The sequence below is a fragment of the Atractosteus spatula genome, chromosome 11, assembly GCF_055471065.1.
Source record: "Atractosteus spatula isolate fAtrSpa1 chromosome 11, fAtrSpa1.hap1, whole genome shotgun sequence".
In the NCBI taxonomy this organism is placed as follows: domain Eukaryota; kingdom Metazoa; phylum Chordata; class Actinopteri; order Semionotiformes; family Lepisosteidae; genus Atractosteus; species Atractosteus spatula.
In genome coordinates, this window is record NC_142716.1 from 14,455,152 (window position 1) to 14,743,509 (window position 288,358).

General features: G+C 38.4%; 6 protein-coding genes and 1 pseudogene across 20 annotated transcripts in view; 3 read left to right on the forward strand and 4 right to left on the reverse strand.

Moving 5' to 3' along the window:
• Window positions 1-28,508: 28,508 nt before the first annotated feature.
• Window positions 28,509-42,053, reverse strand: atg4c (autophagy related 4C, cysteine peptidase). Of its 2 annotated transcripts, none has more exons than XM_088927799.1 (11): window positions 41,970-42,053; window positions 40,870-41,016; window positions 40,016-40,099; window positions 38,574-38,807; window positions 36,697-37,021; window positions 35,664-35,734; window positions 34,960-35,108; window positions 33,989-34,067; window positions 33,241-33,317; window positions 32,299-32,418; window positions 28,509-31,683 (listed from the first exon to the last, which is right to left on the reverse strand). In XM_088927799.1, exons 2-11 carry the CDS (start codon window positions 40,943-40,945, stop codon window positions 31,519-31,521), a joined length of 1,380 nt encoding a protein of 459 aa, XP_088783925.1. In that variant the 5' UTR covers window positions 40,946-41,016; window positions 41,970-42,053; the 3' UTR covers window positions 28,509-31,518. The 2 variants fall into 2 exon arrangements, with proteins under 2 accessions (XP_088783925.1, XP_088783926.1); XM_088927800.1 differs by lacking the exon at window positions 41,970-42,053 and adding an exon at window positions 41,295-41,431.
• Window positions 42,054-43,531: 1,478 nt separating this feature from the next.
• Window positions 43,532-102,444, forward strand: dock7 (dedicator of cytokinesis 7). Of its 11 annotated transcripts, XM_088926867.1 has the most exons (51): window positions 43,532-43,593; window positions 50,704-50,803; window positions 51,673-51,848; window positions 52,450-52,518; window positions 53,321-53,450; window positions 53,765-54,010; window positions 54,663-54,748; window positions 54,829-54,895; window positions 55,231-55,380; window positions 56,428-56,508; window positions 56,928-57,093; window positions 58,600-58,742; window positions 59,233-59,326; window positions 59,702-59,864; window positions 69,791-69,908; window positions 70,213-70,283; window positions 71,287-71,425; window positions 71,849-71,950; window positions 72,433-72,519; window positions 73,412-73,643; window positions 73,849-74,013; window positions 76,267-76,436; window positions 78,061-78,153; window positions 79,689-79,778; window positions 80,573-80,668; window positions 80,780-80,920; window positions 81,023-81,136; window positions 81,258-81,428; window positions 81,819-81,958; window positions 82,680-82,849; window positions 83,717-83,871; window positions 84,444-84,626; window positions 85,033-85,168; window positions 85,631-85,727; window positions 87,807-87,824; window positions 89,170-89,266; window positions 89,640-89,774; window positions 90,381-90,533; window positions 91,152-91,310; window positions 92,135-92,235; window positions 92,444-92,636; window positions 93,604-93,747; window positions 94,889-95,020; window positions 95,671-95,685; window positions 98,467-98,601; window positions 98,692-98,781; window positions 99,185-99,421; window positions 100,041-100,184; window positions 100,475-100,581; window positions 100,872-101,039; window positions 101,973-102,441. In XM_088926867.1, exons 1-51 carry the CDS (start codon window positions 43,556-43,558, stop codon window positions 102,013-102,015), a joined length of 6,450 nt encoding a protein of 2,149 aa, XP_088782993.1. In that variant the 5' UTR covers window positions 43,532-43,555; the 3' UTR covers window positions 102,016-102,441. The 11 variants fall into 11 exon arrangements, with proteins under 11 accessions (XP_088782993.1, XP_088782983.1, XP_088782984.1 ...); XM_088926857.1 differs by lacking the exon at window positions 78,061-78,153 and having other exon boundaries at window positions 101,973-102,444; XM_088926858.1 differs by lacking the exon at window positions 78,061-78,153 and having other exon boundaries at window positions 98,476-98,601; window positions 101,973-102,444.
• Window positions 60,780-65,375, reverse strand: angptl3 (angiopoietin like 3). The gene is made up of 7 exons (XM_088926871.1): window positions 64,809-65,375; window positions 64,384-64,494; window positions 64,026-64,143; window positions 63,814-63,927; window positions 62,918-63,013; window positions 61,991-62,263; window positions 60,780-61,630 (listed from the first exon to the last, which is right to left on the reverse strand). The coding sequence occupies exons 1-7, from the start codon at window positions 65,304-65,306 to the stop codon at window positions 61,446-61,448; spliced, it is 1,395 nt and encodes a 464-aa protein (XP_088782997.1). The 5' UTR covers window positions 65,307-65,375; the 3' UTR covers window positions 60,780-61,445.
• Window positions 102,445-102,504: 60 nt separating the features above from the next.
• usp1 (ubiquitin specific peptidase 1) lies at window positions 102,505-110,322 on the reverse strand. Of its 2 annotated transcripts, none has more exons than XM_088926869.1 (9): window positions 110,154-110,322; window positions 109,031-109,242; window positions 108,698-108,824; window positions 106,970-107,077; window positions 106,340-106,506; window positions 105,304-106,040; window positions 104,976-105,140; window positions 104,446-104,647; window positions 102,505-104,102 (listed from the first exon to the last, which is right to left on the reverse strand). In XM_088926869.1, exons 2-9 carry the CDS (start codon window positions 109,201-109,203, stop codon window positions 103,352-103,354), a joined length of 2,430 nt encoding a protein of 809 aa, XP_088782995.1. In that variant the 5' UTR covers window positions 109,204-109,242; window positions 110,154-110,322; the 3' UTR covers window positions 102,505-103,351. The 2 variants fall into 2 exon arrangements, with proteins under 2 accessions (XP_088782995.1, XP_088782996.1); XM_088926870.1 differs by having other exon boundaries at window positions 109,031-109,233; window positions 110,154-110,201.
• Window positions 110,323-114,591: 4,269 nt separating this feature from the next.
• On the forward strand, window positions 114,592-152,851 carry kank4 (KN motif and ankyrin repeat domains 4). Its single transcript, XM_088926599.1, has 10 exons — window positions 114,592-114,694; window positions 139,439-139,508; window positions 139,901-141,853; window positions 143,176-143,287; window positions 144,183-144,368; window positions 146,302-146,386; window positions 146,992-147,211; window positions 148,011-148,153; window positions 148,891-149,091; window positions 150,786-152,851. Exons 2-10 carry the CDS (start codon window positions 139,493-139,495, stop codon window positions 150,885-150,887), a joined length of 3,018 nt encoding a protein of 1,005 aa, XP_088782725.1. The 5' UTR covers window positions 114,592-114,694; window positions 139,439-139,492; the 3' UTR covers window positions 150,888-152,851.
• An 8,986-nt stretch (window positions 152,852-161,837) lies between these two features.
• Window positions 161,838-288,358, reverse strand: part of lrp8 (low density lipoprotein receptor-related protein 8, apolipoprotein e receptor) — a 127,725-nt gene continuing 1,204 nt past the window's right edge. Inside the window, exons 2-19 of one of the 3 annotated variants that reach the window (XM_088927850.1) lie at window positions 288,312-288,358; window positions 229,773-229,895; window positions 214,037-214,165; window positions 195,737-196,111; window positions 193,665-193,787; window positions 191,939-192,061; window positions 189,949-190,068; window positions 189,684-189,809; window positions 181,660-181,831; window positions 179,701-179,928; window positions 178,211-178,329; window positions 177,715-177,854; window positions 175,286-175,427; window positions 174,134-174,286; window positions 172,417-172,713; window positions 169,373-169,441; window positions 168,309-168,478; window positions 161,838-167,113 (exon numbers count right to left, since the gene is read on the reverse strand). The exon at window positions 288,312-288,358 is cut by the window's right edge and continues 73 nt beyond it. In XM_088927850.1, the coding sequence (XP_088783976.1) occupies window positions 167,075-167,113; window positions 168,309-168,478; window positions 169,373-169,441; window positions 172,417-172,713; window positions 174,134-174,286; window positions 175,286-175,427; window positions 177,715-177,854; window positions 178,211-178,329; window positions 179,701-179,928; window positions 181,660-181,831; window positions 189,684-189,809; window positions 189,949-190,068; window positions 191,939-192,061; window positions 193,665-193,787; window positions 195,737-196,111; window positions 214,037-214,165; window positions 229,773-229,895; window positions 288,312-288,358 (2,695 nt within the window). In that variant the 3' untranslated portion in view covers window positions 161,838-167,074. Of the gene's footprint in view, window positions 167,114-167,388; window positions 168,497-169,372; window positions 169,442-172,416; window positions 172,714-174,133; window positions 174,287-175,285; window positions 175,428-177,714; window positions 177,855-178,210; window positions 178,330-179,700; window positions 179,929-181,659; window positions 181,832-189,683; window positions 189,810-189,948; window positions 190,069-191,938; window positions 192,062-193,664; window positions 193,788-195,736; window positions 196,112-214,036; window positions 214,166-229,772; window positions 229,896-288,311 lie in introns of those variants that run through there. The other 2 variants (XM_088927849.1, XM_088927848.1) reach the window with 2 other exon arrangements.
• On the forward strand, window positions 183,565-185,468 carry LOC148823583 (guanine nucleotide-binding protein subunit beta-like protein 1; annotated as a pseudogene).

Here is a 288,358-nt window from a genome sequence, read left to right on the forward strand (position 1 = left end):
AATCCTGCCCCTCCTTATGTAAGCCAGATGCTCTTTCTATTCTGGGCTCAGCAATGGAAGATGGACGCCCGGAAACCCGCCTACCAGCAGGTCCTGGAGTGACCCAACGGCATACTGTAGGCTTCACCACGGCGTCCTGACCATCTGAGTCTGTGGCTTGGAGCGCCTGGCCTCATTAACCCGTTTTTATTCCCCGTCCCTGCACCGGATCCCGTTCCGGTTTTTAAGCCTTGTCTTGTTTTGGTCTTGGGGATGGATCACCCAGATCTGGACTTTTGGACTTCTCCAACCTGCCCAGTTCCTTGCTGTCTCTTTCCCGTGTCCGTTTCGACTTCCTTCCAGATTATACCGTCTGCATAGGGTCCTGACCTTAGTTACATTTACCGATATCCAGAAAGTCTTTATACTCATGTACAAATTGCAACCATGCCTCCTTGTAAGTTTGCATAGTATATGGGGGCTCTTTATGCTCACCTGCAGCTGTAAATTCTCTGATGTATGTAGTCAGGTATATGGGTCTTCCATGGTATCAACCACAGTTGATGCTGTGCAGAGGTGATCTCTTAGACCTCACCCTGGGTCAGTTTATTTGGTTGAACATAGGCAGAACATAGGTGCTTCATTATTGTAAGCTGATACCACGATTGGAGTGGTAGTTGATGAATAGTCTCTAAATGCCCTAGTATATGACATATCCATCTTCAACAGTTGCAGAGCACATTTTCTCTGTCTTCCACTGAGCTCTCGTATTGTAGCACTGCGTTTAAAACTGCATGTCCGTTCTGTAAGTGTATGCGTCACATATGTGTTCCATAATTGTATATGTCACGTTGAATGTGCAAAACTCACAAGCAGTGAAGTCACAATTCATAAAGTAACAGAAAGTGAACAATAACAACATGAACTGTAATATTGAATAGTTTTTTTAAAATGTGGACAGTTGCGGAGTCTTTAATGGATTTGGGCAGTGACTTTCATAGATGTGGTACTAGACCAAAGAAGCCTCTATCACCCACTAGTGTCTAGTTGTCAGCAATATAAGGAAGACTGAATCACAGATCTAAGACTTGTTATACTCACACAATAGAGTCTTAAACAAGCCTAGAGCTAGACCATTAGACCATTTTAAGGAGAACCTCCACTATGAATGGGACACCCACCAAGTTTAATTTACATCTGATAGGAGTTCTATGTCGATGGCTAGCAAATGACCCACAGTACATAATTCTGAAGCCTATTTAGTACCTTAGTATCTAACTCAGTAATCTAACTCTAATCTTAATTAAGTAAAGGCATACATTAATATTTCAGCATCAGATAGAGTATATCCTGGAACAAGCAGTGTTGCACAATTGGAAAAAAGATATCCTTGTGACTTTCCTAACAAGCGCTTTAAATGCAACATCCAAATACAGTAAAAAATAACACCTACGTTTTTAACTGAACTTTTAACGAACAATATATCTCGTCGAATGGCTTTGGAACATACAGTATCATTCTTCATTCTTGTAAGCTGATACCACTTTTGGAGTTTAGTGATAGTTGATCAATGGTCCATTAATGTTTCAACAAAATCAACAACAGAAACATTGAAGGTAATACATTTGGGACTGTTAGAAGCCTAGGAGTACAAATAACATTACTTTTGTCACAGTTTACAGTAGCGGAAAAAAATTCTATTGCATCTGTATCTTCAGAGACACTTGAAAAGTGCAGAAACCGCAACAGTAGTATAGTCAGCATAGTCATGAGGCCCAAGTCCATGATAGTGAATAATCTGACAACATGTAAATGCTAAATAGTAGCATTCTATAGGCTTATAATACAAAATATCTGATAATACAAAAGACCAAACTTGAACTTGCGTGATTAATTTGGCAAGAAAATACGTGTTGCATTTCTTAGGTGTTTCTGTACATATAAACAGAACCTTTTAGATCTTTATCTAGGGACACATTTTCCATACAGTAAAGGAGGATGCTTTGATGGTATGACAGCAATTTCTTAATACTGTTTTTCATCCTCTTAAACTAAATAAAAAACGATTTTTGTTTTTAAAGGGGAACTATAGTGCCAATGTCTCAGACCGGTTATTAAATCTTGGTAACAAAATATCTGAGAAAATTTGAATTGACCGCAAAATTGTGAACTTTGTGAAAGTACAGTAAGTTGCCATGTTGTCGCTAACTCGCTTATGAGTTCCTAAGAACAGCGAGGAGATGTGACCCTTCCTGCTCACTGCCAGAACTAATGTAATGCGATGTACAAGCAAATAACTACAGGTTGTGCAGCAAAAATGATCCAACATCATCTGCATACAGAGTTAACAAGTAAGTAGTATTTGTCCACAAATGTCTCGAAATCAAAAGCAATATTTCGATTAAAAGAGATCTATTCACAAGCCTGCCTGTTTACAATGCAATTGAGCTGCTTCACCTCACTGGAGGTCTTGTTGCCTCATTCTAAATCGCACAATATGGTACAGTGCATACTTGGAAGTTTGATCAATTTTGTGATGTAAATTGGTTTTACAAGTTACTGTGCTCATTTTCTTTTATTGTGGTGTGGAATACACTCATCGATGCTGATTCTTTCTAACCCTAGAAATACAGTATAAAAATAGCGTTATAGCTTCCCTTTAATAAATGGTGCATATAAATGCTAGATTATTGTCAAAGTGTATGTAATATGTAAGGAAAAAATCATATTAAGTATATGTGCACAAATAGCAAAGCAGCATAGGTAAGATACTTAACAAGAATATGCTGATTAATGATCAGTATTTTTCCTTCTCTGGAAATGATTTCGAAATGCTGTTTGAAACTCTGTGTTTTCCAGCCAGTAAATTAGTTTTCTGGTGTTTCTTTTGGAATGACTGCTGGCTATTCTCCTTTGTATTCTGTCTGTTTGGCCCCAGCTGTCATTATTCCATGTTCATCGACAGAGGAGTTATAGTTGGCAAAAACCTATCAGGTAGGCTGGACAGCGGATAATTGAGGTGATGATCGGAGCTGGCAAAAGACAATTGATAGTGATAGTGTCAGAGGCTGAGCCTTGTATCGCCACTCTCCTTTAGCCTTAGGTGCAGCGGACAGAATGTGGAATAACATATACCTGCCTAATGTGTGTCAGACAGAGCCACAGAAATACATTGGAACTTTAATAACTAAATCTTTCGGTTGCTTGTGCTGAATATTGCAAGGAATGAGTTGTACTATTAAAAAGATGACCTGAACTTAATACTTCTCTTGGCATGAGGGGCATTTTCACAATTGCAAAACTTTTGATTCCCTTTGAAATCAGATAAGGTAAAGCAAGTTGTTAGCCAATATTCAGAAGATGGGGGAAATTGAAAAATGGAAGAGGTTTTCTCTATTTCCTTTTTTCCCCCCACATAACACATTATTGAGCAGCATGTGTAAGAGAATAACATCTATTCCTTGCTGGTGCCCTGAAAGAAAGAAGCATGTGATTCTTCTTGTATTATTTTCTGTGAGTACAATAATTTTTTGAGTGCTTACACAGAGGCTAACATTTTTTTAAAATCTAATTTTCTCAGGTTCAGTTCTTTTCTTGAGCTCATGCACAGTAGCTGATTTACTTTACTTGTAAACACACGTGTAAAAAAACATTTAAAAAACATACTGATTTTACACTGCTCGTGTTGCAATATTTAATCATGTCAATTAGCACTTTTATTTTTCAGTACATCATCCCTAATTGAAGGAATGTTACGAACTTGTAGCCTAGCACAAATTTATTTCAAGATTTTTTTTTTCATCCATCCACCCATTCCTTATCAAAAAGCCATTTATTCCTGATAAGGGTTACAGCAACCCAGAGCGTATCCCAGAAGCACAGGGCAGCCTGGGTAGGACAGGATATCTCTGGAAAGGACAGTCGTTTGCAGCCCTGTCAATCGCCTTAAATTAAATTGTGTTGAATTTGTTTTATTTTTTTATTTCCACTGCAAGAATCAATACTATAAAAAACAATCTTAGTAATTTCATTGCCCAAATCCAGCCTGGTCCATTGTTTGAGGGTGAGTGACTTATCCTTGAGTTGTGTGATGTGTGTGAGGTGACTGGAGCTGCTTGGCAGTAAAGGACAGCAGGCTGCTTGCTCGATGAGAAGTTTCACCTTTCGATACATCACTTCCCTGTCAAAGCCGGTGTCTGCGTGAGTGCAGGCCCACTGACCTGCAGACAAGCTACTGGCACAGTCAGCAGGATGCGCATGCCAGGGTGGCATTCCGCTGGGGCCTGACTTCCCCCTTAAAAATTCCGCCAACAAAACAGCAGAGCAGCTTAATCTTCATTAATCCCTCCTGAGGCCCCATCTCTCTCCTCCCGCTCCTTGCAGACACAAAGATATTGTCTCGGTGGCCCGCTGGTATTGACCCAAGCTGTCACCTGCACTGACCACTGACCCTGTCTGCATATTCAGATCTATGTTGGATCACAAGTTCAAATGATTTTCCTCCCCTTTCAAAGCCCTGTTTTCCTAGTGAGCTGATTGCAAATGACAACACTATAAGGAGTTTAATGAAGATTCCACAAACAATTTGCGCCTTGGATTTGCCAACCTAATATCTGCAGAAGTTCTCATATTTGCTTTGGAGTATTGCATTGTTCTATTTCCTGTGAACCTAAGACACACTGGTGAGGCACTTTTAAGCAATAATGTATTAGCACGCTCTTGTATACTGGTTTTGTCTATCAAGTATCTGGCCAAATAAAAAGTAAATTTCTTAAAGAAACTCCATGCTTCATTCAAACCACGTCAACATTAAACTGGATTCTTATAATCAGAGCACTTTTTTAATTACCATCATGAAAATTTAAAGTGGAATCAGGATATAAACCTGACATGGGAACGATGAAATTACCTGGTAGCTCGCTCTCGATAGGAAAAGAATCATGACACAGTGATGACTGCACTGAAAATCACGAGAGTGTTTGTGGTTTATATTTTTTTAATCAAGGCTGTTCTTTTTCATTTCTCATTAAAATGTTCTGCAGTAGCCATTGAAACCTTGAAAATAGCTGTATAGCTCATAGATTATGTGTTGCATCCTTTTCCATTAAACCCCAAGTAATATGTTCTTGAGATATATATATTTATGTGGCAGGAAATAACATGGAAGAGAATTGCCAAAACAACTTTATAAATCAGCTGTGCATTTACAAAAAAAAAAGAGGTACAAGCTGTGATGAGATCAGTGCAGCATTTATTCCATGCATACACCATAAGTTTTCATGAAATAGGCTTAGCCTTTGTGAGCCTGTGATCAGGCACTGTATCCCGATTCAATATTTAAATGGAAATGTGGGGTTAAACCATCCCAGTGTGCCTCATTCTCAATTTACAAAACTGAAAATCTTCCATAAATCAAAAGTTACAAACAGACTTTGTAATGTCATAACTCTTGTGATGGCTTTTTCCTTGATTGATTCCTATACACACATACTGTCTGATTACCATAATGTGTTCTTGTGGCAAAATTCAGGCAGGGCAGAGTGGAAGCAGCCTGTAGAGAAGTAAATAACAAATGGTCATGACTCCTCCTTATCCAGAGTGATTTCAATCCAATGTTCCATCATATCAACGGGGAAAGAGAGTCTTTGGGTTTGGGCAATCAATTACAGATATGTGTGGAGGCAGACACAATCATTTCGCTGATTGTCACCAGTCCAAAGCAGTGACATGGGGAAGTGATCCATCAGTCTATTTCCAGTGACACACTGAGAAAGATGGCAGGTGCTTGTAGACAAACAGGCCTCCAGTCCAGACCCTCTACATGCCTGGGAAAAATAATTTTATTCCAAAGACACTTAACCTTTACTGTTAAACTATTTTTCAAGTACACTGATTGATCGATCAATTGATTGATTGATTTACAATATTGACATTGCTACTAAGGACAGGGAATGTAGCAAAATGCTTTTGTTGCTTTTGTTGTTAGTGTGTTCTTTCCAGACACAGCAATATCAAGCTTTAATATTATTCAGTCTCTCTTGCATCTAAGTCAGTTGACTGCGCTTTTTTCAACAACCTCATGTAAAACGTTTTTCCATATGAAGATTATTACTTGGCTTTTAATTACACAAAATTACATTTTTGATCAAGAAATATCAGGGACATTAAGACAGCTACAACACTTCTAGTTTTGTGTTTTTAGTTTTCTTATTGGATATTTTCATTACTTCTCAAGATGCCATGACACACGTCACATAATCTGTTGTCTTGCTTACACAGGCTTCCTCCCGTCTCCCACTGAGAGTGACAGAAATGCTTTTGAAAGCCTTTATAAATGTGACTGCCTTGCCTGTAGCTCCCAGCACTTCCGTGATCCTGGGTGAATAGTGTGTATTACCATTCTGGTCAGAATTCACACTCCCGGCCTCTTTGAGTTCTGCTTGAAAACCTTAATTTGCCCAAACCGCTGTGGGGAATGGAAGGCTCCCTCCACCATTTACAGATGAAAAACAACTTCACCAAAAACAGTGTTCACTCCAAGAAAAGAAAAGGTAGAATTTTCAGTCACCGTCCTGCATTAACTTAGTATTTCTCTATACTATATCTAAGGCTGTTTTGAGGTGAATCACTAGGAATGCCTGAAATGAACTTGTTAAAATGACAGTTATGTGCTAATTTGTGGGTGTATGAATGAATCTTGTTCATATATATTGCCAGTATATAATTTGACAAATATATTAAAAAAACCTTAAGAACAGATTCACTGAACAACATGCACTGTGAATACATGTAAACAAACACTCTGAAGGTGTGCATATAAGAAAGGTTTAACTTTTATATCAGTATGTGTATTTCATTATTAACACTATTCATTACAGTTCTATGGTAGTTTGAATTGTTGTTATGGAGTAAAAGCTTTAATTACTAAATTATACTCTATTTGAGAGACTTTGTGCCACAATCACTGCGGTGAAATTTACAAGGTCCACAACACTAACACATATCCAAAAACATTATCTCCATCTAATAATAAATAAAATACATCCACAAGGCGAGTACTGCTTTCAAACCCTATGAACCATTTACAGTATACACTGGAAATGTCCTGTTTTTCTTACAGCTTCAGCCTTATAATGGGAAAAAATAAACTTTTGTCACCATTTTCCAATCGAGGCTTTAGACTGTAACTCTATAAATCTTGATCCGTTCAGAAGATTGCCTAATCCAGGGGCCAGAGAGATGCAATCTGTCTGGACCTCATTGTCTGCATGACCAGAGAGTCTCATTGAGGAAATGTATGTGCTCTTCTGCTTAACGTTATCACCATCATTTGTAAACATAGCAATCCATCACATGGATCACATCTTATCTAAACAGATAAAGGTGTATATTCTTATAATTTGTTCATCTGGGGGAGAAGGAATAATCATCTTTCCTGGATCGTTTACAGTAGCTCCCTGCACCTCTTTCAAATAGTCATTATGGTCTCCATGATAGTTTATTAATGAAGCAGCCTAATTTGACACACAGCCCTTGCATAATGGATTAAAACTCTGTGAAGCCATCCGTCTATAAGGCATAAATAAGCTGCACTGTATAAATATTGTAATTCATACCAACGATAAAAATCACACCGACTTGTGCCTCACTGATAATAACCTTAACCTATTGGCTTGCAAATGAAAAAAAGGGGGTTGATAAATACTGATGCATTTTTTCCTTCCGGAATTATAGAAGTGTGTCTGCTGGTGCATGCGCCACTTACTTACCCCAGCAAATAGCTTTGCCTCTGCCGTACCGCTGTCCTTGGGAAACAGCACAGCTGTAGTTTTGTTGAAGGCAAATGTTGGAGGGGGAAAGAAAGGGTAGGGGTGGACAGCTGCTTTTGGCCATTTTGTTTTTTCGGGATTGTGCTAGAGATGCCAAGGTCAGGCAGAGGACGGAGCTGGAACAATGGCAGCGAGGGGCGTTCAGTGGCTCAGAAGGCCAGTAATGAGATAGGAAGATTTTCACCTCTCGGCTGTTGGTGAAGTGCCAGTGTGTGTCGGTGGCGAGCCAAAGTCATTTTCCATCTGATAGGTATTAGAAGGCTGAAGTGAAACAAGGGCTTGATCTCTCCTTTCAGGCCCAAAAAGACAGGTGTCCATCACAATTGCAGCTGGCCATCTCTCAGATGGGGCAAAGATTAGAAAGACTTGGACAATAAGCTTAATACATCTCATTACGACAATGCATGAGGGCAGAACTGGAACACACATCGACTGTTAGGGTGTGTAAACATACAGCATACACTTTAGTTTCCAGTTAGATTAATGATATTCATAAACTTTGATTATATTCTGAAAGCAGAACTACAGTAAAGTTTAATAAACTGTTTTTCTGTATAACAATGTTTATTAAGAGTACAATGTCTATGGGAATGGAACGTTTTTAATGTGAATATATAATATGTGCCCAATACTGGAATAACAAAACTGAGTCATCCCTGTACACACAAGAGAAAAAGGAGGTGGTACAGAAATGCTCCTCAACACCCGCTTTCTTTTTTGAGAGGCGGCAAGCTCAGTCACACAGTACAGGAGGTTCAGCCCAAACTGGGGGAGAGGTGTGTTCCTCCCTGATGTCGCCACTAGCCAGCAGACACTTAGGTAACTACAGGGGTCACTATTTCATCGGGGGTCAAAAGACCCCAGGCCAAGAAATCTCAGCCCTGCTCACAGAGGCGCTGGGTCAATAGCCTGGCACTGCACCAGCTCGTGACAGGAAGACGGAGGTTCGGGCAAGCACTGGAGCCACTTCAGGAATTTAATTTTTTTCTTCTTGTACTCCAGTATAATTCTTCAAACAGCTGCAAATCCTGTTCTTGATGTGCAGAGGTGGAATAAAATGAGAGGAGCTTATGACAGTGCTGTAATAGAAGGATTGGCCATATATAAAAACATTTATATCAGACTGATCAGTCTAATAGAAATATTAGTTTGTGAGACAAAAAAACCTATGGAGCTTCTAAATGAAAATAAAACCAAATCCGTATAGTTCAGAGAGTCCCTTTCTGAATATGTCTAAAGTATGCTATGAGTAGGGGTCATAGAAAGGAGACCTGCTAACTGAATTCACAGTAACAAGGTTTTAAAAGTCATTGTGAAAAAAAAATGATTGGAAAGAAATTTAATTGCATTTTAAACCTTCTGGAACATCAAATATTAATCTCGGAGTGGTTAAAACCCTGCGATAATGAAAATTTCTTTTATAAATATGTATGCTACTAAGTAACAACATAATATAACAAGTGAAAAACAGAAAGCAAGATTGTGAAGGATTAAGATGAAGCCCTGCAGAAAAGAATGTTCCAACTAGAAATTGGTTTAATTAATAGCACATTTTACATAATGATTACAATGTAATTGCGCTGACTAGCAGAGTGTCATTAAATATATCCATGCTCCTTTACAACACCCTCAGGCTAAAAATAATGAGTTACATTGGAAATCACTATGCAACAGGTTCATAAATAACATTTAAGCCCATACAAGGCAAGTACTTATAAATAATAAATATTTGCCTTTTGTAATTGAACAAAAAATGACTGCTTCTTTTTTTCTGGGCATGGTAGACTGCCGTGTTATAGCAGAGGGAAAAAGATTTTTCTCATTTTTTTCTGCTGTAAGTGCTGAATAATTTATTCTCAGGCTAATAGTCAACACTGTCAACTAGGGTGTTCAAAATATACCTGTGTCCAGATAAATGCCACAGCCAGCGTAAAAGTGATTATTCCCTGCTCCAAGATATTTTGCTGAATGCAATCCCTGTATATACTGCAGTAAATCATTGCCTTCCAATTACATCTCTCCATAAAACAACTCTGGTATTCAAATCAGATTTTAAAAAGCTGCAGTACCCAGGTCTGGTCTAGCATAGTCAGTAGGGAGGTGTTAAGGGTAACATGCTATTTGATGTTTGTCTTCATTTTAAAGAGACACTAACCCAAATATGCTTTTTTGCAGGAGTGTTTCTGTTTCCTGTGGATAAAACGTATAAAACAATATGACTTCATTAGGCAAAACAAGAAGCTTGATTGTTTAATATCTCTTTTTGATATCTCAGAAACAACTGACAATTCTCCAATGTTTTTCTTCGATGTGGAGCTGTTGCTCATTGATGCAGGCATTCGCTGGGGAAACAGAAGGCACCTCTATGTTTTCACATGGTCTCTATCTCTGCCCAACACCTCTTCGCCTTTGTCCAGCCTTAGAACCAGCAGCAAAGACGCTTACAGCTAGACTAACATGGAGCTGTTGACTCCCATCACTAGAACAATTCATTTTGTTTGCTCATCTTTGATGCAACCAGACTCCATCCATCCATTTTCTAACCACTAATTCAGGGTCACAGGGGAGCTGGAGCCTAACCTGGCAAGCAACGGGTTCAGGATACACCCTGGACAGGGACACCAGTAGATCACAGGGCAGATAGACACACCAGGGACAATTTTTCCAGGGACCAGTTAACCTACCAGTATGTTTTGGACTGTGTTAGGAAACAGGAGCACCTGCAGCAAACCCACATGAACACAGGGAGAACATACAAACTCCATGTATATAGCATCCAGGTCGTGAACTGACCGCAGGGCCCAAGCACTGCTAACCCCTGTTCCACCAACAAGAATTAACTGAATTTAAATTGGTAGTCCCTAGAAACATTACATGATGTAGAGGTTTTTAGTGGTGTTAGTGAAGGAACAAGTAATAAGTTTATTCCATGCTGAAAAAAAGAAGAAAGAAAACGTTTCGGCCGTGGAGCCTTCTTCAGGTGTGAATGTGGTGTTTCTGTGGTGTTTAGTGGTGTTATGTGTTAAAGTAGGTAATAAGCGAATTGAACATTCCCACAATGCCCAGGTTTAACATAATTAACCCACCCTGTTGTTTCTGACTGCATTGACATTTTTGCTCACGAGACACTCTGGTTTACTGAGTGTATAAAACAACAAGAGGGAATAGTGTTCAAGAACAGCAAGCCCATTCCTCCACCTGGCATTAAAGGCTAACCCATCACTGTATAACATCTACCTACTGTTAATGTTTGATTATATAGATGGGGCTGAATGCAAGGAGAAATGCTATAAATCAGTAAAATTTACTGATCGTAAAATATTAAATTTAAATAATTAAATAAATAATAAAAAATATATTCAATTAATATATAAAAATATTCAAATATTCATAAAAACACAATAATTCCCTTTGAGTGGCCCACTGATATAGTATAGTGTCCACGTCAACTGGCAACCCACTGAAGCTAAGCAGGTGTGAGCCTGGTCAGTACCTGGATGGAAGACCTCCTGGGAAAAACTAAGGTTGCTGCTGGAAGAGGTGTTAGTGGGGCCAGCAGGGTGCGCTCACCCTGCAGTCCATCTGGGTCCTAATGCCCCAGTATAGTGATGGGGATACTATACTGTAAAAAGGCGCCGTACTTCGGATGAGACGTAAAACCGAGGTCCTGACTCTGTGGTCATTAAAAATCCCGGGGCGTTTCTCGAAAAGTGTACGGGTGTAACCTCGGCGTCCTGGCCAAAATTCCCATTAGCCTTTACCAATCATGGCCTCCTAATAATCCCCATCTATGAATTGGCTTCATTACTCTGCTCTCCTCCCCACTGATAGCTGATGTGTGGTGAGCGTTCTGGCGCACTATGGCTGCATCATCTATGTGGTGCTGCGTATTGGTGGTGCGGAGTCCCAATTACCTGTAAAGCGCTTTGAGTGGAGTGTCCAGAAAAGCACTATATAAGTGTAAGCAATAGCCAGTATTTTCTAGAAGATTTTGCACCCGTGAAGAGAACCCTAGGTATTCTACGGGTGCAAAACTCTTGCTCCTACTACAGCATGAGCTGGATTGAAGTAGTATTTAAATGTATAAATAAGCACCTCCTAAGTGGCTGAATTGGTAAAAGTACTTTTGTAAGTGCAGGCTTGGCTTCATGATCACAAGTTGCAGTTAGGTCTTATCAAAGCTGCCTCACATGTGAAGTGTAAATAGCCAAATGGCTGGAAAACAGGTTGGTTAGAGGATTCTGGACATTTTTGTTCATTTTTCCTGTGTGTGGTGACTGGGTTTGCAGTTGAAATGTAGAAAAACACACACCTGGCTATTCCAAATAAAATGGGTATTCCAAAAATAATAGGCAATTCTATTTAAAAACCTTTAATTTGGCAGTCTTTTAAAATGTAATTTGTAGTATTGAAATGACATGTCACAAATCACCCATGAAAAGAGGATGATATTAAGCTGAGCATTACATTTACAGTTTTAATTTTGTATATATTTATATTTTTGTATTGTACATGGCCGTTACAGACAGGTTTTTACACAACAATATTTATACTCAGAAATGTATGTGTATGTGTGTGTGAAAATATATTCTTACTCACACATACTGTATATACCACGCCTTTAAAAAGTGTGCAAATTTTATCCTCCTTCCAGAGCTCCTTAACTGTTTCTGGACCACCTACTACAACACATTTCTTTTAAATATTAACCAAGCCCACCACTGGGAAAACGTAGAAAATAATCCACTACGAAGAAGAAAATGGAAAAATAGCTGATAAATAAAAATATCACTTAAAGTTAATGGGAATTTAAGAAGTTCACTGAAACTGAAAGCAAATGTAAAGAAAGAGAAGCTATGTCAATCTCACTGATTTCTCCAAATTTACAGGATTGTAATGTAATTTTTGTTGCACGTCTCTATCTCAGACCACACAGGCATGTCAGGGCTGAGCCAAGAGTTCTTGTTCTTACTGTAACTATACAGGCTGATGAATGTCATGGGCTGTATCACCATACATGCAGATTTTTAAATATGATTCACTTTTGATCAGCACCCTTGTGCAGCAGTGGATGAAAACACTTAAGATTTCTTCCAGTGCCTGCCTTCAAGTATATTAAATACCCCCACTGTCAATGGATTGCATTTATGTATAATGCATCAATAACCTAAAAACTAAGAGGCCTTGTCAGGGATCAGAGTTGTCACACTCTGAAGCAAATGATTTTACTTGGTGTTCATCTGCGGCGCAATCACCTCGTAATCTGGATATACATCACACGATGACATGTAAATTTCCTACTTCTCCACTTTCATTTTCAAAGGCAGTAATCACATGAAAACCATTCAACCGCACCAAAATGTATAAATAATTTTCATTCAAACATATTAGCAGTCAAAATACGAGAATTTATCATGGTGTACAGCGCCTTCTTAAGAAGCAATCAAGTCTTTACTGTGTGGTCTTTGTCTTACGTAGCTAAAAGGGAATCTGCAGATTACCTACGGTGGCCTTTTTTACATAATGGGTTCCAAGGTGGTGCTTTAAAACTTTCCTGAAATCTATTACATTATCAGCCCAGGTTTTGTGCTTTCATCTCATGCTCTCTTGAAAAGGATATCTTGGAGAGGTTTTAAGACCTTATTATTAAGGCAGGCGTGTGGGCTCAATCTATCTTTCCCAATAAGAAGTTCACATTTACATTTCACACAGGGGTAATGTGCCCCCATCCTAAGATGAAACAATGTGCCCTTTTTGCCTCATTAGGAAAGGAGACTAAAGATACTGTTTTTCATTGGATACCAACACACTGCATAGATTTAAACTAGTGCATAAGTAAAGCCTGCACTAATTAGAAATATGTGCAAAGATATCCAAGGGAACCATTGGTCTACCAATTCAACGGAATCAAGCCATTATCAAAATTGACTTTAAAAAAGGCAACATTGTTTATTTTTTTAATAATGAGTTTTTTCACGGTTTAATGATGAACAGCATTGATGCTAAGAGGATTACAAAACTATGTTTTTAACGAGTTTCAAGCGGGTAGCTGTGTCAGTGTGTGTTGGCAGCAAAGACATAAGTAACGGTTAATTCTACTATGAAAAGCAGAGAGACAAAAAAAAAATTTGAGCCTTCTGCAGGTGTCCCATCTCACAACAGCTGAAGCATTGTGTGTTTTTTTTCTACTTTTCAGTAAGGAGTTAACCTCTACTAATTCCTCTATATTTAAGTATCAGAACATCCCTGATTTACTCTTCTATGAATTGGCTTCCTTGCTCTGTTCTCCTCTTCACTGATAACTAATGTGTGGTGAGAAGACTGGTGCCCTATGGCTGGCGTTACATCACACACGTGGATGCTACACATTGGTGGATTGGTGGTGGAAGAGGAGAGTCACCATTACTTCTGTAAATGGTCTTTGAGTGGTGTGTCCAAAAAAGATCTACATACTGTAAATGTATTATTATTATTGCATTATGAATCACAAATAAAAGTAGTTTTCTTCTGCTGCATTATGGCATATATTGTATACATCTATATACAGTATGTGATAGGATCTGCAATGTGAAAGCAAAATATACAAAACAGAATAATGCAGGCCCTGAAATGGGATGATAAAGCAGTTAGAACTATTTTTGAAGCGCAGATAGGGCTCTTAGCAGTGTTCACAAAAAAAGAACTTGAGTTTTATTTTTTAGAGTCAATCACTGGCATTTGTCATGGCAGGGCGCTGCAGTTTTGTAGCACATCATTCATTTCAAGTCTATATTTCCTGTGACCACACTGAGTTTTTCAAGAGCCCCACTTCAAGAAAAATGTGCCTGCCTTAAAGAAAAACTACCTTTTTTGTGTGAAATGAAACTTAGAAATGCTAATGTTTTTGTAACTGCTGTGCTATCATAATGATATTTTTTTGAACAGCTGGTTTTATTTCATTTTAAATACTTTCTTTGTAAAGTCCAGTGGGTTGGCTCTAATAAAAATCACACCCTTGAAGACGACTTTAATGGAATGTTCAGAATAAATGACAAAACCTACGCAAGAATGCCGACTCTCACTGCCATAAAAAATACTGAAGCAGGAGATAACTTTGGAGCACATTCACTTTTATTACTGCTTAAAAATTGCTTTTGCTCCTACTTTTCACCACCCTTTTCATAGTGAAACACAAACTATGCTCTTAAGTTTGATCATGAACAGGATAATAATGGTTTCAGGTTGGCCTCAATCAGTTATTCCGATTAATGATTTGGATTTGCAATTAGATTCAGGTATTTCCAGGCCTGACAGAAAGAGGGGACTCTTTCTGGGAGATGAGATCTTTCAGGACATCACACAACATGCTGCAAAACACTGGTATATGTGTTGTAGCCTGATCAGATCTTCTTTACATTACAAATACATTTCAAAGCATGAAGAGATGTATACTGTATATATCATATTCATATTATGTTGGCGAGAATCCAGATTGCAGGTATTTTAGAAGTCTATATTAACTAAGGTCTGTAGAAATATGTCGTCTTGCTATTGCAGGTGCATTTTTAAGGCTGTCTAGCTGGGGGCACATAGAATTATAGCCCTCTGAATTGCAGTGGTAATACCTCAGAGGGTCATTGACAGTATACATGATAAAGTCCAGGCCCAGAGTACAGCTACTAGTACAATAACAGAAAGCGGATCACAATAAAGTTTAGTTTAATGACAAGAACAAATAACTTTAACATTTGGCTTGACTACTGAACCCTGCGCAAAGATCGTATCTGATATATCAGTGGTCAACTAGCCGTGACTGCTCACCAATTGTGTGTGGCTCGGAACACTGTGCAAAAAGCATGGCAGGTGTCCATTTTATAGAGTTATTCAGTTGGAAAGGCTAAATGTTCTGCTGCTTGGAGCCCTACATTATTGTTAGTGCACAGCTGACATCTCATAGGCCCTGTATTCAGCCTTAGCCACTGACACCAGGAAGCAACAGTTACAGATATTGCAAAAGGCTTATAGGGTAATAACAAGTCTGCTACAATATCAGATGCATAACATTCTAGAATCCTGAAGCCATTTCGCCATTTTCTTTTTTAAATTTAAGAGCCTGCAAGAGCAAACCATGACCAAGAGTGCACATGTATTCCTAATCTGTAAATTGTCTTTAAATACCATTTGGGCAATGAATCCAGTTAGTTCATTGTGGGTTTTGTAAATGCAGGGGGACATGACAACTTCACTGAGTCATTTTCTACTGTCAGAGGTAAAAAATATAAAACAGTGACATGAAATTGGTTGGCCGTTTTCCTCACCATCTCCACAGTATTCTAACAGGAAATCATGGAATATCCAAAAAAGTGTTTTTCTGCGAAAACGTATTTGTTTTGTCTTAAATGTCTTAAAACCTCTGGATTTTAAGATATAATGGGGGACTTGAAAATGTCCTGGGCTCAATGTTGGATGGATATCTCTGCCTACACTATAAATGCTTACTATGCTCATATGAAGCATCCCACATTTTGAATGCTGTGCCTTCCTCCCAACCTGCTCAGATTTTGGTTATGGTGGTTTTGTAGGGTGTAGGGGGCACTGCGGTGCTAGAAGGACTAGCTGAACTCACTGGCCCCATCGCCCTTAACTTAGTGACAACAGGGACATGGGCCATTGTGTGCTGGCTAATTTAATTTGGCTATTTGCCTCTTACAAAGTCAATATTTCTCTGTCTCTTACAGTAGTTTAGTATTTCTGATATTAATGCACTGTACAAAATGCAAAGATAGAATTGTCCATGAATGCTTCAGTTCCAGGGGAAGGACAGGCAGCCCCAATGATAAACCCGACCAATGAGACACTATGTCTTCACCCAGAAATGGCAAATCAGTCTTCAACTGGGACAGATCCATTAACATGACATGTAGTATTCTTTTCCTCTTTGGAACACCTAGACTGAGTCTGACAAACTCATTCCACTTGGGGAGCCAAGCTAACCTTGCAATATGACCATGAAAGTACAAAGAATTAGCGCAGTGCCCCCACACAAACTTTATTTATTGTTATTCAACCCACACAGAAGTAAGCCTGTGCTTCAAGCATATTTCTATGTTACACTGTATTAATTCATCAATAGCTTAACTATTATAAAAATTTATTTTTTAAAAATGTCCTGAATAATTAGATACGGTCAATATAATTTAATGTTTTTTTGTTAAATAATAGATTCCTTTTGTGAATTAATATCATGGTAATAACACAATTTGGTTTGGACTAAACAAGAACACCATAAATGTTATAGATATGTCAGCCTTGAGAAGGGGCCTACTTAAGGAGTGAAGCAATTTAACCACAATGACACAAAAGAGTATGGGAAACACACAGGGTAAAACTGTTCCATTCTTAATTAATCACAGTACAGCATAGAACAGTAGCTTAATATGGAAAGCATAAAAAAACATCCCTTCTTTATCCCTCTTCATTGGTGTTTTTCTCATTATTTCTGGTTTGGGCAAGAAACTGTGTCAGGAAGGTTAGTGGCTTTATAACCTTCCCTCATGTGTGCAGGTAAAATGTTATGCTAATTTTGCACAAGAAGAGGTAATGGTGAGCCCCAAGGGACTGCTTGAGTGAAGAACTGTGATTACTACCATAATTAAGAGCAGATTTGACACAGGCAGCCTTCCAAAAGTCCCCCCCCTTTCCCTTACCCCCCCCACCACTCCACATTGTGTTTACTGCTCTTCCCTATTATTCCACAACAAAAGCTCTCCTCGCTGTACTAGGACTCTGGGACCAGATGCACGCCTGTCGTCTGTGGGAATAGAGCAACTCTCCGGCGACAATAAAAAGAAACTTGAGTTTAAACAAAAAAAAAGTTACACCATATTTGCTCAGACTAACTATGATGAAAGGCAATGAAGACAAGGGCTCCTCGTGTAGGTATCAATATAAATATTACTGGAAGGTCAATTAATATGTAAATTAACTCCTCCATTTAATTAGCTATTTAACTATTTTCCAAGGCATGGACATATTAAATCATGCTTAAAGACCCCTCTAACTAGCCTCATGACAATAGTGCCAGGGAGTCTCGGGCTCATAAAGTACCGGCTTGACCTATAAAGAGCCCCAAGTCTGCTAATTCCATCTCAGGCTAATTTTATTACTTGCATAAAATAACCATAGTGCAGCTTTGTGGCTGTAAAGAGGATATGGGTAATAAAACAGGCACGGGAAAGCATCTGAAATATCCTCTTTACCAGTGTCCTCATTTATTATTCTATTATTCTTTGCAGGGTACCAAGCCCATGTGAAAGACAAATGACCTTATTATATTAAATAATTTGTGAGGATATTAACCGTTAATCACACATAAACAGCATTTAAAAGGTATTGATTTTCCGCACTCTCAACAGCTTGTAAAATTTATGTCCAATAACAAGATAATAGATAATCAGAGGAATTATGCCAGTCATACAGGGGACAAAGGAAAGATAAGGGCAAAAATGACAGGGGTCAGGCCTTAACCCCAAATTTCAACAGGTTTTACAAAATTAGCACTAATTTCGCCTCCCCCCCTCCTGGGTGCTGTAATCCCACTGTTTGTTATGCATCTATTTCCCTCGTCCTGTTCCCCAGACCCGGCACTGTCATTCATCTTCTCCATGACACGGTTGGCAATTTCACATAAAAGACAAAGGCAGACAAACACTGTGCATTTTTAGGAAAAAAAGGATGAGAGGCTGTTTTCTTTCCCACTCAGTCACCGTATATAAAATTAAAACTAGATCAAGGGGCTAGATACATGAAACACCTTGTATGACGGACTCTGATATCTGAATACAGACCAACACCCGAGGACTCAACACACTTTAATCTCTCACTGATCTCCAAGCTATTTACCTTTGCGGTGTTATATTCTGGACTCATGGGAAGCACAGATCTAATAATGTTTTTATTTTTATTGCTAGACAACTGTTTTCCTCAAACAAAGAACCCAAGAATCTCATACTGTGTCAATATTTTTCATACAGTTTGTATGTATTGTATGTTGCAAAATAATGGTTAAAACCAGACCTATTGTTGTAACCCATGTAGATCACATAGATAGCAGTGGCCAAAGAGTATTTATTAGTGGTGTCCATGTGTGACTGATGTTATTTCGTGATCGAGTTTTGTTATGGCACATGTTGACAGACTCACCCAAAAAATCTGTTCCCTCTAATTCCTTTAAAAGATGGAAAAATGTATTTTAAAAGTTGTAATAACAAGCAGAGTGAGTTACTTAGTGGGCGTTGCTCATATAAACATCTGTCCACTTTCTTTCTGAAAGATCTGAAGTTCTGTGCTGGAGGAGCAACTGCCTCCAGTTACCATTTGGATCCCAGAGTACCTTCAGTTACTGTTATAAACTCAATACTCACAATAATAAATTCAAGCAAGGTACCAGAGAATAGCGGCAGGCATGCAAATTCGTCTTGTGTCCCTCCTGGGGCCAGATGAGCTGAGAAAATGAAGGCTTACAGTTGAGCTGTCTATGGGTTTAATGTTAATTCTGGAAACTACAGCAAATAAGGAGCTCTGACTTCTTTTATAACGCTTGTAGACATACTCCATCCCTACCTGAGACAGATCTTTCTAGAAAGACTCTCACTTTAAATCTGACAGTGTGTGCGTTGATTGATTACGACAGCACTATCTTTTATTAGCCTGTGGTTCTTATTAAAATTCTATCTTACTGAAAAGCACGAATTTCACTAGATTAATACCACAGATTTATTATTTTAGCATACATAGATCTCTGTAATTAAAGAGGGCACAGTATTTTGACAATGCTGTTGAATTGGTTGGTTCTTTCCATATGGGTCAGCTTTAGGTATTGCTTCTTAGTGTTTTGTACAGTATATGTGGACCGTAAAAAGGGTCACCCGTAGTATTAAAACCTCTTTAACAGCATTTTTTTGAGTGGTGTAAGAGCTACAATTAGTTAAATTACAGTATCATAAAGGGAATGTGTTTCAAAATCCAGAGACATGAAATACACTAAGTGTTTAGAGTAATATGTAGGTAAACTAAAAATATATGTAATTTGTCATTTTCCGAATTTTAATATTCACATTCCCAAACTTTTGGACATCCCAAGCATTTTGAACAATCATTTTTCCAGATATTTTCAGCTGCAGAATAACTCTTCTACGAAAAAATAAAATATACTAGCCAACATAGGATACCTTTTGATACCTTTAATTTGAAATATTTTACATTCACATACTGTAGTACACAAATTCTGCAGTACTGTAGTACACAAGTGAAATTTACATTCACTTACTGTAGTCACACTACATTTTTTATTATAACTTCTAACTTTTATATGATGTAATGTTTTGTAGCTTGTGAACATCTATGGGCCCTTTCAATGAGATGGATGCTATAAAGGTTGTAAAAATGCAAATATGAAATAATTGTGAATAGGATCCAGTACAAGAATAATTTTCGTACGACATAGAAGGAAGAGAAGAATGAACTCTATCAGTTTTGAACCCTAGCTCATTTTTCTAAGCAAGCACCGTTTACATGTGTTTAGGCACCTTCGAGGTCTTCAAGTGACAGCACTGTTGATGCTGTCTTTCCCAATTTGACAGGCTGGATAGAAACTGCAGGACTTAGCTGTTCAATGCCTGTGACTTTAACACTATTGCTTTGGTCCTGAAATCAATTCCCTCTGTTTACAGACCATTTCACAGCCCTTTACCTGTAACATCACTTGTGTCAGTCCCATAAATACTTTCAGATATATAATGGTTGAATTAGCATAATGGTTAAAGCACTAAGCTTGAAGCACAAAGGAAATGTCAACATGTTCTCTTCACTAAAGCAATTAGAAGCCATTATGCTGCTTCACTGGAAATATCATCAAGGTTAAAGACAATCCCAACACCCCTCTAACCTTTTTATTCTAAGTCTAATAAATGAGCCATAGAAATTGAAATGTTAGTAAACAGTACCACTTCCAAGCTTTTTCTGTATCATGTTTAATCAGCCTACTTACTCAGCACTGCAGATATTTTGTTTTCCAAATGACTTAACTAGAGAGTGTTTAAAAAGCAGGAAAGTAGTTAAGCTGCAGCTTCCAGAAGGATTTCGATCTTGGTTTTGGTAAAGGTAAGGCACTTGGTCTGTGTAGGTAATGACACAAGACACAAGAAAAATTCATTATTCACAAAACAAGATTTGTTCATCTGGACAATAATGCTTAATGTGGTCATGGCAATCGGACCATTCACAGCCTCTATACTCTAATATGGAGTAAATAAGTAAAGCACTACAAAATAGAATCTCAGTTTCTTAAAGCTTTTAATATATTTTAAGGTCAAAGGCACAGTAGACCTTAAAGGAGAATAATGAAATTGTTGAAGTTACAGATTTCTTGTGAGTCAGAAACTATATGAACAAAAGTGCAGCCAAAAGAAAAGTATTAACAAACATCAATATTGTTAATAGTGTTAATAGCAGTTGTCATTCCATTGATCAATGATTTCTAAAGTTGTGACATGATATTCACAGTGGATAAGACAGGTAACAAAAGAAGATCAATTGTATACAAGGGTATAAAGAATCATCTGTTTCAGCAAACATTACAGCAAACATTTTTTAGAAGGACACATAGTGAACACAGCATATACTGTATTAAGGAGACTATGGAAATATATGTAATATATATAATAAAGCATAATGTATGGGTACATATATTCATAAAAGCAGAAAAGACAAACTAGTTCTAAAATTGTAAAGGCCTGGGACCTCTAGCCAAGGACCTACAGAATGGATTATGAAAATACAAAAGATGAATGCTTAAGAAAATTTGACAAGGACATCAACAAAATATGAGAGGATATAGGCCACTATGCAAAGCGTCCTCTAAGCAAGACACATAAAACTAAGTTCATACAATATGCCACCACATATTGGCTGATAATAAGTTATTTGACAACATCTTAAAGTTTGAGAAGTATGAATTATTTCAGAGTAGATAAGAACATTCACTTGGAAAATAAAAGCAGAGCCCTCCATTGAAAATGTCTATTGTAAAGCACAAAGGTGGTACCTACTGTATGTGCTATAGGTGTGCTTTAGTTTTCAGAAACTGGAAACCGTATCAGGAGGAAACTTCAATGTATAAATGTATCATAGTAAAATACTCCTTTCCCTTGTAGGCTTTGTGCCTTGTTTTAATTAAAAATATTATTTGAACCATACCATGTTGTCTTGTTTATAGAATGATATATTTTACAGTAATTTTAATGTGACAATCTGATCACAAGCTTTATTCACTTAGTATTTAGGACAGTTAATGCAACGGGATGAATATTTCATTCTTTATTTCATGGTGGCACCCTGATTCTTCTTTTCTGTAGGTTCTACCCATTGAAGAATATAATTTGTATTACGCTGTGGCCTTTAAGGTGTTATAAACCTAATCACATGACCTTTCCCACAGCACAATGTCCCCTTGGGTATTGCATTAGTCTTCTTTAAGAAGTCATGCAAAACATGTATCATATGTAAAATCTAAATTACTCTCACATTAAATGTCAGAAAACGAGAAAAGCATGAATTGAAATAAATTAAAACAGATAAATATATTGCACAACATAGCATGCTGATAAATCAGATGACTACTTAAAACGTGAAAATTGCAATTTACTAGACATGTTTATCGCTTGCATATCAAGAGCAAGGGGTTCATTTTAACTGCAGTTATGTAAACTGTTGGCTACAAAATGCATAAAATAATTCCAAATATTTGTGAAATCATCAGGCAACTAAACTATGTTGATAGCATGTACAGTGAGTACAGAAAAAAAATAATGCAATACTTTTTTAAAACATCATATGTCAACTAAAGACATAAGCATATCATATGCTGATGAGGACATCAAGGCCAGAGTCAAGTGAGCATTTTCTTAGGGCTTGAAATTCAGAATATGTTTTGATCAGTCTTTCAAAATACAATATGTATGCCGAGCATCAAAAGAACCTTATGACTTACAAACTGCAACAAATTCAAGTTATCAAGAAAATCAATATCTCTGTAACAAGTGTACTGACATTTTATTGACTAACTGTAACAAAAGTAAATTCAGTATAATTCAATGAGGACGATAGTAGGGCACTCTACCTGGCCAAAGTTGCACATTCTTGATCTTCACCAGGCTTGACATTCAACATGTTAAATCACCTGGTCTCAAAGTCACAATGTTGGATCACTCTCAGTCATGAATGATCAATTAATCAAAATAAAATTAATATACTTAATATGATTAATACACACATGCAAAGAGTTTCTTTCAGTCCTCGCTGGATTTCAATACCATCCAAAAGCTGTTAGATATTTTCGTTGTTCTGTACTTTTCTCTCTTTTTTCCTTCTTCTATGCTGAAACAATTTTGGAGTGATTTTCTGATTAAATTGTAGCCATTCAGTTATAAGTGAACAGTTAATCCCGATAGATCTTTTTATAGAACAAACCATGGTATGGATGAGAAGAGAGGAAGAGAGGAGCAAAAGATGATCAACACCTGACAAAAAATCAGTTTGATTGGTAATCTGATGGGTTTGCTACTACAGCGCTTCATATCAATTGCTCATGTATTCCTTGAGTTGGTTTTTGAAGATTCTGATCAATGCGAATCAAAGATTTATGAGTAACAAGCTTGGTTTCTTCTCACCTGAACTAAGCAGCATTAATAATGATTAAGATTGTTTTAACAGGAGAAAACACTTTGAGTAAATGCTTCTTCATAACATACAAACGTTGTAATTCTTGATTGTGACTAAGGATGCCTAAGACTGGGTGACGATGTGGCAGAAGGGTTGTAGCAGTGCTGGGGCCTTGTGTGAGTTGGTAAGTTCTCCCCATGTTTTCATGTTTGCATAGGCTTCCTCTAGGTACTCCAATTTCCTCCCACAATCCAAAGACATACTGGTTGGTTAATTGGCTTCTGTAAAAAATTGTCCCTGGTGTTTATGTGGGTTTTTGTCTGTGTGTGCCCTGTGATGGACCAGTGTCCCATCTAAGGTGTATCTTGCCTTGTTACTGTAGCTTGCCATGTGAACTCTGGCTCCCTGTAATCCTTTGCTGGATAAAGCAGAGATGTTTTTTTCTTAAAAGAGTTAATTTAATAGCCAGCAGCTATATCACCCTGTAACTCACAACTGGCAACCCACTGAAGCAGGTGTGAGCCTGGTCAGTACCTGGATGGGAGACCTCCTGGGAAAAACTAAGGTTGCTGCTGGAAGCGGTGTTAGTGGGGCCAGCAGGGGGTGCTCACCCTGCGGTCCATGTGGGTCCTAATGCCCCAGTATAGTGATGGGGACACTATACTGTAAAAAAGGTGCCGTCCTTCGGACAAGACGTAAAACTAAGATCCTTACTCTCTGTGGTCATAAAAAATCCCAGGGCGTTTCTCGAAGAGAGTAGGGGTGTTACCTGGCCAAATTTCCTATTGGTCCTTACCAATCATGGCCTCCTAATAATCCCCATCTATGAATTGGCTTCATTGTTCTGTTGTCCTCCCCACTTATAGCTGATGTGTGGTGAACGTTCTGGAGCATTATGGCTGCCGTTGAATCATACAGCTGAGGCTACACATTGGTGGTGGTGGAGGAGAGTCCCCAGAAAAGCATTATATAACGCTTACATTATTATATTATAAGCAATTATTATTATTATTATTATAAATACAATAAAAAATTGTATTTAGAAGCTCGTTAAACATTAAGTGTCATTTCCAACCTGTAACATAATTTTACAGAAATGTACTTTAAAAACCCGAACTACCTACATACCGGATTAAAAAATAAAAGTTATTAAATACAAGCAAGACATGACCTGGCCTATATACATGTCAACAACTACGAATTGTATAATGAAGAAAAATTAACTGTTTTGGTTTATATCAATAGGGCTGCTGCAGTATATACAGTGTCTTTTCATTGTGTAAGCTGCACTCCAATGAATACTGGAAGGACTTTGTTTTAGATTCCTATTCTGTATAAGCTGAGCAACTGCCAGTGTGAACCACAACCTTGAGGACTGGCATTTCAAGCTCATTCTCTTGTGAGTCAGATATCAGCATGTGCAGCCCAACACAGCATGAGATGATAAGTCACCGAGCCTGGCTGTATTGTTTAGGGTCAACACAGAGAAAGAGTGGAAGACGATGATTGCATCCACCATCATATAATCAACATGCTACTACTTTAAAATGGCTCTGGAAATGTGGAAACTATCTATGCTGTTGTTGTTTTTGACTTGACTTTTGGGACACTAATTTTTAAATGAGCAATTTAGCAAGCATATTTTGAGGATGGCAAAGCCACACACGCAGCTACAGTATGTAGCATCTCTAATGTTATTTTAAACAGTTCTTTCACTAAGAATGACAAGAAATAGAATATACAGATATGAAATAAATTAGCATGGGATATCATATCATGAAGATTCAAGAAAGTGTGAAGTTTCATCTAAGTAACTATAGAGGAGCCTTAAGAGTTGATGAATGATAATATATAGGAATGTCTCCATAATAATGTACAGCATAAGTATTTATAAATATAAAGAGCTTATACATACAGATGATGATGATGCACATACATATGGTTTTTCAAATATATTTATATGATATTTGAAAAGAGAGAAGCCTAAATACTGTAGCTGTGTATAAACTTTCAGAAAATTATCTTCTTGCCTTGTGAAATACTTGAGAATGACTTTGTCAAAGGGTTGTCTGTTAAGAGACTTCTCTGAACGCAATATACTTAAAAAGCCAGATTAATAAATCTGTCTCAATGGGAATTTAAATAACTTTTACAGTTTCATCTGTGCCTATTTGTTTCTCTGAAGATTTATAACCCTGGGTCCAGATATGCATGTTTTTATCTGTTCTGTCTTTAGATTAAAACTGGATCATCCTGTGGAAGGGTCTGTCTGACTGCCATAATCCACAATTGGAGATGATCTTGTCTTTTAAAAAATTGCTACAACACAATATCTGTGCCAAATGAGAATACTTCTCTCCATGCATGTTATTTTCAGCCAGAGAACACTCTACATATGGCTAAACTGGTCTAATCACTTGGTATCAAGTGCTGATATACTCACATAGCCCCCATTATCAGCCAGGTGCAATCTGTGCGTGCTTAACAGGGAATTAAACATTTTCATGCTGCTCCCGGCACTTTAACTGATTGATGCTAAAAGTTTAGAAAATAAAACCTAACCAGCTATTGCAAAGCTCTTTTAAACCCAGCCTTCCCCTTTGAGAGCAGGCTGTTCTATTGAAACTGGCAGCTTACATTTTAGGTTTCAACTGGCTCTGTCATCTTACGAGGAATGTGTGTCTGCCACTTCACACAAGAGCTGGAGCTGAAAGACACATGTACTTTGAATCAGGGAATCAATAGAACACTTAATGAACAATTAGGAGAACAGCTGTAGGACTGTCAGAGACCCATCTGCACATAGCTCAAAGAGAGGAGTCGGTGTGGACAGGGCCCACAGCACAAAGTCTATTGCTCCAGGACATGGCCCAGAACAAAACTGACTATTCATTCCCATTTTACACGATACTGACACCATTCCCCCACTGCAAAATATAAATTGGCTAGAAAAATATGGAAATTGCTAAAGACATCCATCAGCTTCTGTCATGTGAACTGATCAATAAATTTGACAAATTGTGGCATTTAATTAAACAACAAAACAAGCATGGGTTTATTTGAACAGACGCTTCCATCATTTTCCCTCCATAAAACAAATGACAAATCAGCACTTTCTAAAAGAGTCCTGTTTTCAGAAGTTCATTGAAAGTCAATTTTTTGTATTACATGTATTGTGTTTCATTATTCTAGCGGGATATTATGATACTTAGCTATGAATTGTACAAAGTAAATCAGCCCTACGCTTTCGTTTACCATGTGAAATAAATTTCATCAGATAAAAATATGCTTAGGAACGAACACTGTGATCTCTCATACTATAGATTTTATTTTCACAACCTTTTGAGTCATGTACATGTAAACTCCTGTTCTACACTAGGAACACATTATAGGCAACTAAGCATAAGTATGTGTCCTGTATAATATCTTGAAATTAATAGATATAAAACTGTGTAAATGTAAATGTCTGTGTTTTATTTAATCAAGAAAATTAGACCGTACAGAATTTATTTCTGGTTTTGTGTACTTATATATTCTTTATTTAAAAAAAAAACCAATCAATTTTAAGAGATTTTAAATATTATTAACTTCATCACATTGCTAGTGCTAAAGGAATTAAAGTTTCCTTTTGAAATATGAATTACTTATTTTTGTTGTTGTCAATTACTACTTGTTAAGGCTGTGTGCTTGGGTACAGTGATATAATATAATAATCTGGAAGATTAAGAATACTGCCCAACTGATGAGTGAGTACGTCTTAATATTACTACACAATTCTGATCAGTATTGCAGTGGAGGATCCTTAGGTTGTGTCTCTCAAAATGAGACTCTTTCTGTACATAACATTTGTTAGGGTTCACTCTACAATGGCAGACACTGGTAGGGACAAATGACATTTCATTACCTCTCCTCTCCTTGCCTGACATTTCCTTTTTGACCTCCCAGCCACAGTGCTTACAGTTTTTTTCTTATCAGACATTTAATATTTGCCTTGGACAATGGTCGACTCATTGCAAAAGTATTTTAAAAAAGAAATGATTATCGCACTTATAATTTTTTATCATTCTAATTTCCCCTAGCATTAAAAAGGTTAGATTGTAACATCAGGTTGACTCTTTAATGCAGGTACTGATTAAGTTGATTCACTATGGCAATTACTGTTGAATCCCCTTTAATTACTGAGGGTTTTATTGCGGCTTCATTATAAAGCCTACAATAATGGATTGTGGCCCTAAGGAAAAGTGTTGCAGTAAGTTTTACATAGAAAATGTAGCTTAGAACGATGTAGCTGAATACTAAATGGCTAAAAAGAGCACCATATTGGATTTGCAAACCTCAAACGTCAATGTGTAGTAAGACGAAGGTAAAGAGAAAGCCAGATTTTCTGTACAGCTGTTCCAGTGTGTTCTGAATGATACTCCACGCCAAATCTTTTGTGATAATAAAAAAAGCATTAACAACTGTATGTTACACTAGCATTGCAGTTATACAGTAAAATACATGCTATAAAATGCTACAAGAAAAGGACTTGATGTTGTTTAATCAACATAATACACATTTTTTTCTCATTCTTAGCATTTTAGCTAAGCCAAATACATTATCTTAGAATGTTGCTGCGTTATTATGGAGTCAAATGACCTCTTTTTACACTTCAGTGTTTTACACTTGAAAAATAAATCCCATTTTGTAGGAAATGCTCTTCTATTGAGGAAACCCATAGCATCTCAGTAAGGTCATATGAACTGTCTTACATGTGGTCAAAAAGAATATGGCAAATAATGCTTCAGAAAAACAGATTTCATGGCCAGAAAATAAAAAATTAAAAACAAGGGAAGATATAGAAGAAATACACAGCACTTTAATTGTAGTATAAGGTGATGCACGACTTTAAGGATGCAGTGAAATCCCACAAGGTTGGGATCAGTTAGTACTTGTCTGACCATCTGATATGCTAACCAGTCAATGAAACCTGAACAGAACCATCTTTCACTCTGCATTATACACAGTTTTTGAAAATTCTGTTTTTTATTTGATGTTACAGTATACTGTATTTAGTACATTTAGAGAAACCCAGATGAAAATGTGGACCTTTTCCTTCAAACACTCTTTCATCCATCAAGCAGTAGTAGCATCCAGCAAAATCTGTAAGGTTCGCATAATTAGCAGGAACCATAATGTTTTTGGCATACTTGCATCATCATGAAATTTGGAAGCTAACATGTTCTTTAATAACTGTTAATAGCTACCACAAAATATAGTAAACCTTATACATACATTCACATACATTATACATTTTGTAAAAAAATCAGTCTAATTAGTGATCATAATTGACACAAATCTACTATATACTCTTACAGAAAATGTACTATAACTATGGTCAGGATCAGTTTTATTCTAAACTGCACTTTTGATCTTTGTCACAGAAAGTGAAGAATAAAAATATAACTGATCTCTAAACAAGTTTATTGAAAGTAATTTCTTGTTTCTAGTAATGGCTGCTTTGTAGGCTTAAATCTATGTACAAGCACAGCTTTATAATGGATTTTACCTTGTCCTTCTTTGCATGTTCCTTAAATTAAATTAATATGAATGGATCCTTTTAAATACTTTCAGCCTTTTTATAGAAATAAAATGTATGACAAGGATTCAGTGTGTTCACCACAGGGCATAAAATATCATTGTAAGAAGAGGCACTGCTTTTTACAAATGTTGGGGGTATTGTTACTCTAAACACAAGCTTTTTGCACCAGAAACTGGACGAACTTTCCATTAAAGAACGTGCCATGACTTATATCCGGAGGGGGAGAAAAAAGAAAAATCTTTACAAATGAAGTAGCTAATAGTTAAGAATTGTGAACATAATGATGTCTCTCATAGATCCCTTTTTTAACTGAGGAATTTACTCGGTGGAATATATTAGATTTTAACAAGACAGCGATGTCAATGACACTATTGGCAGCTGTGTTAACAGAGAAGGAGCTAGCTTTGTACAGCAGAGCAGTTATTACATTTCTCCAGAGACCATGACTCATTAATCAAATATTCATACATCTCTGTAAATACACACAGAACAGAGAATCTCCTCAGAGGAGAGCATCCCTAATACAAGTGCCCTTTCATGTTGCAGTGACAAAATCCTGAGAACACGCGGTCATGTTTTACATTTGTAATGGTCAATGTACTATCAGGTTGCCCGTTTCCTAAAAACAGACCACAAATGAATTTACTGACTATAGGCTACATGTTGCAAAGCTAAAATGATCCTATTGTGTCCTCATGCCAATATACTCTTTTTCAACACCAAGTCTAACAGACAGCCAATTCTTCCCTTTGGTGCTCAACATCAGAGGAGTAACTTTTTCCCATATGGGTGCCTGATCTGTGGCCATTCACCAGCTAATACAAGAATTTGTATTTAACACGAAAACAACAAACCATTGCTCAAACTGAGAAGGATCAGAGGACTTAGCCATGGAAACATTACATTCTGCAAAAGGATATTTTCTTTTCCTCCGGACACAATTACCAATTGTGTGTGTTTCACTGTGTCGAATTTTTCTGTGTCAGTTAAATCGAGTGTATAAATAGTTAGTACGTATGACTAGTTTTAATTTAGTGCAGTTAGCTGTGTCTTATAAAGCCTTACAAATCTAGCTTTTATTTTAAAGTTTTTGTCCTGTACTAAACACATGACAAAGAATTGCTTCTAAAAGAATGGCACAATCAAAAGCTCTGGGTAGGTCACATACAGCCAGGCAGGAAAAGCAATACCTGGGACCTGAATTTCAGAGAAAACTAAAAGCCATGATGTCTAATAACCAGAAATGCGCACAGTTGTTTCATGTTCGTGCACAGTGAAGTGCTGTCGGAATTCTAAAAGACTCCAATAAAAAGAGAATGTACTCATTTTCTATGGAATTTTATTGTTCTCTTTAGAATAAAAATGAGATCAATGGGAAATGAATGCATAAACTTGTTTAAAAAAACAGATTTGCGGCACTATTCTAGATATGAAAGAGGGCACCATAAAGTAAGAAACATCCTTAATTTCACTACATTCACAAGCAATAAATGCATACAAGAACTAAACTGCGTGCTCTTCTGTGCTGCTCTAATGTTACCAAATTTTCTTACAGTTGAATATGAAAACACTGTTACGCTTTAACACATTTCATGCATTTTACATAACAGTACTGTGTTTTGCTTCCTTATTCAACTGCAATACTGGATCTAGATTCACTAATAGAATGATAGTGGAAAACTGGAACTTGTTTTTAATTATGTTATTTCTCACAAAACTATGTGCATAATGAGAAGTTTATATAGGAGCCCAATTAGCAATTGTAAAGCAGGAGGACTGGTTACCTAAAACATAATTTATAAGACAGTATTTGGGTTTCCTGTTACCTGAATGGCATTATTAATATATACACTGAAGTTTTAAATATCTCTGCTTTAAAACCATAAATGTATACAACAGCTTTCCTCTAGTAACAATATGCATGTGCAAGTTTTTTAGGTTCCCAAGGATATCTCTCATATTTTATTTTTGCTCTATCTTTTACTGGTAATTCAAGTAAAATGCTAAGCTTTAATTCTGACTTCATGTGGCACTGAAGATATCAAAGTATAGTATTTATTTCTCCAAATATATACAAAAATTCACTTTATTCCATGGATGATCTGTGCTCGTGAATCCCAATAAAACCTCTAATCATCATCAGAAACCTGATTCTTCTCCAGCCTTTGGAACTTCAATTTTTACAACACAGTAATGTTGTCGTAGTATGTTTTGGTCCAGAGCACCAAAGCAGTTTGACAAAGCAGTAGTATTTCAGTTATTATTTTTGTGTATAACGTCCATTGTTTTAGAAACCATTTGTTGTACATTATTTGTACATCAACTGTCCATGTTGAGACTTCAAGCTTTAAAATATCTTCACAAAACCAAGTATTAAAATTAGTTTTAGTTGCAATTGTTCCTCACTTTGTTACACTGGCTTTGGTATGTTTACAGCAACACAAAATCTCCCATACTAGTTTCAGGTCTCCTTAATTCTCCAGAAGGCAATTCTTTTCGCTCAAGGGTTTGTGAACAAGTGAAGTCATAGTCCTGTCCATGACCTTTAACAAAGGTAAATGCAGGATATTTCTCTTTAGACGAAGGCTTTAAAACCTGAAACAAACACACACACACACAAAACAGGAAAATCACTGACATTTAAAATATGCACAAAACATGAGATTGCCAGATTTATTGCCATTCATATATTCCAAAACAACTAAATGAATCAGCAAAAGAAATCATTTAACAAACAACTTTCTTAAAACCTACAACTGTTATCTACCCTTTATGAGTGTAAAAAAAGTAAAACTCATTCTGTAAGACACTACTGACATTTGGCTCCTTGGGTGGACTTCGGCTAGTGTCCACCACCTAGATTCACGAGTCTAATATCATTCTCTCTGAAAATCTTCCATAGACCTTTTTCAACTGGTGGGACTTTCAAATATAAACAGACCATAAAGGGTTAAATAAAATACGTTTTAAGTACACAATTGTTGTTGAGGCTTGACTGTCTGAATGGCCATCTATGACCAGTAGTAACGCAACACAAACGTCAATTAAAAATATGCAGCACTTTCCATTTTAAGGGAAATGGCGCCACCTGCTGTACTGGTACATTACAGCTATTCGTTAAATAGTAACCAATATGTAACCGACGGCTAGTAAGCATATCTTTAAAAAAAAACAACCCGATACTGAATCTCATGCATTAATTCTGCTTACCTTTGTAATTTCCTGTGTGATCCTTTCAAAGTCTTGAACATTTCTAGAATAAAATCCAATAGTGCAGCTTGGGTCCATTTTACTGAAGGGCATCTTTTTAGGCGATGGACAGTGGTATGACTACAAAATCATAAAAAAATACTTTTATTTACTTTTCACACCCGAAGGAGACTCCACAGCTGAAAAGTTGTGTTTCTTTTATTCTCTTTTCAGCACCGAATAAACCTTTACTTGTTCATCTGTATAGTGTGCTTCCCATTGAAAATAACTGAATCAGTATGTTCAGAGTGGGCAGAATTTGTCATTTTAATGAATAATTAAACACGAATGTAGCTGTCCCTAAATGGCAATGCTACAGAATTACATAGTACTATAGAAGGAGTTGTCTGATTAAGAAAGCGGTTAAAGGAAACTGGTAAAATAAACTATAGCACTCAAGCAAATAACTACTGTTAAGTACAGCTGTTAAGTCAATCAACTAACTACTGTGTTAACTACAGCTATTAATTATAACTCTGAATTCAAACTGTCATGACTCAGCTGTTCTGTTAATAATTGTAAAAAAGGTAACAAATAAAACAAACTGTATATAGAATATTTACTTAGAATAGTTATATCTTGCCATATTTACAAACACAGATATTATGATGGCAATTAACTTTTAGAATACCATGCAAGTATTACACAGCAATTAAAAAACCTTCCACCAGAAGATATTGTAAGAACCTGCTTTACTCTTGCTAAATTCTGACCACTATTCCAAACTCTATTCTTGTTACATTCTTCTGTCCCAACCTTACTTGTCAGAAAAGAACATAAATCTACCTTCTCTTTTCAGTAATTGAGCTGAAGCTGATTTAGATTCATACCTTTAAGTACTAAAAGAAACTATTAAATTCACATTACTAAAAACATGGTCAGCTCTTTGTATTTCCATATTACCTCTAGTGGGAAATCGCTTGTGCTGACATCTACAAAAGACTGGCAGTAATGAGGATCCATGTAAATCAAGCTGTCATCTACAAGGACAAAACAAAAGACAAGTTATTCAAAAACATCTTATTATTACAATGCATATCATCCAATTTCTATGCAGAATAGCTCAAAGTCTATAGATAGTGTTAGGCTTCATGCACATCTTGAGAATCTTTTTCTTCTCATTTTGTAGGGCAGATTAAATTTCGCATAATCAAATCTGGTTGTATAAGCACATTTTTTATATAGTAAAGGGGCTGTCATTTAATTTTTTTGTGGAGAAATTACTTTTACAAACACGCAATTATATTCTCAAATTTGCATATGATAAATGCTTGGTAGAAGTAAAGGCTGGCAGGAAAAATGTATTGCTTGTCATTTAGACATCATCCAACAGTGTATCTCAAATTGGTAAAATGTAAATGTGTAAATATTGACTGCCAAGATGTACAACTGAAGGTTTCTTAGTGCTTATGAAGGTGATGAAGGGAACCTCACTTTATGCTGAAATGAATATTATGCATGTATCTTATGGAAATCAATTACTCTTGCAAGTTGGAAGATTTGGTTTTGATGAATAGACCCAGCTTTGATGGGTCAGATAAAATAAAATGAGTGCTATTTCAACTGTTCTGCTTACCAAATATGAATGCATTAACTTCTCACAGCTCTTTATGAAAATTATGTAAAATTATCTCCTTTCCCCAACACTAACCTTGAAACCCTACAAAGTAATAGGCTTGTTTAGGTTTCCCTCCAATGATCCCAAGGCAATACTCAAGACTTAAAATGCCCTATTAAGAGGGGAAAAGGAATTAAAAAAAACAATTTCAAATAAAACATTTCACAGTCCTCAAGCAAAATGAAAAATCTACCTGTGCAATCATTGATAAAACACTCCTATGTTTTAAGACCATCTTTGTGTTATTTATAGATGAGAAAATACACCAGTCATTTGTTGATGTTGTCAAAAATATGCAACAGAAACATTTACTTAAATGACATTTATGTTTACATCAATATGAATACATTCCACTTATGTACAAAGTTTAGGTACGTTTCAAGAAAAGTGGAAAGAAAGAAAAAAAACACCTTTAAGATTGGAACAGGCTGAAGTTGCATTTTTTTCTTTTCAATTACCCTCTACTCATTCTTTTGCAGTCTGTTCCTTCCTTTTACCTCTTTCTTACAAGAGGGAGTGTCGCCAATGCAGGTTATTACCTCACAGTGCAAAAAGAGTGCCAATTACCCAGACCTATTCTACATTCCTAAATTCAACATTAATCTCAAAACTTTGGTAACCATGGATTGATATGGATGCACAGTTATCCCTCTCTCCGCAGAAGAGAAGGTCTACCTGATAAAATGTTGTTAAAACATTTTACATTAGATATATCTGATATATACTGTAAAAAAATCAGCACGAGATGTGGCTCAATTCAACAGAGGATATACTGTATATCTAAAACTATGTTTTTCAGGGTAATATGACTTAACAGGCAGACATGTGAGGAGCAATAAAATAGACAATACACTATTCTCCCTATATTTTGTCAACTATGACAACGGTCGCCATCAAATTAAACGAAACCAAAAAAATGAAATCAATCTCACACTTTCATATAGACACCCAGACATTACACACAACACTACCGGCAACAGTGTGAACAATAAGGTAAGATTTACCTTTACAAACTCATAGTATTCAGGATTACTTTTTTCCCCTCCAAGCCTTACGGGTATAAGAATAATTACAGCTTTTCTGTCTGTGTTGGGTTCAGCGTCCAGCCCCTGAGCACACCCCTGGTGACTATCAATAACATCAGCACTGTAGACTGAAACCAATCAATATAAAAAAGGGTCACGTTAGGGTCATTCATCACTTACACAACACAAAAGCATGAAATTGATGCAAGAATTAAATTTCAAAAAGCAGTACTGCAATCATGAATACGGTATTTATTTGACATACTGTACCTAAGATTTAACAATTTCTTCTTTTTATACAAAAGGGGATTTAGAAGCAGGCAGGTTAGGGGCTCATACGATCAGGACCTATCACTCCAATGCTCTTTATGCAGGTTCAATGCATTGAAAGAGACTACATTTCTTATTTGTATCAGACCATCGACTGCAGCCTTGAATTCTATTGAAGACCATGAATTTTCTGAACAAAAAGAGGACCAGAAGAATGAAGAAGACATATTCTTCGGGAAGTATTGAGAAGAATGACTTTGCTAAAAATGCAGCTATGACAAGCCAACACACTAGCAACACTTAAGATGCATTTAACCACACTGAACATTGTGCTTTTTCCTGTAATTTCAAAGGGGAGGTCAAGCTGGGCACAATGCCCAGACTCCCTTCTCAGAAAGACTCATTTTTCATACCTGTGCAATCCTGAGCAACATAAACTGTTATGCCTTGCAATTCAGGGTCTGTTGCTTCTTCAACAGCTTTTCTAGGAGACACAAAGGTAAGCATACACTGCACAATAGTGTTTGATTCTAGCATATTTGAGTCAAAGTGATCGTTTTTTTACAGCTAAGAAACATTACTAAATGGCATCTAAATATTGCATGCTCCTACTATGTGGCAAGAGAATTTATTCCCTGCTGTGTACGAATATGTGGACAGGGCCAGTGCTACCTTATAACTCTCCATATTCATAATTCAATGTCTTTCATTTCATTTGGCCCTGTTTAATAAGAAGGGAGTAAAATCAAACACTTATGTGTTAGCCAACTGAATGACCTTGTAACAGCCTCAGAAAGGCACTCTTTATGGCCCACTGCAAAATATCTTTTGCCTTTGTAGATTTAGTTAACTAATATAATCCAGTAGAGTCTGGCATTTATGAAGCTGTCCATAAGCACCTTAAATTGACTTATCGAGTTTATTTTCAGTTTATGAAGAGGTTATTTCCATATCTAAACATCACTGCTTAACTTTAAGCATACCTTCTTAGCTTTGCCTCTTCGTGAGTAAAATTTCAGGCAGAAACACTAAGCTAGATCTGCAAAACATAAACTGTGCTGCGTTTTCAGTTTGTTTGCCACCAGGTGACACTGTTTCCACAGAAGGTCTTCATTTGCATGTTATGAAGCACAAAATTATTTCATAATTGTGGGTATTTGAATAATACACACAAAAAATATGAAACGCACAGCACTGTTTATGTCTTTCTCACTTTATTATTAAACGGTTAGATCATATAAGCTCATTAGTGGATTCCTGTTATTTTAATAAAGTAGTAGTTATCAGTTAACCTTCTGTCATTTGTTCAATTAATCTAGCTCATATTCTTTGACCCATATCACGCAAACCTCAGAGCCTCACAAGGTAATTAAGTTGTTCTCCAAGGTTTTGAAACCTACTAGAAAGGCAAGCACATGTGAATTCTAATTCATTACATAAGCATACCTCAGAATGTGTGCTACCACAGCTGGCCCATACCAGTCCCCAGCTGTTTTCCCAGATGTGCGCCCATGATCTATAAGTCTGTGCACACCCAGCTGTGCCAAGGGTGAGTCCCCAAACCAAGAGATGATTTTCCTGTGATAAATGCTACCGACGTGGGAGCTGTCATCCTCAGATCTCTTCTCAGTCTGCGGTATTGGACTGGTTTCAAGTGGCTTCTCTCCCTGCAATGATGCCTCGAAAGAGGCTACAAGCTTCCTGGCAGCATTGGCAGTCCACGTCTCAGTGTCCAATCCTTCTATCTTTAATGCATCAGGCCAGGTCCAGTCTGGAATTAAAGACAGAAGACATTGGCTGCATTTTGTGATTTAGAATCATGTCCTAGAAGTCTCTTCAAATACAATTTCCAGGGCAAAATCTTGACTTTATTCAGATGAACAGGTATATTTTTGAATGCAAAAATTCTTATTTCATACTTGGCAGTCTTAAGTCACCTTCCTTCCGCATGGCAGGAAGCTCTGCTGTAAGGCCAACTGTAAATACATTTATTGGCTTAATTGCTTACCTGATGATGAAGAACTAAAAGAAAGCAAAATGACCATGAGTAATTGTTGCATTAAATAACGCACTTCATGCATGCATGATTAATTTCAATAGAATATTTCAACAGAATAATAGTTCCACATACTTAGTAATACAAACTGTACAATTAACATCTCTTTTTTCAGTGGAAATGTTCTTTATAACAGTCACAACATTTAGTTTCTACTTCTTACTAATTTTCAAAAGCAGTAAACCGTGTTTGTATTATTTATACTTCATTCTACTACTGAATAATTACCTTTATGAGTGTCGGGCCTTTATGCATCCTCAGTAGACAACAATCAAACAGTTTTTTTCATCATGTTACAATACTTACTCTTCCTGATGGTTAACAGGATAGCATGACTTTTCATGAAAGTGATTAAACAAACAGAATAAGTGTTGAGGCTGGTCACTTTAGGTGTGGCGCTAACCGTAAAGACAAAGGCAAAGGTTATAATGCACTAACATTATGACCTTGCAATGTGTCAGAATCTGTAACAGACCTATAAATATCTTTAAGTGGCCATTACTTATTTTTATAGGCAAAGATATCTTTAATGGCATATTTCAGATCAAAAGGAAGCACATGTTAATGCTTAAATATTGCTTTCTAATTGACTACATTAAATGTTTTCTAAATGACAACATAAAATCTGCTGTAAATCTGACTTTCTCAGTTTTATTTTATAATCTTTAATGAGCCTCTTTCTTGAAAGGGAACGAAGAAATCTGCCCACCGTATCTTTTGAATACATATTAAATATGAAAACTCAATAGCAATACAAAGCTTACTTACAAGATCTACTTTGACAAACTGGTTTTAAGTTCTTTATGTAGAAACAAACACATACAACACAAATGAGTCATTTTTTAAACATAAATGATCTTTACTTGCTAAAATCCTTTTGATTTCACACTGAGTGGCAATCTACAACAAACACTATCAGTTACAATTCTACTTTGTTACAGCATACAGAAAGCCATCATGTTTTGCAACCAAAACTACTTTCCAAATGAATGTGGAAATGAGTAAAGTTTATGATAAAACATCTACGAAACCAGTCAAACATCTGATTCTTGTGCTTGTGCAAAATTGCTATACAACTCAAACCTACATTTTTTTTTCCATTTCTTATAGTACTTCTAATCACAATGCAAAATATTGCCTATTGGTAGTGCAACAGCTGAAACGAAGGACATTCAAAAAACAACATCATGCAAATACTTCATGTGATTGGCAGATAACTGAAACATACCAAGGGGTGAATATAAATATGAGCACTGCACACACCAACCTCTGCCTAAGAAGTGAAGGACCAGGGCCTGTGCCAGCATCATCTGTCCAGCCCTCAGAGTACAGCCCCAGCCACAGTCTGAGGACATGTTGGTGCCGGATATTGCAGGGAACTCCTCTCTGTAGGTCAGCCACACGCGAGAGGTGAAGTCTTTACGAAAGGCCTCTACATTTCCTGTGACATGCTCACTCTCGGAGGCCTCACTGCTACAGCCTTCCAAGGAACTCTCCATTTCTGGAACAGGTACAACAGACACTAATAAAATATACTCTACTGAAGGAAACGTTCCACCCATTTTAATAGTGTTAAAATGTTTTTAGAAAGGAAGATGGACATTAGATACAGTTGTGAGAAAGCGTTTGTGAACCTTTAGGAATTATCTGGATTTCTGCATGAATGTCTCCTAAAATGTCATCTGATCTTCATCTAAGTCATAATAATAAATAAAGACAGCCTTATTTAACAAACAACACCCACAACATTTTACATGGTCATATCTTTATTGAACAAATGGTTTAAACAATCAAGGTCATTGATGAGAAAAAGTATGTGAACCTCTAGGATAATGACACCTTGAAAACAGGGTAATTGAGGTCAGGTATTCGAATCAATGAGTCAGATGTTCCAATCAATTCAGGTGTAGGTTTGACCTGCCCTGCCGTATAAAATAATCACACAAATTTGGTTACCTGTTCTTCACAACAGAATTCTGTTGAAGTGCAATATGGCCCGATCAAAAGAGATTTCAGAGGACCTCAGAAGAAGAGATGTTGAAGCTCATAAGTTCAAGCAAGACATTCCAAAAATATATATGAACTGAAACAGTTTTGTATAGAGAGGAATGGGACAAAATACCTACTAACCACTGCGCAGGTCTGATCAGCAGCAACAGAAAGTGTTTGGTTGAGGTTATTGCCAATAAAGAAGGTTCCACTACTTACTAAATATAAGGGTTCACATACTTTTTCCATCAATGACCTCGATTGTTTAAACCATTTGTTCAATAAAGATATGTCAATGTAAACTGTTGTGGGTGTTGTTTGTTAAATAAGACTTTATTTATTATCATGACTTAGATGAAGATCAGATGACATTTTAGGAGACATTCATGCAGAAATCCATATAATTTCAAAGGTTTCACACACTTTTTCTCACAACTGTATGTTACGTATGTACCATTAATATATATAGAAACAAAACATGACTTTAATTTGAATAAAATTGAGTTCACATGCATATGTTATTTATCATGACACTTAAATCATTTATGTTCATTTTTGGTTAAATGTCCAAACAAAAGAAATCCTATATAGAAATGTAGACGATACACAGTATGAAAATTACTGCATCAAATTAACATTTTTTGCTCTCAAACAGAATTGGCAGTGAATTATGCTTCAAAAGTCACTTTTAAATGTATAAAACACGGTTCTTATCTTTACCTTCTGCTTTGAAATGATAGCATTTTCCCAATACGAAAACTGGAGAATTTCTGCTAAAACACGTCTTAGTTTTCAGAATCCAGCCTGAGATTTTTAAAAAGAGATAAATGTACATCACAAGTTAAGACACAAATATGGGCTAATTAATGTGTTTGGAATAACAAATGTCTAAATTGATGGGTTCCAAGAAAGTACCTCACTAATAATTGAATTATTACTGCAAATGAAAACAAAATGTTCATTGCAAAATTAAAGGTAAATGCTGGACATCCAGTATAATATTACAGAAGGCAATTGGTTTTGGGTCTAAACCCAAATGTCTGAATTACATATTGCAAAATGATTAACGTTTATGTTGAAAGCACTATTCCTTTTGAGCAAACATGGCTAACTGGACATAGACAAAGTGGACTAGGCATTGAACAAAATATTTCAACAAGAAATGGACCTTAAACATCACACAACTCAAATACACAAAACGGTAAAGCATAGCATGAAGCAAGAACAACAAGCAGTTAAAGCAATATTAGAACTAGGAAGAAAAAATACATCAGCCTGGAAAAACAAGATTTTAATTTATGTATTTATGTAATACACATGAATCTAATCAACTATTATTCACTCTGCCTTTCATACAAATACATATTCCCCATATTCCCAGAGTTTTATAATTTTACCTTGGTATCAAATCCTATTTTATTATCAAAACATTGTTGAATGAAAATGGTTCTCATGCTGTTGTGGTATGGTATGATAGATATAGTGATCCTAAAGTTTAAAACAACTAAACTTACTTTTTCTGTAACGACCTACAGCCTTTGTAATAATTTGCAGAGTCCATCAAATGTACTTACTGTATTTGACATTGTGCCAAGCTGACATAAACCGCGTTTTCAGTTTCTCCACCTCATCTGGTTCCTTATTCTCCATTCTGGCCTCCAAGCAATGGAACCCATCACAACCCTTTGGTAATGACTGCCCCCTGTAACTTCAGCCGAAAACTGAAGACCACGTATCAGTATAAAAGTAAAATAAATTTTAGTCAAGTCAGTTTTATACTTAATATGGTATTTCTTAACTTTACTGCGGCAAAAAAAGTAACAACACGCGAACGCATTATGGTTGTCTTATCATCAAGACTAGAAAAATCCGGAAATACCGTTATCAAAATTACGATTCATAACCAATGCTTACAATTTACTGAAACTTGGAAGATCACGCCACATATTAATGATAATCACAACAATAAAACATTTTAATAATACAATTTATAGCGCACCTTTTTAAGCAAACATCCCAAAAAGATAACCGTGCCTACCATGAAGAAGCTGAAAAGATATCGCAACGGTGTGGAGATGAAAATGTGGTTTATTTTGCATCTTCTCTACTAATCTGTAATTTCGTGTTAAACTCTTCGCTAATGAAACAAAAAGAAGTTTATTTTAATGTTCCTGACTTTCGCGGAACTCCTAAAAGGAATCGTTAACTTAAATTTAAATTTCAAAAGGTCGGCGTTATATACAGTATATACCACTATTACATACATATAAATATATATCACTACACTGTATCTCCTGTAATATATTTCTCTCACTGAAAGGGACATTAAAGTCGTTTAAATGAATACAAATTATAAAGGCAATCGTATTATTCGTAAAGATCAGAAATTTAACTTGCCCCCACCGCCGTGTTATCCTTAGTTTATGAAAAACTTTTCCAAGAATAACACGTGAGAAGACTTGAAACAATGTAATATTTTGAAAGATTTGATCAATTTGAAACGCAGCTCTCTCGGTCTAATGTATAGCATCTCTGTATCAAGATCCAATTACTGTTCATAGAGCTTTTTCAAATCACTAATTTTTAACACCTATTACAGCATCATTCCGATGAGCTTACTTATAAAATAAGACAACAAAGCATATATACAACATCAGTCTTTCAGGTGACTTACCAACAGCGTGTTTACATTTTGAGGGAGCGCGACAGTCTCACAGTGTTTGCGTCACCACGCACGGGCTGTAGCAGAGGTTGGTTGTGTTACTCTACTGGGATCATCTTTGAGTGAATTTACAGCCATACATTTGAGAAAAATATTAATGGTGTAGCTGCTACCCATCCTGTTTGACATACTTTCCTCACACACGATCCAATGAACTGGTTTTAGGTATATATATAGGTTTCGACTACACTTCTTTGTAACATAATTCTTAGTTCTACCAAAAACAGCCGATTATACTGTCAGTATACTGTGCTTCAAATCGACTTATTCAATAACAATAAAAATAAATTATCTTTGAGTCAGTTGCAAGAGTGAAGCAGACTATTATTTTAAAAAAAATCTTCTTAAAGAGACAGTATGTATGGTGTTAAAACGTTTTCATTTGTTATGTGGATTTTTCTTGTTTATCGGTAAGCCTCGAGCAAGGTATTTTAATATCGACAGCAAAACGCAAAAAAAATCGTAAAATCATCAGTTCGAGAATCCAGACGCAGACAAGAAAAATATACGAATTAAAAACTGCTGTAGGATGTTCTGTTAGAATCTTTTATTATGAGCTGAAGTTAGCGTTAATAAGTGTAGTCGGACAAATAAATGCTGATAGTTTTACTAGTTTTTTTATCATGGTTTTAAAAGATTCGATGTCTTTGTTTTGCATTTTAGTCGTGCAAATTACCTAATGAGTTAGGCCTTAAGCAAATAATACATTCTCCTTGTTGATAGCATGTGTAACAGGAATCTCAGGAAACTACGCTGGCCAGATGTAAGTGTGCTAACGACATGCAGTTCACAGATTATTAGCTATTAGATTTCCGATTCCAGAAGATTGTTTCCCTCCAGACAGGATATGAATCATTCATTACTGTACCCAACAATTCATCCGAACCAGTTTCTTATAATGTTGCAGACGCTGAGCATTTTGAAAGACAAAATAAGTTATAATAATATCAATATAAAATCAGGTAATGTATTCAAAGTAGAAAACACTCCCCTATCATAGTAAGTTAACTTTTTTACTATTTTAGGTGTTATTTCGCCGTTTAACCACTTTTTATACATGGTATTGCCCTGCGTATGTTAAGCTTTTAAAACTATGGGCTCGATTTTTCACCTTCCTGTCTTAGAAGTATACGTATATTTATTATCGGGGCTAACATCTTTAATGGATACTTTAAAAATAACTTAATACGATTCAACTACACGCGTTTAAGTTATATGAACTTGGTAACTTACATACTAATGGTGTGTTTAGCTCATTTCTTGCCGTGAGTCCCCTCAAGTCTGCTCCACGACCGTTTTCAGCTATCCTTACACAACTCCTACCAACGTTACATACGTGTATAAAATCGATATAGGAGAAAGGATGTAAATTTAGACAGACTGTCTTGTTGCCAACCGTAAATAAGGCAGACTTGTTTTTATTTTGTTGACGCGCGTATTTTCTGTTAGTTACGGTACCTAATTCCAACCACCTCCTTTCTACTCCAACAGCGCAGATCCAGAGAGCCTGGGAACCCCACCAGCTAGCGACCGAAGTCATGGCTGAACGCCGCGCCTTCGCTCAGAAAATTAGCAGGTAAGGAAGTTTAATCACGTTTTTAACGCCTTTTTAGAATGATTACCTTATTCACGAGGGCTCCGTTTTCATTTGTCGGGGGGTAGCTTCAGTCAGTGGGTCCTAGTTTTCCTGCAGTTCATTTCCAAATAAGGCCTAGTTGTATTAAAGATGCACCAATGACCCGCCCAGACTCCCCAGCCTGTTTTTCCTACTGTTATGTTTTTTTTAAATTGTACCCTTTTCCTCCACTGTCTGCAGTAAGCTTGAATTTTTCGTCCCTGTATAAAGGAAATCATTGTATCATTTTGGAGAACGGCTACAAAAGAGGAATCGTTTATAAACAGCCTGCAATTTAGATGAATGCAAATAGTATATTTTAGGCTGTCCCGTTGCAAAGAAATTATTTTTTTTTAAATACAGTTTTATGTAGTCTAGAAAACCTGTATTTAATCAGACTAGTACGTCGTTCGATTCACATGTGTTTTAACTGCCATATTAGAAATAATATTCCTTATATCATATTCTCTTCTCTTTATAGAGAAACGTAAGGTTCAAGACAAGAGCACGATAGAAGTTATATAATCTCATATCATATTTTTACTATTTCTACAATTGCGTCTGTTGTTATTACTGATGATATCAATATAATGTGAACTTGTAAAATACAGTGCTTAATTCCATCTTTAAACTGAAGCCTTTTCCCTACAGGAAAACTAGAAAAGATCTGTTAAAACAGTACCTTTGTTTTCAGAGTCTAGTCTGGAATATTTTAAAAGAGGTACAAATACATAGTTGTGAAACGTAAATATTGTTTAATATATGTGGAAACAGAAAAGGCAGATGTGAAATGTTCCAAAAATGGTCCACATTTAAGAATCTAATCAAATTATTAGTGCACATATGAAAAACAAAATGCTCATTGTAAAATCGCAGCAGGATATCTGATATGTTAGAAACATATGGTTCTGGTTAAGTGTGTTTAACTGAAGAGTTTTAACTGCATGTTACAAAGTGCTTCATTTTTATTATTATGTTTTAAAGCACTTATCTTTCTGAGTAATCTTGGCTGATTGGATCCAAAAAATGGATTGGATGCAGAACACTACACAACCCAACCACCCAAAACAGGAAGAGATGTAAACAAAAAAAAACATGAAGAGAAAAAAAGTCTGAACTTCAAATAAGATTAAAAATCTTATTGAAAAAGTGAAAACAGGATTGAAAAATTAAAGGAAATTTCAGTCTCGGATATTTATTCAATCTACTAATTACATTAGTGCATATATAACATTAAACCTTCCTTAATGTGTTTTAAAATCATATCTTTTTGAACATCAGATTTCTCACCTTCTTTTGAAGAAAAAAGGAGTTGTACAGTAAATGTTTTGAAACCCAAGAATGATGAAGACCTTGTAATTATAGTACCTTACTTTGGCTTGAGAATTCTTTACCGACAAAGACAAGTGGGTTGTGCTTATAACTGCATGCTTACTGTAAACAATACAACTTCACTGTAATTTACTAGCTAGTTAGGAAGTGCTATCTATAGAAAACTCTGGGCTTTATTCAGGTTGTGTTAGTTGATTAATGAATACACTCTTCAAGTCAAGGATTTCTTTTTAGCCATGTTGAGGTCAAATGTAAGGTTGTCTTTCACTGCTTTTTAATCATAGTCTGCTTTAAAATATGCCTTTTAGTGTCAGTTTTTAATACCTGTTTCCAAATTAAGAGAATGCGAAATGTACAACGGACTCGTTGGGCGTTTTGTTAGATATTTTTGTTGATACTGTTGTGGATAAGAAAGTAACACACACTGGGCCACAAGTTATAATTATATTGGTTTTTGAATGCTTGGATCATGTGGAGTTATCATCTACACATTACAATTTAAAATAAATAAATGCATGTTAAAGGAATAATAGACTGCGTGAGAGAAAATAAACATGTTAATATGAGTTAAGGCTCTTTGCTGCTTCACTGATTTTCTTTTTTGCAGTCTTATTGTGAACATCCCTGCTGATGTGTATTTTCAGATGTTGTTTTTGAGGTGACAGACAATCAAACTGGATTAAGACGTTTCCTTTCTAAATTTCTTGTTGCCAAGGGAAACAACCAGCGTTTTTAAATATGATGTTGAAGGGCATCAAAGGATTAAAAACAGTGACTGAATCATCTTATTTCCATAAATATGAAGGATACTGAGAGCCATTGTTTGTCTTACAGTTGACAGTGTGTTGCTGTGCTGTAAGGCGTAACATAATGTTCCTTGGGAAACTGAAGTTGGTAAATTTTCTTTTTTTCTGGTTTTATATTGTATCATTCCATGATATCTTCTATAAAGAACTTACAGGGTGTTTGTTATGGTATCAAGAAAAAAAAATCTCAAGCACACATTTCAAGTCAATCCGGTGATTCAGCAGAGAATATAGTTGTATGTTCCCTAAGATAAATTTCATCTGTTTAAGGGGCCCAGACTTGGGTGTGGGTGGGTTTAGACCTCCAAGCTTGCAAAGGCACCACCACAAAGACATTATGGTTGACTCTGGCATCTTCACGAAAGTTGTCTCCGCTATTAAAGAACTGGAAAAAACCACATGCACTGACTACTCTGGATTGATCGCTACATGTTCACCAAATTAAATCAGTCATGTGTGCAAGTGAGAATTTTAATGTGCTCTTCATTATTTTTAAACTTGCAATACAGATGAAATATTATGGGTTCTCCTGCTTGGTTGTATGGGCAAAGTCTCTGGCCTGAGCATAGGCTGAATTTTATGATCAAGGGTTCGAGCTTGGTTTATGTCACTAGCTAACTCGTTCAACTGACTAAGCGGTGCCAAGTCATATTTGTGGCTACAGTCGTGTGAAAAAGTAAGTACACCCTCTTTCAGTTCAATGGTTTTACACATCAGGGCATAAATAAGTCGTCTGGTCCTCACCAACTTCTATAATTAGACAAATCTAGCCTCAGATAACAGATGACACATAACAGATTTCTCTATGTCATTATTTAGAACACAAAAAGTAAGCCAAAATGTAGAAACCATGTGGGAAAAATTAAGTACACCCTTACTGGTTCCATAGGAATTGAGAAGGGAATTAGCAGCCAGGTGCTGCTAATCAAATGCACTTGATTAGTTGATCATCAGGAAGTGTGACCACCTCTATAAAAGCAGAACTTTTGGCAGTTTGGTGGTCTGGAACGTTCAGGTGTGTGTTAACACCATGCCAGGAAGAAAAGACATCAGCAATGAACTCAAGAGAAGCAATTGTTGCTGTTCATCAATCTGGGAAGGGTTATAAGGCCATTTCCAAACAAATTTCCATTATTTACAAATGTAGAACATTCGAGACAGTTACCAATCTTCCCAGGAGTGGGCCTCCCAGCAAATTCACCCCAAGGTCAGACTGTATAATGCTCAGAGAAATTGCAAAGAACCCAAGAGCTATATATAGGGATCTGCAGGGTTCAGTTAACATGTTAAATGTTAAAGTTCATGACAGTACGATCAGAAAAAGACTGAACAATGGTTTTCATGGAAGAGTAGCTAGGAGAAAGCCCCTTTTCTCCAAAAAGAACATGGCAAGACAGCTCAGGTTTGCAAAGTTGCATCTGAACAAACCACAAGATTTCTGGAACAATGTCCTTTGGACAGACGGGACCAAAGTGGAGATGTTTGGTCATCATGCACAACGCCATGTTTGGCAAAAACCAAACACAGAGTATTGCCACAAACACCTCATACCAACCGTCAAGCACGGTGGTGGAGGGGTGATGATTTGGGCTTGTTTTGCAGCCACTGGACCTGGGCACCTTGCAGTTATTGAGTCGACCATTAACTCCGTTTATACCAAAGTATTCTAGAGACAAATGTGAGACCATCTGTCCGACAGCTAAAGCTTGGCCCGAAATTGTGTCATGCAACAGGACAATGATCCCAAGCACACCAGTGCATCTACAACTGAGTGGCTGAAACAAAAAAGAATCAAGATGTTGAAATGGCCAAGTCAAAGTCTAGACCTCAACCCTATTGAGATGCTGTGGCGGGACCTTAAGAGAGCTGATGAATGCCCTCAAACATCAATGAACTGAAGCAATGTTGTAAAGAAGAGTGGGCCAAAATTCCTTCAGAAGGATGTGAGAGACTGATAAACTCATACAGAAATTAATTACTTCACGTTATTGCTGCTAAAGGTGGTTCTACAAGCTACTGAATCATGGGGTGTACTTTGTTTTTCACACATGGTTTCTGCGTGTTGGCTTATTTTTTGTTAAATAAATAATGACATAGTGGAATCTGTTGTGTTGCTTGTCACCTGAGGTTAGATTTACCTGTAATTTTAGGACCTGGTAAGGACCAGATGATTTTTGTTATGTCCTGATATATAAAACTATAGAATTGAAAGAGGGTGTACTTTCTTTTTCACATGACCGTATGTGCTTGCTTCAATCAATGCTGAATCTCCTGTAATGGACAGTTTCATCTTTATGTGTTAAAAGACAAGTGGCCTCAAGTGGGCAGGTTGGAGGTGTCTGCCATCACTCCCTCGTTCTCCTCTGTATAGTCACGGGGCTCGTAGCTGAAATCCAAGATGTAAAAACGCACAGTAGGCAATGATAAATCAGATGGGTACAACAAAAATAATTGGTAAGTCTAAATTAATTACATTGTCAGAATTTCAAAACATTATAGAATATGTGCCTACAATTTCTAAATGAGCAAGTGTTTTGGATTGTGGCCTGTGATGGACTGGTGTCTCATCCAGGGTGTACCCTGCCTTGTGCCCGTTGCTTGCTGAGATGTGGAAGAATTGGAAGAAGCGTTTAGAAAATGGAAAAGGTCACAATTACTTAAGTTTAGGGAATATGTGCCTACAATCCCACACGAGCAAGCCGTTTGCTTTGTGTTAGCATGGATGCAGGTTTCTTAATTTTAAAGACCTTTGGTTTTAGCCAAAAGGCAGAGAAGTGAAAGGTTTATTTCACACGAATTCCAGAAAATAAAGCCACCAGTATTTTTTTTTTACTTAAAGTATATGTGGTGAACCAGAAATGGAAACCCCAAGGTCACTTTTTGGGGTCTTTGGCCAACATATATTGCCTGTATGCGCCGTGACGAGCTTGCCATTGTCTGGAATTCTGCAGGGGGGTGTGTGGTATCAATCAGCTCGTGCTTGATGGATGAAAGTGGAAAACGCCGTCTCAGATTTCGTTCCAGAATATCCCATGAATTGGGTTAATATCATGTGACTGAGAGGGCCATGACATATGTATAACATCAGTGTCACACCCGTCAAACCATTGGGTAACCAATGATTATTCTTTGGTGGTGGCATTGTCAGTCTGGAAGACACTTCTCCCAACAGGAACGAAATACTGCAACATGGGGTAAAGATGATCACTCTTAGCCATTAAATACCTATTAGCATTGACTCTGTCTAAGAAAATAAAATGCAATCCATGCAATGCTCCCCCTACAACATTTCGGAACCATCCAAACCTTCACTTAGTGTTGGAACTGACCATATCCCATTTCTTCATTATTCAGTAGTCCATCGTCTGTGCTGTTTCGCACCACTGGACTTGCCAGTGTGCATTGCCAGGTGTGATGAGAGCTTTGTGCACAGCAATGTGACTGTGGAACTGTTTTTTTTATGAAACTCATCTCCTAGTTTGAAGTCTATGGTCAGTTGATATACAGTTGCTCTCCTGTTTTGCCTTGCACTTAGAATGAATGCGTGGATACCAAAGTTGCCCTTTGCTGATGTCTTTCAGTCAGACTTGCTGACATCACCTTAGACACAGCTTTTCATGAAACATCAGCAAGTTGAGTTGTTTTGATAAGTGGAACTCCTGCAATATGCACCCCCCCAAAAAATAGGTAGTTCTCAGTTAATGCGAAAACTAAGTGAACACAGCATTTTCATATTGATGTATTTAAGCCCAGAACCAAAATGGAAGAGAAAATGTTACTATTGGCATTTCTCACATTATATCCCATGATCAGAGATTGTTTTTTACATAAATGTGTAAAATGAGAGAAACAAACATGTGTTCTTAAAGGAAAATGACACCCTGTCATTAATGAGCAATAGCAAACAAGAAGCATGTTTATCCTGCAGTCTTGAATGCAGTGTGTGGGATTTTTAACTCGATGGATTTACAGTGATAATTTCACAATGGTATTAGCTAAAAGGGTTCAGCAGAGAGATCTGCAGTTTTGGGCTTCTGCTGTTAATTAAATGTTTCAGGGGTGCTGTGAACTGCGTTCTTGAGATGATCTTAGATTCTTGAAATTTCACATTTTTAGAAAGCCACTATCTAAAAATGGTCACCTCTTTGACAGATGGCGTGATTTTACCTTAGTAGGTGCTTTCTTCATATTTACGTTTGTCTGCTAGCTTTTTCTTTTTTCAAGGTAGCAGTGCAGACCCATTTATGGGCCACAGTAATTCAGAAAGATTCTCCAAATGCTTACCAAAGCCCTTTTTTATGAGGTCCACAAGCTTTTATTTGTTTTCAGCTTTCAAGTCTAATGTACAGCCTTGTTAGATGAAACACAAAAGGTCCTTACCCGAACCGTGAGGCAATCCAGATTCCATTACAAGTATTTTCACACACACAAAACTGCCTGTATCAAGTTAAACTGATGCTGGACACGAAGTTTCTTTTCTCCATCCTTTTCCTTTGTCTTCAATACCATTAACATTCTTTATTTCAAAGATGATATTTCTTCTTTTAAATATCTATAAATAATTTGCTTTCTGCTGTTCTTCCAATATTTAAATGGATAATTTGCATTACTTCATATAGAAGATAATCTTGAATTGAATGCTTGTCTTGATCCTGACAAAGTGTAGAACAGTGTAATCTTCATGCTATATGGATTTTGTCCTGATTTTTTTTCCAAAACTAGATAAAAAATAAAGTTGGCTGAAGATTTGAATTTTATCTGGTTGGAAACATGAATTGCATCTCATCTCTGTCATCTGTCTCTGACCAGACTTTTAGTCCTGAGCTCTCATCCATGTTGGTTTGTGGGTTCTTTTCCAGAAACGTACTGGAGCATGGAGAGCATTTTCCGTGCAGGTTGACGTGTGTCTGTGAAGAGCTTTCGTGTTTTTCAGGACTGTAGCAGCTGAGGTGCGGAAACAGATTGCCGGCTATGGGGGATCCCCACAGCTCCTGAAAAACCTAAATGTTGGTTCCAACACTTCCAGTAACACAGTAAGTAAACAGAAGACATCAGCAAAAACCACAGGAGACCATGTCTAGCTGCTGATAGGATAGTCATTTCTGTCTGTGCTTTGAAAAAATATATATATAATATATTCTTTTAATGAGTACGGAGAAGTGAAGTCATTTTGTTAATGTTAAGTTTTTGTATTTTCAGCAGTGTACTTGTTTAAAAAATCAAGCTGTCTCTCTTTTATCATATGACAGTTGTTTTTCCCTCTTGACATGTATTGTATTTTTCTGACAGTTTCAGTTGTTCTAATATTTATTTCACTTGACTACAGCTTGTTATTTCTGGCTACAACTTGGTTTTCCTGGTATTTCCCTCTTCGGCTTGTTTGTGGTAACCACAGAAACAGGGCAGATATCTCTTGGTATTGAGTGTTCAGTTTTAGTTCGGTTTCATTTTTGATTGGAGGATGTTGTGATTAAGTCTGAACTTGCTGTTTGGCTTCTCTCTCATTGGTTCTGTGCAAAGCCTTTGCTGAAGCGATTAGAAGCACCCACCATTTCTTAGTGGGTCTTATTTGTAGCTGTGCCCAGTATTCAAATGCATCTGCTTACTTCAAAAGTTTCAATTTATAAATCATAAACACAGTTACATTTGTTTGTCACAGTGGCTGTACAGTGTAAAGCTCTGTACTTAACCTGTGAGGTTATGCTCTCTTTTAGGCGTGAAATAAATGGTTTGGGCAACTGTCTATGCTAAATAAAATGTTTTTTGTCTGTTAAGTTACTGTTGTTCAAGTGTGTGTTCTTTCATTGTTTTTTTCTAAATACAGTAATGGTATTAGCTTATAATTGAGCTAATTGCAGGTATTTTAAATTGCCTTGTCTCAGGTCCCCTTTTCTGTTTGCAGGTTCCACTCACAGAAGCTGTGGACCCGGTGGATTTTGAAGAATATCTGCACACTCATCCTCCTGTTGTTGAATCAGGCCCCCTGAGGGACCTCATAGAGTTCCCACCTGATGACATTGAAGTGATCTACACCCCCCGAGAGTGTCGCACACTAGTACAGGCTGTGCCGGAAGAGGGGTGAGAGGGGCTTCTTATAAAACAAGAGAACACAGAAGATGCTGTAAACAGGATGAAAGAAGGAAATTTAGAATTGGGCCCAGATACTGTATACTGTATTGTGTCCCTCCTGTTTTTCATAATTTCACCTCACTTTCTTCTCTGCACTGGATCTCAGGTCACAGACAGAACATTTTACCTTAGTTAAGCAGAGCTCCGGTCTTCTCAAGTAACAGAAATAACAGGGTCCGCAGTCCTTAAGCCCAGGAACTGCTGCCAGTCTCTCGTCCTCACATTGATTAAAATGTTTCATCAGAATTTCAGTAACATCCACGGCACTACTGATAAATAAGTCTTGCCAAAGACTCCTAGCTTTCCCAGTGACTCTGCCAGCCACTACTGGACTTGTAACTGACAGATGGAGAAACATATTGAGTTAATTTGTGTCCACATTGTCTTTTTTGCCATGTTAAATTTTATGAACTTCAGCTCTTCAGCTCTAAAGAACCTTCAGCAGTGACAGCAGGTTATAGTCAAGTATCTCAGCCTGTTCTACTCATCAGCTTTCAATAGATGAAAGATAGGGTGGTAAGCATCAGTAATGTTTTCTATACCTTTCCAGTGATAATGATCCTCATGTCAGGGACTGCACCAGATCCTACACAGAAGACTGGGCGATTGTAAATCGAAAGTAAGCAGTTTTCGTGTTAGACGTCTTGTTCTTTTATCATCAGCTTTATGTATACTGTATATGGGTGTAACCATGTACTTATTTGAAAGAGGTTTTTTTCTTTTCCTATTACTGTATATGGTGGTTTATCCCGAGAGTTTGAGTGTATCAGGTGTGCTTTTTGGCCTTTGTGTGAGAGGTAGAAGAGGTTTGACAAGCTTGATCTTTTTACACGCTCAAATAAAAGGCTGGTTCAGGCCTTCTCGTGCTGCTCTAGCCTCAATACTTTGTTGCCTATGCAGTTAGAAACCTGAACTTCCACGGAAAGAACTATGAATACACAGTACAGAAAGAACCAGTTCATTTGAGTTAAATTAGAACTCTCTAACTCAAGTGTTTGTGGCTGATTAACTCGTGTCATCTCAGTCCAAATCACAGAACAGCTATTTTTTGCTGCACTTGATAAGCAGGCTTATAAGTGTACCTTCTGCACATGAGGCGCTCTGCATTTCTTTCGCAAGGAGACTTTATGACATGGTTCCTTGCTGCTTGTCAGTGAAACTTTTCTCACAAAGGATATTGCCTGAATGTCACCAGCAATGAGTGATCCCGTATTTATTTACAGAGATTTAAGACAGAAAATCTTTGTGTGGTTTTAACGGTTAAAGTACAGCAGATATGTAAAATAAATGCATTTCATACCTCATAGTATAGGTGCTGAACTGTCTGCTGTGGTGTACGCTAATTACTTCATATGGTAGGTCTCTGACATTTCAACCCAACTAAAAACAGAATCATGCCCGTCTTTGCTTTCTTTATCTAGATACCATAAACTAGGGACAGGATTCAACCCTAATACTCTTGACAAACAAAAGGAGCGGCAGAAAGGGCTCCCAAAACAGGTCTTTGAATCTGATGAAATGCCCGATAACAGCAGCTACCAAGACGATCAGGTAACTGGGGTATCTTTGCCTCCACAATGAGACTTCTGCACATGAGGCTTTTGCTGAGCTGGTAAATGTTTTATCGGGTCCTTGGATGCACTGCTTGTAACGTTTTATTCTTCCAGCGTACTTTCATATTTTAAATCTGACTCTGGAGTTGGGCCACTTATATGTTTTGATAGCAGCAAGTCTCGGTTAAGAGTTTCAGTGCAGAGGCATTAATACTTCCCTTCACTCGCCCTTTTTAGTTTTTACGAAAGCCACTGCGGCAGCAGCACGGAGAACATCTGGCTTTACTTTTTTCTTCTTTCTTTTATTTTAAGATTTATTTCAAGATCAAAACTTCATGTTTGCAGGACGACCTTAAGAGAAGGTCCCTGTCTATCGATGACACGCCGCGTGGGAGCTGGGCCTGCAGTATCTTCGACCTGAAGAACTCCCTCCCTGACGCGCTGCTGCCCAACCTGCTGGACAGGGCCCCGAACGAGGAGATCGATCGGCAGAACGAGGAGACCAGGAAATCAAACAGGCACAGGGAGCTATTTGCCCTTCACCCTGCTCTGGATGAGGTATTGTCTCCAGAAGAAAAATGAACCTTATCTTATTGCCGCCATCGGCCAAATTACCGGCCCTGAAGATTAAAGGCTAGGCCAGACAGGATGACCCCAGTCACAGTTAGCTTGCCGCAACTCGTGATCCCTCATTGCAGGGAAAAATAAAGCTTCTTCTCCTGATGTGCAAAAATATCTCAAATACGAACGTTTTTTTTTTGCCGTGGAACATGCACGATTAAAACATTTTCTATGTCTTGGTAATGAGTCTCAGGTGTGTCTTAGTATTAACTCATATGATTGGTATTATAACTAGGGTTGAAACATTCGTGTATCTAAATGTTCCATTATTAAAATAATAATCTTTAGGTTGCTCAGAAAATGATTTTTTTTCTAGAAAATTAAAAAAAAAACGTTAAAACCAACTTCTGCCCACAAATGCTAAAATTTATTTTATGTGTTTTCTTAATTGTTTCTTGTATATATACATAAATATATATTCTTGTATATATTAATTGTATGTATACAGCTAATACATGCACTTGCAGATTGATCCTTTTTGATGCGGATCGTATTTTTAAGGGTTTGAGTCGTGCTTGGAATGTTTGCATATTGGTTATTTTTCAAAATACATTTATTGTGAAGTGAGATTTTTATCCTTAAATCAAAGGAAGAGCCCATTGAACGACACTGTGTGCCTGATGTCCCTAAAGAACACTTTGGCCAGAGGCTGCTTGTTAAGTGTTTATCACTGAAGTAAGTATGGCACATTTAAAATTTTGTTTCAGGTAATGAGAGAACTGAAATATTTGACTGATTGTGCCTTTTGATTAAAGGTTTGAAATTGAAATTGAGCCCATTTTCGCAAGTTTGGCCCTTTATGATGTGAAGGAGAAAAAGAAGGTAGGCTTTTACTTAAAATGCTCTCTGTGCAGAAGAAATAGTTTAATTCAGTATTACCTGTATTTTTTTGTAATTCACAAGATAACACTTGGACATGGTTTCTGGAAATGTAATTCGACTATAGATATAAGAAGTCATTTCCCTGGCACTACCCTTACTAGAATATTGTTAGCTTCCTCTAGAGGGTAGTCTTACGCTTTGTAATGTTGGAAAGGAGAAATGTTTAACATATGCTCACATAGAATTATTATGTGATTAAACACTTTTATACATTTCTGTGTCTTAACAGTGCATTTGTTTCTTCTCGCTTTATATTTGTGTTGTTTTTTCTCAAGATATCCGAAAACTTTTTTTTTGACCTAAATTCTGAGCAAATGAAATCGATGCTCCGGCCTCACATTCAGACTGCCGCCATCTCCACTCTCGCCCGTTCCGCCATCTTCTCCATTACCTACCCCTCACAAGACGTCTTCCTGGTCATAAAGGTGGGACGCCTTTTTTTATATTTTCATTTTAAGAGTTTGACATGCCTCAGGTCTCACAGTTCATCAGCCGCAGTTATTTTCGCCATCACCGTTTTCTATCTGAAATCATTAAAACCCTCTTTTCTTTAGTATATCAAGTTATTATATATTAATGGAAAAAAGAAACGCAACACCTCCTCCTCCACACTCTGGCCCTCCCATCTGTGTGGGACAGGCTGAAGAGTGACTCATCCATGAAGAGGACCTGATGCCACTGCTGACAAGTCCTTCGCAGCCTCTGTCTGGCCCAAGCCAGTTGGGTGTGATGTCTATGAGGTGTGAGCAGAGGGCCTCTGACAGGTCACCTTGCTCTAAGGCCAGCAGCATGGAGCCTCACTGTCCTATCACTGATGCGGGCATTGTGTCTACTGGCAGTTTCAGCAGCAGTACGGGTGGCAGATCTGAAATGGTCTGATGTGTCCGTACTGCTCAGATGTGGTCACTCGAGGGTGGCTGGATTTTGGACGGTCATCTGACCTACTGGTCTGTTGAAACCTTCTCTCTGCAGTGGAGTGGGTTACTCCATAGTGTCTGGGAACACTTGCACATGACATGCCTGCCTGCAGCATTCCAATGGTCCTCTTCCTTGCTTCTGGTGACATTCGAGGCATTATGGAATGCACAGAAAACTGACTACTTATGGCCTTTTTCTTGCAGTGACCTAAGCTTTGAATTAAGGCCTTTTTAAAGGTGACCTGATCAGGCATTGTTCCTCCTGGACCTCGTTGGGTAAAAGTGCACCTAACGAGCTTTCATGTGATTGGCAAGTTGGCCTCACTGCACAAGCTGTATTGCTGGTCAGAGAGCTTAAAACAAATTGACAACTTTTTGTCAACGTACATACAGTAAGCTATAACTAGAGTATTCTCATTCCAGAAAATGTTGCGTTTCTTTTTTTCTATCAATATATATTCTTAATTTTTATTGGGTTTTTTTGCATTTCTTTCCTGTCATGCTAAGTTCTTTTATTTTCTCTGATACAAAGTCACATTTCTTGTGTTTTGACAGCTGGAGAAAGTATTGCAGCAGGGTGATATTGGAGAATGTGCTGAGCCATACATGGTCTTCAAAGAGTCTGATACAGCCAAAGTAAGGAATATTTGCAATCGCTTCTTACCAGATGTTGACAAGACTTTTTACAGGTTATAAAAATAATATAATTATTAATAGGTGGCACTTATTCGGACAAAGGATTTGATTGGGGGCTTGTGAATCAGGGTACCCTCCCTGACTGTTGTAGCTGGTACCCAGGCATCGTTCAGAAAACAAATGGATCCTTAGATAAATAAGCTCTTAACAACGGCTCTTGTTTGTAACTTTTCTTGTGTTTTTACTTCTTACAATTTGAATTTTTGAAGTGCATTTTCTTCAGGTGTGTAGGGCTCCATTGTTAATTTTCTATGTATTTAAAAAAAAACAGAAGATTGTGCTTTATCCATCCACCAAATTGAATTAACCTCTATCTTGGTTGCTTAAAGAAGTTTTTTTTCCTGCCTTGTATCGTGCAGAACAAGGAGAAGCTGGAGAAGTTGCGAAGCCAGTCGGAACAGTTTTGTCAGAGGCTGGGGAGATATCGGATGCCCTTTGCCTGGACAGCGATCCACCTGATGAACATTGTGAACAGTGCTGGTAGCTTGGAGAGAGACACCACTGACCTGGAAATCGGAATGCCGGGTAAGCGACGTTGTCGGGAATATGAACTAAATTCATGCCTAATTAAAGTTTTCTTTAGTAAAACGCAATCCCAGCTTGAATGCTGTATAGCAGCTTTTTTCAAAGTACGTATTCTCCTGAGACAAATTTCCAAACCCCTCTATCTAATTACATGCAAAAGGAGTTACAGGATTGTAAAATAAAATGTATTAAATCTTCATGCTTGTATTGCCACAGAGAAGCAGAACGTGAAAAACATTCTGCCACAGCAGTTTTTGTTGAAGGTCATTGTGGCTGAAATGTTAATTTGCCAACTCTTGATTCTTTGTTACACTTAACATTATGAATTCTAAAACAATCTCCAATGTATTTTGGATATATATGAATATACTATATTTGTATATAAAATATTGTTATAAATAGAGTATTACAAAAATAGAGAAAAGCAAAGGAACTGACAAAGTGGATACATCAATAAGTAACATCATAACCCCCAACTTGTAAAGATATTGCCAGGAATATACCCGAGTGGTTGGTTTACTTAGAGGCACATGAGTTTTCTGTTCTCTGGCAGAGCTTATGTGACAAGAGTAATGATGGGTTAAACAAATACATCTTAATAATGGCAATACTGACACTAAAATATGCAGAACAAAAACATACAACACACAAGTAACTCTATTTACAAATATACAAATAAGGCATCCCAGAGGTCTTTATCTTAACCACCCTGAAAAACAAATACTCAATTCTTAAATAATGCCTACAGTGACAAAATAAAGAGATAAGCTGCCTTTTAAACTAAACAGAATACATCCTGCAGATCAATCTCTGTCTGTAAACCCGGATGCCACAAAATAAACGGGAATCTATCTCTCTATCATAAAAATGTACCCACTAACCAGGAGAGGCCATTTTTAACCTAGGGATTCTTTCCACAGGAAATCTGAGATCTCTAAGAAACATAAAATAGCAAGCTCTCCTAACAGGGTTCAAATACTTAGCTTAAATCTGGTCTTTGTGGGTGATGTGGAACAGGAAACTCTCGTCTTTCTTGTCTTGTCTCCCCTTCACTCTGCCCCTTTATGGTGTCTTTCTGAACTGTTAATCAACGTTGGACATTCAATCATTTACCCAGAACTTAATTAACTAAGGTAAACTTTACGATTGCTTTGATCACTGAATCTGGGACCACTACATCTCGGCAACATCCCCTTGCTTTGAAGCTGGAAATGTTGACATGAGCCATATCACCCTGCCACTCACAACTGGAAGCCCACTGAAGCTAAGCAGGTGTGAGCCTGGTCAGTACCTGAATGAGAGACTTCCTGGGATCATAATAATAATTGCTTATACTTATACAGCGCTTTTCTGGACACTCCACTTAAAGCAACCCATTGTAGATTCTTAAAGAGACTTCATACCAATATTTTAAAATACGATTCTAACACATGACATGCTGATTTTGTTTTTGGTTGCATTTGTTTGCTGCGGTGGTACAACGCTGTGCTTGTTGCCATGGTGAAGAGCGCAAAGGCTCCTGGTCAGAAAGGAGGAACTCGAGCATTGTGGGCCGTCGATCTCTCGAGAGGACAACCAGTGGAGACGAGTCTTGCAACCTGACGAGCTTCCGCCCTGCCACACTTACTGTCACCAACTTCTTCAAACAGGTGAGCTGGGTTCCCAGGCTAACAAAAAAAAAAACGAGTGTGTGAACAGGACCGAAATATTTCCAACCTTTTCAGGAAGACGTGCATTTTTGCAACAGCCAGAAGATCGTAATGTTATTAATTTAATATTTTGTAGTCATTCCTGAAACCCAAAATGTTAAATCAATTTCAGTGATCAAGTATAGAACTGTCCAGTGAGCCTTTGATGCATCATAGAGTCAAAATCCAGAGAGTGGGTCTTTAACCACAGGTACATCTTAGTTGTTTACAAAGTATTGTTTTAAGTTTAAGGATATCAAATGCTATTTAAGGATCTCTGAATAACATCTTTAAATAAGTATAAGATTGTTAGTTAGCTACTAACAATCAAATGGGCTAGATGGAATGAATGGGTTTGTGTCATTAGTTACCTTCATGTCCTGAGGTCAAATCTGAAACACAGAAGAGATACAGAAGTGCTCTGTATTGTATATCTTTTGGATTTTGGTAGGAGGGAGACCGGCTGAGTGATGAGGATCTGTACAAATTCCTTGCAGACATGAGGAGGCCTTCTTCAGTTCTAAGGAGACTGAGACCAATTACAGGTACAATTGCACAAAACAAAAGAATATTAAGCAAGGAAATTTATTTAATGACTTTGTAGTGCCTTGTGTTATGTTGTATTTCTGCTTTTGTAAGAAGACAATTCATGCTTAGAGGTTATAAACATGTATCAAATTCTGTCTGATTTGTATAGCTAGTGATTCTGAGAAGAGTGAACTCTACCTCACAGATCTATTTCCTGGCTACACATTTGCAAGGCCCACTGTTGCACAATAAGAAGAGTTGAGGTTGCTCAAAAAGAATGCTAACCCCTCCTTTTGAAAACAGATACCAATTTTATGATTGTGGGTCCCTTTAATAACGTTCTTGGGTTTTGTCTGTGCTCCTTTGTTTAATGTATTTTTCTGTGTTCACAGCCCAGTTGAAGATAGACATCTCGCCTGCCCCAGAAAACCCACACTACTGCCTGACTCCAGAGCTGCTACAGGTCAAACCCTACCCAGACAGCAGAGTCCGGCCCACTAGAGAAATACTGGAGTTTCCAGCAAAGGACATTTATGTACCAAACACAACATACAGGTACTGTCCCTTTTATTCTGTACTAACACAGATGTCATCCTTTGTTAATCTTGGTTACAAGAGGACAAACAGCTTTGGCACACTGTGACAATCATTGTGCATTTCAAAAATTGATTTATTAAACAACAGATCTTGAGCTGTTAGAAGCCGGAAAGAATGGCTGATACTTTTTTTAATAATAAAGAACAATATATCTACTTACCTATTTAAAGTAAGGGCAGTATATGAACTTGTGTTACGCTTAATATACAAACTTTGAAGAGAATCATGAACATTTCTAATTTACTGCTTTACTGTGGTAAGACACATCAAATCATCTCTTCAGTGCTGACAGTGCAGTTTGTGCTGCTATTTTGAGTCAAGGCTGAATTATCCTAACAAGATGGGACGCAGTTCTTTTTATCTGTGTACATAACCGACTTTTTTAAGGTCATGTTTGCCTTTGATGATAAAAAGAATCATCTGTTCCCCAACAGAGATAGTCCTATAATTATCTAAAACTAAAAGCTTGTCAACAGCTTCTTGGAAATTGCTTAGTCTTTGAAAATAATTATATTTCAGTCTCTGAAGATGTAATTGTACGCATATGTTTTTCACAGACTTTAGTTTCTAGTGCATATTCGTATTTGTAAAGATAAAAAATGTGTAGAGCACGTTTTTGAAAGTGCAAAAGGCAACTAAATTCTAGTGTACGTGAAGAGCTTCTTATAATTTTCTAAATTTAATTCCTACATCAAGAAGAAGGATATTGGTGACTACGTACAGACAATTTTGAGATGGTTCTATTTTTGGATTTCCTGGTATGGAATCCTAACTGAAATTTGTGAGACTACTTCAGAAGAAGCCAGTGGATCTAGTAAAATCTACATTAAAGGAACAATGCTATGAAATTGCACTGAAGAGAGTCATGGATTTGTGTTTCATAAATATGATTTATTATTACTTCCCAGGTAATGAGGAAGCATCTGTAAACATGACAGTTACAACCTTTCGTAACAAAATATACAGTACAGTTGTGTATGCGGAACAACGACTTTGCAACGAGTCAATATGACCCAGTATTGTTTGAAGACATGATCCAACAAACTAATTGCTTTTATGCATCACTTCTTTTTTGATCATTTGGAAATTTTCATGTTAGCAGTGTTCTATTACAGATTGTTTAAATATTTTAAGTTAGAAAACTACAAAAACAAAAAACAAGGCTAAACATGTATTAGTGTCTGTATAAACAGAGGTACTTCCCGTTTCCGTTAAGGTGTGATCTCCTTATCAATAGCTTATTTGTGAAGTTAAAAATGCTAGGAACCGCATGCAATTGATACACAGCTGTGTATACTTCAGTGTGAGATGCTGCTTGGAAGAGTATAAAACATGGTTTTGTGTTTTGTAGTGCCACCCCATGTGAAAGCTTGTCAGCACGTATTATGTGAATCGCTTGTAGATAAAGCCTGAAAAACTTGTGTTTATGCGACAGCCTTGCTTCACTGAGCCATTGTGTGTTTTTCCGTCCACAATACCGCGAGAATTTGCGATTCATCGGTAGCTTCACCGCCAATAAATTAAAATGCGCGCATCAGTTTAACGAAAGCTTCCGGCGTCAGGGGCAGGGCGGATGGCGATCTTAGTTGACTTGAGGGAGTAGGAGATGCCCCTGCCTGGTTTCCAGTGGATCCCTCTCCTCCTGTCAGTCTTGCCCCTGGACTTCGTTCTGATGTATCTGCCATTCAGGTTGGTGTCCCCACACGCGTTGAACCACCAGCCACCTGGAGAAGACAAAAGAAGAGCTTCGTGTGCATTCTGTAGCGTGACCCTCGACATAATGGTCGCTTTTATCTGCAGCAGGATGTGTAATATCAATGAAGAATCACATCATTTAATTTTCTGGCTAGTATTATTACACAGTTTATTCTGTGATTGAATGTTGTATATATGCTGTCATTACAAAACAAAAAACTAAATTCCCTCTATCCTCATATTTTACTTTCTCTGTGCGATTCTGAAAATGGGAATCTCGTCAGATTTAGTTTCACACATCCCAAAAACCTGGAGAGATGGATGCTCCATAGATTATGTTCATAATTTATGTTGTGCTGTTATCTGATGTCTCAAGAGAAGTTGTGTACCTGAGTAATTCTCTGCGCAGTTGGAGTCTTTCTTGTTGTCGTTGTCTTGGTCTTTGGTGGAGAACCTCATCCCAGTCTGGTTGGTCATAGCGTTGGGCAGGTTTCCAGAGATCGGTGTCAGGTGAATCATGTAGTCTAAATCTTTGCCCTCCAGACTGAACTGGTACTCAATAGACCGTTTCTCATTTCTCCAGTCCTCCAGCTGTATTTGCAGAATATAGTCTCCTTGCTTAGAAATTGAATGAATTTTCTCCAGACCCAGCCAGAACTCACCTGTGTAAGACAAGTAATTCTATGTTCATGGCATGACTAATATTGCAGCGTACAAGGAAGTGAAAAAGAATCTGTTAAGGCAAATTTGGGTTGTGCTTGTTTGCTGGTGTTAATGCATTCGGACTGTTAAGATTGAATATGCTGATTGGATTTATTAAGGAGATGGGTAGATTGTCATTTTAACTCCATGTCCATTGTTAATAGTTTTAATTATGTCAGTTGCATTTTAAAATTAACCTAAGCTTTCTACTAAAAAATATGAGTGTGTTTGCGATAAGAACTAATTGTATCTTTTGACAAATGTCCAGTTTAACTTGTATAATAGCTTAATGGCTTAAAGTCTTTTAAGCGAGGCAGTAAAGATAACAGCTCTGTCAACTGTGTCCTGATTTGCTGAGGTAATTTTTTCTAGTGCTTCCAAAAAGGAAGTACTTAAAGGCCTTCGGTGTCTGTTAATCAATTACAGGATGCAATCTTTTTGTGCATTAAGGCTACTGAAAAAGAAAAAAAGGGGGTAATACTTAGGTCTGCTATTCTCCAAGACAACATTAAATCAGTTTTCAAGTATAATAATTGTCTACACAATAAAAAATTGCTCATAGACTGGGTTATTCATCTTGGAAGCTTTAACTTGAACAATTATTACTAACTTACTTTCAAGATCGCCAAATCCATTTTCATATTTTTCCCAAGTCTGGTCAAAATCCACTGACCCATCCATTCTTCGCTGCATAATCGTATAGCCTCCCTCTGTTGGCAGATTTAAGTGATTAAGAAGAGAAATTCACTTATAATAAAAGGTATATGAATTCAGACTAATGATCGTGCTAAGTGTATTAGCTAAAATGTCAATTTTTAAACGCATTACTTTGCAAGTCTGTTTGATGTTTTGTAAGATTTCTTTATTCCTGTGCTGAGAAGATTTTTCTTCTTCTTAAAGCTGCTTGGGAAGATGTAACAGGGGGGAAGTAAATTAACACCACATAAAGCTATGAAGCCTGTTCAGAAGGCTGTGCACTGTGCTAGTACAGCAGTTATCTCCTTCCATTCAATTTAACATAATTCAGGTGGTGTTTAGCAGAAGACCTATTAGAATGAAAAACAACACTTGGGCGACTTGTAATGAGCAAATTTGAAAGTGTTTATTTGTAGTTAATTGTCACACTGAAAAATGGAATGAAGATTGTTAATTCTGATATATATTAAACTCACAGTATCCTGTAATAGCTGGTAAAAAATCTGGGATTTTTAAAGGTTGTAGATATAGGTATAATAAGTAATAGGTTTATTCCATGTTGAAAAGAGAAGAAAGAAAACGCAACATTTCTGCCTTGGAGCCTTCTTCAGGTGTGAGCCACCTCAGGTGTGGTTGCTCACACCTGAAGAAGGCTCCACGGCCGGAACGTTGTGTTTTCTTTCTTCTCCTTTTAGCATGGAATAAACCTTTACCTGTTCCTTTGCAGCCTACACATGCTGATGCAGCTACCTCCCTGAACTGATATAGGTATAATATATGTATTGGATGACTATAGTAATACACTTTTGCTTACCTTCTGTCATGTCACAGTACACATTAAAAGGCTCTGATTGATTTGGCTTGATTGGATAAACACCACTTGTTTTCTCTCCTCCATTGTAAATATCTTGGCAGTCAGTAGGGAGACCTGAAATACATAAAAGTCATGTTCCTCATCAGCTTGGGAATAATGTACCCTGCTACTACTGTATATTAGATATTTCTTTGCACATTTGTTGTACTTACCATTTGTGTTGAAGGTTTTGCTGGTTGAGTTCTTTTCAAGGTACCCAACAGGTGTTAGTTCTTTAGGTTTTGAAGAAGGGGATTTTTCATTTAAGTCTTGGAAAACATCATAGTTGAGCTGAAATGAGAGTGAGAGTGTTGAAAATACTGCAAAATCCTGGCAGATGTAAAAAAACATTTTTCAAAGAGGGACATTTTTCATAGATAAAATTCAATTAGTAATAAGGTCCATATTATATGTAATCAGTTGTGGTCATCATCGGTCATCTGTGACATTTTGTTCAGTAGTCTGTAAGGGAAGGTAATAAGGAATTTGAGTTTCTTTCTTCTCAATGTGGCTCATTCAGTAAAAACATACCTTTTCCTCCAGGTGAATTATTTTGTTCCTTTGATAATCCAGCTGGTCATTTTGTTCTTTGACAGCTCTTAGAAGTTCTGTGATGCTTTTCTCTTGTGCATCAATTACATTCTGGAAAACCAACAAACAAGACATTGCCATTTTCACCTGTGTTTATTGCTCTTTCTAAAGATGGTCTTAAGGGTGGTTTTGAATGAATGCATTTACGTTTCTTTGAAACGACAACATATATGGATATATTTATTTAGTGTCATCCTTATTTTGTCATGCCTGTAAAATCCCATCGTCGTAGGATGTAATTATATCGATTGTACAGTCTTACCGTCTTACAGATTAGCACCTAATGCAAAATAGAAGCAGCATGCCTTTATAATGCATTAGACAGACACTGTGAATTTGAACGGTTGAAGTGTCACCGCTCTTACCTTGAGCGCTGAAATCTCTTTCAGTTCTGTTGCTTCTGGCAGGCTTTCGGAGAGTCCACTCAGCTTCTCCTCCAGACCCCCCACCTTCGACTGTAGTTGCGTCCGATCTTCCAGAATACTGTTGATCTTGTTGTTGATTTCAAAGGACATGTTCTTGATCTCCTCATTGGTGGCTTGCAGGACGGTGGTGGTTTTCTTCAGCTCTTCCTCCTCCTCTTTGATCTCACTGGTCATGAGCGAGAGCTCGTAGAAGGACTTATCAAAGATGTTGAGCTTCTTGAAGATGTCATTGATCTGGCTTTTGGTCTTGTGCACAAAGTCTTTCAGCCCGCGACCCAGCTGTAGGAGCCCATTGGCTAAGATGCGGACGTCGTCCAGCATGGCAAATCTGGACCGTGTTTCTGTCGGTGCGTGAGTGAAGGTCGGGTCTTCCTCTTTGCTGGAAAACGTGCAGGGTAAAAGTAGGAAAAGGAGTAGGAAAAAGTAATGAGATTTCATCTTTCGAAAATCCTGTCTGTGCTGTTATTGAGTGTGTCTGCCTTGCAGTAGAAAGGGTGCCTGACAATTCAATTCAAAGTACCTCCTATATATACAAACTGTGGGAATGGCTTGATCATTAACCACATTATACTTGAACTAATGTACCCCTCAATCCTCATAGGAGGATTGGGAAGAACAAACAAACCATGCACAAATAGACCTCTCTCACCCTCTCTGCTTTTTCCCAAAGAGCCCAGTAGCTGAAAAGTGAAAAGAGGAGCTACAGCGCTATAAAACTTTTTACGAGTTATTTGTCAAAGTCACTGATTGAATGATCTCATTGCAGAGTTAAAAGAATTATTCCACTCACAAACTCAAATTTGAAGCCCTCAAGTGGGCCATTAAAGAAACATTCTAGTAGTGATTCATGAAGGAAATTAATAATACAGCATGCAATTTAAGGTTTTCAATTTGTTATAATAACCTTTTTATATCAACCTTGGTTAAATGCTGTTCCCTTAAGTAGTCTTCAGTACTGACTCTAATGGAAAATGTTAATCAATATTGATGCCACTAAAGCTTGCATTATAAATATTTTCTTGTGTATGTGTAGTATGTGGAGCCATTTTTTTACCACCTTACCTGTTAACATATTAAATCCAGTATTTTTATCCTAACCAGGTAGCTATTTCTACTATGTGTGTTGCTGTCCTTGTCTATGTTGGACCCTCGTCCATCTGCTATTACTGTATAAAGCTGTTTATTGTGGTGACAATCACCACACATGACTGCTTTCTGCCAGACAGAATGATAGTCCAATGGAAAGCAGCGTTAAAAGGCACATCCAATTATATTTTGCCCACATGCCTTTGGGTGGTGGAAGGAAATCAAAGCGTCTGGAAAAAACCCACATAAATCTAGGGAGAACATGCAAACTCCATATGGACACCCATGAACTTGGTCGAACCTGGGACTGCACCACACAAACCACTATGGATGGTACCCTTGCACCCTGCTTCTACAGCATTTTACAGTTTGCTTTTTGAAGCAGGTGCTTTTATGTCTTAAACTTATGTTGTTACACCTCAGTTTGTAGATGTACTCTCACTTCAATACTGTAAGATCAGGCATGATTTCCAACACTACTTGGCAGACAATGTTTTTGGACCAGCGTCGTGCTACATGTGTAACTCCACGAGTGAAAGGCAACCCCTTCGTCTCTTGAGAAAGCGGTCCCATTATATTCTTGTCAAGGGTCATAACCTAGAATGCATCTAATGTTTCGAACAAGTACATTTGTGTCTGCGCAACCTTTTGCTTTGAAAGTTAAATCCCTGACATTAGATCCCGGGAAGCTGTACTTTACAAACTTATGGTATCAAGCCAAGTTTTGTTTAGCTTCATAATGCTTTTTGTGTTTGTGTTATCTTTTCATGCCTATTACTCAATTGCTTTTCTAAAGTGTTTCTTAGGCAACCTACAATTCTAAAACTCTAGTGTCCAAGGATTTGGGATTTCAACACCTTACAGACTGTACTACAGCAGTGCACACATTTTAGGCTCGTTTGTCACTGCTGTTGGTGATATTTTTTAAAGTTTTATGTTTGTCTGTTTAGTATTACTTTGTGAAACTGAAGTTTCCATGTGTTTGTTTTGGAAAGAAAATATGCAGAATTCACTTCCGATCAACAGTGGTCAGTCTTGTGACTGCTCAGGTCATAATGCCCTGACACTAGGACAGACAGACCATTTTCTCCTTGTGTATGTAGTCTGCTTCAGGTCATGTATGAAAGAGTTGTTTTGAGATGATACAATAGAAATCCGTATATAGATATGATCCATTTGATCACTGTTAATTCAATATAATTGGAAACTGCCACTGAATTTCATTTTAGCTGCCTTTCAGATTGAAATATACAAGTAATAGAAATTTGAATCTTGAGGTTAAGTACAAACCTATTCTTTTCTTGCTTTTATCTCAATGGTTATTCTCTTTATTTTACCTTCATTAGACCTTTATACCATACATAACTAAAATTATTAAGTAAAGTTAGGGTTATATACAGTATATATGTATAGGTTTTTATTCATACTTCAGATTGGCTCTTTTTGTCATTTAAGAAAAAATGATTATGTAATCAAGGGTCTCATAGTAAGAAATTGGAATTACCTTGATTATGTTGGGGTATGTTGATTATGTTGGAGTTCACAGACCTTTTGTCTCTATTGTATGAATTAACATTGCAAGCTCCACAGAGTCTGACAGAAGATGCTGGTTAGAGGAGCTGTGCATCTCTTGCTGAAGCCCTATCATTGGATAGTTGTGCGCCATTCCTTAGAAATTCCAGGTCACAGGCTGGTCGGTTGACCTGTGCTCAAATGTAAGACTCTCGAACCCAAGAGCTCAACCTGTGCACTGAGCAAGCACATTTTCTGGTCACTTGGGAGCCTCTGTTAAATGTGTGCATATATTTTTGAAGGATTTTTTTTCCTGTAGTAGTTCAAGCCAATGCATTTGTCCACCACGAAGAGAAATTGTTCATCATGCATTTTGTGCATGATCACCTCATAGAGCACGTGTGGTTAAAAGCTAATCCATCCAATGGCAGATTTGCCTAACACCCAGTCTGTCTGTAGACACAGCAAACACTGTCATTGTACCAGTGTTTATTCAGGGCTTTTGCCTTACTCATTGGGGGAGTGGGGGATCATTTCTAGGAGGAGGTTGGTGGCTAGCAGAGGATTTTGTAATGGGTGCCAGAAGAACCAGTACACATTGTCAGGAAAAAAGTATTTATTAACTTGATGATAAAACAGTCAAGTCCAATGACATAGGTGTTTCTAGATCTGCTGATATGCATGTACCAATTATAGTGTTGGTGTAATCTAATAAATGTCTTTTTTTAACTTTTTTTAACCATATTACCAGGGACTCGCCCTCCGTATATCGGATAGGCATTTTAACGTAAAAGAAAAGAAATAAGACCTCTCAGTGGCTTGTCTGATTAAAGGGGAATTGTAATTTGTGTATTGTTTCATTAAAATTTAAATATAAACAGACTGCCTTGTTGAGAACAGTCAGTACGAAAGAAAAGTAGTTTAGGAAAAAAAATTGTAAACCCTTTGCCAGTCCCTTGTGAATCAACAGTGGAATCATCACCACTGGTGCCACTTTTGCAGGCTGTTTTTCTCTGCTTCAGGAGAAAAACATTTCACATCCCCGCTACTTGTTGGCCTCAGGGAACTGAACCACAATAGCCTTTTATGCTCCTTTTCAGGACAGGAGGCTTGGTACATTTAGTCATTTTATATGAAAACAAAGCCAAAGGGCATGTTTGTGTTTATAATTATATGAAAAGTATGTTACAGTTTGTTGTCTTCCCATTTGGGTTTTCTTAATCGAGAACCAAGAGCTTGATTAGTATTGCATCACCATCAGAGAGTGGAGTCTTCCCTGGGAATTGAGTTTTGGCAATAGGCTGTCCAGAGTTTGTGTTGAATTTGCTCAAGTTTAAAAGTTGTTTTTTTTGTGTGTGTGTGCGTTTCAGCAGAAAACATAAAATACATTAAAGTTGCAGCGTAGGGGCTTGCATGGCTTAAATATGTAAAACAGGACATTTGTACTCTTCAACACTAAACCCCTCCAAAAGCCTTCCGAAGCTTCGTAATCAGTTTTGCCTTGATGTGGAGAACATGCGGTGACATCCTGGTGCCTTTGTGATCACATTTTTGATTCTTTATTTTTAACCCATGAAGAAATGTGTTGTCCAGTTGTGGACGCTTGCACTGATTGGATGGCTGCCAGATTGTGTCCATTAGGTGCTGTAACAAAAAAAGCCTTGTGTCCAAATTTGGTGCTGCTGTGTCTTACTACAGTGAGGTAATTGATTTGCCCGCGAGTTTATGCTAATGTTTGCTAAGGGAATTAAATGTAGCTCCTTTAATGTATCAAATGGATCAGTCTAGGCCATTAAGTAACAGTTTTTCTCCACATTTATTTGATAGTGTTTTAGAGTGCAGATCAGTTGTTGGGCGCAGCGCTGTCAGGAATGGGACTGGCCAAGCCTCTTGGTCTTCTTCTCTCCACCCATAGTCCCCTTCCCAATCTAAAAAGGTTTTTTAATCCTCGCAGTGCTGTAGTTTTTTTTTTGTTGTTATAACAGGGAACTGTTGGCATATTTGTTTAATTTATGAGCGTTGGAAATCCCAGCTCTGTTTGTTGCCCAGCTGATGTGGAGTGCGTGTGTGTTTTTCTCACGTCCTGGCTTCTCAGCTGCAGCCCCTGCAACCCCACACACAGGGCAGAACGAGCAAGAGTATGGAAAATGTTGACGAAAACATCAGGTCTAAAAATCATGAGAAAAAGCAATACAGGTGTTTTAAAAAATCTTAATTAGCATGCATGCAGTACTGCCAATGAGGGCTTCAGTGGAAAAAAAAGAAACCGCTATATTCGGTAAAGCTCTATACTTCTTTCTCTCTATGTATTTATTCTTTTGCAGAAACCTGTTGTATGTGTACCCCCAAAGTCTAAATTTTGCCAATCGCCAGGGCTCCGCTCGAAACATCACTGTGAAGGTGCAGTTCATGAACGGGGAAGACCCCAGCAATGCCATGCCGGTAAGCTGCATCGCTGTCCACCTATGTGTCCGAAAGCTATAAACATGAGGCACTGGTGTCACACAATTTCATCCAAATAAGGACCAACAAGGTCAAATCATTTGAAAATAAAAAAGAACTGTTGCCTTCTCGAAATTTGCTGTTCCAGAGCATATGTTTTTTTCCCTGAATTAGAACATACACTGCTGACAACACTGACTGCCTGGTTATTGTACAGTAGGTCAGCTACAACTTCACAACAAAATTAACTAGATTGGACTTGAGAAGTTCTTTCATGCTCACTGTGGTCTTTGTTCTCATACAGGTGATTTATGGTAAATCCAGCTGTTCTGAATTTTCCAAAGAAGCTTACACTGCTGTAGTGTATCACAACAGGTGAGATCTGATCTCTTGCTTTTACAGGGTTGCCCCAGTGTGTGGAGACCAATCAAGATCAATTGGGATATGATTATAACCTGTGTCAAGAGTTTGTGGTATCATATCCTTGACTGTCTGAACAGTCAACTTTAATCTTTCAGGCAAGGTGGATCTAAGAGATTTTACTTGGGATTTCTAGCCAGATTGGGGTTATGTAATATCATTGCTGGCTTATGTGAATCTGACCAAAGCCAGTTTTTTTCTTTGAACAGACAGTCTTGTGACAGACTTTGAAAGAATTACTAAACTGTATTTGCATATATTAGTTAATGTTTTATTAGCTTTTTTCAACTGCATTGAAAATGAATGGATAGTCAATGATCGGATTCCTGGGCCTGCATGATAAATTATCATTTATTTTGTGCTGCTTGTGAAGAAAACAGATTCTTTTTCAAATGTATGCCAAACAAGAAGGTATTGAAATCATTGCACTGTTTTAACACAAATGTGTAACAAGCCTGAATTAAATAAGAACAGAATTTTAGTATTTTGTTAGGACTCTTATAACCCCTCGATTTTAAAATGAGAAAATAAGTTTATTTTACTGTGCTGAAATAGTGATATTTAAAGACAGTTTGTACATTTCAGTAGAGCCTGCTACTTTATTGTAAGTTGAGCAAAGCTGTGAAAAAGTCAACATCTTCCAGTTCATGCTTTAAAGTCCTTTAAAGGGACAAGTGAGGTCTGAACTGAATCTTGGCTGGCTTGCAGTGGCTTCACATGAAAGTAAGTGTACCCCACTGCCATGACCTTCAGTGCTGTCTGAGCCACGCTTCAGCACACTAAAACAAGCTTCACTTCTTAACTTGAAGTTGAAGGCTGATAACAATCCCTGGGACACAGCTATCCATCCAAAAATTGCTGTCCTAACTTCGGCTTCGGCTTTGTACATGGTTTTTGTTCCAGCAGTCGAATGGTCCTCTTTGTTGCGTTAAAAAAGACCTCACTTGTGTTGTTTTAGATCGCCCGATTTCCACGACGAAATAAAAATCAAACTTCCTGCCTCTTTGACGGATCACCATCACATCCTCTTCACGTTCTACCACGTCAGCTGCCAGCAGAAACAGAATACGCCCTTGGAGACGCCAGTGGGATACACGGTGACCATCCCCGTCCTTCCACCCGCAGGATAGAGGCTTGCATGCCTTAAGGGTTTAAAGAAGTGAATTTGTACTCTTCAGCACTTCACTCCGGCAAAACCCTTCTGAATCTTTGTAATAATCTGTTTTTGCCTTCATCAGGAGATCATGGGCAACACCTTGGTGCATTTGTGATGGTATTTTCCATTTTTTTATTTAGAACAGGGCTCAGTTCTGTCAGCTCATGGTGGTAGAATCAGAAGCATTCAGGACTAGAAACATCAAAATGAAAACCCATTTCTTCTAATCTTTTTTTTTCCTATGTTGAACAGCACTTTTACTAGTTGTGCTAAGAATGTCGTAATGAGAGGGTTCATTATGAGCGGAGATGTTCTAACTGCAGAGCTTGGTCTGTAAGCAAGTGTCTCGCTTGTGTGTTCTCAGTGGATACCGATGCTGCAGAATGGCCGTCTGAGAACGGGACACTTCTGTCTGCCTGTGTCCCTGGAGAAGCCCCCTCAGTCCTACTCGGTCCTCTCCCCTGATGTGAGTTTCAGCTCCCCCTGTCAGTCAGCCTCTTGAGAGCTTGGCTAAAATACGTTCTCTGACTGCAGTGAATTTCAAACCACTGTAGAATAGTTGAGTAAGGTATCCATCTCTGTGTAATTGCGGGGTAGCAAAGGTATCATTAAGTTAAAATAATGCAGAATGACAATGACTCAGGTCACAGGTATAGTTATGGACTTGTCCTGGGTTGGGAATATTATATGTTCTAATGACTCGGACCTGTTTGGACTGCTAACATACCAAGAAAGTATCTTTTAAGTCTTACTATTATACTTTGTGAGAAAATATTGCAAAGAAGAGATTGCTTTCATGCTAATGAAATGGTCACAATCAAGTAGAGTTTCTGTAAAGGAAACTGCTAAGATAAAAATGCTGACATTACAAATGTGCTGTTCATTTTATTAAAGGTACCCCTAAAGTCAGAGCTTCTAACCCTTTTCTTTTTCCTCCCAACTTTATAGGTGCCACTTCCCGGAATGAAATGGGTTGATAACCACCGAGGCGTCTTCAATGTCGAAGTGGTGTCAGTTTCAACAATTCACACGCAGGTAGAAACGCACGCACTTGCACAGGCTTGAACACTTGCAGAGCAGGAAGTTCTATTCAGAAAAAGAATTGTTCGGTTTGATTAATCATTGCCAATTAGTACACAAAAAGTGATGAGCTGCTGGTTAATACACTATATCCACCGAGATCTGGAATGGATTAAAGTGTATCATTTTTTTTTAGGAATGTACAAACTTTGTACACAGCTGTATTATCTTACGTCAGTAGCTGTGGTGCTTTGGTAGCTGTGGTACAGATGATAGATGCTTAACATACTGTTTTATTTGTTGAGTAATACACCATAAATAGAAGTCTAGAGGTTTACTGAGTAAAAGGATGTGGTGGTAATTCTCTCAAAACAGAGAAGGCCTTCACTAACAGAAACCTATTATCTTCCTTGAATTAAAAAGAAGCACCACAGCCATGACCTGAAACTGACTTCCTTCAAAAAGGAAATGCAGCTTTTTTTTTTCTTTTTGAAGTGTAACAGGCTATTGTAAATCCCAGATGGAAGATAATGGATGCTTTAATGTTAAAATAGATAAATCAAACTATCCTCACAACCTCAATGCAAAATTAGCAGTAATTGTAGTTTACAATGGAGGCTGAATTTTAAGTTTAAACTATTCTGTCCTCAGGATCTCTTAAATTTACACACATAACATTTCACAATATGTTGCATACTGATGGAAATGACAAGAAACTGTAAGTTGTGATCTTCTCAATGTTTTAACATTGGATTCACTTTCAGTAACTGTTATCTAATAAACTTGCACTTATAATATTTTATCATGGTTTTTCTCTTTCTCCATCACCTGTTTGTTTAGGTTAGCATGTTCCTTGTGAAAACAATTAAAAGCTAATAGTCTCTTCTGTCTTTTCTGGTCTTGGTAGGATCAGTACCTGGACAAGTTCTTTGCTCTTGTTCATGCACTGGATGAGCACATGTTCCCAGTACGAATTGGGGACATGAGAATTATGGAGAACAATCTGGAGACAGAACTGAAGTCTAGCATTGCTGCCTTAAATTCCTCTCAGCTGGAGCCAATTGTTCGGTTTCTTCATCTGCTGCTGGACAAGCTCGTTCTGCTGGTCGTAAGGCCTCCGGTCATTGCAGGACAGATAGGTAATCACAAAACAGCTTTGGGGAAAGCGTTCGTCAGTGTTCCAAATTCCAAAATCTGGAATTTATTGTCATTAGTCGAGACTGAATAGTATAATCACTTTCTTCCTGTTGCTTATCTAGAGACTCAGATTTAATGCATGGCCAGGCATTTTAAATCTACTACCTGTATTAAATGTTTCTTTATTTATTAACTTTGTGGTTGCAGTGAACCTTGGCCAAGCCTCTTTTGAAGTTATGGCTTCCATTGTCAACCGGCTCCATAAATACTTGGACAGCAACCAGGACCAACATGGGAGAAACAGTCTGTTGTCCTCATACATTTATTATGTGTTTCGGCTGCCAAATACTGATCCCAACTCTCCGTCACCAGGTGCATTTTATTTTTTATGACTTGTCACTGAGGTAATGATGTCTTTGTTGTAGTTTTTGAAAGGCGACATCATAGGCAAGTCTAAGAGTGCCTTTCTTTTCAGTACATGTGGTCAGCATTATAGAGTGTCTATGTAGATACAGTATAGAGCAATATAGAGATGACAAGGGAAGGGTCATGGAATGATACTGCTGTAGACTGCAGTCTCTTAATGTTACAGTGAAGTACCGCTTAGTATCATGACACTTTATCTTCTGTGCCTATGCAAGATTACTTCAGTGATTTAAATTTAATTATATTTTTGTAATACTTAAGAAAAGGAAAATGCAATGATCACCATACCTGTTGTAGACTGCAAAACAAAAACTCGCGATCCTGAAGTTCTGTCAATTAATTTCACTATTCAGCGATGCGTGCTTCCTAAAAAAATTATTGTTTTGCAGGAAGCAACACTCCTTGTTTTTTTTTGCTTTTGTTGAGCACTTCTAATTCAGTACTGAAGCTGCAGAAACAATCGGCTAAGAGGGTTCACAGGACAGCAGCCTTCAGTGTCATTGACTTATAGTGAATGCAAAAACGCAGCTTGGCCATTGACCTAAAATGCAACAGATGCCATTAAACTTTAGTTTATTGATTGACTTGAAAATGTGTGCACTTAATAACAAATCTGATTCAGTTAAATGTAAGGAAAATAGAAACAATTGCAATACAACAAAATGGGGAGGTGCTGCTGTCTGGTGTAAAGGATGTCTTGTGATACAAGAGAGAAGAGTCGGGTCTAAAGACGTCTGGTTGAAATTATTCACGGTGTACCAGTACAGTAGTTATACAGCTCAAAGACTCGTGACAATCCACAACAACTGTGGTTTCTGTTATAGTTTTTACAAGCTGTCTGTGTCTGTGTAAAAAAAACTGTTTAGACTTTTTAGAAAAAACAGCTGCTTAGTATGAATACAAAATTTGAGGCAACCTGTAAAAGTGATTGTGATTGTGATGGAGTGATTGATTTTATATTATAATATATCCTTTGCTTGATAAACCTAAAACATTGCCTACTATATTTCAGCGTAAGGCCATCATGTTTTTTTTTTAAAAAAATTATGTGAGAGGTAGGTCTGGGTGTTGCCCTCCTGTGATGGTGCATTGCATAAGAGCTTGAAATGAATGGAGTGGTATATGGTCTGTTCTATTTCTATGCACAGTTTACACTGAATTCCCTCCTTATTTAATCATCAGTATCATGCAGACCCTAGAGACTAAACAAGTCTGACCCTCCCTCTGGTGGTTAATTGTGATAGTGCACCTTGAACCAGCACTAGGTTGTTTGATGGATGTACAGTACGTATACAATGGAAGAACTGAGCCTGATGGTCTTAGTTTGTCTGTCAAATATACAGTACTTGTAATGTACTGTTTCATTGCTATAATCTAACTTGCTGTGGCATTTGCAGTTGATATTAAGTACACCCATTCACTGAATTGTAAGCTTTCTGCAAGTCTTTAAATTTGTTGTAAACCCAAATTTGACCCAAACATCCTGAATTTGTCCTACGTCAGAAGCGACCCTTTCTGAGGCATTGCGTGAACATGTAGAGAGAATTACCGTTCGTGATATTCCTAAAAACGTTTTGCTTACTGAAAAAATATTTTAAAACCTTGTCATTAAAATGATAAAACCTCAAACATACAGTAGCATGCACTTAAAAATGTATGGTACGATAAATAATAAATTATTAATAATAAATTGGAAAGTGAATAGTGCCTTAAAAAAATGTCCATTTCATTACCTAAAACTGTTCAGTAAGTCAACACAAAATAAAATATATATAAATCCTTAAATAAATAAAAATAAAAATAATAAAATCTCTTGGGTGCTTCCCTGTCATGACTGCAGTATGTTTACTCACAGTTCTTTAGCCAGATACATTGATATGCAGGGGTTGCCACACATGAAAAAGCAAAACTGAGTGTGAAACCGAGCCCTGGTGGCGACTGCATTCGTCTTACTCCGCACTATTTATCTAACGAGGGAGGTCGCCATGCTACTTGCTCTTTATGTATCTAATATTAACTTTTTTGTTAATATTGTTAACAAAAATATTAATATTTTTGTTAATATTTGTTAACACTTGAAAATATTGTTGTGGGAGATGGGAGATATTTCCGTAAAGTGGAACTAGCGCCATGTTAAGTCTTGTGAGCCGTGGGGAAAGAGTTAACGCCTGTCCTCTTTCTCCTGCTCCTCTCTGGAAGGACCGGGAGGCCTGGGAGGCTCTGTGCACTACGCCACCATGGCTCGGTCAGCAGTAAGACCGGCCAGTCTGAACCTCAATCGTTCCAGGAGCCTCAGCAACAGCAACCCGGACATCTCTGGGACTCCCACTTCCCCCGACGATGAAGTAAGATCAATCATTGGCAGCAAGGTAAGTCTTCCTGCTTGTTTCAGATGCATCCCGTTGCTTCGGTTTGACATAATTTAATTTACAATAGAGTAGCGTATGCTTCCTTTCAGCTTCTGCATGTGTTGCTTTTAAGAAAACAAAATAAAACATCAAAAATAAATAGATAAGTCGTGTAGAGTGTTCTTGCATGGAGTAGCATAGAATTATCTGCTTTTTTGCCTCTGAATAAAATGTTATAGACAGTTACTGAAAAACCAAATGAGCTAGATAGACAAATGCCCCCTTCTTGTTTATCAACATTCTGATGTTCTTGCAAGTGGAGCATCACAGACTCTTTGTACATCTGAGTTTTAGACACTGACATGAGTGTTGGTCTGTGAGAGAGAACTGAACTCTTGATTGCTGGCTCATGTTGCCTCTGCACAGTTTGGAAATAGGTCAGGTTAGTTTTAACCGGAATAGACTTATCTAGGAGCCTGTTACCACATGATAAGCAAATACAATAACTTAGAGCTACAACTACAGGAATGCATTATCTGTTTAACCCCAAATAAGTTTGCTCAAATATAGTGAATTACTGAGGAGCTGATTTGTTAGGCATCATATACTTTTCCTGAATGGGAGTGAAGTTCATAGTAAAAGTTCTGGCATGAAGGATGTCTTCTATATATCAGGCCTTTTGTTTGTAACACACTAATAATGAAACCGGTGATATGTTTAATTAAATTTTGATGGTCTTTTTTGTAACTTTCTAAAAACTGATTTGCTTTGTTAACTGTCCAATTTATGCTCTACATCATCTTACTCTAACCCATTTAGAGTGATGCTTTTCTTTCCATAATGGTACAAATTGTAACACTACTTGTAACATTGTAATTGTAGGTTTTAAGCTAGTATTTAGACATTTTTGTGCAGTGAAAACTTGATTTTCCACTTTGGGAGTGGGGGAATTATTAAATCAGACGAAGTCGTGAAACCCGGTCATGCTGAAGCTGAAGACTTCAATTTCAAAGCCATTTGCTGAAAAAGTAGACCGTCAGAGACTTGACAGCCTCTTTTTGAGTCATGTAAATTAACTCTGACTTTTGGAGCTCAAGTTGAGATCTATGATCCATAAATTGCTATTTCAAACCTGGGATTTGTTTCTAGATCATAATGACTCCAGGAGTATCTGTTCATAGTTGTCAGGGTTCCTGGAGGCAGGGCTGCATTTATTAAGCCAGGGCTCCCCTTGGCTCTCAATGAAACAGTGACACCTGCAGGCTGTCAGTGACATCAGCGAGAGATACGCCACTCACCCATTCAGTACCAATGCTCCATCAGAAGGTGTAGAGTTTTGGAGCTTGCAGCCAATGAAATGATGAATGAATGGATGGATGGAGGGGTGGATGGGAAGGAAGAGCGTGTCTACCCTTCCTAATTCCTAATTCCCAGGCAGTACAGACCTTATTGCTGAGCTGAGATGTAAAGAAAGACTTAACCATTTCCACTCGGTAGGGTATTAAATGAACAGTAACATCAAACAATTGAAAAGTGAGCCTGTTGCTGTATTTTGTGCATTATCATAATTTCCTGCAACGTTCTCAACGATAACCTTTCACCATTCCTTCCCTGTGCTGCCCGTTCCCCGACCCCTTGCTCTCAGGGGTTAGATCGCTCCAACTCCTGGGTTAACACAGCTGGCTGTAAAGGGGCGCCCTGGGGCGCCAACCCCAGCTCCAGTACTGAATCCATGCAGGTGGTGTCTACCAATAACAACCTTGCACATCCCCCTTTCCTCCAGCCTCCACACTGAGGCCGAACTCACTTTGACCCCTTAACCGCCTACTTCTTTCTGATTTTTGGGGTTAATCAGGTATATAAGATCAGTTTCCACTGCAAAATGTTTTGCAGAATCTCAGAGCTTGCCAAACCATCTGCTTAGAAGCAAGCATCCAGCGCTGCCCAGTCTCTTAATACATGCACATCCCTTACAGGATGCTTGATTTTTTTTTTTCCTTGCCTCCCACTTTCATTTTTGGAAAGCATTATTGGTAAACATCGCGCTTAAGTGATGACTGCGCTGACAGGCCATAAAGCTCAGGGTCCGGTTAGTTGTTGAAGAGGGTACAGTTCAGGATATCTGCTGGGCTAAGTGCTGCACCCCTCATAATGGCCTGTTCATGACCTTTGATCTCCTCAGAGCCTTAGCTGACAGAGGTGAGGTACACTGCCTTGCCTTTATCTCCGCCGACCCCGCAACTGTGGTTCAGGTTATTTCCTGTGTTGCTCTAAAATTCCCAGTGTAGGCGGTTCAGAGGTTAATAGGTCTTTATGATTATCACTGTTTCATTTGTTTTAAAATCTCCACTTCATCTCATTAAAATCCATGCACGGCTTCCCTGACTAACACCGTTGATAGGATTGGTGAAGCATGAGAAAGTCTGCATGTGTCTTCACTCATGGGCATGATTGAGAATGATGTTGGCCTTGGCAGCACTTTTGCCACATATCCATCCCTGCTCCCACAGGTGTTGTCATTTTCTTAGCGGTGTCCTTGAGTTCTAGGCGTGTAGGTGTAGTGGTCAGATTAACTGTTTGGTGTTTTTCTAACCAACCCCATTGCCATTTGGTCATGTTGTGACTGTAGGTTGTTCTGTGGCCTGTCCATAGTCTTGTGGGCCGATACAAGTGTAGAGGTGTTTTGCATCAGTCTGGGGCGTTTTGTTGATCAGTGTTCAGTGGGGCCATGCTTCCAAAATCTCTTTGTGTCAAGATGTTCCAGTTTAAAATTTGAATTGAAATGGTTGTGCAGTGTGATTTCTTAATAATTCAAGAAGCCTTGTTAGTGTTACCTGTTTTATTAGGCAATATTTTGGCACAAATTCACCCAAAACTAAAAGTAGACAAAAGTTTCCATAGCTTGTAGTTGTCAATGGGACATTTCACAGAGTAATTTTCAGATGTAGCAATTTTACATGTGTAAGCTGATGCTGACCAGAATGTGTTTCGTGTATTACCTATTGTAGTAAGAGACAATTGGTCACATTAAAAGCCTTTTACATCTTCTGTGAGTACTACAGATCCGTTTGAAAGCCCAAGAGCCTTACCAAGCCTAAATTCTTTGAGCCTAGTGCTACGCTATTTGAGTGTGTCTTCTTACTCGTGTAGCAAGTAAGGTACTTTATAGTATCTGCTGCATATAGTAGCTTGTGTGTGTGTTTGTGTGAAGAAAGCACACACTCTTGTTTCTCACTAATCTGTTGTCACCCTTCATTCATCTCCACTCCATAGGCCATGGAGCGAAGTGGCAATCGCATGTCATCGCACACTGAGACTGCAAGTTTCTTGCAAACTTTAACAGGACGATTACCAACTAAAAAGGTAGAACAATGCACAAATAAAGGCAGAATGCAGAATTTTCACCAGCCTGCGTGATTGTGAATGTTGTCTTCCAATACAGCAAATTGCCTTGGGTGTGATTGGTATGAGTGTTTTTTTTTTCCCTCAATACAGGCTGAAGGCATTTTAACAAATATAGTCCTCTCTCACTAGAACATGGTTTGATTCATTTTTCACACGCTTGAGCTAGTTCACTTGCTGAGATGACTGTGCTATATCCACACTTCATTTGATGAAACGGATTTCAGTCGGACTTAATTCTTATTTGGGTGGGCTTTGAGTGAGTCATTTACATTATTGAAAGACTAATTTGCATTTGCCGTAAGGAAAAAAAAAATCTTTCAAGCTGCAGTGCAGCCGAAATAAAAATCCTAAATCCTGCCGTGTTCTATATGAACACTTACTGCTTGTATCTAAACAGTGATAATATTGACAGTGGAGAGGGATGCTTTTCCATGTTTCCTCCAAAAGCAGTATTTGATATGTTTTCCTGCATCGTGTACAATGTTCTTTACATTGTTTCAGGGCTGAAGCGTTTACATGAAGATGTGCAATAGTTATTTTTTGTTATATAAATACTTGTGTGCATTATTTACTTACAGTATATTTGCAGATCAATTGCAAGTACTGAAGAAAGCATTAAAACCCTTGTCTTCGGCCAGAAGGACTATATTTCTAGCGCGTCCTCTTCTAGGTGTTGTGCTGACTCTCAGTCCAGGCAGGCCTGGGTTAGGGTGTCTCATGGCTTCCCTGTCTTCCTGTGCTGTGTGTCCCAGCTGTTCCATGAAGAGCTGGCCCTGCAGTGGGTGGTGAGCAGTGGTAGCGTGCGGGAAGGAGCCTTGCAGCAGGCTTGGTTCTTCTTCGAGCTTATGGTAAGCAGAACATTTACGGCAGAAGCCGTCTCCTCTGACACCTGGTTCCGCTCTCCAGAGGTGCTCGAAAAAGGCCTTTTCCCCAATGATTGCTCTCTGTGTTGTGTGCAGGTGAAAAGTATAATACATCACTTGTACTTCACGGACCGGCTAGACTCTCCAAGGAAGAATCGCTTCCCTGAGCGTTTTATGGACGACATAACGGCCTTGGTTAGCACTATAGCGGGAGATATTGTCTCCAGGTTTCAAAAGGTGAGGAATGTCTGGGCTTGAAAGATGAAATCTCTGTTCATGTACAAAAGTACTCCTTCTTTGTGGTTAGCCTCATTTAGATGTATCCTTTTCTGTTCCCAGGATCTAGAGCTGGTAGAAAGGCTGAACACCAGTCTAGCCTTTTTTCTGAATGATTTGCTTTCAGTCATGGACAGGGGCTTTGTCTTCAGTCTGATCAAGACCTACTGGAAACAGGTGATAGCGTCTGTTCCTATGCTTCAAATAAGAGTGAAAAAAAAAACAACTGCGGTAAAAATAAACATTAGAACTTATACAATTGTGCCTTGGAAAATTAACCGTTGGTTCTTTTTAACAGGTGTCGACCAAGCTGTATGCCCTTCAATGTCCAACAGTATTGGTGTCTCTTCGATTGGATTTCCTTCGAATCGTTTGCAGTCATGAACATTACGTCACCCTGAACTTGCCCTGCAGTCTGCTGACCCCACCAGCCTCTCCCTCTCCCTCTGTGTCCTCTGCGACATCTCAGGTGTGTTACTACTTGCTTCACAACATCTGCTTAACCGTTTGGCTTGGCATCTCAATCATCTTGATGTGTGGCTCAGAAAACTATTACAAGGACAATTGAACCCACCTTAGGCAAAAACAGCGCTTAGTGGAGGGACTATAGCAATCCCAGTATTACGTGTGGTTTGGAGTACTCAACACATTTTCCATTCTGGATTCACTTTTGACCATCTGGCAATCTCTTATCATTTTATGTTCAAATGGAATAACTTTAAAACATTTAAATAACCTCTGAAGCTTGACAATATTGCCTTAACGAATAATGTACACTTTTACAATTTTATCTGTAAAAGAGTCTTTCTCAAGCTCTGTTAAAATGGATCTGTATGTTCATTTATTTCCTCAAACGCAGAGTTCTGGATTTTCCACACATGTCCAGGATCAGAAGATTGCCAACATGTTTGAGCTCTCTGTTCCTTTCCGGGAGCAACATTACCTTGCAGGGCTGGTGCTGACCGAACTGGCTCTGATTCTGGATCCAGAGGCAGATGGGTCAGTGGACAAAATTGTTGCAGCATTTTCTGCTGTATGTTAATGAGCGAAACATTTGAAATTAATTGGTTTAAGCCATCTTTGACTTCTCCTGATTGCCTCCTTGGCCTGATCAAAAGATGGAGAGATTTGCTTTTTAAAGTTATTGCAATCATGTGTTTATTTTGTATGGATTAAGAATACAGAAGAACATAGAAATGATTACAAACAAGCGAAGGCCATTCATGTCTTGTGGCCCGTTTTTTTAGTAGCTAGAAAGAAACCTGGGTATCTACTTCAACAACATGGTTGCATAACTTCATGTTACTTCATCTTCATGTGTCTGAGTTAGCCATCCTTTTCCATGCTTGGGGGTCCTGCAGTACAATACAAGTACAATACAAGGGAGGGAGAGTATACAGTCTGGGTGGTGGTGCAGTCAGTGACGACACGGAGATCACAGGCCCTTGCAAATTCTTAAAGTTTGCAGTTGTATCGCAGGCTGAGGACTCACTTTTGGTGAAATCATTTCCACTGAAAGCAGAACACAAACTTGAATTCATGATGTCGTATTTGTAGGGCTCAATGTGTGCTCTTTAAAAGTTCATTTTCGGGTTGAACCTCTTGGGAGTTAAAAACTAAAATCACATAGGTTCTAGTTAGAGAGCAGTCCAAATGCTGTTCTTAACACATGCTAGTTGGGATTTAAATGTCAGCTCCCTCCCTTGCTGCTCTTTTGCAGGATGTTCGGATTGCACAAGAAGGTCATCAGCGTGGTGCACAACCTCCTGTCGAGTCACGACTCCGACCCGCGGTATGCCGACATCGAGGTGAAGGCACGAGTCGCCATGCTCTACTTGCCACTCATTGGCATCGTTATGGAGACACTTCCTCAGCTGCACGACTTCACAGGTACCAGAGATCTGCAGCCCCTGGGCGTTCCTGTGAATAACTGATCCTCATGGCCTTGTTCATGTTTTTCATCTGCTTAGCAGATGCGCTTCTCCAGGACAGCTTAGAGATCTAGATCCAGTTCGTACAATAAGATGACAAAACAGGTAGAATATTAAAGCAAGTAAAATACGAAATCGCAAAGTAGAACATGTGAAAGTAGTGCTTCATGTACGTATGTGAACCCTTCATCTTTTATTCTTATTTTCTCATTTCTTTTTCTGTCGCATCTATCAGTTCCTCTAAAGAATATGTGGATGTAAACCTTTTCTTTTCAAAAAGTAAGGACTTGTTTTGATTAAACAAGGATTTCCTAGTAAAAATAACATTTGAAGAACCTTTCAAGCAGCACTGTATCGGCATAAGCATAATACCATCCAGGAACAGGTCAGTGTGTGTATCTGATAGGGAAGTAACTATGCGAGAATAGAGGGAGAGTAAATTTAACATCACTGCATAGAGTGCAGTACAGTGCACAGCTGCGCAGATATTTCAGTTTGAAATCTTAAGTATATTGTATATTCATTTCACATCTAACAGCCCTGTAATATCTCCTTATAAAGTTGTCTTGGTGCAGTGAATCCATTACACTCTACCACTCAGACTGAGCCTGAGCAGAATACTATCTCTTAAATTTCCCAAAACACTGATTATTTTTTCATTATGGAGCAATGATCGTGATTCTCCAATTAAAAGATGGTGAAGTGTTTTGTAAAAGCAAAGGTTTTGCAACAATACTTGAAAAACCTTTCAAATTGCTTTAATGAAAAAATGAAAAGTGACGGAGTCTGAAATCTGGTTGATAGATCCACACTGTTTGTTTCCCAGAGTCGCACAACCAGCGGGGAAGGCCAAGCTGCGCCGGGGGTGATGACCATGAGGTCGAAGGCAACAGCATGATCAGTCAGACGGTTGCCATGGCGATAGCGGGAACGTCTGTTCCACAGCTGTCCCGGCCTAGCAGCTTCCTGCTCAACCCTACGGTACTGTCTCTGCCTGCCACGACATCCCACAAGTGCTCCAAGCTGTGCTCAAAGCTGTCTGGGTTTGGAAATAAACCGTATGAAATCAACCTTTAATTTGTATTGGATACAAGCGTGGTTTCTGGTGTTTCATCATGCAAGTGGTGGTAAATTAAACATTTTGGCCTGTCCAGGCTGATGATAAAGCCTTTTACCCACTGTAAGCATTTGATTGAAGAATTCTCCTTGATTTGACCTCAGACTTTTATTCAATTATATTTATTCAACAAAGCTTTAATCCTTAGAAACTTGAAGGAGCATACCAGTGTTATTATAGAAATGTTATTTTCTGTTTTTAATTAAATAAAATTTAAAACATATTAGTTTATTACTGATGTGAAGAAATAATGGTAAAGCAATGTGAAAAAATGATTTGTATTAAATCTTCCGAAAGCAGTCTTGGGTATGACTTCTGTCATAGCAGGACAGTCTCCAGAGAACGCAGAAGGTTTGTGAAGCTATTTTGGTGCCTTGCAGTAGTGTGGTATTACCTGAGCCTCCCAGTAAGAGTGACTTTGCTTCTCTTGCTGTAGGCCGGGAGGCAACACGGCTCTTTCTCCCCGGAGTCGAGCCGAAGCCTCCTGATCTGTCTTCTCTGGGTCCTGAAGAACGCCGACGAAATGATCCTGCAGAAGTGGTTCACCGACCTGTCGGTCATGCAGCTCAACCGCTTGCTTGATATGCTGTACCTTTGTGTTTCATGCTTTGAATACAAGGTAATTGTTTTAAAATAAAAGAAAGTGCTATGAGAAAAGTAGCAAAGCTTTGCATACCTTGCCAGTTGTATTTTTAAAACGGTCATTTATTTTTCTTACTAATCTCATTCTGTGGCTAAAAAAACAGTGGGATAATTTGGGGAAAAAATGTCCTTTCGGTGTAATTAATATCCTGCCATCCATTAGGGTATCAGTCAGACTTATCGCAGCCTGATTAGTTTTCAGCTGTATGAGAGGTATTCATAATTTTGTACCTTTTTTTTACATTACCAAATTTTATATTTGACTTGCCAGGCTGTACATAACCAAGCAGTCAGCTGTTTCAAACTTAAAAGAGGTGTTGGATATTGGTCCGCCATTTTTGTTTTGCTGCAGATGTTCCGTTCAGTTTTCTCTTACCGTGCAGGGGAAAAAAGCCTTTGAAAGGATGAACAGTTTGACGTTTAAGAAGTCAAAGGACATGAAGGCGAAGCTGGAGGAAGCGATCCTGGGCAGCATTGGAGCCCGACAGGAAATGGTGCGCCGCAGCCGCGGACAGCTGGGTGGGTTACAGTTCTCTGCCTCGTGCCTGCTAGTTCTAAAAGTGCTTGTGAACCTTCCTGTGCAGTTGCACCTGGATAGGTTTTGTGATATGGCCACAATAACACGTGGTGGCATGTAGCTTCCGTACTGTGAACAACTAGTGCTAGTTTTACAACTTTTTCAAACCAAAACCCAGTGTAACTACATAACACAATGACCCTGCAGCTCCATTGCAAAATTTGCTCTCTCTTAAAATAGAGCCCCTTTTAAGTGGCCAAGTTGTTTTCGGTGAAAATCCGTGTTCTTGATTTTTTCACACTTTTGCTTTAGCCAAAAATTGACGAACTTACCAGCTCATGAGCGAACTGTTTTGGCTAAGGCCACTGTGGTGCATTTGTTATGAGAATGTCGAATTGCTGCTTATTTACTTGTGCCGTAAATAAACTGGAAGAGTGGAATGAGGATTTTCTTTTCTTTTGCAGAGAGGAGTCCGTCGGGGAGTGCCTTTGGAAGCCAGGAAAACCTGAGGTGGAGAAAAGACATGACACATTGGCGTCAAAACAGCGAAAAGTTAGACAAGTATGACTGCCTCTCCTAATGTTTTACATGTTTCCATGACAAGCTTCCCTATCCTCCTGTAGATCAGCAGTAGAAATTCATGTTATACTGTGACTGTAAGAGTTTAATTAGTAGGGGTATTAACCCCAGCATCCTAAATTCCCCTCTGGGCTTAAGCTTCAACAAACTGGCCATTTTATGCAGTTTTTCTCTCTTCTTCTCCTAACTTCTCTGTAGTGAGATTGTTGAACATTACCTACAGTAAGAGGGTGAGACAGTTCTGTGATGAATGTGTCCCTCTTGCATTTCAAGTGCCTTAGAATCATATTGGATAAAAATTATGAGTATATTATTATTATATGGGATGATAATTTTACTGGAATATAGTTAAGAATTAAGTAATCAAACAAAGTTTACAAAGATAACAAAGTTTTCCTAAGGAACGTGAAGTTTCACTGATACGTGTGCTACCTGACAATATTATTTTTCTTTTCACAGTCTCTTTCTATTGTTACAAAAACACTGGGCATATCTGGAAAAGCAAGAGTAATGTCATTTTAATTTACTCAATGAGACGTGGCAGTATTAAGCCTTGCAAAGAAACATGTTTTGTATTTTGTTTCAGCTTTAGGGGTTCACACCAGTATTATTGTTTGGTTTCCAAGCACGTACCAGTAGAAATGGTTGGACCTCAGCCACATTCATACTTTTTTTAAGGTTACAAGTGTAATGTTGCTAAAAGTTACGTTTGGTTGCCTCCCAGTGAACCCATCAGGACAGGTGATGTAGTGTCACATTGGCACACAACTGCTGGATTGCTGAACCGTGTTAAATGGGCTAGGGGTGGGGTGGCAGCATCACAAACTTCCTTTCAATTCTGTCATCTTGCTTGCGCCCACTCATGCTTTCATAGAAGCGTACACTTGAAAAATGTTGCATGTAGTCCACATCTGTGACCTTGTTTCAATGTTATTCTGTACCACTTAGGCACATACATATACTGTACATGGTCCACCTGAGTTACCCTGACAATGCACAGTATCTTACTGTTTTTCCCTGTAGTCTGCGTTTTGTTCCAAACTAATAATATTGTTCACCATCACTGAGCTGCTATTCCTACATTGTTAGGTATGTCTTGGGAGACATTAAAGATAGCAAACAACAAGCTTTAGTTGTAGTTAATGAAAAATAAAAAAACAGAGTACCTGTTGAGTAGTGCATGATTCTTATTGGCTCTGATCATTCTCAAGTTTTGATGTTAGTGTTATGGAATTTATGGTTATTGCAGAGAAAGGAATGAAAAAATAAAAAAGTTTAGCAGTGCTTGTGCTACATTATTCACCTTCTTCAAAGTTTTTTCAGTTTTATTGAATTACACACATTGATGTACACACATTTTTAGAAGTTAATGTTTTAATTTTGGAGTTCTCTTTGCAGTTTCTTTGTTGACATTGAAGTCTGTTAGTCTATAAATGTGCTACGTTTGAGTTTTCAAGTTTCGATTAAATGTTCACTTAAAAATAAATATTTAGTATGTGTAATTCAAAATGAGATGACATTGGAAGCTGGTGAATATTTTTTAAGGCACCATTGATTAATTATCATTTAGGTTTATTAGCTTTCCATTTATTACAAAATATATTGGAGTCTTTTTTAATTATCTGGAGAGTTGTGAGTTAGAATATCGGCTTAATATATATCTAAATCTTATGTGATAAATTCGTAACAGGGGAATCAATTGGCACTCAAGTTAAAATACCAGGTTTAATGTTCCTCAGTTGCTAGTTTTACAAGCACACAGATTGCCACAAGAAAATAAGAGAATAAGAAATAATCCCCAGATGATGTGTTGGATGGTTAATGGGTTTAAATGAACAATTTAGATTAAAAACACTGACATATTCCTAGTATTTTGTGCACATTTTCTTTGGGGAGCATACCTGCTTATATGGTAGGAGAAGGTTTAGTCAAAAAGCATTCAGTTTTAGATCCATTTCTGTGCAGGTAATAGAATTGTCTTGAGAGATGCATTGTTGTATATAGCAATGCAGTCGTAACTCATGCCTGTAATTGTGTTTTTCACATGTGCTGTGTGTTTAGGAGCCAGAAAGCTGTCAGGTATTGTAATGCTGGTGTGTGCAATGCTCTGTTTTTTCTGCTTTTACCCCACATCGCAGCCCTCCCTGTCTCCTACCCTCCTACATTTTACCTGGGTTTTGATTTCAGTGTTGTGCATTAAACCAATCCAAAGACCATGCTTGCTTTTTACATTGACATGCTTTGTGTGTGATTCTGAACTGATCTGAAAACCCAAGTGCCCTTGTATACCTTAAAAATAAATAATTACCCTTTGTGAATTAGATTGGGAATTATAACTTCCTGGCAAGCCAGCACTGGTGAAATTCTTTTTGTGCTGACAGTTGATTTTAATTGTTTTTAAAGAATATGAAGTACTAGCTTTGTGATATAAAAGGCGTTAGGGGAATACACCTGTTTAATTAATATAAGCTTTGTTTACTCAGGCATTGAATCAGCTAAAAATGCCCTCTTAGGATTTCAAAGCCTTATGATACAGAACAAGATGTAAATCAAATATGCCGACTTACATTGCAAGGAAGTTATGACACCTGTCAGAGAAGTTCCATTTAAAAACCTTAAAATCTTGAAAATACTGCAAATGTACGATAATAATAGGAGCAGTGTGAAGTTTGCAAAATATATCTAATATATAAATTAATAGCAAAAAAAACTGATGTCATAGATAATGCCAGCACTGCAAAATGGTCTTTTAAAATTAAAAATCAATGCACAGGCTCATGATGTCTCATTTTTGTTTGGAACAAAGTATCAAATTGTCTTTAAATTGTTAATAATAAGGTACAGTATATAATAATCTAAAAATCAAGAGGGAATGAATGATTTTCAAATTGAAACATGCTTTAAAATGAATGTCAGCATGTTGTTTTTCTCAGGTTTATTGGGCAACAGTCCTGGCTTTTCTCTGGTCCCTTGTTATCTGAACCCCCTGCTGCAGTGTGTGCATGGGACTTTGCAGAGCAGTCATGTGCCGTTCAGTGCTGTGCTGTGTTCCCCCAATCTAAGTCACTGCTGTATTTCTGCTTCTTAACTTGGGGGAGCTTGAGTTGGTTTTTACTCCACATCAGATTAAAGAAGTGGGATATGTTTTTTAAACCACAAGAGCTGTTTTGTGCAGGTTTAATGACAGCATAGGCAGTGGAAGAAGCCGGGATCCTCCGTTAGGTTTGTAGCCCATTGTATCACACCCGTACATACATTGGAATTATTTAGGAATTACAGTGGTTATTTTCCTGTTTCGATATGAAATATCACTTTTTAGCGCTGAACAGTAAAATCAGAGAAATAAGCATTCTTATCTCCAAATGTTTTGTGTGCAGTTTTATTTAAAAATGACTTCACTGGAGCCTTTCTGTCCATGTAACAGAACCAGAGCAGAGCTAGAACATGAAGCGCTTATCGATGGCAATCTGGCAACAGAAGCCAATTTGATCATTTTGGACACCTTGGAAATTATTGTACAGGTACAGTATGCAAAGCCTTTGTACGTTAACAAATATGTGTTTTTTTAAATGGTCAGAATTCAACTGGACATTTGATGACCCCAATTTCTTTGTTGTAAAATCTGCTCTGAGACACCCGGTAGATTGAACTGTAAAGAAACTCACAACTACATTATCTGGATTTGTATCCATTATATGTTTATCTACACACTCAACATAATTTTGCCAATAAGTCCGTTAGATTTAAAATTGAATACAGTTTAACAAGGTAACAAAGGCCTATGTGATAAGGTGGGCCCATTGTCCAAATACTTTCAACTGGGATATAAAAATAGCAGTATCAACTAGCAGCACTCTTTCCTGTCTGTCTTGACACTGTCTCTCTGTCGAACAGACGGTGTCGGTGACCGAGTCGAAGGAGAGTGTCCTGGGCGGGGTGCTGAAGGTGCTGCTGCACAGCATGGCCTGTAACCAGAGCGCCCTCTACCTGCAGCACTGCTTTGCCACACAGAGAGCCCTCGTCTCGAAGGTCTGTACAGCCTCCCACTGTGTGTACTGGTCCAGATCCTGGAGGGCGGGCGTGTTGGCTGCTTTTCATTCTATCCCGGCTCATAATGAGATCAGCCAGCTGGCTACTGGCTTAACTGGACCAGTATGACAGTTTGAGCTCTTCAGGAGCTCTTAAAAGAGACCTAGAATACCTGCAGATACGGCAGCCCTTCAGGACAAGGATTGGACACCCCTAGTGTATACTCTTCGGCTTAAGGGCTCTTCATTAAAGAGCTTTGTCTTGCAATCAAGGAGAAGTACTTCTACTTTGTAAATGGGAATATCTGGATATGTTAAAATATTACAAGCCTAATATCTTGTAATACAGCCTTATCTTTATACTTAACATCCATGTAGGCTTAAATATATCTGGGTACATGCATTAATATAGGTTCCTGACAATGGAAATTACACAAACCAGTTTCATTAGTAAAGGATCTAACAGATACAAGGTTCTACACTGCAGTGAGGTCTCTGTTTGACACTGCTGATCAGCTCTAACGCTCAATTATATGCATGGCTTTTTGGCTCTTCCCGCTGTTCCTGACCGACGGGGCTCCTCGTCCGCGCGCCGCCACATCCGCAGTTTCCGGAGCTGCTGTTCGAGGAGGAGACGGAGCAGTGCGCCGACCTGTGTCTGCGGCTGTTGAGGAACTGCAGCAGCAGCATCGGCACCATCCGCTCCCACGCCAGCGCCTCGCTCTACCTGCTCATGAGGCAGAACTTCGAGATCGGCAACGTGAGTGCAGAGCCCGCAGTCCCTGGGCCGACAGCACGTGCATTATTATTTGTTTCGGTGTGATATTAGATGGGAGTCTTTTTTGTGCTTGTTTTATGGTTTTGTGGGTGGTTTTAGTTAGTTTTTACACTTTTTTTATGAAATCAGAGGTTTTAAAAAAGTTACCTCTCAATCTCCCATGACTGAATGATGGGGAAATCTCAAACATACAGTGCAGACAAGAAGACTGAAGAATATTTCTAAACTAGAGCAGTTCTACAAGGAAGAGTGGGAAAACATTCCTTATGCAAGAATAGAAAGACTTGAGAAACTGATTTCTGTCAAAGGAGGTGTTAGTAAGTACTGACTGACAGAATGCCTGAATTTGTGCACATGCCACATTCACTGTTTTATTTTATTCTATCTGTTTAATTCAGCAAATAAACAGTAATTGTGCATTATAATGTGCAGAAATGTCATATGTTTCAGTTTGTACCCTGCGGAGGTTGTTACCTTCTTTTCACTTAGAGATTCAGTAAAATATGCAATTTGACCAGGGCTGCCCAAACTTTTGCATACAGCTGTATGTAAGTAATGAGTCTTTCTGGTGATCAGTTGTTTATTTTCCTTGTATTCCAGAACTTTGCAAGAGTGAAAATGCAGGTGACCATGTCCCTGTCCTCTTTAGTGGGGACATCTCAGAACTTCAATGAAGAGTACTTGAGGCGGTCCCTAAAGACTATTCTCACTTATGCCGAAGAAGATTTGGAACTGAGGGAAACAACATTTCCTGATCAGGTTATTTGTCACGTTTTTTTATTCCTATTAAAGTAACATGGGGGGAGGTCTTCAGTTCAATGGCCAAGACCAATGCTTGGATGATCTTGGACTAACAGAAGTGGGGCAGTGCAACGTTCGTTCCCGCATTTTTTTTAAATGCAGGACAGGGAATATCTTTTGCTCTTTCTGATTACAACTAACCCGAAAAAGGAACTGGTGATCAGGGTAGTTCTAGATTTGTCAGAAGTCTGAATGACTGACCACAATAGAGTCATCTGGAGCTCTGAAGTCTAGACTTTGCCCACTGGACCCCGTCCGTCTCCAGCTACAACTGAGAACCTCCAGGCAGCAGAGCACAATTGATACAAGCTGCCAGGTTTGGGAAGACGTGAGTTGGCCAGGGTTTCCTTGGCGTGCCACACAGCAATGCTCCCAGGACTTACTGGGCATCTGGTGTTTTCAGTGGGGGGAGCTTTGCTAACTCATGTGTGGAGCTGCATCCCAAATTACGAATGGCTGAGGCAGGTAGTCATATTTTGAGAGTGCCTGCATGGGATCTAATTTTTCCTATACTGTACAGGAAAGGTAGTGATAAGAATCTGGCTCTTCAGAGCTGTGAGGTTCCCAAGATGAGGTGAACCAGGGTTAGAGGACTAGTGTAGGACTTCGTTGTCTTAAATAATCCAGAAGCAGGATTCCTTGCCAGTTAGGAGATAAGTGCTTTGACTTTAATTGATTTTATAGTCCTTTGGTATACATTATACATTTATATTCTAAATGTCTTTTAGAACCCCCTGCCCAACATGCGGTGATCTTTGCTGGTTTCCATATCTTGTTTTCAGGTCCAAGATCTTGTGTTTAACCTTCACATGATCCTGTCTGATACGGTGAAAATGAAGGAGCACCAGGAGGATCCAGAAATGCTGATTGATCTCATGTATAGGTATGGATTCATTTGAGGCAGAAGCGGAGGGTGGTCAGTTTAGATGATAAAGGAATTTGTATTTGTTTCCCAGCTACAGATACTCTTTTTGTAAGATATGCATGAATAAGCAAGGACAACTCGTGCCAGGATAATCCCAGAGAGAGGCAATTAAAATCCACATTCGCTGTGCTGCAGGAGAGTGAGTGTTTTTACTCTACGTGTGCAGAATTGCCAAAGGTTACCAGACATCTCCGGACCTCCGGCTGACTTGGCTGCAGAACATGGCTGGGAAGCACTCAGAGAGGAACAACCACGCGGAGGCAGCGCAGTGCCTGGTCCACTCCGCTGCCCTGGTGGCTGAGTACCTCAGCATGCTGGAGGACCGCAAATACCTGCCTGTGGGCTGTGTCACCTTCCAGGTAGGGCTGCAAAGCGGAGATTGCCAGAGATCCTGTTGCAGTTTAACTACTGGCTTGGGGTGTCAGCATCCCATTGTTTAAAAGTTAAAAGTTAACATATCACCCTGCAGCTTGTAACTGGCAGCCCACTGAAGCTAAGCAGGTGTGAGCCTGGTCAGTACCTGGATGGGAGACCTCCTGGGAAAAACTAAGGTTGCTGCTGGAAGAGGTGTTAGTGGAGCCAGCAGGGGGCGCTCACCCTGTGGTCCATGTGGGTCCTAATGCCCCAGTATAGTGACGGGGGCACTATACTGTAAACAGGCGCCATCCTTCGGATGAGACATAAAACCAAGGTCCTGACTCTCTGTGGTCATTAAAAATCCCCGGGCGTTTCTCGAAAAGAGTAGGGGTGTAACCCCGGCATCCTGGCCAAATACACTATTGGCCCTAACCAGTCATGGCCTCCTAATAATCCCCTTCTATGAATTGGCTTCATTACTCTGCTCTCCTCCCCACTGATAGCTGATGTGTGGTGAGCATTCTGGCGCACTGTGGCTGCTGTCGCATCATCCAGGTGGCTGCTGCACATTGGTGGTGGTGGAGGGGAGTCTCCATTAACATTAAAGTGCTTTGAGTGGAGTGTCTAGAAGAGTGCTATATAAGTGTAAGCAATTATTATTATTAAACATTATTATTATTATTATTATTATTATTATTATTATTAAGAATCTTAGCCTATAGTGCTTATACTAGCACAGTGATTTGTTGTGTCAGGTGCTGATCAGTGCCAATCTAGACAATGGTTAGCATACTGAAAATTGTAGTTTTACCTTTTCACAGTGGGAAACACAACGAGCGCAAGAATTGGCCAAATAGCCTCTTCTGGGTTAGCTGCTTCTTGAAATAATTGAGGGTGTTGGCTTTGAAAACACAATGCGGTTGTCCTGTATGGCATACAGCCCTTTGGAGCGCAGCTGCTTTCTTTCAGAACATCTCCTCGAACGTGCTGGAGGAGTCGGCAGTGTCGGATGACGTGGTTTCGCCAGACGAAGAGGGGATCTGCTCAGGGAAGTACTTCACGGAGGCCGGATTGGTGGGGCTGCTGGAACAGGCGGCAGCGTCTTTCTCCATGGTGAGAACTCGGGCCCAGGTGGGCCGCGCTGACGTCCTGCAGACTTCCTTATTTTCACTAGTCCAAAAACACCCTACCGTCTCACCTTTCGGCATCGAGTCCGAATTTCATTTAGAAGTGGGGATTTCTACCTTTATAATTTCTTTCATCCACTAGAATGGGTACTGGATACGAAGAGACGATAGAGGAGTACTGCCAGTGAGAGGATGCCGATATCAAAAAGAGTTATTTGGACAAAAAAAAATGACTCTCTTATATCTGAGACTTAAGAGACAATATTTGTGCCATTATTTTTTTCTTTGGAAAACAGCCTTTCACTGACTTGCATTTCCACTATTTTTTTTATTAATAATGATGAAGGAAATGTGTAAGTGTTCTTTAAAAGTAACCCTTTTTTGTTTCTTTAGTTAGTATGATTTGAAAGTTCAACAGAGCTGTTACTGAATCTTAGCCTATAGTGCTTATACTAGCACAGTAATTTTGTGGTTGTGTCAGGTGCTGATTGGTGCCAATCTAGACGATGGTTAGGATACTGAAAAATGTCATTTTTAACTTTTCATTGTGTGAAACACAACAAGCACAAGAATTGGCTAAATGGCCTCTTCTTGATTAGCTGCGTCTTGAAATAATTTAGGGTTTTGGCTTTGATAACATGACCGGGTATCTTGTTCCAGACTCCCACAACACTTTGTGTAAAATTAGTCTTTCCTATTCTCACATTTAAATGCATGTCCCCTTAGTCTCCACAGGTGTGCTACTAATTCCAATGTGTTGATATTGTCAGTGCTTTTGTCAGTTTTTTCATATCTGAATTAATTCACTTCCTTTAGCCAATCAGAGTACGGCATTAGGAATGTATCTGGTCATGTTTTTGTATTGTGAAGCAAAACTGTACACAATATTAAAAAAGTATTAGTGTATGGTATAATTTTCCTCAGATTAAAATTCTAATAAAAAAATACCTTTAAACTGTTTGCCTAGAGTGGGGAAAAAATGTCAGAATTTAAACACCTAATTCTTTTTACCCGTTTCCTGAATTTTTAGTGTTTTCCATTTTATGACGATGAGAAGATGAATCAGTCTTTGAAATGTCTTCCATTAAAATGCTCAATTTGTTTGTCTTCCCTTTGTGATTATGTAGGCTGGAATGTATGAGGCAGTAAACGAGGTTTATAAAGTGTTGATTCCAATCCACGAGGCCAACAGGGATGCCAAGAAGCTTGCCACAATACATGGTAAACTGCAGGAAGCCTTTGGCAAAATTGTCCATCAGGTAAACGTTTCTTGTTTAAATAGGATATTATGGACACATAGTGATAGTATATAAAAAGCATTACTGGTTTCTTTCTCTTTTTAAGTTTGTTCAAACCAAAGTATTTCTAGCAGAAGCAGTGTTTCTGGGTCTTTAAGAGTTATCCTCATTTAATTTCACTTCTGAATGTTCACGCAAGTTTCTTGCAGGTGCTGTTGTATGTAAGTGCATTAATGAACAGCCTTAGAGGTCTCTGCACATCTGTAATAGACTACAAGCGTATAGTTTTGAAAATATGTGCACATTTTGTCATCAATGTAACATAGATAGGACATTTCATATTTTGGTGCATTTCACAGTATGAAAGCTTTTGCATGCTTTTCTAATCTAAATGACATAAGCAACATTTAGTCAAAGCACACAGCTTAGCAGTGTTTTTCAAATTTTTCTAATATATACTGTTATTAACACCTTTGCAGAAGGCATGTTTGTTCGGTCTATCCTGCATTAAAAGGATTAGAAATAGGACATACAAACAAGGGCTCTATGTTATTTGAGACTGTATTTAAATGCGATTTGAAGCCTCACTCACACATCTAATTTACTGTTTATTTGCCGTGATGTGATTGTGTGTTTATTTGTTCTGTATTTTTTACTTTGTTGTTACACAGAGTACAGGCTGGGAGGTAGGTTGTGTTCATAGTCCTGCTTGCCCACATGTGCTAGCTGTGGGTGTCATGTTGCTCTCTGCTGTGAATACAGTCCATTAACCTCTGATTTTACTGTTCATCGTGCTGTTGTGATGTACAGACAGCAGCCAGAAACAGTGTTAACGTGACAGTTTGGCAGGCAATGCATGGGTTCCAAAGTGTCACACTAATGAAGAGCCTTGGTGAATGAATCACTCCATCATCACTAGTGTTTGACCCTCTCACCAGCACTGGCATCCGACGTTTCCTGTCTCCATCAATTTCATCCTCAACCACAGGGTTCGATTTAAGTGCCATTTTGATTTTAAGACCCCCTATCCCACCCCACTCCCTTCCTTTTCTCCCCTGACACAAAAAAAGTAGCACAGTTGTACTTATTTGGGCTAATGAAGTCATAGTAGCTAGAACCTGTGCAATTTATTTGTACGTGCATCCATATAAATTGACGAACCTTGATTTGTAACATGGTTTAATTTTTGTTTTATTTTTTTTTAGTTTTATTTAAACTAAAATCGACCCCTGAACTGTTCTTTTGACCAGATCTGCGTTCCCCCTATTAACCTCTTTCTTTGTACATTGTGGTGTATTGCATGGTAAAGAGAAACACTAGACTCCCGCACCTGTCTGTTTCCTCTGAGCCCTGTTTCCTCTGGACTTACTCTGTTGCTGTGCTTAGTATGCTTGCCTTCCACTAGTAGCAACAGCATGGTTTGGTTCGTTTCCTCTTGTTCTGCACCATTTTTTCGGTTTTGTTGTCATTGTTGATGTTCATTTGCTGTAGCTGCTGCCTTTTGTTTCTCTTTGGTTGTTTTTTTTTTTGCCTTTTTTGGAAGTTCCTCGCCCTGATTAAAGTACTTTCTGTTTTCTCCTCTGATTCCCCTGGTTGCTGACCCCTCCTTCCCACTTTAATTATTGTGTGTTGTGGTAAGTTCCTAGTTTGAGGGTTTTTTTCTGTTACTTTATGGACACCTAATGCAATTAACTAGTGAGGGGCTGAGCTAAAGCTGGGCTACGGTTGATTTGACTTGGCAGTGAAAATGTCACAGCATTCTTTTAGGGTATAAAGGTCTGGACGGTGTGTCCTGAAAAAAATTCAAACTGCAAATGATCTGCTTGGGATGTCGCAGAAATAGGCACCCAGTGAAAATGATTTGGCTCAGCCCGTACACATGCACTGCACAACCCTCCTTTTCACAGCTCACACCTTTTGAACAGCAGGTGTACTTTACCATGCTAAACAGCCACCTGTCTCCACCTTTCCTTTTTTCCTGCCAAGGCTTAATCAAGTTCATCTTTAATTGCCTGTGTGGGTCTCCTTCATCTGCTTTTCTGGGAACTCTTAAAGCTTTGGTTATTCAGGATATTGATTTCACAGAACTAAAGCCTTCCTTTATTCTATTCTACCTAACCTCAGGAAGGACACCTCTGGTCCTTCCAAATTCTCTCCTTTCTCAGACAGCAACTCGCTTTCTCCTGTCAACTAGTCACCATTCTTCTGGTGCTTTCTCTCTCCATTTTTTTTGTTTGTATATTTTTTGCATACCTGTCCTTAGTAAAGTAAATGCATTATTTAAGACTGTGAGGGTCATTGTTTATTCTTCATAACGCTTTTTTTTCTGAAATTACTTCACAATAGCCAAAACTGATTTTCAAAAAAGAAGGTTCCAGAAAACTTCAGTTATTTTCCTACTGTGAATGAATGTTGTTTTTTTTTGTGTATGTAGACATTTTTTGAGGCTGATATTAATTACAGAGTAACCCTGGGTATCATGTGACTTTTTACACACACACAAACTCAAGTCACCTTTGAGCCTCAGCTGTTACAGTGGTAAAGTTGTTCTGTGCAGCACTTCTGATTAATTAAATGATAATGATTGTGAACTTAGTCATCTTAGATCTAGCTAGAAAACAGACTTGCTGGTCAGCAAATTCGGCAGAAGCTCCTAATAAACCACATAATTTCAATTTCTTCTTCGTTCGTTAAAAATGTCATTGCAGTCCTCATTTGAAAACATTTGAAATGATTGATTTCCAAAAAGTCTTCACCGTATGCATTATATCATGAAAAATTTGAGTAAGTTTAAATAAGGTGTTATTTGAAATTAACTGAAGTTTTAAAATATCAAACAGTCTTGCCACAATAATATGTACAGTAAAAGCATGCAAGAAAGCTTTTGAATGGACAAATGGAAAGTTGCCTGTTTTTTTTAATGAGTATTGGAAGTGAAATACTATGAGCGTTAGTTTTCAGAGCAAATTCTGATTAAGATTATAGCAATATTTATTTATATAGATATGAGGGATTTCTATATGTTAACAATGTTTTTGAAATCAGTTAATGTTGGGAAAAATAGTTCAGACGTAGTACATAGATTGTACAACTGTTACTGGAAAGAAAAATGGTAAAATTGCAAGTTTACATACCCCTCTCACCTCTACTTTATCAGTGTGTAACAGGGTAAAGCACATTGCTTAGCATCTGACTTGTAACACGTATTTTCAGCATTTTATCTGTGCACCCATTTGTGGTAAACTGTTTATGTGTTTCATAACTGTTTATGGTGTTATTATCCTTGATACAGTTTACCTTTAAATCTGTTTGTAATTAACATAATGGAAAAAAAAACATTAGGAACCAGTCTTGACATCTGCAGCTTATATACAGAATGAGAATTACACGTTGTAAAGGACAATAAGTGATTGTAATGAATGGTGTTGTGCACTGAAAAGGCTGATCAATATGCTTTTGCTTTAAAGGATGGTAAGAGAATGTTTGGCACATATTTCCGGGTTGGGTTTTATGGATCTAAATTTGGAGACTTGGATGAACAAGAATTTGTTTACAAGGAACCGGCAATAACAAAGCTTGCAGAAATTTCTCACAGATTGGAGGTAAAGAAATAAAAATAAATTCTGAAATGTGTTGCTCAAAATGTGTTGGTTGTTTATTGGCACTAAATGTGTGCCCTTGATTTTATGAAGGGATTTTACGGAGAAAGGTTTGGAGAAGACCAAGTGGAAGTCATAAAGGACTCCAATCCTGTGGACAAATGCAAACTAGATCCAAACAAGGTATGGGACTTGGTCCAATTTTCATATTTGATTTTTTTTATAGGTGATCTGAACATAAAAGAACAAATCAATTTCAGATTGTTTTATTATCTTAGGGATTTCCAGTGTTAGACTTTTCTAACGCCATTGTGATTTGTCTGAACATTAGATTGGTTTCTAATAAGCAGTTGAATGCTTGTGAAAATTGAAGATAATCTAGGCAAACATTAGCCAGAGATTATGAGCATTTCTGTCGAATGGTACTAAATCTGAGCAGGTGTACACGCATGTAGTACTTTGCTTGAAGAGAAATAGAAGCATTTGCAAACTAAGCTTAATGCTTTGCTATGTTTTAAACAATTTAATGATAAAGCACAGATTGATTTACCCTTTAGGTTCATGTCATTTGTTTTCTTCTTCTCAGGCATTCGTTCAGATAACGTATGTGGAGCCCTACTTTGACACTTACGAAATGAAAGATCGAATAACATACTTTGATAAAAACTACAACTTGCGGCGCTTCGTGTATTGCACACCCTTTACGCTGGACGGCCGGGCTCATGGTGAACTTCACGAGCAATTCAAACGCAAGACAATCCTGACCACCTCCCATGCCTTTCCCTATATCAAGACGCGCATTAACGTCATCCACAAAGAAGAGGCAAGCCCTTTGTTATTTTCTTTTCTACACAGATGAAATGTTACAGAGATGGCTGAAGTGCAATATACAAAAGAGGCATAAATGGTTAGAAAATGTGTTACATATAAAGGTAAACTTTTGTGAATTCTTTACACTTATGTATCGCTTTTCTGGACACTCCACTCAAAGCGCTTTACAGGTAATGGGGACTCCCCTCCACCACCACCAATGTGCAGCCCCACCTGGATGATGCGATGGTAGCCAAAGTGTGCCAATACGTTCCCCACACATCAGCTCTCAGTGGGGAAGAGAACAGAGTGATGAAGCCGGTTCATAGATGGGGATTATTAGGAGGCCATGATTGGTAAAGGCCAGGGGAAAAATTGGCCAGGACACCAGTGTAACACCAGTGTTTTTTTTGAGAAACACCCTGGGATTTTTAAAATGTTGGATTTTGGTTATTATAGCCAATAACTTAATAACATACAATAAGTATGTGCATTAAAACACTTATGCACACAAATGCTGCAGATTGTTCTTGAAATTGTCAGGAATGGAACACCATTAATGGATTCACTAAGTGCTAACCAAGGCACTACAGTGAAGAGGGAAAATAAAAACACAGTAATGCTGTTCACAGATCATTTCAACACCCATTGAAGTCGCCATTGAGGACATGCAGAAGAAAACGCAGGAGCTTGCCTTTGCCACACACCAGGAACCTGCCGACCCAAAGATGCTGCAGATGGTGCTCCAGGGTTCTGTGGGAACTACTGTCAATCAGGTGACTGTTACAGAGCTTTGTGGATTTAACCACATGCCACTTTTAATACCATAGTGCCTCTCTACCAATATGTTGCTTTAGAGCAATTGCTGTTGCTGATTCAATACAGTTCTTTAAATATTAATCTAACATTGTGGCCCTATTTTGATAGTTTTGCCCCTGTTGTGATCAAACCCTGAAGGTATAGTTCTAATGTGATGAATGTATTGAGGTTGGATGTGTGGTTTCTCCAGACAGTGAGAAAAAAAGAAGGCAGCTTCAAGGTAGTCATTTTTTTTCGTCTTCTTAAGGGTCCCCTTGAAGTTGCTCAAGTGTTCTTGTCAGAAATACCCAGTGATCCAAAGCTGTACAGACATCACAATAAACTGCGACTGTGCTTCAAGGATTTTACAAAAAGGTAAGTATATAAAGTTATTTGAATTGAGTTTTTTAGAAACCTCAAACTGTCAAATTATTTAGGAGTCAATAAAAATGTGAAATTGTTTCTACTTTTTCCTGAATTATTATAGTTATTATTATTATGAGAAGGTGCGAGTTTTAAACAGGAAAATACACATTGGCCGTGTTCTAAGGTACAGCCTTTAGATTATTGAAAAATCAAAGAGAACAGATCCAATTAAAAATACATCTAATAACTGACAACTGATGGTGAAACACCTTTGAACATCCCTCAACTTGGTTACCTAGGTGTGAAGATGCCCTTCGCAAAAACAAGAGTTTGATTGGCCCAGACCAGAAAGAATACCAGCGGGAGTTAGAAAGGAACTATCACCGCCTCAAGGAATCCCTACAGCCCCTGATAAACCGGAAGATTCCCCAGCTTTACAAGCCAGTATTACAGGTCAATTCCCACAGGTAGGTCTCTTTTTTCTGAAGCATTTGGGTGCAAACTACTAATTTCATTAATTGGAACAAGCTAACCATGATGTTGACACCAAAACCCTAAGTTTTTCCAAGAAACGGATGGGAAGTTTACAATAATTATCAATCTCCAGACACATCTTTGTTAATGGTTCTAATTGCAGCTAAAAAATCAGTTTTATCAGGTTGTGTGTGGACTATACATACGGTACCACTTTGTTGCAAAAGTTTAGCATGTGGAAATACATGGCTGAACTAAATTTTGCTAGTTTGAAAAAAGATCAGATGCTTTCAGAATCTTCAGAACTTTAGACCTTTTTTTTAAAATTAGATTCCATTTGTTTGCTTTTTGAATTTATTCTGAAGTCCCAAACTTTTTCAGTAATGGCGTCTTTCCTACCACTCACCCAAACAGGCTAGTTTTGTTTAGAACCATGGACATCCTAGATGTACAAACGCTGACTTCCATCCCATAGAACTTTGCAGGAGAGTGAATCCTTTTACACGGCACTTGTGCAGTATAATTCACATTCAAGATGATGTATAGTTGTCAAAGGAAAACTAGAATGGACTGACAAACTATTTTAAAAATAAGCCTAAACATTGAGTAAAGGAACATTATTGCAATATATGCCAGGTAGAGTTATATATACTACTTGTGCAAGCTACCAAATAAATTGATACAGAAGTATTTCAATAAATTAATAACTTTTTTTTGTACTGCATGCAGCAAACGGAGCACTTAACAAGGTAGTCTAAAGTGAGTGGAGTGGCCAGTCTGTTTGTTTCTGACAAGAGCATGGTTCAGTCGTATTCGTTTTTGATTGTCTTTTAAGCTATTGTTTATACACTATACATTTTCATTTATGGTTGTTTTTTGCAACCAAATTTAACACAAGTGATTTTACTGTTTTCTCATTTTTACAGAGATTCCTTCAGCAGACTGAGTCTTCGAAAATTGGATATTTGAAAAAGTATTCATGCGTTAATAGAGAGGTCTATTCAGTATTCATGTGAGTAAAACACTACAGTGTTAAACCCTGGTACATCATTCCAGTTCTTTGGTGGTTTACAGACTTTTACAATCTTGTGTTATAATCTGTATTGAATTTTAAAGTGGGTCTTATGACGGTATGTGTAAAAACATGGATTACCTAACAAAATGTGCACATTTATAATTTTGTCTTGATGGATTTTGTTAGATTGTGTACAACTTGAAAAAATTATATTTAATCACAAAACAGGCAAAAATGTACCACTATTTATCAAAAAAGTAATGGTTTATTATTTTAGTTACTTCATTTGTTAAATTAGAAAAATGTTTTAAATGTCCTGAAAAAGTTTTATGTAGGTTTTGTTTACTTTAAATATTTTACTAAATAAATTTTAATGTCTGTAATCTGTGCATTAATGATTTTTTTTGCTAACACGGGTACTAAAAAATTCATGTAAAATCTGATTTCAGCATAAATAATAAACACATACACATCTTTAATAAAACTATGTAAGAAACAACTTTACACATGAGTAGAAAATAATGTAAACTTTATAAATCCATTAATAGCTATATCATATAGTGCCACTGACTATCACAACTTGAATACTAACAAATTTGGAATTTACAAAAAATCAACTGTAGCAAAGACAGTAATAGACCTCTGTGGTCATTCTCCCAAGTGTCAAAAACATTGAACCTCAAATCTAATTCAATTTATACAGCCAAAACAAACTGAGACTTTGTTAGGAGCAGATAATTCTCAAAAGCAGTTTTTAGGTTTATAAAATGTTAGCATTTAACTATGTATATAAAGATGACTTTTTTAAGATCAAAGACATTTTCTCATGTGACTTTGGCCTTGTATTTGAGCTGTATGCTACTGTATGCCATTACCCCTATAAAAGAATATGGTTAAAATAAAGCAAAACTTTATTCACTGTAGATCAATGCCCAATTTCCTTAGAAAGCCCAGTAATGCTAGTTCACAAAAACTAGTTTAAAACAATAATACACTTTCTGTATCAATCTAAAGCAGTAAATGAACAGACTACAAAGTATTTCATATTACAGTAGTACAAACAGTCCTAATGATGCATTATAAGTGCCAAGGTGCTACACAAGCCATCACAAACTGTAATGAGTACAGGCTATTAGCCTGAACCTGAAGTCTACAAATTGTCTTAAAGAAGGTAAACTGTGTATAAGCATGTTTTATGAAAAAGAAATTAGATTAAATTGTTTGACCCGTGCATTAACAGTGGATATGAATACAATCCAACCACAACTAAAATCAGCAGTCATTCAAGGTTCAGATTACTTTCTTGTAGAACAAGAGATATGGTGTAGATGTTGTACATGACTCTGGTGAACAGGCACTCAAAAAGTCCTTTTCATCAACGAGTCTTACTTCAGAGTCATCAAACAGCATCCACTTTCCCTCATAATCTAGTAGGTTACAAAAGGCTGAGTCAGCCAATGGACTCTTAGCATCCAAAAGTTCATTACTACAAGTGCTGTTTGCATCAGCACATTCTTTCTCACTCTTTATAGCACTTTCATATCCACTGGCACAGCCATGATCTGTTTTTCCATTGTTACCAGTAGCACAGATGGGTTTTTCAGAATTAGCTGCCTTGTTTCCCCCTAGTTCAAAGCTTGTTATACACCTCTGGCCTCCTAAGAGCCCAATACCCTCTGAAGACTTCTTAGTGCTGACTTTGCCAGTTGCTGTGGAATGTCCTTTTCCACTCTTGCCAAACGAGACTTCGCCATCATCATATTCCTGGATATCACACGCCCTTGCTTCTGCTTCATTCAGAGGTTCTGGTTTGAGGTTCTCTTCTATATGCACCTTATTCTGAAGTTTTACATTTTTAAGGTCCATCATCTTGATGTAGGTTGTGTAATGTCCACTGCTGATGGTGACTCCACTGTGCATCACAACGGCGAATAACTCATAGTCTTCCTTTGACGGTTTTGTGCACCATTCATCCAAGGACAGCTTAAGTGGTGTCTGCAATGGGGTGTTCACTTTAGAGAGTCCAGCATAAGGGTCAAACCTAAAGCATAAAGAATGTAAAATCATACTTGTATTAGGGATACATTTCAATAAATTCCAATTACAGACATACCTATTATATAGAGACAGGCTTTTATCAAACTTCACTATCTTCACCACTACCCTTAGAATTCTTGTACCTTAAATTGTATTTACCAATCATAGTTTGTTATAGAGATTTGTATATAATATTTATATCAATCAATTATATTGTATATATAGATCAATCGACAGAATGATCAAAAAGTGCATTTTTCTAAGCATACAGAACTTAAAAAACTTAATATGATACATTACTTATATGACAGAACTGGGATTATATGTATACGTATGAAAAAACATACTCAGAACCGTTGGCAGCAAAGCACTTCAAATGAATTGTTATAACTTCAGGAGTTTTGTCAAACAAAAGGCTTCGTTCAGCTTCAGTGTAGTGATGGCAGGTTTCACAGAAATATTTGTCTTCCCCAACAATCCTCTCCACCGATGCAAACTGAGATATTGCCCATTTCAGTGTCTTTAGCTCTATTTTAGGATCTGGAGAAACTGTAAATGAAACATTGAAAAACGTGTTTTAAAAAGCAGCATGAAAAAAGGAAATTATACAAATCTGTCACGTTTCACAGATATTAAAAATAATCAATGGTCACATGCTTTAAAGACAAATTTAGCAAGAAGTGCACATAAAGGTGTAAATGTTGTTTTTTTTCTGTAACTGTGCATGAAAACACAATGTACAAAGTGGCCCTCTGGAGAGGGAGATGGAGGGACCTGACAGGATTCCTCTCAGATACAACTTTTTCCAAAATTTGTACAGGAAATTAAATCTCGTGGAATTCCTAATATTTTCTCCGTCCTGTCGATGTAGACTCACTTTCTGTGCTACTGTCAACTTTGCTGGGCTCGTCCTCTTGCACTGGCACACTGATGTCCTGGAAGTCCTCCCTCCTCTCTGTGTAGCATTCGCACTCCAGGCACCGGGTTCGCAGGACCAGCTGCCCCTGGAACAGCCGCTCCATCAGGTCGAAACAGCACTCCCCTGGAAAACGCAAGGACCAGGAGGACATTAACAAAATGGGATCGATAGGAACCTGCTTCACCATTCACTCGTTTTGTCTTTTTAATATGTACTTCCTTATGCAGAAGGAAACAAGGTCATTGACATACAGAATTTGCCAACTTTTATAAGTAAACAAATTCACCTTCACTCTTGGTCTTCTCTTCTTCATGCGAGAGATTGTCAACTGGATGATCTGAAGCAGTGTTGTCCTTCACATCTTCATCTTCTACCAAAGCCAAACAAGGCCCGTTTCCCACTGGTGGTTTTACTTCTTCTTTACCCCCCGAATGCAAACTTCTCCTTCCCATACTGCGGAACTTAGAGAAGATGCTGGGCTGTTTGCCTGAAGACTTTAACCAGCTTAGTTTGGGGCGTTTCTTTTTCTTCGCAATTCCCTTGGAGACATTGTCTTTTTTGTCATCCGAATCATTTCCTTCCTCTTTTACCTCTTCCATGTGGCTTTCTATCACAATGTCACTGGAAGACTTTCTCTTTGACCGTGTGAAGTGTTTATTTTCTTCCACTGGTTTTTGTGTTTTATGAGGTTTTGACTTCTTTTTAGCATTCCCAGCTTCTGTATCGCTTTTTCTTTTTCCATTGGCCTGCCCTTCCAGAATTCCGTCTTGCTCAAGGTTCTTTGCATCCTTTAATGCATTCTCAGTCTCTCTGATGCTCACTTTAGGTCCAGTGCTGCTTATAATCTCTTCCTTTTCTGCCATGTGTTGTTGGTGCATCTCTGTTGGCTTATCGGCTGGGTCCTCATGAGACAAGTACTCTTTCTTAATAGTTTCACAAGCCTCCTGGATGTAGCCAAGGATACACTGCAGAACCTCCTGAGCATCATGCTGCAGATATCCCTCATACATGGGGTTAAGCTGCCTATGAAAATAATACAAATGAAAACATAAAATTCCACATCACAGAGATTTTTCAAGTACAACTTAATATTATTTGATAAGCAGACTGCAAGGAAATAAGTCCCTTGATACTCTAAAGCCCATATTCCCCTACCAACATGAACTAGACTTCCAGGTTTCCACGTTACTAGATTTAACAATAGAAGAGAACACTAGTTATATTACTGTAAATGTATACTTCAAAAAACATGTTTTGTAGTCTTGAGTGCACTATCTCCTTGGTCTAAAATTGTGATGTATTTAAGACAATGATGTTTCTACCGGAGGGTGTTAAGCAGTCTTCGTGGTGGAGCTGCCAATTCCCCATCAGTGTACTTCTCAGGGTTGAGCAGATAGCTTGACTGAAGTTGTTCCAGTGATACTATCAAACTGTGAAAACTGCTAAGCAGCTCAATATTCACTGGTAAAGCCTCTTCACTTTGCTCCTGCTGCAACAACAAAATCACTGCATCAGACCAGTATCCAAAAGTCAATGTCCATACACTGTGATAAGAGTGAAACTCCTCCTGCCATCCAGATTGGAATCCTGTTCATGATGGGTCAGTACATTCTTTTTCCATAAATTTAAAACTCATCTCCTATGAAAAGACTAAATTGTTAGTAAAGTTAATTTCGCATTGTTTTAAAAGGGTTGTCAAAAACCTGTTCATTTCAGTGTCTTCTCTGTTGTGTTTATTATTAAACATCTCCCTGGAAATTCTACAATCAATTACTGATTCTGTCCTTCCTCTCATAAGTTGAAACTATGTTCAAGTTGGCCAGCTTCTCTTGATTCCTTTCCACCATACTCTCTAAATGCTGAGAATTACGAAATTATTCAGATACACTGGCAATGTCAAAATGCTTTCAACAACCATTTCTTTTAGCCGTTTACATTTTTTGCTGTAATACCTTTTCCTCAGTTTTTGCTCCATCATCATTTTGCTTTTCATTCTTCTTCGACGGCAAGTTATACAATTTTTTAATTCCATCTTTAAATCCAGGGCAGTAGTACAGCACCTAGTTGTAGGCAAAAAAAAAACTTTCAATGTATAATTGTTGGTACCAAATGTAATCATTTCCTTATCCAATGTAACAAAGTTGTTAAAAAAGGGTAGACTCACCATTTGTTGAATAAATACCTATATCCCACTTCTTAGTAGGGTTATTTGAGCATTTCTACACACATTACTACCAGCTCCTTCAGATGACATGTCTAGCATATGTGAACTGTTTTAAGCCATACCACAAACAGTCTGTTGTGTTTAGATGGAGAGCATAATGCCCGTTCAAAATGCTGATTTTCTGTGCCAATATCTGGTATGCTTTTGGTCATTATTCTGCTGGAAAAGATCACATGTAACCTAGCTTGAGCATCTAAGGAGAAGGAATCAGGTTTATGGGTAAAATATCCTTATATACTTTGAACTCCATCCATTTCTAAATTCCTAACAAGGCCACCAGGACAAGTGGAAGTAAAACAGACTCACCTCCATACTTCAGTAAAGGGACTGCACTCTTTTAGAACATGAACTTATCTTTGTGTATATCATACTGCAGACTAAACTATCCAAAAACGTACATTTCATCCAACTACATCACTTGGTCCAGTATGACATGGGAGTCAATTAATTGCTACTTGGCAAATCTCAAGATACCCAACTATGGGTATGATTTGGCCTATGAAAATACTGTGCTCTGACTATATATTTGCAGCCATATCACCCTGCAACTCACAACTGGCAGCCCACTGAAGCTAAGCAGGTGTGAGCCTGGTCAGTACCTGGATGGGAGACATTCTGGGAGAAACTAAGGTTCCTGCTGGAAGAGGTGTTAGTAGGGCCAGCCAGGGGCGCTCACCCTGTGGTCCATGTGGGTCCTAATGCCCCAGCATAGTGACAAGGACACTATACTGTAAAAAGGCGCCGTCCTTCGGATGAGACGTAAAACCGAGGTCCTGACTCTCTGTGGTCATTAAAAAAATCCCATTGGCCCTTATCAATCATGGCCTTCTAATAATCCCAGTCTATGAATTGGCTTCATTACTCTGCTCTCCTGCCCACTAATAGCTGATGTGTGGTGAGTGTTCTGGCGCACTATGGCTGCCGTCACATCAGCCAGGTGGGCTGCACATTGGTGGTGGTGGAGGGGAGTCCCCATTACCTGTAAAGCGCTTTGAGTGGAGTGTCCAGAAATGCGCTATATAAGTGTAAGCAATTATTATTATTATTTGATTAAACCATTCTTAGGTCCTATTCCTGGTGGAGATGTAGCCATCCCATTGGTTCTGACCCTCTGGATAATGGACACTACAATTGAAATTTCATAAGAGACAGAGATCTCTTATGACATTTTCTTAACTGTCCCTCCATTTGCTGAGGTTGATGTTCTTTTATCTTACATCATTAGAATATTCTCCAACACTCCCCATAATGGCATGGTTCCCGGTGTTTTGCAACAGTGTCCAAGCTCCTTGAATACCCAATGGCAATTAAGGTGAAGTATCTACAAATGTTTTTAGGCTTCGTGAAGTACCAGACAGAAAATACATCAACAGTTTGGATTGTATTTCTGAATTACAATTACTGAAAAGCTTCAAAACCTCAAATGTCCTACTTGCATGAAGCCAGTTCTATTTACCTGCAGAATGCTGTTCAGATAGCAGGTGTTCCCAAGGTTATTAAGTCCAACAAAAGGCACGAGTCGTTCTTTTTTTTCACGAGTAAGTGGAGATGATGGATTGGGGACCGGTACAACTTGGTCACAACTGTAAAAGACATACAACGTTATTGCCATAAAAAGTTTTACCTTTGGTCTTTTTATACTTTGAAATTATAATTAGAAGCCAATCAACTTGAAAATGAGTCAAACCAGACTACATCACCAAAAACCTTACATTTTTGAATATATATATATATCTCCTAGGCAATTTTGGAATGAGCCAAATCCTAAAAGTAAAAAGTGCTCTCTGACCTTTCAGTTACAGGTGGTTCTGAAGGCTTGTCCTCCTCCTCCTCCTGTGCCTCTGAGAAATTTAAAGCTCTTTTAGTTTCTTTTTTCTGGAAGAACTTCAGAGACAGTCGGTTCTTCTTGAGCGGACTACCACTTGCTGCCCCACTCCCTTCATTCTGCACAAGGCCAGGCATTTTAAAACCCCTTGGCTGACACCACGCTTACTGGAGGATCTAGAAGAGAAAGACGTTTTCAGCAGTCGTACACCTGTATATAGCCACATCCCACCAGTTACTGGTCTGTTTCCATTACAAACAACGCTTCACGGCATTGGCATTTTACTTTAACTTTGGAAAGCCCGTTTAGAAAATAACTGTTCTTAAAGCACAGTCACACGTAAGAACAGTACCCGTGGGTCTTTTCAATCTGACACTTAAGAGCCCAACCCACACATTCCACCCTCAACGCCTGCAAGTAAACGCCGCCTAGTAACGAGTACTCGTGTTACAATTTATACACAATCAACGCACTGGAAATCGTTCGCAGTTTTATCTATTTTACAAAAAAAAAGAAAACATTTATCGCAACTACATCTTCCAGCCTTTAATTCCGGACTATCAGTTTTCATCCCTTTAAACCTGTATACTGTATACATAGCCGTTCTCCAAAGTGGGTGGCATTTAGCAGCTCGCAGTAATAGCCTTCTTATTTTAGTTTCTTTAAATATGCGATATTTTCTCTTTGAAATCCTCAAACAACTCAGGGAAATCAACACGTTGGGAAGGGCTTATAGACTAGCTGCGCATTCGTGTCTGTTAAAAGCTGGAAAGCCCTGGTATATCACCCACACAGGATGGAAATATACTGTCGTTAGGCCACAGCTACAACAGCAAGCTCCTCCCCTCTGCCGTCCACACTACGAATCAGTTAATATCAAACGTGTTTTTCTCTTTTTACCTTCAGCTAATCACTAAAATGTGACTCTTTAGAAAAACAAAATTATAACAAAAATACTTCCGAACGCCTTTAAGCCAGTGTTATAGATACATTCAAAGCTTTCGAAATGAAAACAAAATAATGCCACTTTCGTTTTAATTAGGCGCACACAGCTCTGATACTAAAACCACACGTGTAATTTACTCACCCTGGGTGAAATGTTAAGCATTTTTGTTGTTATCTTGACTGAAAATAGGTTTTAATTACTTAGCGTTTTTTTTTATCCATTCAACAAATTCGTTTGTTTTCGTATTATCCCAACCAGCACAGAACTTGGCGGTTTTTCCACTGCAAAGACCCCGCGCTGTCCTTCCTGCTTTAGTCGTCAAAAATACCGCCGGAACAAAACCCAAAACGATTCGCTCCCATTTCATCGGTCTGGGGAAAGTATGCAGGAAATGTTATAATCATTTTTTTCGTGCATGATACTTTTATTGTTTTGTAATGACTTAAAATAAATATTTTTTATACAGGCAGTATCTGTGAAAACCTTCAGTGCCTCATACCACGTGATAACTGAGCATCCAGAAAGGAAGCCATGTTTGTAAAGGAGTTTTTTTTGTAAAGTGGGGAGTAGTGCTGGTTTGCAAACTTAGAAGATTTGGGTGAAACGAAAAACGAGTATGAAATACAAATATCTGTGGTTTTTCTTATTTTGTTGGCTTAAGCATGTTTTCCCTTGATCAATACTGAAGGTTTACTGTTTATATGTACATTGATTTGATGCAAAAATAATTTAATGTGTGTGTAATAGTCACTTCTGGAGTTTGCAAAAATAATTGTCTGAATAATTAGTTGATTTGCAAAAAAGTATTTGGAAGTGATTAGAAATAATATTGCTATTTCTTACATTATTTTCAAATTGGAATACCCATGGAGTACAATATCATACTGTGAGTGCTGAAACAAAACCATCCTATATAAAGCCTGAACACAGGCTTAATGTAATGAAGGAAAACAATTAAAAATGTGTTTGGTCTTACTGCTGTACCAGTACTGTGTGTATAATTACCAATTTAATTGAAACTAGATATATGAAATCCTGCATTTCTTGTGTCAGTAGTAGCAGTAGGAATAATAATAATAATAATATTTTATATAGTGCCTTTAAAGGTAGCTTTAAAGTACTTTACAGTAAGAAAAAATACACAATGAGAGGAGACAGCAGAATTACCATTAGAATTAGGGTTTGGAAGTAGGAAAGCAAAGGGGGCAGACAGAACCAGTTAAATAAAGGCCCTTCTAAAGAAAAAAAGGTGTTGAGTTTCAATTTGAAAGTTTAACGAATTTGACTCTCTGGCATCCTTAGGGATGGAGTTCGAGAGCTTTGGGGCATAGCAGGAGAAGGTCCTGTCACTCAGAGTGTGGAGGGGCTTGGGTGACAGACAGGAGACCAGAATTAGATGAGTGAAGGTTGCAAGGTGGGGAGTAGGATGATAGTAACTCAGATGGGTACTGAGGTGCCAAGCCATGCAGAGTGTTACATACACTTATATACTGTAACGCAACGTGGTTCAGGCGGGCGCCCTTGCCGCATTAGGTCGGCCCCGCTCCGTCGGGGGCTCGAACCCGGGACTCCCGCGTCACTCAACAGGGACCCAGCCCGGTGAGCTAAAGAGAGATCTCTCTACAGCCCAGTAGCTGTAGTCCTGCTATCACAGGGAAGGGCGGTGATGTCACCTGCTCTGGTTAGCTGGCTCTTACACAGTACCTGTCGGCTGTAAGCGTTACAATACAATATATTGCACATTTACAATAAATATGGGTCGAACATGAAGCTTGGATCTATTATCAGTTTAGATTAAAATTCAAGTACAGTGATATCCACAGATAGGGCTACTGCATATGTACTGTATTATTAGTACAATATTTTTGGTTTTTGTTATATTTGTGCTTCAGGTTGAAATGTAATCAGAAACATGAAACCATTGATTTTTAGCCTTTAGGAATTCCAGATTGCCAGATGAAGGCCTCGTCGGGATCCTTACACAGATTTTTCTAGTTATCTGCATTCAGATTGCTCCTACAAATATTTTAATTTCACCTTGCTGTTTTACACAAGATTTTTTTTTTTGGGGTTGTTTTAGTTTTTTATGATCTTCTTATTATTTTTGATATTCTTCTTAAAATGTGTCTTTCATAATTGCATTTGCTTCAAAGTTATGAAGGAGCTGATAGAAAATAGATGGACTTCTGACTGTTCCTGACTATGAGGTAAGATTTGCATCAGCCATAAAATACCAGGTAAATTACCAAGTAAAATACCTGGATACCCTTCTATCTAACACTACAAAGTAATAGTTTAAAATATAAATGTGTGAAAACTGTTGTATATTGAAGCTTTGTAACTGTTACCAGCAGATGGCAGCCTCAAAAAGGGAACTGAGAGTATTCATGGTCGTTCAGCAATGTTTCACAATGAAATATGGCTATTTACATACAGGATATTCAGGGTGAAATTGATTTTTTTATAGCTGTTAAGGTTCAAAAGCTTTATTGACTTTATTTCTATTCTTGAAGTTCTTGACAGCTCCATGATTTATGATTTTGAATGCATTCTTATTTGTTAGGGCATCATTGGTGATGGAATGGTATGCATCACATTCTGGCTGACTGTTTATATATATGTACTTTTTCATGCACATGTGTCTATAATAGTCTAAGACTATAATGTTTATTGACTGTCGTATTTCCTTTTGATTTATGATAAATCCAGTTAGTTGTTTTCTTCTGCTTGTGTGCTTTTAAATACATTGATGTCTGCAACAAACTGATATTTAATCACTTTCCAATTACCGGAGAGGAGTATGAAGTGTGATGTACAGCATGCAGAAGAATCTTTTAATTTGCGTAACTTTAGCCTTTGTATAAAAACACAAGGAAGATTACAAACCAGGACTTTACTTAAATCATCTAACTTGTTAGCTAACTGGTCACTAGTTAGCTGTTTCTTAATTCAAGAAACTCACCCAATGGTTTCTTGAAAAAAGACTGGGTATCAACCTTGTCAACAGATCTGGCTAATGTGTTACACACTCCCACAACACTTTGTGTAAAGACTTGCTTCCTGATCTCCGTTTCAAATACAGTTTCCCTTAGTAAAACGTTGCAGATGTACAGTGTCAAAAACATGTCAATGTGGTGGAAAATAATTCTGCAGTACAGCATTTTTACAAGTCATTGCCTGGTCAGCAATACTATAGTGTCTCTCAGGAACTATTCCACACTAAAAGGATGTTTATGCTGTACAAGCAATAGACAATTACATGATCATTCCACTTCTGAGTGGAGACAGCAATTCAAAAACCACTAACTGTGTACACATTTAATTATTTAAAGGGATTTTATTTATAATAGTCATTTAAGCCTCAGGTTGCAAGTTTAGAAATTGTTTTCTTGCTTTTGATATGAGAACTTTTTTTTGGAATGAGTGAAATCCCTTAATATTTTTCTGTATTTTAAATAACTAGAAATATGCTAATGGCAGAATCTATGTCAAAGGTATTATGGCTTGGTATGCCTTTAATAATTGTAAAATTGTATTAATTGTCATTTTAAATTAGAATAGGCCAGTAAGAAAGCGAAGCATTTTCAATCCTATTATCATTGAATATTATTTCATAAAATGAATTTGAATAAAAACAATTCCTTTCTACACTGTTACCAATGATATTTGAATATGAATCTCATGCTTCATAATTTAAAAAGATTTAAATAAACTGAATTGTATATAGCCTTATTTCAAGCTCCTTTCATCGAAGTCCCAAAATATTTTGAAACGTACAGTATGTGAGTTTTTTTAGAAACGTATACTATTTTTCAGCATTATTTCTTTTTCATACTTTCAGTCAAAGGTGACAAATGAAAAGAAATTCTGTAATACATACTGTAAGGTTTACTGGCAAAAGAGTCAACATCTACTGTTGTATTAATAAAACAGCAATGGGGCTTTACACAGCAGTCCCAGGTGTACAGTGTCTGTAGATGGATATAATTAAACCTAGAAAAGTAACCGTATCCCAGTACAGCCAGCACAGCAGACAAGAGACTCTTTACAGTTCTGGAATAGAGTGGGTTGGAGAAGGTAAAAGCTGACAATGAGAAAATGTTTACAGAGGAACTCTGTAAACAATGAAGGGGGTGGTGTTAAATAAGAATGAGGTGCATATATCCTTATTGGGTGTTTGATCCTTGTAAAACCTAACAAACATTAGTCCAGTTCTCCAGAATATGTTTTCCGATGATATACGGAAAAAAAGGTTAGGCAGAGCACTACAGAGATCTTTTAAAAGGGGTGACTGTAGCCTGAACAGCTCTGCTTTAGAGTTAACCCTCCTGACATTTATTGATTGATTCATTCATTCGTTCATTTATTTTTCTATCAGTTGTTGTTCTGGTGAGTTCTGATGTTCTACAGTTAAGCATGATTTACCTTCCTGACTGCAGCTTAGTGCTGGAAGTGCAGGAAAGGGGGGGTGTGGGGGGTGTGTCCACAGCTACAACAGAGCCTATGTTTTAAATGACTTAGACATCCCCTTCTCTTAGGCATTTCTCAATAACAACTGTATCCCACTTCCAGATGCTATCTGGTAAAACAAAACACGCTGCAGCTGAGCGGTGTGCCACAAACAGGGTAGGATTCTCTCGCAGGAGTCTGCAGGACACCAGAAGGAGCAGGCAGCTTTAAAGGTAAGGAAACTCAGTTAAAGTGCTCTTCCTGGAATTGAAGAGCTCACCCAGGATAAAGTATTTGTAGTTTTGTTTTCTTTAATGTTGTGGTTGGGCTTATGGGCTTGGCTCACCATTTGGCTGCTTCATCTAATTTGTGAGAACTGCCCATTGGGAAGGGAAGTTTATTAAAGATATCAAGAAAATGTTTTGTTTTTCACATTGATGCTCATTCAATTTTCATTGGTATCCTTTCACATTGCTTTTAACCTACCGCATTATGGGTTTCTCCTGAGCACTGAGAAGATTTTTTTTAATGTCCTCATTAACGAAGGGAGCATATTTGACTGGGCTAACATGATTTTGTATTGATTTATCCTGGAGGCAGGATGTGGCTGGATTATTCTGAGCAGGGGATCCTCATGACTGAGCTCTGCTCACGGCAGTTGAATCTTTGGGATTTGCAAACATTTGTGTGTCCATGTCACATTCAATGTGTTTGTAAGGGCAACATTAATTATGCTGGGAGTGCCTAATACATTCAGCCAATGTAAACATACAGATTAATTAATGCAGAGTTTTCATGTACTGTACTCTATATGTTTATTTGTATAAAGTTTAAATCATATGTATATGCAGTCTATCTGTGTTTAAATGATCAATACCATTTATTAGAACTGACTAGTGATGTTATTGTAATGTGTACTCTAACATTGAGAGAATATTAAACACTCACAGTTGTTTAATCTTCTCACCATATATTCTCACTGACATACTTCTAACTTTTTTATTTGATTTTGGCACTCATCCCTGTACACATTCACCTTGAGATACTGATTAGTGATGTGGTGTTTATTGGATCTGGAAGCTGCTCCACATCCCTCACGACCACACTACAGCTCCAAGTTTTCGCCGCGAAAATCTGACACATCATTAAATGCTGTTAATTTTTACTGCCACGTGTTTTGTCATTTTAAGTATTAAGCATTGACAGTGGTGTTTTATATTCCAAAATACTATGAGTCATTAATTGTAATATCATGAGTTGGGTGGGAAAACGCTTGTATTCGAAATAAAGATGTAACGTAGACTATCAAAACATAACAAATTACGTTTTATGAAACAATAGGTTTGTTTTTGTAGAATACGAAATTTACCGCCACGTGTTTTTTTTTTTACAAAATAGAACCGGAGATATATGATCGCTTCCAAGTGCCAACAACATCTGGCATCGAGCCAGAAGCCTCCAGCTGCTTTAAATTATCTAGCATGGGCTAGGAAAGTAAAAAAAGGTGTAAAATGTACCCGACGACATTGTTTAATGTGTGGGGTTTAACAGGAGCTATTGCTGGTTGCAGTTTAGTTTTATGGGTACGCATTATTCGTCAACAACGAATATTTCTGCGTGCTTGAATATTCAATACTTCAACAGAAACTGGACCATGAACATATTAGAAAACATGTTCTTTATGTGACAGAAGAAATGTAATTCAGTAGTACATACTGTATAATGGTGGAGAAATTCTGAACTAAAAAATAGTTTTCATTACAGTGTCCGGAATTAATTATACCAATCTTTCGTCTTGCCTAAGAGTGATAACATTAATGTCTGTGACTACGTCACGAGTCGTAGCTGAAGTGCTTGTACCGCTTACTTTGACTAAAAAAATCTTCTATTTTATATCTAAACTGCATATACCACGCATGCGTAAGGATAAATACATACAGTATCTCGATTGAATCTCTGTATGTATATGTATTCCTTTTGATTAACTGCAGGTGTTAATTTGTTTGGTTTTTCTTAACCACACTTTTCCTGCAGCAACACAAAACTAGAGTCTGACAAGCACATGCGAACTAATATTCTTTACGTTAACATGACGAGCAATCCAATACAACGTTATACAACAGAATGAATAGTGAGCAAAAGCAATTCAACAGATGCTTTATGTCCTCATTTTGTGAAGTCATACGTATGCACTCTTTCAAGCCACAATTAGCCATAGTTTGCATTCCACACCTGTTAAACTGTGGGTCCGTGTTCCACGTTTGTTATTACTGTACCTAAATGTCACAAACAGTTTTGAAATACTGTACAGTATGTTTGTAAATCAGCAAATGCAATACCTTATTTAAACACTGTACTGTACTGCTCTTCTTCTCCTTGTTTTCAAGGCTGCCGAAAGTAAAAGCTAAACAGTTTTGTCACAGACCATGTCGGCACAGCGATGTGTATTCAGTGAGCATGACATTTAGAGTCAGTAATGTACTGCGTATCTGACCATCTATGCAAATACACAGTATCATCATTTGGAAATCAACAGCTTCTTGAATTAGGCAATAACAATACAATTTAATGACTTTCCAGTACGAAAGGCATAAATGGAGCTTCTGTTTTCACTCCCATGTACAGAGCAGTTTATTGTTTCCAGTTTAAAAAATAACAGTACAAGGCTGATGTCTTTTTTGGAAACTCTTCTGGGAATTTAAAGCATTTCTTAAAATCTTAAAGTCTTACAATTTCAATTAAATGCATCTGAACTGTATCATCTATCACAGTTTGATTACTGTTTAGGCTCACTTATCTGGTTTAATATTAAACTATTTATTTTTTAATAAATAGGAGTAGTTTTAATACCATACTTTGTTGAGGCAAATTCCTTAATATCAATCTGGTAGTACAATCATCCGTTCATTTTGAGGCCTGCGCCTGCTATTCTCTCGCTAGAAAGCAGTCATTTCTTTCAAAAAGACATTTTTTTCAGTCAGGTTAGTACCACTGAATTGTGTTGGAAAATAACCGTAATAATAACTGTCTGCACTGTAACATTTTAGAGGAGAAAGTTATCCAAGAGAAAGTTATGGAATTGTTTCTTTGCCAGTTATTACAGGGGATCCGTTGGCCTGCACTACTTGTATGGAACAAGCAATGTCAAAGCACCATGGATAAGATCATCTTCTTCTTCACCCAGCTTGATATCGGGGCTTTGACTTGTTCTTCAAACTACAGAGCAGGAAAAGATAGTGTAAATCCATTTTACATACATAAAAGAAAGGTGGACGGCTTCAATTTCCTGCAGTTTACAAAACAAATTCTAAACAGAGAGCATGGAAACAGATTCTGCTCTTGTGGAAAGCAGTGAAGGGCTTGAACTCTTGAACATGGAAGCAGTAGGATGTGAAAAATTAGTACAGTTTATTGTTCATCTTTTAAATGGGCATTTTTTTAAAAGAAATTACCTCTTGGGATATTTGCTGTGTACATTTGGTTTTGGCTTGAATGCAGTGAGCTGAGAAGCACATGTTCTTCGGAAACAACCTGCTGCCAAGGGCATATGATCCCAATAATGTTTCTCTTTCCCAGCTGAGATACACTTTTCCCAGGCTTCCTGGGATCAGGACAGTCCTGTGCTGGGATTATCCGGTCAACAACAGATGGGTGGCTGGCTGCGCATTTCTGTTGGGTATTAAATCCTGTCACTGTCCCCTCAATCTCCACAGCTGTATCCAGAGCTGGGACCCAAAAGAAACTGTCATTGTTTCCTCTATTAGAAAGCCACATTCCTGCCTAGAGTGTCATCCCTACCTTAGTGAAGAATTTTCTTTGGTATGAAGTATGAATTCAGTTGAATTATTATTTTTTGAAAATGTTGTCCAGGCACCATTAAAAAATGCCTACAGTACATGCCAAGACTTAACAGCCAAGCATTTAACACCTGTTTTTTTTTATCTGAAAGGATCTCCTAAGCATTGATTGCATGTATGGAACGACGTCTGATCATTAAACATGTTTTATTGCTCTTGAAGTGCTTTTTCAAGTAGAATCCCAGCTAAAAATAATTCTCAGGTTTTTCAATGTCAAATATAATATTCTTAATATTCTTGTGGCATCTGTATTTAAATTTTAGTTTATCTTACTGATTATTTTAAAAGAGTAAGGTAAAATGTAATGATGTTTGGTAAACAAGCAGACATCCAGGTTGTGGTGGCAGGTGTCCAGTGTTGGCATTTATGACAGTATTAAATGCTCTTAGTATGTCATGCCAGGTATGCTGTAGTACACAACTCATCTTTGTTAGGGGAAGTACTCTATGCACATGCATTATTTAAATAATTAAGTAACAATTAAGAGTTTTTCTTCCTCCACTATAACCCAATAGAAGACACCACCTTGCAGCTTCTAAAACACTGGCGCCATGCTGATACAGAGATCATCCTTGATTGTATCTCAGATATAGGGTGATTATTTTAGGATTCCAGAGGTTAAGTCAAGAAACCAACTAAGCTTAGTCAGCTTTAGCTAAATTCAATTTTAAAAAAGACTCAAGATTTCTTGTGCTGCTTTGTTTTCTGAAGCAATGAAAGAATGGAGTTGTTAAATAAAAGTTCAAGAGAAGGTAAAATTGTAATCTTGAACTTTGCTCTTATGTGTACTCACCTGCTTTGCCCAACTTTAAGTGCATCTTTTCTAACAGTCTCTCTGGTTAATTCCTCGCAAGTGAGGAAGGTTATGGCACATCTGACCGTGGCTAGGTGAGTTAATGCCAAACAGTAAAATATTGTGTTGATATTCACTGTCTCATCATAATGACTGAAGTTCTGTTTTGATTTAATCTGATGAATGCTCCTAGGGAAGTTTGTGCATTTTATCTTGCTTTATTTGAAGAGTTAAAGAATCCCAATGGTAAAATTTCAATAGATGTCTCCAAAAGACTGGTCTGACTGTTCAGAAATGTAGAGCATACCTAATTTCATTCCCATCCTCCTTTGGAGCTTCTGAAACAAAAAATGTTCTTTTTGTAGCACAGCATACAAGATTCAAAATAGTTCAGGTTTCCTTGAATACTGGGTTGGTGTTTTCTTGTTATGTTGTTTTGAACAATATGCACTAGTAGCAGTGTGAAGGAAAGGTAAATTGCTTTAATTCAAATGCAAATACCATGCTGCACCTAGAGAGGGAAATGTTGTGGTGTGAGAATGGTGCACAAATTAAGAATGCAAAGAAACAAACAATTTTATATGATAAAGCTTTCTCTGATCACCATTTTGTGTATGGTGTTGCTGCGGAAACATTTTCGTAGTAGAATAATTGTAGTTAAGGAAATTCAGCAATTGTCTCTTTTTGGTAATCATTTCAATTCATAGATAAAGTACAGTCCTAAAAGGAATATATTGTAGTTTTCTAAAAACAGGTTTTAATGGGAATGTCAATGCTATAACTCAAAGGCATTCTCATTCCAGTGTTTCCCTTCCCTGCTTTGCCTTTTTTTTCTAGAGTCTTACTATGAAAATGATCATTAGTATTGTTGTTAGGCTATTCGCTTTATACTGTAAAGGGGCGAAATATTTCTTTGTGTGGTTTTGCATCAGCTACATTTTTAATAGAAGTTATTTGGAGGACAAAGTCCACCTGGTGGTTTCTCTGCATCTTCCTTGGAGTCTTGTCTCCGATTTTTATTCTTTAAGAACCTTTTCTAACCCTTCATTTTCAATAAATACTTATTTTTACTATCATATCTTGCTTAATTTGCTTAGGGTTGAGAGGTTACAGGTGACACTGAATGTTGACAGAACCATAAATCTGATGGTATATGATAAGTCTATCTGTAGTCATTAAGTCAAAAAAAGCAGCTCATTTTGGCACCCAAAACCAATGCAATGAACTAAAATAATAAATATTAATTTTGCAAGGTTTATTTTACTCGACAAAATCCAGAATTATTTTATTGCTTTCTTTTTCTTGGCAGTGTTAATAATGGGAGAGTGTATTTTTCTTGGCTCTGTTATTCTTCAGAAAATGATTGTGCGTTTTCCCTCTGCAGTGTGAACGGCAAGGCTACATTCCCATTAAGCACATTCAGCATTTCCATGTTACAATTGCCTGCACTTGATTCTAGCAAATTGCTTTTCGTGGTTCTCTGATACCACATGGATTCAAAATGAACAGCAGAGGAATTTATTGGCTGTGCCACAATGTCATAGGAAGCAGATTTCATTGTTAAAATGTGTTACATACTCTAAAAATATAAAATATCCCAGGTCTACACATACACCTAAATGTGAAATATATATACAGTATGCATGTATGTATTCTTTGTTCACGTATTTCACCTGTTCTTGTATCATCTACATGTGTATCATGGCTCTCTCTTTAACATACTGCCATTCTACACCAGCAGCATAATGTGTTGTAACTTAATGAATGAGGTCTGAAAAGATAAGCAAAAATTGGGGATTAATTCTGATGATTAGAGACAAGAAAACATTGTAAAAGATCACAGGATCACTAACTCAAATGCCCTGCTGCTGCTCCAAGTAATAGTTTTAATAATTTATAGCTTAAGCAGTTGTTTTTTGCATCTTGGTGATGATTACAGCATAAACATTTGTGGCATTGAAAATAGGTGGCACTAGGCACGGTTTTCCTCTCTCTCCAGGTCTTGCAGAACAAAGGAGGAAAAAGTATACAAATGTTTGTTTATAACAAAATCTAAAATCTTACTTCAAAGGTTGAAAGAATGCAACAGTTAATGGTAACCACTGTCTTACAGAGACACATAATGCCTGTAAAAACAAGCTGATTTCAAGAACACAGTATGCACAGTGGTTGTTGTTCAATAAAAGAGTTTGACCATGGTGGATACTGTAGGTTGGCAACTTTCCCTATGAATCATAGGAGACTCAAGAACACTGAGAATTTTGGGTTCCCACAAAAGGCAAGTGTTAATATTTGGCCTTATTAGCAAATAGCAAAATTCTACACTCCAGCAAGGAATGATGAATATGTATTACCTATTAAAGAAGCACTTTGGAACAGTAGGTTTTAAAGAAAGGTTGTTGATGCGTAAAAATTCATATTGTATACTGTGGTAGTGATTAGGAAACAACAATAAAAGTAATTAACATCAAGTCAAATGGTTTTTAGTCTGTCTCAGTCAATTTCTTTTACTATCAACAACATCAGTAACTATTTTGTTTTAGTGCAAACAGATCATATTTCAGATATGGAATAATAGTACTGTTACAATATGAAAGAATATTTCAGCCACATGGACAGCATTGCGCCTGTTTTTGATGAAAATAATAATAATCTTAACCACTTATCAATTTTAAACTCACTTGCAAAGAAGACAAATTCTGGGTGGAGGTGGAGAACAACATCCTTTGAAATAAAACGTAACATAAGGCTTTCTGAATGGGTTCCAGCTTTTACTTTCAAATTCTCTGTGATAAACAATTTTAGGACTGGTTCCTCTGCGTTTCTTAAGAAAAGGAAACTTAAGGGCAGGATCCTTTGAACCCTGTGAAAGAAAGGAGAGGAGCCAACTTGTGGCAAAATATTCAGCCTTACAGCTGACCTTCATGTGAAATCCTGACCACTTCCTAGGAAAACAGCGCAATCTGTAAGCTACTGTATCTTGAATCTTCACTTGTTCACCTTCTGTATTTCCAGAAGCTCACTGCAGCAAATCTTGCTGCCCAGACCTGGTCCTGGAGAGCCACCATTGCCTTTGTTTTATACTGTAGGTCACTCTGAATCACCTGCTAAAGAGATGGACTTTTTATGAAGTTATTGATGAATTAAGAAAGTCATTTCTTCAAAGAAAGTTTGGTCCTTTAAGACTGAAGTATGTCTGATTTGTGTTCCAAATGATATCTTAATAAAATTGTGTCTGTGTCAGTGTGTGTCCTGAGATGAATTGGTGTCCTGTCCAGGGTGTACCCTGCCTTGCACCCATTACCAAGATAGACTCCAGCTGCCCCCTGAGCCTCAATTGGATGAAGCAGTTAGAAAATGGATGGATAAGTGAACTCTTAATTTAACCAATTACCTTTTCAAATTGATCACAGTTAAACATTTTCCAGCTTTAGAAATAGATGATTTAGTGGTTCCCTATTAAACTTTCTGGATTGAAGCCTTCCAAGATCGGGGTTAGAAACTTTTGGCGTAAAGCATGACACTTGAAGACCAATATACAAGTGAAATTCACAATTTCCTCTGAAGTTAGGCAGCAAAGGATCATATAGAATTGTGTATGAAAATACAGGCCAGTCCCTTAATTTGTGTTTGTTTCTGGTTGGTAAAATAGCAGGGGAAAGTTAATTTATGACTTGACCCCCCCTCCCACAGTGTTAACAGGATATCCATTATGATTACGCTTCTGTAGTATGCTCTGTGAGTCAATGAAGTATTGTATGCTCTTTAAACATGTTGTGCTTACTCCAGGTCTGGAATTTAACAATTTTAATGACTTTTAACACACCAGAGGAAACTTCAACAGAGGTCTTCAATTAACATGCTCCATGCTGTCATATAAATCAAATGTGTGCCATTAAATAAGAGGGTAGATTTATTTTGGTTTTCTTTTGTTAACAGCCTACTAAAGGATCACAATGAATTAAAGACTCTTGTTGTGATTTTGGAAAAAAAGATAGCTCCTTCTGAAACAATATATAATTATAACCTTTCAGAGTGAACTGTTTTGTTTCCCACAGGGTAAACTAGCTGTTTAACTCAGTTGATCAGAAATTTTGACACGCTGCCAAAACACAGTGTAGTTCTGAAAGAGTGTGGACTGAATTTTTCTCAGCAGCGATGACAGATGACAAAAGTTTCTGTAAGCACTGCCTTATGAGAATTATATTTCACTATAAAATAAATTCTAGAAACTACAGTGGGACAGTATTTGGCTCTGTTCTCTCATTCCTTAATCAAACTAAATTACTCTTTCCAAACTGAGAAAATAAACTGTATCAAACTAAGTTAGAATTCCAACAATTAAAAAAAACAAACTTGAGTGTCTGTGCTATGCAGAAAACGCTCAAACAATACTTTTGAATTAGTTAGGAAAATACTGTACAGCTCAGCTATATATTCTGCCAGGTGCCCAGGTATGACTCCCTAACTAGCACAACACATTTTTTGTGGGCAAGCAAATTGCCATGAATTATGAAAATATTAATATTCTTGTGTGTGTGTGATGGACTGGTGCCCAGTCCATGTGTATCCCTGTGTTTCCGGGATAAGCTCCAGGTTGCTGTGATCCTTACTGGGAATAAGTGGCTTTCTGATAGTAGACGGATGAAGATTAATGAACTTTGGCCATTACGCAGCATGAGAAAGTAAAGAGGTCTAATTTCGTTTCAATTTTATAAAGTTAACGTTAGTTTCCACAGACAGCTGTTTTGTTAGGGCTCATCAGCATGACATAGCTAACTTTTAGCAGATGTATGTGTGTGTACTTTATACTGTAAGTAACACGTGTCTAACTTTGAGTTTATGTGTGCTAAGCAGAATTTAAAGTCTCCATAGACAGTTTCACCACTCTCCAACATAAATATCTTACCTCCTGAACTTCCCCTGAAGCAATATCTATCAAACCCCTCCCTTCATCCTTGCAGCAGCTCCCTGGCTCATTCCTCACAAAAATAAGGAGAGGGATGTGGTCAGCCTCATCCTTATCGTTAGGCTGCCGTTCCTCTAGTTCGGCAAGTTACACCAAACAACCTCTAATACATTTAATCTCTATATTGTAATATCGTACTTATTAGGATCTGACAGAACTTTTCAGCATCTGCCAGTATAGGTGAAAAGACACCTGTACTGATGCAGAAAGGTATTAAATCAGGAGTACCTTGAGGCCTTGTTCAATGATAGCTGCCACTTCAAAAATACGTAGACAATAAAATGCTTTATGAAGGCTTTAGTCATAAAGATAATTGCATATGAAGGAAACAACATTGGAAATTAGGGCGGTTTTAAATTCCTGCCATGGAAATGACATAACCTAAAACACATTAACTACTCCAAAAATGTCTACATATAAAGGCTCTAATTTACACCAATAACTAGTTTCTAATGATAATTGTAAACTTACAATGAAAAAACACAGAAGCATGCTTTTTTCACTTGGCTATATTACATCATGGTGAAAAAGAAGAAAGAAAATATAATGTTTCGGCCGTGGAGCCTTCTTCAGGTGTGAGTGCTCACACCTGAAGAAGGCTCCACGGCCGAAACATTATATTTTCTTTCTTCTTTTTTCAGCATGGAATAAACCTATCACTTGTTCCTTTGCAGCCTACGCATGCTGACTCAGCTACCCACCTGAACTACTACATATTACATCATGCAGAAGTAATTAAAATAAATGATGAAATGTTCTAAGTTCTAAGTGAATGGTTAATTTATCGGGCTCCTCTCAGTTTATGGAAGCTCTCAGTGCGCCTGTTCATGCCGTTCAGCATGCATGTGTCAGTATGTGTATGTGTTTTGCGTAGCAAGAAGTATGCTGAGGCTGAACACTACAAACAACAGAATCCTGACCAGGTCGAGTGCAAGTGGTCACACTACACCTATCCTGGAGTCCTTGCACTGGCTTCCTGTCATGTTTCGTGTCGACTTCAAAATCCTTATGCTCACCTATAAGGCTTTGCATGGCTTGGCACCTCAGTACCTGTCTGAGCTGCTATCGTCCTACTCTCCACAACCTTCTCTCTTATAATTCTGGTCTCCTATCTGTCCCCCAAGCCCATCTACACTCTATGGGTGACAGGGTCTTCTCCGAAGCTTTGGAACTCTATCCCCAAATAATATCAGAGAGTCACCTTCTTTAAACTCCTTCAAATCTAGACTCAAAAACCTTCTTCTTTAGAAGAGCCTTTACTTAACTGGTTCTGTTCTTTACCCCTCTGCTCCTACTGTATTCAGTACTCCCCTCTACTGTCTCCTCTCATTGTGTATTCTCATTGTGCATGTGTTGTATTTTTATTTTTTTATTGTTGTTGTCTTTCGTAAAGCTCTTTGATAAGCAGCCTTTGAAAGGCGCTATATAGAATAAAGTTTATTATTATTGATATCTGTTTTCAGGCAAATTATATGCCTCTGCAAATTTCTAGTCCTGTATACTGTACACAGTCCTCTTTCTGCCCAAGAAACTGTATCAACAAGCAGAATGTCTTCTCTGAACTACAGATACCGTAGTTGCAGTTCAGTTATGCTACAGTATATATTTAAGACACTCGGAAACATCAGCAGCCTTGAGCATTGTAAATTAGTAATGAGTAAAATCAACATGAATGAAAATGGGATAAGGCACATTTTCTTCTTTTAGTAGTAAAAATGGTTCATTGCACATTGGCAGAAAGAATATGAATCTTCTGCCTTTCATTAGTGGGATTTTATTCCTACATGCATCAGATTTTAAAATTAAAGTCATAAAACACGTTATAATCAGCTGCTCTTTGAGGTTTAGTGAGGAAAACAATTTCAGTTTTCAAGTGTGACAAATTAAATGTCAGTTGATAATTCAAAAAGAAATGTACAGTATGCGAGTTATTATGCCTCTAAATGCTGGCATTTCTTCTGAGACACTCATGGCACAAAAAAGTAAGGCCAAGATTTCCATAGTAAGGTGTCTTGGTGTTTGTGTGTTTTGTGTTTTTTTTTTAGCAATAGTGTTTAGTATTTGTGTGTGGGTTAACTTCATATTTGACATTGTTTCATTCCTTGTCTGTTTTTGTGGTCCTTCCTGTGGCTGGAGTGTAGCCACTCTTCCTTGCGGTGTCCTAAGTGCTGGTCTCAGTGTATAACACAGGAGTATTTATAGCTGCTGCAATGATGATGCATGTACAGTATAATGACACCTTCCCAATATGCTGTAGAAAATAAAAATAAAAATGATGTAAATGGTTGCACCCAGCTTCAATAGAACTTAGAAAAGAAAATTTGTGATACTTTTTTTCAGACCCAAGGTAATACAACCTTCATGTCCTTAGTTCCCGTAACAATTCATCGCCTCCATCCATGCCAATCACTTTTTGCAGAAGTCACTGTATCACCTGAAATTCCCATCAGCACACAGTTATTGGACATGGTCCCTCTGGCCACTTCAGAATCACACCGAGGGCATCAAGCTTGTCCAATAATCTCATTTCTTGCCGGTAGTGTCCTACTATTTACATTGGGGGAGCAGGAAGATTTTTCACTGTCTCAAGGACATCTGTGATGGTGGATATGTATTCAGCCTATTGTACATATATACAGTACAGTAAAAAAAGCATTGTTACCACCTTGTAGCCCGATCTCATCAGAGCTCAGAAACTGAACAAGTTTGGGTCTGGTCAGTACTAGCATGGGAGACCTCCCATCACATAGATTGCTGCCATAAGTAGTGTTGGTGGACCAGTAGGTGGCACTCTTCCACATAGGCCACAATTTTCGAAATCAATACTTCAATATGATGCCAGGGAACACTATACCACAGAACGTGCCATCCTTTGATGCTAAACTGAGATCCTGACTACCAAAAGTAAAGATCTCGCATTACTCATAGTGTTAGCCGTTGGTTAACACTGGTGTAGTGGTTAAATTCCAGTTTACCTTGCTAAATCTTGCAATCCTAAATTGGGGAAGTAATTTATCTGTTCTCCATCTGACCTGCTTTGTAGTGGGGGCTGTTCCCAGTCTTCAATGCATCCCCCTTAGTTCCACTTGTGTCCTCCAACTTGTACTGTACAGTATGTGCCTTAGTTGAGATGTGCGGATATAAAACATACTGTAGGAAGAAAACAAAAACCTCATTGATATAATTTATAAGGACATTATCATGTGGTGGGATTAGGGGGATGTTGAAACTAAGAGGAGAAGTGATGCACATTAGGCACTAGTTTAAAAATTCTGTTTCTTTTTCTTCCATTCTAAACGGTACTTGGTCTGCCTGCTATGATGCTGAAACTGAAGCTTTGCTCACAGTATGAGGAGAATGTATCACTGCACCTTATGATGCTGTTAAGACAAGAAATGGTATGAAAATGTGATGACTACTCCAGTTCATGGGGAGAAGAAAATACTTTTTGAAGAGAGATTTTTTGCGGACATGCACAGAGAGCCTCTTTGAAGTGACTCAATTATTTTCGGGTCCATTCATCTGATGGGAACTAATCAGCTCTGATAATTAGAAGGGCAACAAAACATCAAAGGCTTTGATCGTTTTTAATTTGACAAGGTATACCTACTAAGCAGAAATGCTTTGCAAAAGATGGGGATTCTTACGACTTACTGCTGTACAATTCTGCTTAGAAAGCCTAGTGAACAAACTAGGTTTGCCTTTGATTGCACTGTATTTTGTACCAATTATACTCCATGCTGTCACCAGAATTTTCCATTTTCAAAAGCATTAAAATTAAAGCATTTAAGTGATCTAAGCCACTTTGCACACGAACCAGGGCTTGTGTCAATCTTGTCATTAACAGCTTCTGTCTCATCTCCACTCTAACTCATGTGTAACTGCACTTGCTGCTACACATGTACATGTAATACATGTGTAGTACTTTTGGAATGGTTCAATTAAACATTTTGGCTTATCTGTTTGATCTCTGGCAAGGTTAGTAATAATTCTGTAATATCAGTTTTACTTTAGAGTTAAGGATCTAGTACCATCACACGTCTGAGTGCTATCACAAGGTAACACAGAGGAATAAGAACTGCTGTGTTAAGTATAATTGCAATAACAGTTTACTTAGCAGCACAGTAAGTCACATTTTTCTGTCACAACCCATGCCAAAAATATTACCCTGGGAAAGTCCACTGTATAATAAGCACATTACAGCATAAATTACCTGCCTTTCTATCGCACTTCGTTTCTATGATTTCTTTAAGAAATGTCTTTTGGAGACATAAAAGGAGACCTCTGGGATTTTTTAAACAGACTGTCAGCCTAAATAGTTTCTGCATGTTCTTTTTCTTTGCTCATGGTTTTAAAGATGAAGGTCTCCCATGTCAGGGAATCTGGTGAACGTCAAGACTGCACTATGTGCACATTACTGAATTGATGCCCTTTCTGTCAATGTGTGAGATGTTACAATCACTTCTAAAATTCTAAGTTGAGTAACTTAAAATACATGAGTTCAGTGGGGACAGCAATCCTGAGACACTATCTGCTGACTTCAAAACAACTGAGAATATTGACCCCAGTCTAGATCTTCTCTTTATGAGAGCTACAGTATATCCATTTTTTGAGAGTCACAAGTCTCTATTAACTTCAGGTCTGTCGAAGACAGGGGAATAAAATCGTTGCAATATGGGAGACAGATGCATAACAAGAGCTCTAACAAAGGCTTTTAAATTATTCAAGGGTTTTCAGACTTTGCTTCATTGTTTCTTAATTTTTGTGCGGTCCCCTTTTCCTTTGCTTCTAATACCATATTTCTAAAGCAATTAGCTTTAAAAAAATGCCCTTGGAGTCGTTGACTGAAATCTGCTGAGGCTCACAAGGTACACAGTATGAGGTACCCAGAATTGCACTGACTGCAATGCAGATACAGGTACACTACCAGAGTGCAGCTGTAAATATTTTCAGTGCTAAAAGAGTATTGTTAAGGTTCATTATATATAGTTATATAAAGGGCTATGATCTTAATTACATTAAACAGCAAAATCTTAATCTTCCCTTGAAGGCAAACTGCCAAACTATAGTAAAGGAATCAGATGGGCAGTTTGCCCACAATTAGTCCAGATGGGAAATCATGGAGGTGTTTTATCCAAGTAAAAAAAAAACTTTTTTTCTAGTTAAAAATTACCTTAATATTTGTCAAAGTACTCACATTGTTTAACTAATTTTTCGTTTCCATGGAAGAATGATGTGTTACCTATGTTAGAAATAATCTAATATAGGTAAGCTAGACTTTTTTCACATAGTTAAGTAGATATTCTACAGTAGCTATCCTTCCTATAAAAGGGTGTTCTTACAACTATCTAAACCAAATCCAAGTGATATCCTAGCCAATGCCCCAACACCCCAATGCCAGAGGTGGTGACCATTATTACTACAGTATATTTAATAATTTTTTAAATATAATCTTGTTACAGTTTACCTACTGAAGTGCACTTATTACTGTATATAGCCCCATGTTAAAACACTCCCAAACTGGACAAATAGTCTGCGAATGAATGACACACAGGACTTTCTTCCTTCTTCTAAAGGAGTATTTTGAATTACTTTACCTTTGGCTTAAACTGTGAATCATGGGGAAAGTGTTCATGAACATGACTTTGAGAATCTAACCTGATATTCTGATCAAATAGCTGAGCACAACTATGAAAGATGGCTTGAATTTCCCCCTACACATACTGTACTGTACCTCTACAACAACAACAAAGGCCAAGGTCATCATCAACAGCCATGTATCTAGAGATAAAACCCGGGCATGCTGCTACCCATTAGTTAGAACAACAAGAGTCTTTGGCAGTCAGCCTGTTTATTATTGATAGTGAAGGCAATTTGCTCTCTAACCTCCAGAAGTTTTTTTTCATATTACCACAAAGGAAGGGAAAGTTCTGCAATCAAACTACAGCCTGTCTTAACAAATAAAGGCATTTGTTATTCTTAATAAGCTGTGATCCACAAGTAAGTTTCCAGCGTATGCCAGCTTTATATGCCTTACTTTGTTCAGTTTAAATGTAAAAGTCTACCACATGTATCAATGCTTAAACACAACATTTGATCTATTTGCTTCATTTTTAGGCATCTGAAAATTGCCTCCACTCCTTATACTCCTAATAAACTGAATTCTGGCCAAATTTTATTCATCTTGAAAAATTACAAAGATTTATCGTTTTTTTAAGCTAGGATATCTGGGCAAATTGTTTGACGTGATTAATTTTGTTGGCAGCTGGGAATTGAGTCTGAATTATAACTTTGCTGAAGAGATAGTGGAGGTGAGCGACACAATAGGACACAATGGGATTAGCAATGTTATATTTGCAGCTGATAACTGAACGTGTGCCTCATGCTGATCTCTTACAGCTGCTTCACGGCTGCCTGACATAATTAAAATAAATCTGATAAAACTCTTCTTGAGAAGTTATAGGACAGACACAAAATGTTTGTTAGAATGAACAAGTACTCATAATAAATGCTGTCATCTGTCTTAAGTTTGAAGTGTTTGCATTTGGTACACAATGGAACAATATACTGTAGTTCTTGGTTGAGATCATAATTAGGCCAATTAAACATCTTTATAAGTAACAGTGCACAGTGTAATGCAATATGTGAGTTCAGTCAAAATCTCATACTTAAAGTACAGTACACATTTATTCACAGTGTGCAATTTGCAGTCTGTGGGGGTCTTTATACCCCCAATACCCCATTATAGTGATGGGAACCATACACTGTAAATAGAAAGGTGCCCTCCTTTGGGAGAGACATAAAACCAAGGTCCTGACTATCTGTGGTCATTACAAATCTTGGGGTGCTTTTTGAAAAGAGTAGGGGTGTAACCCCAGTGTCCTGGCCAAATATCCTCCCTAGAATTTACCGGTCATGGCCTTCTAATAATCCCCATCTGTCAGTTGGGTTTATTACTCTGTTCTCCTCTTCACTGATAGCTGATGTGTGGTGACCGGCCTAGTGCACTTTAGCTATTGTCACACCATCCAGGTGGGGCTACACATTGGTGGTGGTGGAAGTTAGTTCCCATTACCTGTAAAGTCCTTCGAGTGGAGCGAAGTGCTACATTTAGTAGCACTAAATGTTCTAATGAAAAGTAGTCAGAGTGGTATTTAACACTGCAGATAATCCAAAATGTAATTGTGAGGCAATCAGTAGTAGCCTTTTACTCTTGGCATGTTAATCATAACTGTGGACTTAACTGTGTCTCTTCATTCCTCCAGAAATGAAATCTTTTATCTTTTAAATTCCAGATTATGAGTTCTTTTAAACTAATTACAAATGTTTTAACATCCAACAGATTCCATTAATCTAAATTCCATTCAAGACTTCATGATAGCAGAACTACATTCCGTATGTCATAATTTCAAGATAAACAAGAAAATTCTGCATTCTGGAAAAAAAACTACCTTGCATCAGTCTGTGACTTTCAACTTTTGATAGGAGCTCAGGAAACTATATGGTAAAAAGAATAAGCTTAAAGGAAAATCATTTTGATGCATTTTCAAATGAATCAAAACATAGTTATGAAGTAACATTTGCATATCCTTTTTTTTGCAACAAAATATTCAGACTCTGGGAGATTTGAACAAGACAAAACTGTTTAAAGCTATTTAAAAGTTACATTCCCCCATTCTGTTTTTGAAATGTTTGTGCACATTTAGTCTATGAACTGCATACTGTATGTTTCATGTGAATGCAGTTTGCCTGAATGAAAATGATTGGTTAAATCTCTTGGTTAAATTGGTTAAAGTAAAAATGTATACACCTGTAAAGGAAATTTGTATAAGGTATCTCCATATACAGTATCTACGTATTCACAGAACACCAAGACTAATAAAAGTGGTATTTAAAAATGTATTTTTATTCAAAAGTTTTATCCGCTGCATTTTTCATTTATGGGTTTGAAGCAAAACAAGTATACATATCTCACACCACTGTGAGATACTGAAAGAATTATTTTTTGTTTAGATCACAAGCTCAGCGTCCTTGGAAATTGTTCACAATGGAACTAAATTAAAAGTATGTACATCAATGAATATGGTTCTTGCAAATATTTTTAAAAAGTAAAGTGTTCTGTGAGTTTGCCTTTATTTGGAGAACAATAGTTTGATGGATTTGTTTAACCCTTCCTCCCACACCAACACATAAAGAGACATTTTCCTATAGTTCAGTAGGTCCAAGTGAAGCTTATGTTATCTACCAGAAGAAAAAAAAAATGTGAATGAATGCCAGTTGCCTTGTAAAGAGGCCTTTTTCAGGGAAAACTTAGTTTTTGCCAGTACCTCACTTGATTAGTAAAGATCCTGTCTATTTAGGGTTTTTATTAAAAACAGCAACAGTGGCAGCAAACAGAAATGTAAAACACACCCACACAGAAGAAACCTCTGCAGGGGGCCTACATCCAGTGAAGGTCAAATTAGCAAATTATTTACAGATTTTAAATGCATTGCCTGGGATTTTGTTTGGAACTTTGGTGATGATATGAGCCCAAGGAATTTGGGGTTTATGAAAACAAGCAGGACCGGTAATTTTAACAAAAAAAGATCTCAGTAGTGTGAATACAACCACTCATACATGCAGGTGGTCCTCATATTTTCAAGGAATGAGGAGACAACTTTAATTTTGCTTAGTGGAGCCCTTGCCTTTAACTTGAGTCGACATGGGAAATTGAAGAAAAAGAAACTGTTGTCAGACTTAGTTATCAGCTTGAATGTAGACTTGCTCCTCGATGTTTAAATTGAGATTCTCAGACAGTGCTGTAATAAAACATATGTTTTAAGTGTTTCTCTTCAATGACTTTTTTAAATATCTCTAAACCATACAAAGTATCTGAGACAGTTGACAGTTTACAATCTGCTCTCCAAATGCTAAACTTACTATACTGCCACCAGACTGAGTCATGCAGTTCAAAATAATGAGAAAACTGCAAGTGTTAGATTTAATAATTATATCTCGCCTTCATAAATGTAATCAAGCATATCAGAAAAAAAGAGTGACAATTTGTCTCTCTCCTGATGGCACTTAATAAATGGATGCAAGGCCATGATAGTTTTAAAATTAAAACTTCAATACAGAAGAAGACAATTATTTTAAATTTACCATTTTAAATGGATAAGGTCTTTGCCCTCCAGTGAAAACAAAAATGCAATTAATGAGTGCCAGAGTCAGCTTGTACAAAAACCCTAAAAGGTAGGTTTTTATTATGCTTCTAGAAAATGAGAAATCTAGTTATAATGTAAAAATAAACTCAAATCTTGATTGGTAGCCTTTCTAGTTTCTACATGTACTAGTCATTTTGATTTCTAGAAGCTTTGTAATATTTTTACTTTTTTAAAATACAGTGTAATTAAAATCCACTGTACAAATATGGAAGTCCATAGAATGTATGCAATTTAATATACCAATATGATCGTCTATTAAATTTCCTCTTTTTCCTGTATACTGAACAATGTCCGCATATGTTTTTATTCATTCTGAGAGCACTGAAAGCATGGGAAAAAGTAAATGAAACATCAGGAATTTGCATTCAGGAGAAAAAAAAAAGATTCCCGAAGGGGAACTATTTAGGTACTGTTAATAATTGACTGTTTTAAACTGCGAAGATTATACTGATGAGAGTATAGGGAGTTCAGTAGTGGTTCAAATATATTCTAGAGGGGATTGTTTAACAGACAGAAGAGATCCTGTAGTGATCGAAAATTGCACTCTGCTCCACAACAATAGGTCTGCTGCCTGTTTTAGACAGAAGAAGCAAGGCTGATTTATGTGGAATTTCTGAGCTCTGTGGAAAACTTCTAAGAGGCCTCATTCTCTGGGCCACTTGCCTGCTTTAGTTAGGCAAGGTCACCAGTCACCTGACCAATACATTGAACAGCTGGAACACAGTCACAGTGCTGCACTAGCAACAATTTTGTTCTCTTCAAGTTCAGGAAAGGAAAGGGAAAATGTGCTTACAAGAAGAGGTTCTCCAGAGCTGCTGGAGCATGTAGGTAAGAGCAATGCTTTTTACAGATGAATTTGAAATGCAGCCGAGATCAGAGATTTCAGCTTTTGTTCAGATGAACAGGGCTGATAGCAATAATCAGCTAGTCCTGCTACTGCAATGCAGGAGAAAGTGACAGGCATTCTGCAAAGCAAAGAAATGATTATGCAGTGTATCTCTCTTTTGCTGTAGGAGCTGTGTTTTGTCTTTTTTGTTTTTGTTTGTGCTGTTACATTAAAATGTATAGCCTGTTTTTTTTTATTTTAAACCTAAAGGTTTCAGAGTGCAGTTTGTTTCCGTGTGTGTTGCGAAGGTTGCAGTTTTGATGAATGCACAGTAGAAACACTGGCAGTCGTGTGGTTCAATACATTCAGTGAACGGAGATCATAGACTGTGCAGTGTGCTATGGGGACACAATCTAAAACCACATAATCGGAGGCTGTGTTTTGTTCTCTCTGGATGCTACAAGCTTCAGGTAGAATGTTGAGTAACCTGATCATTAAAGACAACCTTGTGATTGCCCTCCAGAGTGCTCCCTGTTGCACTGATCAAGGCAAAACATGCACTATTTCATGCTTTGTCCCTTCTAACATTGCATATAGCTTAGGCTCTTGCAGTGTTTTTTTATGTGTCAAATAATAAAGTACCAATTAATTTTGTCCAGCGTCCTCTATATAGAAACCAGTATAGATGTATGTGTTCCTGGTATAGATGTCCCTGTCCCGTGTTCGGTGTAATGAAACATGAGCTGTCCATTTTCTACACTTATATTACATTACCATTTTGCGATAATTCTTTGCATATTGTCTGAAATGAAAAATAGTAAAGTAGTGTCTAATAAATGATACCCAAGACTAACTGGAAAGCGAGCTATCTGTTCATAACGGCCACAGACTTACAGTACAAGTACACCACAGTGAACCTTAATATGTTAATCAAGACATGAAAGAAAGATTATGAAGACTGTGTTCCTTTGAATTCACTTACTACTGTCACTTTCATGAGAAAATATACTGTATATACACAAGAATATAACTATTGCTTCTCACCATCTCATTGTTAGCAACAGTATCATGGTAATTGTAGGACAGCATACAAGCTTAATGTACATTGTCTTCTGAAACAGTAGATTTTTTTGCTGAGAGCTTTCTGTGAGTCACATTATCCTTTTAAAGTGGATGCTTGGACAAACAAACAGTGAACTAAATATGATAAATTGTGGAAAGGTCCTATTGTTTTAGAATCTTATTTTTTCAAAAGATAGAAAAGAATGGCTTGGCTGTTTTTCAGCATATTGTTCCTTACTCATGGGGGTGTGTTGCTCTGGTGGTCCTTTTGACCTCCAGGAAGTTAAGACGAGGACCTACTGCGATCACTGTCCCTCCATAGTGGTTTGGAAAACATGGAATTGTCTCATAGTATCAGCACTGCAAAAGAAGTGCACTAGTTGCCAAAATTCCACACAGAACAGGCACTTGTTGCTGATATTCTCTTAAGGATATGAGATACTGTGTATGTTGAAGCTTGCTGGAGAAACCGCAGATATGAAAGAAAAAATAAACATGATTAAAAGAATGTTTCACAGTTACAGATCTACAGAATGTTTCTGAATATTTACACAGCAGATCTGTTTTTACCCACTGTATGAAAAGCCAGTCTTTTCACTTTATCAGTAGAAAATCAGGAGGACTAAAGACTGAGACTTCTGAAAAGCTTGCTCTTCACCATTGTTGGAGTGGCGAAAGGAGGCTTCAATATTGAACACTATAGCCATGTCGTCTTTTGAGACATAACAGTCTCCATTGTCAGTGTATTTGTTACACTATGCCCCTTCAAGCAAGTTTATATTTGTGTTCTGGGCAAGCTGACTGGGTACAATGCAAGGATTTTTCTGTGGTCATTTAATGAAACCCAAACACGCAGAAAAGGTAAGAAGTGTGGTGTTTCTGTTATTATGTTACTTTTTTGTCAGGGGACGGAAGGGAGACGGCAGTTATAACTTCTCTTTCGGCAGCTGTCCAGAGTGGGAAACCACGCAGATGGTTTCCTGTTTTGTTTGGTTTTGTTTTTTGTTTTTGTAAACCGAGTTTTGCTACTCTTCCAAGTTTAGTTTGGGAGTTTCCAAAAATTCTATTCCTCAATATCAGTGCTATATTCAGCATAGCCTGACATTTACCATTTAAACAAATCTATTTCCTGTTCTCTATAATTCATCTAAAAATGCACCAAGACAAAATCGCATTACACCTGCCCTGCATATTTGTCAGAGATTATGAGTCTGAAATCTTACTGGACTGTTTATTGTCATTGTTTTTTAGAGAGATGAATAGGTATTAATTCTCAACACTAATCAAAATTTTTGGGTATGCAATTGAGTCTTCTCAAGGAATTCCACCCACACACTGGCATTCTAGTTAATCTTTTCTCTTCTGTCACATAAGTTCATAAGAAAAGATACAAATGAGTGAAAGCCTTTTGACCCATCTAGCTTGTATGGTTTGCTAATTGAACCTGGGATCTCATCCAGCCATTCCTCAAAGGAAACTACAGTATCAGCTTCAACAAGATGGCTTGTTGAGTTTCCTTCTGACTCCCACAACCTTATTAGTCTTTTAAAAGGCTGACTATGTCTAAAAAATTGCATTTTTTAGTATTTTAGATTTCCCTAGCTAGATCTTTTGGGGACGATTTCCCTCTGTAAATTGCTCTATCCTATACCTCATCAAAAGCATGTTTGTTAATTTCAAGGTCCATTATTAGAACATGAAAAGACGTTCAGGATATTTACATTGAAATGTCCTACAAAGCCACATGTAGGCCCTATACAAAATGTGGTGAATGCATAGAATACATTTTCAAGTCATGCTTTACACTCTGAGATGCTTATTCATTTAAATAGAATAAGTTTGGTCAGGTTCTTTGTTATTTACAAGTCAGACCAGAAGAATTGAGGTGAAATTCCACCACAGTTTTGTAAACAGATGTCATAAAGAAGAATATTCAAGCATACTATGTTTATCACATCTTGATAGCTATATAAAGTATCAGAGTAAGCAAAAGACATTGTGAACTGCAGGCAAGAAGCTGAAGAATGAAACTGTATAACTGAAGCTTTGAAGATACAGAAATCCAGTATGTTTTAAATACGTGTGTGGTACAATGGTGAAGTGTTAAAGCACATCTATCAGATTGGGGCTGTCATGCACAGAATAAGAAGAACGAATCAGTGAGACAAACATGACCTTTGGCAGCTAGACTATAGACTTAGACTATATCTGTTTGTCTGAGACCAGACCAAAGGTCTTCATTTTCATATATTCAGAAAATCACATTCATGAAAACACAAATACTCAGGTAAAGAAACAACAAGTATACGAAAAAGAGATTAAAAAATATTTCCTTGACATTATATGGCAGTCAAATACAGTATATCATTCCCATGTGTTTGGGTTTTTAAAAGTCTCTACAAACCCAGCATGATGTTGTGTTTAAGGTGAACACGCGTAGTTCGGACACTCTAAATAAGTACAGTATGCCCTAGGATATTGAGGATATGCATACATCTGTAGACCAAAGCCCATTATCTTTTGCTCTTTAACCTACCACTATTTTAGGGTCATGAAGTACAGCTGTTGAAAACTTACATTTTAAGTATTTGTTTAACCCTCAGTCTTTGATTGCAGGAAAGACAGTTAATTAGTTAAATGTTTCACTGAGGCAGTGGGAAGTATGTAGCCACAGAGCTGTGTTCAGATTAAGACCCTTCTCTCATCATGTATTAAAGCTCCACACTTGTCACGTTTTGAGCTTAGTTCCTGAACCCACAGCTCAAAACAGTAACAGAAGATCAAAACATGAATGTGATTCACTAAAGCTTTGACTCTACAGCTGCTCCAGCCAAGTTCACCATAACTAATAACATCTGTTCACAGTGCTGCATTAGAGAAAAAAAAGTTCTCTTTTTGTCTTCTACCATGCTAAGGTAATGAAATCTTGGATGGCAGACTGAATTACAGGATATTGTACTCCCTGCTATAAGGAGAATCTATTTCCCAGTTTCCTAACAAAAGTCTACAGTTATACACCACAACAGCACCAAAGGAAGTCTGTGGAAGTGTTATACTGTATAACATTGCTGTGGTTGCTTTTTTGTAAGAAAAAATATTACATTTAATGTTTTATATTTCAGCTTTGATTTCTGCAGTATAAAAGCAGGATTTCTTGTTGAATGTGCCCTTTCATATTTCAAAGTATGAAGTTGGATATTCGACTCAATTTGAATTTCAAATCAAACAGGTAAACAATAACCCCAGATTGATCCTCATGAATGTCAGCTTTAGCTTCTAATAATTATACAGGACCCTCCAGTGTGCACATGCAGGGAACTGCGCAGGCAGCGTGCACATGCAGGAAACTATGCAGGCAGCATGCACACGCAGGGAACTGCTCAGGCATTGTCCACACGCAGGGAACTATGCAGGCAGCATGCACACGCAGGGAACTGCTCAGGCATCGTGCACACGCAGGGAACTGCTCAGGCATCGTGCACACGCAGGGAACTGCTCAGGCAGCATGCACACACAGAAAACTGTGCAGGCAGCGTGCACATGCAGGGAACATACACGTGCACAAGCAGAAAACTGGACAGGCAGTGTGCACACACAGGAATCTATGCAGGCAGCGTGCACGCTCAGGGAACTATGAAGACAGTATGCACACGCAGGGAACTGCTCAGGCAGCGTGCATATGCAGGGAACTGCGCAGGCAGTGTGCACACGCAGGAAACTATGCAGGCAGTGCGTACATGCAGATAACTGTGCAAGCAGCTTTGTACCTTGTACCCTGTGTTGTTTATTTCTGTTTTTTAGGCTTTGGACCCTTGTTATTATTATTATGTCTCTTTGCCCTTTGGTTTAATCTGTGCTTCAACAAAAATAATGTTATTATTATAGATATGTTTTTGTTGGACTTTATTTAAAAGAGTACTTATAGGTGTGAATAAATATGACCCTTGTGTTTTCCAGAATAAAATTATGACAAATATAATTTTAGTCTGTGCAAAGCAATAATGATTACAGTAGAGTATTATAGTCTTTTTTAAAACCAAGACAGATTAGCTAATACATAACTGTAGCTGTTATATGATGTCTGTTTGTTCATCTTTCATTGGTAATGAATGAATATACTGTATATGGAGGACATTAAATATACACACAATCTGAATACATACGTAATTAGTACTTAGAAGTGTCTGAAAAAAGGTGACTTACTTTTTTTAGTATGCCAATGAAAAAACAATATTAAAATGTTTTTGTATTTCTTTATTTTCAGGTTGCAAATATTGAACACAACAGGTTATGTCCACAAAACTACAAATCTCAAACAATGAACAAATCAAATGGTAAGAGACTTCTTTTCATAGCTCACAATACATTTGGTTAAATCTATTAAATTGTATGGTCTGATATAGAAAAAGAGTTATAGATATCCTTGTCAATTAAAGGCAATCACTGCATGTCCAACATGGTGCAGTAATAAACTAATTTAAAAATATATATAACCATGTAGTTTATGTCTGGTGTAAAGCAAATGATAAAAAACGCAAACTGATGTTGTAGAATTGTTGTTTTAACTGTTATTGGTAATGACTGCTTAAAAAAATAGTCTCTAGAGTAGAATGTCTGTTGTTACAGTCTACAGTAAAAAAGGGGTTAAAGTGATTCAAGACATTCAAAATGGAAGACATCGGTTCAAAGGCAGACTTCCCTAATTGAAAGTATTCATTTGTTTCAGCAAACGGCCTGTCATCAAAGCCATGTGAGAGTGGAGGCCAGCGGAAACAGCTCCCCTACTCGGTGGAAACTCCATATGGATTTCATTTAGACTTGGATTTCCTGAAGTATGTCGACGACATTGAAAAAGGAAATACAATTAAAAGGGTTCACATTCACAGACGAGCCAAGGATCCCAAATTCAGCACACTGCCCAGAAACTTCAGCCTACCAGATCATGGCTCCAGATCTGCTCCCAAGGACAGCTGGAATACCCCAGGCTCTTACCTGCCAAAAAACAAATCTAGAGCCCTGGATGTCCAACAGATCTTTGACTTCAGGGCAGCCGGAAGCATGACACCAGAGTCTCCCAGGGCACTGGGCTTTAGTTTCAGTTCAGTGAAAGCTTTTGATGAGCAGCCCTTGGGATTTCGAGTTAGGCCCCAGCTTTTGAGAACTTCTAGCCTGCCTGTGACAGTCCTTCAGAGGAAGAACTCAGAACCTTCTGAAGATCAAGCCCCTCCGCCCATCAGGAGCTCCCACAAACAGAATGGCACCTCTGAAAACAGCTTTTGGTCACTTGATGCCTCAGCCAGCCCAGACAACAAACATCAGCTGACCGCGCAAAAGGAAATGTCCAGCCTACATCAGCAGTTCACAAACGCTTTACAAAGGGTCAAGGAGCTTGAGGAGCAAGCGAGAATGATTCCAGAACTGAAAGAACAAATATGTTCTCTGAGGGAAGAGAAATATCAGCTCATTCTTAAACTTTCCCCTCAGTCTGCGGTGGCCACAGAAGAAAAAACACTGCCTGAAGGTTTAAACAATACACCTGCTGGACTGCTTTCAGCTCAGTGTATGTCAGCTTCAGCTGCCAAGCCTAGAGATACACAGGATACACAAAAAACAGTAAAAGCACTGGCAAGTCCATCAGTACAGGATGTAGGTGTGGGTGTGACAGAAAAAGATTTAGGTTTAACATCTGAGCAGGTAAGCAGTGATACAGGACCACTCACTATCATAGCACTGAGGACAAAACTCACAGTTGTAGAAAAGCAGTTGAACGACACCACCAAAGAGCTGGATAAAGTAAACTCTCTACTAAAGGAGCAAATGAAAGAAAACGTGAGGAAGGAAGAAAGGATAAAGATTCTGACAGAAGAGGCAGAGGCCCGTGCAAATCTCAAGGAGGCAAAGGTATTACAAAGAGCAGCAGATACAGTGGAGACCAAGCTTGACTCAGACTGTGTTTGTCTCTGTGATGCATCAGTGGGGACGGAAACAAAAGAGGAAGGAAACATCTTCTGTGATAAAGGAGTTATGACTGACGGTGTATTCCAGCAAGGGGCTTGCGAGAATCTGACTGAAACGCAACCAAAAGACCTCAGAAGCTCTAAGAATCAGACAGACTATGTGTCAACAAATGAAGTGCATGTTTCTGTAAAAGTTCTTACAGAGGATAAGTCTGTAGAGGCTGTGGTGAGCACCTATGATAAAGCTGTTGAAACTGCTCAACCAGTGACAGCATGTCCTAACACTGCTCAAGAGGACCCTCCTATTGATAGCACACACAAGGAACCTGAAGTGCCCTTAGAGTACACAAGCAATGGAAACCAACTATCTCCTATTTCTGTCTGCAAAGATGGTGTAGGCTGCATGGCTGAACAAATGCAAGAATGGCAAAAAGAGGGCACAGATGATTCAGGAAGCAAAGCTCTCCACCAACAGGAAACAGATGAATCCACATCTTCCCAGGCTGCTCTTGGACATTATGTAACACGAATCCAAGAACTTTTGCATGAACAATGGGCCTGCCTGGAAAATGGACACCCAGAACTTGCCAGCACGCTAAGGCAACCTGCCTCAAAGATCAGCTCCATTCAAAACCAGCTAGTCAGTTCCCTTAACGTTCTCTCTTCTATGTATTCCTCACAAGTACACAAAGAGGAGAGCAGTGGAGATTCTCAGCAAGAAGGTACACCTGGATTCCCACTTTAATGTAAACTTTGAGTCATTGCTCAAGCAGTAGCTGCAGCTGATTAACTTTAAACCCCTAAGATGCCATCTGCTGAATAGATAACACTGTTATTCCTATTAAATGTTACGCAATATGATCAAAGTAATCAAAGATGCATGATTGTTTAAGCTGATGGTGAGTAGATGCTCCAGACTGTGAAATATGTATAGATAATGATCAAAACACTAGTAGTATATGCTAGAGAAGAGTAGAATTTGTCACTGTTAGATGTCTCCCGGGCTCAGATCAAATCTAGTTTTATTCCATATGTCAAGGAACTGGGGTTACAGTTATCTCCACCATGCATAAAATCTGAATAATCTATTGCTGCCTTGATTTTATGCTATCTCTCTGTTCACACAAATATTGTGTATGGAAAACACTGCTTTAAAACAGAAACTGTGTCTGAGTGTATCTTAAAATCATAGGATTATGTAGAAAATCAAAAAACAGTATTGCTAAATAATGGATCGAAGTCCACTATATAACTGTACATCCATCCATTGTCTAACCAATTCTTCCAATTTAGGGTCCCAGAAGCCAAATAACCTACCAGTATGCTTTTGGACTATGGGAGAAAACCAAAGCATCCACAAGAAACCCATACCAACACAGGGAGATCATACGTACTCCACACAAATAACACCCCAGGTCCAGAATTTAACTCAGGGTCCCAGTATTACAAAGTAGCGATGTTAACCACTGCACCACCAAGCCACCCTTAATCCATTAGCCATGTTATTATTTTAATTTTCCTTAACTCTGCATTCTGGCTTCATAGACATTTTATACACAAACTACGTTTTTTTTTTCAGACCATCTGTGTTTTTTTAATATTGTATAACAGCTGTGGTAAACGAGAAGAACATTACACACTGTGATTTTTGTTATGCTTAATGCTGTGTTGACATTTTACAAAAACTACAATATTGTTAACATTGTTTACTGTATATTTATCCGCACAATCCTTCATGTTGAAGATCCATTAGATATTAGTTTAGTATTTGCTGTGTAAAAAGGAAAAAGTGCCTCCTGACCCAAAACACATGAAAATATGCAGACACTAGGATGTCATAACATATTAGTCCTTTCGAGTAAGTCAGGTTTAAAACCTCTGTCTGAAGCTACACATCATGTTCAGATTCAGTTTTCCGTTTTTCACTTTGAACGGGGAAGCAAAAGCAGAAAAAACCTTCAACTCTTGAATGAGAGGAATTGTGGTGGTGGAATCACTTTCGAGGCTGAAAAGTAGTCACACTGCATTGCTTGCATTTACACAGGGTGCTCTCCACCCTCAGCCTTGAAATCCATCATGAAGAAGAAGGACTGCAGTGTCAGGCTGGGAAGCAGTGGAGCCAAAAAGAACCTGAAGTTCGTCGGAGTGAATGGCGGGTAAGTGCCTTTATCTATTATTCTGATCTAAAGACTTTGTGGCTTTCATTAAATTGTACTTCTTATCCAGGCAAGAGTCCCGATCAAAGTATGGACCTGTGATGAAGGACAGTGAGATGAAATCATTATTAGTCAATCAGTACTTTGATAGTGGTAGAAATAAAATAAAGCAATTAAACATTTTTATATGCAGCGCAGGAAAACTGGCATCCTATTATTATTGTAGTCAGGTCTATCAACTGGCTTAGCCAACTCACATTACCCAAGAGAGGGACCTTGTCACAAATTCCAGACCCTCTTATCAGAGCATTGCAGAAATGTTGAATAAATAATCTATTCATTAGTGCTAAAGGAGCATTAAAGCAGTTACTTGCTCTTGATTCTCCTGCCTGCAGAAATGCTCATGTTAATTTGTGACACCGCAGTGCAGCTCCCTGGTGAGTTCAGGGCTGCAGGGGTTTGAACTGTGGCCCCAGTGAAACAGAAAGATGGGATGTGTTCAGTTATGTGGTTGGTAATCCTCTGCCTCCCCAGGAAACACTTAAAAATCTTTTTTGTTTTTTTTCAACTGGAAGCCCACGCCATAGGGCATCCACAACAAACCACAAACTTCACAGAGACTTGACTCAGCACCCACACAGGGCTCAGATTAGGGGCACGCAATGTGAAAAAAAGGAAATTCCATGTTGCTGCCAAAAATCAGTTATTGTGAGCTATTGTATTAACAGTTATTCTATTAGTGCTCTACACACTATGTCATGCATTCCAAGACCAGCTTTTAAGCAAGTAAAACCAAATACAAAAGATTAAACTTCATGCTTTAAGTATTTGTGCCATTAATAAAATGGGGATAAAGTCATGACAATCCCTTCACAGATGTGTTTTTTTTTTGGAGGTATGAAACGACTTCAAGTGAGGAGTCCAGCGGAGAGGACGAGGAGAATGATAGCTCAGAGGCGAGAGAGGATGGAGGGGCCGAGGCGGCTCAAAGCACCAATTCAGAAGAGTCTGAGAGGACCGGAGGTCATTCGCAGATGACCAGTGAGTCCAGCAATCAGCCACAGCCAGAGGCGGCAAGCAGGTGAGGCCAAATTGAGAGAACATACACATTTCAAAGCCTCACAAGGACTGTGGCTGTTATGTGCTTTGGGAACTACCGTTGTGCTGCTACTGAAAACAAGTGGCAGAAATAAAAACATTTTATTTCACAACACCCCATTTCTATGAAATGTGAGGAGGGCATTTGGCATGACTCGCCTAGCTGAGGGAATGGCAGTCTAGCTGTGAGGATGAGGCTGCCTGAAACCCCTCTCCTTCCCAAACCCCCTCTGTATTGGGAGGAATGAGCTAGGGAGCCGCTTCAAAGGTGTTGCTGGTTTGGCGGGCTGGGTGCGAGAGAGATCAGCAAAGGGAATTCTGGATGCAAGATATAGGAGAGTGGAAGCGTGAGAGATTAGGATCTAACCATCCTTCCAAACTTCTGTTATAAACTCAATTTATCTCTTTGTCCCCTGTAGTCTGGTCACATTGTGGACTAAATGCTTTTCCAGGGATGAGTAGAAAACTGCCCCTGTAATGTACACAAAGCATTCTGGATGAAAAAGGCATATAAATTCAGACATATTCCTGCACACCAGCTACTGCAGACTGCAGACTCTTGATGTTATCTGAACACTTTTTGCATTTGCTCTGCTGCAAAAGTAAATGCTGTTTATTAAATGATGACATTCATCATCATTTACAGTATGTATATGCATTATAAAAAGTGAAATCACCAGATTGCTGATGGAGAAAGCATATTGTGTTCAGTTTACTACATAATTGCTAAATCTGGAGTTTGACTATAGCTGGAAAAAGTATTAATGTTTAAGTTCAAACTGGCAAGATGAGAGCTTATATTGTCCAGGATTTCCTACATAACTGTATTTATGTCCTTATTAGAACCTTTTCAGCAATGTAGTTCTGGAGTCCTGATTAAACTGCATTTGATCGCCAGTATGTTTTCATTGGACATCTGTCATCAGGTACAACTGTAAGAGCTCAATGTATGTGAATTCAATTAAAAAAGTTTCAGTATCATAATTTATTCACTACTTGTACTTTCTGTAACGCAGCTATCACTAAGCAGCACACCTACGCATACCTCAGACAGTACTCTTTGAGGTCAGCAGTAAGCTGATAACAACACAAATAATTTTAGTTTCATTTACACAGATCCTAGAAAACTTTCATTGCTCTTTGGGGTCTGAAATGAATATTTCAAAGCTGTTTGTTCTAAATCAGTTCTCTGAAAAGTTATAATGAATGACCTATATCGATTCAACCCACAAATTATAAGACACTGAGCTAAAAAACTAAGTTAACACATTTCACAGATGAAATGTGCTGATGTGTGAAATTAGCTGATGCATTAGCTGATGCAGGGTCCTTATTCATCACTAATAAAAAAGAAGAAAAGAAAATATGGATTATCTTTTTCTCTTGAGAAATGTGCAACAGGTATTGAGCAACTGGTTTTCAGTATCCTTTAGAATAGTCTTTTATGTTCCAGAAAATTAACATTATCACTTAACAGGAGACTTTAGTTATTGTCTAGAATTAAATGATTCTAACAAAAACACAGTGGCATTATTCTGTAACTATACTAGCACAGTTGTAGCACAATTATACAGAGACATCTGCAATTGTAAATGTTTTTAGGAATCTTAAACTTTTTGCATTTGTTCACAGTAAATTATTGTCACCTCCCTCTTGCTTAGGTCCTCTGGGACAACCCTAATATACAGTAGTTGATTTTATTTGTTATATTTGGGTATCAGAAGTGTCTTTACAAAAAGAATGGCTATTTATCCCAATTGCCTATTGCAAATTTTGTATCTGTATATATACATTTGCTGTACATTGCTACATTACATATTTCATTAATCAGAAATCTAACCATTTTAATATGCAGTATATACTTTATAATTCCTCAGGACTATGTTGTTTATAGCAGATTTGTTCCTCATTTTCAGGGAAACAGTGGATGAGGATTTCATGGCTGCATGTCTTTTCCTTAAAGATCACCTTTCAGAGGTTATCTCTCCCAGCAGAGAACTGGTAGGACTGTCTATGAAGCAGAAAGGGCTGAGCCTATTCACCAAGAATGTTCTGCAATTAGAAATATTAGGTTGCTAACCTGTATGTGGACTTTCAGTTCATATCCTCAAATACTTACTTCATTCTGTATAACTGCAGTAATGTAGTATTCTATAATAAATGTTATTTTTATGATGTTATTTTCTTAGTATAAAAAAGCAGGTGTAAGCTTAACTGTTTTAAAATAGGGCCATACATAATTTGTCATGAATGAATCAAATTGCATTACCTTAGTTTTCAGTACATTTTATTATGGTATACTAGGCATTTCATACATAATGGAATTAAATGAATTTGGCTTCCTAGGAATAATGGAGAAGCTTTGCTGTTTTAAAGACTGTAGTAAGACAACAGACTATTACTATCTAATAATATAAAAAAGCCAATAGCACAATTCTCTCAGTGTTATTTCTATGTATAAACTGTAGTTGTATTTCCATCACCGACATGTTTAATGTTGGCAGGACAGCAGTGCATACCTGGGCAACAGTGAGGTCCAGAGAAAGACAGGCAGGACTCCTCTGGGTCAGGGTTTGCTCTGAACCCCTGTCCCGTGTGCTCCTCAGAGGCAGGTCCTGGGTGTGGTTTACTACGAGTGGTTCCGTGTTTCCAGTCAGAAGGCTTCCCAGGCCCATGCCTTGGCTCTGTACCTCCAGGAGCTGAAAGCTGTCTCTCCCGAAGTCCTGGAGTTTGTCATCAACTCAGCTGATGGCAATGGAAATACTGCTCTTCATTACAGTGTCTCCCACTCCAACTTTCGCATCGTCAAACTGCTCCTGGACACAGGTAAGCTGGCTATGACCAGGGTCCTTGAATCAGGACCCAACACTTCACATAACAGTGTGACACACATCCCAGCAGGAATATATTCCAGGACTTCATGTATTTCTTAGAAATTAGATAGAAATTATTAGATAGAAAGAATAACATTATTTGCGTCTGCATATTGCAGAGTTGTTATTATGATCTTCAGGTTCAATTTGAAAAACTGTGTGTTAATTTTGATGAATGGGGAAAATGGAACAGGGATTAAAGAGGTTCTTTTTTAAGTGGAGCGCAGCTCTTTCCCTGGAGTTTCAGTTACTACTTTCAATTAGGTTGACTCATGGAAATTAAAAGGGCTTATTAAAAGGTTAGTTGATTGAATCAAGTAACTGCATTGCAAATACCATTACTTAATGAAATCTGGTACAAACAAGATGTTTCATGTTCAGCAGCATGGTTTTCTGAATCAAACGGATTCACTCCTGATCAAAACCATGTGTCCAGCTTAAGGTTTGATTTTTTTCAAGAGCTGAGAACCAGAATTGATTTTTGGACATCCTACTGCGTTTTCCATGAGTCAACCTAATTGAAAGTAGTAACTGAAACTTCAGGGAAAGGGCTGTGCTCCGAAGCTTTTAATCCGAAAAAATGAAGCTCTTTAATCTTCATTCCATTTTCCCCATTTTTCAAACTGTGGCTGAACCTGAATGCAGCATTTTGACGAGTATATCTTAAAGATGTCATAATAGAAATCACATTCAGAATAACTCCATTGAAGCCTTTTAACCCACGTGCGGATGCTTGCAATGTTATCTGACAGGCTTGTGCAAAGTGGATCATCAGAACAAAGCGGGCTACACTGCCATCATGCTGGTCTCCCTAACTGCTGCCGACTGTCGGGAGGACATGGATGTGGCCCTGCAGCTTCTGAAGCAGGGGGACATCAACACAAGGGCCAGTCAGGTCTGGCAGTGCGCTGAAGCTTCACCTGTGGGCCACTAATTTCGTGACTCACTAGCACTTAATAAACCCCGATTAGGCACTACTCCAGATTTTCTTTTCGTCATTAGTTATTATGAATGTTCCCAGACTCATCACACATAATTGACTAACAGTCTAAAATGTGATGCCTTGGGCTCATGCTCATTGATGTAGGAAATTGAACTTTGTTAAGTGCTAGTTGATCACAAATACCCAATGCATTATATAATTGGGATGTAATAGTTTTTTTTCCCCTGCCTTATTTTTACTTGTGTCCTTCCTCTGATGTACAGCATATTCCTCTTCAATGTATGCAACCTAAATGGAGGGGAATACATTCAAAACTTGAAATAAGAATTTATATATAAACTGATTAAAAATGCTCATTGATGTCATTGAAATAGTATCACAGTTAGGGTGAGGTGTGCTGGTTTTTCCAATGCTAATTGACACCTTGGTGCTGTTAAAATGAAAAGTGTCAAGAAATAATAACAACATAAGAACAAAACCAAAAATAGTAACGCATCATGTGGTCTAATACATGGATGAATTAATTGTGTCCAAACTGAGTTTACACAGAGTTGCTTGCAACCAACCAAGCCCAGTGAATTCCTTCATGCGTGTATTGATGGATGTATTGAGCAACCCCCTGTGCAGTCTTTCCAGTGCAGCCTGAAGGATTTGGAGAATGCCAGTTAATAAGCTACCTTCCTTCCTAGGCTGGGCAGACAGCTCTGATGCTGGCTGTCAGTCACGGCCGGATTGACATGGTGAGACTGTTGCTGTCCTGCGACGCCGACGTCAACGCCCAGGACGATGATGGCTCCACAGCGCTCATGTGCGCTTGCGAGCACGGTCATGCTGACATCGCCCGCCTCCTGCTCGCGCTGCCGGCCTGCGACGCCAGCATCACCGATAATGTGAGTTTACCCCAAAAAAGAAAAGTGGGTGTCCTTTGTCCTGTAAGTCTATCAGATTTGCACTGACCTACTGTACCTGCACAGCCCTTATAGACAGGGAGAAATGTGCATTTGTCGTGTAATAAGATGAATCTCTGGAGTAATGTGAAAGATTAGCTTTCTTAATGATTCCATCTACTAGCTACTGACATGTTTTGTGTCCTTTTTTAATTCTTTGGAATGATGGGTTTGATATTCAACCATAAGTTAAAATCACACTGGAACAAAGACCTTTGTTTTAGTGTTACTAGTGATAAACTAACAAGGACACCTCCCATAATGCATTAGAACAATAGTAACAACTTGTTACTTTCTACATTTTTAACCACTCTGAGAAAGCTTCTGTTTGGTATTACCATTTTTAATTCTCTGTTGAATAAAAGCCTGTCAAAATATGGCGAATTGCACAGCTTATTACAACAGGCTCAAGCTGATGCATATATGTTTACGATTGTGAAACCTACAAGAATTCTGGTTCTGTCCAAAATAGACAAGCGTTCTTCTGTTGTGGTTGTATGGAGAGCCCAAGTGATTCATGGCTGATTGGTCTGATTTATGGGAATGCTGTACTTAGCCACAATCATAGATGTGCATTCACCTAAGCCAAGCTGTTTACATTGCAGAGGCAGTGTAAAATGGTTTTCCACATTCCTTAAGGTTTATCTGGCATTCTAACAGCTATGGTTCTGGCCATGCACCAGAGCAGGGAAACAAGATGGAATGTATATATATATAGTGTTTTACATAAAAGCAACACACTGTGTTCCATGGAAACAGATAGAATCAAACAATAAGAGGGGCGTAAAACATCATATTTGTCTGTGATCTGTTCTCATAGCACTTTCCAGGTCTGATTGTGCTCAGATAATGTAGTTCTTACTGCCAAGATGTACAGTAAAGCTGTAAAGGAGCCTGAGCCAGCACTTTTATCTATAGGATAAACAGCAGGATAGCTAGAAGACAAAAGTTGACAGAAGCAAATAATTAACCCCTGAAAGTTGTGCTTTAATTAGGAGGTTATATTTCAGCATTGTGTGTAGCTCAATAGTGGTGTTTGTTTAGAGCGCAAGTAAATTGTCAGAGTGTAAAACAAACAAAACAAAAGGCTCTACACGACGCCATCTACTGGACATGAAATGAAAGTAAGTCGTAGCTGGAAAGAAAATTAAAAGATATGTTAGAGAGAGAGCAAGTTATTTTCAGAAAACTTTAACTCCCCAGACCTTCAGGGAATCAGGGGGATCTCCTGAGAACAATTGACTCTTTCAATACACAAATACCTTCACGTTGTAATATTAGTATAGAAGTAGAGTGGCATTAGTGTTATGCTCTTTATTAATGACTTCCTTTGTGGCGAAATCTCTGTGGTTTAGGCTTACTAATCCCTTTCAAAAGCTATTATTTTCTCCCTCATTTTTTTGTGCGGAGAAGGAATGGAGTGTGCTGGCTCAGAACCTCACCAGGTTAAACACTTCCAGAAAAAGGAAAAAAAAAAACAGGTTTGAAAATCTTTTTACCAAGGATGGTCTGGCCTGCCTATGAAACAACCAGTCTCCTCTTACGTTTTATTTAAATGATCTCAGAACCAAAGCCAAATATTTGTGATTTCTTTACCTCTGCAGTTCTATAGTGACTGTGCTGTGCTCTCTCCTCAGGAAGGCAACAGTGCTTTGTCTATAGCCATGGAAGCTTCCCACACGGAGATAGTTGACCTTCTGAAGGCCCACGCAGACCACGGGACCCCTGACACTTCGTAGCTGTTTGAACCAAAGGCTCTTTTATTCCCAGGCACATGACTACAAAGGCTCCATTCAAAGACGGCTCCTGGCACTTCTGATGTTGTCTTCAACTAGCCTCTGAACTGTGTCCATGATTAAAATGAGATATTTCAAATATTTATGGACATTCCTTCTAAGTGATTAGCATTTTGTGAGTGCCCTATGAGAAAAAGACCCTCGCACACCAATCAAACCCATAGCGGGTGTTCGTAGCTGTGTGACAAGTGCACTGAGCTCGGCCATGCTCCTTCAGCTGCCAGGAGTCGACTGAAATCAAAACTCCAGTCTCTTAACTGTTGAAGATGACATACAGTACCAACTGGATTTGTGAAGGAAATAAAAGATTTTGTTCACATTTCCCTTATCGTGAGACAATATATTTATATATTTTGGCTATCATGTAAAGTTTATAAGTTCAAAATCATACCCTGTATCACTGGGGCATATGGGTTGTTCACTTTATGTCTATTTTGGTAATCCTGCTTGTTGTTTGAAAGGATTTGCTTTTGCTTCTGAATATTAATTTCCCTACTTTGCCCTCACCAATGAGTGGGGAAAACGGGGGAACCTGAGGCACTATCCGCAGAACTGAGTTATTCTATGCAGTATAGCGCAAAGAGGAAGAGCAAATTCTGGCTAGACAAGAAAAATGTCAGCCTTCCCAGACTGCTTTGTCTGTTTAGATGCTGTATATACATTACTATCCTTGCCAAGCTTATTTCAGCCCCAAACATAGCACAATACTGTTAAACCTTTTTTGGCTGTTAATCTCTATCCAGGTTTGATAAGCTAAAAGCCTTGACTTAAGTCTTCCAGTTTCTTTTTTTTTGCAATTATATTTTGTGCAACTTTGTTATTGTCTCCTGTATTAGTGTAATCCTGAAAGCCATTAATAATGTGCAAAATGTTGTACCAACCATGAAGGCACCGATCCCAATTTCCTATACAATCAATAAAGTTAGAAAGCAGGACTGGTACAGTAATTCTAATGGGAGCTACTTGTGTTAGTTAAAAAAACATTTTTCAATGACCAGAGCTCTGGCATGATAATCATGGAACACATCATCATTGTATGAGTCCATTGTCAGGCACACTTGATTCCTTTAACTGGTGCATGTCTCCGAAGGACACTCTTGTCCAGGAATGTAAAAAAACGTCAATATCAAAGTCAATGTCATTCTTTGACAGTATATAGGTTATATTTCTATATTTCCTATATACTGACAGATATATAGGTTATATTCATAGCTCTTTTCAATGAGCAAAACTCAGCATTCTACAGCATGTGCGGTTATACAGTATAAGTCAAGATACTTTGTGTGAGTATCTGAAAATAAGAGTTCAGGTGGGTAGCTGCGTCAGCATGCGTAGGCTGCAAAGGAACAATAGGTTTATTCCATGCTGAATAAAAGAAGAAAGAAAACACAACGTTTTGGCTGTGGAGCCTTCTTCAGGTGTCACCTGAATGTTGTGTTTTTTTTCTTCTCTTTTCAGCTATTACTTGCTCCTCTGAAAATAAGATGTGTGTATTTTCAGAGTTGAATACTAGAGGACATTGAGCACTGCAAAGATCAAAGTGTACTCTGCCAGAGACAGTGACATATAAGGTTCACATCAGCTAGTGCTACCTTTGAAGATGAAGCACAATGCCTTATTTCAAGATATACAAGGAATTCCATTATTATCCAACATTTCAATGTTATGCATGTTGGTTTTGTAAGCTTGTGTCTCTTAATGCTTGAAACTTAATCATTGTGTTGCCAAAGCAAGACCACCAGTGTATTTGTTAAGGATTAAAGAGTATAAACATGTATTTCTCAAAACTTATATCTCATATATTGTATATTTATGGCATTTTTTTAATTAATTGCTTGTGGGTATGTTGAAAGAAAAAAACAAAATAACTGTAAGCACTTGGAAGAGCACTGTCAACCCAGAGGAGCATTTTTTTATTTAATTAAACTGATAAATGAAATTTAAGATCTCCCGTCTTCTGTGTGCACATTGTATATTAATACATGGCACTTCTTTCTCTGGGGTAATTACTATTGAAGAGTTGTTTAATAAGCAAGGCAGTCAGAATGGCACTTTTTTCCCTTTCTTGCTTAAAAAAACATGATTAAATTCTACGCAACTACTGTATGTGCATTTCAATGCTAGTGAAAATTGCTCTAAAGTGCAAAATAATTTATGCAAACACTTCTTATTAGGCGACACCAACAAAAGTGAGTTTGTATTTACAGGCTTAAAAAGTCATGTTCGTATGGGCTGAATAAGCCAGATGTGAGAGCTAGTAAAATTTAACTGTACAGTGATCACAGTGATGAGAAAAGCTTGTGTGTTTACACAAGGTGAAAATTAAAGATCTGGCTCAGAGTGTTCAGGAATATTGGCTGACCTCCACTGCGATGATTATTCCCACGCTGATAGGGCTGAGGAAGAAATATGGGCTGTGGGTTAGACCTAATTTCCTCCAGTAAAATGCGAGACTATGTAGTTGTGGCAGTAAAGAATGGAAGAGGTTAGTTTAACACAACAACAGCTTACAAATAAGAAAGTGAATGTCTGTAGGGAACAGGACGATGGGACGTTACTTAGAGGTGTGCAGGTGTGGGTGTACAGAGGAACCATTGGAGAGTCAGTAAAACAACACTCTTTTCTTTATGTCTCGATTAATGTCCTTTCTTCTGGCTGCCTTCAGAAAACCTAGTCCCAAAAAATAGGGAAAGCAGTCCATACACACATATCGATACGTTACAGTATGTTACAGTAGATTTGAAAACTCAACTGCAAATCCCTCAAGACTGTCATCCCTGCCTCAGATTTAGTTACAGAGATGCACCTTCTCAAGAGCTGGGTGTTCCTTGTTTGGATGCTGCATGTAAGATTCGTCTTCTGTTACAGTATATCCACTGCTGCATTACTGTGTATGCCTTCTAAGGCAAGAACAGTTCTAAAGCGGATTGCCCTTCCTACTCATTTAACTCCAGAGTTAAACTGTCATCCCCTGAGAGGCTTGTGACACTCCTCTGTTTTGTCCTTTGAGGCTGCAGCAGAACTGAACTAGAAGAATATTACTGTTCATTGAGAAAGTGACCTTCTTTTCCACACTGTAAAACATATTGTAGGCCTGTATTGGTTTGTAGTACTGTAGGGCATATATATTGATATACATTATACTGTACAGTACATAAGAGGGTTCCAGAAATCTTATTTGAAGAGCTGCTGCCTGTCATCCACGTCTGTGAGAGCTTGAAAATGATGAAAGAGATGGGTGCACGCACTTGTGATGAAACTTCACTAGTTTGATGACAATCTTAATCAGCCCAGCACTTGTGTCCCTTTTAAATCAATAGCACATACAAAAGTTGCCCAGAAGTTGTGTTCCTAAGCCCTACCTGCAGTTAATAATAACAATGATAATTCCTTACACTTCTATATACTAAATACTATATTTGTTTGCATGAAACTACTTTTTTATTGTCCTGTTTGAGTAATATTCAAACACAGGTGGGAGTGTAACTATACTAACTATACGTTAGTGCTTTTCTGGACACTCGACTTAAAGTGCTTTCCAGGTAATGGGGACTCTCTTCCACCACCAATGTGCAGTACGCACCCGGATGATGCAGTGCACACCACACAGTTATCAGTGGACAGGAGAAAAGAGTAACAAAGCCAGTTGATAGATGGGGATTATTAGGAGGCCATGACTGGTAAATTTTAAGGAGGAAATTTGGCCAGGACACCAGAGATACACCCCTACTCTTTTCGAAAAGTACCCTGACATTTCTGAGAGTGATGAAGCCAATTCATAGATGGCCATGATTAGTAACACCCTCTTTTGAGCTACATCCAGTAATGTCTCATCACTTCATAGGCTACGCTTTGATTTTGATCCCTGTCCAAAATTTGTCAGCAACTAGCTGAATTTACAGCTACAATGCAACTGCAGAGCAGGCAAGCATTAAAAGGCCAGACTTCTTCAAATTTGGTTATTTGACTGGCGCAGTTCTCCTAAATTTTAACAAGCTGTGACTGGGGCTCCTTCTGACCTACTGTAAATGAAACGAAAGTTGCTCCATCAGCTTAGCATCTTCCCGTCATGTTCAGTTCAGGCAGTGAGCAGACATATTTGACAGAAGTACCTCTGGGGCACTCCTGTAGCCTGTCAATGCTGTCAGTGTCACTGTCAGTGACACTCCCACCTGTGTTTGAATATTACTCAAACAGGACAATAAAAAAGTAGTTTCATGCAAACAAATACAGTATTTAGTATATAGTGCTGAAATTTGATAATGCACTTAATTAGAAGAAATTGAATTCATACATACTGTAGTATTGTTATTTCAGTCCACAAAGCCAGAATACTTACTACAAAGTGTAGGTTACAGTGTTAAAAACAAAAGCAAACTAATAAAAAATGAAAGTGGTGTCCGTCTTTAATCCTTAGAGTGTGTTCAATCTACTGTAAATTTGTAAATATTTAAAAAGCTAAATGGTTTCAATAACTGTCTTCCCCCATTGCACAACCAAAAACCAATGTCTAAGTATCACTGTGTAATCATTTTGAAAATGCTTATTGAGGAAAGAACAGAGAAAAACCTATAGGTTATGATATACTAAATACATGCCGAAAATGCAAAAAGAACAGAAATGTTTTAAGTGTCAAACTGAAAATTTTGTTCTTACACACAAAACACTTTGAGTTCAATACAAACCAGCTGCAAACAAGCAAAGCTTCAAACACTTTACACTGACTGTAAATCATTGCCCCTTCATTTGCTTGCCATATGAAAATTGTGACTCTGAAAAAGAGGGAATTTTCAATTTTACAATCTGGGTGCTAAAATGCAGATTAAGATCTATTTACAAAAGAAACCTTCCACATCCTACTATCCTATTTAGCCGAGAAACCTTTCCTGTAGGACAAATAAAAAGGTAGCATAAATAAAAAAAATAATTATTCTATTTGGTTTTAGAATAATTCTACACTTTCACCTTTTTCTACATTTTCTTATAACCAATTTCATTTGGCAGGACACATGACACATTTGATGGACACATCATTGTTTCTGAAGTACACTAATTTGAATTATCAGGTAGGATATACATTGTTTTCCTGTGATATTTTTTACTTACCTTCCTATTTGTATTGTAAAGTAAAAAGGACTTGCATGTTGTGTACCCCTCAGATGTGATCTGGAAACCTTCCTGCTGTTTTTAGACATCCCCGAATGACATCCTGCTGATGCTGCACAAAACCAGTGAAACCATTAATCACTAATCCTCAGATAGCACCGTGACCTCCAAGAGAACAGCACAGGTGTGAATCGGAATTTTTAGCTGAAGGATAATGAGCCACATCAACCATAGAACTGGAAAAAGAGCTGTCAGGTTTAAGAACAGGCTGGATTCTTGTGACAGGGACACAAAAAAGAGAATATTCAGACTATAGTCCAAAAGAAGAAAAGTATAGTTCTGGATAAAGGCAGGCCTGTATGGCAAATTATTTGATGGCTATAATTCTTTTTCTAAGTACTTCATACAGTTATCTGACTTGGGTGATGATCAATGCTTCTGGCACTAATATAATAATCCTTTCACTTAGCAGCAGTCAAGAATGTGAAGATGGCTTTCCAACCAATTGCACAACTCTTCAGTATAAAGGAATTATGATTTTTTATGCCAAAAAAGCGATGAAAGATCTATGTGAGTTAATGATATTAATTGTATCAATCAATCTTCACAGTGGTCTAAAATTGTGTAGCGAATAATTTAAGTGAGTGTAAGTGTATGAACAGGTATATTGCAATGTCAGCAATGTTACCACCTTCTAGCTTAATCCTATCACATCTTGGAACTAAGCAAGGCTGACCATGGTCAGTACTGGGATGGGAGTTCTCTAAGAAAAACCATGTAACTGCTGCAAGTGGTGTTGGTGGACCAATAGTTGGCACTCTTGCCTGCAGACCGTAATGTCTAATCAATAGTGTCAGTATGGCGAAAGTAGACGCTGTGTTGCAGGGGGTATCGTCTTTCGGATGTGATGTTTAACTGAAGCCCTGGCTGTCTGGTCATTAACAATCCTTTAGCACTCCCCCTTAAATCAGTTGGTGAATCAGTTTCTCATTTCTCTCCTGACTTGCAGTGCAGTGGGGCTGCTGTTACATGGCTATCAAGTGGGTGTGGCACCCACAGTAGTGGATGAACGGGGTCCCATTCTATATGCAAAGCACTTTGGTATCCTTTGGGATAAACAAATCTATATATATGCACTCAATATATTGACAAAATAGTATAGGTGGCTAGTACTTCTGTCTGAATCTACAATACAATATATGTAGACCCTGTGAGTCCTGCAGGCATGCTTTTCTCTGTAGATTAGACAGATCCTTTACTTCTAAATTTACTTAGTTTTCCTTCTACCAACATGGAGGAGACAAAATCAAAAGTTGAAAGGCAGTGTAATATCAGGCCAGTCAGCACTTTTTTCTACAAGACCTTGACAGAAGGACTTCCATGAGGAAGACCGTTATCCTACATAATAAAACAGCTAGCAGATTGGTAGGATAGGCCTGCGTTTAGTTTTTTATGGCATCGGTAGCACAGGGGTGCCATAATGATTATTTCTTGGCTAACGCTGGGACAATTATGCTAGACCAGAATGAGGTCATTATTTCACCAGCAGGGAACCAACAGATGAACTCAGTTGACAATTTCAATTTGTTTTCTTACTTGTGCATGACTTATATAGAAAAAATAAAAAAAACAACAACACCAATAATAATTAATAACTGAACAGCACAATATAAAGCCTTTCATGGCAAGTTGTGGTATTAACTGTGACACTCTTCACCTGCTAGGAATGTCAGGAATTGCCTCTGCACATTATTACATCTAAATTGGATGCAAATGGCTCCTCAATTTCTTTTGTTCTTTGACACTAGTGAATCCAGAATTTACTAATGTGATTATATCTTCCACTCCTAAATTGGGTTTAAATAATTTACCCGAACACTGTTTGTACCTCTAGCATTATAATGCAGTCCTTGAAGACTTGACCGTTAATGACGTGATAGGAGTGACAAGGAGAATCTTTACCAGCCTGTTAGATGTTTCAGGGAGGGGAACTGCATGTAAAATACCCCCTCCATATTTTAGCAACTAGTTCAAATAGTACAAGGCTGCCAACCTTTAGCTTTTATGAGACAATATGTGATGACATCAGCTTCTTTCATTTTAACCTAGCTAGAAACGCAAAACACAGACAAGATCCAAAGAATCTGTACTTTTGACCTCCACATCCAGTGTATCCCTTCACCACAAGGGGGCCACCCTTTACCTAGAAACAGTGACATGAAGCCTCAATGAGTAAGAATCCCATCCATTCTTCTTCTAACTGCTTCATCCAGTTAGAGGGTGGTCGCAGGGGAGCTAAAGCCTATCCCAGCAAGCAAAGGGCTAGGATACACCCTAGAGGGAACACCAGTCCATTGCAGGGCTGGCCAACAAATACAGATACGCACATTCTCATCACTCATACCAGTTCCAATCCTCCCAGAAGCCAATTAACCTACTAGTACTGTACCGTAGTTCTTGGACTGTGGGAGGAAACTGAAGCACCCAGAGAAAACCCAGGCCCAGTACATAACACATGCGGACAGCAGCCCACATCTAGAATTGAACCCAGTGCACCTCGCTGTGAGAGAGCAATGCCAATCAGTGTGCTGCCCACTTTGTTGATTTACTGTATGTAATGTTGACTCATGTTCAAACGATTGAAAACACTACAGGCACGGGGGTGTTGGAATGCTGGTAGCTATTATCAGCTACCTACAGTATCCACTAATGTGACAATTTCAGATCAACACAAGAACTTAAACTTAAATATTTAACTATGGGATGGCCTGTTCCTTCCAATGTGCCTGGTCGAGGTTGTTCAATGTTTGTGACTGTCTGTGCCGTGACTCCTCTAAACACTCCTCCTCTGAGAGAAGTGCACAGTCGAAATCTCATTCCCTGAGTAAAACACTTTGTGAGCCTTTGGGAGATTCTGTTGAATGCTGAATGCAGGAAATTATTATTAAGAACAATCATAAGAGGAAGAATGACAATGTGGACAGAGTAAAAGGAACATGGCAGCAGATATAAAATATTACAGTCAGATACAGTATGAGTTGGGATCCATGGTGATGGATCATGATCCCAAGTTGAGCTATTGCTAGCAAGGTAAACCGTGAAAAAACTGTGGTACTGCAATTGTTTACTATTTTTGTAATTAGATAATAACTCGTGTGAGCAAAGCTTCATTGATTACTACTTGAACCCATAAAGCACTTGTAAGCACTACAACATAAATTACTTTAGGTGTCTGATAATTATAAAACAATAACATAAATACATGATGTAATTTAACGGAATAAAATATTGAGGACCAAATTTGTTTTCCTTATAAGTAAATCATTACCACTAATGTTTAAAAGCAACATCTGTTCGTTTCTGAAGTCCTTTCTAGTTTGCTTTTTTTTGGAAGCAAGCAAAAACCCTATTTTTAAGGCTAGACAGGCTTTGTATGGGTTACCCACTCATATAATGAAAGCAGACTGATGGAACGGCCAGCAGATGTCACCCAAATTCCTAGATTTGGTACATAGGTTTGGAGAGCTGATGAGGGTTGTATAGTACTTGAGCCATTGCACAGTGTGATTCAATATTTATAAACTAGTCTGTTTGATGACTAATAGCTCTATGATAGGCCATAAAGGGATTCCCCACATTGCCCTGTACAAATGTACCACATAAATATCAACAAAACTCATTATACTGCATCTGTTCCAGAGAGGATGAATATTAGCTATACTATAGTTTGAAATAACAACAGAAAATAAGCAATAACCATTTCCCTAATCTGAGAGATCTTCATTATTTTCCATTTAAAAATACGCACCAAGTCATGCTGTAAAACCAACTGATAATCATCCTGCAATGTGTTTTCTGAATACTAATGTGTTCCAGTTTTCAGACTGGTAAACTCCTGCGTTTTATATACAGTATAGACTTTCATGATCAACCAAGAAATGGACTGATATAAAAAGCTCCCAGGGGAACCCTCATGCCTATAAAACCTCAACAGCAGATACAGAACGGCAGAGAATCAAATGACATTGAATCCTCGTCTTGCACAAAGGGTCTGTTTTCTACAGCACTCCACACAGGAATGGATGATTTCAAAAACAAAAGTGAAGTTGGGATGTTTCTAAAAAAAAAAGGAAGAAAAATGCAAAGCAAGTAGAGACCAGAAAACCCGAATCATTGAAAATCTACTCATGTCTCCTGATAATAAGCTAATTAGAAATAAAAGTATTACAATTGTGGTTTTCAAATGTACATTTAAAGTAGCCAAGCAACCTCGGTCACTACTGGAAGAAGTTAAGAGACAAGGAGGCAGCAGCCCTAGATCTTAATCGGAGCTCATCTGAATTTCATATTTTTCACTCACCCCATCTGCGCCTCGTGTCTGCTGAAGAAAGGCAGCCCTAATTATGCAGGAGGATTTAAGAGCAATTAACTACAAATGGCATTTAGTTGGACAACTAACAACTCCTTTTCTTCTGATTATAGTAATTCCAGTTCTATTCACTCCACCAGAATACAAAGGCATTACAAAAGATCTACCCTAGTTTATATATACTGTATATGAAAAAAACGATACAGTATAAAATTCAAGTCTTAATACTACAGCACACAGAAGACTTTCCATCCTAACAGTCTTGCGGTTGGTACTGTAACATGAAAACAAATGGGAAATTAATCTTTCATGGCCAAGGATGCCAACAAGATTAATGTGCCATATGAGGATTGCATTTATTCTTTGCTTTTAATGTGACTGAAATAGCATTACTGAGATATACTGTATATGGAAAGCTGGTGTTCTGCTGAATTGTGTCGGTGAGACTCTCCAGGTGGTGATGTCAGTGTGTGACCTATCAATATAGGTATCAATATCAATGGCCCCTGCAACTCTATATAGAACTACAGCAGGCATGACAAACATGACTTCTGCTCCAAACCTATTCTAAACTGCTTAGCTGAACCTGTTTGGTGGACAGTCTTTCCTGTCTGTCCAGGACTTATTAAGCTTCTTTTTTCTTCTGATACCAACAAGAACATCTGAAAAGGAAAAAAAATGTATAAAACTCAAATTTAAGCACAAGCATAGATAAAAAAATAGCTTTGGAGCCCATCACAAGAAATCAAAAAGAGAAACTATTCAGTTGTTGTACTAGATTAAAGGAAGAGCTTTTCATATTAACCTCTGACATCTAGATTGTGCAATGGATTCATATCTAGCTAAATACATACTGTACTGTAAATGTTGTAGTATGATAATAGTTTAAGCAATTTGTAAGTGTACGGGTAGTTGTCTAGCAAACGGTCATTTGAGCACTGCAATGGTCCTCTAACCTCCACACTCAGATTTAAACTTTTCCTCAGTGGTTTTGGCAGATCTGCTAAGCAACTCACTTTTCAAGAAGCAAAAAAGATCAAATCCATAAATGCACCATTCCAGATGGCTCCACTTAATCATAATGATAAATATGAACAAGACATGAGGTATGTTAAAACGTGCTTATACCTCAGGTCTGATGCCTACATGGTCGATGCGTACAGAGCAAAGAGTAAAATGATGCTGACAGGCATTTTCTATAGCCTGTTTTAAATTCTGCTTCATTTGATGCTTAGTGTACATTAGCAGCAGAAGCAGAATATGACAGAATCACTGAGAAGAGATAAAGAAAATACAGAGAACAGGAATAAAGAAGGATTTAAAAATAAACTTGATAGGAACCTACCTTTCTAAGACTTTTTCCACCCACAGTTTGAGATTAGAAATTGAATCTTGACCAAATAATAAGGATAAAGACATTTCTCATTTTTATAAATTTAATATATCAATATATATATAGATATTTATGAACAGTCTGATTTCATAGAAACGTGAGTGAGACCATTTTGGCATACAGTAGATATTCATTGTAAGTACAGCAGTTACTAAGTAAAATCACTACAGTATTCCCTGTGCCCCCCTAACCCACACACATACCCTCCCCCCCAAAAAAAAGACAAGTAGTAAAATATACAAGAAGACACACAAGGCACCAAATAAATTAAAATGAAAAGAAAACCCCTCTTTTAACACATACAGTAAGTAAATTATCAACAATAACAACATAATGCAGTACAACAACTTCACCTTTAGCAACATCTAACTGTTAGAAAAAAAAACTAAAACAAAACAGAATAAAAAAACACTTTGGCTGATTATTAATTTGTGTTACAATCAAGTAGTAAAGAAAGCCAGTGCTGCTGTGTACAGATAAATTCAGATATGGTCTACACTCGTTCGGAAGTTTTTTTTATATATACACATAGTTTAACAGAAATGTTTAAAACTTCTATCAAAAATCTGCAATCTGAAAACGTATTTACAAATTGTGATTTAAAATCATTTCTACCATTTCCCCTTCCCACAAAGAACCACTTACACAGTGCAGAAGGCATTTCTGAGGTTTGTGCAACAAACTAGAGTACAAAATTCTTTCAATACGGCTGAGGAATGAACAGAATCCAGAAAACTTTGAGTTTCTCCCATCCCCTAACCCCAGCCTACACAAACAGGTACAAAAGAGGAACCTGAACATTATTTTTCAAGTAATACACATCAAGTACAGTAAATATGAACAAGAAGATATTTCTCAAGGGAAATGAATGTCATATTCACAGAACACAGAGGAAAGCGTTGAAAAACAAACCGGTCTAGTGTCGTTTGAGACATGGAAACTTGCCATCAGAGAAGTCCTTCCTCGTCGCCTTCTCGGCTCTTTTTGAGGAAGAGAATTGGCAAGAGATCTGGAAGGATAAGCTCAAATACTTGGAAGAACCTGCTGATTAAAAGGGTTCTTATCCTCTAGCCTCTACAGATAAAGAAGTGGTTGTCAATGTGTCCTTCAAGTTTTTATTTTTTTAATTAAGGATAGCCCTTTAAAAAAAAAAAAGGTTAGTAGCAGTGCTAATGGAACCATTATGAAACACAGAAAGAATGATAGATCATGATTAAAATCCCACTGGAACTCAGCCATTCAGAATGCATAGAATTAGTATGGAGAAAGAAAGCTCATCAGGCTAGGCTGTTTTGAGGTTGGTTTGGGTACTAACATTTAGGCATGAGCACAAGACAGGAGTATACAGACCAGCTGATCATTATTAGTGCAGGCAACGCAAAAATATAAAGGAAAAAAGTAGCAATCACTAAGCTTAGTGATTTGCCATTAATATATAGTGTTAAACTATGTCCTGTTCTAGGTACAGGGCAGAGAGGCACCACTCACTGGTCAGAGTAAATAGATGCGGTGCTTGACTTCCTCTCTTTTCTGAAGACCAGATAAGGAAAGCAGAGAATCAGGAAAACACCCACACAAACCCAAGAAGGACATGCAAACTCACAGAGAAAGATACCCTAAGCCTGGAATCAAACTCAGGAAATTGTAGCTGTGAGGAAGTAACACTATCCACTATGCCACCCTTGTCACCAACAGTTTATATATACAGTATATGTATATAACTGTACACAGATACATGCACAGAGACTAGACAGAAATAAACTGATGACCAAGTTTAGGTAGATAACCTGTTCATTTGAAACCATAATTCTATGGTTCAAGAATTTATAAAATTCAAAAGTAAATCCATGCATTTCTATCTCTAGCATGCTTAAAGTTCTCAGGTCTGAGAAAAAAATAAGCATTTCATTGCTTTTTTGTTGTTTTTAACCACAAAGAACTTTCCTTCCAGTAGGTTCAGATGACAGCTACAGTACTACTGACATGTCATGGGAATGTGGAATAAGCTACCAAGCCATGTTTTTGAAGCCGACACCCTGGTTTCTTTCAAGAAACAGCTGGATGAAATCATGACTCCATTAGTTACTACCTTCAAAATGAGCTTGACGGCCCAAATGGCCTGCTCTCGTTTGTAACCTTTCTTATGTTCTTAATACGTGGTGAATGTTCCTAACAGTCCCATTCCAGTGACAGCACACATAGAGACTGAAGCATCTTTTTTCTTAAGGTAGCTGCTACAGAGAATTTGTGCCAGGGAAACCAAGTAAGACAAGTTCTCGTGCACCAGTAACACAACAATAAGATCACAAGGTCTAATACCTACTCCCTATAAAAGGAAAAGCAAGTGACTGTTGCTTTTCTGGCATGCAAAGTGATTTGGAGGCAACTCTACTGTATAAGTTAAATTCCACACATTTAACATCATAAATACTGTATACTGTATACATATTTATGCCTCTGTGGAGCGATGAGTCACATAACATGCAATGCCAAGAGATCTCATTAATTCAGCTCGGCACTAACAAATCCCACACCTAAGCCAAGAATACATTCAGGGCACAGATGTGTCCTGGGCCACTACGAGACTTGCAGTTGATAATTTGCACTGAATAGCAAGGCAGCTTCTTCTTGAAGTGGATAGAAAATAACAACATACCTTTTCTGTCATTTAATACAGTTGCTTTAAATGTAGCAGACTAGGAGCTTCAATACAAATATGGATCATTAAGCTTAGTAAAAGGGGCTGCAAAATAATTGCAAGTTGTCTTTACTCCTCAGCGTGTCCCTATCTCTTCTGAAAAGAAAAACTGATGCACATTCCCACTTGCACAAGTGCTCGAGAGTTCTAAGGAGAGGAACGATTTTCCATTCATTTTCCTGATCATTTACACGCCACAATTTGTTTCACAGACACAGACTCTAACCTGCCAGGTATTGTGCATCCACTACAGAAAAGACGCTTCAATTTCAACCAGGAGTGCATCGATCGATTAGTGCAGTTAATTGCAATATAAACCATTAATGCATTTTGAGCCACAACCCAAACCCCACAATGTGCTGCCTATTAGTTGTTATGCTAATGATGAAAACCCAAAGGGAGCTTGACAATCACAGCATATATATTCAATTGATGTAAGTGGAAAAGAATAACACAAAAACATCAATCTTCTTAACAGTTAGCTGCAGGCAACATAATAAAACAAACACAAAAAGCTAATTTGGACCATAAAACAGACTTTCCAATCAAAATGGAATAATGTTCCTTTTTAGCCCGCTTTTAGAAACAAAGTGCCATCACTTGAACTTGCCTATTAGCTCTAGGGTTTCTTTGTTGACTGTAGAACTCTCTGCATGTTAGGGTTCAAATATATATATTAAGCAAATGATCCCCTAAGTACCTTACTTTCGTCAGTAGCAAAAAAAAAGATATAAACACATATGTAGAAATATAGGCTTAGAAGATTAGAAAGATGCAACTGTACAAGCATAAAAATAAATATTCTTCCCTTTTGTAACAAAACTACACAACTAGAAATATGAAGATCTAGATCCCCTTCCTGAGGGGAGTCACTGCTTTGTCAAGATAACAGGAGCAGAGAAGCTTAAGAACACAAGGTAGGCTTGTAGGCTATTATTTACATACTTTAACTCCAACAAAGCTGGCAAATTGTGAAGGACTTATGGATCAGAGAGGTAAAATGAAAACGAGAGCTGCAGATTTTTATATCATGCCCGCATTCCACAGATAGCGGGGCAACTCATTCGACATGGTCACCAAAAGCTGAGATGAAGTGAAGCCTGATTCGATCATATCTCAGATGTCACTAAAGGCATTATATGAGTATGACAGCGGCCATAGGAAACCAGGTCAGACCAACAGACGGCATGCTTTACTCTGCCAAAGCCCCAGTGACATATTGTCTTTGGGGGGGAAACCTTCAACTGAGGGTCTGTCCACACTGTGGACAATAAACATTCCCATGGGGCTTTTCCTTAGGGTAGAGGCGTTAAACCTGGTGTCATGGCCAAATCCAAATCACACGTTATATTACGTTTCCCTACATCATTTGCAGTCAAAATGGGTTTCCTGAATCACTGAAGATTCAGCTCTTCACTGCAAAAAGATCTTGGTCTAAGCAAGACTTTAGCTCCCTCTAGCGGACAGTCTGATACTTCTCTAGTATCACTCATGACCTTAGTACACCGTTAACTGGCCTCCATGCTTGGGGCAAAAAAGATTCTTGCTCCTTGTTTTATACTTTTAAATATAACCGCAGTCTCTTCCTTGGAACGAGTTTAGCGACCTGTGATCTAAAGGAACACAGCCTGGAAATAACCGCAAGTGAGGAAGGTAGAAACCGAACTTCCTAAGAATAGCAATGATTTTCCAGTTATATAGCAGAGTCAAACTTGCACAGGAAAGCAGCACTGAGACCACAAAAGCATACAGAAAAGTAACAGCTTCGTTATTTGTGATCTATACCATTGGCCACGAAACCACTGACCAAAATCGGCAATTCGTAAGGTCACATTTCCCAGTTAGCCTTGCTACTGCATTGCATTTTTCATACACAGCAGTGTAGATCGCTCACTAGGCACAGAAGCACCTGGCTCCAAGCCCTCTCAAAAAGTCAGGCGGCTATCCATTTCTAAGCATTGTGTAACACCGATGCCAACAAAACAGATAATCCCATCCCCAGAGCTTTCCTCTGCTGCCACCTTGTAACTGTGCCCTCTGGCACTTAATCTTTCTGAACTCAGGTCACTTCCTCTACAACCATTGGTCTCCTGCAGCCCACCCTCTGGAAGTATTTCAGTGCCCTGAAAGCCTTTATCTATTTACAGTACTGGGGGCAAAAATAAATAAATAAAACTTGAAATAAAATTAAAATTAAAAATAAAAAAATTAAAACAAGATTCCATACAAAATGCTGGGAATCCAGCTTCGATATACATGTGTGTCGATGATGAACAATGAGGTTAGTCATCATTAAACAGGTTTCCTTACTACTGTGCATGGCTAGTAGCACAAGTTAAAACTTGTTTAGAAACAGATGGGTTGACATGTATATATTTTGAAGGAAAAGAAGAGAAACAAAAGCATAAGGAAAAACAAAACCACACACCCCTTGGCTGTTTTAAGACTGATTCAGCTTCCCCCCTCTCTCTCTTTCTCAGCACCTCAATGCTGCAGGCTCTAGTCTCCCCAGGAGACTGTGGTCACTGTGGATAAAGGACAGGGTCGGGCACAGAACATTCTCCTCATGGTAATCCATCATCTTCCAGACTTAGCGCCACGCGCTGCAGAGACCAGATAAAAGTGTGTTAACACAGAGGCCAGAAAACAAAAGGAAAAAGAAGCAGCTAGAAATTTAAAACACAGACAACGCTATTCTAGTCTTCCAATTGAGAATATTGACAAAATAAGAATTTAGAATGCAATAAATCACATGACAGCTGCAAATTAATTTAGCCTTCAAGGGTCTTAATTGGCTTTGGGAATGATACGGGAATATCTACACACTATAAACGAATCGGAGGGGCTGTCTTGCTTACAAATCAAATCCACATTTTTTTTTTTTAGTCCAACCTAGGAACCGTTAGTCTTATCCTTCTCTGGTAGTTGCAAGAGCGCAGCCTGGTAGTTTTGAAGAGAACAGTTGCCCACACGCAGAATACCTGCACATCTCGCCTTTCAGTCCACGGGATAAAGCCGAGACTCGGGTCTGGAATTATGATTCCAGGGTGAGCCTGTCACCTGTGGTAGTGACAGAACTTTAATCTCCCTCTCTCTACATCCTCTATCCAATTTTCTGCACAGCAGCTGGATTAACAGGACATGGCAGGATTTACAATTTCATACAAGATCCATCCCCCTTTCCCTGTTGGCTTTCCTTTTCAATTTTACTCTCTCCCTCACAAATAAAATTCATTTATAAATAAGAAAACGTGTGAAATACTGAAAATTGTACAGTAAGCTTAAAAAAGTCAGTTAAAATTAGATTGTCCGATCAGCTAAGGTGCTTTCTGGTTCCTCTTAAAAAGTTTTCAATAGGAAATTGCCTTCATTCACACTTCAAAGAGAATTGAAAAGGGCATAAGAATGGCTGGTTGTCTTTCTATGTAAAAAATCAATGAAACCGCATAGTTCTATCCTGAAAGCTACTCCAATTCCCACTGAGCCTTCTCTCATCATCAGGACGCCATGATTTTACAAGGGTAAAAAAATTCATAAAGGTGAAACTGTTCAATATACCCCCCCAAAAATCGGAATTAATTCAGCCTTCGAGGCGGAGCCGGGCTAGGATTGGAGAGACTACAGTTCGCCTGTCACGCCTGTGTGCCTGTCCCTTTCTCCCCGGGAGTCAGAGGCCTCGGTGCTTTTGTCTGACTAAGCGGTGGAAAGAACTCCCTGCCCCGAATACCAATGAGTCCCGGAGTCTGGCACTCCTCCGAGCGGAAGGGTGGTGAAAGGCGGCCGGATGGTGCCACTCACAGCGGGGTACACATGCCCGATCTGCTCCGCCTTCCCGATGTGGATCTCGTCGTCCTCCTCCTCCGTGGTCTTCCTGTACACGGGGTTGTCGAAGTTCATGCTCTTGGTGTTCTTCCTCCTCCAGTTTCTCCAGATGAGGTAGCCACCCGTGCACAGCAGCCCGATGAACACTGTAGCAATGATAGGAACTGCATGCATTTAACATACAGTAACATGTGCCGGGTTAAAGACTAAAGTTCACATTCTGTATAATGCAGTTAATGACAGAGAAAAGGCAGCTTTGGTGCACTTTGCCTTGTGCTATTAATAACACATTCTAAGTGGCTCTCCATGCAAATAAGGGTAAGACTGAGGTTATGGGATTTATGGCTATTACACTGACATTCAAGAGGAACCCATAATCAAGGAATGGCTATACACTTCCAGTCACAGCACTAGATTGATAACTAGTTCTTAATTTAAAATATCTACTGCAGTTCAGAATTCCTTGGGGCTCCTTCTTAATGACACGTACAGTACATTGTCAGGTGGATGAAGGCATGCATATTATGTTCTAAAATCTTCATTGCCCTTTTACAGTATATACACAGAAGCCACCATATCTTTTTTTTAATCGGATACAACAGGTTCTGGAGATCCAACACCCAAAATCAACCAAAAGATACGCAAAACCAAAAGAAGTTCAAAACTATTTACGAAGTCATTTACTGATTCTCAAGCAATAGGGCTGATAAGGAGTGAGAAAACTGGAAGATCACACCAGTTACAGGTGCTCAACCTGGATATCTGTTTATAAGTTACATTAACTCTTAGAGAATATAAACTGTTTGTGTTCCAGTGAAAACGTTATTTTTCTGTGAAAAAAACACGTGACCACTTCAGGCCAATACATCACCTTCAAAACCTCATTGTGAGAAACGGCACTGGAGTCACAGTATAGTTCTTTGTGGATATACCACAAGGGTGGCAGAGATACAGAGAAGACCTGCATTAAATCTAAATGAACAAGCAAATTGTTGTGATTCACCCACTAGCCACCGACACAGTTGTATCAATATACCTACCTATAGGAATGACAATCCCAAGCACAGCCACGGTTATATTATTTCCCAGAAGGTGGTGTTCACTTCCAGCTGGAAAAAAAAGAACCAAATTGCAGAATTCTTGGCAAGTTATTTATCACCATCTCTACTGAGTAACATTGATATTCCACTCATCCCTGTGGACAGCATCTTAACTCTATGCTCTTGTAAGCCTGTGCAATCTGCATTTAAATATGGATTAATTGGTGGTTTTCTTAACTTCTTAGTGTCTTTTTTCATGGTTCATCAATTCAGAAGAGATCCTATCTGCAGAAAGCTACAGGATAAAGAAAAATGTGCATTATACATCTCATCCCCTCCTCCACACACAAACACCACAAAACCAAGAACATGTTTCTTTCCGCGAAACACAGTATTAATGCCTACATCATACAAATGAACCTAAGAAGGTTCATCATACAAACGAACCTAAAAAGGTTCATTTGGCTACAGTCATACAGAAAGACAGCAGGTGCCAAGAGATCATCGCTGCATACCACAGCACTTAGTGCAAACACTGAACTGCCCTCTCAGTCCTTTACCCATGTGGGAAACATTGATGAATCATGGGGTGGTTTTCTAAAGATGATGAATGTCTGCTTGAGGGAAAGCAAGGACAATATAACTCATTTAAGTGGTGAACCGATTAAAAAAAAACTGGCTCACAAGACATCTCAGATGTAGTAAACAACCCCATACTTGCTTGCATGTTTCTGTCTAATCTGTGTGCAGATCCTATACTGGTCTTATCAGTCACTTTCGGGATCATGGAAGACAATCATCCTCCTACCCGAGATAGTCAACAATGATCTAATCTACAGTGAGCAGACCTCGGACACTATTGGTTATAGACATGGCACCAGCTAACTTGCTTTTAAATGTACACAAATAAAGGGGCTTCATGAAAACCTTCCAAGAACGGTTTATTTCAATGTTCAAGTTATTTAGATTCAATTTTGTGCATTAACACAAGGAATTAATGAAGAACAAACTCGGGGACATGCCCCTGAGTTTTAACTTGTTTCACAGGCAGCATTTTAGTGCTTTTCTTCTTTGCTTCTCTGACTTTTTTTCCCCATGTTCCACCTATTTTAACATGTATTTGGTTGTTACATGCCTACAAATCTGCAATTATTTCTGCGGACAAGGCTTGTGATTTTGCTGTAACGTACAAAAATCTTTGTACACTAGATTACCTCTGGACTTGAAATTCTTACAAATTCCAACCTGCGACATGAAAGGCAAAGACTTTTACACTGGTTTTACACTAATTACAAAGCAGTGAATCCACTGAAGCTCAGAATATTTATCAGAGCTTCTTTTTTTCTAAATGTTGGCCTTATACCTCAGTGGTGTTTTTAACAATGCGTGTACTATAAATATTTAATCAGCCCGTCATTTACTGCTCTTTTCTATTAGCTGCACAGGCTGCAGTATCACCTTGAGCTGGCAGCACAGAGGAAAAGATGGAGTCTGGCACAACACAGTGTATTGTCTCTAAATGTTTGACGAGCTCTTTTACTACTTATGAACAGATTTTTCATGTCAGCAGGGATCAAAACAGGACTGCACAAGAAGTAAAACCGAAGAGTAAAATGTTTTAAATTATTTCTTCTTTAATGATTTAGGGCTAAAATCCTTTCAACACCCTTAAGGACCCAAAAGGACTTTAACAGTACTGCCATTGAGCTGTAGTGCTTTGCAGCATATTGTAGTTTGTTTGCATCGGTGTTTTGGGCAATTCTCTTAATATTTTGATAGGACATTGCTAAATGTCCATTCCCCGCGTGAAGGAAGAAATAAAACAATAGTTGACAGTCTGTAAACAAAATAAAACCAGAATATTCAGAAAGAAATAAAGCCTGCATCTGGTATTACTCGGCTACAGTACTGCATTGCGTCTTCAAATTGTCATCAGCTGTGATGTATGGGAGTAAACTCTCAATCTTAATGTTTTAATCACTCTGTCAGTGTTTACCCACACTCTGGGGGGGGGGGGGGTGTAGAGAAAATGGGAAGGTGGTTTAGGGAGGAGCTCAATTCTGTGTGGGAGGTGCTTTTCGAAATGATTAGCGGACAAGTGCTAGTTCCTCCTTCTCTACTTTTCAAGCGCCACACGTTCTAATGAGCCCCCACCACCCCCCGCTGTGGTAGAGGGCAAAAGTGGCGACGTGAAGGTGCTACTGGCAGCTACGGTGGTCCTCAGAACCCCTCTCCCGTGGGCTAATTTATGAACAACAGAGGCACAATTACAGTGACAGAGAGGGGTCTCTTTCTGCACTGCAATAGCTATTCTAACTGTACCGAGAAGAGATAAACAAAGGAGATGATCTAGGACGAAGAAATGTTTATCAGATAAGGCTGAAAGGATTTCTGAAGTAGTCTTTTGTAGTACTGCAACGAATTCATTAACACTGTATATAGCCCATAAAGCAACTGATTACTCCAGCAGACTTAAGTTATTATATGCATAATATATAAGGTTTTATAGTTGTATTGTGTTGTCATATTTTCTTGCTTATCATATGTATCTAGCTAAAAGATCATTAAGTTTTAATTTTTTACAGTACAATGCTTGTGAGTGCGGATGCTTTACATCACCCCTGCTGTGTAATAAAACCTTAGCTGTCAGCTTTACTACCACCTGCAGTTTAATGATAAAAAAAAGCTACTTTTAAAATTACTGCGGTCTAAGGGTACCGGATTTCCCTTTAAAATACCATCCATCCATTTTCCTAGACGCCAGTTAACCTACCAGTATGTTTGGTGGACTGTGGGAGGAAACCGGGGCACCCATCAGAAACCCACATGAACACTGGGAGAACATACAATCTCCAGGCAGATAGCACCCCCAGGTCCTGAATTGAACCCAGGGTCCCTGTGCTGTGAAGCAGCAATGCTAACCACTGCACCACCACACCGCCCCCTTTAAAATACCTGACAAAGCAAATTTTCTGCAATAAATTTCCTTGCCTTGAAAGAACAAAAAGATAAAGGAACGTACGCCGACAGGCTGGAGCACTTACATCGATGCGACAGATTGCTGTTCTCCCTGAGCACGGTGTCGGAGCGCGTGGTAGGATGTGTGTCTGGCACACGAGAGGACTCTGGGGTGGGAAGGGACACGGGCCTGTTGGTGGTTGGGCTGGTGGTGACTAGGGTGCTGGGAAAAGGTGGGGGAACGGTGGCGGTTGAGACGCTGGTGGTGCGCACAGTTGTGCTGGGATTTGTGGTTGTTGTCATCATTGTTGTTGTTGTTGTTGTTGTTGTTGTTCTTGTAATAGTTGTGATAGTCACTGGTTTAGGTTTTATAGTTGGTGGTGCTGTGGAAAAAAGGGATAAGAACCTTACAGTTGATATTTTAATAGTAATTCCACCTAATCTTTTAACCTAATGTTCCTCCTTTTTGGAACAACAGCAATTGGTTACTGGTCTTCCCCACCTACACAACTACTGCTTCCAAAACTAAGAACTTAAGTTGACAGCTAAAGGTCCAGCTGAAAGAATGAGCAGTGAAGGGGCACGCCCAGCACGTGTAGCCTATAATAACATACCGTATATTCAAGACACACACCAGAGAAAAGAATTTGCTTACAAATCAGAGGATCTCACTCCATTTTTTGAGAGATTGAGGGAAACTGACTTCCAAAACAGGGCTTTGTTAGCTAAACATTTCCATATCAGCTACCTGTTATTTGAGAAGCCTGAAAAATGCCTGCGGTACAGGTATTAAACAGCACAGAAGAAGAAACTTCGAAAAAGGAAATCTGATCAGACAGCTCAGTGATAAGGTACTGCTAATGTATGCATGACAGGGTAAACAATGGGTTCCATCATTCATGGAATTGTTCCTATTTTCAAATTTATCACTTTCAGGAAATTGGCATTTGGCGTGTTTCCTCATTTACACAACAGACTTCTGCCGTTTGGGAAATGTGCTAGCTGGGAGACAGACGGGCTGACAAATGGTGCTTTCAGAGGGGGCAGAGGAATTGTCTTTTTTTTCTTTCAGTTACAGTATATCTTCCAAAATACATAAAATACATAACCTCATCTCTTCCTCAGTGTTGAACTCCTCGAGCTATGAGCCACTGTGCCCATTCCTTCAGCATTAGACTGCACACTTGCAGTCTGGTTACACCTACATTTTCCCATTCATTTTCTTGACACGTGTCACAAAATTATTTTTGTAAGCCCAACTGCAATTTAATTTTTTTTCCCCTCTCTTCTTCCTATGGCATGTTCTCCAGCCTCTCAGCCACTGAGATAAATCTCCCATAGACAATTTTCCCTTCATTCTCCCTCGGAATGGGACGCTCCTCAGGGACTAACAGGATTCCACAGTTCACACTCAGACTATAAACCTGGACACAGCATGGCTCATCTGTGATGGCAGCTAAGCAGACGGCACGCCTGATGGGATTTGTAAAGCACTGTTTTAGTGGATTTCTGTGCTGCTGCCTTCACAGGTGGGTGGTTGAGCATTTTTTTAAGCAGTGCCACTGGCTGCCAGAAAATGTAGGTTCTCCTACCTGAACACTGCTATACAGATAACAGTAAGCATAATCCCTGAAGCACATGTACAGGTTTCACTGCAGTGCCTCTTGTAATGCAGCACAGATGACTGACTCACTAGGCCTCAAATAAAGCTGCTTTATGAGTCTTTGAAACTACCAAAAGAAGCTGCCACATGTGTTGGTGTGATCTCGATTCTGCAAAGTCTCTGTAGAAAGCAGGCATTACCTGTGACACACTCTCTCATATCCAGGCCAAGTTGCATCCCATCAGGGCAGGCACAGGTGTATTTGGGAGAGTGATCCGTGATCTGGGGTGCTGGGAGACACAGATATTCGCAGCCTCCATTGGGCAAAGTACCCACATTGCAGCTGTCTGGAGCTGACAATTCAATCACACAAAACAAATCAGGTTAACGAATGAACATCACAATCACTACATCTTTTTCGATACGTTTTCCGGGTGAGGATTAAAGCTTTCACGAACCAGGAAAGCACTTTTCTGCAGGTCTGGACTGAGACCAACCACTAAAGCCTAACTCCTCTCAAATAAAAAAAAATTAAAAACAATATCTTTTATCCTGGACGATGCAGTACAGGTTATTTCAGTTGTCTCAATAGTAGACTCTTATAGCTATTCCATGAAGTGCAGCAAAATCCTCTGTAAATAAATTGTTGCATTTAGTCTGAAAAGAAAATGTCCTGATGCAAAAAACAGTTCATATTCCAGGACTTAATAGTGCAGCACCAGCTGAATGCGCAGTATTTATCTTTCTTGCAAGACAAGGAGATAAAAGGCTGAAGTGAAATCTCCTGAGGATGCCATGCATAGTTTTGTTATTGTTGCTCATTAAGGAATAATAATGTGTCCCGGGACATTTCATATTCAGGAATACTTTTTGGCAACAAATCATTTTTACTGAGGTTTAAATGAACTGTAATATTTCATCATTAGACACATGATGAGGGATGAGGATCATCCATGTTTTTCGTTCTAAATGCAATTCTAAATGAGCGGAGTTCTGTAGGATTTGTCAGGTCAAATGGTTTAACTTTGGGATTTATCTTTTAATGCTAGTCTTTAAGTATTAATGCCTCATACATTTAAATTAGCTGAACACCAGTGAATTCCATTCACACAGAGAGTTATTTTTAGCAGTGAAAAACAAATCAACTATATACATATATTTCTAGATAAATGTGAGGGTTACTTATTTATTCTGCTATTTTGAAAATCTTCATGAAAAAAAAATGAAAAGCAAAGTTACAGCTCACAGAAAATCCCATCAGTGCTCCAAGGCTGTCAGTTTTAGATATGATGTGAAAGATTACAAATGTCACATTTGCTTAGGAGTTTTGGCTTCAGGTTGTCTTTTCTTACCTTTTGGTTGTCTCAGTTCGTGAAACACTACAATATCATGTGGGCTGTTGAGATTCTCAGCCAATGTTGAAACATCATGCCCAGTAAGCCTGTTGGCACTGTAAATTGCTTCATGTTCCAAGTCTGTCCAATAAACCCTGTCCTGCGGAATACAAGCACAGCTGTAAAGCAACAAGTGAGCTGAGCCCCGTAATTTATTTTTAGATGAAACACTGATAGGGCTGCAGTACACTAGTTCCCTCGGAAATGAAACTTCACATCCTAGGATTTCTGTATAACAGGGCATGGCAATACTTTCTAGGAGGCCTAATTAAGGATGCACATGAAAACAAAACATTTCACAAGTATCTTTAGCACATCTGCAGTTATTTTTTCCTTTAAAAAAATACCTCAGTATTCAGGAGAAGTTTGTTTTTTTAACTTCTCTTATCAGCCGCATGAATGGTAACAAAATCAGCATGAGGGATGGAAGCTGACGTTTATCCCGTTACCCTGGCAACCACAGATTTAGCACTTGTGGAAAGACGTGAAACAACAGAAAATAAAGCTAACTCATGTTGGCAGCTCGTCAGTCACAAGCCCCACTGGATGAGTTGAAGTTTTTGCAGCCACAGATTTTTACTGTAGATAATGTTTTCATTGGTTATACTGTTGTATCCTAAACAGGAATTTAATATTATGGCTGTCAGTATGACTCCAGCTACAACATTTCTACCACATTGTGGTAGCAGATAATGAGTAACAGAGATCCACTCTGCACTGCAAGAATTGCTCTGGGATGAGACAAACATTCTTCCCTAAAATAAGAAATCAAATCCCAGAATTCTAAGACCTGCCAGAATCAGAGCATCTTCCAATCATACGGTGAGCAGGGGGAGGAAAGTCAAAAGAGCTGCACAGTAGCTCAGTATGTGAGATCTCCAGTCAAAGCCCAAGGAACAGTGAGTGTGCCTGTTCCACAATAAATGTTTTTGCGATGTTCTTAAACGTCTAATATGATGGCTTTACTGTAAATATAAATGTTCTGCTAATTGTTTGTGCTTTGACAACACTGTAATTAATTGGTCACGCTAATAGAGCTCTTTCAATTTGAATAAATACAGTAGTCGGGGCTACCAAGGAGGTTAATTAGTCTACAGGCTGAGTAGATGCTGTCAGTTTGGGCTTAAACAGTCATCTACAGGCCAGCTATCTGGGACAAGGATTCCACAAGAAGCCTTGCACAACTGAAAAAGCATTGCAGGGTTGATCTGGCTAAGGTATTCTTGGATTGCTGCTCAACGCTGAGCCCTTGGACTTGCTGGGTACCTGTGAGTTTACAATGTGAGACATTTCACAGAATGTTGAAAATCGTGAGGGGCTTCACAATGGGTGTGTCAGAGGAGAGTGTTTACAGACCTAGTTGTGCCACATACTGGGGCAAAGGATGTACACGTACTGTAGTTGCAAACAGGAGCTGATCAACAAATTGAGGTTTCAAAATGTTTTGCAAAAGCAATTATTGATTGCAAAATTAAAAAATAAAAAATAAAAAACAGAAATAGACACCAAAGGTAGCTGCTAAAAAAGCTGATAATAATGGGAAATGAACGTTTGCATGCAAGTCTTTACTTTCTGTACTATGTACTCAAAATTGATGCATATGTACTTTTTAGTTCCACATTCAAAATGGTCATGTTTATAACTCAAATTTATGACACAGAAAAGCTCCTTCTTCCCAAAAGAAGGAAAAAGATGACTACTTTGCAGTATGTTGGTATGAAATGCCCTAGAACAAATCTGTATGCAAAAATGAACTACAGTATATGCAAGGTGAAATTGTGCAAAATGTCTGCGTGCCAAGAAATGGCACTGAACAACATGAAATGAACATGCTTCAACATTCATGTGCTATCTGTATAATTTGAGACGCCCACAGTACTTCAGAGCCATTCTGCTTCCACAGCAGCGTACAGTAGTGTACACTACGAGATGGGCTGTGCAGTAAAGCTTGATTTAATAAAGTGATGGCTTGCTGAGGCGGACATTTCCAGCACCACATAACTCTCGCCACAGCAGTAGGCAAAATACATGTACTTCCTTTCCAACTCAGCAGTGTGAAAAAAAAACAACACATTATTTCTTGTTCTCACTCAAGTCAAAGACCCTGGGGGCAACTGGGTACATCGACTATGTAATGCCAAAGTGTGGTCTGCTGTGATGTACGACTAGGCTGACACTCTGAATGATTCGTCTTCATAGCTGAAATCTTTCATGGTCTCCTGACCACACAGGCTTTTTAATTTTGTTTCAGTCTCGGCTGGTGCTTGGCCCTGGAAAAGTTCATCTACTGCACTGTATCCCAGTCCATGAAATACAATCGCACTGCCCACAATTGTTTTTTCATGACTTATATTTTCTGGGGTACAGCACCCAGCCCCTGTCATTACCTCAAACACTGTCAAGGCAAATGGATGACTCAGATGGTCCATGGATGAAATGAGGACCTTCCTGTTGGCTCCATTGAAGTCAACACTGGAGATGAGATGGAGCTTTGCGTCTACCCAATAGAGACGCTTGTTAGGCAAATCTGAAACAAAACACAAGTGCTCTTGCATAAAATGTTCTGAGATCACAATCCTGAAATGATCAAAAAATAGAATCTGTCCAACCTAAAAGATCTGTACTTCAACACACTCTTTAGGTAAGCCTGAAATAATATATATCCATCTAAAAATGTGTTTTACTAAAGGTGAATAAACATTCTGTTCTACCAACAACGTTGGATTATCCTTTTACATTCACAATATCATTAACGGAATCAAAACTAACAGCTAGTTCATTTTTAACAAGTTCCTTTTCTAAATGATAAATAGTTCTGTTACTGATATACTAATAAAAAGAATGTTTCCCAACAACTGCCCTTTAGTTAAACACAAACCTTACCAAGAGTTATTCCATTAGGCCATTCAATGCCTTCTGACACCAATATCTGCCGGTCCACACCATTTAGCCCAGCCTTTTCAATCTTGGCCTGGTTACCCCAGTCAGACCAGTACATGAACCTAGAAACACAACACAATATGGATAGAAACCTGGCAAGGGAGTTCCAGAGAGAAGGTGTATGTTTTCTGTTGCACCCTGGGAATGATCCAAAGATCAGTCTTTGGAAGACAAGGCACAAATAGTGTTAAACACAAGATTTAACAAGGCTAGACCCACGTAAAGTCTTATAGTATACATTAATAAAATTATTTTAAAATTCATATACAGAATGAGAAACCAGTGTAGATTTTTAAGAACAATATAAATGATTATATAAGGGCTGAGGCTTAGTCCTTCTAAATACACAAGCTGCTGAATTCTGAGCTAAGTGTGATTTAGAGATCAAAGACTGAGGTTGACCAGCAAGTATAAAACTGTAAAAGTCAACATTACTGAAGAACTAAACAAGGCTGTTTGTTATCTTTTGTTCCGCAGTTTATCTAGAATGTTTTTTTTATTTATTTCAATTGCCTTTTTCTTCAGGGTCTATCAAAGCCCCTAAATTTCAGACAACTGATTTCAGTCAAGACTTGAGTTTTCAACAAAGTTGACTGTAAATTAAATCTTAAGATAGTCTGGAGGTGCTGTGAACCAAATAGCATTGACTCTTATGCTGTTCGCTGTGAACAGGAAATTGCAGTCCAAAACATATCTCCTTTTCGGAGTTGAACAATTCAATGAAACTGCCACTGTAACAGATTGCTTTCTCTTTCACAGCACATGCTGGAAAAAAAATCAGTTTTGGAACAAGTCATTAGTAAACATAACTCTACAAGCAATGCATTACACAAAAGAATCTCTCAAATCTAAATGTCTTTGTGTGCATAACAGTAGTATGTTCTTCCCAAAAGTGGAAAAATACAGACTACAGACAATAATTATTTATGAACAGATAGATGTTATTTGCAGGTTTGCACTCATACCTTAATAAACAGAGGAGTTTCCAAATTAGATAAAAGTGAATGAATTACAAAGCACCAAAACGGGACAGGAATGCAATCCCTCTAGACAGGGTTGGGGCTGGCAAGGATTAAAACAAATGGGCAACAAGATCATGGACTCCTCTCTTTTGTCACCTTTCTTATGTTCTCAAACACGCCTCACTAGATTAACAAGCAAGGGGATTATGCAAAGACAAAATCACCTGCTTTTAAAAAGTTTGTAGACATTAAAAATGAGGGTCTGGTGGTCTTAGCAAAAAAAAAAGCAATTAAGCAGAGAAAAGAGCCAAGTCACAGACTGCAAGGGGAACCAGGGGGGTGTCGTGTGAAGGACTTGGAGGCTCCTTGGTGTGTATTCTAGCCCAAAACACAGATCTGACATCCGAAAACCTGGACCAAAATTTAGGATGGGTGCGCAGACACGCTCCTCCTTCTGTGCATGCGGCTCACCCTTGTTTTGGATCCAGAGCGATGGCACGGGGCTCGCCGAGGTCGGTGTCCACCAGCGTTTTCCTCTTCTTGCCATCCGCCGTTGCCACAGAGATGCTCTTATTGCCGGAGTCGGTCCAGTAGATGTTCTTGTGCACCCAGTCCATGGCCAGGCCCTCCGGAGAGTGCAGATAGGAGTCTATGAGAGTGACTTGCTGGGAAACGTCACTGGCCTTGTTGATTTGAGTGCTGGGAACAGAACACAATGGAAATGACGGTTTTCTGTATCCTTCGGGAGCAAACAGGACTGAGTCACCGCCTCACACAAGAACACACAAAGCTTTATTGGACAAAATGCAGTCTCCTCGCCACTATAGTTGAATTTCACAATGAATACTTATTACTTTGTATGAATCATACTTGCAACTTCATTTTTCAAAGGGACAGACCTTGATATTGCTGCTGTCCAGGAATATCTTTTTCAGAGGCTTAATTGCAGTGAACTTTTTGGAGAACTTTTCTGAATCATGAGCACCAGACATGCCCCTTGAAATGGCATGCTGAGATTTTGCAAACCCTGTGAGATTGCTATTATTAGAATGTTCTGTCCCCAATTTAATACAGTTCACACAAGACAATATACAGAGGAAGAAATAGGCAGGAAAAGTGGAACACAAACCTTTCAATGCATTGCAGTGCTTTATTAGCTGAGAGGATGAAGTAAGTCTGAGTGGGACAAGGCAGAGATTAACAAGGCAAACACAGGAAACTGTTTCCTGTTGTTTTGAGATTGTGGACCTACAGTAATTGCTGTCTTAATTAGTTTGAACCTAAAATCACACTGACTTAAATGATTCTTATCAGAATTTTAAAAAATACAAAAAAACAAATAAGTTATACTGCATACCACCAACATCAACATGTTTTACGTGATCAAATTAAATCTATTAAACATCATTGTGTCCTTGATGTCTGTCCATAATGTACAGCTTAATTAGAGAATGGGCAGCTGAATTAGGGAATGAGAAACCAACAGACTGACAAAAAAATGAAATTGCACTGTGCTGAAATAATAATGAGAAAACGATTAAAAATTGAAAACAGGCCGATGATTCTCATGAATGTTTCCTAGGCAAGCAATGTCTTTTATGATGCCGTTACCAAACCATAGTTTGTAGGTACAGCCCAAGCTCTGCTGCACTTACAAGTGTTTAATCGTTCCTTCAAAAACCCTTTAGTCGAGATGTGAGCATGAATAATGAAGACAATTAAATTGCTCCAAACATATGGTGCAGCACAAAGATTTAGAAGCTCTTCTAAAGTCTGTCACAACTGTGGGTGATGCCAGGATGGATTAAGTCTCCAGCTCATGAAATTGCAAGAGATGGCAAAGAAATAACTAAAGGACACACACTCCCTTCAATCACTCTTCACCTTTGTGGTGTGCATGTCACACATCAGACACCTACTCTTCTCAAATAAGTGAGCAATTCTTTGCTGTTTACATGGAAGCAAAAGGCAAGGAAGAGAAAAGATGCCACTCAGTCAGTGTTATTTTTGTTTGTTAAGATGGTCCTTATGCATACAGTATGTCATTTAGGAAAAGAATACTAATTGGTTTTGTAGGCTTGAAAACTCTAAAGGCGAGTGAGCCCTGCTTCAGTCTCTTTTATGTGCTTCTGTTGAATCTGAAAACACAGGTTTCTGTCATCTTGCATAGAAGACACAATCTTCATTTACAATGAACTGGCAATACTTTAATCAGCCTGTGAAGATGCAGTCTTTCTTCTAGTACTGATTGCAGTGCTACTCTGAATAATCTTTTTTCAACAATATTTAAAGCAATGCAATTAGAAAACCAAAAGGGATACAGCTCTGTTTTTTTCAAACAGCAAGATCTGTATCATCAAACTGCCCTTTGGGATTTTCTATTTTATCCTGGAAATGTCTGAAATGAATGTGTTTTTTGGGAGACGCTACCTGTAAATCTTGAGGTGAAAAAGGTCACACCAGTACATCTTATTAGCAGTGACGTCCACATCAAGGGCAATGGCGTTCTTTAAAGTGGGCACAACCTGAGTGTAGTCCTTCTTCACAAGGTCAATCCTCCGGATTTCATGTCGGTTTGTGAACATCAAGTAGGGACTCTTTCCTGAGAGAGATCAGAGAGCAATGCGTTTTCATTACAAGTGGGATTTGCAATTCAAAAGATCTTCAGATTAGAGTGCATGATACAGTGCAGAATTTCATCACATTTATAAAATAGGCATTATAAAATAAATTACAGTAAATATTTTTTGTGTGATTAAATTATACCATTTGCAGTACAATATCAAGTTAGTGGGGTGGAAGTATTAAACTTAATTGTGTCTATTCAACCATATTTAGATGTCTGGGACGACCACAGCAAAAATATAAAACCATTGAAATGCAAATACTGTACAGATTCTGGTGGTAAATCTCTGTTAGTTTTCTGTCTGTAAATGGTTTACCAATATTGTGAGTGGTTTGTAAACATTATATCTCCTGTGGCACAGATGTTGACCACTTTTAAAAAAAAAACTAATTTAATTTAAATGCCCTTAACCTGTTTTTTTTTATTTCAGAACAACAATTTCAACTCTGTGGCCATATCTTGAAACTGCCTTGCAGTCCTTGACATGCTTAAGGTTTTAAAAATCAATTTTCCAAACCTATGTTTCTTCCATTACCCTTTTCACTACAGCCTGTTAATCTTTAATTTAAGTTTTTTTTTTCTAATCCAGTTTCTGTGCTCTGATGTCTGGGTTTATAGTTCTGAAATAACTGTGTCACTATCTGTGTTGAAGTGCTGTATTCTTTTGTTTCTGTGGATAGAAAGGCCTTCTCGGTTTATCTCTACGCAGCTTTCATTTCACTGTAATGGAAGAGGATAAACTCTCTTTGATGACTGTACACTGCTAAGACATTGTGGCTCAAAGCATGAAATACTTTGTACCCTTTTACATCTTAAGTTCTACTGATGAGTCTTTCTCTCTGTGTCTTTGTACATCAGTTAAAGTGAAATAGGCATCTTTACATGGTGCTGAGAAAAAAGGGTGTGACCCCCAATGTCATAATAGGAATGACATTTTCTTATCATCCACTCATTTTCGAACAGCTTCTTCCAATTCAGGGTTGCAGGGGAGCTGGCGCCTATCTTGGTCATCACAGGTAGACACATTGCCCAAACACAGACACACACTCACACCAGGGTTAATTTTCCCAGAAGGCAATTCATCTACCAGTATGATTTTGGAATGTGGGAGGAAAGCAGGATGAACATGGGGAGAGCATACAAACTCCATACAGATAGCACCGCAGGGTGGGAATTGAACCCAGATCCCCAGAGCTGTGAGGTGGCAAAAAATAGCAAAAACAACAAAACACATCTTATACTTACACATCACATATTCAATTAGTGCAACGTCCAAGATGTACATATAGAGATGCGGAATGGCCTCTGAATAGGTGCAACACTATATTTGATGCTCTGAAATCTCCTCTCTGAGATTTATTTTGACCAATTCAATGTTTAAGAGATGCAGGGTATGAGATAATAATAACAATAATAATAATAATAATAATAATAATAATAATAATAATAATAATAATAATAAGGAACAAGTAATAGGTTTATTTAATGCTGAAAAAAGAATAAAGAAAACACATTTCGGCCGTGGAGCCTTCTTCGGGTGTGAGGGTCACACCTGAAGAAGGCTCCACGGCCGAAACGTGTTTTCTTTTTTGCAGCCTACGCATGCTGACACAGCTACCCACCTGAACATAATAATAATAATAATACGCATGCTGATATATCTGCCCACCTGAACTATAATAATGTTATTTTTAGAATCAGGTCGTGAAATGGGTAACATGTAAGCACGTACTAGGTTTGGACGTGCCTGTTGTCTATAATAATATAGCTGGAAACTTAGTAACTGTAGTCTTCACCATTCAGGGTAGTGGAAATGCATCATTCCATGATCCATTCAAGTAAGACAGTGTAGGTTCTCATCGTTAACGTAACAGCATCTTTCTTGTGAGATGGAAATGCATCAGTTATGCCACGGTTTCCCTGTTCACAACACTGGAGCTCGACTTAAACACTAGTAGAATGACGTTGAGAGCACAGAGACCAGTAATCTAACAAATGCTTGTCCTGGCTCTGTGAGAAGAATGAGATGGAATCCCACAAGACAGAGCATGACAGGATTCGACGTCTATGTCTATGTCAGGATTCTATGTTTCTAAGCAACATAAAAATGGCAGATTTTTAAGATCTTTGAATGGAATTTTTTGGGGGTATTTATCTCATACAGTATTTGACTCTTTCTATCAATCTTATTCTCTTCTCCTGTACATTTACTACACACCACACCACTGTAACAAGCCATTGTACAACACTTTGACATGGCATTCTACTGAATAAAAATGTACTGAAAGTGATTGAGTGAAACGTTCTATCTGCATCTACTTACTCTTAAGGGCATTTTTAGCGTAGGTTCAGCTACATGTAATTTATATGCCAACATACAATTCTTCTTCAATTCTTTTAAGGTGCATACAATTCTTCTTCAATTCTTTTAAGGTGAATCTTCTGCAACATTGGCTTTAGATTCCTGCGATACTGGCACTGTGCGCACATCAATCTGGAATAATAGCACTGAATGCTCAGAATCAGTCCAAGTTGGAATAGCCTTTTCTTTCTTAAGAAAAGCTGAAAGGAAGACTGAGATAATGTTTGATGTGCCCCATAGGAATTCAGGGTGACTCAAGTACAAATACAATAGATATGATAACATGTAAGTAACTGCAATTTCCAAAATAGATTTGCAGTTTTGATCATTAAAAAAAACCATTAGTGCAATATAGTGTAAGAGTAAGAGAAGGATGCATATTTGAGAGCTAAGAGACCACAGGAGCTGTCTGAACAGATAAGCCATAGAAGGTGCTGGGCTCAGGGCATGAGCAGTTCTCGTTTCTGTGGATAGTTTGTTCCACTGCTGAGGAGGGAGGGTGGACAATGGGAAAACAGAGAGAATGAGGAGAGAGGGTGTAGTGAATGGAATAATGGAATAGTATGAAAAAAGAATGGAAGAGAAAAGGCAGTATGATCAGGTTAATTCTGGATGAGGTGGAGTGAATGGAAAGCAGAGGCAGGGAGTTGAGTGCCAAGAGTGAGGTTCAGTAGTCTGGAAGGGAAGGTACAGTACAGTGACCTGGAATAGAAGTTGTGTCCAATAGCTGCCAGGGATCTGTGCTGAAGTAGGAGATGGGGCACTGGCTGCTCGCGCTCACCGGAGCAGATTTGGCCGATGTGCAGGTGTCCGTGTCCCCTAGCAGGTGCCGCACTGCAGCCCGAACCCGAAGGCTTGGCTGGGCATGCCCATGTGTCCGAGGCTCTGGCAGCTTGACTCCGGCTGCAGTCCCCGGCTACTTGCGGGCCACGAGGACGGCTCGGTCACCCTGTGGATTTCTTCACGCGGAGGCTGTAGAGCTGTCTGTCTGCCTTTGCACAGCTGGTTACGTGCCTTGACTTTAACCAGGGGAAGCTGAGAGGTGTTGTGGGCTCTGCAACCACCATCGGGGCCTGGTCACCTGATGGAGAGCAAACACTCCAGCTGCAGGTCTCAGTAGAGATTTCCTATCTGTCTTTCCGGGAGGACCAGAGGAACTTTGCTTCGGCATGACCACCAGAGGCTAGCCGGAGGCTGCTAGTCGCTGGATCCAAAGACCAGCGCATTAGCGTTTGGTCAATATTTACCTAGAACTACCGCCCCTAGAGAGCAGTGGTAATGCCTGGCAGGGCTGGCCACTGCTGCAGAGCTCAGACAAGTAGATCACCCCTGTCTTTGCTCACGGAGCAGACTGGGGTCACGGGCTCGGAGTGCTTTCAGTACTGGATTCTGGAACATCACTGCATAGCAAGGTAGGGTGGATTCCGTGAATGGTGCTCAAGAAGATGCAAGAAAGAAGCAATGTGCAGGTCGTACTAGAGGGAGGGGCCAGGAATGACAGGGACATTCTTGGCAGAGAAGGAAGGGAGAGAGTGTTGAGAACAAGAGGAAAAGAGATGGAGAGGCGGCAGGAGGAGGAAAGGAGGAAAAGGAGGTCAGAGTTTGAAAAGACATGCTTAAAATGATCAGGAAGGATCAGGGCTGAGGAGAGAGAGACAGCATGAAAAGAGTGAAAGAACCCATAACGCAGAGGAGAGCAGTTCCTTTCAAGTGAGGACTGAAAGTCAGACTAGAGATATTAATACTGAGAAAATATGTCAGAGTAAGCATACTAAACATTCTGAGGTATAGAGATGTTTTACTTTCACCCTGCAACTCACAACTGGCAACCCACTGAAGTTCAGCAGGTGTGAGCCTGGTCAGTACCTGGATGGAGATCTCCTGGGAAAAACTAAGGTTGCTGCTGGAAGAGGTGTTAGTGGGGCCAGCAGGGGACGCTCACCCTGCGGTCTTGTGGGTCCTAATGCCCCAGTACAGTGATGGGGACACTACACTGTAAAAAGGTGCCATTCTTCGGATGAGACATAAAACTGAGGTCTTGACTCTCTGTGGTCATTAAAAAAAAATCCCAGGGCATTTCTCGAAAAAAGTAGGGGTGTAACTTTTCCATTGGCCCTTACCAATCATGGCCTCCTAATAATCTCCATCTATGAATTGGCTTCATCACTCTGTTCTCCTCCCCACTGATAGCTGGTGTGTAGTGAGAGTACTGGCGCACTATGGCTGCCATCGCATCGTCCAGGTGGGGCTGCACATTGATGGTGGTGGAGGGGTGTCCCCATTACCTGTAAAGCGCTTTGAGTGGAGTTTCCAGAAAAGCACTATATACAGTAAGTGTAAGCAATTATTATAATTATTATTATTTAGGTTCATGCAACAGCCTACAACAACAGTGTAAACTGCTCATTCTGCTTCACAGCCAGAAATAAGTCAATGATGCTGCAGGGATGTATACACAGTTCATTATATTCTGCTTTGTCTGATGGTTAAGTGTTTCGTAAAGTGATCTGTTTGGCTGAAATAATGAATGGTATAACTGACATCACCGTTGACAGGTATGTTTTTGGTACCCTTGTGAAATTTTGTTTTTCGTTTTGTTTTTCATGCTCAACACTCCTCTTGCTAATTCGCGGCGCATGATGCAACGTCGTGGCTGGCAAAGAGACCCTGAGGGATACACCCTGTCTGCCTTGCAAGGAATCCACTGGAGAGAAGCAGAAAGAAAGAAGGCAGAGGAACAAATCGGAATATTCAATTGGGACTTAGGGGTTTCAGTAGACAAGATAACGAAGCTTTCAAGAGATGTCTAGCGAATGAAAAAAGTCTTTAAAAGTCCTGTCTACTCTCCTACAGAATACTTAATGGCTTTCTTCCATTTTATTTAACTAAAGCAGCACACTATAGTATACTCCTCACTACAGGGTGTCTTCAAGTCAGAGCTTCTCATCAGGAAGCCTTAACACCAAGCAGTTTCTATTCATATCACAATTTATTTCAGGGCAGACTGCACCGTAGGTCATATCGCAGCTTTCAACTTAAACAGCACAAGCCCTGCCTTCATGCAGACAGCTGTGTTTGTCCCCTCATCCTTATGTGAAAATTAAAATACTTATCTAATAATGGCTGAACAGTTTCTTGCGGTTTATTTTCATGGTGCTATAAGAGATGTTTATTTTAAGGAAAAAATACAGACTTTGTTTCTTCAAATTATTCAGCTGCACTAGTCTTCCCTTATCTGTGTGGATGTCTGTACACACTGTAGTGCATGCTCGCAGAGAATAACTAATTGAGGGCCTTGTTATCCTCACTTCAGAAAAAAAATGAAAATTAGTTTAGTCATATTTGATAAAGCTACCAAATTGGTTGGAAAACCTTCTTCTAGGGTCCATTCAAATTATTTTTGGCTCTAACGGCTGATTAACATTGTGATTCTTGTAGACAAAGCAGGCAGAAAATCTGGGACATTAATCCCAATGCATTGCCTGTACCTGCACCCTTTAACTGTTAAGTCAGCAATTGTGACAATAAAAGAGTTCTCTACTATAAATGAAAATACATTTTCCTGAATACAATTGAAAATAACCTGAGAAATGGCTCTTAAATAAGTACTGAATAGGACACACTCACACAAAAGACATTTAATAAGTTTTTGTTATTTTTTATAACACAAATAAGCCTATTGTGTGTCAGTCATTTATAAAATGGATTATAAAAAAAAGCTGACAAATGCACTACCAATGTAGTTGACAAACAATCATATCTACTGTATGTGATCAGGGCAATGAAACTGCATTTTCTAAGCTTCTAACCCTTCTGTCTGTAATAATTGGTCAATTATTACAGACAGAATTTGATGCATATACATATGTAATGAAACAACAGCAAATATATACAGTATGGAGTACATTTCAGAGCACTGAGTCTGAGGTATAGGCCAATGAAAGTTTAAACTAATCTGGCAAACTACAAGATATGTTTGGAAAACAAATTTTCTTCCTAAATTCTTCAATTCAAAGATCAAAGTAACAAATAACACAGAATTTTATTTTCGGCGATTTTTCTGTACATCTGTTTTTTTTTCCAGAATAATCATACTGTCAACAGCAGATGAAACCCATGCTTAACGTTTGTTTTAAATGATGATGCATTTACCTTGACAAGCACATTCCCCCCAAAACATAACTTACTGTATGGACATGGTGTAAAATGCCATTTTACTAACAGTTACTTAATACTGGGTGAATATATCAAAGATATTAAGCAAGAATATCTTTCAATCTGCGTACTATTGAGAATAGTACAAAACATTCAGAATGACCACGTGATTGTTTTGACTGAAAAGGAATTACAAACTTACCATATTTGGCTCCTCCTTTTATCCAAAGGGACTTCATGTTCACCCATTTAGTGTATACTGCTACGGTAAGTACTTTAATTTAATTAAGCAATTCCATTTGCTTAATTCCAATTCCAATTTGCTCCTAGGTAGAATAGCAGTGCCCATCTGGGGTTTAACTGTGAGTCCAGAACCCTAGTCACTGCTCCACACTGCTTAATGCTTTATGTGTTCAGCTGTCATATAGTGAGGTACTGTACATCATGTTTTATCAATTCCTCTCAAATTGTTGATAGCAATAAAAATATGTTCCCATTTGGACTGGGTTTTATTTTGTATAATAATCTTTTTGATAGCAGAATTAAAATTCCATTTGGTCCATCTAGTTTGTTTGGTATGTATTACTGTAGGTATGTGGTCCAAGGGCCTCAAGCAGACATTTCTTGATAAAATTACATTCTTTAAAGACCTGTTATAAATTCATATTTTTAAAAACATGGTTGAGACATAAAATACCTGTATCGAACACATCCTTAGTTGCGATGCCAAAAGCAGGTTTAATTATAACTTCTGCTTAAATTAAATGCTTTAGATTTGACTTCAGATACTTATTAGTACAAAAGCAATAAATATGCATATACAGAGTGTAAGCAATTAGTGTGGTATACATGCAGTTTAGACTGATGCGGAACCAAATCTTGTTCCTAATTAAGTCTACAATCAGATAATGATTTTACCTGAGAATAACGATTCAAATTGCATAGCTGTCTCATCCCTAAATTGAGAGGCTCTTACGACAGTGTTTTCTTCCATAGGCGCCGGCACCAGCCTTCTCTTTAACAGAAAAGAGGTGCGACGCAAATGGAAGTCGTTTGCCCTAATGCATGTTCACATATCATGACTTAATATCTACGGGTGTAGTACAAGGGCTCACCAACCCCAAACTCCAACCTTTCAATTGTAAAACCCATTTTGCTTTCAAAGCATGCCTGCTGTGAAAAGGCAAATATTTGTTCAACTCCAGTCATTATGTAAATTCTGTGTGCAAAGCAAGTTAATTAATTTTTAGCCTGAAAGAGAAAGGGCCTCAGTATTATCATGCAGCTGTACTGGCGTTTGGGATGCCTCACCCACTGCCTTGCACGTCTTGGTTACTGGGTCCATCTCGTAGCCCTCGTAGCATTCACACTTGTAGTCTCCTTTGTAATTGATGCAGATTTGGCTGCATACATCTGGCTTCTCACATTCGTCTATGTCTGCAAAGGGACATTTGAAACACATCAATAACAGCAGTATGATCCTGCTGGCAGAGAGAAGACAGGGTGACCAGGGCTACTGCCTTTGTTTTGAACACTCTGAACAGCAAAGGGCATGTGCTGCCTGCATGTCAATTACCTCCACACGTCTTCTTGTCCAGGAGCTTGTATCCCGTGGGGCATTCGCATTCGTAGCCAATCCGGAGGTCCGTGCATATATGGGAGCAGCCGCCATTGTTGGATTCGCATTCATTTAAGCCTGGCCAGGGGAGGAGGAGGTCAGAGGTCACTACAATCAGCTTGTTTATGCTTGCAAGAAGCACCAACGGACAGACAGGAAAGAATACTGGCTACAATGCAGTGCTAACGGATTATGTGCAAGTGATGAGTTCTATGCAACCCAGTGTCCCCAAAGGTTCCAGAGGTGAAAGGCCTGTCCCTTCAAGGTATAGATGTTATTTTCTATGTTTTGGAAGACACTTAAATACAGTGTTTCTAAGAGACCAGGGCTGATGACTAGGATTTTGTGATGGAACATGGGGATTCTCATATATTATTCAAGCCCAAAATCAATCCTTCACACACCAAGTTCAACCTCCTTAAACAAAAAAGAAGCATATAATTTGTGTTAATTGATCTGACATTTGATCTACCTTAACATTTATTAATCTAGTATGTACGTTATTTCTATACCAGTGTTGTTCTTTATTTCTTGGTTAGTATTTAGATATTGTATTATTTTAGATCATGAGACTAGGTACAATCTACAGGAAGGCATTCGACCCAGATGTGCTTACTATATATAGTTGATACAGTAGCTCCTTAATGATCAAAGAAAGCACTTCCAGTTCTCAGTCTTAAATGCATTTATTTGCAATTGGATTCCTCAGTTTCTTGTTTCACTATTGGACTTGAATTAACTTCAGTTACAAAGGCAATAACCTCTTACATTTTTTAATTATAGCAGAACACAAAAATAAATGCACTTCATTTCCTGTTGTCATCAAAGAAACTATATTACTCTGGCTTCTACACCTCTGCAACACCTTCTGAAAGATGCTAAATTAAAATCCGTGTTCTCTTTGTGGCAGCACTAATATTGCTTGCACAAAATCTGAAAGTTCAAAGTCATCATGTTACTTTTCATATTTCTTGCCTGCCTGATTTTTTTCATTAGATCTAGCAAGCCAAAGTTTTAAGATTTAACAGGTTGCACAAATGCCTTAGCAATATATGAAACAAACAAAAAAAAACAGCATTGGGCCTAATTTGCTGCAACAGAGACTGATGAGGAACTGTCTGCCAAAGCTGTAGTAAGACCCATGAGGTTATTGTAGTAGATAGACACAGTTTTCAAAGGATTCCAAATCACATATTTTTTATTTCTGAAATGCAGATCTGCTTTTGTAACATAATCCCCCTGCTCTGAGGCATGTTTCTCTCTATAACCATAAAATAAGACACATCATATTTTCCAGAAAATACAAAGCACAGGAGTTAATCTACAGTAAGGCAGGTATTTTTCTGAATGGAGAGAATGTGCATCCAGAACACTGCAGGGAAATTAATGATTACCAACACTGGTACATAATTATGTATTATATATTAAAGTTTAAATAGGTGTGAAATGAAATGAATAGATATTAAGAAAAGGGCAGAGGAAGGGATGCTCAAAACACAACCTGACCCTTCTAGAATAAATTATATATCTATCTAATTTCCACACTGGAATTACTCAGTGTGCAGAACACAAGGAAACAGTCTGGTGTACAAAACAGCAACTCACACATCGATATAATCCTTTTTATGGCAGAAGATGAGGACAACTGTTCTCAAATCATTTGTGAAAGATGGCACCAAATAAATCAGAATAAATGGAACTTACATGAAAAAATACATATATTTTATCCAGCACTGTATATAATTGTATTTTTGTCATTAAAAAGTTAGGACTACAGTACAAAGCAGTGATTACACATAAGGAAGAACCTAGTGTAGTGAAAGTAGTGGTCGTGGTGGACCATACAAAGCCTCACTTGATCATTTAAAGTTTCTTTTGTTTTTAAGGTGGGACTGTACTTCAAGACTTTGCTGTTAATATTTATGCTAATTATAAAAAAAATACTTACCACATTCTTTGATGGGTTCATCAGACCAGTCCCTACAGTCCTTTTGAGAATCACATACTCTGGTGCTGTCAATGCATTCTCCACTCTTACACTGGAACTTCGTGGGTCCTTCACATTTAGTTGCTGTAGTGGAAGAGATGACAGTAGAACTCATTTCCACATCTTTCCCCTTTGTTAAACAGCTAAGCCATCCATCCATTAATCTACCCTTTTCTTCCTGGACAGGACACCAGTCCATTGCAGTACAGACACAAAGAGACAAACAGACACACTCTTACACCTAGGACCAATTTTCCCAGAAGCCAATTAACCTACTAGCTTTGAACAGTGGGATGAAATCGGAGCACCCAGAGGAAACCCACATGAACACAGAGAGAACAAATCACACAAATTCCAAGGTCTGTAATCGAACCCAGGGTCCCAGAGCTACAAGGCAGCAATGCTAACCAAGGCCCCACTGTGCTGCTTACTATTAAACAGCTAACCTTATTCCATCAAATGTCTTGGGCATAAATATGAAAATAGGGAAGGATTTGAACGAATGGAGAGATTTACTGTACTGTAAGCCTATCTGTTGATTTTTTTGCCTTAGGGCAACACGAACAATCCCATAGTAATGCACCGATGATTGCTAGATCAGCATTTTCAGGAAGCTTAACAGAAGACGGGAGGAGTAATCCTAGATTCCTCTTTCCACAATTATTTATCTTTTAAAACTTAGGAACACCAGTCTTGATGAGTCTGCGGACCTGATTTTCTGAGTTATTGCTCTCAAAAACTGAAGACATCTGAAGTCATACTAGATCTCTCTATTCCAATTACGAGCACAGTTTTATGTACTTTTAGTTTTAGTGTACCTAAAAACTTTGTAGCGTGTCCACTGTCTCTCCTCAGCTGATATTTGCAATTACCAGTAAAAAGAAACTGATCATAAATACCTCTCATGTTCCTTGAATCCTACTGCCACTGTCTTGCTTCCAGTTACATTCTCTGTCCTACTGTCACACATCATGAATGAGTCATTGAGCTGAAATTGCTGCCTTAGTTATTAAACTAGCAGTGATTATGGCTCTGTTGAAAAACCAGACCTTCAGCCTCCAACTTACTTGGTACCACCCAATATCTAAATTGCCACATTTTGCAAAAGTTCTAGAAAGGGCTGGTGCTATTCAGCTACAAGTTATCTTTAAGAACCATTTCAACCTAACTGCATATAACTAAAATAGTTCATGTCATGGTTACTAGTGATTTACAGCTGACTGTTGACTATGCAAAATACTGCCCATCCTTGTGCAATTGTTAATTCCCTACACATGTCCCTTGTGATCATTGGACTCTGACCTTCTCGTGCATTGTAAAACTATGCTCTGAACACTGGGAGATAAAGCTTTTTGTATTCTGCTGCCCCAAAGTTCTGGAATGATCTTCCATCCCATGTTATATCCTGCAAGTCAGGATAATTGGAAAGTCTTTTGAGATAACGGGTAATGAAAGGCATAATATAAAATAAAAAAATATTACTGATACAGAATATGCCTCCTTGAAGCAACTAGTAATTTGTATGGATGCAAGGATCAAGATGAGGATTTAACTTGGATCAAAAGTTCCAATTGGCATTGCCAAAAGACCCAAACTGCCCAGCAAGATTGCTGCTCTTGAAATGTGATCTTGCACCAGAAGGCTTGCTCATTAGACATGGAAAGAAGTCTGTTAGAAAGACACCCACCATTTACACAGCCAGCTTCGTCGCTGAAGTCCGAGCAGTCATGCACCTTATTGCACTGCTTCATGCCGTGAATACAAGAGCCATCTCCACACTGGAACTGGTCAGGCCTGCACGTCACCAAGGCTGGAACATTAAAGGACAAATTCCCAACATATCCAAACACACAAACATACTGTACCAACTTCAGTAAAACATTAAAGCAAAGGTAATTAGTTTATCAACTGTTATCTTTTGCATTTGCTCACATACTGTAAATTTATAGATAATAAAGAATAAAAACAAGGAACACTCCAGATCAATAATAATAAAAATGAATAATAATGAAGTATGATTTCATAGATATCTATTGCAAAAACGGAAATTAAAGTGGCTAATTTGTTTGTGTATTCCTTTCATTTATCTATATCGTAAGACACATAAGATAATTAGTGCGTTTTGTGCATGGATTGCTGAGCCCTAGAATGAGGATGAAATTATCACTTCACGCATAGCCTGCTGAGGAGAGGGGATCTCACAATTCATGCAATTTGTGTTCGGGAAAAATAAATGGGAAAATCTATTTGATAATGGTTTCATTTATAGAAACAAGAAAAAATGACCTATGTGCGTAATGAAAAACAAACAACACAGTGAAAATAAATAAGTAAATCCCTGGACAGAAAAACTGAAAACAGAATGGCCTGGTGAAGACTGGTGCTTTTTTAATAAACCCCCCCCCCCACAGTGTGAGATTTACACCTGACAGATTTAATGCTGCATATCAGGATTGCTCAGAAATGTCACGGGAATACAGAAATGAAGAACTAAGGATATCTGCTAACCAAATCTGAATGACGCATGATTTTCAATATTCCATTTTCAACACTGGTTTGTCTAAAGCGATGTACAGTATAATCTGTCCACCCACAGACTACATTCTTTTGATGTAATAAAAAAACCCTTCAGATAATTGCCTCTTAACCTGTGTGAGCAGCTCACTACTAAATTTAATATACTAGAAAAGTAATATTTAAGTCATAACAGATGATTTATTCAGCATTATCTGCAGATTCTCTGACAGTGGCGGTAGTAAAGCACCTGGAAATGTTATTATATATTAAATATAATATTATATTTTAGAAATTAGGAAAAATCCACCATGAGCGTCTGATGAATCAAATTTTAATCTTATTGTTATTTCCCACATGGGAGGAAAAGCACATCAGTATTCTCACTACTTTTGCTGCAACTTTTCATTTCAAATTACAGATAGAGATCATCTGCTTCCCATTAGTAACACTGGAAACAACACACACATTGCAGCCCGAGCTAGCCTGAAGAATTCTTTCACCCGAGCTCTAGCTGAACTCGACCTACCCTTTTATTGAAGAGCTCTTAAATGTTCCGGGACATCAAATGGTTGCTTAGCAACACTTAAACACTTAAACGCTTTTCTGGGATGCTGCTGCTGCAAGATCATTGTGACTAGCTGTTTGTATGGGTTACTCCATCACCCAAGGACTAACCTGCAGCACGTCTCAGGAAGCACACTTGGGATTCTTCACTGAGAAGAGAAACTGTCATTTACCCCTCAATTTATACTCGTAGATCTTGTTAACAGCAGCAGAGTTTATCTATGTTCATTCAGAGCTATACAGTATATAAATATTGATGTTTTAGATTGAAGGGCAGTAATAGTTTCTAAGGTCGAAACACATTAAACTGGTAGTGGAAAGTCAGCACAAGGGAACAGATTTTCCCCTTTTTTTGGTTTTGCACTTTAATGCATATCCAAAGACTGTCCTTCAAGGAAAAATGACATCTATTTCTTTTAACACCAAGCCTTAATAAATAGTATATGTTCATACTACAATGAAAACCTTGCCTTTTCAACATCTTAGCGAATTTGAATTGAACTTCAATTAGGTTGGACGTGTATGCCATTCATTGGGAGGCACCAATTTTGTCTTTGTTTTCCAACCAGACATCCTAAAGCTTGAAGTCCAGATAAAAACAAAAGACCCCTTCAATGTTTAAACACTTATTATTTCTGGCGAATTCCAAAGCCGTTGCCCGAAACAGTGAGCTCTTACGGCAGTGGGCCTCGTCGGATTTGTCCTTGCAGTCAGCGTCTCCGTCGCACTTCCAGTTGAGGTGGACGCACTCCCCGCTGGCGCAGAGGAACTCCCCACTGCTGCAGCTGGGCTTCTCCGGCTCTGTCTTGTGGCCGCAGAGCTCCACGGACTCGTCTGACTTGTCCGGGCAGTCCGGGTCCCCGTCGCAGCTCCACAGCTTGGGGATGCAGGCCGAGGAGTTGCAGCGGAACTCCAGGGGGCCGCAGCTGGGGGCCGAGCACTTCTCCTCGTCGCTGCTGTCGCCGCAGTCGTCGTCCCCGTCGCACACGAACATGGCGGCCAGACATTTGCGGTTCCGGCACCGGAACTCGGTGGGGGGACAGGCCTTAGCATCTGTGGAGAAACCAGGACGGTGGGAAGCAAAATTAGGCAAAGCTAATTGAGCGGCCCAAAAACCTCCTGTGGGAGCATGAAATAATACTGTGACCCATTCCTGACTCTCCGGTTGGGCACATATTGTCCAACTACTCCAACGATAGTCATTTCTACGGAAGCTAATCAGCGCCACAGAGATTTTTGGAAAAAAATAAGATAATATTACATTTTATCATGATACTTTTGGCATTTAAACAAGGTAACACTGTTAAAACACGATAATTAATTAATAAGCAATATGGCCTAATATATTTATATCTTGCAGTATATATGCCATAATTTTGTCCCAAGGAAGGTAACACTGTCTTTAACAGCAGAAGAATATGGCCACACTCGTCTCTGTGCGAAAGAGTTAATCTAAAGGAGCATGAGTACTGTCTTTTGTATACTGTACATGAAGCGGTACACCCTGTCAGTGAGCATTCCTGGGCTAAATGCGTGTCTTTTTCACCATTTCTGTGAAAAGCAGAAATCACACGGCTTTACAAACGCATTTTATTCTTCATGTGAAAGTGCAGAAACATGTACTGCACATAGGTTTTTCTCCAATCTTTAAACATATTACGCAGTATTTGACAGTTACACTTACTGTTGATTTACTGTTATGTTATTGTTGGCCAATCATTGAACCTTTAAGCACAGAAACATCAAAAGTTTTTCGCATATGCTTACATCAAATACATTTGAATTTGGAATTACACAGCAAAATAATAATAGGGAATATAGAGAATGAAAAGAGATATGGGAGTCAAACAAAATGGAAAACAACCCCAATAGGGTACACGAGCAGTAGCCAACAGTGATATATTGTATTTATGAAGAGAGTCTTGATGTTATATCGTGTATTGTAAGAATCACATTTAAAGAGAGAATTATCTCCTTCAAATGCAAAACTATTTTGTTTAAACACAAAATTATCTAGTTTAAACGCAAATAACATTTTTGTTTAAAAGCGAAACTATCTCTTTTAAACGCATTTTTTTCATTGCGCTGATAAGTACATCGCTGTGGAAATGCGATTGATATAGTAACAGCTCATCTTCCTGAATGGCCCAACTGTGTAAAGGTGATTACTCGAGCACAGATTGAGCTCTACGGTTATGAGCTGACTGTAAGTAGGGTTCCCAGGGTGGCACAGCACAAATGACTGAATGCCAGGGAGGTTAGGGTGACAGCCAGAGCTCTCTCAGCTCTTAGCAACACAAAGACCCCAGGGGTGTCCTGGGTGCTTGTAAGCAAACAGTGTTGTTGATAAGGGCTCTCAGCATTGAACCTGGGACAGTGATAGATACTGGGCAGGTCAGAGGAGTCAGTCTAAACTTCCACATTCTCTCCTGTGTGTGGCTGTGAAGTTCAGCCAGGATATGAAAACAGTTGGCAACATTTCAAACCAGATGTGAACAAAAATAATTCACGATTCCAAAAAAAAAAATGTAGTAACAGTCTAATCTGACCTTAATAAATTCAGTAAATAAAAAGGAAAAATCTTTTTGGAGAACCTATTAATTCTTACAAGTCTAATCTATTACCTTAGCTTTATGTGCTGCTTATACAGAACAGAACACTAGCTTCAGCTCTTCTCAAGGGGCATTACTGAAATGTATCTTCATCCCAATTACATTTCTTTTGTTGTTATGAAAAAGAGAATAACAAACTAAAAGTGACATATTGAGGCGCATAGTACACAATATTAGAAATGTGTTGCCATGGCATTTTTAACCTATCAATTGTCAATACAAAACATTGACTGATTTCTCAAAAGCCAAATATTAATCGAACCAGTACAGCTTTCTTATTTAATGTACCACATTCACTCCAATGATATGGCAATTTCAGATTGATTCCAACTGTGCCACCCAGGCGTTAATGTATTTTAAACTAATCATATTTATTGCACAAGCCACCTGCTGAGAATTTGTGTTGTTGTTAAAATAATCACCAATGTGCAGAAGACCGCAATGAAGCATTTCACAGATATGAACATTTACTTCAAAACACATCATAAAGTCAATTAGTTTCAAATAACAATGATAGGCCTACTGTTATCCTCTGGTTCCAAAGATGCAAAGACGAAACCAAACTAAAACTAGTGTAAAAAAATAAAGCCCAGCACTATGCAGTGTGCAAAATCCAAAATGGAAAAATAAAAAGAGGAAAAGCATAAAAGGGAGGAAAGCATGATCTTACAGGTCATGTTTATAGTGAATAATAAAATAATACAAACCTTCATTTTTGCTCTCATCTCTGCACAAATTCTGCACTTTGTAGAACAAACAAACAAGCTGCAGCCAAAAGGTCAGTCTGGTACACATTCAAGTTTGAATCCACAATGCAATGAGGGGGCTGCTTCACAGCCCGGATGCTATCAGGATATTGATATACAGAAATATCACCTCAGCTTCTACTGAATTGACCAAAAAAATATGACCGATCCCCTAAGACAGTCTGAAAACGAAAGTTTCTGCCATTCCAAGGCTAGATTAATCGTTTTTCTTACTTATCAGTTAAAAACACAAGACCTCTTGGGACAGCCAGATCAATGTACAAGACCCAAAGTACGTATAATTATATCATACCTGCTATAAAACAAACCATTTTTCTAAAACAAAATGACACAGTATGGTACGGACAAATTGGCCTATTTGAATATTAATGAAACACAAATAAAAAAAAACCATGTTCTTAACATTCCTAGGTATTTTAACTAACTTGGTTTAAAGATCGAAGGAGGTGGTTTAAACTGAGATGTCTCTAGAAGGGCAATCCCCAAAAGACTACTATCCCACCGATAGGAACTGATCAATCACTGAACTTAGCAATTCAGAAATGAGACCTTTGATCACCTCAGGATAGATAACAGACAACGGGTTGCACCTGCTGCATCCTGGGATTGCCTAAGGCCCCACCATGACCCTGGACTGGATAGAATAGAAAGACAGAGAAAGTAATTCAAGAGTACAGGATAAGGCTGCTTAGAGCTACTATGCCTCATCTATGAACAGAAAAACAACAGTGTTTATTGAATTCTTAAACGATATTGAAAATGTACTTGTTTTCTTCCTCTTTATTTTAATATGCTGTGAACTCCTTTAGCTCTAGGTTTCTTTAGTTAGAGATCGTTTATTCCAAAATCAAAAGCACAAATGGCCCGGCAAATAAGATGTTAGGATTTCTCCTATTAATTACCACTGTTCCATTTACTGAAACTTTTGGGAGAAGGCTCATGTATGTAAATGTAAATCTTTGTACTCTGCAACTACAGCACGCTTAGTTATACAGAGGTTTGCAATTTTATAAACCTCATGAAAATGTATTTTTTCCTGACATTTGTTTCCATAAAGTTACATTTAGATAAAGGTTTCAGAAAAAAAGGAAACAGTTTAGTTGCTACCTTAAAGATACCACATGATTGGATCGGAAGTTAATGTAGCATATGTCATTCTTTGGCTACAAGGCTGTATTTAAATTAATGTCATTAAACCAATGAGCACTGAAAAGATTCCCCCTAGGATGTCTGATTCTTTACTAGCCAAAAGAAACTATGATGTATGAGTTCATGGATAGTAAATGGCAGAGAGTATTTTATGGAGCAAAAGGTTGTACATTTAAACCCTGTTCGGTTGCAGCCTGCTTCCACATTCTGTAACACAAAAGCAGCTGAAGTAGTAACTTAATTAGGAATCCTCCTCTGTGTAATAACATCAAGCTTCTATGCCAGCAGGCATGCAAACATAAATAGGAAAAGTCAGCTTGGGATGGATTGATCCCATTCAGTGTGTTAGAATACACTGTCCTTTTCTTCTTGACTTGGTGATTAAATCACAGCTCGTACCTTTGCTGCTGCAGCAGTGTCTTGTGGGATGGTTAAGACTCTACATGAGCCCAGATCATTGGGCAGCTCCAATAGATATTATAGGAGTGTGGGGGCAACGAGGCAGCTGAAACAAATGGCCACCACCAGACTATACATTATACATACATCCACCATCATGTGTGCGGGAATAATAGTTTCTTTGGAGTTGGAGAGGAAATGGCCCTACGATCCTGAGATTAAAGATCACAGCTCTCCAAGCTATTCAACTAAACATTCTCCTCCCACTTGCCTTTAGCCATATGCATCACAACAGTGGCACTGACAAGCTTTCTCCCACTTCACTGCACCACCTATGAACCACAATCCAAACAAGCCAAGCAGCTCTCTATTTGCCAAAAGTCAGTCAAGCCTGAGCTGAGCATCTTGCACATGTCCAACCAGGACAAAGCTCATTAATCCCCTTACTAACACTTTCACTAGGAAAACCGCGTTCTGCAATGTCTGCTTCTAAACACCACACTCCAACATTTCACTGTATTAATATGCACGCCATCTGAAATGAATAACATCTCAAGCAAGGCCGTGAATTAGTCTGGTCATTCAACAAATATCAGCTTACAGTGTCTGATGTTGTCTGATTGGAACTGTCCGATTGAATTAAGAACCAAGTCCATTATTACTTTTTTCATTATTGCCTATAATAGCTCATTGACACTAGAGCGAAATAACCACTGAAGTTTATAATCTTGGTGCTGCCTAAATCTATGAGTTTATTATTAAATGCATTTAAATTTATTAATTTGTATTAAATTCCTATAAATCATATGGAAAGATTTCCAAAAAGCCCAAGCCCAAAATGGCAGAATATGGAAAAAATCTGGCTTTTTTAATCTGAGGACTGTCATCAGTATTTCCCATTTTCAATATCTGCTAGAAAGGGAACTTTCATAGAGTATAGATGGTGCAGCATTTGGGAAGGGGACACATTTTAAACATAAGGCCCTTCAATGGTATGTAAGCTCCTGCCCACTCAGAAATGAAAGTGTGGAAACAGCAAGACAGAGCTGTCATGGAGACAGACCTGCCTCAGAGGCTAAACGGATTTTAACAAACAGGTCTGTGAATTTAAAAACAAGCCTGAGGGTATTTAAAGGCAGGCAACAAAGAAAATTTAAGTTCAGTTAAATTCATTTTTTAGAAATAGACACTTCAGAAATATCCCACAGGTTGGAAAAACGTTTTTGCGAAATACAATCAAAAACTACTTAAAGCCAGTGGCATATTTCGAACAAAAGAATTACGTACTATGAGGCTTTCTGTATTTCTTCTCTACAGAGGCCTAAAGGCTTAAGATTTCAAAGAAATATCCCTTTGCCTATCGGCATGTGTAGTTCAGTGAGGGGGTACCAAAGGGGTTTTTTAATTAACTAATCAAACACCATCTACAGGGATCCAACGGCTGCTTGTATACAAACCGTATTCAATAGCCACAAAACAATTTCCAGCGGTACAATGTGACTTGAATATAATATGCAGAGCACACCACGTGGTGTTCCAGCATAATCAAGAATTTCTTCCATGGAGATCCAGTATAAATTAGTAGACTTACTGTAGCCATAGAAAAAGAACAGTAAGTGTAAACGTCTATTATAATGGTTCTCAATGAATCTTTTACCCTCCAAACATATTTAATTCAATCCTGAAATTCTGTATATTTTATATATAGTGACAAAATTAAGGAAGGTTTTCTTATTCCCAATAATGTCTACAATGTTTATACGGTAACTTTCAAGACCCATCATATGTGTTGTCATATGAGTTACAAGGAGACATGCTTATCATCAAAATAAACATACTACTTATAAATGCAATAAAAAACCACAAACCAATTTATGAGGACAAAAAGACAATTTTAGTAAGTGCACTGAACAGATATGACATAGGTAAACTACTGTATGCTGGTAAATATTTGTAATCAACAGGTTTCATCAACAGGGAGTCTTATGGTGAATGTCTCAAGCTAGTTAAATGTGTGGCTACCAGTTGAAGCACTACAAGCTGTACTTCAACCATGTACAGTACGCTTTGCATCAGATTCATGATATTGTCTTGCTAGATTCTGTGCCATTCCTTTGCTTAATTTACCTATTCCTCTCTCTCTCAGCTTGCACAGGGATGTGCCTACTCTCTGGTCCCCGAGTCCTAGATGTCTCTTCTCATCCCAGTTCATCCCACAAATTGAGTTTGGTGAGTAGAGCCTCTACAGCATCACCTAGCACTGTGACATTCACATCTAACAAGAAACCAATTGTCCCATGAGTAGCATCAGGACATGCTTTGTCCTGCTGGAACGTTGTCACGTCAGGAAGAGTCAGAAGTGAGGAGAAGAGGCTTGATCAAAGTGGTGCCATGCAGTCAGAGGGCCATCAGTCACTGTCAGTGGAGTTATATAGCAACCGATACTTGCTTAGACTGTCACATTTGGACTTCTCCAATATTTGTTTTGTTGTAGTGTATCATGTGCATGTCTGCATTACTCTCACTGACATTTAACAGGGTGATCTGCACAAAACATTGATTCCTCAATACAGTACTTGGCTATATTGTAAGCAAATGCACCTCCAACAATACTGATAGTACAAAGACATTAGTCTCTTAATAAACAGCAGGGCAAACTGGTTCTGTGTTCTTCTTTGTCAATTGTCTCCTGACTACACATTCAACAGGTTAAACCACATTGAGATGATTTAGTGCTTAATAACAACAAACCAAATTCATTCAACAGTATCACATCAGTTATGCATGATCAATTACTCAAATTGACTCGGTATGACCAAATCAATATCCAAAGTCTGTGTACTTTATTTTTCTGAAAAATACAAGGGCTAATGTTTCTTTTGATCTTCATTGCATATTAAATATCACACCATGCCACAGACTGCATTTTTATGAGTAGATCAAAAGCAGGCATTGCTGGAAACAAAAAAATCTTGTATGATCAGCCCACGATACAGATATACACCTAAAATTAAATGTGTTAATTATACCATTAATCATTAATATATCACATTCAAATTGTCAAATAATCAAATAAAAGTAACTTTTCTCTGACAATTCATATTTAAAGACTTTTAACATTCTAAATAATGTCCGATTAATATAATGACTCACAGCTTCCAAGTAACAATTTGCTTTCTATACAGTATATTCTAAATATTTTAGATCCTATCTGTTTCTTCTTCTAAACAAGAGCCAGGAAACACACGTGGGTATTTTTATCATTACAATTTTATTTCGAGTTCACTGGGCTTTTTACAAAGCAGGCAAGAGAGACTAGACAGTGAATGAGATGTTTTTATTCTCCATCAAGAGATCTACGAATGTTTTAAACAACAGCCTTAAACAAACACTCACAGTGTGCACCTACATGATGAACCCAAGTATGACGAGATTATAAATTTGCCATTACAGTGGAACCTTCCCAGTCACACAAGACTATCAGGTTGCTACAGATTAGGACAACACTGTATTTCCTTTGAGCTTCATGAAAGATATGTCCCCAGATCCTCACTAACCTTTACAGACGCACTACAGAAAGTACACTGTCAGGTTGAATCACAGTGTGGAAAGGCAACTGCAGTATTGCTGACCGCAAAGCCCTACAGCGGGTGGTGAAAACTGCCCAGTCCATCACTGGGGTTGCTCTCCCATCCATCCAGGACATTTATGACAGACGGTGCTTGAGGAAAGCTCTTAGCATCATCAAAGACCCCACACACCCCAGCTACAGACTGTTTGATTCTATACCATTTGGAAAACAATACCGGAACATTCGGGCCCAGGACTACCAGACTCAGAGACAGTTTTTACCCCCGCACTATCAAACTATTAAACTCCCAGCCTCTCTCTCCTACGATCTGAACCCTCACAGTGTCTTCTCCGTTGATCAAAACTCAAACACACACTGAAATCTACCTCTACCTCACATGTCAAGAAGTTTACTCCCCATACTTTTCTATCTTTTATTTCATTCTGTTGATGTATGATTTTGCACATCTGACGTTGTTTTGCACATCACCTGTTACCTCTTGTTGTTTTGCACATTGCCTGTTGTCTCTGTCTTTCTTTTCTTACACAATTGTATTGTTGTTTCTTTTGTACTGCTTACCGTCTGAGAGCTAGCTAAATAGCATTTCGTTATACCATATACCTGTGTATGAGTATAACGACAATAAACTTAAACTTGATTTTGAACTTGAAAAGTATAAGACACTGCCATAATGGAACATGAACATTTTTTTGCTTAAGTATCATGGCGTAAGCCAGACAACATATAAAACAAAGCTGCACATTTAGGAGCTCAGGAGTTCCTGGCTCTCCCCTAGGGTTATACTTTATGACTGCTTCAATAGAAAAACCTTTAAGTGCCAAGTTGCTACAGCTGTGTTCACAAACACCTTATCTCTGCTTCCACTGTCATGCTGTGGTTTATAAATGCAGATTTACTTGGCCAAAATCCCATTAGGCTGAGGTGATACAACTTAAAATTCTACAATGATTTTTTTACCCAAGGTCAGAAGAACTTGACTGGAATCCAATCAGCAATTGATGTTAGGTAGCTGTGATTAAGACATATAAATATGAGACATGAGCTCCCGACGCGAGTCTGTTCTAGCACTCTAATCTCACAGACTTCGTGGCACATTCTAATCAATATTAACGAACCGGAGGCTTTCCCAGCCCAGCCACCCTCTTCATTTAGTTGATGGTTACTCTTAATAATAATAATAATAATAATTACTTACACTTATATAGCGCTTCTCTGGACACTCCACTCAAAGCACTTTACAGGTAATGGGGACTCCCCTCGACCACCACCAATGTGCAGCATCCACCTGGATGATGCGACGGCAGCCATAGTGCGCCAGAACGCTCACCACACACCAGCTATCAGTGGGGAAGAGAGCAGAGTAATGAAGCCAATTCATAGATGGGGATTATTAGGAGGCCATGATTGGTAAGGGCAAATGGGAAATTTGGCCAGGACACCGGGGTAATACCCCTACTCTTTGCCCTGGGATTTTTTTAATGACCACAGAGAGTCAGGACCTTGGTTTTACGTCTCATTCGAAGGATGGCGCCTGTTTACAGTATAGTGTCCCCGTCACTATACTAGGGCATTAGGACCCACATGGACCGCAGGGTGAGCGCCCCCTGCTGGCCCCACTAACACCTCTTCCAGCAGCAACCTTAGTTTTTCCCAGGAGGTCTCCCATCCAGGTACTGACCAGGCTCACACCTGCTTAGCTTCAGTGGGTTACCAGTTGTGAGTTGCAGAGTGATATGGCTGCTGGCTAGTAACCCCTCCCCGCTCCCAAAGGTCCAATTTAGAATAGCCAATCATTGTCAGCTGCACACGTCGGGGAGGAGGGAGGGACCCAGAGCACCTGGTGAAAATCAAACATGTCTACTGGAGAACAAGCAGGCCCCACATGGACCAGAACCCCAAACTGGACTCAAACCCAAGACCTGCAACAGCAGGACAACAGAGCTCACCACCATGCCAGACACTACCACTGAATTTCATATAATTACAACACTATTATTCATACTAATTATTATAAATCATATATTCAATATAACCACTCCTTAATTCACATTAATTTGTATACCGTATCTTTTACAGTGCCCTTGAAGCTCCCCAACCAATGCTTTTTAAATCTTTTAAAAACAAAGAACTATCAAAGATACCATGTGTATGGCTTTCGTGAGGAACACCAGCATTTGTTAGATGAAAAGAAATGTCCAGCAAATTCATGTCATGAACTGCCTAGCACATAGCAGATTGGAGATCCATCAGTTTGAAGCTGGAATCACTCATCCTCCCTGACGGCCAAACATTCAAGGGGATTCTGTTTAATATTGCATTAACTACAAATGCTCACTGTCACAGTTAGACTTTTTCAAGGCAGAGGCAACAGATTTCAAGCCTGTAGTGGTATGTGAAAGACAAGCAATAACACCGGCTGAAGCCATTGTTACATGGTTCTGTAGAACTGATGAGATTTTGACCACAGTAATAGTATGTATCCTGTTTATTTTCCAGCCTTTACAGTCGGGCTGATCGATCATGACCACCTATTGATAGTTTATCAGGATTTGCTACTTCCTATTTCGAGTTTCTCTGGGTGCTATACTGAATAGCATGCCGACAGCTTCAGCACTCCACATTCAAATCACAATGGCAATTCTCCTTTGTGAATATAAGCTATGTTTGCAGAACTTTTTCAAGGCTTTGTGCTTTCACTTACTTTATGTTTCCATTATTAAATATCAAGAGAACAAGGCTCACACCAAACAAAAGCTCTCCTTATTATTACAGAATTGGAAAAACTGTGATTTAAAAGACATTTTTCCTGAATAAGCTGTAAGGTGCTGCGTTTAATTCTTTAAGGAATCGCCACTTCCCTGTTCATCTGCTGTCATTTTTGATTTTACCCTTTAGTAAATTATAGTTAATAAATTAAAGTAATACAATTAACCTAAAGTAGCAAATCATTCTCATGGAGTCTCAGAACTGCTGTGTAAGAAAATTATAGTATAATAGTTTGTTATAACTAATAAATAGGGTAATAACAAACAAACAAAAGTACCTTAAGAAACAGGTAAGTAATACTTAAAACTACATTCTACTACATTTCTCCCAAGTAATGTCCTACGTCATATTGGCTACTATTCTATGTTTGTCTTTATTTTAAGATGTGCAAGTATTTGTTACACATATAAAGCATCTACAGGACTATAGTGTTATTTTGTGCTTACCAATTAATAATGATGCTTTGTTAGTAAAAAAAAGTCACTTTCACCTTGGTCTTAATTACTTTTTCCTTTGAGGTCTTGTAGCGAATGAACAGACACACCGGGGCTATATTACGCTATGGATTAAACTTGATGCCTTCCCAAGGAACGTATTATTTCTGGGTAACTTATTCTCTTCTGTGTACAGCTCTAAAAAGATCTGGCTTTGCATTCCCCATGGGTCTGGCTGGCAGCTATCAAGGCGACATGTGTGTTTAATTTAAAGATAAATTTAGTGCTGGTAGGAGAGGGCTAAGCACATCTGTAAACAAGCTCTCAGCCAAGTAAAAGAACACCAAAAAGAACAGAGTTCACTTATATCTAATTAACCCGGCATAGGTATTTTCACATGAAAATGCAAAAAAAAAATATACTCAAGAGAGATTACTGTACATCTGTTGTACAAATAGGCCACATTCTGTGAAGAAGAAGCTAACTCCATCATTAAATCTAACAAAAAGTCAGACTGCAGACAAGGTGCCTGACAGCATTGAACCTAATGAGTGTCAACAAGTCTTCCTCTCTAGAGAGAGCATAAAAATATAAACATAATACCATAAGAAACGTTGGAGTGGAGAGACCATTTGACCAATCAAGCTCATGTGGTGTCTAGTAGCTAATTGATCTGAGGACCTTATCCTACTGTTACAGAGTTACTGCATGGAGGCAGGCATTAACCCTAATCCCTATGGACAAACTCCAAAAGGATAAGACTGTCGGCATCCACCTGACTAAGGAAACAGAAACGCTGCTCATCTTTTGTCTGGAGGCCATCTCAAGCAGTAAAGAGCTATAAAGTGAAATATTGGAATTCATCACATATACTGTAATGATTCTCAATGTCACTGACTCCACACTTAGCAGACGAATAGCTGCTTAGCTGGCTAAAAAAACATCTTCTGTTGCAAACACAAATCTTAACAGGTCAGCCATCCCAGTAAAATTCAGAAAATGATTTATAGATAGAGGCTAGCTTTCCATTCACAGTATAACCAGGCAAAATAAGGTCAATTAATTTCATTATTCTTAGCAAATTTAAAACATCCCATTCCAAATTACCCAAATGTGACACACAAGCATTCTTTTCATTCCCTAAGCAGCTTAAGTCGTGGCATTAAGGCAGTCTAAAAGGCACCGGCACGTTTTCTTGCACTGCCTTTAGGGGAAATCACACTTCACCAACACAGCTGCAGCCCACCGTAAAAAAAACAACAAAAACTTTGTCACAATTACACTGAAGTTCTTTTGAAGAGTAAAGGTTTTCATCTCTAAAAAAAAGTAATTCTGCTTCCTAAATTCTGACTATATTTTCAATAAAAGGGAACAAAATCTGGAAATGCAAACCGTGTAGCTTTCATTTCTTAAAATTTCTGAGAGTGGAGTTGTAACATCCATGTCTTCTTACAGTATGTTCCTGTTTATTTAGAAAAATCATTTACAGAGAGTAAAACCGCTTTGATTTATATGACGAAAATAATTTAAATACATAGGTTGTACTTCTGTTTTGAACAAGCTCATTGAGCATTACTAAATGTGCATTACTGTATGTTTTTCAAATGTTATACAAATTTGAGGGAATTACTTTTAAAACCATTTTAAGTACCAATAAAGTACCACATTAGTACTTTGTATGATTCCCAAGGATAGGAGAGTTACAACTTCATTATAGGAAACAGCCATAATGTAAGTTCTTCATTAGGAATAAATAACTCCAGAAAACATAATGGCAATTAGTCCCCTACAATTTGCTGCTGTCTTTAAAGGGTGATTTCTTCCTGCTTCATAGAAGCATGAGTAAATAAATAAAATAGAACACTAAGGCTATGCCTCAGAGAAGAGTATCTCAACCAGTGTGCCTTCAGACATTAAAAGCTGCACGCTAGAATTTTGTGCAAGTCACATATGAGAAAAATGAAAAATAAATATATTAAATATTTATATATGTATGAGATTTGTCGATAAACTAAAGTGTTGTGTTGCACATTCATACCGTATATGTATATACATGAGACAGAGGTCACACTGGAAGACTGCTCATGTGGGAATTGCAAATTAAGTTGCTCAATTTCCAGACATAAAAACCAAAAAGAGAACACTTGACCGATAGCCCATTTTTCAAAATATCGAACTCGGATTAATCTCTGAAATAAGATTGGATTTCTAATATTAAAAATGTACATGTACAGTATGTGGTAGGGTGAGGGGTCGGTGAGCCACATAATTTTCATACTTATTTAAGTGGGCTGTGGAATGGAAAAGGCTGAGAATCACTGCCTCGGAGGGACAGATCCATTTCGTTGTTTTACACTGCCTGTCATCCACTAGTGACATCCTTCAGCTCTGGTGAGAATGTTGAAAAGAGCCAAGAAACTCACCTGATTAAGACAACATAGCCACTATATGTCAGAACACCTATGCAAAATGAAAGGCCAGTGCCAAAATCATCTCTTTTAATTGTTATTTAGTGTTTTTCAAAATTATGTGATTACTGTAGTAATGTAACTGCATATTAATATATCTGTATCGTTCATATGAAAGATTTAAAACATACATGCTTTAAAACGAACAGATCCCAGTTACACAGCAAGGCATTTACTGGAGCAATTTAATAATAACCGAGGAAGTTATAAGAGATTGCAGCCTGCAATCCCTCTTTTTTAATTCTTCTAATTCAATTTAATCTCCAGATTTCCTTCCTTGGGATCATCACTCCCCTCTGCATCCTTTGGAGTTTTGACTCGCATCACAATAAACCTATGAAGCAGGACGAGAACAAGAAACGTTCATTCAGGAGGAGACTTTTCAACCAGTTTCTGATCAGCGCACATCTTACAGCACCATTTTTCCCCACCCCCTGGTAAAAGGATGGAAAACAAGCCCTTCAAGCTTAAATGTACGCGACTGCATATTATTGCAGATTAAGAGGTGGTAAACTATTTTCAAAGCATTTTGTAATGGTAATAAAGAACTAGTCTGCCGATTTTTGCATAACTTAACATATGGTTAAAGTCAATAAGCAAAACTGATTAATTTTAAAAACCACATGCAAGAGGAAAGGAGCTGCCTGGGGGGAGGATGACAGTATCCAGATTCAAGGGGAAGGGATTTCCATGGCAAAGCTGGTGGAGCTGAGGAAGGTACAGCCTCTCTTTTGTCAGATTTAAATTAACATCAGGCCATACATTATTCATTATTCATCAATGCAACCTACCAGACTGTTCTTTGTTGGCGTCGTCTATTTTTCACAGCGAGATTTTGGGCTATTGTCATATTTTGGGAATTTATTTTCATTTAAAAAAAAACAAAGCACAGAGAAAGCTTTTTTTCCCATCCAAAGAATATTAAAATTGACACTTCCTTTTACCACACAAACAGCCCAGCCGTGCTGATTTCTATACCTTTATGCTTTTATTTCTTCAGTGTTCAGCACAGAACATACTGTACGGAATCTTTTATGTTTTTATCACAATACAAGGAGACAAAACAAAAAACTGGATATACGTATACTTAATATGAATTTAAGGAAGGTTATGTTAAAATTTTATAACATGGTAATAAGGTCTCATTTGGAATTGTGTGTACGACTTCGCTCACAATGTTATAGAAATGATATTGCTGCTCTGGAATCAGTCAAGAGAAGAGCTTAAGGGAATGTCCTACCTACAGGATGAAAGAACTGAACCATTTTAGTCTCGAACACTGACTACAAGGGGTCCGGATACAAGTATTCAAAATCCTCCAAGGCATCGATCAAGTCAGCCCAGCAGATTACACAGAAGTTCACTTAAAACCAAGAGAGGAGGCATTTCTTTATTCAAAGGCAAGTGGGAGCACAGAACAAGCCATCTCGTCATGTTTTTAAACCCAAGAGCCTGGCTGCTTTCAAGAAGAAGCTGGATGAGATCCTTGGATCAATTACTGTAACTACCAAATGTTAACTACCAAATCAAAGAGCACATTGTCTCGTCTGTTTTGTAACGGTTCCTATAGTTTTAAAATGTTAAAAAACCAAACCTTGGAAATACTCAGTCAGGGCTTGACAAGGGTGGGTTAAAAGATATGACTAAATCTTTTCTTTCTTTGCAGCAAATGCATGAATTCAACTGGTGGGAATCTACTTCTAATCACAATGTGAATGATTCTGTGTCAAGATCTCTGGTTTAGTAGAAAAAGGTGCATTTCCTCTACAACGGAAGAATAGGCAATATATTCAAGAAAATTTCTTTACTTGTTATGAGTGAAACTAAGTCTGAATTAACCAGGGACCGTTTTTGAAAAATGACTACAGCAGCATTGTCCCTGTTATGGTTTCAAACAGTTATAGCCCAGTGAGTTCATTAAAAGACAAGAATAAAAACAGCAATTCCCATGCGTTTTTAAATATAAATTAAAGAAAGTCTTCTTTGAAGCTGATGAGACCTGACAAGGTAAGACTACACAGAAAAGTGAGGCAGAAAATCAATTTTCATCAAGAATTCTGTAAAATATTACTGCGATATTACCAAGTCTCATCTACCCATTCAATTCAATAATATTGATAATGCTTTATAACCTCAAGGCCCTGCCCCTAGGAATAAAAATAAAATAAGATTATCTTAAAACTGTTTACAGGATCAATATGAAACAACAAGAAAGCAACAAAGCAACAATTATAACCTGTAGTGTAACACTTCCTAAGACAATAGAGGATTACAAACGCACTGAAACAACAAAACAAGATGGACTGATCTCTTATTCTTAGTCTCAGTTCTCTACTAAGGGTGGCATGAATTAGAACCTGTACAATTGGTTTTTAAGACAATTTCTGATTGCTCTTTTTTTTGCACTTATAAAGTTTAATTTCAACAAATAAAATGTTTAGAAGGGTTTGATACCACTGCGATGGCATAATCTGAGCCCACACAGTAATTCACAGCTCGAAACAATTGATCCTATGCATAATGTATTCCATTGATTAGTGCTCCGCTTTGGGTAAACAATAATGGAGAAATGGAGATTAGATCAGATGTGGATAAGTGTGTCACTGTAGGAGCAAAACACCTAAATTGTCTGTTAACTATTTAGAGAAACCCAGATACCCAAAGCTCCTGGTAACACAGAGAATATGAAATAAAACCCATAAATCAGCTGTGTTAAACAGCATTAAAAGAGGATTAGACATTTATAATTAAAGTGGCATTAGGAGAAATGAATATTCCTAGCAGTCCAGTTTAGTGTGCTCCAAGTAAAACAGGGACAGGAATCAAGAAAGATGTATTACTTCCAAGGTGGTGACATGAAGAAACATTAGGAGAAAAGTTTCAACAAGCCTTCAGAGAGTGGTAGGAGGCTCCTGACATACTGTACATAGGGAAAGATACTAGGCTCCACACCCCCAACTGACAGCTCCCCGCTGGAATAACAATTCCTGTTACAGGGCTGGCTGGTGCACTGATGCAATGCTGTTTCTCAATTTCATGCAAACCAGCAGAAATCCCAAGATAAATTGCAAAAGCAATCACAGTGCTTACAGCAAGAAGTTGAAAAGTGTCACATAAATATTTGACATATAGTGACTACAGCTCAATATATCCAGGTTGAGCAAAGGCATTAACAGTCATAACCTCAGTACTTTTCTTGTGCACAGTTTTAAAAAGAGGATTGAAAGTCTCTAAGCACCACTTTTCCAAAATACCCTATTTTGAGCTATGTATGCAGACTCTTACATTCTTAGTCTTTACTGCTCCGGGTTATCTCATTCAATTTAGAATATAGAAATAATACAATCTCACTGCTTTACTATATAAACCTCTTGTAGCTGCAAGCCTTTTTAAAATTGACAGTCTGCATCCTCTTACGTCTACCACCTCCCCAGTCACGATCGTGTCTTCCTGCTCCTGCTAATTTCATTGAAAAGGTAGTTTGGCTTTGTTTTGCAAAGGAGCACTTACAGTACCAACTGCTGTCAGATGCTGAGCTATCATGTCACTAATGGAAGAATTTGGAAAACATGTTTTCACCAATGCTTCTCATGTCAGATTCACAATGCTTCTTTGTCAGATCACCTGTGCAGCGAGGAAGATGAAAATACCAGAACAATTCAATGCTACTCTGGAATCTGTCCAGAAAAGAACAACCAGATGAACTCCCAATCCCAGAGTTGCTAACACTTCAATGACAGGCACAAGAAACTAATCCTTGAACAGAGAAGACGATATGGAGACCTGATTCCAATAGCCTATTCAGAGTTCTTAAAAACACAGACTGTAGTCAGCAAGATATTTAACTGATAGGCATACAAATTAGAACACTTGTGTTGTCATAATTCGATTCATAATACAGATTTCAAGTGTTCACGTGTTTTACTGCTTTAATTGAAGTTGGGAGAATAACTGGTCAGTCATTCAACTGTGAGAAAAACGTATTTCCAAGTCCACACTGCATAAATACGTTTAGTACCATAGTAAATTAATGTTTATTTCATACTGTAGTTGTTTACGACTGTTCAAACGGTTCTTCAGCTAGTGCTGATCACTCATGTGCCTTCTGAACCACTCCAATCTGAATATCACTGATCTAAACATTAAGAGGCAATGGTGAAATCTATGATTTATAGGACCTTCTTAAAGGCTTGGAACAATCAATAGTTTTATAGGTCAGGTTTATGCAAACTTCAATACTGTTTTTATTAATTGTCTATCAAATTGTGAAATACCTTTAAGACTCTGCTTTTCAGTGATCTGTCTACATGATAAAAGTACCTCCACAAGTTCTACAGCTGTGCACACACCAACAGTTAGGCAGCAGAGCACAATGTCTTCACCGTTATCAGCAGAGGAAGAGATTGCACGGTCCTGGTTATTATTATCATTATTTACAGAGACAGATTTCAAACGTGCTCAATATGAGAATTTGCTCTAGTTCTGAGAAGCTGAATCGTGCCTTCCCTCGCTTAGGGTGTCAAAAACAATTGATCAAGGTGATGCCGTTGGGGTGGAAACCCATTGCGCCTCTGACGGTCTCACACAGATGGGTCTGCTTGGCAGCGCGGGCTCTCAAACTAATCAGCAACGCCCACCTCATTCTTTCCTTGCCTCGGTTCAGAAAACCTATGACTCTTATCACGCTCCCTGATCGAAATTGCTCTGCAGCCCTTTGCAACCACTTCACTTTGTCTCCCCAGCACAAGCTTATCTGGAGCTTCCAGAAGTGAACCCCTCAGCCACACCTACCAGACGAACACCCAGCCTCGTCTGCACCGTTCTCACAGTCTGTCTCTCCATCACAGCGCCAGGATAATGACACGCACTTATTAGAGGACCCCCCACAGCTGAATTTCTCAGGAGGACACGTCTGTCGACCTGTTGGGGAAAGAGAGAAAACCTGGGAGTCAAAAACAGACAATCTTGATTGTGTCCCGGTTGGCACTCGCAATACTCTTTTTTCTGGTCAAGTATCCCACGGAAATCCTGCAATTTTCAGTGCAATTACCAAGCACTCAACATGAATAATTTCCCCCCCCCAATTAGCCTGATTAAACATACACACACACAGCTCTCATGCTGGTAAACCCATGAAGAGCTCCATCTTTTAGCACAAGCCTCCTTAGTAAAGAAAATGACAATGCACAGCACATCAAATGCAGGTCTGGCTGTGATTCAGAAAAACAGTTCCACCGCTGCCCGCTAAATCCTCTACTTGGGGATTTGATTCTAGATTACTGTGCATTTGATGTCAATCCTGCATCATAAACTACACATTTTTGGCTCCAGCAATTTGCCAAGAGACTTCAAAAATCAATACTGTTGATCTATTTATTTTTTATATATTTACAGTATAGTGCTGCGACCCTGTATTGGATAAAGCGGTTAGAAAATGGATGGATGGATGGATATTTATTGAGAGAACACCACAAATAACCTCTGTCTCCCAAATCGCGGGCCACCCAAGATGTTCTCCCACAAAATTTTGTTTTCATTGTTTCAGCATATTCCTGTAATATTTGCATTATACAGCTTCATGTGTGTGCATGTCCTGGTATTAAAATATCATCTGTGTGAAGCCAAGCTGAGGCTCACAGTTTCAGATCCTTCTTTGTAGATAATAAACACTTTCAAATCTAATTTCAATTATCTTGTCACTAGCAGACACCATTCATAACTACGCTAAATGCATGCCTATCAAAGACATGGTGGTAATGTATCCTAGCTAAAGCTTATGAAACCCCCAGCACAGACACTCTGTGCCTGAGTGGGGAAGGGAATGGCAGTGCATCTTTCATGTGCAGTGTTCTGTTTGCATGCTGACTGCCAAGCAAGATACTGACACCTCACGGGTGACGCAATGCTTTATCTCATCTAACTTGTTCACCGCGCTTCATATTATTTTCCTGAAGAATATACCCTTGATCATCTTGTCAGTGGCTGCTGTTTAATTTGTGGTCAATTTTGTATATGCTGCATATTTCCTGTTCTGTTTTTGAACGTGTGTATCAGATTGCCAGAAAGACATCAAGAAGGAATTGAAAATGTCTTGACCTCCTGTCAATATGAGCACTACCCTTTCTATCAGCTGGTCAATAGGCAGAATGACCGCTGAAGAGAACTGAACCCATGGAAGTATTATGAAAAACAGGTTAAGAGCCACTAACACCAGATCTGCTGCTACTGTGACAGGTTGCTGCCTAGCTGGTACTGAAGTTACCACTGAGAAAGACTGTGCCAGAATGTGCTAGCAAGCAATGCAGCTTTCTGTAGCACATTAATAACAGTCTCTTTTTATTATCTGAAAGATTAAAGGTAATCTGATTTGCAGAAGAAAATAAAATCCATGATTAATGATTTATAGTACCACAGACAATAATCATAATCATAAAAATTCATTAAAAATTACAAAAAATCAACAAAATAAAGAACATTCCCCTTGGATCACTATGTTAATAAGAATAATAACTGTAATAGCAATGAAGAGGATGATTAAAAATTACAGTGGAAACACAGTCTTTGGCATGGGCAGCTACAGTACATACAGGGTCAGAGAATGGCAATATTTGACAAATGTATTGTTAACACAGTCTGACCAGGAACCAGTCGTTAGCCTTTCCAACGTGTGTTATAACAAGTGTCTAGGTCTTGGAGTGGAATTCTTGCACTGCAATGTGTCAGCTGCAGTTAGCTATGTTCTCCTCTACAGTTGGTTAGGTGCACTGGAGTGGAAAACGTCCCTCCATACAAACACCTCTGCAGACCTGATAGGATGGGTCAGGCATCAGGCAAGCAGCCAGACACGCACTGATCTAGTCATTCAGCCATCTCAGCTTGCCTGTGTACCTCCTCCAAGCCATTTACATGTATACCATTTTCCCACCTTCTTGTGCAAAACAAACACACTCTCTCCCAGCAGGGCCTGAGCACTGCAAATCCATATTTCTAATGTCACTCACTCAGGGAGCTAGATGCCAGGCTTTATCCAAATGACGTGTGGCAAGCACGCCCTTGTTTGTGCAGAAATCCTGCAAATGAAGCTACTAATCCTTCATTAGAATAATTAGAAAAAAAACATAAAAACACAGTTGCATCACTTTGTGTTTGTTATGAGGTAATAGAAACACAGCATGTTAGCATTTACAGTAAAAAATGTCCTTGGCCTACCACAGATAAACATTTACATTTATGTTAACTCTAAATCACTTTCCTTTTAAATATTAAAAGTATTATGTACTGTAGTAGTTCAGGTGGGTAGCTGCGTCAGCATACGTAGGCTGCAAAGAAACAAGTAATAGGTTTATTCCATGCTGAAAAGAGAAGAAAGAAAACACAACGTTTCGGCCATGGAGCCTTCTTCAGGTGTCACCTGAACGTTGTGTTTTCTTTCTTCTCTTTTCAGCATGGAATAAACCTATTACTTGTTCCTTAAAAGTATTATATTGAATTGTATTTTATTATATTGTTAGAAAGTGTATAGTTATCATGGGTAACACCTTGTTATTGTCAAGTTTTCCAGCTTCAAATTATCTTTGCTGAAATGTAGGAGTGCAAGATACAGTGATCAAAGCAATTGTAAAGTTTTGCTCTGTTTACCTTTGTTAATTAAGTTCTGGGTAAATGATTAAGTGTAAAGCAACAGTACAGGAAGACAGAATAAAACAGGCAGGTAGGGGAAAAGAGAGAAGGAAGAGACAGGAGGGATGACAAGAGACAGAAAGGCAGAAGGCGAGAGCTTCTTGTCCTGATTGTCCATAAAGACCAGATTGGAGTTTAATATTTGAACCTTGTTAAAAGACCGTGTTATTCCGTTGTTTTTAGGAACTTTGATTTCCTGTGTAAAAATTCCCTCAGTTAAAAAAGGTCTTTCCTGGTTGGTGCGTGAATTTTAGAATATAGAGACAGGTTTCCCATTACTTTGTAGCATCCAGGTTTAAAGAGAAAGAGAGCTTAAAGTGTACAGTAAGTTGTATTGTGTTTGGTTTAGATGGCAACTTTATCTTATTCTCTCATTTCTAGGTGTTATACTGCAAAAGAGCTTGAATGCTTGGTAGCAGTCTTGGTTTTTCTGAGCGGTTAGGATGTGGGCCTATTGAACACTTTGTGTGTAAATGTGAAAATAGCGTAACTTGTGTGTTGTATGTTTATGTTGTGTGTACTTTAGTTTGTGTCATTGTTAATAAATATCTGTTTAATACAGTGTGCCTGATTTATTACTATTTTCACCAAAGCTGTGTCAGAGGACAATGAACTCATGTGCCTCTAATTATACCAACCACTATATTCTTGGCAAAATAATCTACTAGGGAGGTTATGATTCTTAATTTAACTTATTGATTAAACCAGTGGGTCATTTTTTGTTGTTCACATTTTTATCATTCCTTATTTGTAACAATATTCTTCGGTAAAGACAGCTGAAAGGAAAATTTGTTTCATCATGGAGACAGTGTCCATGGTTTTCCACAGAGCTCCTACAAGCCTCGAAGGACTGTCAAGCATCAATAGCGCCCTGCTGCTGTAGGTACTGTCAGGTACCTACTTTTCTCTTAGGTTCCTGTGAGGCTCTGCAGTCATTAGTTTCACACTGCTAATGCAAGGCTCTTGCTCTTCTAGAAACAGCACTAGAAAAAAGAATGCTGACTGTGCTGCTCCAAATTTCACCACTCCTATATATAACACCCATTTAAGGAATACATTTGTATCAGGGAAGCAATGTGCCAGATATCAGCACCAAGAGCAACAACTCCTCATCTGGATGAAACTAATGTTAAGTATAAATTACTGACTCAAAAAATAGTCAAACTCACTCAAATGATATTATACTGTAACTGCACAAAAAAAGTTTAATGTACAATAACTATAACTATACAACAACATTATGTTTACATACACAAGCTCTTTTTATTTGCCCTACATACAATTGTATTCACATCTTTAATACAGCTCAAGCTGGTTTGAACAATAAACCAACAAATGTTTGGTCGGTATACTATATGTAGTATAAATAATAAAAACACAAACAATATTGGATATTTCAAAAGCAAATCTTCCAACATAATGGTTCATCCAGTCACAATGTATTAAGTTTATGAATACCTTTCAAGCTGAATATATACATATAAAAATAATGCATTCTTTTCTACTTAAACATGAAATGGACTATTTATTACGACTTTTATTAATCAAAAAAGTGTTTCCTCAAACACTTAGAAAATTAGAAACAGATGAGCAATGAGTTAATTCCAGAGGAATCAAGTGGCTCTTCTTCACTAAAAGCTTAATACACTGAGCGGACACATTGGCCAGCCAAAGAATGTGTATTGGTTAATGTGTGATGTAATGTGTAATTAGTAATGTGGTTATTGACTGGTTTCTGATACAAAAGATAAAATTGGAAAGTGAGACTACAATCACACACTGGCAGAGGCAACATGGGCCAAATTACCTTTTCATAATGATACAGTGGAAAGCCCAGAGGCTGTTGGTCTGTTACCAATACTTTCCCAATGACATGTTCTTCCCAAACGAAGACCCCATATAGTACTGTAATCATTTATTAAGGCAAACAAACACTGCTGTGAAAGACAGAATAACTATCACTGCCACAAAGGAAAAGGGGTACCAAAAATGTGTGAGATGCAACTAATTGCAGCATTACTTGGAAAAATGAAACAACTTTTTTAACTTTACAGAAAGGAACAAAAGCAGAATGGGATGCCTTTGATCAAGTATATTTACAGTATATTCCCTCAGATTTTAAAAAGGGATTGAGGGCTCCTTGTCATTAGTGAGGATAAATGTTAAGGAACTGCCTGTTCAGCCACAGACAGGATGGCCATTATGATCCCGGAGAAAGGACATCCGTATGCTAATGGAATTTTGATTAACTGTCCCTGAATTTCCATTCCACACTAAAAAAAAAAAATCATATCATAATTGTCAGCATAAAAGCAGCCTGCAAAGTGACTGATTCAGTTACCCCCTAATTCTGCAGTTTGCTGTCTAAAGTCAAGATAATCAATTTGTTGGGAACTCCATGTTGAAGTCATAATAAAAGGCACTATCTCACTGTCATTGCTGTTGTGGTGCCTTTTGCACTGGGGTTATGCAATATCACCGCACTTGTTCCACGCACTTTCATATAAACAAGAAATGTGTGTGTGGGTGCAAAGGGCATCAATGCAGTAATTCATAATTTTACTTACTGTACCATCCAGAGAGTGACACGTTTAAACATTACAAGAGGAAAATGTAATCTTCTGCATTGATGCCTGTGATATTCTTCATGAAAGCAGAAATCAGAACTTGAAAAAAAAAACATGCTGTACTGTATTCTGCACATTCAGACAAATGAATGTAACTTTAAATGGCTCCGTATCCTATAAAGAAGCCAGTGGACAACAGTGCAGTCACAGTAGTTTAGCTGGTCATTAATGGAACAATTATACCAAAAGTAGAGTATAAAATTTAGAAACCAAAAGACTTTTCATCCATCTTTATAACTGCACCAAGGTTACTTAACCATAGAGAGAGAAAGCACTCTCCCTGTCACACATTTATAAATACTGTAGCTTTTAACACCTCAGCCAAAGAAACATCAGCATCGTGAGGTGGAAGGTCAATGCAAAAAAAAAAGAGAAAAAAATGTCAGAATATCAAAGATTTAACCCAGGTTCCAGAACCGATCTACTCTGTTGTAAAAGAGCTACTGTATGAAAAACTTTAAAACACATCCCACAACAATGCAGAACTGCCCCCAACAGAAAAAAAAATCTTAGTGAAGCCGGAGATTTCAATAATAAAGCCATTTTAAAACTCCTATTTCATCTTTTCTAATCAATTCCTTATAGTAATAAAGATAGTAGTAACAAAGACAGATAGATCAATAAAAATAGTTTCACTTCCCACAAGCTGTTTGAAACCTAGCAGAACTTTTTTACCCAAAGGGGTTTTACCTTGATACATTATATCTTGACATACAAACATGCAGGCAGTGTGACAGCATAATCAACAACAGAGGAAGAAAAGACCCAAATAAGCTCGCATCCTGTGCAAACAAATGGCACAAATGCTCATATAACAAGATGTAGAATCAGATTTACCACTTGATTTGCCTACGCTATCAGATGCACACACCAAAAATGAATAATAAATCAGTCAGGAGAGGCTTGTACAGGTTTGGCAAGCCATAGTTGGCAGAAAAGAAAAGGGTCAACTTTAGGTCAAAGTTCTGGTAGATAAAATTAAAAGAATAAAGATCTGATGCTGCAGGTCACTGTCTGGCACATACTCTAAATGGCACAACATCTTCTTCACGCATAAATGACTTTCCCCCGATCAGTGGCTTTACAATCATGTAAAAATGATATCAGCTACACATCAACATGTACAAAAACATAATGCATAATAACCACACAAAAAACAGACAAACCAGTCACCTCAATACACAGATATTAAGTAATTTACTGTATGTCTACAGGTATATACAGTACACAAAACGTGTTTTCTAAGACTTCAGGAAATTTTCAGAGATAAACTAACTGCTAATATTTTTAGAGAAATATACCAAACTGACACAAGACAAATGTAGTGAACAGTTGCTAAACTCCACATTTCATTATTTGCCTATGATGTACAATTATGTTTATCTGTAACTTTAGTATATTTCTGTTGTCAATGCACCACTGTTCCAGCTGAATATATGTGGATCATGGATTTGCATTTTGAAATATAGTGTGCATCTTTCCATGTGACAATGAAACCTAATATTCCATAGGTACACTGTGAAAAGTATGAGCACAACACTCTGCAATCTTGTTTCCTTTCACTGTCTGGAACGAGATAAGTAAAGATTTATTGAAAGTAATGGCCAGGTACATATAAAATATGTTTAATATATGAGAGTGCACCTTTATCATGGAATATGGTTATTTTTACAATGAAACTGAGAAATGGAATGATTCCTGTCTGCCACTTCTACAAGGCATTTTGGCCAACTGCCTAACAGCCCATTCACTTTAATAATATGTATGATCTGTTAACAGGTCACAGATTAAATTATGATGCAGACTGTGTATTTCAGCATCTGTTTGGAGTTGCTACTGTATTCTCTACATACTGTAATTTGGAACAGCTCTATTAAATTCCCCTATCAATGCTTTGAAGATATCTTTGCATTACATGTTTGATACAGAGGCAAGTCGTAATTTGCAACTTGGTTTGCTACCATGAGTTGAGGAACACCTGTCACATGCAAATTTTCCCAACTTGAAATTCATTTTAAACTAGAATAATTATTGTAATTATGTTTTCTAAACAGAGGTTATCCCCCATTAGCAGTTTCTATGTAATCGCTCACCTTCATCATTTTGTCCACCGATCACAGCTGAAATCAAGGCATTGTACGGGACCCGTTAACATCTCAGGACAATAAAAAAAAGGCCATACTGCAAATGACAGGCCAATCAAATACATCTTATCTTGATAAATGAAGTTATGAATTGGCAGAATGAGGTCCTGACTCCCTGTCTGTCACTCAAAAAGGACAAATCGGTAGCAGATTGTTTGCTGCAGATCACTTTTAATAAAGCCAGGGTTTAGTAGAATCCATCCCTGCCTGCGAAGAGTGGGTGGTCTGGTGCAGCTGACTGCTCAGATCAGGAAATTGACACTTTCCAACCACATCCCTTGATGGATTATGCAAAGCCTGGGATAACTGAGAGCCAAACACCTTTTTAATATGTACTGCATTATACTGAGGTATTATATAATATTATAATATATTTCATCTTTACAATACACTGGAGAACAGTTTTTTGAGCCGCTATGCAATTATGAATCTTAATTATCAAAAGCCTCTGCAGGTCAGATAGCACAATCCAAACCCTTGTCTCCTGTTGTTTCACTCAGACTGGAGTTGGCTGACTTTACGTGTCTACCAACATGTGGCTTCTGGGAAGTCTATCGAGTGCCGAGTTGTGTTTCAGTGGAGACGATGTGAGTCACTCTTATGAATCCAGCTGTGGGAAATTTCTCTTTGCACGTTACACGGATGTTTGTTTGGAAACCTGTAGTGATGAACAACAACAAAACTTGCACCCAACCCCAATGTACAGAAAATGCACTCCTAGTTTTGAGAGTTTAGAGACCAAAGAGAAAAACAAAGTGCAAAGCAGAAACCAGCTAAACTGGTCTCAGTACACTTGGCAAACAGAGTTTGGCTTACCTTAAAAACAGCATTATGAATGAGAACATGAAAGAGTCTCGTTGCTGTGCAGGATATGTCTGAGCAAATACAGGAAGTGGTAATTTCCCAATTTAATAGTAAAATAATAGATAATCGCCCATTAAGTTAATGTTAAAAGAGGCTTTGGTAAAATATCAAATAACAGGTCCAGATTGACAATGAAAATACTAATATCCAATGAAAATACCCAGCATTCCTTATTATTTTTTGCAAACAATCACTGCATGATGCAGGAGGAGGATTGAGTTTGCATTCAGTGTTGAACTTGCTTGCAGGAAACATTTTGTTTGCTTGCAGGAAACATCACTAACAAAACAGTGTTAAAGATGTCAAATGGCCATTTCACATTGTTTACATCCCCTTACTGAAAGCAAAATTTATTTGAATTAAATATGAATTGGTGTTAATTAATGTGCAATGTATTCCATGTAAAAAAAAGCAAACTAACCAAACTTACTGTAGGTAGTTTATACAGAACAGTTGCCTTTGGCAGCAACATTTCACTTTCAATAACATTTTTTCTCCTACCAAAATAAATGCCATATTCGTCACCCATCCAAATTCATTTTTGCGGGAATAAAATGACACAGTTGCTTTACTTTATACTTATTCTACTTTGTTAGGTAAACATGACTGAACACTTTTTACAGTTAAAACCTTAAACTGTATATAAGTTCTATATACAGGGGACGGACAAAACAATGGAAACACTTCAAAATACAAATCATTTTTCATTAGGTAACTAAATCACGATTAAAAATTCTGCATGTCTTTCATATTAATTTCAATACTGATTACCAAAGTTTCCTCTATGAAAGATGTCTTGAATTAAATGTCTTAAGAGGTGGGTTTCTAAAGCAACATGAGAGACCTGACAGATTTTGAAAAAGGTCAAACAGTAGGTGCTCCAATGGGAGCTGTGTCAGTCACAGAAACTGCAGAACTATTAAGTGTGTTAAGGGGAAGAGTGTTGAAAATCATGACGGCATACTCCAAACAAGGATAAACATCTTTGGGAAAGAGGAACAGGGTTCGCACCAACAGAGATAGACAGACAATCAACAGGATAGTTCCCTAAAAAACACAAAACGGCAGCCTCAAAAATGACCACAGAACTGAATCTTCATCTACATGACCCAGTCTCAACAAAAACTGTACGTCATGAGCTTCACAAAACTTGTACTTATGGTAAGGCTGCAGTCGGAAACCACTTCTAACTAAAGCCAAGGCAGACCAACTCTTAATTTGGTATAATGAGCATAATATCTGGGCATCTCAGCAGTGGAAGAAAGTAACTTGGTCTGATGAGTTATTTTTTTACTTTTTCCTACCCTGGATGGGTTTATGTTTGGAAAAAGCCAAAGGAAGGCTTTAATTCACTCTGCCTGTTCCCAACTGTTAAATACAGTGGTGGATTTGTTATGGTACATTATGGGCAGCCATCACATGGGAGTCATTGGGTCTGATCATTACTCTTGTTATGGACAGGAAAATACAAAGCCATTTCAGGTGACAAGGTGCACCCTATGGTGCTAACATTGTTTGCTCAAGATGTTCCCATATTCCAAGATGATAACGCCCTCATACACACTGCTGAACGCCAGTACGGTTTCATGAACGCCAGGATGGAAGTCGAACACCTTCCAAGGCCTCCCTAACCATCTGATCTAAACATCATTAAATTTTAACAGGAAGTTCTGGAATATAGAGTGTGGAGTGGATTCCACCTCCTTTGTCTCTCAAAGAACTGGAGGCTTTCTTACGTGAAGAATGGTCCAAAATCCCACTAGAAACAGTACAAAACTTGTATAACAGTATTCTAAGAAGGACTGGAGCTGTTCTGAAAGCAAAGGACAGCCTGACTCCTTATTAGTTAATATTCATACTGTATATTGCTTGGTGTTCCCATTATTTTGTCTACCCCCTGTATATGTAACCATATAACTGTTATACAGTACATACTGATATAGTATTACATCCAGAAAGTCATGGAAGCCATGCTAAAACAATGGTCTATGTGGAAATCCAGTTTTCTGACATGCTTTTAGGTCCTTCCCCATGATAAAAAAGTTAGACAATTTATCTCCTATTGATATAAATTCCAGCTTCCTCCTCTGTTACCTTACAGGCAGGCAGTTGGTAAAGGCGGGTGAACAATCCTTACTCGACAGGCAACAGTGGCAGAAGTGAACTGAGTACAACATAAGATTTTAGCAACTCACGAGAATCCAAAGTGCCTCTCCATTGATAATGACAAAATCTAATAAGATCGACTATCTGACAACGAGATTCTACATGGTAGGATAAGACGTTTGCAGAACTGTAATATCTGTTAGTTTCTGCTGTAGAGGCATAGCACTGAATTTCAACGCTAGTAAACTGTGAACATAGTCTTATCCATGAGAAAACGTGTGATACCAGACTCATCTTATTGAAGGGGATGAGGGAAACTGTGATGTTGAATGTAGTTTAAGCAAATTTTTATATCACAATTATTTTATTTAATCTACTTAACATGGTTAGGTGACATTTCATAGATTCCAGTTTCATATTTTACAGTATATACAGTATCTCATCCTCCCGATTAATCTGACGTGGCAAAAATAAATTCCTTATTTTTATTTCAGGAACCACTACCAATTTGTTCCCTAGCTAGAGACTTATCAATTAGTACATGATACATATTGTTGTCAGATAAGACTCAAGGATGCCAAGCAGGTTTATTATCAACATGCAATGCAGTGACAGTTCAAGTTTAATTAACTATTTTTTCAGTGCTGATGACAATTAAACAACAGCCTATTCAAGACTTAAATATAGAATATGAAATAACATTAACAAAGAATGTCCACAGTTAAGTATGTGACTGAATAATGTACTGTACCTGGAAGAAAGCATTTTTCAGACTAGCTTACTAGAGAGTATGTATGACAGATATCTTTTAAGAATGAAGTTTCTAGTCAAATTAAGGCCAGTTTCCTCCAGTGCTTCAAACAAGCAGCCACAAGATAATTGCAGTATAGATGCCACAGAAAAAAAATGGGGTTAGCTTCAATAGTCATTGATGAAAATGAAATCCTAAGCTTTTTAAACAGGCAAAGTAATTGTCATCTTGGGATGCTGAGGTTGAAAAGCTGTGCACATTGATAACAAGCCCCTGTAAAAATGGAAGAGCTGTAAATGTATTTCCATTGCATTTTTCTTGATTTGTTATTGAAGTGAAATATGGAGACATTCTGTTTGAAGCCAAGTCACTTTGTATAGCAAACAAAATAGTCGGGGCAGGAAAACAGCAGTTACCACATATTTTTTTTTAAATTGCTAGAACTCATATTCTGAGACCTTTTGTTGTCAATACCTGAACTCTGCCCTCGTCTACATCAGATGCAGTATGTGAAGCGAAATAAGCATTGATGGAACTAAATTAATCTGCTTCTCCTAACAGCTTCACTAAACACTAATCAGCCTGCACTGGCATTTCAGGTCTATCCACAGAGATCTAAGGGGGTGTCGGAGGTGAGGACAGAGGTGAAGTGTTTCTTTCTGCTCACCCACATGGGAAATTACACCATGAGCCACAGCCTGAAGCATGAAATTGAAACCGTCCTGCACATCTGACAGAAACCTTCCGTCATGTTGAAATTCAGCATGAAGGATTTTAAATAATTAACTAGAAAAAGTATGATTCCCCCCGCCAGCTACAGTATTGTAATAGCCTTAAATCACAGCTCTGTGTTCATTGTATGAAATTCACTTTGTATAAAAGGTAAGGATAACTGGTTCAGGTGCGGTCACATTTGTGATATGATCCTGTACAAAGAAGCTGTATTGTGGTGCTTAACAAAAATCGGAAGTAGATGAATGCAATTTTTTAAGGATGTCTTTGGAGAGGGAGATCTTTTCTCTCCAAGTGATTTTTTTTCCCATTGCGTTATAACCGAACCTAACAAGATAATGAAGGAACTTAACTTATCAGTTACAATTAACCAAATCATCGATCAGAGCTTTCCCTCCAGGTTGAAAGCTGACGAGGTACAGTATATGATAATTTCACAGGAAGAGGACAAAACGTACAGCTCCAGTGGTTTTGGAGGACTCCAGGTTGAATTTCACTAGCCCACTGTCAGCTTGTTCAAACAATGCTCTGCTCAGCCGCCTGTCAATCTGCATTACAGGCTGCACTGCTGCAGTCAGAGCCCTTCTGTTCTGTGCCCTCTGGCTCATCAACACCAACATTCATTTAGTCAGCCTTTAAACAGAGACAGATTTTTATGCCAGTCTTTCACCAGCGATGTTGTCGGAGATATGCTAGGTGATGGACGAGGCTTCACACCTGCAAACCAGGCAATCTACTGAGGGTGAATTTCATTTGAGCCAAGGCAGGCCATGCTAAGAATATGAATTGGGTCAAGCAGTGCATGATAAGGGCAGCAAAGGTTTCCATGTTTGATTGCCTACATATGTTCTCACTCCTGGTAGTTTTGCTTTTTCATGCCGACAGCACGTGACAGGCTGTGATAAGTCATGATGTCGGAAGTTGAGACAGAATCTAATTTTAGGGTCCCCAGAGTGCCATTGATCCCTTTCCCAGACTCAATCAAAGCACAGACATCATTTAGCCAGGCAGGACTCTGTGGCAGCAAAAACAAATTATTTCGAAGGTGCAGAACAATAAGGAGACGGTTAACTACAAACTAAATAAGAAAGATCAAGCTTCAGTCTGTACCAGACAAAGAGATTCAAATGCTGAGGACCTGTGTAGCCACTAGTGACTTTCAACAGAGGCATGAGTCCAGATAACTGCGTACACACAGATCCTATTCTGCACCTCCCTCAATGAAGACCCGTCCTTTTTTGATAGGAAAATACTTACCAGATCCAACTAATCTGAGAAAGTTGACAAGAAAAGACTTAAAATACTGCAGGCAATGCTTACACTATACTGCTTTATGTAGTGCTTTTGTAGCTAACTGACAAAGTAATTGTATTTCACTTTTTTTCCAATCTAAGGACATCAGCAGCTTTCCATGCTCCTTCACTGACAAAAGCATACTCGAATGAGCAATACAGAGGTACAGTAGACAAAGCATCTTTGGGTAAAATTTGGCCCAGCTTTCAGAGTCAATACTAATTTGATAAGTGCTGTGGGGTCAATATTCTTCTTCGATTACTGCAGATCTTTATCTTGCTGTAGGGCCTGTGTATTCCTTGTTAAAAACTCTCATTCCTCTGTAGAAAAGCTGCTTAAAAACCAATTCTCCCTACTCTTGTTGTCAGTGAAATATTTTGTACTTCTCCTAGATCGTAACGGAAATCAAACTTTTATCTGCATACTGACATTTAAACATAGATATAGCAACACGCCTCAAGAAAACCATTAATGTGGAAAAGAAGATAATTTTGTCCTGTCTATACAGTATCTGCACTTCACTGTCTTTGCTCATTTCTCATGCAAAGTGTTTTTCCTATGGACTTTCAGGGTGTTCCCTATGACTAGGGTGTAAGGTGGTGTGCTGTGTCCAATTTACTGCTACTGTTTGAGAGTTTTGTAGCTCTATATCATTACCTTTGTTTAGCAGCAGTGTTACAGTATCAGAGGATCCACAAAATTGAACAGAGCAGCTAAATAATGCCACAATCATGACTCATTCCTGCACTAAGACAATAGTTTCTCACAGGTAGTAAGTAATATAGTCAGCAGCTATATCACCCTCCAGTTCACAACTGGCAATCCACTGAAGCTCAGCAGGAGTGACCCTGGCCAGTACCTGGATGGGAGGCCTCCTGGGAAAACTAAGGTTGCTGCTGGAAGAGGTATTAGAGGGGCCAGGAAGGTCTATGTGGTCACCCTCCGGTCTGTGTGGGTCCTAATGCCCCAGTATAGTGATGGGGACACTATACTGTAAAAAGGCACCATCATTCGTATGAGACATAAAATCAAGTTCCTGACTTTCTGTGGTCATTAAAAACCCCAGACCCAAAAGACTAGGGGTGTTAACCCCGATGTCCTGGTCAAATTTCCCCACACCTTTACCAATCATGGCCTCCTAATATAGTAATCCCCATCTAAGAATTGGCTTCATCACTCTGTTCTCCTCCCCACTGACAGGTGATCTGTGGTGAGCGTTCTGGCAAATAGGAAATGTAGGAAGGTTAAATTACACGAGCCTAGAGAGGAATTGAGCCAGAGACATCAGGGTTAACACTCCTACTCCGTTGCTGAATTCCATGTGAACTTAAATAATCAAGTAATCAGGACCTTGGTTTACCATGTCATCTGAAGGATCGCAGTTCCTGATCATGATCCTGGGATATTGTTTTGAAAATGCAGGTCCAGAGGAAGAAGGATCTCCTATTCTAACACTGGCCAGGGCCAGTCTTGATCAGCCTCAGAAACCTGGCAAATTCAGATTACACAGCAGTAACAGTAACACTGACACCAGCAAATTGATTTTTTTTTAATTCAGTTATTTGTAAAACTTGGGCTCAAATGGAGAAAATCTCTTTGACAGTTTACAATTTTTGACCCCAGACACCTCTTAATGCATGGTTTGTGTTCCACTGTGCTCCCTGTGTTTATTCTGACTGAGTATGTTTGATCAACTGCTCCTTCTGAGCGCCAAAATAACCCATTTATAACATGAGGGACATGAAGCTCAGCAGGAATGATTTCTCAGCAAAGATGTCTTCTTTCAGACCCTGACATTTTCTTCATCTTTGGAATACCAAAAGATGATCGAAATCAATCCATCAGCCCTTCAACTGTACATCTTCATGTTTTAAAAGTTGGTATTTAATGTACTGTTCCAGTGTCTTACTAGAAATTGCGCTGTAACTTTTTTCCTTGCTGAGAAGCATTAAAAATTCAGGTGACCGAAAAAAAAAATTAAATATGTATAAAAATCATAGGCATGCAGTACGAATTGGTCTGCATGAATACATTTTGTTCGTCACACTGGAAGGAAAAAAGCTTCCAGCTGATTTATTTTTGCAATTCCCATCCCGGTTGATCACTGAACCAGAATCCATCTGCTCCTCTTGACTGCAAAAAAATAAAATCTTCCCGTTCCATCACGAACTGCCCTTCCACCAAGCTAGATGGGTACTGCTTTGATGAAGGCAAGAGTAACGTCCTGCAAGATCGAGGGTGAGCGGCAAACCACGACAGATCAACGGCGCCAGCTACAGAAAGGATTCCGACACAGCGGGGGAATAGCGGCGCATTAAGGGTTAACTTACTGCAGGTGGACTCGGATTCATCCGAGCCATCTGAACATTCGGGTTCGCCATCACAGCGCCACCTCTCTGGGACACACTGCCCGTTCTTGCAGGCAAAGTCCGTGGTAGCGCAGGTCTTCTTTGCTGTTTCGGAAGAGAGAGACAAACAAAAAAGGCTGGTTAATGTCTTCCTCGGGCACAACCCGCTCACACAGAGTGCCAAAGTTTTAACTGGGTGACACACAAGATTGGTGTAAAACACATCCATTAAATTAACTTTTCTTTGCATAACCCTGCTGTGATAGCAGTTATTCCAGTATGTGTTTTGTGAACTAACTCTATGTCTGCTGATACATGTATTACTTGTATAAAATAGTAACCCAGCTACACTACAGAAGCCAATACCTTGATCCTTTCAAGAAATGGCTGGATAACTGACATCTGGATCAATTATCTACTAACTACCAAACTTGCTACAGTAGATGGGCCAAATGCCCTCCTGTCATTTGTAACCTTCTCATTCTTATGTTCTTACATATTTGTACTATATTTCCATCTACCTTGAAACACCCTGAAAAAAGTCTGGATTTTTTTACTGTGAGGTGTTCTTTAAATTCATGATCCTTTCAACAGGCACTTAAACACGTTCTTATAAAATTGAAGTACTTCTGAATGTCACTCCAGGACTACAGACCTTGACAAGTTTTACACAGCAGGCAATAACGCTGGAATGCAATAATATTCTCAACACCTTTTTAAAAACCTTTATTTAATCACGGATGTCAATTGAGAACAAATTCTCATTTACTATTATGAGCTGGTCACTAGGTCGAAACCCCTGGTGAAGACATACAGGGAAACTGACAAGTGATTAACCGACCTGTTTTTGTAAATAATTTATTCAGAGTTCTGCCCTGCAGTCACCACAGTTCTAAAAGTGAGAAACTAGTGAAATAATGCAGCAAGACAGCGGCTAAAATAAAAAGACATTTTCTAATCCTTAAACGGTTGCTATCAACTACCAAAAAAAACGTTAGTTTAGACTGTGGATCTGGCCTCCCAAAGAAATCTCTCAAGGTTTACTGGGAAAAAAGAAAAACAAAACCTCTTCTGGGAACCATTATCATTGCAGCTAGGCAAAATTACAGTTCGAAATAATGATGGTGATTTAAATTACCAGTAAGATTGCTTCTGAGTCGAAAACTGCACAGGAGGAGAAGGAAACCACCCGAGCAGTAAAGCCGAAATCAAAGACAAGAGCTAAAGGGTTCAGCTAAAACTGCATTTACATTCTGACAGCTTCATTGGTTTCATGGAGTCCTGCAAACTACGCTGAAGCTCTGCACACAAAGGTACAGTATAAGTCAAAAATAAAAACGCAGCAATCTCAGTGGCCAAAGTGATGGGTACAGACTGCTTCAACTCCCTTACTTACAGCCAGTAAAAGGACAACTCACTAGGGGGAAAAACAACCTGCAGATTGTGGAATCTATTATAATCTGCCTTTAGATTATGCGCTTTACACATCTTAAAAATGTGAAAAACAGACTCAATTTAAAAGGTAAAGCTTCTGGCTCAGCCTTTAATCTTAGAGCTCTAAATGATAAAGGATGTCGAGTAAGGCAGCACTACGGATAAGCAGCTGAGTTTTAGTTTCAGGCATGATTTGTCATTTCTGCTGTAATTTTTATATGGCTTATCACAGGATTTTCCACACAATATATACCAGTATAGAAAAGTCAGACATATGAACGAATACTCAGAAGTGACACCTTACATTACAGGTTTGTAATGGGCAGCACTCTTCATCCTGGAGTTATCCCATAAAACTCCTCTGCACAGGTATTACAAATCTGTGCCATGCTATATTCTGATAATACAAAACTTTCAAACCACTGGGTCTATTTAAAGAAAATAAAAAAACCCAATCAAAATATTTTATACTAAATTAAAAAAAAACTGTAATGCTGCATCAGCTGATAAATTAAACCTCAGCTTGATGGCCTCAGCTTGTACCCTCAAAATTCATCATACAGCATCCAGTCTCCAATTTCTTCTGTAGCACATCAGTTATCCTGATTTTCAAAAAGAATTTAGCGAATATTTTAGGTATTTCCCAGTTTTGAAGTTTTAATTATTCCTTGGGTGTTTTTCCATTAATCTGAGCTGTTCCTTTAGCTGCCTGAAGGATACATAACGATGACATTAAAGCCTTCGGAATGTACTGTACGCTGATCCCTATCATATATTGCTCAATGCAGACAGACATCAATAGCACACTGCGTGACAGGCCCTGGATCAGGACCTGACATTTCTTTACATAGGGATACATCGCAGATTTAAATATGTGCTTTCTAAAATCACAACATAAAAATAACAATAAAAACTACGACAAAGATTTAAAAAATGAGTAAACATACATGAGTAGAATAGCATATTTAAAACGTAAATGTAATTAACACCTGAAAAGCAATGCCATTTACAAACGTGCACGGTCCAAATGGCTTGTTTAATATGGAAGGTTTTGTCTGAACAATCAAAAACCACCAAGCGTGCCCCATTAAGATTCTACTCACTCTGTTATTAAAGCTGTGCTGGGTGCAAGAGCCAAAAGACATCCTAACAAAGGGCAAATGGAAGCCTTTTCATATCTTTATCATGTCCTTAATGCGCAGGCAGGTTACATGTGGGATTAAAAAAATTGATAAAAATGTATAGCTTGAATTGATCTTACTCTGACCTTGACATTTTTCAAAACCTACTGCAAAATGTGCATCACAATAATTCCTTAGGTTTTGCATCTAAAATAAACTTAGCAGAAGAAGATACCTTTGTTATCTTCAGAGACACCAATACTTTTTTAATTAAACCAAAGCGTTTTCCTCGGAAACCTCCTAATTTGATAAGCTCTGGATTTTTAAGTCATCCTTGACCCATGATTCAGTTCCAGTACGACAGAAAACGAGGGCACTGACAGAGGTAAGGAGGTTAGGTATTGCATGGATTTTATTCCTGTCAGTCAGAAAAGCAGTTGATTTGGGTCTCTAGAAGAAAGCTGGGGAGTCAGGGTTGTGCCTTATTAAAACCACAAACATCAAATAGAGGACAAGCCATGGAGAAGATCCTCCAGGAGGGAAACGTGTACTGGGGTTCAAAGGTTTGTTAGAAGATGAAAAGAATTCTAGGAATACACTGGGAAACTGAAGGAGCAGACAGAGAAAGAACAAAAGCATCTTGGGAAAGCGAAGCGAGATTGGGGCAGCTTCTCCAAAAGCACAACAAAGGCCGACATCTGAAGAGTACTGTGAAGAGCCGCCTTGAAGAACAGGGTGGATTATCAGAGAACTACTGCCAGAGGCACTGCACATAAAAGGAACAGTCTATTTCTGCAGTCTATTGTTTCAAACTTTCCCTGAATATAAGAAGCATACAAGACTGAAAAATATGTCAAGACCTTGTTATGCATAGTGATGTTTTCTTCCACAAATGCAAAACAGAACCTGCAACGAACAGCAGAACTCAAGAGGAAATATTAAGTATAAGAGCTAAATCTCTTCGCGTGCCTAATTCAGAGAACCTGATCAAGCATACAGCAAACAATAAGTAGCCACACAAAATACTGGAATTTGCCACTGTGTTTGCGCCACTGCAATTACCGGTAATGTTGACATCATAATCAGGTTTACCTCCTGTACTTCAAAAAGTAAGGCACAGCAGATGTGTACTTATCTCAGAAGCCAGGTGTATTTCAAAAAGCACATTCAAATAAATACATAAATAAATATAATTAAGGCAAAATGTTTTCAAAAGCCTCACTTCGGCTTCCGACAGACACATTACAAAGGTTAATCTCCTTCCCTTTAAGCTTTCCAATACAGTGTTCTCAAAGCCTATCTTTTATTCTTTTATACAGTATTTAAGAACTGTGAAGCATTTTCAGCTGCTTGAGAAAGAAGAGGAATGAATCAAACTGGACTCAGGAGTCCATTATCCATCCACATTCAAGTTATTCTGAAGTACACACAAACATACACAAGCACAGCAGGGACAAGCTGGATGTGTAGTAGATTTCCCCATATTATCCTGCCAATATACTCCTCAACTGTCAGTTCTTAACTTTTCACCTGGCTCTGAAAAGTACCCATTTGTGCCAAACTGTGAGGTTTTCTGTAAGGTGCAATACCATAATCATTTCACTTGCCAAACACTTGCTCTCACTGTAGCTACACCTTTCCATGATTGTGGCTTTGTGAATTTAAAACTGATTATGACCTAGTGCTCTGCTCCTACTCTATGGCAACCCAACATGTCTTGTATACAAAGTAATTGGCTAGGCTCAAGAAACAGTGTTAACAGTGTTGGCTGAATTTGACAAAGTGAAAGGGGAATGCTAGAAAAAGCAACTGCCAATAAGCCACTTTCTCCCAGGACTCTCTCTGTGTCACTCTTTCAACAACCTTTCCTGCAGATGCAAAACAACAGGAGTCCAACTTCTAAAGGGCATCACTAGGAGGTCATTAATATGCTTGCAAAAATGTGATTTGACTGACAGCAAATTAACACTTTAACACTTCAATATCTGGTTCTGGGATTCCACTGAATCCAGGATTCCAGGAGCAGGGCTGGAGACTTCTGTCTTAGACGAATAAAATGAAAATTTGCCAGTAAAACTAATTAAACCAGTGAGCACAGGCAATATTTAAATTGTCAAAAAACATTATAGAAAACCTGACAGAAGATGAAGCACTCCACATTATTACATTATTATTATTATTATTATTATTATTATTATTATTATTATTATTATTATTATTGCCTGTAAGCTTAATAGGATAACCCAACAGTAAATGCAAGAATTAATCAGAGTGTAACTTCATCACAGCTTTTAGGGTTTATAATTGGCCTAGGTGAAAAGAAAAAATATGGAGAAAACTTGTGATAATTTACAAACTAAACTTTTAACTGATTAAGTTCAGCAATAAGTCTTTTTTTCTCTCTTAACCCTCTGTTACTGTGCACATTTCCTTTCAAAACCAAACGCTGGGCATGTTTATAACTGCAGGAATGTGAACAGTTACAAAGAAGCTCTCACTGCAAAATTCTGACAGGTATCACAAGAGTTTATCTGAGCCACAGTAGTTCTCATTTCCCAGGCAGAAGTAAGGTGTACTGTATCTGGGGAGTTCAGTGACAAGATCATTTCCCAGGGCCTGTAAGAATGAAGCCGAGGCTCCTCATTAGTCGCAATGTCTGCGTCAGTCCCAGCAGGTGCCATGTTATTGCATGACTCCTGCTATGACAGCTGTCTCAGATCCTGCCTAAAGAACCCTCTGTAGCTGACAAGAGGAGTACTGACCAGGAGAGTTTTATTAAATTGAGCTAGGCCGTGACCTACCACCCTAGTAGCTCTGTACAAGCATCTCATCAAGGTGGAGCTCCCTGGTAAGTACGCGTTTTAATCATTTCTATCATCGTCCACAGCCTCCCAGCCTTGTGGCAATGGCAAGCCTAAGTGTAGCCTCGGCTATAAGCGATTTCACTACTGTAATGCTTCTCCCATTAGCTGTCCCCAGGGCAAGCTCTATCACTGTAGCTGAGGAAGGTGATAGTGAAAACCTCTCTGGCAGGCGTGAAACCAAGTTTAAAGCTGTCCTCCTACAATGATGTGAATTTTAACAGTGAGACGCGTTTCCCATTAGTTGAAATATCAAATTGATTCGTCTGTCAATCAGCCTTTGATGTGGCCACTGTAGAGAAGAACAGGAACGGTACTGAAAGTTTCCATGGCATCCCAATTTTATAGCATCCCGCAGCACATTTCAACAGTTTGCGTAGTGTTTTATAACTTTGGGGAAGGGAAGTGCTGCTTATTGCTCTGGGCTTGTCACTGGGAAGTTCCGAGTTCAAATCCTGTGTGGGACAGTTCTTGTACCCTTGGGTAATTCTTGACTCAGACTGCTCTGATGAGTAGAAATGTGAGGTTCTTAGGATAGAAATGTCTTCCAAATACATTCAGAATAACAGTATGGCTTGCCCCTATCTTTCAGTCCCTTAAATATTAACTTTGATATAAACAATTGATCCTTTGATACTAACAGGCGTAAACATTGCTAATCATTTTGAGAAAGGTAAGTTCCAACGATGTAATGCCGTTCACAGATACTCCCTCACCTTAATACCACAGAACTGCAATGCAAACCATATCACACTGACACAAGCCCAACTCGTCACCATTACTGTGCTGGTATTCCTCATGTTACCATTATGCAGCATACCTCTACTGTATGTATCAAGAGATGACAGAGACTGGTGGAGGAGATATATTCAAGAATAAGAATATGGTGAAGTCTCTACCCTCTCCAGCCTTGTCACTGATATTTTGTAGTAGGAACAGAAGTGGCTAGGATTACACTTCCATGCCCTAGGAATGACTTGTTTACTTCCCTTTCGCTGTAGGAATTTTATGATGGCCAAATGAATATTTGCTTGAATTCATAAGGGTGCGGCAAATCAAAGGTTTAATTAGAGACCCTGTATGCTGCTGGAGACCAGGTTATCCCACATAATGTTGCTACTGGGAAAAAGGACCTGTATGAAGGAAAACCAGAAGAAACCATGAAGAAATTGTCTGACAAATAGTAACAGAGCATCAGTTCAAAACAATCCTGGTTGGCAAATGGAAAGACGCTGATCTTTTTTTACTGGATTGGATTTTGTAAATATGGTGTTTAGCTCCCCTCTCTTTAAAAAACAGCTTGGCACCAGCATTAAAAAAAACTCAGTTCTGTGTGGAAAGCCATCTTCATTCTAGAGGATAAGCCAAAAGAGCTCAGCCAAAGGTGACGCGATACTCTAATCTGTCACAATGGCTTGACAATCTCAGGAATTCAAATTCTACAAGTAGCTTCTGTTAATACATAAGAAATGTGCACTGTGATAATTGCGTACAATGATCACGCAGAGGCTACAGTCAACCATGCTTGGTTTTTTAACTCCTCGGTGTATAGATCATATGTCATTATACATCAAGGTAAAAGCATGCCTGACCACCTTACATTTTAATGCTATTAATTCTATGAGAAGACAGGAGCAGAATGTAGCCTCAGTTAAGTAGAAAAGTAAAGTAGGGAAAAAAAAGTTCTTCTTCTGAGAAAAAAAAAGGTTTTACATGAAATTGCAATCCCGTCTCTGGTGAATTGTCTGGAGACTTCCGCTGCAGCAGTGTATAATTAATTTTTTGTGGACTTTTTTCTGAAGGAGAAACCACTGCTCCACTGTGGAGACAGTATAAAGTTTTAAAGTTTAGTGTTAAAGCCACATAGTTCTCGGGTTTTGTCCTCAGGCGTGCTACAATTTGCTTTTTCCAGTTTACTTTGTTCTGCACACGCACACTTACGGCAGGTTTGCGTTTTATCTGTCTATACTGCCTATATCTTACACTGACAATGATCAAGTACAAAGCCTTGCTCCAGGAACCCCTTTGGCTTCAGTAGTGCACATTGGAACACAGCTCTTGCTCTGAGCACTGAGATTTATTAACAAGTGCAAACATATTAGCTGCAACCGTGATTTGTTTCTTTTTTCTGGGGGTCGTAACACATAGAACACAAAGCAAACATGTAGACCTAACTTTTCAAATCCTTTCATCCCCCTCCTGTTTTTTCAGTGTTTTACAGGAAACACTAATTAGAAGCATATGGTGTGTGCATGCAAAACAGGACTCTTACAAACAGCATTAATAACTTCTGCTTTGTCAACCAATCTGCCGGGGTGAAAGCATGAACATTCAGTGACGTATTGACTACTTTAAAAAGGGAAAGCAAACCTCTGAAAATCTCAACATACCACTTACTAGTAGAAGTACGGTACCAACTGTACAGATTTTGTTAATGAACAATGTTTGTCCTCTCTATAGTACACACGAGGAAAAAAGTCTCTTTAATCTTTTTGTAGGGTTTTAAGCTTCAGTTATTTCATTTATTGTAGGAAGAACATGAACAAATACATTTCTTGGATTGGTTGTTTAACTTGTTTAAAAACCCCACACTCCAGTCAAATCCCTAAACTTGAAATTTGGTCTCAAAACAGGCCTGGCTCGGACTAGCTGGTTTATGCAGTATTTGTATTTTTATATTTTTCTGCAGGCTAGTAAACCTTTTTTAAAAATAAAACAAGTCTAGACAATAAATAAATGTAAATAACATGCTAATGATGGCAACTAAAAAGCTAAATTAAGATGAGAATAGCCCACAAGCAAAATACAAAAAGCGTCTCTGGCCTTTATGCATATCGTCCAACGTGCCATGCTCTTTTTTGTTCACAAAGGGGGTTGACAGAGACAGGCTAGACTCACTATAAGCAAACAAAGATCTGGGATTAAATGTTATTAAGAATATTACTTCCTGCATACAATGAACAGCCTACACATCAATAAAACCAGCACACAAGAGACCAGATCTCGACCAATGCTTTCAACCACTTGTATAGGAAAGCCGAAAGTGTGCTCTGTAGTTGTTTGGTCTCAGACTAATCTCTGTCAGATAAGCCCCTATCAGGCAGATATCATTGCAGAAGCTTCTGAATAGTTTGGATTTCGATTCTTGCTCAAATAGCAAAACATGAAATAAGGCTGAGGAGAAGAGGTGGGTTGTTTGGTTTTGGGTCAAGTTAAAAGGATGATCTAAAGTTACCTACTATTGTGCTGTGATTTTAATCAGCGTGGGTATTAGTGCATGCTACCAGAATAATAGCTTTGATACTTCCTCTGCACGAATGTTTTCCAGTCACCTAAGCGTATCCAGGACTACCCTGACCATTAGAATACAAATTACCCCTTGCAATGTCACCCGGAACACTGTGCTCACTGACTTCTCATCTCATCCCAGATGACAAGTGAGTAAACAGCGCTAGGCCTACAACAGTCTTGGTAGCATTTCACATGGACAAAAAAGTCCTTTTTTTTAAAACAGGAACAGGACATGTTTGCCTTTCTGTACTGAGTTATTAAGAAACTAACAGCAGGTGCTTTTTCCTACATGACAGGATTGCAACACTCCATTCTGCCAGCTTTCCCGGAGAATGTGAAGGGGAGGAACAATCTTGTATCCCTACATTTCAGCTTGGAACAAAAGGCACCTTTTTATAAACGTCCAACATGCAAATCGCTCATCAAATGTCTCCCGTTGAACTCTGGTTAACAAAAACCTGAGAACTTTCTTTTTCAACTTTTTGTGCTATGTTCACAGCAGGCCTGGTGTGAGTACTGCCAACTTGAGATGGGGTTCCATCAAAGGCACTTTCACAGAGACAGTGAACTGATCAGGCACGCTCTCTACAGCAGGTAAGGTTTATGTTGGCAGTTTTTGGCTGCTTTAGGTACTGGAGCTTAGGATGGAGAGAATTCTGGCTTTTAGAGATAAATGGTTTAAATATCCAGAAGAAAAAAGAAATATTCTGAACATTCTTTTTAGTAGAAGCAAGCAATTGTAAAAATGACCTGAAAATTAGCATCATCCAACTCTTAAACTAGCCACAGCACCCTGGAATTATCTTTAAATGCAGCAGTGCTTTCTTCGCTTGTGTGTCACTTGAAACTTTAAAGGGTACAACGCAAAATCAAGAGAAAAAATTAAAAAATGAATAAAATACATATTTTTATATTACTTTTGGGGAATAACCCAAGTGTACTGTTGCACATGCGAAGCATTCACACAAGACAGAGCCCATGACTGAAGACTGCTCATGTGGGAACTGTCACACGTTGTACGAGTTCAGTTTTTCAAGCTTGCCAGGTGTAAAAAACAAAAACAGAGAACGTCAGAGTTGCTGAGTAAGAGCTCTGTGATTTTAGTGTCTTTAGTTCCAGCCAGGATAAAGTGTGTATTCACTTTGAGCCAAACCCATAAGAATCACTGAAATAAAATGTGTTTCTAATATTAATAATAATGTGCTCAGGCCCGTGGCATGCACGCGTGTGGGGGAGGTGGGGCAGTGTGACACGACATTTTAAGATTAATATAAATATGCCCTGTGGTGGAAAAGGTTGAGAAACACTGATGTGTAGTAATTCCCCTTCATAGTTGCTGTCTTCCTTTCATGCTAAATGCTATTTTTAGTAATAAGACTTACTCAAACCATGTGCCTTAGGATAATTTATGTCAGAACCTGATTTTATTACTACATTAAATCAATCCAAAAAGGTTATTTACAGTCCCACCTCATAGCCACACACTCCAGAAACATTAAACTACCTATGTAGCAAGATAAAGTGCATAATTCTCAGGCATTGTTTGTCCTCTCTACCAGTCATAAATCATCTGAATTATATGAACTGGCAAACAAACCAACACTCGTTCTTGTGCTCCATTAGTCCACGTTGGGCACAGATTAACAATGGCAAATGCTCAGACCACTTCAAACCAAAAAAGTCACTTCAGAACCTAACCAGGTGTGACCTTGCTTTGTCCCCAGGATTTGGTTTTCTGTACATTTTCAGTCTCCAAACAATGTCTCTCTTCACTGCTGAGAAAAAGGCTCACAAACTGCATGCATATTACAATACAACGGACACATTGCTGTGTCAAATCACAAACTGGAGAGCAGTGGAAGCCTTATTGAGTCAATTTGTGGTTTTGGTTGCTCAGTAAATCAGTGTTGTAATACATGACTGTGGCACTTTGCAAACCCATTAGATCTGATTTCCTGACTTGTGGGCTCTGCAGATATTCCATATAAGATTCAACATAAAACCTATTTTTCCCTTTGTTTCAGGCGAGATTGGTGAGCTCGGATAAAATGTAACCAACAAAATCTAATTTAAAATTTCCTCAAGGACCACTTATAACAGAAACAAGAATTCATTTGTGTATCCCCTGGCAAAACAACCTGTATTTGTTCACATCTTTTTATATACCTAAAGCCGGCAACATTTAAAGCAAGCAAGCCAATAGACAGATATGCACATACCCACAGCTGAACATCCAATTACATTTCTCTTCTGTCAATGTCAATAGGATGGTTGTTTCCTCACTTTCTTTTACCCACCTATACCCAGCTGATTTTGAAACGCACATTTTGTCTACGTCTTGAGACCACCCCTGTACCCACAGAAGGTGAATTAGGAAGCACAGACAGACGCCTCCAAACCAACCACCCAACAAGTCACTTATTTCATTTGAGCTACAAGCTCTTCAGCAATGCACAGGAGGATCAGAACCTATTGGAAGAGAGAGACGACCCTCACTGATGTCACCGCAAGCTTTTAGGCACCCAGCAATTCACAGGATCACTGTTTTGTTGTCCTGGCCAAATTATTCCCATCATGGGTTCCCGCAGCACCGAGACAAATATGTGCTGCAGCTCAGGGAATCCCAGTCATAGTCGGCTAGAGTCATGAGTCGAGTCGAACCTGCTATGTCTGGAGCTCCACCTGCCTACAACCTCAACCTTATTTCCTCCTTTTAAAAACAAAATATCTTCATAAGAACAGCTCTGTACTGCATGAAGCAACAGAAGGAAGTAATAAATTTAAATTCTAAAATAAATTATTTTATAAAATTATAAAATAAATAAATTATGTTTTGAAATAATTGAGATGCATTTGGAACTCTGTATACATAATTTGAATTGTACAGTGTTTTAGATCAGGACCCTTATTAGAATAATGGTCAAAGCAGGAGCTCAGTAATATATTACCCCACATTAATAATGAAAGACATTCCTATAGTTAGATATGATGTTGTGGCCTACAATAAGCACAGTTACTAAAAAGTCTCTTTATCCTATTCTACAGTGGAGTTCACACTCTGCCACACAGATGAGTGGTCTGGCTCTTATTTTCCCATTTTTCACCAGTAACAGGTCCCTTGCTGGGAATGTTTCAACACAATATATCGATCATCTGCTGCTTTCTACAAGAAAAATGTGTTATTTAAAAAATGAATGAAATACAATAGCATCTGTCACTGTTGTGTGATGGCACAGGGAAATAGCTGAATTTGGTCCCATTTACAGAGTAAAATCAGAGTTCTTCCAGCTTTCATGTTATCACATGGATGAAAAGGAGCAAACTTTCTCATCCTCCTTAAGCCCACACATTGCACTAGGCACAGCAAATCTACAAAATAATTGAAAGTCACACTAGCCTCAATATTTATTTTCACCTGTAGATTTGTATATTGTCTAATAAACCATAAACCTTAGCAAAACATCCCCTCAATTTTTCCTGCTGAAATTGCTTCTGCGAGCCAATTATTCACAATAGGTGTTATTTGCAAACGGCAAAGCTCTGAAAGTGACCTTCTGTCGTAAAAGGAAGCTGGATTTCAAAGATGAAAGCTGAAAATTCTGTCACAAACATGAGATCATATGAAGAGTTACCAATAAGAGCAGGTACCTGGGCTCATGTATAGAGTATCTTTTAGTTGCAAGCAGTTAATTGATCCAAGCATGTCATCCAGCCATTTCTGAAAAAAGATCCCTGGAACCTGCTTCAATAAAATGGCTGGGTAGCTTGCTAACGCAAATTAAAACTATATATGCTTTTCATGAACTTTAGTCCATTTAATCTCTATAGCTGTCTCACAGTAATGATTCTACCTGCAGTTGCAGATTTTAATGATTTGATAAACTGCAGAATACACAACAGAAAGTACTTACTTACGCAATCTTGAAAACCCAAACATTTTAAGGGCCTCATTATCAAAAGCAAGGATAACGGGGATGATTTTATACAACATCTTGATGTATCGTAATAAGATACACAAGTCGCATGTTAACAAACACCTTGAAAATAAGACAATGGGTTCATTGGCATCTCTGATCTGATCTGAAAGACCTGCTGATGTATTCAAGTGATGTGCAAGGATAGCGTGTGATGAGCCGTGACAAATGATGTGTGAGAATACTGACATGCGCACTGTATTCATTAAACAGTCGTAACAATAAGCCATGTTTAAAATTTCACACTATGCAGTACTGATGGAGAGCTGATGTCATGAGCTGAGATTCTTCTCTTAAAAACCTGGCTGCTAACAAAGACCCCGCCCTTATCAAAGGAGAGAAGAAGAGTTCAAAATACAAACCCAGTCATTTCAGAGTAAAGCAAACAGAGCAAGCTAGATCTAAGTGAGAAAGAAATACCCACTAGATACAGATTGAGAAAATACTACCTTCTCAATCTTCTTGTTTCAGACTCCCCTAAAGTCTTTCAATCTGTGAAGACTTACCATACACTGACATTTCAGAGTACTGTAAACAGTACTTTTTTCAGGTGCCCTGATTTCACTAAAAAACATTTAAGTTATGATGTATGATGTTTGTGCTTTTTAATACATGGCAGATTTGTTATATTAGGATATTAATATAAGTGTATATACAGTACATTTTCTGGATTTGTAATACATTGTCTTGCCTGCAAAACCTTCTTGGTTTAGAAGATGCTTTATTGTCCACAATCATCAAAACAAATGATTGTTTACAAACTGTCCAGTTTGATGCACTTCAAAAGGCTACATAGAACATATAACAAAAAGGTAACAAGAATGTTTTCTATATACAAAACAGGACTGTATCATTAAAAAAGGGCTGCACATTCTTGTGCTAATACATTAACTGAGGGATACTAAAAGTATAATTACAGAGAATATAGCCTATTTCAGTGTGAATCTATTTTTAAAATACAGTAAGTCCCCTATGACAGCAGTAATAAAAAACAGCAGTTGGTATCCATATGGTATTTAGCGTGAGTGTCCTATTGCTAAGTACTACAGTATCTACAGTATGACAGGCTTTCTAATCTATAGCACCAACCATTTCAATTCCACTATCCCCTTACAATACCAGTTTTAAAATACTAAAAAATTATTATGAGATGTCGGTTTTTACTTTAAACATTTCTTTTTATTCCTAAAATATTATACTTAATGCTATTCAGTGCCTCACATGACAACTGGAGCTGAGATAACAGGATGTGAACATGATTTTGTACGAAGGTCTGCTGCTGCACCCCAGAAAACCCACAGAAACAAGTAACTTTAAAATCCCTGCAGGTGCAGAACATCTTTGCACATTTTTCTTCTCCTTCATTTGTAGCTCACAGACCTTTAATTATGTTACCCTGAGCCCTATCAGGACAGAAAAACGGGAGCATCTGAAATTGAAATGGGATTTTTATTAAATGAAAACTGCACATAATCCCTTGCATTTCTGAGGTAACTCGTTTCAGAGAGAGCATTGCATAGTTTTACGTTAAGAGGATATTGAATGTAACAAAAAAAAGGCAGTGCTAAAGACACTGCAAATGGCTTTAATAGCATAAAGGTGACTGAAGGGTGCTGCACTGAAAATACACTGAGGACAAAGGAGAGCACTAGGCTTCCATTTTCAGGTCAACATGCAGCCTCTCTTCAGTATTATGCCCATCTATTCTGTCTTTTCTTATTTCCATTCAGCACTTGCGTTGTTTTCATAGAGCTACCAGTCATTTTTATGATCAGTAAGTAGTTTCTTCACTGAAATAAAATGCTAAAGATAACCAGAAAAGCAGAAAGCCAGTACAAGTACAAATGTTTGTTTATTTTATGTTGGGGTTCAGGTGATTATGCTAAGCACATCAAGTATGTAAAAAACCTTTTAAATTGCTCATGGTGCATGCATGTGAAATTCATATGATGGGTTTCTAAAGGAATATGCAGTCTTGGATATACGTATAAAAAATAACTATTTAATCTCTTCCTTCACCAACCTACTCCACACTTTCAGTGTATTCATTGGAACTGGATATTTTGGATATCCAAAGTAAGTCTGTCTTATACTGCTGCTTTCTTATCCAGTTATCGCTAACAATGAAGATGCCAAAAAAATAGGGCATCATGCAGCAACTCTTTTTCTGGTATCTTCCTCCCAAACGATGACTAGACCCGTCAGTTCAAATGAAGGAGGAAATGCAGCAAGAAGCACAGACTGCACTGATGAACCCCTGTCAAAATTAAGTGTTTTCACTGCTTATTTATGAAGGTGATGAAGAATATAATGTCCCTTTGTAATTGAAGTTTTCTTTTTAACATTGTGTCTGAAGAATGATTCTTTCAATTCTTGAAATGACTCAGTGCTTTTCCAGCAACCGACCTATACTGTAAATATAAACATGCGCATTATAAAGATGTGATACTGATGAACATAGAAGACATTAGTATTCAGCTTAACAGTATTTACAATAAAACACCAGTAGATATACTTGTCAAGTTAAGTCCAACACAAATGTCCCTACAAGATTTTCAAAACTAAAACATGCTTCATGGTTTAGAAAATGGTGTGTTTCCCTTAGTGTGCTCATTTCAGTGTCGTGCTCAGATGTGGGGTGGCTGGGATTGTCCTTGCTGAACTTGGGGCCAGACTGAGAGAATGTCTGCATTTAAACTGCACTGGAGTAACCTTCTGAGAAGACTGAATTGTCTCGCCCCATGCTAAGCACATTCACATTGTCTGTCCTGTGGGCATTGTGTTGGTTTCCACCCCCGGAAAGAATGCCTCCTGGGGCCCCACAGGCTACCAATCCGACAGCTATGCACTTGAACTCAAAGATTAATGTTGTACTCAACACAGGCCCAGGACTCTATAAACCCCTCCCCTCCACTCTGGGTACATAGCGACTGGGATTTATAGCTGCTTGGCAAGAGGGGGAGGGCCAAGCATCATACCACCAATGGTGATGGGATTTAGACACAAAGATCTCCAGCACCCAGCTTCCCTGCCACATTCCCACATTCCCAGCTTATTAAAGCCATATTTTGTGTTCCCGGCAGCATAATTGCTAAGTACCACCAAAATATATCCATGAGCTGTCCACTATTATTGCCTTTCAGCTTCCACAACCTTGTTTGCTCTGTCCTCTGCTGTTGCCTGGTAACAGTATAGAGCAGAACATACCACCCTGTCCATCCATTCACACACTCACCAACACTAAGCATGAAACCAACATGGTTCTGATCCTTTTCAGTGACTTCTAAACCCACATGGTGTACAAGGTTTAGAGCTCATCTGGCGAGACAGCAAATGCTTGTCATTTCACGGGAATGTCTGGTGGAAAGGAGCTTTGTGATTCATTCATAACTTAAAAAAAGAAAGCCTGCACAGAAGACCTACAGCAAGACAGCCCATTAACTCCAGTTATCCAGCAATTCTTGAATCAATAAAACATCTAGGTGATCTTTCATAAGTTCAAATCATACATGCTCAATAGACCTGACGGGCTTCTTTTCAGAAGGCTGCAACCACACAGCTCTCATTTAAAAAGTCTTGACATGAAAGTTCCACAGTACAGACTGTGCAAAATGAGACTTCTTCCGACAATTCAACACCTCCCTGAAATGAAATGATTTGTATGACTGATTCTATTGATATGAAACTATCTGCAGAATAATATTTATTTCCTTTCTTGTGTCAAAGCAGGAAGATAAATCTATAATTCAGATAAGATATAATCTCTATAATAAATCTATAAACAGAAATGTAACTTCACCCTATGAAAGTTTTATTGGGGTAATTGTGGCTATGAGTTAGCAGCTTGCAGGACTTCTCTGAAACTTCGGTTTGCAGAGTCTCAGCTAATCTAGCTTCCTTTGAGATCTTGCAAACCTTTGCAAAATTACAAGTCCGTTTTATTGCGAATGCCCTAGACTTCTTATAACCCGAAGTGAGAGCAATAATGTATCAGATTCTGCACTGGAGAAATCCCATTGACTACCGTAGCGTGCAAATGCCAGTGTAGTCTGAAATACTGTACACATTTTTAATACATACATAACACTCTCGTACTGCAGCTGCTACATGTTGTATTAACATACAACACAATTTCCATGAAAGAAAAACGAGAGTCAAGAGAGATGAAATAAAAGGCTCGATTGCAGTTTTCAGTTATTAATGAGGACGAATTCCATTACACATGATAACAGGTAACATTCTATTAAGCGCTTTCTAATCAGCACTTTGACTAATTACCCCGTTACTCTTGGTTGAAATGGTTATGTGTACTTTATTTGGACAGGACATTATATTGCAAATAAGCTTTAAATAGGTTTCTTTCAATATGATAGATATGTTAGTCTGTTCAAGGCATGTCTCAGGGAAAAAGCTATATAAAGAGATAAAATAACGTCTTGAACATTAAAAGAGTAATTATTGCCAATTGCATTACATTAAAAAACAAGTGTTTCCTAATGAAAAATGAACTAGTCCGGCCCTAGAAAAATTAATCAGGAAACAGAAGGGATCAATTTTATAACACATAAAATCTCTTACATATATTTTTGGGATCTATAAAGTGGCCACTCAATTAAAAAAAGGTACAGTAACCAAAAACCATAAAATGAACAGTGTACAGTTTAAAATTAATTTATTTTTAAGTAAAAGTCATTACAAGAAACTCATCTGCATATTCTTATAAAACACTAGAAAAAAAACATGCCAGCCAATACAAGAAATATCCAAAATATTACTGTATATTATTAAATATCACCTGTAATATTACTAAAACAAGTGTTAAATAGAATAAACAAGAAAGTCTGCAGAATCTATTACAGGGCAATCAAAATGCAAGTGAAAGAAGATTCAGTGTTTGTTTCTCCCCTTCTACAAGTCACTCAAAGATCAGAATCATTTATGTTTAATTCATCCTTTCAGAATTATGAGCTTGACGGCTCTATAGCTGTACCCCTCACCCAGTCATCAGTTGATCTAGACTAGTTAATTTCTGCAGAAAACGTAAGAGTGACTTATTGTAATTATGCTTAATCCACTCTCCCCTATGTTGAACCTACTGTATGTTAACCTGACAGAAAATACAAACAGCGTAAACAGTAGGCAGTCCAGCTTGGTCCTAATGAGAAACAGCTGACAAACCAAAACGCATTGTATTTTTCAAGTAACCTTTGTAAAATTACATGCTGAAAACTGGCACCTTGAAAACAAAGTAAAACAAATCCACAGGTGCGCTCTTTAATATTTTAAGGAACAAAGGCAGCAGCAGACAGAACCATGCGAGCACAATTTCTTTTGTGGAAATTGTGGAGATTAAGCAAATACCACACAGACTCTCGGGCAGTCCTATTACAGTGATATGTCCTGTAGAGGTAAGAGAGTCATGCTACCACACGTAACTTTTAAAAAATCTCCACCATTAGAAAGTAAAGGCACTACAGGAGTGGACAATGGAGTAAAGATGTTCTGTGCCAGCTCTCGCCTTAACATGAGAAAAGCCTTAAAGAGGAACAAATCTTTGGGCAAACAAAGAAAAGAAAAACCTCCTCAAAGAAAATGTATGATACGGGCAGTTTGCCTACAGTGTAAAAATCCGGTCTTTAAGACGAGTATTTACTCTAAAGTGTTTTTTCCCAGGCCTTCAATTCATTTCAGCCTGTTGCCCACATCGTGGCAAGAACAACAGAAACCTTGACGTAGGTTCCAGATTCAAGATGAAGCTGAAAGCAATTACTTGCTTGGCAGGCTGTCGAGTTGGCAAAAATGTAATTAAGAAATCTCCAAGTGTGAAACCAGACACAGTCTTTATCCAAATAACCTGTCAAGCAGAATCAAAATGCAATGGATATCAGCGGAAAGGGTCACTTCAGGGAAATGGAAAGCACCTGGATACCTTGTAAAGTGTTCCAAATGTGAGTCTATCGAAAGGCTTGGCATATTAAAATGTTATAAAGAATGAATGGGACAGAACAAAACTAATATGGCCAAAAGGCCAACTGACCTCAAGAGCACGCAAAGGTTGTGTTGCTTACAAGGTGAACTTTGACATTCGTTTTCCAGGAGCGTTTTGTCACTCTCAACTGTTCAAGGAGAGAGCTTAGCCAAAAGGAACATTTCGGCAATGTGCTTGCGTGTTTTAAGGAGCTGGAAAATAAATCCTGGGAGGCACACTGGAATGGAGGCTATGTATGTTTCTGTGTGGAATTTGCAAGTTCGCAAGGGTTTTTTTCTGGGTGCTGTGGTTTCCTCCTATCTTCCAGACACATGCGATTTACATCTCTATACCGTATGCATGTGCCACAGTGCATTGGTATCTTCGTCAGCGTATAGCCTAGCCTTGTACCCTGTGCTACCAGGACAGGATCAAGGCTGACCCTTTCCAGGAATAATGAGCTTTCCGATGATGGCTAGATAACCCGATCCTTAAGGCTAATCAAGATACGGTCCGTTTTTTGGTCACGTGTGTGGCATTCACCTACTGTATTGCTCTTGTTACATGTCCATTGTAGTCTGTACCACAATCTACTGTATAGTGGCAGTGTTCGCAGCAGAGCAGAGCAGGACAGCACAAAGATCTCCTTTCTGTTCCATTTCTTTTTACTCTTCAAGTCTATAGTCTATGCTCCTACACACATAAGTAGAACATATAAATTAAAACCTAACTGCCCCCCCTGCCCCAATCATCAGTTGCTTGCAGGGGTGCTGGCAACTCCATTTACCTTTTGTTTGCCCAAGGTGTCATTCTTAACCCTGTTGCTGAAGCTCCCGAACAGGTGATGAGGCCATGGGCCCAGTACACCAGGAGGTGTTGAACACCGTCATGGGTGCTGTTAGCCATCACAGCTCCAAAGTTAATTTCAACACAAATTCCTGAAAAGTGAAACTTTTCACTTCTTGAAGTGGAGGTCAAAGCCCCCCAACTGCCCTTCATATAAGGGCATCACAAAAACAACAAATGGTCCAGAATGCAAGGAGAATATTGGTAGCACTGGCTACTGGTGAACAGCACAAGTATTGCATTAAGACAACCAGAGCACAAATTCCATCAATTCATTCATTTTCTAATCACTTCATCCAGGGTGAAGTGGTTAGAAAATGAAAACAACAGGCAACAGGCGCCAGGCAGGGTACAACCTGGACTAGACAGAAGTCCATCGCATGGCAGACAGACACAAACACAGACGGGCACACACTCACACCAGGGCCGATTTACCTGAAAGCCAGTTATCCTACCAGTATGTCTTTGGACTGCGGGAGGAAACCTGAACACCTTGAGGAATCCCACATGAACACAGGGAGAAAACCTGAACTCCATGGAGATAGCGCCCCAGCACTGCGAAGTAGCAATGCTAACTACTGGGCCATTGGGCAGCCTCATGAAGAGTTATGCATATCTGAAACACTGGGACCAGTTCAGGGATTTCCTCACTAGGACACAGTGTCACACTGGGACTTCCATTGGTATTAAACCCAGAAATTCTCTCATGACAATTTTCTATAAACCTAGTACTTCATTTTTAAAGGGTTTGTTTTTTTTTATCTTTTCCTCTGAGTTATAGAGAAAGCTGTTCCTTTGAAATAAAAACTTAGTTCTAAAATAAAGTTTGTTTTGTTTAAACAATACATATTACATCTGTTAAACGTGTTACAAGGTGGCACAGGGGCAGGAGGCTTATATTAAAGAAGACTTAATTAATTAAATTAAAATCTAAACTCTAAACATTCATTAAACAGTATCCGGTATCATGTGTTGTATGGTTATAGAATATAATGGTAGTTCAGTTTTGTCAGTGAGAGTGCTATACTGTTGACACCAATGGCGAAGTTGAGAACTCATGTCTCTGCGCGACAGGCACTACAACAATAGGAAAATTAGGAAAAACACAGAGCGAGCAAGTGTACGTGTCTCAGCAGCAGTGGAGAATTCACTTCAGTCTGCAGTTAGCATGCTTCTGTGAAATTTTGCATTTATGGTAGTAGAGTAAACATTTGACACATCACAGTTTCTTTTTTACAGCTTCCTAAAGAGATTACATATGCCCTTAATCCTCATCTATAAAAATCAGGACAGCTACAAAAGATTATCTGCTTTTATGTGTACAAGTAATAATAATTGCAATAATTTAACTACAGGCAACTAAAGAGACAACCCCTTTGTTATCTACTGTAGGCAGGGAGCACAATAATAACCTTTTTATCACAATGCTTTTGCTACAAGATGTTACATTAACTTTGTAAAGTAAATCATTTATGGAAAATATTTCATAGTAAATCATCAGTTTCATTCCTCTTAACCCCTCCCTATTTCTTTCAACAGACAGTAAGTTTATTGCTAAGTGAAACTTCTTTCCTCTTTCATTTCTCTCAAAGGGAAAATAAGTTTCCATTCTTAAGTCAGAGAGCATTCACCTATCTTCTGCAGAAGTCAATATTTTTACCACAACAATAGCCCAGGGGTTATTCCTTTTGAAGATTTTATGTGAAATATTTGAGATACATCTATTCTATTATTTATTTGTACTTCCCAGATGTCTTTCAAAGTTTTCTTTTGATGACGCTTTCTGCTTCATTGCAGTAGAATTAATACTTACTATTTTCCTTTCATCCTACTCCCTCTTGATGGGCACTTCAAACACAGTTCTACCTTAAAGAAACAGACAGTGGACTGATGGTACTGTGACAGCTTCACCTGAAGCTATTCCTTGTACTCCATAGTGGCTATCTGCATGATTTTCTCCTTGTGTTCTTAAAGTGTTTACAGCTCAATTTCCCTTCCCAAATAAAACAGATACTTTACAGAATTACAGATGGATTTCCTAAACCGTCTGGGTCAAAACGATTCAGCATTTTTGTCTAAAATTAGTATTACACACAAGAATTACACACAACATTTAAAAACAGAAATACAATTCATCATTGAAACTATTAACAAATGGATTGACGTAACGTAGCCTTCATCCCTCAATAGGCACTACAGTACAGGCCCAAGCTTGGTTTGAAAGTTTAAGAAAGGAGTAATTCAATTGCTTTGAGCTCAACTCGTACCCAAGAGAGTACATACACAAGAGCGCAGAATTCAGCAGAAAAAAAAACCTCTTGAAAACCTGACAGGAGTGGCCTCTAAAGCAGTAGGACTCAGACATAAAGACCAGCCAGGCTCGCAAAACAGAGTTACACTAACAAGAAATTACATCCAGTTGCAACCCAGTCCTGTGGAGAGCTGTCACAAAAAAAGTCAAAGTCACAAATTCAAGACACACTGCAGCTTCTGTGGAGGTTTTGTTTCCAAGGAGCTGTCAAAGGACCAATGCTCTTCTACCCATAGGCAGATATAATCATCACTAGGCTAGAACCATTGCCCTCATTTGTAGCTTTTGCATTTGTTGAACTTTGAACTACCCTCAAAACAGTGGCTGTTCTGACTTTTCAATACCGAGAAAAAAACAAATGTCTCACATATTTTATACATCTTTGATCAGGCTTTGGAAACCTTTCAAATCACAGCTTGTGCCAAGGCTCTTCAAGGGCTTTGATGTCAATACTGCCCTTCGGCACACTGTTTGCTACAATAGCATGATATTAAATAATCCAGACTTTGCAATTTACTCCTTCTATACCAGATAACTACAGTATGTTGTAGGGTTATTAACCCTCCTTTTTGTACTAAAACCTGTAGAGGAACGATTTATAGAATTTGTACCAATAAATGCTTAATTCTACATGTGCACCTAAGAGAACATGTTCTGGACAGGCAGCATATGGGTATACAAAGTGCCTCAGAGTTCTGTTGCATTTGTCAAACTTGAGAAGAAAAATCAATACCGTTCAAAAACCAAGCAACATCTTTTAAAACTCTCGTCCTTTCCGGGTTATCTAATTAACTGCCAACAATTCAAAGTATCATTTTTAATTTTACACAGATTGATTAAATGATTAAGTGTTTACAGAATGTCAATACTTAAAAGGACATCGCAGCATAATTTATGTCTCCTTTTAAAAATGACAATAAATTCAGGCCTCAGTGTAACCATGAGCTTAATATCCAAGAGAATGGATTACTTCACCTAATCAAGTTGGCACAAATTCTATTAAACCCTCAGTAAGCTACAGTCAATAGGCCACAAGTGTATAGAAATGTCCACTTTTATCTGCTTTATAATGTCATCATAGTGTTCTTAGTACCAAAAAAAATATACAGGTGTTATCGATCTAAAAAAGCCATACAGTAACATTAATGGTCTACAAGAGTTGCTTCTCACTGAATCTATTTTTCAAATATATCTACAGTACCTGTTGTGGTGCTGTAAGGTTAGGCCACAATCCTATAATATTTTTCCCCGCCCAATGTAAACTTTTATTAGAGTCCTATTCCAATAAAAAAGGAAAAATAAAAGGAAAATTCTCTGAACAAAGGATATCTAATTTGGAAACCTAAGAATTAGGTTGTACTGCAACTCCTTCACTGTTAATACAGCACATATGTATAAAGTAGTACCAGAAAAGGCAAATTAGGGGTTGATCAAGAGGGCTTCCTTGTTTTTCCACTGTTTGAAAGTACCTTAATGAATGTTTCAAAGAGCTCAGGTAGCTACATTTGGAATGATCAGTGTGAATCAGACTTACACTTCCTGTATAGCAGGTGGCTTTGCCTGACATCGTCCTACAGACCATTACCCACAGTGTTAAAAGTTTAAAAAAAGAGAGCTTGAAAAATCTGTGGCTCCCAGAGAGATATGCATTTAGCCTTTCACTAAAAAGATATGAAACATCTGAGTACTGACAGAAGAGAAAACTTATAAAGTTTTTAAAGCACTGCAAGTTTATTTCATCAAAGAGACCTAAAAAACTTCAGTTTAGTGCCCATATGAAATCTCTCTACCAACGAACTTCAGAGTGCTCTATTGTACACCTAGTCTGCAAAAATTCCCTTTTCGGTATGTGCATTATATTTTTGAACAAAATCAAATTCAGGTTTGACTGGGTGAGGCAGAAATGATTTTTCAAATATAATTGCACAGTAAATCACCAAAACAACCATACCTTACTTAGGGTGTCTTATGAAACAATACCGAAAAAATACATTCAGCATTCATTTGATTTTACAGATTTTTAAACCAGTAACATGTTTTTGCCTCTCATTTACTAAGTACTACGTCATATTGAAACCTTTCCTGTACTAAACACCTGTTTATTTTGTGTGTTAATTCACTATTTTGTGCTACATGAACTCTTTCAATTATTTTAGCTTTATACACTCATCTCGCATATCCACAGTCACCAGTATAGACTGCATATGAACACATGGATACAAAAGTACCTACTGAGACACAATTCATAGGTTCAATATTAACAGATTTCCCAATAATTCTGGCACATATGATTTTAAAATACAAGCACTACATATTTTTTAATAAAAATGTATTTTTCCTGTGACTCTCTATATTCCAGATGTGCTACTGGCTATAACCCTGGGGCTGGAATCTGGATTATAATTAAAACTGGGATGAAGGCTACAGTAGTAATGTGTCAGATAGGCTTGAAATGAGATTTTATGTTCGATCTTTTTATGAAGAAGAAAAGGAAATGTGACAAGAGCACATCCATCACTGTGTATTGTAAACATGTCTGATGTAATAAGGCTCATTGCAACATCAGACAACACCTCAGCACATACAGAACCCAAGGGGGAAAAAAGAGTACTTCAGCACAAAGTGAAAAAGGAGAATAAAAGTCTTCAAACCCATCCAAACCCACGCCAGACACACTAGGGAGGGCCAGTCCTAATGATTTTCAGCTTATATTTATGCAGTTTCCATGGCTAAATGTTGTTATTTTTTGTTTTACATGGTATTAATCATCATACCTATGATTGGTCGATTAGAGAACACAAATTATTCAAAGGAAAAAATGCAAGATGTAAGTTAGTGGTTAAAAGTAAGAAAAATGAACATGCTTTTGGCAATGACTTGTGTGGCCTCATTTTATCCAGCTTTCTACCAGCAACATAAATAGTGATTAGGTTTAAAGGCCAGGGCTGTGCTGATGGGGTCAGTCCTGTAATTCTAGGGTGCCTACTGTACACTCCACAGCTCACCTGTTAAATAAGTTCATCTAGATCCATTCCAGGCTACATGAGCAAAGCTACTGTATCTATATCATGCACTGTTTTCATCATGCGAAATAACAACCTTCAGCTTTAAAATTATCCCATTGACAATACAATGCTTGCTACAGTGCAACAACCACTGCTGCAGTTCTCAGTGGGCCAAACCTGTCAGTACAGATTTCATCAGTTCTGAGCAAATTTCAAGTCTTTGCCATGGTAAGACGCCTGCTTTACTTTACCCATTGGATTGCGTATGCGGACCAAAAGCTAAGCCCAGTCAATGTGCAGCCATTACGAAAACATTAATTTTACAAAAATGTTAGAACACCGATTTTGACTTTCCCTTTTCCTGCTCTCATTCCTTGAAACTTGGCTGAAACGACACCAGCTAACGGATGCCACGGCTTGGTGTAGAAAAGCTCACGTCTGGCTGATGAACAAAAGGCATCCATTTGCGCGACGCATCGTAAAAGATGGAAAGGCTAGCCACGGAGACTGTCGAAGGCTGCTCAACCGAGGGCTGGCAGAGAACAGACTGGGTTAACAGGACTGCCACTGTCATGGCGCGGATTCAGAAACCGGTAGGAGCAGAGTACCAAGGGAAAGGTACGGACTGAAACAGACTGGAAAAAATGCGGAGAAGTAAACTTCGTTTCGTACGCGATACAGGAACGCATGATGAGACAAATACTACTGTACGTGAACAACAATAGCTCAATAACAGAAAACTGGGAAACTAACGAGCGGGGATTAAATATTGGGTTTTGATTGCTAATTAATTGGTAACAGGTGGCTGAAAGAGCCTCCTACATCAGGTCTCGGTGCCGAGCTCGTATGAAAGCTATCGGTTTTAGTGGAGACCGAGGGGTATAGGAGCTCTGACCCGCCCAGGAGTAACGGTAACACCTAAAGAGATATCAACAGGCTGATTTACTCAAGCCCCCGAAAAAAAGGATGAGGAGCAGATTCAAGATACGTTGCGGGACAAAGCTTTCTATACAGTTTTAGTAAGGCTCAGAAGTTAGTTGGACAGTCTGAACTCCAGCATCTCCAGCAGAATTCTTTGAATTAAAAAAAGGAAATTACAACTCAATAAAGCTTTAATAATTATAGCAATGGCACAGCTGATAACGCTTAAGCAAACCATTTGCTTCCAGCTATCTGATTAAAATGGAAATGTTAAAATCCAATATTGTTTTCAAGAAAACCAAAGCTCATTAGGCTTTTATTTTTTTTTTATCTCTATCGTCTCCAAATGGTAAGAAGTGAGCAACAGCAAGATGTTTGCAATACATACTGTGTATCAGAGGATGATAGAGGATGCTAACCTGATTCCAAAACCATCAAGAGTGCAGAGGTTTCTGAAGGATCTTTATCCAGATAAGGAACAATTAGAGAAAACTTGGAAACAAACGGCTACACCAAAGACCAGTTGCTGTTTTGTATTGTTTGAAAAGTCTTTTTTTTTCTGTTAATGAATATCCAGAGCATGTTGTTGTGTTTCAACAACAGACAATGCCAATTCACAGACAATGCCCATTTGATGTAGAAATGGAACAGCTCACTTGCATCCCTTCCGACACAGGTATCCCTGCTGAGATTAAAGCTAATAAACTGACAGAAACCCAGGTCCTTTGGCTTGTGCAGAAAGTAGAATGCGTTGCCATCTGTCCTAGAAACGTCATCAAAATAATGCGACAGCAGAGACAACTGGCTCAGAAAGCTAGAAGCCCCCAAAAAACTGCACAATGCACAGGTTGTTTTTCTACTAAAACTGTGTCAATCAAAAGCGCCACCAGTACTCTGGATTACACAAAAATAACAAGCTCCACCACACGTGAAGACAAAGAACAACTCTTCACAAGAAAATGAAAGAAAAATGTCAACTAAACCCAGCTCCCATGAGTTAAACAATCAGACCTCACACGTACACAAGCCACTGTCAAGACGTGGCTTTTCAATTCTACCATTACCATGTTTGCAGTGTTCGGCAAAACAACAAACACAGCTGCGCCTGCTTCAATTTAACGGAAATATAGCGTATATACAGTGCCCTCCAGGTTTATTCATATCCCCTATGAAATAGAAACCCCTGAATTTAAATTTCTGACACGCGTGTCTTGTGCTGTGCAATGCCATTAACATTCCTGTATAATATTTTTACATTTTTTAAGGAAGACACAGACACCCGATCTCTAAATCCTTTTCTTACATGATGGTTTTTGTTCCCATTTCATTAGGGGGTATGAATAAATCTGGTAGTAGTCTTACAGTATGCTCTTCAGAATTCTAAATTAAATTGCATTAATTAAATGAATTACTGTTTGAATATGCAGCTTCTCAAGCAAACCGGGTCTAGTATTTACACAAGATGACAGTGCATAGCATTACTGTTGAAAGGATCAAAGAAAAAACTGCACAGACTACAGAAAACACATCATATGAGTTTGTTTAAACAACCCATGGGCTTCTTTTTAATTATTTAGCCTGCACTTCAACAGAGCAAGAAGCACAAAGAGCTAAAATTGGAGATTCAAAAATCGCACAGTCATATTGTAACAACAAAAATTAAATAACTGGACCACAGATTCAAGGGCACTGAAGCATGAAAAGCAATTGATCCAAAGTGCTGTGTCACTGGTGCTGAAGTCCGCAAAAATCCATTCCCACAGCACACTGCCCTGCAATCCCTTCGTTAGATTGTCTGATACTTTATGTTATAGAGCAGCATTGCCAGCCACCCACTAATCCCTTTATTATTAAACTGAAATATAAAAAGAAACCATTTTAAACACATCTAAGCCCAACCAGAAGGGAAAGATTTTATTATTCCACATTTCCCCAGAGCAGAACTCCCCTATAATAGGTGTGCATCAGCTCTCCCTCCTCTCAGTCTCCTTTACAGGGGCTTGAGAGACCTGCTGGCTCACTTTTATCACTGGAACCCAAAAGGCTTCTAGCATTACTGATTGGGTGCTATCTGAATAAACTTATAAAGTATCACAATTGCGCAGATTGTTACGAATAGTATTATAGCATATCCAATAAAACTTTAAAGGAATCTAAAAGCCAGACCGGTTGTGCAAAGCTTCTGGTAATTTCATAATTTAATTTAACTCTAATTCAGAAGGCCATGCCTTAGAAAATTATTATTATGTATTTGTCTTTGTTTTTACCAAGCAGAGATGCATACATAATCTATTGAATTATTTACTGGTGTCTGTTATGCATTTTTTTTAATTCAATCAATAAGATTGCATGCAAAATACCAGAATGTGTTGATCAATAAGTCATAGGAATAAAAGCACACCACTATGATATCACACAACCACTTACATCGTACTATTTTTTTATCCGTTCTAATCTGCAGTTGCAAAGGTAAAATATATGAACAGGGCAGTGTCAGGCTTATTTCAGTTGTTTCCCTGTAGATCTATCCTTAGGTCTACCTTTTTGTTCAAAATACAGCTTGACCTTTGCTGCATAAAAGATTCACACAATGCAATCAAATTAATCTCTCTATATTGCTGGAAACATGGTTTATTTCTACTATATAGGATTTATATACAGCTAATGAACTGTAAAATGCACAGAAGCTACCACAGTTAACCAGTGTTTAGAATCAAAAGGACAGATGTTGTTTTTCTTTTTGGTAAAAAAAAGAGCTAAAGAAAGCCACTTGATATAAATACCAGAAAGCCAGGTGTTGCAGATGAGGATATCTTCACACTCTGTAAACCTTTACCATTCTGCCATAAAGAGTAGTAAATAACAATTGCATTTCAGTACGTTTTAATGTAGCAGAACACATCTGCAGAATTAACGTGGAAAGGCATTCACATATACTGTAGAGTAGCTAACACTGTAATACAAAAAAATACAGCTTTTAGATTTAGTCAGGTCGCCCTCACTACTTTTTTGCATTCAGGACACAAGAAAAGTCAGTCTTGTGTGAAACTGATTAGTGTGCATAATTGTATGGCTTTGTTTGAGTAAGAAAAAAAATATTTACCCATAAAATGACTTACACAGAACCAATTAAACACCATTGGAGTTTGATTGTACAGGTATTATGAAAACCTTCCCAAGAACAGCTCAGTTGGTATCTACTGATGCAACAGGTTATCTCTGTTGCAAAAAGATAAAGACCTGACTTTATCTTCACTGCAGGTCTTGAAGGAGCAATGAGCTCATCGCTAAGCCTTCAAGATGACCTGCCTTAAATGCCACCTATGCCTTTGTAGTTTTTCCATCCTACACAAGTTTTCATTTGTATTTCAGGGAGTCTTGGCTGAGAATTTGTTTGTACACTGTATTGAGATACACTAACTGCAGCCAGAGGAGATGGGAGAAAAGTGAACTTTTGCATTGCTGATGGGATTTTGATGGAGATGTAGAATTCTTCCATTTCCACTGTGGGAAAAAAATAAAGATTAAACAAACACAAAAGCCTGGCGTCTGATTAATGCTACCGTTGTTTAATGAAGGTTTGTCTTTAAAGTTGTCACAAATTAGACTTATTACATTTTAAACCTCCACTGAACTGGTTAGAACCTGTTCTACAATCTATTACCACCCTTCAGGCTCAGACAGCTTATTACTGAATGTTTTCTTTGGTGATCAAAGCAATCTAATTGTTGAAGATGTAAGTGCTGTTTATTTTAACTGCTCACAATCCAGGCATATGTTCTTTTGCAAAATATACACTCAAAGATACAGTATGACTCAAAATAAAAATTGAGACACAAATATTGGAAAAATGTACACAACATGCCCAAAGATTACATAATATTGTTCAGAAGGAAAACAACCTGGAAAATAGCTGTTAAACTAGCAGATATTTAAAGAAGACAGAATTTCACTTTCATTTCTGTTTACATCTAATAGAAATGGTCCACATTTTCAGTAGATCCCTATTGTTCTTCATTTTGCTTACAGAAAAACTGCACTGCAAATAAAAAAACACATCTCTGGCCATCTTACCCATTGTAAGAAAGAGATATTGCAGCCAAGATCCAATATAATGAAATCTAATGAAATAACATATTGTACAATTTCTTCCAATTTATTTTATGTTTTTGGCACCAAACAGGCTTCAGAACCTAAAAAGTTCTTTCTGAGCAACATCTTCAAGAGTACACAAAATTACTTTTCAGGAAAGTACTCCCTATAGATATATTACTGCTAGGAAGCAGTATATTTAGGACTCAAAAGTGTTATGTCTGCAGACAATTTGCTTTCAATAAAATTCACATGAGAAACAGAGCAGAAAAAAGTGCTCAAGAATACTCCAAACAGCCAGCAAAAAATATCACACTTTCACAGGACAGACTTTCACAAGGTCACTCTATGATCCCACACAGGAGGAACAATACCAGAACCCAGTATAGGGTTGTTGTGTTCATCAGAGAGATTAATTACCACATCCTTAAATTACAAATGACATTTCAAACTAAATGAATAAGAGAATTTATTCATGCAACCAATTTTGATTTTTACTATCTACTTTGCTTGGCTGTCATCCTGTTCAAACTGCCTATCAGTCCGTCACGTTGGCTAATCCTCATCTGGATCTACGAAGAGATTTGTGGCGCTAATCCACCTGTCCAAGTGCTATACAAAATTCAATGAGGATGACAGACAACACTTCAGGATACCAGATCTGATTGGAGATGTAGCATTAGACCACAAAGGTTAAAACAAACATAAGAAAAGCTCCAAAAGAGATAAGGCTACCTACCCCATCTAGCTAGCCTGGTTGCTAGTTTCTTATAACCAATGGATTTCATCCAACCCTATTCTGAAACAACTAACAGTATGAGCTCAGACAACGTAGTTGGCTAGCTTGTTCTAAATTTCCACAATCCAGTGTCAAGAAAGTGCCTTCTGTTCTCAGTTTTTTAATTAAGTATGCCAATTATTTTTGTTAAACCCAATAAGGAGTATTACACCCAATAAGGAGTGACCAACTGTGTGTTTTTCACATCTCAGTTGGCAGATACGAACACCATGACCGCACATACGAGAGAATGAGGAAGGGTAGGCAGACACCCCCACACCGGCACCTTTGAGACACTGGTCTTTGAGCAAGGCTCAGGCTGTATAGACCTGTACCGGAGGTTCAGCACAGACTGGAGGAGAGGCGTGACCTTCACTGACATTGAATTGAATGCCTGCAAGACATCGAGAGTCAACAGAGCCCGGGCTGGCTAATCCCACCCTAGCCTTGGAGGTGCTCAGCTAACTGTGCATTGCCGCTTGAGGTATCAGTCACAGTCAGCTAGTTACACGTCCACCACTCGAACCCATGATCACAGAGCCCTGCCTGCACTCAGGTGAGGGCCTTTACCAGCTGCGTCACCCAAGAGGCCCCTGTGTTCAATTGCAATTTCTCTTCCATGTACAGTATTCTGCATTTCTGTCCTCTCATGTTTCACTTTTCATTTGCATGAAATCCATTCTCCTGACTAATGAAATATCATAGAGGATTTATGATACAAATACAGTTAGCCTTGTAGATGTCTCTGTTCAAGACTAAAAAGATGAAGTTTGTTCAACCTGTGAAACTAGGGCATTCCTTTGAGCTCTGGAATGCATCTGGTAGCACTTCTAGGGACAGATTCCAGAGAAGCAATATCTGTTCTGTAATGTGGAGACTAGAATTCTATGGAATATACTAAATGAGACCTTACTAGTGCACTGTACAGTGTAAACACACATCTCCTTTTACACTGTAAACTACATACCCTGACATTATATTTGCCTTTGCTATTGCTTGCCCAGATTGCCTAGAAGATGAAAACTGTCAGCATAAGCACTTTAGTTTTTTTTTCAATTGTATTCTTATACAGCAGTTTGTGTTGCAATTACACACAGCATAATATTAAACAAAATCCATCCCCTCTATTCTGACAAAACATCTCCCTGGTTATTTATCATGAAGAACAAATTGACCCTCAGACTCTCAGAATACCCTCCGCTTGCTGGCAGTAATATTGATTTGGCTTGTTCTTCCAGTCAAACATTCTGTAAGACCTTTTGGTAAGGCCTTTAGCTACATAACCTCTATAAACCAATGAAGAAAGCACCCAAACGCTTACTTCAATTATCATTTTTTTTTCCTGCACTTTATCAATTCCTGCACATTTATCTTATGAAAATTCAGGTATAACTTTGTTCCAGCTTTATAAAGCATTCCAAAAGCAATCAGGAATGGCTGGACTTTAAATTATTTTCTTCACTGCAGGACACCCTGCATGTTTTAATAATAATCCCTGTGCATATTTGTGTGTTATCCATTAGACCAAATTATTTCAAAGAAAAGCATACAAATAACAGCTTCCTTGGCTTTGAGTCAGCACTGGAATTTGCTATGAAAACATGTTATTTTAGATTTTATGAACACAGGCCGACTAAGAAAACAAAGCCTTAGTTCATTAAAGAGCAAGTGGTTACACTCATTCATACATTGCGTTCACGGTAATTAATCAGATAATTATGAAGTGTCACCCTGAATGGATATAGCCATTCCTGTATCACAGTACAAACCACATTCCTCTTCATAAACAGCTCATTACAACACGTGCTATAATGTCACTGGCTGAAATATGAAAGCAGTCACCCACTGACAATGACCTTGTGTGACACATAATGAAAGCAAACTGCCTGCAAGACATTCTCTCAGAAAGGCTGTGCATTTCCTGAAACGTAAACCCATGAATGAGCACAGTTACACACCAGTCAAATTGATTGGCTTGGTAAGTGTCATATGACCTTCTGTGGCCAAGAATGAAAAGAGGCTTAAAAAACTGGCCTGGTCGTACACTGCATGAGAACTGTAGCACTGCTGGTACATCCTGTTCCGTGTTTAAATGTAGCTCTAACCCGCTGCTGTATATTGTAACTCTATACAGCTGGTTATGACACTAGAGTCTGAAAATCATTTATGATCCGTGATAAGTGATACAATACAACAGCAGCTGTTATGAGGGCACTATCCACGTGGCTGTGATGATTTCATGTTATGCTGCCCAGGGGATACTGGTTCTCAAAATGACAAATTACCCAGTATTAACAGCCAACACCAATTTATGTCCTGAGAATTATTATTGTGTATTCAAACATTATGTCAAGAGAAACATGGAATGAACTATTCATTATGGATGGAATAAAACTAAACCAAAAGCCTTATGTTTCCTTTTATGTTTTTGTGCTCGTTCTTCAAGTAATTGGATTTACAAAGGTGTTAATATTGAAGGAATGGGCAAATCATTCAAATATTTAATTTTACTTAACATATTGAGAGACTGAGTGCAAATTCAAGAAAATGAATCATGTTCTCTTAAAAAATGTACTGTACAATGTTTAAAATTATTTTAAGATTAATACATACTGCAGATAGGAAATAATAAAGTCATACTGCACATAGAGAACAATATTCAATGTGGCTTCAAAAAACCCTGAAAAGCACTATACTGTACCTCATCAGTAGCTGGGAAACAAAAGATACTTAGCAGTTTGAGAATTCAGGAGTTATTGTCAACTTTTTAATAACTATTCTGTTGGGGGGGTGGGGTCCAATAAACATGCTTTTTAGAAAAAAATATTCATTAAGGTAATTACCATCTGAAAGCAAAGCTTTTACAGATTATAAAATAGCTCTCAGTTCATTTAAACTGTCTTTCTGCTATGTGTCATGCCCTTAATGCACTTTGTTTTCCCATTGACATTTGCTCCAAATTAAGGTTCAGTCTTGAGAAACAAGACTTGTGTTTAATAACCAAACCTTAGTCCTTAAGGGCCATTCATCACGGATTAAAATAATTGGTTGTCCAGTAGCCCGAGACTAATAAGAACTAATCAGAGCAAGGGTGTTTAACTATGCAGGAAGGGTTTAGCTTCCCATGGTTTTAAATAATAACCTTTGAGAACAATCCTTCTGCAAATGCTAGCAGCTTAGCCTGGATGCAGAGGGAAAGGGGCTTAAGTCTGCGTACAAAATTGAAGTTTACTTAAGTCACAATGTTGTTTTAAAAAAAAAAACAATACTGGCTGATTCTTATTTAGTATGTGTACAATCGCTTTCTTATACTCAACAACAAAGGTCTTAAAGTTCTAAAGCGCCACCATATTAGAACAGACTTTATACGCTCAATATCCACACTCCCATCCATCCTTTATAAGAGTGCAACTTATTCCTGGAGAAGGTCGCGGTGTATCCTGGAAGCAAAGGGAGCAAAGTCGAGCTACACCCTGGATGGGACACCAGTCTACCACAGTCCACACCCAGGCATTCAATTCAATGTCAGTGAAGGTCACACCTCTCCTCCAATCAGTGCTGAACCTCCAATAAGGTGTGACGTGTTAAAAGACAAGTGTCTCAAAGGTGGCAGTGTGGTGGAGTCTGCCTACCCTTCCTCAGTCTCTCATATGTGCGGTCATGTCATTCATGTCTACAAACTAATGCTAATTATTGCTAAATCCATAACCCCTACATAGCAAGCATCACATTGCCAAACACTTTGGGAACTAGACCAGTGATTTCTGACCTTTCGAAATACCAGTAGCTATGAATTACTGTATGCCTAATGTGAAATGTGCCCCAGTGGAACGGGAGCTGCTGAAATTAGGGCTGGCAAGAACAGTACAGTAGAGTCTCATCTTTCATTTGATTGCCAGTCAACAATAAATACTACAGCATGTTCCGAATAACTACAGTGCTGTTTGGTATTTGAAAGGCACAGCCTTGTTGTTGTTGGGTGCAGCAGTGTAAACTCCATCCAATGTCTCGGGGCACTGAAACTTTAAGCAGCAAGTCCAATCCTCCCGTACTGCAACAGTGTTTCATTTCATTAAGGTTTAGATTACATATCCATCTAATCGAATGATCCCCGTATTCTAACAGCTCTGTGATTGATCTCACCCTCCGCTGACACTCCAATTACCTCTGTCGAGGACATGCCTGCTCTACTGCACCTCCCACTTTGAGAAATATCACACAAAAGAATATTTACCGAAAAAAAAATTGCATTCCCTCTGCTCACAGGAACTGAAAACAAAGAACACCAGTTTGCCAGTCAATTCAAGCCTCAGTGAATTTCCATTGACCATTAATTGTTTATTTTACTCCCCTCTCCCCGGCTAAGAATCATTACAGTCCTTCTCAGTAGTCAGCACATAAATTTACTAATACAGCTACAACAGTCAGCAAAGAGAAATAACAACATCTTAGCAATAACAACAGGACCCTAGAAGTCTTTTTTCTGAGGTTTTTAGACCTCTTCATGGTGTTAGACAAACCATTCCTAATGGACAGCCAGCCAACCAAATCCATTCTGTGTATAGTACGTTAATAAACTGTGACAGCAACACTGGAACTACAGCACTCCTAATTAAGGAAATCTAGCACTTCTAATTAAGAGCCATTTAATGTGGCCAAAAAAACAGCGCAAATTGTAAAACTGTGTTATTCAATTGTTCCCACAATGAATTGATTAGTCAGTCAGCATTTAGACATGTTGGAACATCACTCGTTTTTCGTCCAGAGGCATACAGGGGACCACACAAGCAACTCAACTGATAAAAGTGTTAATCTGGACGCAGGTTGAATTTCATGTTCACGGGTTCGAGTCTGCGTGGCATCCCCACTATCTGGCTGCCACTCGGATTCTCGAAGTGCTGTAGAGGGTAAGGTGGGAGCCCAGGTTCACAGTCGTGAGCCCATACGTGAAAAACACACAAGGCATCACCAAAATCAGGCAGCTAAAGCAACAGATTAACTCTCTCTTTCCTAGCGTTAATCCCGCATCAGAAGGGTCCGCTTGTCGGCACGCCCGTCTCCATTTGGTGGTTTGAACCAAATCTTTGAGCTGACGTTGCCATTAAATGCGACCGAGAATACTCCAACCGGCGCGTCGCTCCGCCTGCCGTCAGAGGGGGGGGAGAGATGAACAAAGTAATGTAGCCAATTCATAGAGGGGGATTATTAGGAGGCATGGGAAATGTGGCCAGGACGCCGGGGTTACACCCCTACTCTTTTCGAGAAACACCCTGGGATTTTTAATGACCACAGAGAGTCAGGACCTCGGTTTTACGTCTCATCCGAAAGACGGCGCTTGTTTACAGTATAGCGTCCCCATCACTATACTGGGGCATTAGGACCCACATGGACCGCAGGGTGAGCGCCCCCTGCTGGCCCCACTAACACCTCTTCCAGCAGAAAGCAACAGATTAACTGCAGAGTCTAATTTAAACAACAACAAATTAAGTCACTTACAGTATATCCTAGGGAGGATAAAGGAGTAAGCTGTGCTACAACAGTGAAATTAAATTAGAAGCAAAGCTTTGCACAGTCTATATCAGCCTAGGTAATGATCTTATTCCAAATACCTTTGCAACAGGGAACCATGATTATGGTATGCCAGTCAGGCAGTAATGTACATACCTAAAGAAAAGGGATTTTTAGGCCACAGGGCTTTCAATTCTTGTCAGTAATCAGAAATCACAATTCCGTAAATCTTACAACTGCTGTTAGAACTGTTGTCAGAGATGCGGCTCAGTAGGTCAATACAGGATACATGCTTGACCCCTTTTGAGGTAGATGAAAGAGGAGCCAAGAAAGAAAATCATGATGTTAAAAGGAGAAACTTCATTAAGCTAACATTTATTCCACCGTCGAGCACAATGTATTGAATGAAGCAACAGCGTTTTAGAGGCACATTTACAAGATTAAGTCTTAATGAATGAGACTAAGATCAGAAAGTGTGAAAATCCAGTGTTAGTCAGAGCTTTAGCCGAACAGGCTCTGAGGCGTTGTAATTGTGATCAGGGTTAGGGTGTAAGGTGAGGGTACATTTCTTAACACCTTGTGTCTCCCTGTTACGATTCAGTGGTACTGTATAACTCATTACCTTCTCATATACTGTAAGTGTCAAAACCTGGAGAGATACTGTACCTCATCACAACAGGGAATTCTTGACTTTTACATTGTCACCGACTGAATGACATCCTACAGCAAAGCAGAAGAAATAACAAAAAGCATGTGATATAAGGGTGGAAAACAAGATATAATCTTAGCATTTTATGCTGTCACACATCTGGGTGACTATGGCTTCCTTGTGAAACAGTCTCTCTCTCACACTTACAGTAGGAAGTAAAAGTCACTTACATAAATACAGTATAGCTACAGATCAGTGTTTTGGTTCTGTGTTTTTTTTTAATTAACCTTCTTTGAAACGGCAGGACATTAGGAAAAAAAAACCTTTTCGCTTAAATGGAATTCAAGCCAATGTAACAAGTTATTCTTTTCATTAGTGACCACACCACAGAGGCCACAGGGTCACACAGGAGACTGAAAAAGCAAAGGAGGCAGAAAAAACAGGGGTTGTGGAGAAAAGCCTCTTTACCTCACATTTAATTATTAAAAATAAAATTCCTGAGTGCATGCTACATTAAATATTTCTGCACTGCATAGTTTTATTCAGTTTCAGGCTTCAGACAGAATGACATTCCAGCACTCTCTTTTTACAATTGTGAAGTAAGAAAACTAATCATTTCACAACGCCAGTAATCTGGTAGTCGCTCTCTAATCTACTAACTAATCTCTTTGTTGTTTTGTTCTTGTGTAGCTCAACAAAGGCTAACATATAACTAAGAGGAGTTCCAAGTCATTATATATCATTATATATATAAAATGTATGTATCTTTATATACATTATATATCATTACATACCTGTACATCTGAGACATCTGTACTCCAATATATGATCAATTCTAACAACAATCACTGGTAAAAATTGGTTTATATCACACTTAGTTAAAGTGTACATGTAACAAAAATGCATCACACATTTTCTTGTCTACCATTAATGTGATCAAACATCATCTTCAAGTAAATCACATTAAGTAAAATGGAAAATTCCTTCCACATCCAGGGTTCCTCAGCTTCTATCCTGCAATCCTAGCTTTCGCCCCAGTCCGAGGGAGCACAGGTTCCTGCAGCAGCACAAGCAGATGACATGCAGTCTTTAATCACCTCCAGCGTTCCTACAGTACATTCCCAAAATATAGAACAACCACATTTGGGATTACAGAAGACAATTCAGCAGCAGGGGTCAAATGAAGGGTCACCCATTCCTCCCTTTTTCTAACATACCAGAGCCTATCTGGCAAGCAACCAAGCAACGGGCAAGGCAGGGCACAACCTGGATGGGACACCAGTCCACTGCAGGGCTCACACAGATACAAACACAGACACGCACACACTCACACTGGTGCTAATTTTTTCCAGAAGCCAATTAACCCACCAGTATCTTTTTTTTTGGACTGTGGGAGGAAACCAGAGCACTCAGAGGAAACCCACACAAACAGGGGAGGGAACATACAAAGTCCAGACAGACAGCACCCCAGATCCATAACTGAACCCAGAACCCCAGAGCCAGAACGCTGAGAATGCTAAGCTCCCCATGAAGGGTTATGCTTTTCTGAAACACTGAAAGCCAGTTCAGGAGATTTCCACATTGGGACACAGTGTCACACTGGGACTTCAACTAAAATTAAAGTCAAAGTACTGAAAACTAAGTCCTTCAATTTTAAAGGGTTAATTTTTGTATCTCTCCTTCTGAGTTATAGAGATAGCTGTTCCTTCTGACTAAAAACTTAGTTCTTAAATAAAGTTTGTTGTTTTGTTTAAACAACAACTATGACATCTGTTAAACGCGTTATGAGTCGGCCCAGGGGACAAGGAGCTTATCTGTTCAATGTGAAAATTTAATTAATTTGCTATTTATATTTCGCCCGTGTGAAATGGCTTTAATCCTAAAACCCCCACAGTCTCATATCACCTAATATACTCTTTTTGTTACACTCGGCTACATCCCTACTAAAGAGAGAGAATTATTTTTTTTTGTTAGTGCTGGCGCTTTTCAAAATGAAAAGTGGCATGAGTCTTAATAACACTGTGCTGCTATTAGCTGTCAGCAGGTGGAAAAAACTGAAATTGTTCAGCAATCAGACATGTTGGATAGGAAAACAAATAATTTATGAGAAACTCTTCCATTTAAAAGTCCAGTGTCTTATTATTTTAATAGCTGTGCATCTAATACTAAAATGCTGAAAAGCGGAAAGTAAAGGTATTCACTTTTGACTTAATCTAACATTCAATTTTCCACTAGAAAATACAGTTTTATTAACAAACAAGAAACTAAGTATCCAATAAAGAAGTTTGTAACTGAGTTATGAGGGATACGGAGAAGCAGAGAGGCAGGAAACAGTTCAAGTAAGATAACTAGCAATGAGGAACTGAGGCCATCTTACAGTACATCATACAGTAAGTGCGTTCCAACCTGGATTGCAAAACTTTAAATCTTAAGATCCCTGGAAAGATCACACCATAAGAACCGAGTCTTCTGGTGAACAGGAATACAACTACTTTTAAGATCTAAAAGGGAAATAACTTGTTATTTCTGTCAGGGAAAAAAAGCAGGGAATTGCAATTAAGTTGAAGTCTTTTGAATAAAAATTGAACACTGAAAATCTGCTTTAACTTCCATTTAAGAAAATATCCATTATGCAACTCAAGAACCAACCGGTATTAGCGTAGCAGAAATGAGTTAATTACAGTGATAATGTGCATGCTAATGCAGTTTCTGCCACCTAACAGATGGTTTGCTGCTCTTCCAGGTCACAAGGTTACGTTCTGGGTACACTGTGGGCCTTTTGTCTTGCCACCTTGAGATGACAGGAAGGGAGAACTCACTGACAGCGAAAAGAAGTACCAGCGAGCACAGATATGAGCCATGATTTCAGCTTGCCAGAGAAACATATTATTAAAACAACAATGGAAAGGAGTATGAGAAGTCAAGCAAACTGGGTCACCAAAAGTCGTGCTTCCAAAAGCCCTCTAGTAGGAAATGTTCAACTGTACACAGTAGCAGAACTCTTTCACCCAAATATAAATTCTGAAGCCCAGTGACATTTTGTTTTTCCCCTTTGCCATTCCAGAAGAATTTCTGGGGGGCACGTTTAAGGTAGCAGACCAAGCCGAGATTTTTTGCAATGGCATGAAACTGGATGGCTCCTCGGCCACACGATGACAAAGTCAACGAACAGCTGGGAAGGCAGAATTAAGAAGAACAGTGCCAAAAAACACCCTCTGGCTGTGAAGCCAGATGAAAAGCAGAGCAGGGGGTGCCCTTCAGACAACCGCGCTGGCAAACTCTGCGATTCTGTATTTGCTTTCTAGTCTTTGCCAGGGGATGGGTCCTCCAGATGGAACAGGTTTCGTTTTCCCCAGGGCAGTGGATGTGACCGCAAGTGATGACAGTTTCATTAGCGGGGCCTCAGCCTTCTTACCTTAATTATAAAATCCCTCCAGTAAGGAAGTACTGAAAAACAAAACAGCCCTAAATCTTGTCTGGGATATCTGTGGGCACATTACTTCCAAAAACACGAAATCAACAGAAATTGTTGTTTATGGACCTAAACAAAACCCTCTCTTCCTTATAATAGATTTAATATGTGAAAAATCCAAATGAATTAATCACACACAACAACACCAATGACTGGTTACCTTGCAACACTCTGAAATGGCATTTCACTCATTTTAATGTACTGTGCAAAGATGAAATATTCATGACTAAACCCTTCTGCGTGAACTCCTTAACCCAACACTTCCAGTTTCTTGCTCTTGCAAGTTCTCTTAATTTCTAAGTACACAACCACACTATGGTGCGATGGTGACCAGAATATAAAGTCTGTCACCTTCTCAGCTCAGCATCTTCATTGTCATGGCACAATACCTAAGTATATTAAACAAGGGAATATTCTATCCACGTGCTAAGTGAAAGGCTGCATTGGCAAAGGACACAATGGATCCAATAAATAGGATTATCTATACAGGTACCTCCAGGTCTGGGGTTTTTTTTCACATGGAGCTTGCAGGTAACAAGACAGAATGATTTTACTCTTATAGTCCAAAAGCCTATTGGCAGTCTCTGATTTCTGTGGTTGTGAACAACAAATCTGAGCGCTTACTAAACATACACAGCGATCATCCAGCAAAGGCTCTGCAAATGAGTGGCTTGCAAACTTTAGAAATCAATAGGCTTCAGCAGTTCACCCACTTCCTTACACACAAGAGGATACCCTTTCCCCAGCACTGACTCCACACTCGCTCTTTCTCTCTCGCTGGCTCACACACTTGCAAGATACAAACCGGTGGGACAGCAGACCCCACGCTCTCCGAGGGAAGTGACTTTTGGCACTGTATCACACAGGCTCAGACACATGTGTGCCGCTCAATTTTCGCTCTCACGGGCAGGAGCTTCAACGGCTCACTGTAGGATTTCGGCTCACTTGTCTCCACGTGCTGACAAACAGCTGAATGTAGAAAGAGAGTGAGAGCACAGCCAATATCTAACTGGTGGCAAGAACGACTCATTAAGAGAGTGCTCAACCTCCTCTGGGACTCGGGGTTTGAAATGAAGCAAATTCCTCCAAAGAACCAGGAGGTTCAACACGCTGGGCAGCTGTAGCACAGCATGTACAGTTAACCAAATGTGCTGCTGAAGCCCACGTGATAGTGTAACACACTGCACACTCTGTCATGATGTCCTTCAGTGATTCATGGCACCGTGAGGCTTCATCCTCACTGGCCAATATTGCTTAACTGGTTTCAGGCTGGAAATGCTGAAACTGGCAAAAATCAAGGAGAAATAAAACGCAATCAATCCCATTATAGGAACTCTGCCTTGTGACCTCTTGCAGAGAAGCAGGGAGCTCTTCTAGGTCAAATGTTCAGTGATAACCTGCGGGGAGGGAGTATGAATATCCAGTACTGAAATCATTATTTTTCAACCTTAGCACTTTCGTCTGTCCATGTAGAAATGTTTTATACTTAACCTCCATTTCCACTCTCTGATGTCAGATGTTTATAAACCAGAACAGAATCATTTTGAACTAGCAGCTCAATTAGACAAATCAAGGTAAAGGTCAGAGTGTTTAATATGTCATAGTATTAAAATATTCAGTGACTCGGGCTGAGGCTCTCATTCTGAGTTTCAATAGTTTTTAACAGCACATTAATTTAATTTAAATTTCAGACAAGCATGACGTTTACCATTACCAACAAGGGAAATGTGTGCTGACATATTCCGCCTGGCTAATATACTCAGAATATTAAAAGAGTTACTGTATAAAAAAGCCAGCAGATTGTTGTTTTGACCACAATTCGCCACATAAAAAGCAATACTATCTCCCATGAAGATATTTAAAAAAAAATGTATTAATCTGCCAAAAATCTCTGACTGTAGGGAAATGCCTGTTTTGGATATAGTGGTAGAAAATCTCAAAAGTCAATTCAATGAAATTGTGATCTAATAAAACCAGCCCAGATGCTTGAACACAATTACAGATGATCCAATATAGTTTCCAATGCTATTAAAAACAAACCTAAACTAAATAATGTAACACAAATATTACCATCTGAGGCTTCGAAATGTCACCTCACATTCTATATCCTGTTTAAAATTTGATTGTGTTATAAATGTGTTTTCTACGATAAAGCCTTTATTATCTTCGCTGGAGTTCACCACAACCCTGACCTTCACAGCAAGCTTGTAATACACTGAATTGCTTTCCTATAACCCACAGTCTGGCCAGTTTTAAACCATTCAAAACCACTGCTTGGCAACAGTTCTACTTTCTTCAGCTGTTTATGTTTCTGGAATGGTGTCTATGCCCTTAACTACTTAAAAGTCTGGGTCATGTCATTGTCTGACTATGACTGGGATTCTCCAAACCACAGCACACAACTGGCCCAAGTGTCACATAGTCAGGGACATCCTGAGCAACAGCATCTCCTGAGACCCGCAAGAGACACACCACTTCTACCCATGATCAGCCTCCCATATCAGAATCAGAATCAGAATCAACAGCACTATAGCAGCAGCACTATATATAGCAGCAGAACGTCAAGTGACAAATGATTCTGACAGGTAGGCATGCCGGAGAGGAATAGCTCTGCGTTCTCTCAGTGAGGTATAGCAGTTACAGCCAAAAAGCTAAAAAACAAATCAGACATTCCAGATGCGATGGACAGAAAATACAAAAATAACTGCCAGTTGCATTTTTTGTCAACAATGCAAGCTAGAACAGTAGGAGACAAAAGAAAGAAAATAAGTTGAAATAATAAGCCACTGAGGCTTTTAAGACTATGAGGCCTAACTTACTTGAGCTCAAGGATTATATAATTTTCCTCCTGTTCGAACAGAACATGGTGATGTAAGCGTACATTTTGATATTTTTTGCTAAGAGATGGTAGCAGGTCTTTCAGTAATGTGCTCTTCAGTTACTGTACCTTTCACTCAGTAAGGTTTCCCTAAATGACTTATTGTCTAATATCCCTTTTAACTAGAGTTGATGATAATGGGTATTGATGGAACAAGGCGAGAGCCTGTTCTGTCAAAGATTCTTCAACCGCTGTTATTTTATCTTCTGGGACTGCTCACATACACATACACCCAACTTTGGACAAGTGTAACATTTTTACATGAACCAAACTGCATAATAAAGTAACAGCATGAAAACATTCAGATGGAACCAGTATAATACCCAGTCCTTGTGTGCATCCCTAGTGTTTACCATCAAGAAAGTGAAAATTATGAATTTACATTAGAAAAATGTTTTTACATTCAACAGTCAGTGCATAATAGGCTCGCCCGCAGTCACTGTTCTTCTGGGAATGAGTAATGTGCTAAGTGGTTTATAAACTTTACGCTAATTAGTATCACTTAGATAAGTTGCCTCTTTTTCCCCCATGGAAGAAAAATCTCTTACAGAGAATTCCTTGGTCCAGGGTGGATTCACCATGCTGGACAGACAGCAGCCATAATTACAGATTAACGAGACGGAGGTATTTTATTTTCCACAGGCTGCTTCATGAACGAGCACAGTCCCCTCCACAGACGCCTGATGACCACCTCAGCTGTGTGATTGCACATTGCTCTTTGAAGAGCTTCCCTGTAGCGAACAGAAGGAAAGCAGTGCTCTTACACAATTCTAACCGCCTGTCCTTAGGTTTGTAAATTAGGCCAGGACTTTAGTGCTCAATTAGGCTTCGGTTTTCACCACTTAATGTAGCAAAAACTGCCAGAAATAGCACATGGCGCGAGGTCAGTCCTGCATTAATTTCCCAACCTATTTTTGACTCCCAGACAGCTTTACTGTTTGTTGTCTTCTTTCCCCAGTGATGACTTTTAGATATTGCTTCGGGGTATTTCATTAACCTCAAACACCATAAGCATTTGTAGAATATTTAGTGAAATTCAGTGAGGTCAACATTCAGCACGTATCTTCTTCAGAGATATAGAAGCCTGTCTGAAAGATGTGACATTAGGGATCACTTCTCAATACATACATATATATATTTCTTCTCTCTATATATATATTTCTAACTGAGGAACATTTGACATCAAACTCAAACTTACATTTCTAAAGAGTTACGACAGTTGAACATAAAAGTCATTTAAACAAGTTGTAGATTACAAGAAAACAATTAGAAATTATTATAAAATAATATTAAAATAATAATTGAGGCTACCCTCTAAAACACTTGATTCCTGGTGAAATTCATTACAGCAGAGTAACTGATATACCTTGACAAAATAATTATCAAAAATTAGTTTCTAGGTCTTCTGACAGAATGATAATGTGAAATATTTAATATTTATGTGGTGCAGCAGAAGGAGAAATAAAAGGTAATGAATTATGCCAGTAATTGCTGGGGATTTTTACTCTAATTTGCATTGTCCAGGAGAGCAAATTGATCATACCCATATAAATAAACAGAAATAACTTTCATCTTTCATTTTCACTTATTCTCAGGGGAGACAATCTTGGCATTTCCATTCCATTGTGTTACTTTCAGCCAGCCAGAACTTGTTTACATACATGTATGTGACCCTTCATTACAAACGTTCCAGTAAGATAAAATGGCAATGTCCTGAATAGTATGAAACAATTCAATTTCCAGCAACAATGTTCAAGGTGTAACTTCAAATGGTGCTGCTTGCTAATAGAACCACAAACATTTTTTTTATTAGGAGACATTGCATCTGATTGAAAACACTTCTAACAAAAATAAGCATCTAAATTTTTGCACCAGCCAAATATATAGAATATTCCCATTCTATCCTGAACACTGCTGCCACAGTGCAATCTTAAGACAAAAGGCAACTGGATGGGTATGTAAAAATAAAATTGCTAGTAATTCTAAATTTACATCCTTTATTCCTCCTACAGGCTTTCTGGACTTTAATCCAACTGACCTCTCATATGACATAAATCAGAAGGACTTAAACGGAACTATATTTTCCCACATAAATACATAGCCAAGGACACAACCTGAACATTTTTTAAGCAAACCCGGTAAGTTCAGTTTATGCCCGCTGCATTATCTTACATGAACAAGACTTTTTTGTCGATTTCTTTCACAGAGCAATCCTTAACGAATGCAGAGAATGTGAAGTTATTCAACCATCATCGGAGGCTCTTGTTTGATTTTCTAATGACAGGCAGGTAGTTCCTGGCATATCACTTGAGAGCCCAGGGATTTTATGAGTGGCTAATTCAAACAGGTTTGAGCCTGATATCACCTTAAATCTTTCCTCCAACAAGCAAACGCGGACTTTTCTTGGATGGCTCCAAGTACAATTCAAGTACAATTCTGCTTCCTTGCAGGCATAAGTGCGGGACAACCTTCACTTCAAATTAACCAGTGCTGACCACATTAAATATCTGAAGTGGATCATAACCACCCTCTATGCCATGAAACTGCTTTGCTTTGTCAGGATACAAAGGCACTGGTATGTTTGTAAACTTGATATCATAAAATAACTAACCAAAGTTTTAAATTAGTCCAGTAATTAAGAAATCAGTGAGAACAAAAAAAAAACGAAGAAATGGGGAGCTCTGTGAGACCTAGACTGACCCACTGGGTAACTTATTTGTTAAAATAAGGCTGTACACTGCCAGTTTGTCTTGGGAAAGTAACCGGTGAGACTGAGTCAGGTGCAATAAGAACTTGGAAGGATATTAAAATGGCAGTGCTGCCCTGTTACAGGATTGATATGTGTACTTCTACATGTTTCCTACAGCAAACATAATTTTATAGAAACTATCACTCACTACTACTACAGTGACTTCATTATACTGGAATATGCAAATCCTAAGGGCCCACAAATATAGTGTTGCCAAGGTAAAATGAGATTCAGCCTTGTATTTTATCCATAAAAATGACCTAACACTGAAACACACTAAACCCAAGACGATACTAACTGCAAATAACCCAGCACACATGATGAATTCCTTGAAATTGTGTTTTCTTTGCATATGCTAAGTGTGTTCATGTTTGTACAAACATTTTGTTCTTTAGTAAGATTAGAACTATTCTATATAGGCATATGACTGCTATGCTACTCTGAAGCATGTCAACTTCAACAACGATGAAAGAGCTCGGACTGGTAGAGCAAGTGATCTGATCAAAGTGATAAAAAAAACCTCAGTGATAATAAAATAGCTAAAATGATTGATAAAACAAATATTCTAAATGTTATAACACTCTTCCTTCATATTTTCAGGCATTCTTATTCTTTCAGATCTTAGTGGAATTACTGCTACAGCTCCACTAAGATTGCAAAGGTTTTCCCAGCAATTCTGCACATTGCAGTAGAAACGACTTTGGATACAAATGTCAAAAAGTTTGAAGGTTTTCCAGTAATACCAGTTATAAAATGCTTCCTCCCTTATTATAGACTTCGAACACAAATGTAAAAAAGTGTGAAGATGCAGGTTTTCCAGAAATATCAGTTATAACATGCTTCCTCCCTTATTATAAACTTTAGTGTCCCGGGCAGCTGTAATAACACATCAGTACCATATATTGAACCTGAGCTTGAGTATTTATTTTCTTCTAAGAAAACACTTCACATTTGTAGATGGATGAATCAGTCACACAAGAACACAGCTGGAAACCTTATACTTTGGAGCACAACAAAAATCAGACGCAAAATGAACTGAGAAGAGGCCCTTCTGCTACACACAGTGGATCGATGCACCTATCAGCAGTTTATCACCAGTTTTCCTTCAGGGTTCAGAATTATTTATTTGGAAAGGTTAATACCAGTGATCCCCAAAGCAGGCCTCAGGTCTTTTCAATGGTACGCCACTAACAGCACAGTCTCTGCAGAGGAAAGAAGTCTGTGCTGCCAAAGGCCATTTTTGACAAACCTCTGCAGTGCTTAGGTCAATTAGCAATGAGTTGTTGTGCTCTATCCATGTACTGAGAAGCAACAGGCAAGGTGGTTCCAGAGATGCATTTTTTAAGGAGGATTTATCATCACAGACTAGGCAGACAATCCCTTGACACTAACTGTGTAAAAAATTAGAATTCATAATTTTACACCTTCTTCTAGAGAGCAGTAGGCAATGTGAATTCAATAACCTTTCAGCTCCCGAATCTTAAATTGCCATATCAAATGTTTCAGCATTAGAAGGAAATGCTGGGGAAGGAGGAGAGGGGAGGGAAAATCAATTCTCTGCATTCCATTGTGTTTCTGCTAATTTCTAATACTCTAAAAGAGATCAGAAGGTCTTAGAAGAAAGAACAAATTATCTGAATGTTAAACAGTAAAAAATTAACATCAAGCCCATTCTAAATGGTCTCCCTCACAAAGAGAGCTGAACTGAAAAGCTCTGCCTACCAGCAGTGTCATAAACTGTAACAATAACAGGATTTGAACTCAGCAGCCTTGAACAAGTACATTAGAAAGACAGCTAAGGACTGAACAGGGGCAAAGTACAGCAAAAAAAATGCCCCTGGGTAAAAAGGGCACAACTGGAATAGAGTTACATCCATTTTAAGCTGCTTTGTTGCCTGGAAACAATGACGGAAATATTAAATTCCCTCACCATTACAAGATAACAAGTATTTGTAGAACGTTTCCATGCAATAACTGTTATGCACATAGCAATAATGAATTTTAAAACAACAAATTAAAAGCAATAAATAAGAACGGGTAGATGTAGGATCCAAATGTTGGAAAGCTGTTTGTGTTTAATGAAAAAGCTGCCCAGATTGCTTCTACTTAGGCTCCCTTATTAATCGAACCAGTCCGAAAACGTTAGATTTCTGTTCTCAGTTGAGTTCTGTTCTGTTCTCACAATGGTCTTCCCAATGCTAGACAAGGACAAGGAGAGGTGCCTCCTGTGCAATCAGTCCTGCTTAGTCATGCTGACCAGGAAATGAGGGGAAAGAGCCTGTTGTAAAGGCTGAGTCATGTCATCCTTTACGTATTTTCTTATTTCCTTGTTAAGATAAGATAAGATCACTTAATTAGCATGTACAATTTCTTGCATTGTCGCATACCCCAACTTGCTCTCCATGAAACACACAGACAGGGAGAGATTTGAAGTGGCAACCTTCCAGCTACAGGCACAGATCCTTAGCCACAGTACCACTGCTCCGCACGCGGCATTAGAGAATGATTGTTAAGTTTTAGCTCATTCAAAGGGAGAACGGTGGATGGCATGAACCAAAAAAGGAAACCTAATGACACTCCTTGCTCATACTCCTTTTGTGGGTTCAGCGGCACGATTAGAAATGCAGTTTTCCAGTGGGAGAGTTGTTTAATGGGCAGATGCAGAGAATGGGTCAGAGATGCCTATTCTCATTCACGTTAAATATTCACGTTAATAGCAACAGAAAAAATTAAAAATATGCACTCCAGTGGACAGGATAAAACCAAGGGATTAAATTACTAAGGCTCTTTAAAGAGATTATGTGCCTTTTATTGCCAATATACAATTTTAATATGTGAACAGAAGGGCTTTAGTAACCTCTTTCCCTTTTCACCAAAACGCTCCTAAATGAAGTTGTAGGATATTAAACCACATCATAAAACTGTTAATAGATACTTGATAGCACTATTCTGGAAAAACATTTTTAGACCAAAAAAGAAACATGCATTCAAACACCTGTGGTATTCTTGTTTGGTGAGAACCTATCATTGACTCCAATACTATTTTTATTTACTACTCAATACTACACCTGAGTAAACCTCAAAATGGATCAAATTAGAGCAAAAGCAAATAGGCACTTTAAGATTATACAGACTCTATTGTGATTATTAAAAAAAAGTATTTTTGACTTCTAAGAACTGCCTCAACATTCCCCACAATACCTGTTTCTCATTACAAAGAATTACTCTTTGTTAGAATATTTTCCTATAACCTAATCTTACAAATGTAGTAATATCTGCATGAGTATTTGTATTCCTACTGTATATTGTGAGTATATCCAGTTGACTCTCATTCAATTTTAATTTACCATTCCAGTCTGAAAATTCATTCCAAATGAAACTCTACACAGGAGGAAAATAGCCCTAAAACAAATGTTTTGTCACTCTGCCAAAAGGTTTCTTACAATGCAATTAAGTTTACAAAAAAGTCATTTATTTTCTGGAGATGTCCCCACAATGTAACATTTTCAGAGATGTGGTCCCGTTTTGACGTTTTGATAGTAATATAGATAGTAACCCACACACACATCACTGCAACTCAACACAATTTCTCTTCTTGATGCCTCTGAATCCAGGATTTGGGAATGTGGTAATTTGCCGTCTTCCGACACAAGGAATTCCTTTTAAAAAAGGGTGCCGATGTGTATGCAAATATAAGAGGTACTCGTACAAACAGGGATAGGAAGGAGCTTCAAAAGCTGTTCACGGAGTGAGAACACAAAAACATGGATACAAAACAGATGTAAGGACAAACAGGAAAGGGAGAGGGAGATACCCGGTCATCTATAAAGAAGTCTGAGTGCTCTCAGAGCTGGTCTCTCTAACAAAGTGAGGGAGACAGGCAGTTTTGAAAGAAGCCTTGGCTATTTAGAGAGGCTGTATCAGGGTTTAAGGATTAATACATTCCTCTTCCTTCATCCTATGCATTGGTTATTATGCCTGTCCCATGAAATAAGGACTACAAAGCAGACTTGTCACATCTTCGTAAAAAGCTTTTCTACCTAGAATTCCCACATAACTCATCTAGATCTTGTGAAACGATCACACTGAAGTCTCTCAACCTCCCCTTGTAGGATTAATAGCCCTGTCGCTACAGAAGAGCGCACGTCTTTCCCCAGCCACATTGATCTGTCCTTTAAAAAGCCTTAACAACCATGTAATATGAAAGCTGCCTGTAGATTCCATAAAAATTGATTCAAAGGCAAAATCCCCCCCATAACTGGGACAAACAAACAGCACGTCAAAGCCTGCCTTTACCTCATGCTTTACACACACCAGGAAACGCAAATCTTCCAAAGGAAAGAAGTCCCATTGAAAGCCTGTGAATGGATGTGTGATGAGTTTTTATTGTTCGGCAATAGCCCCATTTCAAAAGATATTTTAAAAAGTCAAACTACTACAGGAAGCAGAAAAACAGAAACAGCAACATGGAGTCAAACAGCCTTGTGTGATTCTTCTACAATATCTGAACATATGGCTTCCTTCTTAATTGTCGGCTTAATGACAACGAAGATCATTCATTAAACTAAGGAAAACCTGGTCTGAAAGCTATGCTAGGCTAACAACACATTCTCCAAATGCACTGGTTCTATCAAATATTCATTTTATTTTGGCAATTCAAAGCACCAGCAAATTGTTGTTGTGCCCACAACAATTTCACACACTGGAATACGGGTTTCAACCGTAAATGTCTGAAATCTATCAAAGTGATTGCTTTTACTCTACAAATTGTCTAATTCTATCAATGAGCTGCCCATACCCAGCACCAAACAGCAACTGAGACCCACACTTTTTATTTGACATGACAGCAAAAGCTTGTCATACTCTAAAATGTGTAAATGTTTTATTCATAAATGTTGTTTTTTTTGGACCGCTACACGTATTCCATTATTGAATGCTCAGAGTGACAACTGGTTAAGAAAAAAAAAGAGCAGGATTACAGAAACGTAAATAAATTTGAGTCACATTAAGATATTTTCTAATCTGTGAAAGGATTAGATTCTGGTAAGCTGTCAAGCATGGTACAGATCAAATGGGAAAAAAAGAGAAAAAGATTCCTGCATAAGTACCACAGCTTTAAGCAATCTTATTTTAAATTCGTTTGCCACTCTGACACAGATACATACAGAAAGGCTTACCTCATTACTGACAGCTAAAACCAATGAAAAACTGTTCCTCTCTGAGCAGCCTACTAATTAATCAATAGCCTTTGGTTGATCTTTATGTATATTTCATTTAATGTCTTATGTTAACCAAAAACAAAGGCAATATTTAATAACAACAGGATGATCGCATTTGACAGTAACTGGCGATGCTCAGAAAAAAGCTAAATTAGTCTTTCCTTTTCTTCACTGGTGTCATAGCCTAAGTGGCCTAAATTTTTCCAGCACAAACAGTCCTCATAAACACAGACAAGACCATAAAAAACAAATGACAAATTCTTGTGCCAAAAAGCAAAATGCAATAAATCACTATAATGATTCAAATGCAAATCAATAGGAAAGGTAAAAAAATGACACAAAATGCATTAGTACAGAAGACTGGACCACTTCTCAGTCGTGTGTTCTTCTAACAGACCATGGTAGTTTTAGGCAAAAAAATGACTCTACATGGCAACCTTATGATTGATAAAAGCACCCAGGGCAAGAAAGAACAATTGTACAACTGTCAAAAAAGCTGCATTTCTAAAAATATTTAACAGAAATACATTTTTCCTCTGCATTTCAGAATATCTCTTCTTAGTCTGCTTGTTGTTTGTGTAGGCATTCACTTGCTAAGAGGCAGTATAGTGTAGTGGTTTAAGTCTCTGGACCATAACAGGTGGGTTATGGGTTTGAGTCCCCACTGCAGGCACTGCTGTTGTGCCTTGAATGAGGTTTGTTATCCCCGTTACTCCAGTGGGCCCAGCCAGTATGAATGGGGACCAGCATTTTCTGACGCTAGGTGGTGTCATGAACTGGTGTCCTTATCCAAGGGGTGAGTCTCTGCTCACTAAACACCGTGGAAACCAGGATAAGCTTTGTCCCAACGAGCCATTGTGGCTCATATACAATCTACCACTCTGGTGCTAAATGTACAGCACTTTGATAGGCAGTTTCAAAAGTTTTATGTCACGAAACGTTTTTCAGGACCCTATGCAGACGGCAGAATCCGGAGGGGAGTGAGAAACACGGGGAAAAAGACTAGGATCAGGGCTGGAAGAAGAACAGGGGGGCGTGTCGAAGATGCGCTGGTGCTCGGGGGGGGCATGGCCAAGGCAAACAAGTCCAAAGGGAGTCTGTAAGAATTTCCAAGGGAATGCAAATGTCCAGAGCTGGGTAATCCATCCTTGACAGACAAGACAGGAGTTAAAAGCCGGAGCGGGATCCGGCGAAGGGTCAGGGGAATAAAAGGGGGTAAAGAGGGAGCCAGGCGCTCCAAGCCCCGGACCGAGATGGTCAGGACACCATTGCGAAGCCTATGCCGTCGAGCCTCTCCTGGACCCACTGGTAGGCGAGCTTCCGGGCGTCCATTTTCCAAAGCTGAGCCCAGACTAGTAGGAGCGTCTGGCTTTTGTAGGAAAGGGGCTGGAACTGGAGGCAGGTGCAGGAAATCAAAGGTAAACAAGAAAGGACTGGAGCGTCCTTAAGAGGAGGGGCTTACGATCGTGACAGTTTAGGCTTCCAAGTCACCCCACACTGGGTCCATGTGAAAATACCACAGCCCCTGTAGCACTTAAAACAAATAAATCATATTATTACTGACAGATAAAAAGTTTACAGAACCTGCACTTTAGGCTGGCAGTCAGACACAAGGCAGACAGAATCTATTCTCTAGCAAAACTAGATTCCGACAAAGATATTTCTTTGCTACTACATACTGTTGACTTCTCTCCCCTCTAAGTCAGGGACTAAACTCACCTAGGGTAATGAATCAAGTGAAAGCAATGAATTGCATTTGACAAAGGGAACAAGGAGACCTGAGGGGGAAAATGTGTATGCACAGCGATACAGAAAAGCTTTGCAAAAGTAACAGACAAGTCCAGGGTTGGTCTCCGGCAAACTGTAAGACTCTAGAACGACCCATCGCTTTGTAAAACGCTTTGCTTATTTTTGACAAGGTACACACTACATGTCTGTGAGAATTATTCATTGCTGCTTCCAGAGAAACAATGAAATGGGTATCCCAACTCTGCACAAACATCCCCCAGAATGAGATTCAAATCACCCTTTGCTATACCATTATAGTAACAACATGAATTAAACCAATCATTTCCTACTTTCCTCCCTGTTACTGTTCTGCAATTTCAGAAGTTATGAAAAAAGTTACATAAAAAAGCCTAATGAAAATAAAAACTTGCCTTAGTTCAACATATGTATTTTTAGAACATTTACTGAAAAATAAACGTTTGCGATCTTTACACTGTGTAAAACCGCATATCAAGCACAAAACATTCTCATTGTGAATTTTTTTCCCAGCAAGTCAGTGTCACCCCGCCTGAAAGGAAAGTGTATCCACCCAAAACTAAATTTCCTAAGTGTGTCACTGATAAAAAACTAAGGATTTATTTATTAAGAAGTCATCCTATATCCCTATTTAAACAAGGATCATCTGTGTATGTAATTGACCAATTATCATTATCACCTGCTGCAAAACATGGTTTGCCATGCCTAGCCTTGCATGCATTATAGCTATCAAGTGTGACACTGCCATTTCTTGCACAAGGGCTGGGATGAGGAGGTGGAGTGTTTTACAAAATAACATCTTCTGTAAAGGCCATGTCAGTTACAGCTCCTTTCTGTAACTGCTGGTTGCACATTTCTCTGCTTGAGTCTGGGGTATTCACAGTGAATCATGTGCTCATTTGACAGAGCAGCCACAGCTCTGTGCTCTACTCCACGCAACACTTTACACCACATTGCACGTAATTCAAAAAACGGGCTAATCATAAAAATCCAATACTAATTCTATTGCAAAGCAAATTGTAAATGTATCATATACTGTACATACAAAGACAGGTAGATTCAACTTCAATTTTCTGTATCCCAGTATTCCCATTATTAGACTTGGAACAAGCTTAAATATCTCAAGCCAACATATGCTCCGGTTTCTTTCAAAGGATATCTGAGAGCATCAAGATTTATGCAGCTGGTTCTCATGACTTTGAAATTGGAATCTTACAGCTACTCACTTCAGCATCACAGAGCTGTATGAAATCTGTTGTGATGCTTCCACACAGAAGAGTTCCCATTTCTTCCTACGACTGGCTCACACTGCAGTACTGTATATAACTGAATAAAGAGGAAGTTGAGTGTACCAGATTTCCCGTAAAGATTTGTAACATGTAAAGCCAGGTAAAAGCAGAAGCTGTGGTGAAATATGAAAAATAAAAGTCATTTAGTCCACAAACACAAATTCATTATATTCTGAAACAATAATAACTATAGACAACTACGAAATAGGCAGATATTCCAAGTACTGCTATAATTTTTACCATTAATGGGGAGTACTTAATAAGTACTGGTACCCATTTAATTTTGCCTTATACCACTGAAGAACATGAAGACAAATACACGCTGTTTGTAGAATAGAATTTGTGATACAGCATTTTTTTTTGTTGTTTGCTTGGGACTCTGAAAGTAAAGGACAAACCAGAAATAGAAAAGTTTTTGTTGTATGCCATGTGAAATGTTAAAAATGCTGAGTAATGTTTTTTTTTACTAATTCTACCCCTAAAGTGCCTTGTTCCAACTTCAGTCCAAGGAACAGGGCACTGGCCCTTTCCTGTAGCTAGGTTTCAGCCATTTTCTGTCAATGTCTAGGCTCTCTGTTCAAACCCTCTACAAAGCCCTGGCTAATCTCTTGGTGCGAGTGTACTTTTTTGCACGCAATGTTAGCACAGCAGTTTCTACAGGCAACCAGTTAAACCTCCCCTACTGCTCCCATGAAGAGAACTTGGAAGAGAGCAAGTGCGAATGCACTCAGAATATCTCTAGGAATTATTACCATTAACTTCACATTGTTTCAGCAATCCTCTCAGTGAGCAACACAGCACATTACTGACATCTGGCAGGGCACTGCTGCATTGAAGAACAGATACCTTTTTCCCAAATACAGCCGTACATTTCCACCGGTTTAAGAGTAATTTCTGAAGATGTGGAGAAGGAGCTTATTTTGTCACTCTGTTGTGAGGTAATGAAAACAAGGAGCAACTCAAAAACAGAAATATATGCTGCTCAGCACATTTTCTTTAAACTATGACTAACTTAATCAGAGACACTAAGGACAGCAAAACAACTTCAGTGATGCCGTTCCACACATTACAGTTTTGTTTTGCTTCCATAGGAATTCTAGGTAAATAAAACACATAAAGGATAGGGTTATTTGGAATTAGGCACAGGGAGGTAGGGTGTTAGTATGCAACTTTTGCATATCTGTATTAGCTCTGTTTTAATTTCCAACCTGTCTGCTAATGCCCTATGTGGGGCTAAGCTAAAGCTTTCAATCGTATGCCTTTCCAGAGCTGTATTCAGTCTCAAGCCCTGATGTGATAAACTGCAACACAACAACACTCCAACACCAGTTGCTTTCAACTGCAGACAGGAAACAACTGAAGAGCACCACATATGTTTAATGTGCTTACAAAACTGTGTTTGAAGCATCACCTCCAAGTGTAAACCTATACCCAGATTAAACAAGTTTCTTCTTTAAGCATCTATCATTATTAGGTTCATGGCATTACAAGGCCTTCTTATGAAGTTCAATCTCAGATCTCGCCATGCTATGATTGGAGTGACACAGAGCATGGTCATGCTGTGTATTCATGTCACCAAAACAATGAAGAATGACATTTCCTGCACGTTGCTTTGCTTCTACAGAGTTTTTTTTTCAAATATTTACTTGTATTCAACAAAGAGATAACAAGCCTGCTGATATTACTGCTGTCCCCAAACACAATGTCACAAGCAGTACAAAAAAGGCTTGTTGTTATATTATTTTATTAAAAAATAACAGTACATAAGGATGTCTTATTGCTGTTATTGTTGTTTACAATACACTGGTGCCGGCATACTTAACTGAACCGGAATGTCTAAACAGAAAAACAAAACCTTTTAAGGACTTTAGAGAATGCCCTTCATATTACTCAAAAGCATTTTTTTAAAAAAAGGCCTGAAGCCAATTAAGTGAGTCAACAGCCCGGTTACATCCCTGTGAGTGGGACACACTGTGGTGAGAGGGAATGCCAGGGGTGAGCAGCTCTCCTCCAGCCTGCCTGCTGAGCTGAACATCATCACGCAAACACACCCTCCGCCGCACTCTTCAAATACGTTTCACTGATTGTAATCAATTGACTACCGCAATACCTACTTTTACAATTAGCTCCATAACGAATGCTAATAGGATAACTGTTCCTGGGTGACAAAATGCACATCTCAATTAACGACTTAGTACAAATCAAGTCTCAGTTTGCAATAATTTGTAAGGCAATATATTTGCCTGCAGTCACGTTTTGTACAGTAACTCTCGGTTTAACTTTGATTAAAAGGAAACATACTGCATTAAACACCTGTGCAACAGTTTGGAAAAGAGGACTTGTCAGATCGGTCCAGCTCCACATAGGACAGTTTTTATTTGGCTCCTACCATATTGGTGTGCAATATAACAGAAATGTGTGACATGAAGTAAACACATGATATAGCTGCAGCTTGTGCAGGCCTACTGTATATACTAGACTGCACAACCAGTCAAGATTGTTCAGTCACCTATCCATCCTTTTACTAAGCACATCAGCCAATTTAGGGTTATAGCGGAGCCTGGCAAGCAACAGACACACGGCAGGGTAAACCCTGGACAGGACACCAGTCCAGCGCACGGCACACACAGACACGCACACCATCACCCTATTGTCAGTTTTCCCAGAAGCCAATTAACCTAGCAGTTGGTTAGTGTGTTTTTGGACTGTGGAGGAAACCCTCACAAACACAAGGAGAACATACAAACTCCACACCAAAAGCACCCCAGGTCCTGAATTGAACCCAGGGCCCCAGTGCCACTGGCAGCAATTCTAACCATTGTGCCACCAACCACCTATTCAATGTAAGTAAAATACAATTAAACAGGGTTAAAAGTAAAACAGGAAGGGTATATTAGCATATTGGTATTTTTGAAAATGTACTCACAAAATATCCCCCCTTCTTATACACAATTTAAGAAGGATCATCGTTACCATCTGTAATATGTCTGTTAACAGCATTCAAGTCATCACAAGACGAATAATTATGTTGTCTTTTCTGCTCATCCTTACTTCAAAATAGTTCAGGTCAGGAGATAGAGAAGCCCAGTGTTTTCCTTTTTAAAACCCGGTATTCTTCTTTCTAGTGTATTCAGGTGTACAGTTCCTTGTGTGTATTATCATGCAGCCAAACCTACCATTCACAAGTAGGTTACCTGACCTGTTACCTGACCCTGGAGAAAAGAATGATACTGAGCTTTGCAACTGTGCTTCGGATTTTGCTGTGGTTCTTATTTGTGTACAGGGACGACAACCCTAAACTTTCATCTCCATCTTGTGCTGCCTGCACCTGCAGGCACTTCAGAACAACGGGAGCTAAATTAACTGCCAAGGCGATTTTGTATGAGACATTCTGTAAGAAGCCAGTCGTTTGCTTAAGGAGACACCCTACCAAGAGCAGCGCTGGTCACAAAAGTGACTAAGGCAAAAGAGGAAACAATTCAAAGACAAGCTACTGTATGCTGATGAACCAAAAGTCCAAGAAGAATCATTTCCTAACCAGCACTCATCTTGCTGCTAGTCTCAATTCCACATCACGGACCATCCAGTCTTCAAGAAACAGTCAGGATAAGGAGAATAACGGGCCAAAAAGCAAAGAAATGCTAAGTATAAAAACTAAAGTATAAACTAAACTAAGTATAAAAAAAGAAGACACTGATCAAGATTATTAGGGACAGTGTGCGTGGGTAGCATTTTGATACCTGTAGCACAGTGACAACAAAACATAGCTTATGTTGCACTTTACTTTATTATTCATTCACATAATAAACTTATGTTTAGCTTTCTGTTGTCCGATGATCGTATAATGTTGACATCCACCCTTAACAAGTCTGTGTTGATATTAATACATTTTAGATTAATACATTCTCAGATCTTCCGATTTTAAGGTCAACTTGTTTTCCTCTCCCGCGCAGGTCACGGAATCTGCGCAGATTTCGACCGCTTGATCTCACTGAAAAGAGGAAAAGGGGGACACGTAACTGTGTCACACCTGCCAGACCGGTTTCTCAAATACACTGTGAACGGATGAGCCTGGCCGCTGAGCGGTCCGCCAATGAACTTCCTTTCAGTGAGCTGGCATTTCAATAAGCACATGGCTGCGTTGAATTGGGACCAGTCAGACACTCAGCACAGGAGCAGAATAACAGAGTGCTCTTTGTTTTCACTAGCATAGTCTTTGATGCTTAATTGTTGGCACTTACGTTTCAATAAGTATGATACACAGCAGATATGTGTAAGTAAAAAAGTTCTGATTTTAAACAAAATCGGAAATGTCCAACACAGTGCTAAGACATCGCAGCGTTACTGAACTTTTCATGTAAAACTGTTCGGTTTACTGTATTATAACTTACGACAGTTTTCTTCATCGCTGTTATCCGAGCAGTCGTCATCATCATCA

Coding starts and splice junctions, on each gene's coding strand:
- atg4c (XM_088927799.1), bottom strand. CDS start 40,945: ATGGAGAATAAGGAACCAGATGAGGTGGAGAAACTGAAAACGCGGTTT. Junction 33,318..33,988: donor TTACTTTGTAGGGTTTCAAG/GTTAGTGTTGGG, acceptor TTGTCCTTGTAG/ATGACAGCTTGATTTACATG. Junction 31,684..32,298: donor TCACACAGGAAATTACAAAG/GTAAGCAGAATT, acceptor TGTTTGTTTCAG/GTTTTAAAGCCTTCGTCTAA.
- dock7 (XM_088926867.1), top strand. CDS start 43,556: ATGGCTGAACGCCGCGCCTTCGCTCAGAAAATTAGCAG. Junction 71,426..71,848: donor AGACGCCAGTGGGATACACG/GTGACCATCCCC, acceptor GTGTGTTCTCAG/TGGATACCGATGCTGCAGAA. Junction 84,627..85,032: donor TTTCATGCTTTGAATACAAG/GTAATTGTTTTA, acceptor CTTACCGTGCAG/GGGAAAAAAGCCTTTGAAAG.
- angptl3 (XM_088926871.1), bottom strand. CDS start 65,306: ATGAAATCTCATTACTTTTTCCTACTCCTTTTCCTACTTTTACCCTGC. Junction 64,144..64,383: donor TAATTCACCTGGAGGAAAAG/GTATGTTTTTAC, acceptor CTCTCATTTCAG/CTCAACTATGATGTTTTCCA. Junction 63,928..64,025: donor CAAAACCTTCAACACAAATG/GTAAGTACAACA, acceptor TATGTATTTCAG/GTCTCCCTACTGACTGCCAA.
- usp1 (XM_088926869.1), bottom strand. CDS start 109,203: ATGCCTGGCCTTGTGCAGAATGAAGGGAGTGGGGCAGCAAGTGGTAGT. Junction 106,041..106,339: donor AGACTGCTTAACACCCTCCG/GTAGAAACATCA, acceptor TTATTTTCATAG/GCAGCTTAACCCCATGTATG. Junction 105,141..105,303: donor AGAGAAGACCAAGAGTGAAG/GTGAATTTGTTT, acceptor TGCGTTTTCCAG/GGGAGTGCTGTTTCGACCTG.
- kank4 (XM_088926599.1), top strand. Junction 143,288..144,182: donor TTCGTCGGAGTGAATGGCGG/GTAAGTGCCTTT, acceptor TTTTTTTTGGAG/GTATGAAACGACTTCAAGTG. Junction 148,154..148,890: donor TCAACACAAGGGCCAGTCAG/GTCTGGCAGTGC, acceptor CTTCCTTCCTAG/GCTGGGCAGACAGCTCTGAT.